Source organism: Podarcis erhardii (genome assembly GCF_964252035.2).
Source record: "Podarcis erhardii genome assembly, chromosome: 11".
Taxonomy (NCBI): Eukaryota; Metazoa; Chordata; class Lepidosauria; order Squamata; family Lacertidae; genus Podarcis; species Podarcis erhardii.
The window spans coordinates 14,590,499-14,852,721 of NC_138501.1; the positions used below are offsets into that span (position 1 = coordinate 14,590,499).

The following is a 262,223-nucleotide window of genomic DNA, read 5'->3' on the forward strand; positions in this document are numbered from 1 at the left end:
AGGGGGAACGTTGGAAGGACTTCCGCATTCCAGAGATTCCGGAGCAGCCTTTCCCGCCAGCAGAGCCGATGGAACTTGGAACAGCGCGCGCGCGCGCAGTTTCAAACACCAGTGAAGGGCGGAAGAAGGAGGGAAAGAGCGGCAAGAGATGCTATCTCTGCCAACAGCCAGGTCACTTTGCCAGAGTTTGTCCGCAAAGGAAGGAATGGCAAGGGATGGCGGGAACTGTTGGGGGGAAGGAGGAAGAAGAAATCACGGAGCCAGTAAAAGCCAACGCCTGGTTGCCAACATCAGGGCACCGCAGCCAGGCCAGAGAGTAATGAATGTGCCCACGCCGGAACCTCCAAGACCAGCGCTTGTGATAGAGGTGTTGCTGGAACTGGCAAACGGACACCCACTGAAGATAAAGGCGCTATTGGATTCAGGTAGCTCATGTAATTTCATGAGCAAAGAGTTTGCAGCTGCACACCAAATACAGACTATCCCATTGAGTAAGCCTTTGCAGGTTACCACGATTGATGGGAGGGAGCTGTTGGGAGGAGAAGTGAGCCAACAGACTGTACCAATGATAATGAGGGTGGCACGACATACCGAACTGATAGCGTTTAACGTAGCCACCTTGGGAGGAGCTCCTATTATCTTGGGTATGAGCTGGCTGGCGCTACACGATCCGCTAGTAGGCTGGCATCAGAGAGTGGTTTCCTTTGGATCAGCACATTGCCTAGAACACTGCAAGGAGGGAGAGGCTCAGGCAGACGCCAGGGGCACTCTAGCAGGGATGGAAGTGATGGACAAGGGGAGGGTGCCACCACAATACGCTGACTTGCTTGACGTATTCAGCGAAAAAGAAGCAGATAAACTGCCCCCGCACAGACCCTTTGATTGTCAAATTACCTTACTCCCAGGAGCACAATTGCCAGTGGGCAAGCTGTATGCAATGTCAGACAGTGAGATGCAGGAGTTAAGGGAGTTCATTGACAAGAATCTCAAGCGAGGTTTCATCAGAGAGTCACGAGCGGTGGGGGGCAGCCCAGTGTTCTTTGTGGACAAAAAAAACACGGGCAAGCCCAGGCTTGTATGTGATTTCAGGGCCCTAAATGCAGTGTCAGAACCAGTGACTTTCCCTATGCCCAGAATTGATGACATTCTAACACGGGTGAGAAAAGGGAAAATTTTTACCAAGCTGGACCTTAGGGGGGCATATAACTTGATACGTGTGAGAAAGGGGGATGAGTGGAAGACCACTATGTTCACCCCCTTGGGGGCCTTTGAGTACACCGTTATGCCTTTCGGATTACAAGCGGGCTCCGCCTGTTTTCAATCATTCATGAATCACGTCCTGGGGCCACTGCTCTACAAGAACTGCGTAGCGTTCTTAGATGACGTCCTGGTGTACTCAGACAATGAGGAGCAGCATGTGCGAGATGTAAGAGAGGTACTGAGCAAGCTGCGAGAAAACCGGCTGTGGGTGAAACTGGAGAAGTGTCAGTTTCATACCAAGGAGGTGGAATTCCTGGGGTACCGGTTGTCTGACAAGGGATTGGCCATGGATCCCAGCAAGGTTCAAGCGGTACTGGAATGGAAAACACCAAAGACCAAGAAGGACGTGCAAAGGTTCCTGGGCTTCGGAAACTTCTATAGGAAGTTCATCAAAAACTTTGCCCATTTAACAGCGCCCATCACGGATTGTCTTAGTAGCAAAAAGAAATTTGTTTGGACGGGAGAAGCGCAGCAAGCGTTCAAACGCTTAAAGCAGGCGTTTGCGTCGGAAGAGCAACTCTTGCACGTGGATCTACAACAACCAATGAGAGTGGAGACTGACGCGTCAGACCGAGCGGTGGGGGCCGTTCTTCTCCAGCCGGGAAAAGATACGTCTGAATGGAGACCGTGTGCATTCTTCTCGCGGAAGTTGAACAAATCAGAGAGGAACTACACAGTGTACGACCGAGAACTGCTCGCCATTCATGAAGCATTCCGGAAATGGCGGCACTTGCTGATTGGGGCGCAGCACAAGGTTCAAGTCCGAACTGACCACAAAAATCTGGAATACTGGAGAACAGCCCGAGTGCTGAACCAGAGACAAGTGAGATGGGCCCAGGAGTTCTCCAAATTCCACTTTGAGATTCGTTACGTGCCCGGCTCCGAGAACGTGAGGGTGGACGCTCTTTCCAGGAAACCTGAGTACTTAGAGGGGGAGGGAGCGCCTGAGGCAAGGCATGTAATCCCTGAAGACCGCTGGGTGTGTGGGGCGGCATTGGTGGGGCAGAGGGAACTGATAGAGGGTACGGAGAACGATGAATACGCCCAAGAGAAACTAAGAGAGCTCCGGAGGACAGAGGAGAACACAGGGGGGTTCGAAGAAAAGAACGGGGCGTTGTATTACAAAGGGGCACTGTACATACCCGACGGGGAACTGAGGGGCAGAGTACTCAAGCAGTTGCATGACAGCCCCACAGCGGGACATTTTGGACAGCACAAAACCATGTGGTTGGTTACCAGGGAGTTTTGGTGGCCCAAGGTGAGGGAGGACGTACGGGAATATGTCAGGGGTTGCGACAGGTGCCAGCGAGCGAAAGGAGAGAGGGTGGCGCCAGCGGGGCTATTACAACCCTTACCCACGCCCGAAAGGCCATGGGAGGCAGTATCCATAGATTTTATGACGGACCTGCCAAAATCCAAAGGCAAAACAGCGGTCATGGTGGTGGTAGATCAATTAACCAAGATGTGTCATTTTATAGCTTGTTCACATGCAGTCACAGCGGAGGAAACTGCCAAGTTGTTTGTAGAACATATTTTCAAGTTGCATGGCGCCCCCTTGAGGGTGGTCAGCGACAGAGGGAAACAATTTACTTCCAGGTTCTGGAGGAAACTTATGAGCTTACTGCACGTAGAACTCAATTTCTCAACTGCCCGGCACCCAGAAACCAATGGGCAAGCGGAAAGGGCAAATGGGGTTTTACAACAATACCTGAGGTGTTATGTAAAAGACAGAGAAAATGATTGGGTGGATAAGTTACCTCTAGCAGAATTTGCCTACAACAACGCGGAGAACGTGTCCACAGGGATGAGTCCCTTCCTGGCAAATTATGGGTGTCACCCCCGGGCATTCCCAGGAGAGGGAGGGGAGAGGTGGAGCGTGCCGGCGGCGGAATTTTTTTTTGAAGAGATGGAGGCGATCCACCGTCAGCTTCAACTTAACTTAGAGAAAGCCAAGGAAGAATATAAGAAGCAAGCAGACAGAAATAGGAGGGAAGGTGAAACTATAAGGGTGGGGGACCGGGTGTGGTTGTCCACCCAAGGGCTACCGTTCAAGGGCGGGAGTAAGAAATTGAGGCCCAAAAGATTGGGACCCTTTGAGGTCATGCAGCAGGTCAACCCAGTGGCATTCAAACTCAGGCTGCCCAGTCACATGAAATTACACCCAGTATTTCACAGGTCATTACTGTCGCCGTACCGAGAGGGACGCGAGTGGGGGGAGCGTGAGAGAGAGGCCACCCAAACGCCCGTGATAGAAGAGAGAGAGCGCGACATGAACGTGGCAGGAATCATTGATTCCAGGTGGAAGGGGAATCAGGTGGAATATCTGGTAGAATGGGAGGGGGAAGCAGAGTCGGAAAACACTTGGGTACCAGCAGAGGTAGTCAATGACGAGGTTTTAATAGAAACATTTCATCAGTGTTTCCCAAGAAAACCGCAACCCGTGGCTCGTTTTAGAAGGGAACACTTTGGGACCACCGATGAGGAAGGAGAGTTTGAAGGGTTCCCAGAGTCAGGGGTGGGTGAAGAAGCCGACTCCGACGAAGAAGAGGAAGACGGGGAGAGAGACGGTACGCCGTGGCTAGAAGTGTTAGAATCCTCGGACGACGAGGAGAGTTCCTTCAGGGGCTTTCCGCCCTCACCGCCAGTGGGAGAGGAGGCGGGAGGGGGTGAAGGGGGCCCTGGGGGGGAGGTGGATGTCAGGGAACTGCCATCGGAGAGACAGGTGGTGGACAGGCTCCAGGAGAATAGGAGAGAATCTGCAGCAGAAGAGGGAACCAGCAGGGGGAGTGCAGGAGTCACAGCGGAGAGGAGGCTCTGGGATGCTTCCAGTGAGAGTAGTGGAGAGGTAACGGGACCCCCGTTGGGAACGCCCACCCTTCGCCGGAAACTGTCACGCAGAGAGTCACGAAAGCGCATGTCTGTCAAAGAGCTTTTATGTTGGCGTAAATTCCGTAGACGCCCACTGTCAGATTCTACCAGCGACTGACGGAGTCATGCTTTGGGGGCTCCGTTAGTGCATCGGTTTGGATGACTAGCCAAACCCCAGAGGGATCAAGCTTTTACGCACAAGCAGCTCACTATCCCATCACAACTGATGATGGTCAATGTTTCAATGGGGGGCTTTTATCCATTTCCACAGTCACACAATCAATCAGTAGCTGAACTGGGTTCCACACAGTCACACACATACACACAAAAAGAGCCACAAAAGCAAAAACACAAAGTACCAGTAAATAGCAAAAACAGACAGACCTCAGTCTAACACTCAAAACTGAAGTGTGGCACTCAAATCAGAAGTTAAACACTCAAAATGGAGCATGTTCGGCTTATGAAAAATGTTCGTAAACCAGAACACTTACTTCCAGGTTTGCAGTGTTTGGGTTCTACGTTGTTTGAGTACCAAGGCATTTGAGAACCACGGTACCATTGCAATTCTACTGGTCTCTGTAGCTCAGTACGTGGTGAAGACAGGCCTCGTGTGAATCATTAAATCAGAGCTTTCCAAACTTTTGATGTTTCATTTCTTTCAAGATATACATCATTAAACTAACCCATTTCCAGTCCTGGGAGGAGCAAGTGAGCGTTTCCACGACACACCTTTACACTGCAAGTGTCGCAACACACAGTTTGGAAAGCTCTGCATTAAATGAAGTCTGGACTCAGCATCACAGGGGAGCAGCTGGTGACCTTCAAGAGAGACGAGGCAACGTGGGTGACCCCAGTCCCCTCACGCCAAGTTTTGAGTTAGCAGCAGAAGAAATCCTACTTACATTTTTAACATTATGAAGTTTCTCTGTAGAAAGGTAATTTAACACACACAACCAAAACCTATGTTTTCTACCTCCCTAAAACCCACATTGCTGTTGTTGTTGTTTAGTCGTGTCTGACTCTTCGTGACCCCATGGACCAGAGCACACCAAGCACTCCTGTCTTCCACTGCCTCCTACAGTTTGGTCAAACTCATGCTGGTAGCTTCGAGAACACTGTCCAACCATCTTGTCCTCTGTCGTCCCCTTCTCCTTGTGCCCTCAATCTTTCCCAACATCAGGGTCTTTTCCAGGGAGTCTTCTGTTCTCATGAGGTGGCCAAAGTATTGGCTTCAGGATCTGTCCTTCCAGTGAACCCTCAGGACTGATTTCCTTAAGAATGGATAGGTTTGATCTTCTTGCAGTCCATGGGACTCTCAAGAGTCTCCTCCAGACCATAATTCAAAAGCATAAATTCTTTGGCAATCAGCCTTCTTTATGGTCCAGCTCTCACTTCCATAAATCACTACTGGGAAAACCATAGCTTTAACTATACGGACCTTTGTTGGCAAGGTTATGTCTCTGCTTTTTAAGATGCTGTCTAGATTTGTCATTGCTTCCCTCCCAAGAAGCAGGTGTCTTTTAATTTTGTGACTGCTGTCACCATCTTCAGTGATCATGGAGCCCAAGAAAGTAAAATCTCTCACTGCCTCCATTTCTTCCCCTTCTATTTGCCAGGAGGTGATGGGACCAGAGGCCATGATCTTAGTTTTTTTGATGTTGAGCTTCAGACCAAACCTACAAAAGCTACTCCAACCCCTATCTCTAAATATCCGTCTAAAAATATACAAGGCTATGGGAAGCATTAAATAAAAAGATGAATGAAAATGTGTAAACATCAAAACAAAATATAAATCCTCTTCTCCTTTCTCACACACGCATGGACACACTCTCACACTGCTCCTACCACTCCTGACTCCTGGACTGGACACCTCTGCTTTGTGACCTTTAAGCCAGAATTGAAAAAGATGTCACAAAGGAGGGCAGGTCACTGTTACCTTCACAACCCACCTACCTGGGCACTGCTCTTTAGTCTTCAAAGTTCTTCAGAACTTTGAGGCACCTGATAGTCTGTCTGAAACATCTTGTTGAAACATCTCTGTGTCTTGCCAAATGCGAGTTGGTTCTTTTTATGATATTCAGAAGCAGTACAAACACAAGCAAGAGAGAAGATTAAAGATTATATTCCAAACAGCAAGCATTACATTACCAAGCAAGCACTTCGATCTGCCACTGGGAAACCCTCAAGAAGTGGCGAAGTGACCCACAGGTAGCCTCAGGTTGCGTTGCTAGATTTTTTTGTTTCACTTACTAGAACATGTCAACTGCATCTACCTTGTTGTGGGTGTCTGACTCCTATCAGCACTTATAGGCCCACCCAAAGCCTCCAGGAAAGGGCCTCATCCAGACATGCTGGTTCTGAAAGGCATCTGGGGTGACTGTAGCCTGTGCATTGCCAAACTGTGGCATGACCTTGGAGGGGTGGAAGCAGGAGGCCTCCCAAATCTGCTATGCATCTTGCTGTAATTACAGAAGCCTTTGGGCATGAAACTTACCATTCTAGAATGAAATCTGGCATGTAGTTATGGGATCTGGCTGGTTTTTATCCAAGTCTAGGGGGAAACCCACATGCACCAGTTTTACAAAAGTGGAACCAGTGGAGTTCTCCCATACCTAATTGGTATACATTATTCTACTTCTTCTTCTTTGGTGATTACTCATAGCCAAGTAATATTGTTTTCCATAAACACAGTTTTAACAGTGAGTCTGTAAGTGACTGTGGAGGCCACTTCTGGATCCTCATGTCCTTCCACAGTGGGGACATAGGTTTTTGGGCGGGACTTGATCCCAGTGAGGGTATGCCAAGCATGCCTTCCTCTTAGCATGTTTCTCCCTTTTGTCCTGAGTTTGAGCGTCTTCAAAGCCCATGATACCTTTGTTAAAGGCTGTTCTCCAATTGGAACGCTCGCAGGCCAGTGTTTCCCAGTTGACGGTGTTTATACTACATATTTTTAGATTTGCCTTGAGAGAGTCTTTGAACCTCTTTTGTTGACCACCAGCATTACGCTTTCCATTTTTAAGTTCGGAATAGAGTGGTTGCTTTGGAAGACGATCATCAGGCATCCGCACAACATGACCCGTCCAACGAAGTTGATTGTTGAAGAATCATCGCTTTGACATTGGTGATCTTTGCTTCTTCCAGTATACTGGCATTAATTCACCTATCTTCTCAAGTGATGTGTAAAAATTTTCGAGGACACTGTTGATGGGATCTTTTGAGGAGGTGGAGATGGCGTTTATAAGTGGTCCCATACTCTCCCATACCTAATTGGTATGCACTCTATTATATGCAAGCAGCTTAAGATTGCCACTTAGAAAGCCAACAGGCACGTCTACAGAGGAGGCAGCTGAAGATTACATTACTTTTCAATGCGCAGACTGCCAATTTCAAAATTGCACATTTCTCTGGAACTAAACTGGCACAAGAATTCTTTCTCAAGAGCCAATTGATCTGTAGTGCACCTTCTCATTGAAGGGCCAACATCTGCTTGCTCAACTCATTCAGAAATTATTGCTGGCTGCACAAGATGGTATCCAATGAGTGTTTGTCTGCTGAAGGAAAGCATCTTTCAGTGGAATGGGTTGGAAGGCAATTCTCAGTGATTCCTCCTTCCCCTAGAGCTTTCTGCTTCCTCTGAAAATCTGTCCCACAAGGTCCTCCATTCCTTCTGAGCAGATTTTGGGTCTTGCAGATTTTGGTCTTGCATCCTATTCACTGATGGGTGCCTTCCATCCATAGAAGAACCAATGAGATACCACCCATAATAAATGCAATGAAAAACTATTGTTTTAGAATACACCAACTCTACACTCTGACTGTAAATGTATTTTCTTCAGAGGCCATTCCAGTTACTTCAGTGCAGCCAAGTAAGTATGCATCCTTCGTTTTTAAATGCTTCTTATTTGACTTTTGCTGTCTTTGACAGTTTATTTTGCAGGAAATGGACATCACTGTTCCAAATTGCTCACCCTGGTTTGGAAAGTACAAGTATGACATTCCTGTCTTCCATTTGAATGGGCAATTTCTAATGAAACATTGTGTGGATACACAAAAACTGGAGTATCGGTCAGGGGCGCCGACTTATAAAAAATATTGGGGGGGCGGGGGGCCCATACCGACTTATAAAAAATATTTGGGGGGCCCAAGACCTCCAAACCGCTGCTGCTGGGGGAACGAAAGGGGCGAGCCCCGGGCTGCCCCGACCTTAAGTGAACCTGTGAGGGCCCGCCCTTTGCGGCAGCCGATTGGCTGCCGCCGTGGGCAGTGAATATTAATGAGCTAGGGGGAATCCCTGCTTCTCGCGGGGCTGACGCCAGCCCCGCGAGATTGTTGATGGGTCGAGAGCCCGCAACCCCACCCCCTCTCTAGATCGGGAGTGGCTTTGTTTTAACTCATTACTGAATGTATTTTAAAAGGTAACTATCGTCAAACAAGGAAAATAAAAAATACCAACATAATTTTGTGATTTTACAAAGCATAATATAACTAATAATTTTCTTAAATTATTGGGGGGGCAGAGCCCCCCCAAACTAATTTTCGAGGGGGCTCGGGCCCCCTCAGGCCCCATGGAGTCGGCGCCTATGGTATTGGTTGTTGAACCTAGAGCTGTGAGATGATGGCAGCGGGTGAAGAAAGGATTTGTAGTTCAGCTGTGGGCTGCAGAAGAATGCTTAGATCATTTTGTATCGTCTTCACAAATAAACTGCATGAATTTCTTGAAATTCAAATTTATATGTTTAACTTGGTTTTGCAACCTTGATAAAAAACCATGCAGAGCAATGCATACCTAGCTCTGTTCCCATTTCTGGCTTCCAAGCAACTTGACTTTTAGATAAAAAAGAATCTTGTCACCATCACGCTGGCCTCCATGTTGTTAAAATGCTGTTCCTTGCAAATGAATAAATGTCAGGGTGATGTCTGCATACGTCTGTGCTTGTAGGGATTTAACAATGCACTTCAACTTCTTTTGCTCAAAGTGGAAAGGAGAAAAGTCATATTTTAGATTAAATGTAACTTAGATGATGAAATACAGTTGCTTGGGACTCTAGAGTATCATTGCAGCTTTTCAGATACCTGACATGTGACACAGCACTAATATCTATGTAATCATTTATATTTATTGGGGAATCTTAAGCTCTTTGGAGTTCCTGCTAATACCATCTGCATCAGCTCATAAGTGTCTTTGTTGAAAGTCAATCAGCATAATGCGACTTGACCCTGAAATAAAATGGAACATACTGAATATGCTTCTCTATGCCACCTTTCTCTCCACGTTATCAAAAGCGATACAATTTTCCTCACAAGCCTGCTAGCAAAAGATCAGGGATGCTCACATTCTTCTTTTAATTGCTACTAAGGGCAGGATATACAGTATTCTAATGGTGCTGAAACATTGTTTTTGCTTAAGGGTCTTTGGGATTTATTGGATAGGAGAGCCATTTCAAACAACTGAAAAAGAGCTTGAGTTTCTGTTAAATGCGGTTGGCTAACCTGTGGCCCTCTAGATACTGCTGGACTACAAATCCCAACAGTTCCAGCCAAGAGATGATAGAACCATCGTCCAACAATATCTGAAGGTCCAAAGGTTATCCACCCCTGTTAAAGCTGGGGATCTGTAAATGTTACCGAGCTTGGAAATGAGTTCCATGGGCATGCATAGAACATGCCTCCCCAACTTGAACTACATCACCATTTATTAAATTTCTCCATCATAGCCTGACCATTGGCCGTGCTAGCAGAGTTTGATCAGTTGTGAACACATTGCCAGCTTAAAAAGTAGCTAACTTGTTTCTCCCTGTGGTGTTTCAAAGCACATTTGCACTTTGATAATGTGCAATTAGAAGTACCGTATTTTTTGCTCTATAAGACTCACTTTTTCCCTCCTAAAAAGTAAGGGGAAATGTGTGTGCGTCTTATGGAGCGAATGCAGGCTGCGCTGCTATCACAGAAGCCAGAACAGCGAGAGGGTTCGCTGCGCAGCAATCCCTCTTGCTGTTCTGGCTTCTGAGATTCAGAATATTTTTTTTTCTTGTTTTCCTCCTCCAAAAACTAGGTGCGTCTTCTGGTCTGGTGCATCTTATAGAGCAAAAAATATGGTATTTATAAATCGCCTGACTGCCCCAGGGATGCCAACTTGAATAAAATATTGTGGAGGGCCAGGTAAGCCCCACTGTGCATAATCAATCATAAGATGTGGCACACGCCATTTGTTACTTTTTTGAAATAATTTTCATTTGATTTTACATGTGTAGAGTTACAACAATACAAAGTGCATATCCATATTTAGAGATTTCTGCAAATCTCTAGAATTCCCACCATCCCCTCCATGGATGCTATTATAAACCTTTTCAACTACATGTTATTTCATCATCCAAATTTTATGTCTCTCCATTTTCTCCTTAATATCTTCCACATTACAAGTGTTATTGTAATCCTGCTAATGTTTTCATCTGCTTACAGTGGTCTCTCAAGTAAATTATATCCCCCCCCCCATTCTTTATTGAAGTTTTGGTCTTCTTGGTTCCTGAGCTTTCCGGTCAGTTTTGCCATTTTGACATAATCCAACAGCTCAGTTTGCCATTCTTATCTGGTGGGGACTGCTGTTGCATACATAAAAAAGTCTTTTCTGCTCTTTTGGGATCTCGGTACCTACAATTTCTAATAAAAAAGCTTCTGTGTTGTTGTTTTTAACAAAAGATATTTTAAACATTTTTTTCAATTCATTGTATGTCATTTCCCACAATGCTTTTGTTACCATACACATCCACCACATATGGTAGAAGGGTGGCACATACCATTTGAATGGCAACGGCCATCAACTTTGGGGTGCCCTGGCCCCCTCAAATATTTTAGGGGGGGATGAAGAGACCTTGGCCCCTAGGAGTTGGCTCCTATGGTCCGTCCACCCCAGTAGTCGCAGAGGGAGTGTGGATGCCTTCAAATGGCTTACATTTTGAAATCGGATCAAGGCTGGGTTTGGCGGGAAATGTATTAAAAAGCAAGAAAGTGTAGGATAGATGGGAATTGCGGCTAATGTGCACACACAGCTTCAAACCCACAGCGGTGTGTGAATGCAGATGAAAGTATGTACACGGCCTGAGTTTGCTATTAGTACAGTGGTACCTCAGGTTAAGTACTTAATTCGTTCCAGAGGTCCGTACTTAACCTGAAACTGTTCTTAACCTGAAGCACCACTTTAGCTAATGGGGCCTCCTGCTGCCACCGCGAGATTTCTGTTCTCATCCTGAAGCAAAGTTCTTAACCTGAAGCACTACTTCTGGGTTAGTGGAGTCTTTAACCTGAAGCGTATGTAACCTGAAGCGTATGTAACCTGAGGTACCACTGTATATGTGTTTTCGTCACATCTCAAAACCCCGTTTATCAAGGAACAAAGTAAAGCTAAGCTGCGCTCTTGCATATTGCTTTGAAAAAGAATACGTATTTATGGCGGAAGAAGCACACACCCAACTTCTTTGCTAACCTTGTTTCTACATAATTTCCCTTCTGCTGTAAGACTTTATTCTTAGTATGCTTATGCCTCATTAAATATCATTATAAGGAGCTACCATAAAGCAAGGCCCCTGCGTCAGCCCTGAGTGAAAGCCCCTGATGTGATTTGCTTTTACTCTCGTGGAGATGTAGACAGAATGAGTTGAGAGGTTATCACAATCAGAGTAAGTGCACTTACTTTGAATAAAGGATTGAGAGATTCTGTACACAGTGATATTCAAGCTGGGCTTCCCAGTCAACTCAATCTGATAGAAGGCTTTTTATAATCTCTCTTCTAAAGCAAACTGCTTGAAGGACACTGTTTTCCCAGCAAACTCAAGAGCATTTTAAAAAGGGATAATTATTCATTAATGCCGAAAATTAAATATTTCAGTTGTCAGTTTAGTTGTTAGCTTTCTGAATAGATCTTTGGTAAATGGAGATTAATATTCCCTTTATGTGCTTTCTCTGCCCCGCTCTTTAAATCCTTTCCTCCTCCCCCCCCCCCCGCTTCATCCCCACTCTTTGATGCTTCTGGTTGCTTTGATTACAATTTGTGTTCTTTTTGCTTCACACTTTGAACGACTAAAGCATATTGCTTTAAACAACGAGAGCTTATTACGGTTATGAACTCATTCATCTTCATAACTGGTCCAGGCTGTGAGTGAGATTTTTAATGCCCACCGTTCAAGCAGGGAAACGGAGGCTCCGGTCCAAAAACAATTGTGTGGAAAGTAAGTGGCTTTAAAGAGTTGAACTTTGGTGCTGTGGCCCTGATCCAGGCATTTATGCAGCAGCAGATTGTATGCAAACTATTCTTCTGGCATAGCAAACTAGGCGCTGGCAACTTTGACAAGCACTGATCCCACCCAAAAGTGGGAATTTTGGAGTGACTGGAACAAGCCTTCCCATGTCACCAGCATGTGATTGGAATTATCATCTGTCCATGGCAGTGGGGAGCGCACTTCTGAGTCCTGAGTATGGTTGGGTATTACCCAACTGAGCACCTTTACCCATGGGTCCCACTTGAGGGACATGGGTGGCGCCGTGGGTTAAACCACAGAGCCTATGACTTGCCGATCAGAAGGTCGGTGGTTTGAATCCCCATGACAGGGTGAGCTCCCGTTGCTTGGTCCCTGCTCCTGCCAACCTAGCAGTTCGAAAGCACGCTAGTGCAAGTAGATAAATAGGTAGCACTCCAGTGGGAAGGTAAACGGCGTTTCCGTGCGCTGCTCTGGTTCGCCAGAAGCGGCTTAGTCATGCTGGCCACATGACTCGGAAGCCGGCTCCCTCAGCCAGTAAAGCGAGATGAGTGCCGCAACCCCAGAGTCGGCCACGACTTGACCTAATGGTCAGGAGTCCCTTTAGCCTTTACCCATGGGACCCAATTGAGGAGGTGATCTACAGGTGCACAGATTACCATTCTTGGTGAGAAATGAATGTGTTGAGGCATCCCCTCTCTCTCTGGGAGAGTTCTGCTTCTGGTTGTGAGCTAAGGTACCTGTTTCATATCAGTCATGAGAGGATGAGCCACCGGTGGGGATAAAAAAGGGTTCTGTTAATCTTCAGGCCTATTTTTCTAGAAAAGGAGGTGCCAGAACTCACCACAAATACCTCCCCTTTTCTCTTATAATGGCAATGGTGCCCAGCTGAGAGGTGCCAAAACTGAGTTCCAGCTGAAAAAGCCCTGGTTATTTTAAACTCTACAACTACAAGACACCTACAAAGAAAGTGGTTTGCCCTATAGGAAAAGGTAAAGGACCCCTGGATGGTTAAATCCAACCAAAGGCGACTATGGGGTTCCAGTGCTCATCTTGCTTCAGGCCAAGGGAGCCGGCGTTTGTCCACAGACATCTGTCCGGGTCATGTGGCCAGCATGACTAAACTGCTTCTGGCGCAACGGGACACCATGACGGAAACCAGAGCACACGGGAACGCCATTTACCTTCCCGCCACGATGGTACCTATTTATCTACTCGCGCTGGTGTGCTTTCAAACTGCTAGGTTGGCAGGAGCTGGGAAAGAGCAACGGGAGCTCACCCCGCCATGAGGATTTGAACTGCCGACCTTCCAACTGGCAAGCCCAAGAGGCTCAGTGGTTTAGACCACAGCACCACCTGCTCCCACAGGAAGTAATATAATAATAATAATAATAATAATAATAATAATAATAATAATAATTTATTTATTTATACCCCACCCATCTGGCTGGGTTTCTCCAGCCACTCTGGGCGGCTTCCAACAAAGTATTAAAATACAGTGGTCTGTTAAACATTAAAAGCTTCCCTAAACAGGGCTGCCTTCAGATGTGTTCTAAAAGTCTGGTAGTTGTTCTTCTCTTTGACACCTGGTGGGATGCATCAGTAAAAGGTAAAGGTAAAGGGACCCCTGACCATTAGGTCCAGTCGTGACCGACTCTGGGGTTGCGGCGCTTATCTCGCTTTATTGCCTGAGGGAGCCGGCGTACAGCTTCTGGGTCATGTGGCCAGTATGACTAAACCGCTTCTGGCGAATCAGAGCAGCGCACGGAAACGCCGTTTACCTTCCTGCCGGAGTGGTACCTATTTATCTACTTGCACTTTGATGTGCTTTCAAACTGCTAGGTTGGCAGGAGATGCATCAGTAGTGCCAACCAAAGAAGAATGGATAAGTAAAGTGTTGGGACTCTGAGGAATCCGCAGAGCTACCAGCTAAAAAAAGAGAAATAAAAAAGGGGGGAGGAGAGAAAATAAAATAAGAGAAGAATCTAATGGTTAACGTTTTGTGGAAGAATGAAAAGCTTTCTCGGACTATTTGGAACCGCCGACCTTCCTATGGGCAAGCCCAAGAGGCTCAGTGGTTCAGACCGCAGCGCCACGCGGGGACGAAGGGGTTAATGGGCAGGTGTGCGGCGCCAGCTGCATCCGCATCTACCTGGAGCATCTTTCCGGCGCTCTTACCTGGACGCTTTTCCCGGTTCGATTCCCCTCTGTGGCCACTAGGGGTCCTCCCCGCCGCCCTTTGTCCTCCTTAAGCGCGGCTTCCTCCGCCCGGTTCCCTTTCCCAGGGCGAGGAAGGCAAAGAGGAGGCGGCTGTCAATCAGGAGAGCTGGCCCCTCCCCCCCGCCTGGGCTGCCTCTCTCTTTCCAGCGCAAGCAAATAGATCCATGAATTGCCGGCGCGGGGGGCGGACTCCGCTGTTCGCCTGCCCGTCCCCGGATCCCGCAAGGGCAGAGACGCGGCTGCCCGGCGCCTCCCGTGCCGGGGAAGCTGCGCCTTGAGAAGCGGGACCCCTCCGGAGAAGGAAAGAAAGAAAAAAGGGTGAGTGGATCTTTTTTTCTCTCTCTCTCTAGCCGGGCTGGACGCGGTGGGGACGTGGAGTCTTCCATCAGGTCCGCGCGTGGTTCCCTTCTTCCAGGCAAGAGCTTGCATAGGGACCCCCACCCCCAGTTTGCAAGGAAGGGCTGGGCTCTTCCCTATCCCCCACCCCCAACTTAGTTCATACCAGCCAGAGAGAGCAGTGGACGATGGTTTGAAGAAGAGGTTGGCACTGAGCAGCGAGTCTCCTTTTGCAAACCTAAAATACAGGAAGCTGGAGAATCGTAGAGTTGGAAGGGACCGCGAGGGTCATCCAGACTGACCCCCTGCAATGCAGGAATCTCAGCCAAAGCATCCATGACACATGGCCATCCGACCTCTGCTTAGAAACCTCCAAGGAAGGAGAGAATCTGTTTCACTGTTGAACAGCTCAGAAAGTTTTTCCTGATGTTTAGTCTTGTAACTTGAAGCCATTGGAGTCCCATCTTCCAGAGCAGGAGGAGGAAAAAAAGAAAGGCCCCCTGTTTCTCATATTTGTTACCTTTCCTCCCCCAGTATTTGCCCATCTCCTTGAGAAACTTCTGTTAAGGTAAGATCACAGAGTTGTTGCTCTGCTGAGAACGACGGACTTTTAAAAATAGGTCTTTAAAATTGGGGACAACGGCGTATGGGGAAAAAGTTGTCATCCTTTCTTGGCAGTAATTTTCTTAGCGGTATTTGGTTTCTGTTTCCACCACCCAAAGGGCAGAGTATGCGAGGGAAGCTTCCCTGATGGTGTTTCATACTGTAATGCAATAATTACCTTGTGTAAAGACAGAAAAAGCAATTAATGGAGCACACAGAAGGCTATGTGTAATACAGATCTGCAATACAGAGCCTATATTCCAAATAAACGTGCATGCAAGCCATCTCTAATGCAGGGTGCAGTTGCTGTACATGTCAGAATTGTGTGTATGTGTGTTTATTACAAATATAACACATGCCATGGTAACTATTTGGTTGTAAACACAAACTAACAAAAGCTGGCTGGCTTGGACTAAATTTCCACTTGGGCTATCTTTTCTTCCTGTCTCAGAATAGTGAGAGATGGGAATAGTTTTTCTTAGGGCAAACAAATACTCAGTAACCATCCTACCCTTAATTATTTTCCTCCTATATGCTGGATTTGACAACAGGGGGAAATTCCAGTCACCATCCATGATAGTTGCCCAATGCCTCTTTCTGTATCGCTTGTTTGCAGGCTGTGTTAAGAGATGCTAATTTCTTTGGAGACTGTATATGTAGTATTTTTTGTTTCCCTTCCTTTGTTTCGGCCAGATGAGGAGCTGCAATGTATGTGAGAGGATTGTAATTCCGAATGCCAAGTCTTGAACTTCCCCTGTGCGGTTGGGGGATGGAGGCAGACTGCCTAGCGATGTGTACTCTGTGTGTGACCTCCTCTGTGTGCGACTGCGTACAAGTCTGAGCCTGCCTGTGTCCGTGAACTTTACGAGCGCTCGGTTCCAAATCATTCAGTGCAGATTCCACACGGCTTGCTGGTTTACAGCCCACAGTCTGCCAGCCAGCCCATCTGTTAAAACACACTCCAGACAGAGCTCAAGAATCCAGGAAAGAGTCGCAAAAAGAACACTGCCTTTCCTGAATCTTAAAACACAGTATGAAATTAGGCATGTTGTTGAACTTGTGTGGAGCTTTGGAAATGGTGGTTTTGAGAACCTGAGCACAACTGAGTTAACATCCTGGCAAATCAAGGGTCTGGAGGGCTTTTGTTGTTGTTGTTTTTTGGTTCCTTGCCAAATTGTTTTTAATGATAGGCTTCTGTGAATGGTTGGTTTGTTTGGACTATTTTGAGGCTGAGAGGCAATGAAGAGTTATCTAATTAATGGAAAATCTTCACATCTTCGTCTGTGCCAAACCATAGCTGGTTAAGGAAATCTTGCATGCCGTTTTCCTTAACTGTTTGTCAATCCAAAGCTGTGCTGTGTCTGTAAGAGGAAAAACTATTGCATTTGGTGCTAAAAACACAGACATTCTGCTGACCCTGAGGTTTATTGAGAAGTAAGTCCAATAGATTTCGGTAGCACTTACCGTGAAGTAAATATGCTCACAATGGTAACCTGAGAGGAATAAATGCACAGTGATTAAAGTGAGTACTGTATTCCACCTCAGTAACCGAATGGTTTACAACAGGTTCTGTGGAAAACTCAGAATCCCTCTAGGCTGGCATGTTCTAGATTTTGTGTGTGTGTTTTGTGTTTGCACTAGCTGCGTGTTTTGTGTTTGCACTAGCTGCAAAGAGATAATCCTGTCTGTCTTCACTTACTGGAAGGAGCAGCTTTGTGTATAGGAAATATTTGTTTAAAAATATAATTCTATAGACAAGATATATATCTGTGCTGAACAGATATTGCACACACTTTGAAAGGTGGGGGAAGAGGATTAAGGCAAAGCACAAATATTGTTTTGTTTTTATTGTAAGAGAGATACCCAAATCTGTACTGGGAGAGGCTAGACTGATGTCCATATGTGGGTCAATAAACGCAGACTCAGTATCAGTAAGGTGGAGATTCTTTTGGTAGATGGCTACTCAGTCCAAGAATTGGGGAAATTTCCCTGATTCCAATTAACTCACAACTTTGTCATTTCTCCAAATTCCTTCAAATATGCTTCTATTACTTGCATATTTTCCACCCGATTTTCAATTATCAGCAAGGCGCCACCTGCAAATAAGCTCATTTTCTCTTTTCCTTTATTACCTTCCCCTTTTATATTTTCATTGTCTCTAATTACGTTGGCTAAAACTTCAATAAATAATACAAATAAAATTGGAGAAAGGGTGCCTTTTTGTCTTGTATCTCAGGTTTAGTGTTATTGGTTCCGTTATGCCATCTTTCACTATGGCACATGCCTTATTCCTTGGATATCATTGGCTTACAGGAATCAGGGAAACTTCCTGTTCTGGGTGGCATAGAACTCCCCACCCCCAGAGAACAGGTGCATAAGCTGTCACCTGAGCCCCAGGTAGCTTCAGCTGTGAGGACTGCCTATGTCCAGCTAGCTATGACCTTTGCTGTATCAGAGTAATCTGACTGCAGTGATTCATGTTGTAATAGATTCCTTGCAGGACTACAGCAATCCATGGGGCCACCTTGAAGACAGTCCAGAACCTGCCGCTGGTGAATAAGGCCACTACCAGGTTGCTGAAGAGCAGCGAGATGGGATCATGTGTTACTGATCCAGGCAGATGATTTGCGATTCCTTGCAAGAGGGGATGGTTCCCGCCTGCTTGAAGGAGGCAGTGATAAAACCACTCCTCAAGAAACATTCCCCAGTTTCTGATCTCCCCTTCTGGGACAAAGTTCTTGAGCAGGTGCTTGTGGACCAAATCCAGGCACTCTTGGAGGAAACTCATTTTCTACATCCATTTCAACTGGGGTTTAGGCCCAGTTTCAGCACAGAAACTGCTTTGATCACCGTGTCAAGAGAGAGGCAGAGGAAACGTGTCCCTGTTAATTCTCCTCAACTTCTCAGCGGTGTTCAATACCATGGTATCCTTCTGGAGCAGCTGTCCAAGTTATGGGTGGCATCGCTTTGCAGTGGTTCCGGTCCTACGTGAATGGAGGTTTCCGGGGGGCGATGCTTCAGCCTCATGGAGCCTTCAATGTGAGGTTCCTCAGGGTTCAATTTTATCCCCTATGCTGTTTAACATCTACATGAAACTGCAGAGTGGGGTTATCAGGAGGTTCAGAATACATTGTCAGCAATATGTTGATGGCACACAACTCTACTTCTCCTTTGCAACTGCAGGTGAGGCAGTGGAAGTGCTGGACCATTGTCTTGCCTCAGTAATGGACTGGATGATAGCCAATAAACAGAAGCTCAATCCAGATAAGATGGAGGCCCTGTTAGTTGGTGGTTCCTAGACCAGGTGGATGGGAGGTTGCCCGCTCTTGATGAGGTTACACTCCCTCTGAAGGAGCAGGTATGCAGCTTGGGGTAATTCTGGATCCTTTGCAGTCCCTTGAGGGTCAGGGGCACAGATGAGGAGAGGCTTGTAGCCCCCTGCTCCTGTCCAGCAGCCCATGGGACCACACCACAAAACAGGGCCTTCTTGGTGCCAGTATTTTGCTTGAGGAACTCTTTCCCTGTGGAGATTTTGTTGTATCTCATGTAATTGTCAGTTTAAAACATATTTGTTCAGGCCTTTGGTCTGCTATTTGAGTGGAGTTTAATAGTCCCACATCCTGTTGTCTGCTGCGTCGTATTGTTGATGTTGTTTTTAATTATTGTGTTATGCTGACCATGAGGACGGAATCCTTGTTGGCAATTTTTCAAAGAACTAAAGCCGATCTATATCTCACAGCATTGCTTGTTTTTCTGCTGAGCCCTAAATGCACATTAGTAGGTGCTGATTCGCACAGACAAATGTACAAAGAGCCATTATGGCAAATTATAATGAATCCAGAGAAATTGCTGGCAAGATCACCTGGCTGTTTTCACTGGAGAAACGGCAGTCGTTAGGTTCAGGAATACCTGACTTGGGCTCACATTTCTCTTCATTCATGGATGTTTGGTCCTTTGACAATTGTGAATTGCCAAGCACCTTGGCCTTGGCTTCCAACCAAGTTGGACCAAGGGTTCATCCAACCTCAAATCTGATTGCCAGAAGCTTTCTGCCAATAGTCTTTCCTGGTACAGCATTGACAGTGCACTGAGGGATGAATCTGAACATGTGAGATAAATTATTGGATTTGAGAATGAATGGTGAAATGTCTAATGTTGTCCCTGGTGATGGCACTTTGTACTAAGGAAGACCTTTCTATTACCTATGACAAAAAAGCGAAGTCTCTTGTCCTTGATCTTCATGTGGTTTTCCCAGAAGGGAGGAGTACCTCAGTATAGGACCAGGCATTTGGCTTCATCCATACTTCCCAGAGCAGTCTAGCTAAGAGAGCTGATGCTAGGAAGGACTGGAATCCATAAATTCAGGGCTTGTGTTCCACATCTGTCGCCTCTAAATTATACCCCAAATTCATCATCCACCATTAGCTCTTTTGGAGCCTTTAGCCTGCCTCATAAATGGCCTAGCCATGATTAGGCTAAATAACCAATGTGAGAGGGAGAAGGAACAGCAGACCCGAGACATTTTGCTACTTGAGCTAAAAGGCAATGTGGGAACCATCCTTCTGTACACAGAAGCAGACCAGACTGGAAGTTGCATCATGTTTCAACACTGATGACAGGGCAATGTTCTTTGCCACATTGTGGGCACAGGGCAGGTTGTCTGGTGTTTGTACACACACAGTTCTTGGTCACCCCTTCCCTTGTCTCCAGCATTTGCTGCCTGAGGCAGCTGCCTCACCCTGCCTTACGGTAGGGCCAGCGCTAAAACTATGTTCTGTGTGGATGAAGCTCACAGTTATTTCCGTACTATAGCTTTAAATCTGAGCTGCCTCCTTCACCCAGCTTTACTTCATTTCTCCTGGGTGTTTGAAGTCTTTATTATAATGACATGCGTTGAATGTCTTTGGAGAACTTCTGGTACAGTTTCCAGACCCTACAAGTGTTCCTGTTTTCCAGGGACCGTCCTGGTTTTACAGAAGCCGTCTAAGTTTCTGATTTGATTCCAAAATGTTCCGCTTTTCCTTAGGACATCCCTATTTCCATCAGAGAAATGTTGGTGGGTATGGTAGGATGTCCCTATTTTCATCGGAGAAATGTTAGAGGGTATGGAGTTATCTGATCCCCCAAGACATTTGAAGGCAGCCCTGTTTAGGGAAGTTTGTCAATGTTTAATTATGTTTTTATATATGTTGGAAGCCACCCAGAGTGGCTAGGGCAATCCAGTCAGATGGGCAGGGTATAAATCAGGGGTCAGCAACCTTTTTCAGCCATGGGCCAGTCCACCGTCCCTCAGACCATGTGGTGGGCCGGAGTATTTTTTGGGGGGAGGGGGGATGAACGAATTCCTATGCCCCACAAATAACCCAGAGATGCATTTTAAATAAAAGCACACATTCTGCTCATGTAAAAACATGCTGATTTCCGGATCGTCTGCGGGCCGGATTGAGAAGGCAATTGGGCCGCATCCAGCCCCTGGGCCTTAGGTTGCCTACCCCTGGTATAAATAGTAAAAATATTATTATGGAATAGGACGTCCCTATTTTCATCGGAGAAATGTTGGAGGGTATGAGTTTGTTGCCTTTATAATAAGCATATAGTTCAAAACACTTCATGGGTATATGGAAGTATCCTGCCTCTGGGGAACCCAGTCAGATGGGTGGGGTATAAATAATAATAATAATAATATTAATAATAATAATTAGTGATATTAAAGGAGATATAGCCACAATGACTAGTAGTCATTAATGGTCTTACCCGCCATGAATTTGCCTAATCCCCCTTTGAAGCTATCAATTTGGCAACCATCACTGCATCTTGCAGTATCAAATGCCATAGAATATCAAATGTCAAGTATCAAATGCTAGAATTGTGAGCGAGCAAGGAAAACATCTCTCTGTCCCCTTTCTCCACGCAGAGGACAATGATATTCTCTTCTAACATGTTTTGTCCCTGAATCAACTGCAAAGGCCCAGATGTTGCAATCTCCCCTCAGCCAGTCAGCATTTTCAGAGGCCATGACCCCAAGGTCTTGAACCCCGTCAGTCACTGAAGGTTCACCCCCTGTTAATGTATATGTGAATTTAGGAGTTTTTGCCCCAGCATGCATCACTTCGCGTTTGCTTACATTGAACTTTTAATATTTAATCCTTACAACCAGGGCACTTTTTCAGCTGGATCTCACCGGAACCCAGTTCTGGCAACTCTCAGGTGGGCGCCCTTGCCATTATAAGAGAACAAGGGAGTGGTTCATGGTGCGTTCTGGCACCTCTTTTTCTATAAAAAACAGCCCTGCTTACAACCACCCCTTAAGATAGATCCCTATTATATTTTCTGTACAGTGGTACCTCGGGTTAAGTACTTAATTCGTTCCGGAGGTTCATACTTAACCTGAAACTGTTCTTAACCTGAAGCACCACTTTAGCTAATGGGGCCTCCTGCTGCTGCAGCACCGCCGGAGCACAATTTCTGTTCTCATCCTGAAGCAAAGTTCTTAACCTGAAGCACTATTTCTGGGTTAGCGGAGTCTGTAACCTGAAGCGTATGTAACCTGAGGTACCACTGTATATGAGGAGGAAGGGCAGACAGAGAGACAGACAGAGAGGTTTACTCAAGGCCACCAAATTTTGACAGAGGCAAGACTAAAACTCATGGCTCCCTGCTTCCAAGCTCGGCTTCTCAGCCGTTATACTACAGTATCTGAAAGCAGCCCGAGTGAATTAGATTTGAGGGACACGTGTGCTGTTAGACCCCTGCGAGTGAGGAGAATTGGGTCTTTAAAATAGAACTCTGACTGCTTGCTAGTTCTTCATGGGTGCTCTGATGACAGCTGAGGCAGAAGCCATCAGCCTCATCTGTCATCCGACACAGAAATGATGAGCCTGTAATACTGACCTTGAATAATGTTATGCCGAGTGAAGCATGCACAAGAACGGGGACCGGACCGGACTCCCAATTAATTTAGCCCTGGAAGCTGCAGCTTTTCGGCAATGCTGAAATGAACGGGGTAACTTTCCTTATAAAATCTGAACCGTCTCATTGCTGTTCACCAACACATTCAAACTTGCACCTTGGCACCTGTCCTGAAATAATGGCAACTTCAGCATGAAACAGGGATGTGCAGGTCAATGTGCGAAAACAACGGCGCAACAAGCATTGCTCCTGTAGAAAAAAAGGCCTGAGTGTTTACACTGGGTTTGTGTGAATATCTGATCAGATCTGGAGATGAATTATTTGTTTAGGTATAACTTCAGTAGCCAAAATTCCATATGATCTAGGGTTGCCACATTTTGAAGAACAAGAAAAGGGACACATTTGCCTACTTGGGGCTGCCTTTGAAGGTACCTCAGAAACTACAACTAATCCAGAATGTGGCAGCTAGACTTGTGACTGGGAGTGGTCACTGAGACCCTATTACACCGGTCTTGAGAGACCTACATTGGCTCCCAGTACATTTCCAAGCACAATTCAGTGTGTTGGTGCTGACCTTTAAAGCCCTAAATGGCCTCAGCCCAGTATACCTGAAGGAGCGCCTCCACCCCCATCATTCTGCCTGGTCACTGAGGTCCAGCTCCAAGGGCCTTCTGGTGGTTCCCTCACTGCAAGAAGTGAGGTTACAGGGAACCAAGCAAAGCAGAGGGCCTTCTTAGTAGTGGCACCAGTCCTGTGGAATGCCCTCCCATCAGATGTCAAGGAAATAAACAACTATTTGACTTTTAGAAGACATTTGAAGGCAGCCCTGTTTAGGGAAGTTTTTAATGTTTGATATTTTATCGTATTTTTAATATTGTGTTGGGTGCCACCCAGAGTGGGTGGGGAAACCCAGTCAGATGGGTGGGATAATAATAATAATAATAATAATAATAATAATAATAATAATAATAATACTTTTAACTATGGATTGCTATGACGACTCTTGTATTACATACCCATGAAAAAGAGGATGTGTCCTGCAAAAAGAGGACATATGGCAACCTTAATATGATCATGCATGGAATTCAAACAATTTCCAATTCATTTTATGGCTCTGTTATTCTGTGACTATAACACCTTCACCTGCTCTAGTCAGGTTTGTTTACACTATAGAGACTGAGTTACACATGTTGAAAGCAAGAGGAAGCATCCCTAGATGATGATAAGCTCTATGTTGTCCTCTGTTGTGATAACATTACCCTGTATATATAGGTAAAAATGGGCAAACACACAGTGCTCTGATACACTCTTTTGTTGCCTTTATCAACAACTTCTTAGGAATCTTTCCAGTATAGACAAGAGGTTTGTTTTCAGGTTAGCTCTAAACCAACAGTTGAGCATCCTTGATGATACCTGCATATGGTCACTGATCAACAATGGAAATGGCAACACAAAATACCCATCACTATCATAATTGGCCCTTGATGAACAAGTGAATGCCTAAACTCCAAAATTCAGGTAGTTTGAGGGAGCTATGCGGGATCTTTTTAGCTAATTTCTTAATGTATGCCAGCTTCCCCCAATCTTCCGCCTTCCAGATGTTTCGAACCATTACTCAAATTGGCATAGCCATGTAGATTGGGGAAGGCTCATGTATACAAATTGTATATGGTGATGTCACCTTACCTTGATATGTAAAAACTATTAATATTTTAATATTAATTTGCAAGTGCCATGTTTGCTTTTAGCAAAGTAACAAATATTATGAGTTAATGGAAATCTGTTTGTGAACTTCTTGAGCAAAGCAAAATGGAAAGATTGCTCATTCTGAGTTCTGAATTGCTGTGTCTAAATTATTGAAGTGTATGTCTTTAAAAATATATATATTTGTAATTTTCATTTATATGCATTACGACAATTATTTAACCATAATTTTAACATTTTAAATTCCGAGTCCCTTCCCCCTCTTTCTGCTGTTCCTTACATTTATTTTTGTCCTTTCCCGCATACTCCAAATTGCCTTAACTTATTCTTTTAGTCATCTATTCTCATATATATCATATATATATTTAAAACAGCAGGTTTTTACGATAATCCTGCCAATGTCTTGATCTGTTTACAGTTTGTTTGTAAATACTTAATAAACCATTTCCATTCCTTTCTAAAAAGTTTGCTGCCTTGATTTCTTATTCTTCAGTAAGTTTCACCATTTCTGCATACTCCATTAGTATCTGTATCCATTTTTCTTTTGTCGGGAACCGCCAGAAGGCCCTCGGAGCTGGATCTCAGTGTCCAGGCTGAACGATGGGGGTGGAGACGCTCCTTCAGGTATACTGGGCCGAGGCCGTTTAGGGCTTTAAAAGTCAGCACCAACACTTTGAATTGTGCTTGGAAACGTACTGGGAGCCAATGTAGGTCTTTCAGGACCGGTGTTATATGGTCTTGGCAGGCGCTCCCAGTCACCTGTCTAGCTGCCACATTCTGGATTAGTTGTAGTTTCTGGGTCACCTTCAAAGGTAGCCCCACATAGAGTGCATTGCAGTAGTCCAGGCAGGAGGTAACCAGAGCATGCTCTATTGCCATACAGTGGTATCTCGGAAGACAAATGCCTCGAAAGACGAAAGACTCGCAAAACGAAAGAGTTTTTCGTTTTTTGAGTTGCTTCGCAAGACGGATTTCCCTATGGGCTTGCTTCGCAAGACGAAAACGTCTTGCAAGTTTGTTTCCTTTGTCTTGCAAGTTTGTTTCCTTTTTCTTAAAACCGTGCATTCAGTTCAAGGAGCAACTTATAGCACGCGGTGTGGTAGCCTTTTTTGAGGTTTTTGAAGACTTTGGTGATTTTTGAAGCTTTTCCAAAGTCCGTGCTTCGCAAGACGAAAAAAATCGCAAGATGAAAAAACTTGCGGAATGAATTAATTTCATCTTGCGAGGCACCACTGTATTGTCATTCCATAGGAATGGTGTGGGAATGTTCTGGGGTGCAGGAGAGGATATATTGACTAATTATATCCTTATCCAACTTGTGCTAACAAGTTCCCAAAATATCAGCAGAGTTTATAGACATTCCCCTTTAAGTTCGCAACGGTAACGCTTGCACAGGTTCGCTAGAACCTCTATAATAATTACTCTGGTAATTTCCCCTTTGTTCCCTCTTAAAATACAAGACACGACACAGTCTTTATAAAAGTATAAAAGAGTTTACTCACGTTCTGTTCACAATATGATCCCAGAAGGTAGGCAGGCTTAAAAAGGTTACATGCAGTTAGAATCTATCTTGTAGCAAGATAGTACTGTCCTCTCTTGGCTGGGAGCCAAGAGGGCATGTTGCTCCTTCAGAAGATGAAGATGGCAGAGAGGCAAGAGAGAGAGTGGCTAGAGGGAGAATGGCTGTCTGCCCTGTGCTTTTATCATTACCTGCACAGGTGAGGCCACACCCACCTCTGGTCACATGCGGAGGAAGTCCGTCCCCAGGAAGTTTACCTGCTTGCTGGACAGACATCCCTCCCCATGTTCTAACATGTACACTCTAGGAATGTTGTCATTGACTGCTCCTGTGTTTACATCCCACATACCCCTTCTCAGGCAATACAACATACACAAAACATAAACAACTTTATTCAACCACCCAGAGTCCCAGCTTGACACGTAGATTCTGGAAACTCTCTCTTGGTAGGGGTTTCGTCAGGATGTCAGCAGTCATCTCTTGGGTGCTGCAGTAGGATAGTTCCACAAGTCCATCCTGGATCATCTGGCGTATGTAGTGGTATTTAACCCCAATGTGTTTTGTTCTGGCCAGGAACTTCTCACTCTGCGTCAGCTTCAGGCAACTTTGATTGTCCTCTAGCAAGCTGACAGGCCCTTTTCTCACCAACCCAAAGTCCTTTATGAGTTGATCAAGCCAGGCGATCTCTCTGCAGGCTTCTGTTGCTGCAACGTATTCTGATTCTGTGGAAGATAATGCTACACAGCTCTGTTTATAACTGCCCCATGAAACAGGTCCATCACCAAACATGAAAACATGACCACTTGTTGATTTATAATCAGCATTATCCCCAGCCCAATCCGCATCAGTATACCCAACCAACTTAGGGTCTCTGACGGCTGGTAACCTTAATTTACAATTCATGGTACCCTTCAAATATCGCACCACCCTCTTTACACCTGCCCAATCATGCTCAGTGGGAGAATTCACTTTTCTGCTAAGAATCCCCACAGCATTAGCTAAGTCAGGTCTACATGTGGTAACTAAATACAAAAGTTTACCAATCGCCGACCTGTAGTCATTGTTGTCTGGCAACTGCTTCGAATCCTGCTGATTCTTCAGGAAGTCAGTAGCCATCGGTGTAGCAACTGGATGTGCGTCTTGCATCTGCATGTGCTCAATTAGCTCGTGGATCTTCTGTCTTTGGCTGAGAAGAAATGAGCCGTCCTCTTCTCTTTCCACCTGGATCCCGAGGTAGTACTGGACATCTCCTAGCTCCTTGACCTCCACCTCTTTGCTAAGGTGTTTTACTATCTGTGTATAGTCTTTCTCACTTGCTGTGGCAATAATCAGGTCATCAACAAAAGCTAAGATATATGAGAATTGTCCATTATTTGACTTACTGTACAAGCACTTATCAGCGTCACCTTGCTTGTACCCAAGTTGCATCAGCATTTTATGCAACTTCTGGTTCCAGGCTCTAGCAGCCTGTTTAAGTCCGTAAAGTCCTTTCTGGAGTTTGCACACTAAATGTGCCTCATGTGGTTTTACAAAACCTTTGGGCTGTTTCATATAAATTTCTTCAGAAATCTGCCCATGTAGAAAAGCGGTAGCAATGTCTATGTGTTTCACTCTCATTTTCTTGGAGGCTGCAATGCTCAGAAGCATTCTTACGCTGCTGTACCTCACGGTTGGTGCAAAAACTTCATCATAATCTTCACCAAAACGCTGTGAAAATCCCTGTGCTACAAGTCTAGCTTTGTAGCGCTGCACTTCTCCTTCTGACCCCTTCTTAACCTTGAAAACCCATTTACTGCCAATGGCCTTCTTACCGGGAGGCAGCTCAGTGAGTGTCCAGGTCTTGTTCTGATGCAGTGCATCCATCTCCTCCTGCGCGGCCTTCCTCCAGAGACTGGCTTCTACAGCTGGCATCTCCTGTATCTCTTCCCAAGTGGAAGGTTCCTGTGGAAACGCCGACCCTGCAAAGTAGGACAACCGTAATGGTGGGACACCTTTGTTGGTTCTGGACGAGCGTCTGACCTCTGGTTCTGGGACCGCATCAGCTTCCTCATCCTCCTCCAACGCAGGCATGTCCCCATCTGAGTCCTCATCTTCGTCTCTGGTGCCGCCAGGGTTCTGGTCCTCTGCGTCTTCTGGTGCGTCGCCTGTAGGGGGCGCTGTAACACTTGAAGGCAGATTATTACTTTGTGGGGTCTCAAAAGGGAAATATACAAATTCTTGAGTCCTTTCTGACTCATCTGAAGAATCCACAACAGTGTTCTTAGTGTCTACCTTTCCATATTCATCAACATAAACCGCATGGTATGCATTTGTCTTACCAGTTTGTAAGTCCATAATTCTATATCCTTTGCCTCCAGAGGCGTATCCCACCAGGATACCTGCTTTTGCCCTGGAGTCAAGCTTGTGTCTGTGTTCCTTGGGCACATGGAAGTAACACGGACTTCCAAACACACGTATGTGCGACAGATTGGGAGCTTTCCCATGCCAAAGTTCAAATGGTGTGCGCTCTGCACCTTTAGTTGGCAGTCTATTCTGCAAATAGACCGACGTGTACACTCCTTCGGCCCACAGCTTCTGTGGCAAACATGCATCCTTTAGCATGCACCTTGTCATGTCCATAATGGACCTAAACTTTCTCTCAGCTATGGCATTCTGCTGTGGTGTGTAAGGAATTGTGGTTACATGTGCAATTCCTTCCTTGGCCAGGAGAGCCTGCATTTCATTTGAGCAGTACTCACCTCCATTGTCGCTCATTAGCACAGCTGGAGCTCTTTGGAATTTATTCTTGACCATGGCAATGTATTCCTGGAGCTTGTCCACTGTCTCACTCTTCTCTTTGAGGAAATACACAACACAAAATCTTGAAAAGTCATCCAGAAATATTAAAATATATCTATTCTTTCCCAGTGAGGGAACATTCATGGGTCCACATATGTCAGTGTGCACTATGTCAAGCACTTTGTTGCTTCTTTGTTCTGCACAACGTGGAAATGAAGGTTTTACAGCTTTCTCAGTAATACAGCTTATGCACTTTGCTGGAGCTTTGTTGCTCTGCTTTACCTGCAAACCTCTTACAAGATCTCTTTTCTGTAGATCCAGAATGACGTTGGTGTCTCTATGTCCAAGCCTTCTGTGCCACAGGTCCAGATCTGCTTCATCCTTCTGGCTGGAATGTGCCACCTTTGCAGACTGATTCTCTGAAAAATCAAGCTCATATACACCATTGATTAGCTCTGCTTGAGCAAACACTTTGCCATTTCTAGTCACCTTGCATTCTCCATTTCCAAATGTGATCTGGAAACCTTTCTTGTCCAATGTGGACACGCTGATTAAATTGCAGCTCAGCTCTGGTACATACAAAACTCTAGAGATTGTGTTCTCAATGCATTCATTGTTTATATTGCATTTCAGACTCATGGAACCTGCACCTTTTGCTTTAACAATGTTCCCATCTGCAATTTCAATTTCAGATCCTTCTTCATCATTTATCTCATTAAAATAGTCCTTTTTATATGAAAAATGCGAACTGGCACCTGAATCTAAAATCCATTTATTACGTCTATTTTCACGATTCTGGACAGTTAAATTCCTTTCTTGCAGTAGCCATGTGCATTCACATTTCCCCTTCTTTTCTCCTTTTGGCTGAAAGGGGTGGGGTTTCTTGGCTTTAGGAGCCCTGCAATTCTTTGCAATGTGTCCTTCTTTGTTACAATTGAAACAAATCACTTTCTTAGGCATCTCTTTGGACTTTGTAAATTGCCTAGATGCATAACTACTGTCTTTGCTTCTAGCATTTCTCACTGGAGATTCAGCTCTATCTCTGCATTCTTCTTTTAAATAACCAATCAAGTCTTTAAAAGTCAGACCTTGTCTATGATCCATCAAACTTACAAATGCGCTAAAGCGTGGTCCAAGTGATGACAACAAAAATGCTATCTTTGTATCTTCATCAAAAGCTTTGGGAGTCAAATCAATTCTCTGAATAATCTCAGTGAACTTGTTGATGTGCTCTGTGAATTCCTCTTTTGAATTCATCCTCACTCTGGTTAATTTACACACCAAGTTTCTGAAGCAGTTTATGCTAGATTCTCCATACACGCGCTCAATATCTCTTAAGATTTGAGATGCATCATCTGTACTATTTATTAATGATAGCTGCTCATCACGAAGTCCACTCAAAATTATGTGTCTAGCTTCGCTGTTCATGCGTTTCCAAGCACTTATCTTGGCTAAAGCTTCCTCAGACGATCCCGTAGGTTGAGGGTTTAAAGCTTCCAAAATGTGCTTATAATCTAAACATGCTATCAAGCGCTGCTTCCAGTGCATGAAATTGTGTTCATTCAGCACAGGCATTCCTAGCTTTGCATCACTATCAAAAGCTGCTCTAGCCATCTTAAAATCCAAAAATTTGAAAATTCTTCAAAATTTCAAAATTTCTCAAAATTTTAAAATCAAAATCTCAAAAATCTCAAAATACAAAACAATTCTTCACTGCCTTGGGTCACTGTGAACTCTGAGGGAAGGGGGGGGGGTGCTTAATCCCCACTGCACAATGGAACAAAGGACCATGTGCTTACCAGGAAGTTAACTCAGAAAAATACTACTCAACTCAAAATCACAATCCAACGCAATCCTTCAAAAATACGCAGAAATATGCAATACTGGGCCCCATAACCCTTTGTGGGAATGTTCTGGGGTGCAGGAGAGGATATATTGACTAATTATATCCTTATCCAACTTGTGCTAACAAGTTCCCAAAATATCAGCAGAGTTTATAGACATTCCCCTTTAAGTTCGCAACGGTAACGCTTGCACAGGTTCGCTAGAACCTCTATAATAATTACTCTGGTAATTTCCCCTTTGTTCCCTCTTAAAATACAAGACACGACACAGTCTTTATAAAAGTATAAAAGAGTTTACTCACGTTCTGTTCACAATATGATCCCAGAAGGTAGGCAGGCTTAAAAAGGTTACATGCAGTTAGAATCTATCTTGTAGCAAGATAGTACTGTCCTCTCTTGGCTGGGAGCCAAGAGGGCATGTTGCTCCTTCAGAAGATGAAGATGGCAGAGAGGCAAGAGAGAGAGTGGCTAGAGGGAGAATGGCTGTCTGCCCTGTGCTTTTATCATTACCTGCACAGGTGAGGCCACACCCACCTCTGGTCACATGCGGAGGAAGTCCGTCCCCAGGAAGTTTACCTGCTTGCTGGACAGACATCCCTCCCCATGTTCTAACATGTACACTCTAGGAATGTTGTCATTGACTGCTCCTGTGTTTACATCCCACAAATGGGCCATAACTGAGTTTCATGCTGAGTTTTGTGAGTGTGTTGGAGAGTCTGAGGAGCCCCATGCATAGGCATCTACTCTGAGGGGCCCAGATCCCTTCAGGGGCCTCATAAAACATTTGAAACCCCCCCCCCCCAGTATTGAGAACAATTGGGGGGTAGAGGAGGTTGAGCGAGGAGCCGAGCTCCCAATGGCTTCTGTGGCTGGTGTCTCCTTCTCCACCTCCTCTTTGTCCTCTTGCCATGGAGGGGAAAGAGAGGGGGAAGCAGCCCAGGCCAGTGGCGGCGAAAGGAGCAGGAACAGATCTGCCAGCCATTGAAACTGGGCTGCCGCTGCATTCAGCAACACCATCTGGCTTCTCCTAGCATCCCTGTGTCACATAGACATCATGCCCATGTCATGTCCCCCCATCTTCTGCTCAAGTTGGTGCCTGTGACCCCACGTTACCTAAGAAGCCACTCCAAAATCATAAACGGCTCAGGACCGTAATACCTCAAGGACTGCCTCTTTCCATACAAACCTACCTGGACCCTGAGATCATCTTCTGAGGCCCTTCTTCATGTGCCTCCTCCTTGAGAGGTCCAGAGGGTGGCAACACAAGAAGGGGGCCTTCTCTGCAGTGGCTCCCCATCTGTGGAATGCTCTCCCCAGGAAAGTTAGCCTGGCGCCTTCATTATTCACCTTTAGGCGCCAGGCAAAAACGTTCTTTTTTAACCAGGCCTTTGGTTAATCTGGGACACGGGTGGCGCTGTGGGTTAAACCACAGAGCCCAGGACTTGCCGATCAGAAGGTCGGCTGTTCGAATCCCCACGACGGGGTGAGCTCCTGTTGCTTGGTCCCTGCTCCTGCCAACCTAGCAGTTCGAAAGCACATCAAAGTGCAAGTAGATAAATAGGTACTGCTCCGGCGAGAAGGTAAACGGCGTTTCCGTGCGCTGCTCTGGTTCGCCAGAAGCGGCTTAGTCATGCTGGCCACATGACCCAGAAGCTGTACGCCGGCTCCCTCAGCCAATAAAGCGAGATGAGCACCGCAACCCCAGAGTCGGCCACGACTGGACCTAATGGTCAGGGGTCCCTTTACCTTTACCTTGGTTGACCTGATCGACTTTCTATACCCTTTGAAAGTGCGGCTCTTTTTTGGGGGATGTTATTGGGTTATTGTTTTTATTTTGATTTTATATATTGTGATCTTTGTTGTGAACCACCCTGAGACCTCTGGCATAGGGCAGTATATAAATTCAATCAATCAATCAATATCAAAGGAGGTCTCCATCCATTGCAATGCTAGGTACAGTGGTACCTCGGGTTAAGTACTTAATTCGTTCTGGAGGTCCATTCTTAACCTGAAACTGTTCTTAACCTGAAGCACCACTTTAGCTAATGGGGCCTCCTGCTGCTGCCGCGCCGCTGCTGCATGATTTCTGTTCTTATCCTGAAGCAAAGTTCTTTACCTGAGGTACTATTTCTGGGTTAGCGGAGTCTGTAACCTGAAGCGTATGTAACCTGAAGTGTCTGTAACCCGAGGGACCACTGTACTGTATTTTAGAAATGTTTGAGAAGCACTTCTGTGTATATGTGGAAGCTGCATATGTCAAACCAAGTTTTTGGGTTCTCACCATGTGCTGTAAGTTTCATATTTGGCCGGAAAATAAATGGAATGAAATATTATTTGGTCACCCATGTAACTAGTAAAGCTCTGCCCAAAATATACTTGTTTCAGGATAGATTCCATATGACATCCTTCTTCTTGCTTGTTTAGCAATACTACAGTAACTACTGTCTTCTAGAAAGTCAACATTAATAGGCAGCATCCTGTTTATCGGAAGTAATATTCTTTTACTGGATCTGCCTTTTGACATTTATTAACAGTAAAACAGCTTGCACAAACAGCTTCCAAATAACTTCTGACAAATAAAAATGAAAATCCCAGATAAATAACACCAGACACCACAACTTGGACAGATAACTATTACGTTATATCCTCCATTGTTAGCTGTAGACCTAATTTGAGCCAAGGTTTGTGTGTTCAGACCCGGAAACCTCCCCCCCTAAATAAATGCACGCATGACTCAAATTTTTGGTTTGGTTTTTGGCAGAATTTAGGCCACAACTTTATTGATTACAGCAAGTGACTGGTTGCATAGGCTCTGGTTCGACTAGCTTCCTGCCATGCAGGTAGCACTGACCCAGGGTTCCAGCATAGGTCAGCCAAGGGTGAACACCTGGATAAGCAGAAAGCTGGGAACAGGCTATCTCCGCCACCCAAATGTCCCCGTGGACTCAGACACGGGCACAACCCCCTCTCAGGGGTTGACCAAACCATTGAGTCCCCGGATTCCTTTAACGAAATACGCTTCACATAGGGATGGCAAGAGCGTTCTCCCATCCCTATCACCTGAACCAGAGCCTATCTGCAACCTTGTGACGATTTGCTACGCAGCAGGCGAAACCCAAATGGCAACAGCCAATCAGCCAAGTGGGGAAAATTCCTGCCGTGCCCCTGTCCCAACGACAGACGACACACGACAGCATAGCAAGGTCAAGCGCAACAAACTCTAAAAGTAGGGAGAGGTGGGTGGGTGTTCCGAATGCACGCGCCGAAAGACAAAGCTCTGGGTCACGTACATGCGCATAAATAGGTCCTTTGAACCGTTTGGACTGCGTCCCATTGGCCAGATTGTACCCAGCTTCAAGGGACCTTCCAATTGGGTGTTGTGGTTGACCAGTTGTACCCACCGACAACACAGGGTGTTGGCTTGCCAGGTCTCAATGCAATACGTGCCCTCTTTAAGGGAGGACCCAATTTACTAGTAGAATAACAGTGTGCAACATTTATACAGTGCTCTCAGTGCCTTTCACATGCCATCTCTGCTTGCAGCAACCCTGTAAATCAATATTATTCCCCATATTGCAGATGGGAGGGCTGAGGCAGAAATGGCATCTCTAAGCCTAATAGTGAGTTCATGGCCGAGATAAAATTTTATTGAAGGACCTCCTGATTGGCAGTCCAATTTCTTGTCCACTCTGCTACACCATCTCTGGTTTTTAATACAAGGTGCAATCCTGGATCATGTGAAATCAGATGACTAGATATGAGCAGATAGAGTTGTTGACCTCGCTACTGAGTCACTCACATTCACGGCTCTTGTGATCTGGATCAAAAATAGATTCCATGCCAATGAATGTGGCTTCCCTTCAGGATAGTGCTAAGCAAGTGTCTGTAAAACTTTTTTAAAAAGAGTAAGCCAGTGGTCTGAGGAAATCATAAAGGTGAAGAGCAATCCTTCTGGTGAAAAGTCTACATCACAATGGAAGGGCAAAGAGTTCGGCACCTCCTGAGGGCTGAGAGGTGTTGAAGGTTCCATACCCTCCAACATTTCTCCAATGGAAATAGGGACATCCCATTCCATAATGATAATTTTACTATTTATACCCCACACATCTGACTGGGCTGCCCCAGCCACTCGGGGCGGCTTCCAACATATATACAGTGGTACCTCAGGTTAAGAACTTTTTTTAAAAAAAATAATTTTTATTAAGTTTTCCATTTTAACAATCCAATCAGATCACACTCAGGTTAAGAACTTAATTCATTCTGGAGGTCCGTTCTTAACCTGAAACTGTTCTTAACCTGAGGTACCACTTTAGCTAATGGGGCCTCCTGCTGCTGCTGCGCCGCTGCTGCGCGATTTCTGTTCTCATCCTGAAGCAAAGTTGTTAACGCAAGGTATTCTTTCTGGGTTAGCGGAGTCTGTAATGTGAAGCGTCTGTAATCTGAAGCGTCTGTAACCCGAGGTACCACTGTAAATACATAATAAAACATGAAAGATTAAAAAAAAAATCCCTTTACAGAATTTCCTTCAGGTGGCTCGGTTGTCTGATAACTCCATACCCTTCAACATTTCTCCAATAAAATAGGGATGTCCTAAAGAAAACCGGGACATTATTGGATGAAATCAGAAACCAGGACAGCTTCTCTAAATCAGGGACGTTGCTCTAAAATAGGGACACTTGGAGGGTCTGAGGTTCCTGTGCACACATTTAAATGAACATTAGTTACAGCTATTGCCATACTCTGGGAAATTAAAAAAATAACTTTGGAAAGTAAATGTCCCCTTTAAAAGGCAATTATATGCATCTTTGTCTTAAAATCATTGTTCCGCACCAAATATTCAGAGACACAATTTCATACAAATGTTGTCTCTACTGATCCTAGAAGTTTAAAAAAGAAAAGAAAAAACCCGACTAGTCTTACCTTGGAAGCACTGCACTTCAGAATTTTAAATAGAAACTATCGTAGGAGACCTTGAGCAGTAAACAAATCCTGTTTTTGCCTTGCAACTAGACATTCATCAGTCATAACCATGACATCTTCATCTTTTGGTCATGTGGGCCTTTTTCTGTTGTTTTCCTAAGAGGCCCACCCAATGGCACCCCTGAAAGATCATCACGATCAATGCGTCCTGCGAATATTGGGTTCTGTTTGTTTTATAATGAGATATGAAAGAGAAGCTGCCTCATTTCCCCTCTCCAGTTTGCCTACCAATAAAGCATTGCCATCAGTGAAATTTCATTTTTCATTGAAGTGTCAGAAAGCATTTAGGTCCTACTTCTGCAGGGAGCCTAATTTCCATAATGCTGTGCTACTGTTTCATTATTCCAATATTAGTTTGTTTGTGTGGTTCTGTTTTGTTATTTTAATTGTGATGTTTTTGTACCTTCTCGACCACCATTTGGCGAAGGGCGAAATAAATAAGAAATGGCAAACTTTAGACATGCTTTAGATTTTAGGCTTTTCTTGTGGCATTCCCTGACAGAAGTATGGTATGCACAAAATTATTTTGCTTCACTGTGGGGTATTTCTAGAATGTTGATGGAAATTGGAAATTCAGTGCAGAAGTTGGAATGTGATTTTTAATATTTTTTTTTACAAGGCAGCAAGCAAATGGCAAAGATCACTATTGTTATACAGGATTAGCAATCTGTTATATAAATGTCCTGCGGTAATCTTCACGAACAGCAGGGACCCAGGCTGAGTGAGCCTTAGCCGTTGCCTGTTACTTTACGATTACTTCCTTCCAATTTTTCAACCCAGAGTAAAGAAAGATTATGGAAGTAATAGTGCATAGTGAATCCAGTCTTGGGTGACAGTTCAGCAAAGGAAATGAAACCACAATAAAACAAAATTCAAATTCCGTAGGGGAGTTCCCATACGAGGCTTGGGGAAGCATATTGGCACATAAGTATGTCCTCATGTATTTTATTCACCTTATTTGGGTGTTCATTCATATGATTTTAAGAATCATGTAGAGGGGAGAAAGGGACCATGCTCACTGGCTCACCTGTTTGGGAAATCTGGACTGTGTTAGAATCACTTCTGCCATTGTAGAAGCGCTTTCTCTAGTAGCGTTTTCTCCCAATCCACCTCCATCATGACTACTGCCTGTTTGGTCACCCAGCTGTTTCTATAATCAAAACCCTAGAAATTAATAAATGGTAGGGTTTTGATTATTTGGGATGTGAAGGGAGAAATCAGAGATTTCCTGGGCTAAGCCTATGCAAAATGACCTGGCCAAGCAAGGGCCATTAAGAAACCATTGAGGGCTATTGGCAATGCAAGAGAACTGTCCTTCTCCCCTTGTACTGAAGTCTCAACAGAGACTGGGGTTTGAAAGGTTGCCAGGGCAACTGGGTGTGAGGTTTTAACAGGCTGTTCTGGGAGGAAGAAGCAGGAAGAGAAAAGACTGGGATTCATCTTGGGCAGGCTGGCTGAAGGCTGGCTTGGAGAGATGGCTTGGATACCATGGACTGCTGTGGAGGACAATGAAATGACCGTGCTGTAAGATCTGGACTCCCTCCATGCACACTGAAGGTGAAGAAACCATATTTCTTAAAACTATGACAGTCTCCACCGTGTCGCAGTTCTCCAAAGGACCACAGGCCCTAGGTGAGTGCCTGGAACCCTCTGAGATCTTGCTGCAGCTCAACAGACAGTTGGAGTGGAACCCAACTTTTCTAACGCAGCTGCCGACCACTGCATGTTTGGTCACCCAGATGTTTCTCCCTGTAATCCTGTAATCAAAAATAGAAAGAAGCGGTTGTCGTGCTTGTGTAGCTGGGCTTGGATTAATTCACATTTTGGTAACAAGGAATGCTATAACATCTCTTTTATGACAAATAACAACTTGACAATAACAATGTCCTCTACCAGGGCAAGCAGCCGGTGTCCCAGAGAGGCAAGAAACAAGCACACACCGTCCTTTCCCTAATTTTGTTGCCAGAAATGGATTGTGTTCTTGCTGAAAGGCAAAGCGGCCCTAGTGATATATTAATGATCTGTTACAAACGATGAGACCAACTAAATCCATACTTTAAAATTACAACAGAGCCAGAATAGTTGTTCAGTGATACATGTGCTCTATCCTAAACATTTGCTTGTTGGACAGCAATATCTTAAATCTGAACAAGGAAAATGAATAGGTAAACACTGGCAAATAATTAGACCTATAAACTGATCAACTTTGTTCTACTGTTAGAGAAACACATATACAATGGTACCTTGGTTCTCAAATGCCTTGGTTCCCAAATGCCAAAAACCCAGAAGTAAGTGTTCCGGTTTTTGAACGTTTTTTGGAAGCCAAAAGTCCAATGCGACTGTCAGTGCCTGCACCAGTCAGAAGCTGCACCTTGGTTTTCGAACATTTTGGAAATCAAACAGACTTGCAGAACAGATTAAGTTTGGTGCTTTTGTTTTGGCTATTTATTTTGCGTTTTTGTTTTTGAGGCTTTTTAAAAACAGCCACTAGCACAGGGGGCAGCAAACTTTTTTGGGAGGGGCCAGTTCACCGTCCCCCAGACCTAGTGGCGGCCCGGACTACTTGCGCAGGCGCGTGCACACTTGGTGCAGGGGGCTTCTCTTTCCCCCAGCCCCTCCCCTCCCCTCCCCCTGCCTACCTCCTCCACCACTCTGCCTGCGGTTGGGAGCTGGTGGCAGTGGCAACGCTGTTAGGATATAGTTCTATTCCACCTTAAAAGGAGCAGGCATGGCTGGTGTATCACATGCCTGTTTACTTCCAGCTCTCGCTGGGAACTTCCGTTTGTATATAGCTTTTGTATTGCTGCTGTTTTTGCTGGACATGGAGGCAAGCAGTCATGTTCTTCCTTTGTTCTGAACTACATTGAATAAAGCTGTAAATATGCTCTCTCTCTGTCTGCATCTTTCATTGTGGAGACTTACACACTGCTGAAAGGGCGTGCATGGGTCTTGGAACGTCTCTGAGGCTTGTGTTGCTAATTGACATGTGAAAAGGATCTAGGAGTCTTGGTTGACCACAAACTTGACATGAGCCAACAGTGTGACATGGCAGCTAAAAAAGCCAATGCAATTCTGGGCTGCATCAATAGGAGTATAGCATCTAGATCAAGGGAAGTAATAGTGCCACTGTATTCTGCTCTGGTCAGACCTCACCTGGAGTACTGTGTCCAGTTCTGGGTACCACAGTTCAAGAAGGACACTGACAAACTGGAACGTGTCCAGAGGAGGGCAACCAAAATGGTCAAAGGCCTGGAAACGATGCCTTATGAGGAACGGCTAAGGGAGCTGGGCATGTTTAGCCTGGAGAAGAGGAGGTTAAGAGGTGATATGATAGCCTTGCTCAAATATATAAAAGGATGTCACATAGAGGAGGGAGAAAGGTTGTTTTCTGCTGCTCCAGAGAAGCGGACACGGAGCAATGGTTCCAAACTACAAGAAAGAAGATTCCACCTAAACATTAGGAAGAACTTCCTGACAGTAAGAGCTGTTCAACAGTGGAATTTGTTGCCAAGGAGTGTGGTGGAGTCTCCTTCTTTGGAGGTCTTTAAGTAGAGGCTTGACAACCATATGTCAGGAGTGCTCTGATGGTGTTTCCTGCTTGGCAGGGGGTTGGACTCGATGGCCCTTGTGGTCTCTTCCAACTCTATGATTCTATGATTCTATGACTGATGCTGTTCCACGGGAGACCGGTGATCGTCCGGAGACAACTGGGGGCCTGCCTGATGCCTGCGTCAGGGTGGAGCCAGTGTGGTCAGGAGCCAGTGTGGTGTAGTGGTTAAGAGTGGTAGATTCGTAATCTGGGGAACCGGGTTCGCGTCTCCGCTCCTCCACATGTAGCTGCTGGGTGACCTTGGGCTAGTCACACTTCTCTGAAGTCTCTCAGCATCACTCACATCACACAGTGTTTGTTGTGGGGGAGGAAGGGAAAGGAGGTTGTTAGCCGCTTTGAGACTCTCTAGCGTAGTGATAAAGTGGGATATCAAATCCAAATTCTTCTTCTTCTCTTCTTCTGTCTCCCTGGACGTATCCCAACAAAAGTGCCTTTCCTTTTCGGGCCAGTTTTCCCGGACACCAGGCACCAAGCTCCAGCCCACAGTGCAGCCATGGGGAGAGGTGGGCGGTGAGGCTTCCTATCAGAGCCCAGCCCCCTTCCTCTGCAGGGCGGGGAGAAGCCAGGAAGGGGAAGGGAGGAGAAAAATTTGCAAAAAATGGCAATCGCGTCGCTCCAAGTGGCGATTGCAGAACCGTTTGCAGGCCAGATCCAGAGGGCAATTGGGCCGGATCCGGCCCACGGACCTTAGTTTGCCGACCCCTGCACTAGCACAACTGCTTTGTTTTCTGCTTCCGTAACAGCTAAGTTTGTGCGGAACTCAGTGGAAAGCAATCATGAGCTCTAAGCCTCTCTTGGCATTTCCCCAGGTACCGAACAGTTCACAGTAAATCAAGTTCATTGGGGGAGACCTTGTTTATTCAGAAGACTTTTGCAAATGTCTTGCAGCATTTGATACGTTCTCCCACGCTCAGGCGAGTTGAAAAACAAAGCCATTAGAACAGAAACTCGTGTGATTTCTTGGCAGCAGCTGACTGCTGTCAATATACACGGTATGCCATGACTTGCCGTATTAATAATACAAGGGGAGAAGGCAAGAAGAAGAAGAAAAATCTGATTGATTGATAAAATACCAGGTTCAATTGGCTTGTCTATTGAACAGGTCATGCATGTGTTTTCACTTCCTAACTTCTCCGGGTAGCAAAGCAGCATGAATTCATACAAAATGTATAGCATAAGTTTTTGCATATATATTTTTTTTTTTAAAAAAAAAAATTAGATTCTGGAATGGACACACATAGCTGGAATATTTCTCAAGTAATCTGAGCAATGCTCTTTGGGTAAAACCACAGCCGGGCATGTTCTGCTTCCTCTCTCTCTCTCTCTCTCTCCCCCCTTGTGCACACACTGTATTTTGAAAGCTCTTTTATGATGCACGAAAGCAGCTGTTTTGGAGCTGAAATGGCACCAGGCTTTTTAAAACGCCGTTTTAACTAGGTATGCTACAGACTACTTCCATCTGTGCTAGGCTATTTGGTGGAGCTGAGCCTTGGGAGTGATGGTGTCCGCCCACATTTTGCAATGCAGATAAACCTCAGTAGAAGATTTAGCTCTGCACCTGGCTGTAGTTTAAACAGGACTGCTTTCTTGCAAGCAACACAGCTGTGGTTGGTAGTGCCATTAAAAAGTAAGGTGTGTACTGGGATAGTAAAAAGCAAAATGTGTATTTTAGGAACATACCAGTTACCAGGGTCACATTCCTCATTACATTTTCTGGCGAGGCTTTAAGCATTGTTGTTGTTGTGTTTTTTTTTTTAAAAAACAAAACAAAAACAAAAATCCCAGTGATTTTGAAATGGAGAGGGTCTTCATTGGATTTTATGAGGAAAAGGTGAGAACAGATTAATAATAATAATTTATTATTTATACCCTGCCCGTCTGGCTGGGCTTCCCCAGCCACTCTGGGCAGCTTCCAACCAAATATTAAAATACATGAATACATCAAACATTAAAAGCTTCCCTGAACAGGGCTGCCTTCAGATGTCTTCTAAAAGTTTGGTAGTTGTTGTTCTCTTTGACATCTGGTGGGAGGGCGTTCCACAGGGCGGGTGCCACTACTGAGAAGGCCCTCTGCCTGGTTCCCTGTAACTTGGCTTCTCGCAGTGAGGGAACCGCCAGAAGGCCCTCGGAGCTGGACCTCAGTGTCTGGGTAGAACGACGGGGGTGGAGACGCTCCTTCAGGTATACTGTTTTTTGTTTTTTAAAAAATATATTTATTAAGGTTTTAGAAGAAAAAATGAATTAGATGTCAAATGAAAAAATTAAAAAAAGATACAAAAGTACAGAAATACAAGAAAAAAGTTACGAAACACAAAATAGAAAAAAGCAACCCCCCCCAAAAAAACAATTAAAAACAAATCCATCTTTTCATAGCTTATACTTCATTTACTTATTTCCCTGACCCCCTCTCACCTCCCTTTTCTGTATTCCAATTCACATATTTAGTTCAGCAAATCCTTTCCCTCTTTGTTTTAATAATCCAATGTCTTAACACATTGTAACTTTATATTTTCATCTGTTATCAAACTATTTTTGCAAATTCATTCTAACCTTGTTGCTAAAACCACTTCGTTTCAATCCAACATCATTTTAACTTTCATTAATTTTACAATATTTCTGCAAATAGTCTTTAAATTTCTTCCAGTCTTCTTCCACCGACTCTTCTCCCTGGTCTCAGATTCTGCCACTCATTTCCGCCAATTCCATGTAGTCTATTACTTTCATCTGCCATTCTTCCAGGGTCGGGCTCCTTCAGGTATACTGGACCGAGGTATATGGTAACATAATATTAAGACCAGTGTTCAAACGTAGCCAGGCGCATTTTGAACCCGACTATTGTCCACTTGCGATCAAGTGAAGAGGCCTGGGTGCCAGGATGGCACCTGACGTCTTCAACAGCGTTCGAAACTCCCATTGTTCTGGGCACCATTTTTGCGACAGGGGATTTCATTAACACGAGCAGTTTCTGAGCTCAGGGTGCAGTACTGTGCCTGAGATTTCAGATTAAAACTGCAGAGTGGAAGGAAAGGAGGAGCTTTTTCTGCCTCCCCACTTCCAGCCGCTCTCTGAAGACCGTAGAAGAGACCCTCTTAAGAATATTAAGGGGGTGACCCAAACTGTATAGAAATTTATTCATGTGTGCAGCTACAGCGACAAGAATGCTACTTGCCCAAAAATGGAAAGAAGAGGAAGTCCCAGTAAAGGAAGAATGGATACAAAAACTGATGGAATATGTGGAAAGGAGAAACATTACCTGAAAAATAGGAAATCAAGATACCAAACTTTTTATAAAAGAATGGAAATGGTTTACTGAATATTTACAAACAATCTGTAAACAGATAAGTACATTGGCAGGGTTATTGTAATAACCTCCAGTTTCATAAGAGTATGTATTTAGAGAAGATGATCAAATGAGCAAATTAAGTTAATTAGGATATGCAGAAGATATTAAAAATAAATTTAAGGAACCCCAGAAGTCAAGTTTTGAAATGTCAAAATAATTGTAAAATCAGTGAAATGTATAAACCTAGAAAGTATAAATAAAAATTGAAAGAAAGAAAGAAAGATAAGGCTATCGAGCCGTTTTGTCCCCAAATGACAACCAGACATTCTGTTTTGGCGACTGTAACCTTGGTTTCAGGAGCCATTTGGCACCTAGCTGATATATCTTGGGTTTCTAGCGCCGATTAAGCATCTTTGAAAAGGCAGTACAGTGGTACCTCGGGTTAAGTACTTAACTCATTCTGGAGGTCCGTTCTTACCCTGAAACTGTTCTTAACCTGAAGCACCACTTTAGCTAATGGGGCCTCCCACTGCCGCCGCACCGCCGGAGCATGATTTCTGTTCTCATCCTGAAGCAAAGTTCTTAACCTGAAGCACTATTTCTGGGTTAGCAGAGTCTGTAACCTGAAGCGTATGTAACCTGAAGCATATGTTGTAACCCGAGGTACCACTGTAGTAACTTGTGAGTTAGTGACTTTACTTTTCTGCGCATAGCTAAGAAGCATTGTTTTTTTCACCACGTCTTTCTGTTTCTTTGTTACATTTCAGGTTTTGCCGGTCTCCTTTGGTCCCAGCAAGCCAAGTTGGAGCGTTTCACCACCACCACCGTTAATCTAAAGCTCGCTGCCGAAATGACAACCGGCGTCAAAGGTATGGCCTCCGCCGCAAGTAACAGAAAGATGTTTTCTGATGCTCCAGTGAGAACGCTTGAGGGGAAGGGGGTTGTCTTTGTCCGTCCTTCTGTTGGTGCTTAGGTGAGGTGAGACGAGCCCCTTTGCCACTCGGATGACGCAGGTGGTAGCATGCTAGCCTATTCATCATTCCCTTTGCTGCAGGGACATGGAGTGATCAGGCTGAGAGCATGGGGAACTGTGACACAAGTGTGTTCAGCAGCCCCTTGTGCAGAGCATATGGATGTTCCGTTTGCATGCGTGTAGAACCCATCAAAATGAGGATTGTGCTCAGGCTTTCTACCGACTGTTCAGATGGCCAAAAAGAAGCCGCGGATGCCTCGCCATGCCAGTTTAGCTCAGCACGGGGACTGACCAAGCAGATGGCAGGGTCCACAGGCCGGATTTACGAGCCTGGTGGGCCGCATCCGCACCCCTGGTCATTGTTCTTTCCTTAATTCTTCAAGAGGTGGTTGTAATGCTCCTCCTGAAGAAACTTCTCTTGAACTTTCATTATTTCTCTGCCTATCATCTAGTAGCAAATCTCCTTTTGGGGGCAAGATTCTTGAGCAAGTGTACTGAAAAGCTTCAGGTGCAATACTGATTTTCTGGGCCCATTTCATTGTGGCTTCCAACCTGGTTATGGAATGGAAATCCCTTTGATTGTCCCCGATGACTGATCTATGCCAGATGTGTGATGGGGAGTGCATCCCTGATTATTCTACTGGATCTCTTGACTGAAAGTAAATTGGAAACACTGTTTCTCAGAAGATCTGTAAGTTGGTTCCAGAAGGTGATGTTGCCAGATTGGAATAGGGTATCATAGTACTTGTTTTATGGTATCTCAGTTCTGTCCTGCCCCCATGTTACTCTAAGCACAATTCAAAGTGTTGGTGCTGACCTTGAAAGCCCTAAACGGCCTTGGCCCAGTATACCTGAAGGAGCATCTCCATCTCCATCATTCAGCCCGGACACTGAGGTCCAGCGGTGAGGGCCTTCTGGCGGTTCCTCACTGTGAGAAGTGAGGTTACAGGGAGCCGAGGGCCTTCTGGTGATTCCCTCACTGCGAGAAGTGAGGTTACAGGGAACCAGGCAAAGGGCCTTCTAGGTAGTGGCACCCACCCTGTGGAACGCAGATGTCAAGGAAATAAACATCTATCTGACTTTTTGAAGATAGGCAGCCCTGTTTAGGGAAGTTTTTAACGTTGGATGTTTGATTGTGTTTTTAATATTCTGTTGGGAGCCACCCAGAGTGGCTGGGGAAACCCAGCCAGATGGGTGGGGTATAAATGTAATATTATTATTATTGTTGTTGTTGTTGTTGTTATATTGCATTATGGGAATGGTCATCTGAAGTTGGGTGCTATCAATATGTGGAAGACACCCAACTCTACTTTTTCGTTTCATTGGAACCTGGTGTAACTGCAAATAAATAACAGGTAGATGGAGTCAGTAATGGGCTGGATGTGGGTTAGTATACAGATTAATACAGACAAAACCGATCTGCTGTTGGTCATTCACTTGTCAGCTGAGGGAAAGGATATTCAACCTGTTCTGAATGGGATTGTGTTCCCTCCTAAGGATCAGGTCTGCAGCTTGGGTGTGATTTTAAATCCCTGATTGCTGATAAGTGCACAGGTGGCATTCATAGCTCATATTGCCTTTCATCGGTTCTGGCATGTACGCCAGCTGCACCACTCCTTGGAAAGATATACTCCGGTCACAGTTATTCCATCTCCAATGACATCCTATGGAATAGGGCATAAATTGGTTAGGGTTCACATGAATGTCCTCACTTCTTAATTCCAGCTTCCTACACATAAACTAAAATGCATCAGTCCTTTGAAATTTGCAATGTTCTGCGTTTTGCAATGTTGTTTGACCATCAAAATGGGACAAAAATGTATGTTTGGGGAAAGTGTGTACACAAATGTGTATATTAGTGAAAGCAATGTGTAGAAAATTAATTATATCACAGGGAAACGGCTTGCAAAAATGTGTATATCGGGCAACAATGTGTACAAAAATGTATGAATGAGGAGTAAGGTACACGAAAATGCTTATCAGGTTTTGGATAGATATTGCTATATAAAAATTGCAAATTGGTGCAGAAATGCGGTGAACTGGATATACGATTAGAGAAATGAGAAACCTGGATTGCTGGATTGTTCCATCCCTGTGCGTCACCCATGGAGCTGCTTTTAAAAAAGCTTTTTGCAACTATAGCTGGCACGTTTGGGCTGACCACTGCAAACGTTTTACACCAGTGCCTAAATGATCTCTGCTGTCTGCTGCTTTGCTGCTAAGTGGAATCCAAAGTGCTAGTCTTGCAATTCCCATCATCCCTGACCACTGGTCTTGCTAGCTAGGGATGATGGGAGTTGTAGTCCAAAAAATAGTTGGAGACCCAAGGTTGGGAAACACTGGTTTAGAGCTTTAAAGTCTATCTATAGGGACACGGGTGGTGCTGTGGTCTAAACCACAGAGCATAGGGCTTGCTGAATCAGAAGGTCGGCGGTTCAAATCACCGTCATGGGGTGAGCTCCCATTGCTTGGTCTCAGCTCCTGCCAACCTAGCAGTTCGAAAGCACGCCAAAAAGTGCAAGTAGATAAATAGGTACCGCTCCAGCGGGAAGGTAAACAGTGTTTCCATGCATTGCTCTGGTTTTGCCAGAAGCGACTTAGTCATGCTGACCACATGACCCGGAAAACCTGTCTGCAGACAAATGCCGGCTCCCTCGGCCAGTAAAGCAATATGAGTGCCACAACCCCAGAGTCGTTTGTGACTGGACTTAACAATCAGGGGTCCTTTACCTTTACCTTGAACCAGCCCATCAATTATAGTTTTTATCAGAAGCTCCTCTTAAGATTATTATAACAAACATTAGAGCAGGGGATATTTGTGCTATTAAATTTTATAAAATATTAAGGATTGGTTGTATTCAGTCTTTATTTAGAGCAGGCCCAATTAAAGCATGACTGGCCTCCTTATTTGGTCAAGCCCACATCCACTTGCCCTATATCAGGTGTGGGCTGGGTCTAGTAATGGCTAAGACAAAAAAAAGGGGTTTGCAGGCTGTTTGTGGTCCTTTTTAAGTTTTGAAGATTTGTAGTGCTTGAAGAGAGTGGTATAGTTAAGGAGGATTGGAAACCTTTTATAAAATACTTAAAAAGTGATCGTAAACATACTAAAACACAAGTAGGATTTGAATAACAAACAGCCATGAACTATGTCTTTTGTAATAATATGAAGACGATAGGGTGCAAAGTGTGTCATAATATGCAGCAATATTAGAAATTAAGGGGAAACCATGGAGGAGTGGAGTGGAAGTCAAATGTTAGTTGAAAATTATGGAGGAATTTAAAGATCTGTGTGTATTAAAGCTTGTAACCTTTTGAAAATTAGTATTCTCGGAAGCCCCAACGATCAGTTGATTGTCACGGCTTCAAAGCCCTGCACAGGGCTCTAATAATCAGGGTTGCAGGGGACCATGTGCAAAGTTTTGAACCTCTCAGGGGCAAAAATGGGTCACCTGACATCATCATGTCAGGTGATTGACAGGCAGGCAGCCCCACCCACCTGGCAGAGGTGGCCAGCAGTCCCCTGCTTTACAGTCTCATTAGTATATTTTAACATTTATATTAATACCAGAGATGTACATGGCATTTCACAGAGGATCGTAGGTGAAAAGAAGCTTACAATTTAAATGTTGACGAGAGAGAATGATGAGACCAAGGCAAGGGCAGCTAGGGAAGAATGCAAGCAATATTGGAAAGATGGAACACTCTTATTAAATGGTTCCCCTCGCACAAATATGTTTAGGATCACAGAGTGTGGCTTTGTATCATAACAGACAGAAGAATATAAAAGAACCACACAAAGAAGGCAATGATTTTCAGAACCAGTGGTGGGCAGATATAAAATAAAGATTTAGCGTTTCAGGTTTGAGGTTTTTAAAAGCTCTGACAATCCTATAGAGCCAAACAAGGAAATCACTCATATCAGACACGAGACAGGAAATGTCATGGTAAGCCGAACTGATGCATTTTCCACCAGCCTGACACTCCTCTTTGTACATTGTTGCCATCTGAAAGAGTTTCTGAACTATCTGAATTCATACCAGTCGGAGAGAAAGAGCGGGAACCCTCTTTCCCCCAATTCGGATAATGCCCTTTTTCATTCGGGAAAAGGTAACTGAAGTATTTGGGCTTGTCTGCTGCTGTGATCTTAGAACCATGCGAGACATCAATGTCTGTGCTGTAATAAAGAAGCAATTGCTGTGGTGTAGCAGGAATGTGAAATAAGCTTGTTGCCGGTGGGGGGGGGGGGGAGAGAAGGACTGAAAACACATGAGAGAGCAGCATTTCCTTCTGCAGAGGAAAATGAGAAGGACGCCAAAGACCTCGGTTTTAAAACCAGCTTCCATAAACATCAAGATTTAGAAGTTCACGTGGCCACCCGTTTGCTGTGATTTCTGCCATAGGAAGGGACTTCATCTGCTTCGCGATAATCCACAAGTTATTTTCTGAAAATTGCAAACCATCTTCTTTAACCACTTTGTTGTATATATTTATTTGCGAACTATGTACAGTGGTACCTAAGGCTACAGACGCTTCAGGTTACATACGCTTCAGGTTACAGACTCCGCTAACCCTGAAATAGTATCTCAGGTTAAGAACTTTGCTTCAGGATGAGAACAGAAATCGTGCAGCGGCGGCGCAGTGGCAGCAGCAGGAGGCCCCATTAGCTAAAGTGGTGCTTCAGGTTAAGAACAGTTTCAGGTTAAGAACGGACCTCCGGAACGAATTAAGTACTTAACCCGAGGTACCACTGTATTCCACTTTTCCAGTAAATTGTGCTCATATTAAAGCCCAGAGGCTGCCCTGTATACTTGAAGGAATGTCTCCACCCCCATCATTCAGCCCAGACACTGAGGTCCAGCTCCGAGGGCCTTCTGGCAGTTCCCTTCCTGCAATAAATGAAGTTACAGGAGACCAGACAGAGGGTCTTCTTGGTAGTGGCGCCTGCCCTGTGAAACACCCTCCCACCAGATGTCAAGGGGGAAAACAACTATCTGACTTTCAGAAGACACCTGAAGGCAGCCCTGTTTCGGAAAGTTTTTAATGTTTGCTCTTTTATCATGTCTTTAACATTCTGTTGGGAGCCACGCAGAGTGGCTGGGGCAACCCAGTCAGATGGGCGCCATATAAATAATAAAGTTATTATTATAATAAAATTATAATCCGTGGGTACCACTCCCCTCTCAATTTTTCTGGAATTAATAAAATTGTCAAAATTGTCATAGGGAATTTTTTTAAACCATGCTATTTTCATTAATTCAGTGTTAAGATACAGTTCCAAGTTTTTATTCTGGTACTGAACAGAGTATGCACATCTGTCCTAGGAATGTATTGTCATGAAAACTGTGCTGCTATTTCAGGCACAAAGGGCACGATAGATTTCCTTATTCATATGCCAGCTCTTTCCTATGTTGGTGCCATCTTGCACCATGGGCACCTATAGTGCGGGACACATCTGCTTTTATTTCCTTTTCAGCTCCTTTTAAGGGTATTTGATCTTCTGCGCTGGGTGTTATTAGATTGTGTATCTCCTAGGGCAGTCTTTCAAAGTTACACAGTAGATTGATGCTTTTCTCTCAGACAAATGGAACCATCATCTACCCACCCGCATCCAATCTCTCAATGAGTTGCCAAAAATCCATTCACATCTTCTAGTTTGTAAAAATTTGCAGTATACACGTACTGAGGTCTAGCTTTGTGTGAACCCCTTTTTGTTGGGATTTTATAGCACAGTAATAACCCACCAATAGCTGTTTTGGGGAAACCAAGTTTGGGCAAATTGGAAAGTGGCTCAACGCATATGCAAGACCAGCCCAACATAGGATATTCGGATATGAAAGAGAGAAAAAGAGGGAGAATAAAGGAGCTTTAAAATAATTTAGGAACATATGTGACCTGCTGGATTGGGCCAAAGTCCCGTCTAATCTAACATCCTCTTCTCACAATGGCAACCGACTGCAGACCCTCCAAGTGTCCCCGTTTTCCAGAGACAGACCCAGATGTAGAGAAACCATCCTGGTTTCTGATTTGATCCAGGAATGTCCCACTTTTCCTTAGGACATCCCTATTTTTATTGAGAAATGTTGGAAGATATGGAGTTATGCAACCCCTGAGCCAAGGAGATAAGCAACTATACACCCTTTAGAATAATTTTTTAAATGTTTATTTTTTAAATGTTTAAATGTTTAATAGGGAGGTTTTTAACATTTAATGTTTTATTATGTTTTTATATATGCTGCAAGCCACCCAGAATGTCTGGGGAAACCCAGTGAGATGGGAGGTGTATAAATAATAACATCATCATCATCATCATCATCATCATCATTATTATTATTATTATCCCTATTTTCATCAGATTCATGTTGGAGGGTACACAGCTGTGAATGAAAAGCCTGCCTGTAGATGGCACTTACCATGGATTGACTTTAGAAATATGTGCATCTGAAACTTACGGTAAATCTTCTATATCTTCACCTGAGGGGTTCCTTACAGCCCCATGATTCTTGATTGTGAAACAGAAGTTTGATCAGAAGAGGATATATGAAACCAGGAGGAGTGGTGGAGATTATCTTGATAGCTCTGGCAAGAGCAGTCAAATACCTTCTTTTGTTAAGGCGATTTTTCTCAATGGATGGTTTCTCCTTGAAAAAACAGAGTTATTTGGGAATCTAGGCTTATCCTCCCCTCCCAAGGTGCCTTGGCCGAGAGATAAAGAGGGCAACAGTCTAGCAGTCTTGTGTGAAAGGAACACAGAAGCCTGCCACTCTGTGAGAACCCAGTGTTGATGCCCTTTTGAAACCTTATGTGGGTAAGCAAAAGGTAAAGGACCCCTGGATGGTTAAGTCCAGTCAAAGGCGACTCTGGGGTTGTGGCGCTCATCTTGCTTTCAGGCCGAGGGAGCCGGTGATTGTCTACAGACAGTTTTCTGGGTCATGTGGCCAGCAGGACTAAACCACTTCTGGCACAACAGAACACCGTGACGGAAACCAGAGCACACGGAAACGCCGTTTACCTTCCTGCTGCAGTGGTACCTATTTATCTACTTGCACTGTTGTTCTTTCGAACTGTTAGGTTGGCAGGAGCTGGGACAGAGCAACGGGAGCTCACCCCGTAATGTGGATTTGAACCATCAACCTTGTGATCGACAAGCCCAAGAGGCTCAGTAGTTTAGACCACAGCTCCACCCGTGTCCCAAATAAACAAGCACACCATCACTGATCGGTCCACCCACCATTGTGAGGCTCAAAGCAATGAAGATGATGCCTCCCCAGCTGTTGCCATTGGCTGTGGGTTTCTTGTGATGTCACAAAAGCACTTGGCAAGTGAGTGGATATACAGGCAGGCCAAGGGGAAAGCCCTTTTCTATTTCCAGCAGGACACACCTGGCAATGGATGTGACATTCAGCACTGCCCAGGTTTCTTCCACTTGGAGGAGGCAAACTGGTAAATGGAAGGAGGCAATCTTCTGGCAGTGGGATGCTAGGGAGTGATAATAAGGCAAGTTTGCTTGCTTGAAGGCTGCTGGTATCTATGGTTAGAAGCTGGCAGACGTCTCATGATGGACCTAACAGTAGCTTCTGGCACAATGGGACACTGTGACGGAAACCGGAGCCCACGGAAACAGTTTCCCTTCCCGCTGCAGAGGTACCTATTTATCTACTTGCACTGGTGTTCTTTCGAACTGTTAGGTTGGCAGGAGCTGGGACAGAGCAACGGGAGCTCACCCCGTTGCGGGGATTCGAACCACCAACCTTCTGATCGACAAGCCCAAGAGGCTCAGTGGTTTAGACCACAGCGCCACCTGTGTCCATAATGTGGGAGCATAATCTGTTTGAGTGTTGATACTATGATTCCCCCCCCCCCTAATTTGTTTGGTCCGCTTTCATAAATAAAGCATTATCACAGAAACCCCATAGGTCTCCAGTAACTTTGTTCAAAGGAAGCAAACCCCGTGGCGTGAGGCGTACCCACTGAAATCTCTTGCCACTCAGAGACTGTGATGAATGCTATATCATCAGATATGTTTAGCTCGACTAAAAGATCATGCTGCTCTATGTGCTGTTTTGGTAAGAGTGGTTTTCACTGAGGAAAATTAAATATCAAGCCTTCATTCCCCCTGCACAAGGAAACTTAGTTGCAAATCAGCTATGCTTGATAAAAGACACAGTTTCTATTTAGGTCCTTGGCAATCTCAAATTCTTAAGATGCAGGCTACGCAAGGCCAACAAGATGAAATATCTAAGTTTATCTTTAGGCATAATGATAACATTGTAGTGCTTGCTTCTAAGAATGGGGGTGCCGAAAACACAGCTTAGCATTCATAAGGCACTTTCTCTGTGTTATAATCTTTACCCCCTCTCATCTTTGCAACAAAGCTGGGAGGTAAGCTTTAATATTGGAATTAATAATTATGATCGCCACCAAAAACTTACTAGAACGGCCGCTTCCATTCTGTGAGCTGTTGATTATAGAATAAATTTTTCCCCAGCATCACTTTTTAATAATAAATGAGTAATCTGATTTATTTATTTACTGGGTTTTTTTCTCCCTTGCCGCCACAAAGTTTTAAAATGCCATACAAATGCTTCCTATCAACAGCCTGTTAGGCCTTGGCTGGGCTAACTGTGCTGCATGAATCAGTCTTGATCAGAGCACATCATGGATCTTGCCTTTGGGCGCTTATTTTCATTTATTTTTAAAATAATGTCTATATACCAGGTTTATCTCCCAATGATCTCAAGGTGGTGTGCATGAGGTGGGTTAAGTGAGCTTCCTGGCGGAGTGGGGATTTGAACCCTACACTCCCGTGTCCTAGTCGAACCCTCTAACCATGGGTGGTGAAAGAACGCATACGCTTCCTTTCCCTCTGCCATACATTGGACTACTGCAATGTGCTGTTCTACGTGGAGCTACCTTTGAAGGTGACCTGGGAACTACAACTAATCCAGAATGCAGCAGCTAGACTGGAGACTGGGGGCGACTGCCGAGACCATATAACATTGGTCCTGAAAGACCTACACTGGCTCCCAGTATGTTTCCAAGCACAATTCAAAGTGTTGGTGCTGACATTTAAAGCCCTAAACCAGGCATAGGCAAACTTGGCCCTCCAGATGTTTTGGGACTACAATTCCCACCATCCCTAGCTAACAGGACCAGTGGTCAGGGACGATGGGAATTGTAGTCTCAAAACATCTGAAGGGCCAAGTTTGCCTGCGCCTGCCCTAAACAGCCTCAGCCCAGTGTACCTGAAGGAGCGCCTCCACCCCCATCGCTCAGCCCGGACACTGAGGTCCAGCTCCGAGGGCCTTTTGGTGGTTCCCCCAATGCAAGAAGTCAGGTTACAGAGAACCAGGCAGAGGGCCTTCTCGGTAGTGGCACCTGCCCTGTGGAATGCCCTTCCTTCAGATGTCAAGGAAATAAAAACTATCTGACTTTTAGAGAACATCTGAAGGCAGCCCTGTTTAGGGAAGTTTTTAATGTTTGATGTTTTATCATGTTTTTAATAATCTGTTGGGAGCCAGCAGGGTATAAATCATAAATTGTTGTTGTTCTTGTTGTTGTTCTTCATGTTATTGTTAAGAATGCTATACAGTCATACCTCGAGTTGAATGTGCTTTGGGTTGAGCGCATTCGAGTTGCTCTCTGCGGCAACCCGAAAATAACGGAGCATGTTACTTCCGGGTTTCGCCGCTCACGCATGCGCAGATGCTCAAAATGACGTCACACGCATGCGCGGAAGCGACAAAACGCGACACGCGCAGACGCGCCATTGCATTTTACGTTCCGTTCGGGATGCGAACAGGGCTCCAGAACGGATCCCGTTTGCATCCCAAGGTATATGCATTCCAACCTCTTGGGACTGTAATGCTCCCCCACATGTAACGGGCCCTGCAAAAGGCAAAGAGAAGTAGTGGTGGCTGAACTCTCATTTAGAGAAATTGTAATCTGCTGCTAATGATTGAGAAATTCCCAATTATGCAGTTGGTCAGAAACCCCGGGGTTTCTTGGAGAACAGTTTGAAAGCTGCTAATCAATCATGAAAATACGTACGGATGCCCCAAATCTCGTAGCTGAGATGCTTTTGTTCCCGGGCACTCCTGGAGGAGAGCATCTGCCTTCCGAGGACACTTCCCATGCTCTTGTTTGCGCACTGAACCAACAGCGTGGGAAGCTGCCATGTGGATGTGCCCTGAGATAACCATATGCCACAGAAAACTGCGCAGCACTTTGTTGCATAAACACTGGGTATTTATTGACGAGGCTTGAGTTGGCTTGGCAGCAACTGCAAACACCATCGTGCAAAATGACACCTGGGCTGTCAGGGTCCCTGTTCCCCATTGCTAAGGAGTACCATAATCTTAGAATTATTCATTTGGTTATTATTATTATATATTGTATTCTACCCACCTGACTGGTTTGCCCCAGCCATTCTGGGTGGCTTTCAACTACTGCTTTTTTCCTTTTTTTCCATTTATTGTTTTTAGCCGCTCTGAGCCCGGATTTGGCTGGGGAGGGCGGGATATAAATAAAATTCTATTATTATTTATTATTATTATTAGAAAAAAAGTGCTGGAACTCACCATGAAGTACAATAAAAGCCACACATTTTGACAACAACAAAAGAGGTGCCAGGATTTTGTACCTTGGGTACCCCCTGGAAAAAAACAACCACTGCTTCTAATGCATATAAAAAAATAAGAAAACATTTTGGAGGATTTCATTTGGGGAGAATAAATTTGTTTGGCAATCTTCTCCTTTTTGTGTGGGTAATAAACTGTGAACAGGAGGAATGAAAGACTCAGCTTTCTGTGACTTGCAAGTTTCTGCAGTAAGCTAAGAAGCAGGGAGGAACCCCAAGCCAGGTATCTGTATATCGATAAAAGCACACACCAAAATGGAAAAGGCCATTTGAAATGCTTGCAGAACACATTGCCATTCATCACGATAGAGTGGGCCCTCTCTTCCGTCTCTAATTCCGTGCTACTTTGAATCTTTGTTTTGGATGGTGATGGAAACCCTCCCCACATGCTAGATTAAGCACTTGGATCCGTGCCCGAAATGCCTGGGGTTATTTGGATGTGTCGATGGAAGCATGCAGCGATGATTGAATTTGAATCTGTTATGAGAGCGAGTATTCCTGCATTTGCCAAACAGCAGAAATAACCTAAGCTTATGAACATAGGGTACCCTACCCTGCACAGATGGCTGTGGAGCTGTTGCAGTTAAGAGGCTGTTACTAGGCTTCCTCCCCCCCCCCCCCCGCCCCCCACCTCCACCCTTAAGAGAGTTACATGCAATACATGCGTTGCCATCAAACCAGCTTCTGAATGCGTATTCTCTCTCTTTTCCTTTCAAAGACGTTTTTCGGGCATATTTTACCTGACATGAAGCTTACCAGGGCGAGGGACTTTTTTTTGAAGTCCATCATCTTACTCAAGGCCAAGGCAGATGACCTAGTATTCCCTCCCCCTCCCCCAATTCTTTTAAAGAAACGGTGGTGGGGTGAGTTCCTGCCGAAAGCAGCAGGGCATCACACATGTTTGGAAGAAGGATGCTACAGGAGGATTTTGAGCCCAGGAGCATCTTCCTTTTGCTTAAATGAGAAAGGAATAGATTGGTCTGCGGAGTGCTCTGCCCTTGAGGGTTTTGCTCCCTGCTGCCGCAAACAGAGGCATCACTCTTGTTGCCTTCTGTCTCGCTTCATTCTCTCTGGTGCCAGACAAGGGTTTGGAGGGTGGGGGGAAAGGAGTTGTAAGCACATTATGGGGCAGCGTGATTGGTCTCTTGGGAAGATGCCAGATTCTCTGCTCTCCAGCATCTTTTCCCCACCCCTAGTTCATGCAGAGAGCAGCACTGATGTATTTTTTAAAAAGAAATCTGGAGACGTCCCAGTGATTTGTCTCCAGCGATGAGGATAAAACTGAGTGACCGAGTAATAAAGCAGAGCCCACCTTTATGCTCACCTGGACTATGAGGTTGTTGCTTTTACTTGAAGCAAATAACCGAGACTGGAAATGCTGCTTTTCTGGGAGACCGACACTGGAGAATGACAATGTCTCCACACAGCACCGCTTTGGCAAGGTGAAGTAAGGATAGTGCAAATGTAGCCAAGAAGCTAAAATCATAAAGGTTAAAAAAAAAAGGTAAAGGACCCAGGATGGTTAAGTCCAGTCAAAGGAGACTATGGGGTTGCGGCACTCATCTCGCTTTCAGGCCAAGGGAGCCGGCGTTGGTCCACAGACAGCTTTTCGGGTCATGTGGCCACCATGACTAAACCGTTTCTGGCGCAACAGGACACTGTGACGAGTGCCAGAGTGCACAGAAATGCCATTTGCCTTCCTGCCACAGCAGTACCTATTTATCTACTTGCACTGGTGTGCTTTCGAACTGCTAAATCAAATATATGACTTGACACTCTTCTTTGGAAATTAAACCAATGTCCAGACTTAATATTCCAAAACTTTACTTGCAGAAACTTATAGATGAATTAGAGCATAATATTTACATGCTGGTCTAAACATGGGCTTTACAGTCTCTTCTTACTTCCAAACAACGGTATTTTCCTCTCTTTCCAGAGCTCAGCACTTTCAGCCTTCTGTATCTCAATTAGGCCATGCCTTGCAGCTCCTATGAGAGATTTCCACTTTTTCCTTCTCCTGCAGCTTTGCTCTCTCTCTTTCAAGCAGATAAGAAGCGCTGCAACACTCTACTCAACTTAGCAGTGTTCACAGTGGATTCTAAAACACAGTCACCTTGCATCACATAAAATCACTAGTTATCTTCTATGTGTCCAACGTTAGCCAATCACATGAGAACTACTAGAGTACTCTCTAGAATTCAGTTACCATACAGTCAAATTCAAACACATAGTAAAGCATGCAATCATTTACAATTTCAGTGAATTAAATTACTAACTTAACAGAGCTGGACATTGAAAATGTGGTGGTATGTATATCACCTTGGCTATTAACTCCTTTGATGGCAATCCACTTGAGGCCTTACAGCTGTCTAATTCATTCATTCATTCATTCATTCATTCATTATTGCATAAGTATCCAATTTTTCTTCATGCAACTCAAGGCAGCACATATGGTTCTCCTGCTCCCCATTTTATCCTCACAACATCCCTGTGAGGTAGGTTAGCCTGAGAGATAGTGACTGGCCCACAGTCACCCAGCGAGCCTCTTCACTGAGCGGGTATTTGAACCCTGGTTTCCCAAGTCCCTAGTCCAGAATTCTATCCACGACATCACACTGACACTCAAACCTTTACGATCCAACCAACTGTCACTCGGGCAGAAATTCTGCCTTAAGGAAAGACATCTGAATGTTCCACAGCAAATCTTTTATAAATAAACTACCATGCACTTCCTTCACCAGAAACTACCGTAATCCTCTGGCAACGTCCTTTAGCCTCAGTTTTCCTGCCTAGTAAAATGAGGACCATGACCACCATATTGGTCTGTTATGAGGATAAATTAGAACAGGGAAATGTGCTTCTCTGAGGTTTGGAGGAAAGCTGGGCTACAAAGACAGGCAAATTATTTGAAAACAGATAAGACAAAGCCGTTTGTTTACAGTGAGATAGTTCTAATGTTCTCCTTGAGAGATGTGCAACAGGATTGTGTTTAATCCATTTGGAAAGTGAACGAGAAATTACTGTTTTCAGAGTTGCAAATGACAGCAATACCTGCAGCAACTAATCCAGCTATGTCAAGATGATTACTTCATAATTACACCCCTTCCTTCACCACAGGCTTCTGCATCGGGAGAAATGTCTCTGTAACCAATTAGTTGTTTTGACCTTTCCTGGGTTCTTGCATTGTCCTCGGTCACAAAAATAGACAGCTGCCTTCAATGACTAGAGGCATGTATTGTTACAGGGGGGACGGGGACTCTGTGTCACAAGAGATGAGGGTGACAACATAGGAAAAAATGTTCAATCAATTTAACAGGCTCTGCTCCCTTAGGGAAGGCAAGCTGGAAATGTCTGTGTCGTTCACTCTGGGCCAGCGCGGCTGTGGGTAACCTCATACTTCGCGTCTGTCTACTAAGACATGGATCATGCACATGGGAACACTGAAGGCACATGAAGACATGTATTTCCCCCCAAACGTTGGTTGATGAGCCTTTTCTAGGTGCCATTTCTGGGTTGTTTTTATTATTATTTGTATTCAAAATTGGGGGCAGGGGTAGAATTCCTTTTAAAGTAAAGTGTTGTTGTTGTTTAGTCGTTTATTCGTGTCTGACTCTTCGTGACCCCATGGACCAGAGCACGCCAGACACTCCTGTCTTCCACTGCCTCCCGCAGTTTGGTCAAACTCATGCTGGTAGTTTGGAGAACACTGTCCAACCATCTCGTCCTCTGTCGTCCCCTTCTCCTTGTGCCCTTCATCTTTCCCAACATCAGGGTCTTTTCCAGGGAGTCTTCTCTTCTCATGAGGTGGCCAAAGTATTGGAGCCTCAGCTTCAGGATCTGTCCTTCCAGTGAGCACTCAGGGCTGATTTCCTTCAGAATGGATAGGTTTGATCTTCTTGCAGTCCATGGGACTCTCAAGAGTCTCCTCCAGCACCATAATTCAAAAGCATCAATTCTTCGGTGATCAGCCTTCTTTATGGTCCAGCTCTCACTTCCATACATCACTACTGGCAAAACTACATAGGTTTTACTATACGGACCTTTTTAAAGTAAAGTATGACACTCCAAGTGGGCCGCGGGTGGCGCTGTGGGTAAAACCTCAGCGCCTAGGGCTTGCCGATCAAAAGGTCGGCGGTTCGAATCCCCGCGGCAGGGTGTGCTCCCGCTGCTCGGTCCCAGCGCCTGCCAACCTAGCAGTTCGAAAGCACCCCCGGGTGCAAGTAGATAAATAGAGACCGCTTACTGGCAGGAAGGTAAACGGCGTTTCTGTGTGCTGCGCTGGCTCGCCAGATGTAGCTTGTCATGCTGGCCACGTGACCCGGAAGTGTCTGCGGACAGCGCTGGCCCCCGGCCTCTTAAGTGAGATGGGTGCACCAACCCCAGAGTCTGTCAAGACTGGCCCGTACGGGCAGGGGTACCTTTACCTTTACCTTTATGACACTCCAAATAACAACAACAACAACAACAACAACAACAATTCATTTATACCCTGCCCATCTGGCTGGGTTGCCCCAGTCACTCCGGGCAGCTCCCAACAGAATATTAAAAACGCGATAAAATACAAAACATTAAAAACTTCCCTAAACAGTAATAAAAATGCAATTAAAATCATGCAGCACCTACAGTATAGAATTGCAGTGTGTATTTTCCTTCTTCCATTAGTCACCATGTGTAAGACAGTGAGCTATGAATGCGGGTAGATTGTGGTGTTTTGTGTGTGTTCTTGTCAACCTGATTTGATTTAATATTGGTCATGATGAGAAATTCCTGAAGTAATGGAAGGTGTTGTTGTTGTTTTTTAAAAAACTTTTTATTGGGAAAGATAAAGCCTATTTACAGAGGCTTATGAGTAACCTATAAATCAAATATAAGTATTTTAAATATATGTATATACAGGCCCCATTCTAGGCAGCTTTGAAAATTAACTGCAAAATTTCCTTTCTTGTGTTTGTGTGTGACATGAAGAATAATTGCTTTAATTCTCCAAACTTGTAATCTATAAACACTGAGTTATGTTAACTGTCTGAGATGAGCCAGGTGGTGATGTGGAGCTTTAGGAAAAATAGTGTTGGCTCTGAAAATGTTGCAGTACATTGAAGCAGGCAGCATTGATTTCTGTCTCAAGTTCATTTCTAGCCAGAATGCTGGAGTCACTTGGCCAAACCTGCAAAATACTGTTGCTGTTTTTTCAGATAGAGATCTAATAAACAAATCCAACCTTTTATGCTTAATTAAATTTAAATGTTGTTTTTAAAAAAAAAAAAACACCTCACCAACCTCATTTTTTTACTTCTTTGTATCCAAATAAACCTTCCATCTGCCTGGTTTTATGTCCAGAATTGTTCATGGCAATCTATTTGTAACACCAGGAAGGTTCAATAGCAGGATCAGAACTGCTCACATTGACCAAAGAAGTGTAGATAACTATATGGTTTGAAATTGTGCCACAGAAGGCATCCTTAGTGCAGAATCTGGGAGCTATCATGCAAAAACTGAACACTCATTTTAAAACAATAGCTGTTATTGCCAAGAAAACCTCTAGATATGAACAGCTTGGTGCTTCTACCAGAGGCCTCAAGAGTGTTGTTGAGTATGAAACTCCTTTCTCCTGGCACAGATCCTACTTACCTGTTAACCCACAAAGGATCCTAAGTTATGCAATAAAAGGCCTAGCAGAAAATATGGACAACTGAACTTAATTTACTGACTCTTTTCATTCACTGCTGGACCCAATTTGAACCTGTGAATGCATCAACATGGTCCCTGGGTGTTCGCTCTTTCTCTCTGAGTGGAGATTTGCTCTCATTAGAAAGCTACTCTTCCGACAGGCAGAATGAGATTTATGGAAATGTTATACTTTTTATACAAATCAATATTATTCCTGTGCTGAGCCTTGGAGAGGTTAGATTCTGTAGCCATCACAGCTGTGAAATGCAGTGCTCATAAAGTCAGCAAGATGTGCAGGTTCATTAAATGAGTTGCTTGTATGTTTATGTTATCCAGATGGCCTCTAAGAAGAATGGCCACTTCACCCTTGTGCTCTTCTTATAATTCTGGAAGATGCCCAGGGGACACCTGGGGGAGGCGGTCAGGAAGAGACTTATGAGGGAAATGTCTCCCAAAAAGACAATTTTGGTTTATTTTTCAAAAAAATAAAAGCCCGCACATATTGCATCTGCTCTGTAATCATCCTGCCATTCTTTGGGGGCAGTGCCCCTTTTCTAGGGGTGCTGCCAGTTCCAAACATTCAGATTTCATGCAGCTTTTGTAACCTCTAAAGGGCTAGTTCCATAAATGTTCCCCTGGCGTCTGCTTCCCAAAGCCCAAAAGCTTCTGCCCAACTCAGGGAGGGAGGCATGATGCTCTGACAGGTCCAAAGTCCCTCCTGCCACCTTCCCGCAGCCTGCTTGGATTTGGGAAGGCGAAAGGGCGGCTCCAGAATCCTGTCAGAGGCTGGGAACCTCCTTCCCAAACCTGGGAAGTTTCTGCCCAGCTTAGGGAGGGAGGTGCGATGCTCACACACACAATGTCAGATGCGCAATGTCCCACATTGCCCTTGGAAGCTTGTATCTCTTCCCCTGCAAAACATTTCACCACACGCCACTGGCTACTGTTGACCTTACATTTTGTGGACCTTTCAGGTAGTAATGTTCTTTTTGGAAGCTGACTTCCTGGGCTGAAATGTACTTCCAGATATATGTGTTAAGATATCTTCTTTGGTGATCACTCGTAGCCGAGTAAGATTGTCTTCCATAAACACAGTTTTAAAAGTGAGTCCGTAAAGGACTGTGGAGGCCAATTCTGGACCCACATGTCCTTTCACATTGGGGACATCGGTTTCCGGGCGGGAGTTGATCATGGTGAGGGTTTGCCAAGTGTGCCTTCCTCTTAGCACGTTTCTCCCTTTCGTTTGAGCGTCTTCACAACCCATGACACCTTTGCTAAAGGTTGTTCTTCAGTTGGAGCGTAGTGTTTCCCAGTTATCAGTGTTTATACTACATTTTTTAAGATTTGCCTTGAGAGAATCTTTAAACCTTTTTTGTTGACCACAAACATTACGCTTTCCATTTTTAAATAGAGTACAGTGGTACCTCTGGATGTGAACGGGATCCATTCCGGAGCCCCATTCGCATCCTGAAGTGAATGTAAGACGCGACTGCTCGTCTGCGCATGCACGGGTTGCATTTTACTGCTTCCACACATGTGCGTGATGTCATTTTGAGCGTCTGTGCATGCACGAGCGGTGTGCTCCATTATTTCAGGGTCACCGCAGAGCGCAACCCGAAAATATTTAAGCTGAAGCGTATTCATCCCGAGGTATGACTGTAGTTGCTTTGGAAGGATGCGTGTGGTTCTGTGGTCTAAACCACAGAGCCTAGGGCTTGCCGATCAGAAGGTCGGCAGTTCAAATGCCCGTGACGAGGTGAGCTCCCGTTGCTTGGTCCCTGCTCCTGCCAACCTAGCAGTTCGAAAGCACATCAAAGTGCAAGTAGATAAATAGGTACCACTCCAGCAGGAAGGTAAATAGCGTTTCTATGCGCTGCTCTGGTTTGCCAGAAGTAGCTTCGTCATGCTGACCACATGACCTGGAAGCTGTCTGTGGACAAACGCCGGCTCCCTTGGCCAGTAAAGCGAGATGAGTGCCGCAACCCCAGAGTCGGCCACGACTGGACCTAATGGTCAGGGGTCCCTTTACCTTTACCTAGTTGCTTTGGAAGACGATAATCAGGCATCCGCACAACATGACCAGTCCAACAAAGTTGATGTTGAAGAATCATTGCTTCGACACTGGGGCTCTTTGCTTCTTCCAGTACACTGGCATTAGTTCGTCTGTCTTCCCAGGTGATATGTAAAGTATTTTAGAGACACCATTGATGGAATCTTTTGAGGAGTTGGAGATGGCGTTTATAAGTGCTCCATGTTTCACAAGCATACAGTAAGGTTGGTAGTGCCATAGCTTTGTAAACGAGCATTTTGGCTTCCCATTAAGATATAGGTATACAAACACACACCGTGTTTGTTTGGAGGGGAGTTATTCATCTCCATAAATTGTAATATGGAAGGGTTAGGTAATATGGAGGGCGCAGATACCTCATATCTCCATGTCCACTGCTCCATCTTCCATTTCCAAAGGGTGGAGACGATTGGTGCTGCTATGTGTGGGGGCATGGGGATTAGGGCTGGCATGCACAGCTCTGCACTTGTTAGATAAGTTTATTTTCTTGTGCATTTGGCTGAGCACTATTGTGCCGGATCTGAACTTCACAAAATACTGTGGAAAATCTAAAAAGGGGATAATAATGAAATGCCTTTGTCTCATCATAGCCATATGGTCCTTTGTCTTCAATTTATTGTAATCACTTATAAAGGTGGTTAATGCGGCACGCAGGAAACATTTTTAACTGAAACTGCTGTGCCTAGAAATCTGGGTGTTAAATGTTGGATTTTTTAAAATTTTGACCCTTGTAAAGTTTTCCTGAGAAAGGATGTGATGTTGACAATGCGCTTTATCAGCCTTTGCTATGGCAACTAATGGCCGTGATTTTCATTCCTACAAACAAGATAGGCTCTTCTCCTGGGCAGAGTATCTTCTAGAAAACAACGGTACTAGTAGTTCTATCAAACAATGTTAAGAACAATGTTAAACAACAATTGATGACCTCCTTCTACCGGTCCACAATAGAAAGTGTCCTCTCATATTGTATCACAGTGTGGTACGTTTGCTTGACTGCCATGGACAGAAAGTCTTTACAGAGGGTGGTGAACACAGCACATGATATCATGGACTGTTCCCTGAGCCTGCTAGATGACATTGCAAGGGATTGTTGGCTTAGGAGAGCGAGCAAAATTCTCAGGGATGATTCACACCCCAGCCAGCACCTCTTTAATCTTCTACCCTCGGACAGGAGATATAGAAGTATAATCAGTCGTACCAACAGGCTAAAGAACAGTTTCTATCCATGGGCCGTTAGGCTGCTGAACAGAAAATAATATAGTGCAACTGACTTTCGGGGTTGGTGTGATGTGCGACAAGCACACAGAATACAATGAGAATGAGTGTTTTTGGGGGGCAAGGAAGGCTCGGTTAATTTCATTGTACACAGGTTGTACGTTGACAATAAAGGTATTATTATTGTTGTTATTGTTATTGTTATTGTTATTTCCCTCTGCCACCTTCCACTTTTCTCTTTCCCAGTAGTCATTCTGCATTCTGTAGACCTCATTGGACTGTTTTCTGAGGGGGTTTATATATATTGTTACTGGAATTTATGGAACGGTGGGGGGGGTGTTGATCCTCCAGCTGATATCATACACCCCCCACAACTACCAAAATCAACACAATCACTCCTGCAGATGTCCCCACAAAACACTTCATCACACAGTCCGTCCCCCCATTCAAAGGGCCTCCGCTGGACATTATCAAATGTAACAGTTCACTGATAAATGTATGTATGTACTGGCTCATTGGGAAAGCTTTAGAAAGCCATATAAAATCGCTCCAGTATCGGAATTGCACCGTTCCAACTTTTTCTGTTCAGGGAAGGAATGGCTACCAAGAGAGAAGCCAGGCATGTGGGCAGCCATAATCCCTCACACCTGAGACCACATACTCAGCAACCTCTTGTCTGGATGAAAATCGCTGTCACCCTGGCCCCTGAGTGCTAGACAGGTAGCCATTCCAGAAACAGTGGTAAACCCAACCTCAGTTGATTAGGATCTTGGTCAAGACAAAGGGGTGTGATTAACTTGACTGGGAGAATAGGAAAATGTACATATGTACTCACCTTTTGTTTTACTTAATGGGTGTGAAGTGGAGGTCAAGGGAGGGATGGGAGCAAACCTAATACTCAGGTTTCTGCCAGGAGACCCTTCCCAGATTGTGACACAGCTGTGATGTATAAATGATGTATGTGTGATGCTTCACTAAGGGTGTTGTGGGTAAAAAGGGAAACTTATAAAAGTTGGAGCCATCCTTTGTTCTGGGCTTCTTCCTCCTTCTTCCATGTGGTGGGTGGAAGTCCTGTTGCTGCAGTCTTTGAATAAAGATCTGGCCTACAGGCTGCTGTTTCGCTCCTATATTCTTGGCTGGTGTCTTTGTTTGGCAATCCAAGTGAACCCAGGGATTTCATATAACACACACATACACACAAACACACACACTTTTAGGTTTGGAGTTTTTAAGAAAATATTTTTTTAACACTTGTATAAGCCTTTCTTTGTTTTTCGTTCTGTTTTTGCTTAGTTATTGTCGGGGAACTGCCATCAGAGCTGGAGGGAGAGAGCGGGCTCTGGAAGGGTTCCAGAGAGCGTCCCGGGATGGGAAGAGGCAGCCCATCTTCTGGGGAAGAGAATCAGCGTAGCACCAGTGGAGAAGGGGGGCAGATGGGGGAATCGGCGAGGCGGTCCCCTAACTCCTTGCCAGGGACCAGCGGGGATAGTAAGGGTCCTCCGCTGCCTACACCCTCCTTGCGCAGAAGGCTTCCGCGCAGGGAGAGTAGGAGGAGACTAGGCGTCAAAGAGTTTCTTTGCTGGAATAAGTTCAAGAAACGCCCACTGACAGATTCTGCCAGCGTCTGAGACAGCCACGGGTGAGTGGCTGTCCAGACAGAAAAGGTTCACTCAGGCAACCAAGCCAGGCGTTGCACCGGTTTATGCACGAGCAACCCCTAGAACCATTACAGTTATTTATTAATTTATTAAAATATTTATATACCACTGTACAGTGGTACCTCTGGTTATGAACGGGATCCGTTCTGGAGCCCCGTTCGCATCCTGAGGTGAACGTAACCCGCGTCTGAGCGGGTTGCAATTCGCCGTTTCCGCACATGCGTGTGACGTCATTTTGACCGCCTGCACATGCGTGAGTGGCGAAACCCAGAAGTAACACGTTCCATTACTTCCGGGTCACCGCAGAGCGCAGCCCGAAAATGCTCAACCTGAAGCATCACGAGGTATGACTGTATCTTAAGAAATATATCACAGTGGTTTGCAGCAATATCAAAACCAAAGTTCCCCTGAGTGTCTTCCTCTTCTTTCTCATTGACTCTGTTTCGACTCCAGTGAGGGGGTCTTTCCATTCGGAACTCCCCCCGAACTCAGTTCCGGCACCGCTCAGGTGGGTGCCATTGCCATTCCAAGACAACGTGAGGTGTTTATGGTGAGTTCCAGCACCTCTTTTTCTAGAAAAAATAACCACCTGAGTTTGCTGTTAGAAAGAGTGATCATGCGTGATATAGGGCACTATGATGTCACTTTGTGGAGATGCACAAGAAGTAAAAGAGAAGAAGAAGTTGGAAGCAGTGGCTCAAATTTTTGCATGTAGCAATGGATTGTGTTGCTTTCCCCATCTTTTATTGTGCCTAAAAATGATTTAAGCATGAAAACATGTTGCAACAATGTGAGCCATCTCAATTCTGCAGCACTTTGGCTCGGTCCTTAATCATAAGCAAACTTCCTGGAACGTTTAAGTTCTATATTTTCTTATTTTGCATGCTCTCTTTTTTTGACAGGCCATTTAGTTCATTTAGCTGCTCTGCTTCCTTACTGCTTTGTGCTGATTCAGTTGCCCAACTCATTTTGCATCATTTCTGCCTATCATAGTTGTGTTGATCAGTGCAGAAATAAAATGGCTCTGCATCCTAATAAGCGTGAACTCACAGGAACTACAGGCCTTGGAGCCATGCGAAGTCCTTTATCCATACCATAAGCTGCAATTTCCAAGTGACCCAGTATGTGTTTCCTGAGATGAAATTTGAGGCAATCTCATTTTAGGACCCAGCATTTCTTTAATGGAGCAAGCTGACAGAGGGCCTTCTCGGTAGTGGCACCCGCCCTGTGAAACGCCCTCCCATCAGATGTCAAGTAAATAAACAACTATCTGACTTTTAGAAGATACCTGAAGGCAGCCCTGTTTAGGGAAGTTTTTAAGGTTTGATCTTTTATCGTGTTTTTAATATTCTGTTGGGAGCTGCCCAGAGTGGCTGGGGAAACCCAGCCAGATGGGTGGGGTATAAATGTGTTAGAATTCCTGCTCCGTGATTGCAGTCATGGGATTTTTGTCTATCACATGACGGTGTATGTTTTGACTCCACAGAGTGGGAAGTGATGGAGACAGGATGTTTGTGTTACTGTGTTCCGTGAAGTGGGACTATTGTCCTTTGTTCTTCTTTCTCTTTGCTGTCTGATGCTAGAGAGAGAGGGAGCCATCTTGCAGTGCTCCGTGTGTGTTTATATGTAAATAAATTAGATTAGCCAAAATGCTGAGTTGCTGAGGTCTGTCACTCAAGCTGCGAAGACTCTGCGGATTCCTAAGTGTGCTGATGTCTGTTGGCATCGGTCGCTGTGATGTTCGGGCAGAAGAAAGCTTTTGAAGCTTGGAATGATCGACCAGGAGGGAGGGAGCATGCCAGTCGGACATGTGTCTCTGCCAGGGTCCTACTCGAGTGTAGGCTGAGCTCCTGACAAAATGATGGTGATGATGATGTCTGGTCCTCAGCCAGAAGCCCCATATGAATGCAGCAAAACTAAAAGAATGTTCAGTTCAAGTATTTGCAACAAATAGCACACCCTCCAACATTTCTCCGATGAAAACAGGGACGTCCAATTAACTAAGAATAAGAATTTTATTATTTATACCCATCTGGCTGGGTTGTCCCAGCCCAGGGGCACCGACTTATAAAAAATATTGGGGGGGTGGGGGCCCATACCGACTTATAAAAAATATTGGGGGGGGGGCCAAGACCTCCAAACCGCTGCTGCTGGGAGAACGAAAGGGGCGAGCCCCGGGCTGCCCCGACCTTAAGTGAACCTGTGAGGGCCCGCCCTTTGCGGCAGCCGATTGGCTGCCGCCGTGGGCGGTGAATATTAATGAGCTAGGGGGAATCCCCGCTTCTCGCGGGGCTGACGCCAGCCCCGCGAGATTGTTGATGGGTCGAGAGCCCGCCAGCCCCGCGAGATTGTTGATGGGTCGAGAGCCCGCAACCCCACCCCCTCTCTAGATCGGGAGTGGCTTTGTTTTAACTCATTACTGAATGTATTTTAAAAGGTAACTATCGTCAAACAAGGAAAATAAAAAATACCAACATAATTTTGTGATTTTACAAAGCATAATATAACTAATAATTTTCTTAAATTATTGGGGGGGCAGAGCCCCCCCAAACAAATTTTTGAGGGGGCTCGGGCCCCCTCAGGCCCCATGGAGTCGGCGCCTATGTCCCAGCCACTCTGGGCAGTTTCTAACACACATAAAAACATAATAAACCATTAAACATTCAAAAAAACACAACCCCTTTCCTATACAGGTCTGCCTTTAGATTTATTCTAAAGGTCGCAAAGTTACTTATCTCCTTGGCTCGGGGGTCACATAACTCCATACCCTCCAACATTTATCTGATGAAATTAGGGACGTCCTAAGGAAAAGCAGGACATTCTGGGATCAAATCAGAAACCAGGATGGCTTCTATAAATCCAGGAAAATGTTCTTGGAAAATAGGGACACTTGGAGGGTCTGCAACAGCACTTCAGGCAATCATAAAATGATTGTTGAGTCATACAAATTTGCTCACCATTCTTCTACCACAAACTATTTCGCACTTCTTTGAGCTTTAAGCCATCTGCCCACACCTGTAACTCCTGTAGCACCTGGCATGTGTAATAGCTGTAGCTGAACTTTTGTTTATAGCGGAGCAGAACTTGTGTGCCATCACAAAGCCTCACATACATCCGTTACCAAGAGTACAATAATACCCACAGCACCTAATTGGTGGGTGACTGGAGAGTGATGTCAGCAGGACCTGTTTTTTCCTTTTCTTGGAGGAGCTAATAAGAATAAAATATCATTGGAAATTAATAGGGCTAGTTTTCCAGTGGTGTAAAAGATCTGGTCTGCTATTAAGATTTTTACAGCTATGAGTAACTGTGGATGTAACTGCATTGTGCCCCTCTGAAGGCAGCCCTGTATCGGGAAATTTTAATTTTTTAATTTTTTTGTTAGAGCATTTATTAATTTTCCGTGTATCGGGAAATTTATAATGTCTGATATTTTACAATTTTTTTATATGCCCTGGAAGCCACTCAGAGTGTCTGGGGAAAACCAGCCAGATGAGTGGGGTATAAGTATTATTATTATTACAGTGGTGCCTCGCAAGATGAAAAGAATCCGTTCCGCGAGTCTCTTCGTCTTGCGGTTTTTTCGTCTTGCGAAGCAACCCTATTAGCGGCGCTTAGCGGCAAAGCGGCTATTAGCGGCTTAGCGGCTTAGAAAAAGGGGGGGTGAAAAAAATCGCAAGACTCGCAAGACTCGCAAGACGTTTTCGTCTTGCAAAGCAAGCCCATAGAGAAATTCGTCTTGCGAAGCGCCTTGAAAAACGGAAAACCCTTTTGTCTAGCGGGTTTTTCGTCTTGCGAGGCATTTGTCTTGCGGGGCACCACTGTATTATTATTATGCAGACATCTCCTGAGCAATATGCTTAAAACAATGAATATTCTTTAAGCTGCTCCTAGATTTTGTTCCCTACCTCCCAGTAGTTCAAGGGTCTCTTGTTACTGCCACAGATCTTCCTGGTTTTTGCAGCCCATTTTTGCATCAGTAGCCGTTCAGCAGTCATTAATCCACCATGAAAGGAAAATGGGACTTCCTAGGACTCCCCTTGGAAATGAAGTAGTGTCACACAAGGAGTCAGAAGAGCACCACTTCCAAATGCTGAACAGTTTTGAGTCGAAGCACCCAGTTTTCACAGCTGTACCAGTCTTTACTGTACTTATCAGATTTTTCTACTCAAGGGAAAACCTGTGTAATACTGCGTGACTCACAGGCAGTGTGGAAAAAGAGATTGGGACACATTCTGTTCCAGTGTTATGATGAGTTGATGTGCAGGTGAAATGAGTATTTGAGATGCTGCAAATGCAAAACGGCTGATGCTAGAAACACCCTCTGTTACAGTACTTCAAGGGGGGGCCACACCATTCCTATCCTGAATGCTGCAGTTTGGCCAGAACAATGTACCAAATAGTATGGGAAACAGCCCTGGACGGTTAAGTCCAGTCCCTGGGGTTGCGGCGCTCATCTCGCTTTCAGGCCGAGGGAGCCGGCGTTTGTCCACAGACAGCTTTCCGGGTCAGGTGGCCAGCATGTCTAAACCACTTCTGGAGCAACAGGACACCATGATGGAAACCAGAGCGCATAGAAACACTGTTTACCTTCCTGCCACAGTGGTACCTATTTATCTACTTCCTCTGGTGTGCTTTCGAACTGTTAGGTTGGCAGGAGCTAGGACAGAGCAACGGGAGCTCACCATGTCATGCGGATTTGAACCATCACCTTGTGATCGGCAAGCCCAAGAGGCTCAGTGATTTAGACCACAGCTCCACCCGTGTCCCAAATAAACAAACACACAATCACTGATAGGTCCACCTGCCATTGTGAGACTCAAAGCTATGAAGATGATGCCTCCCCAGCTGTTGCCATTGGCTGTGGGTTTCTTGTGATGTCACAAAAGCACTTGGCAACTGAGTGGATATAAAGTCAGGCCAAGAGAAAAGTCCTTTCTTTTATTTCCAAGAGGACACACCTGGCAATGGATGTGACATTCAGCACTGCCCAGGTTTCTTTCACTTGGAGGAGGCAAACTGGTGAATGGAAGGAGGCAGTCCTCTGGGAGTGGGATGCTAGGGAGCGATCATAAGGCAAGTTTGCTTGTTTGAAGGCTGCTGGTATCTGTGGTTAGAAGCTGGCGGACATCTCATGATGGACCTAAGAATAGCTTCTGGCACAATGGGACACCGTGACGGAAACCAGAGCCCATGGAAACTGTTTTCCTTCCTGCTGCAGAGGTAGCTATTTATCTACTTGCACTGGTGTGCTTTCGAATTGCTAGATTGGCAGAAGCTGGGACAGAGCAACGGGAGCTCACCCCGTCATGGGGATTCAAACCGCCAACCTTCTTATTGGCAAGCCCAAGAGGCTAAGTGGTTTAGACCACAGCACCACCCATTGCATTAATATATAAGGTATAGTACAGGTCAGGACCAGCTTACTTGAGGGACACCTTTATCCAGGGCTATTTTTCTAGAAAAGGGGGAGCTGGAGCTCACCATGAGCTCACCCTTGTTCTTTTAGAATGGCAACGGTGCCCACCTGAGAGGTGTCAGAACTGAGGTCCGCTAGGCTCCGTCTGGGGGGAAAAAAGTCCTGAATATGTTGACTATCTGCACTTTCCAGAAACTATTTAAGATATTTTTGTTCTGTCAGGTTTTCCCAGCTAGATAAACTGGTCTCTGCCACGAGTGTCTATTTTGTATGGTTTTTGTTTTGTTTTCAATGTATCTGCTTGCGTTTCCTTGTATGTTTTTAAATGTTTTAAATCTGTTTTGTGTTTTACATCACATTGAGGCAATTATACAGAAGATGATTAATAAATTAAATAATAATAATAATAATAATAATAATAATAATAATAATAATGAAGAATTTGGTCTATGATTATTAAAACATTAAAGTTTATAAATCTTCAGTATTATAGTATTCTTGAATGACTATTTTAATAATGTATGTAAGATATTATCTTGGTAATTTGCACAATGATCCTGCAAGATAAACCAGTAATAATATCCCTAAGGCAGATACTTTTGTAGAGGTCTGATTTCCCTTCCTGTTTATTTCTCATATTATTTTAGCATTGTCTGCATCACCCGGGCCTTCTGCATGATTAGTTTAAAAAACCAGTACAGCATTTTTCATTAGCGTGTTCAGGCCAGCATGCACCTGTAAAATCAACTCCATGCTCCATAAATTATACTAAATTACTATGGCTGTTGTGTCCCAATACATCATGCACCAAAAATTCTGACAATCCTTGCATTTCTATGTGATGCAGTAAATTATTAGATTTTTAATAGCCCAGCTTTTAAAGTTCTTCTTTGCTCTTGGCATGCAATAATTGAAGTGCTTGGAAAATCTCAATGCCAGACACAGCTTATCTTTTATTTTTACATGTAAGCCAATACCCACTACAGTCATAGAATAAAATCAATGTCCTCTTGTAGGTCATGAACTAGGTGCATAACAGGAAGCAGAGCATGGGCATAAATGCACCGTTTTCTCAACAGAGGGATGTAGAAAGTTGAGTCTTCCCAAGTGTCAATAGTGGAAGCTGTGCTTTTTAATCTGTTCATAAACAATCTAGACCAGGGTTTCCCAAACTTGGTTCTCCAGCTGGTTTTGGACTACAATTCCCATCATCCCTGACCACCGGTTCTGCTAGGTAGGGATGATGGGAGTTGTAGTCCAAAAACAGATGGAAACGTTTGGAAACTCTGATCTAGAGTTAAGTATAAGCATATCATCATATGTGGTCATAATTGTTCAGGATCAACAAAAAGGGATTGCAAACTGCTTCAAAAGGACCTGTTCAACCCGACAAAATGGGCCATAAAAAGGCAAACGCAATTCAACATAAACAAGCATAAAGTGAGGCATGCTGGTGGCCAAAAATCCTAATTTCACATGTACACTCATGGATTCTGAAGTGGCCTCGACTGACCAGGAGTGAGAGTGTGTACAGTTTAGTTCAGGTCACCTTACCTAATAAATGGTTATTGTAGAACTGGGAGAGGTTCAGAACAGGGGAAGCAAAGTGATCAAGGAGCTAGAGCAAATTCTGCAGGAAGGATGTATACAATGATGCCTGGCATGGGGAAAGCGGATAGAGGAAAGTTTCTCTGCCTGTTTCGCTACCCAAGAGCTCATGGGCATCCAGTGAAGCTACGTGTTGCAAGATTCAGGACAGGCATCGAAATATACCATACCCTCCAGCATTTCTCCAATGAAAACAGGGACATCCTATTCCATAATAATGATGATAATTTTATTATTTATAGTCCACCCATCTGACTGGGCTGCCCCAGATGCCTTGAAGGGCTCTGTGTGTGTGTGTATGTATGTGTGTACACACATACACATAATAAAACTATGCAGGGCTGCCTTCAGATTTCTTCTAAAGGTTGTCTTGGCTTGGGGGTTGCATAACTCCATACCCCCAACATTTCTCCTAAGAAAATAGGGATGTCCTAAGAAAAAGCAGGACATTCTGGGATCAAATCAGAAACTGGAACGGCTTCTGTAAATCCGGTACTGTCCCTGGAAAATGGAGACACTTGGAGAGTCTGATACAGTGGTACCTTGGTTTTTAAACGTAATCCGTTCTGGAAGACAGTTCAGGTTCTAAAATGTTCAAAAACCGAAAACTCAATAGCCAACAGCTACGCCTCCAGATCTTGCTGTTAGAATTCCTGCTCCATGATTGCAGTCATGGAATTGTTGTCTATCACATGACAGTATATGTTTTGACTCCACAGGGTGGGAAGTGACGGAGACAGGATGTTTGTGTTACTGTGTTCCGTGAAGTGGGACTATTGTCCTTTGTCCTTTTTCTCTTTGCTGTCTGATGCTAGAGAGAGAGGGAACCATGTTGCAGTGCTCCATGTGTGTTTATATGCACATAAAGTAGATTAGTCAAAATGCTGAGTTGCTGAGGTCTGTTACGCAAGCTCCAAAGACTCTGCAGATCCCTAAGTGTGCCAATGTCTGTTGGCATCGGTCGCTGTGGTGTTCAGGCTGAAGAAAGCAGTCGGGCATGTGTCTCTGCCAGGGACCTACTCAAGTGTAGGACGAGCTCCTGACACTTGCAGTCAGCTGAAGCCACGTGGCATGTTTGACTTCTGAGGCGTGTTCGAAAGCCGAAGCATTTACTTCTGGCTTTACGGCGTTCGGGAACTGAAATGTTCGTCAGTGGAGACATTCGAAAACCGAGGTACCACTGTATACTTCTTTAGACGCAGAACATATTTAAATCTGTGGAATTTGCTCTTGCAAAATACAGGGATGGTGACCAACGTGGTTGGGTTTAAAAAAGGGTTAGGGAAATCCATGGAGGATAAGGCTATCAGTGCCTGCTAGGCATGATGGCTATGCTTTTAGAGCTGGAAGCAGTATGCTTCTGGGTACCAGTAGCTGGAAAACACTGGAAGTGAGATTGCTCTTGTGCTCAGGTCCTGCTTATGGGTTTCCCATGGGCTTCTGGTTGGCCACTGTGGGGACAGGATGTTGGATTAGAAGGGCCACTGGGCTGATCCATCAGGTTCTTCTTATGTTTTTATATTCATAATAAATTAAAGAAGATGTCAGTTTCCATTTCCTAGTGCTGAAAGTATTGATCTGATGTGTGGAGATATTTCCTATTCTAATTAATTCAAGAGGGTTCTGAAAGCTTCTCTGTGTGAAAGAAACAAGCAGAAGGTTCGTGTTGTTTGGGTTATTGCTTCAGAGAAGCTGAGTACAGCTGGCTTAAACTGGCTCTGTTATCTCTTTCTGTCAAGATCATGCTGACTATAATAATAAGGCCAAAAGGAGCCTGGGTTTCACTTTCTATCGCTCTTTCCTTCTGGTGTGGTGTTCTGTGTATAGTATGTTTAGTGTTAAGGTTTTAGACTTATTATAAGTTATTTTAAGTTTAAGTTAAGTCTGCTGCAACTGGATTTCTTATGGACAGGGCCAATCTTGAATGTATGGGATTTGTGACCATTATGCTCATTTGCCTTCAGTAGCAGTAAAGCTCTGCTGGATGAAATATTAATTGCCTCTGGTCTATTTTTGGGGAATCCTGCAATGTGTTTAGGTTTTTACTCTGGTAACTATAGGTTGGAGTTCTGCTCTGGATCAATAAGAGTAGTATTTAATGACAGAAGAAGCCACTTATTACCCACTGGTTAAGTCTTAAAATATTTTAGAATCAATTAGTTCTAAAATATTTCAGCATTGTTACATCGTAAATATGCTACCACAAGAATGTGGAGTCCTGTGTCCTTAATGCCACAGAAACTGAGAGAGTTCTTCCAGTTTTAGTCATTGTAGTAGGGTATTTGGAATATTCCATTCCTAATTTGTCATGGGCTAATATGGGTTAGATCATAACAGCCACTTAGTTGTCTAGCTGGAAGAAAAGTGACTCCGTATTACTATAAATCTTTTTCTTTGTTGCTTGGGTGGTAGCTTTTTTTATTTTCCTGTCATTGAAGAAGGAAAGACAGAGGCGAGCAAATGGTTATCTGATCTATCTGCTACAAGTAGAGCCGCTGATATAGCAAACATCACTACAAGCACTTCAAAATAACGGTTAGCACTGCTCAGTCAAAAGCTGGATCCACCATGGGATATGACAGGTGACTGCTTCTTCATCTCCATCTTCTGCTTGTTGGCACCATTATAGAAAAAGAAAGAAATCCCATAAGAGTAGTCTGTGAATTAGAGCAGATCCGCACTTGTTTTCTCGCTGTCTTTTCCCCTACGTGCTGTTCAGATGATGTGACTAATATTACAAACATTGTGTTTTGTGTATGGCTACCCTTCTCAGCAACTGCCTTGCTACTGGAAAGTATTTTCATTCCGTCCCCCTTTTTCCTCTCTCTCGCTAGCGAAATTGATTGTAACGAAGGCTATTTGTTGATTTCCATCTGGTCAATTTTACCACGTCCACTGACCTTTTTCGGACCGTGGGAAGGCAATGCAATTAGGAATTATGAAAGGGAACAGGTCCCCCTCCTCTCTAGCCTTCGTTTGTTGATCTGCCTACTGATGCTGAATCGGCAACGATGACTGTAGAAATCACCTTTTTTGTTTTGTTCTGCCTATTAATCTGTATAATCATCTGTACAAGACAAAATACACTGTTTGTACACACAAAAGAAAAGAAATGGAAACCAAAGTTAAGGCAGCTGAGATAAATAATCTTAACTATCACAGAAGCATGCTGAGAAATTAACCTAAAAAACCTGGCAGGGCAGCATAAAAAAATTGCCAGGTGTTGTTTCACCTGTATTTTCAATCCCCCTCCCCACTGACTTCTTATTGTGAAAATATGTGGTGGCGACTTATATCAGACATTAAAAAGGATACAGTGGTACCTTTGTTTTTGAACATCTTGGAAGTCGAATGTTTTGGTTTTCGAACGCCGAAAACCCGGAAATAAATGCTTTGGTTTTCAAATGCTTTTCGGAAGTCGAACATTAAACACGGTTCCCGTATTGAGTTTTTTGCAAGTAAATGCTTCCGGAAGTAAATGCTTCAGTTTTCAAACATTTCAGAACACAAACAGTCCTCCGAAACAGATTACGTTCGAAAATAGTGGTACCACTGTAGCACAAAACAAACAGTTCAGTATAAAAAAAAAAGGTTTTAACCTTGATTAAAGTATTGTACACAGTATAAACCAGCATAAACTGATGTTGATACCATGGTGACAATTATGACAGCACCAAGAATTCTGAAAGAATTCTGAAATCTGGGTGACAAAACAAAGAAGCCACTCACCTAACTTCTGAAAAGCGGGAACCCGGATAAAGGTCTTAAAAAATTATATTAACTGTTGAGAAAGTACATATGAGAGAAGGCAGACCATTAAATGCAGTACCAAGCCCCTTGTGATAAGATTACACCTTCAAGATAACCATAATATGTGGCCTGGCTCTCAGCCAATGGTAGTGATATTTTTTATATCGGTATTCACATATTCACAATCAACTAATGAAATGGCCCTTTTGGCACATGGTGGGACATATATTAGGGATTTTTTTATAATAAAAAAAGAGTTTTGAATAAAGTTTGTCAATATGATAGTCACCGTCACTCGAAACCCTCCTGTTAAGGAAATTATATCTTACTGATATTTTAAAGTTACAGATAGGTAGCCGTGTTGGTCTGCCATGGTCAAAACAAAATAAAAAAATTCCTTCCAGTAGCACCTTAAAGACCAACTGAGTTAGTTCTAGGTATGAGCTTTCGTGTGCATGCACACTTCTTCAGATACACCTGAATCTGTATCTGAAGAAGTGTGCATGCACACGAAAGCTCATACCTAGAACTAACTCAGTTGGTCTTTAAGGTGCTACTGGAAGGAATTTTTTTATTTTGTTTTGATATTTTAAAGGTAAAGGTAAAGGGACCCCTGACCATTAGGTCCAGTTGTGACCTACTCTGGGGTTGCAGCGCTCATCTCGCTTTATTGGCCGAGGGAGCTGGCGTACAGCTTCCGGGTCATTTGACCAGCATGACTAAGCCGCTTCTGGCAAACCAAAGCAGCGCATGGAAATGCCGTTTACCTTCCCGCCAGAGCAGGGACCGAGCAACGGGAGCTCACCCCGTCGTGGGGATTCAAACCGCGACCTTCTGATCGGCCAGTCCTAAGCTCTGTGGTTTAACCCACAGCGCCACTCGCGCCCCTACTGATATTTTACCATACTGCAATAAAGCATTTTTTAAAACTGGGGGGGGGGGGGAGAGAGAAAAAAAAAATTGGAAGATTCTTCTCAGGTTTTATGAAAATCAGGACCAAGCCGAAATTGCCTTCCCAATGTCTTCCTGCCCCATTTGCAGGTGGTGACATGGGGAACATTTTGATGATTATGGGTGGGGGAATGAAACTGTTGCTTTCTGTTGCCGGCTGGCTGCTGCTATCTTTTCCCCAATATCCTCCATCACAGTGATATTATGTCACCACATAGCTGTGTTCTTTGGATTTTTGGGGGCGGTGGGAGGATGAGGAGTCAGCAGCTGTTGGAAGAATAGCAGTGGGATCTCGCTCTCACAAATTTTGTTCTTCTCCCTGAATTTTGCCAGGGGATTTTGAAACACTTTGGATTTCAGCTCCCCTTTTGTCCCCCGCCCCCTTGTCATAATTCAAGCTAAATTTGGACTCTGTAGCGTCTGAAGTCAGTTGAGGTTGATGTAAAAGGGTCATCGTGACAGTCTGAACTTCTGTTAACTGAGGTGATGCAAGACCTCTGTGACATAACATTTCTTTTCCTCCCTGAACTTAAAATCCAGTCATGCATTTGACTTTTACACCTGGAAAGTATACATATATGAGTAAATAAGTTACTCTTTTTGGTGTTCCTGTTTATTTTGAAGGAGGAGAGTTCAAAGAAGAGACCTTTGCAGAGATGGGCCCTCTTTTAGAGGGTGGGCAGTTCTGTATCTGGAGCATTCGAAACCAGTTTCATCCTAGCCATTTCAAAGATGGCGCCTGCTTAGATCATGGTGTTGGATTTGCAAGTCTTGAGCTTGAACAGGGGCAAAGCCAACAGTTATCCTTTAATTGTGGGCCTAGGCAAGTCATTTTTCTCTTTTACAACACAAATTTTAGAAATCACTGGATGAAGGAAATCTGATGACTTTGGGAAGCTTTGGATAAGCGCTTAAGGACTCCTTTTACCCAATTCCACCCTCCCCTCCCCCCACTTTGGGCTTAACAAATACTTTCCCTGGAACTGTTAGTGTTTGCAGAGCAAATATTTGGTCACCATGTGGCTTGAAGGAAACTAATTTGGTGCAAGGTCCGAGAGCGCTAAACTGTGCATTACATTAAGTTTGTGTGGTTTGTGGTAACAACTGATTGTTTGGGGTTCTTTTTAGAGGGGGCTGTCTAGACTGGTAGAGAAAAAGTTCAACTCTTTTGTTAGGGTCATAGAGCTCACTAACTCCCTTCTCCCCCCCCCCCCCAAGCTGCCATAGGCTCCAAATCTATGGGGCCCTGGTCTCTTCAAACCCCCCAGTAGAGTATTTAGGGGAGCTCCCAAAAAAACATTTCCTGCAAGTTAGTGCCTTCTTCCCTCCCTTGGGCAGACACCTCCCTGCCCCCCCCCCCAGCCACACACCACCATCTTTTCCCGACTTGCCTACCAACTTTTGGCACCATTTCCAAGCACATCTGAGCCGGGGCAACTGGAGAGGTCAGTAGGAGAGGTAGGTGGTGGGTGGGCATGGGGGCAAGCGGCAGGGTGTGGGAGGTGGGTGTGCAGGCAGAAATTTGTTGGCATGCGGGGGGGCAAGAGGCAAAAAAAAGGGGGGAAGGGGGAGGCTTGTGCCCGGTCGCAAGCAGGGTCAGAAGGTGTGCGCTGCAGAAGTGCGAGGAGGGGGGAGAAGTGTGGTGTGCCCCCCGCCATTCAGGGGTACCTTGGTTCTCAAACGTAACCCGTTCCAGAAGTTTGTACCAAAACCAAAGCGTTCCAAAACTGAGGCACGCTTTCCGATAGAAAGTAATGCAAAATGGATTAATCCCTTCCAGACTTTTGAAAACAACCCCTAAAACAGCAATTTAACATGAATTTTACTATCTAACAAGACCATTGATCCATAAAATGAAAGCAATCATCAATGTAAAGGTAAAGGCAAAGGGGCCCCTGACCATTAGGTCCAGTCGTGACCGACTCTGGGGTTGTGGCGCTCATCTCGCTTTATTGGCCGAGGGAGCCGGCATTTGTCTGCAGACAGCTTCCGGATCATGTGGCCAGCATGATTAAGCCACTTCTGGCGAACCAGAGCAGCGCACGGAAGCACCGTTTACCTTACCGCCAGAGCGGTACCTATTTATCTACTTATTTATCTACTTGCACTTTGACGTGCTTTCGAACCGCCACTAGGTTGGCACAAGCTGGGACTGAACAACGGGAGCTCACCCCGTCGCGGGGATTCAAACTGCCGACCTTCTGATCAGCAAGTCCTAGGCTCTGTGGTTTAACCCACAGCGCCCCCCGTGTCATCAATGTACTGTACTATAAATAAGACAGTATTGTAGATGATGAATTTATTTTATTTTATTTTTCCATACCTGCACTGATGATCGTCATTCTTTGGGTGGGGGGCTTTTATCCATTTCCACAGTTGCACAATCAATCAATCAATCAATCAATCAGTAGCTTAATGTCCATTTGACATCCAAAATGTTCTAAAATCAAGGCACAGCTTCTGATTGGTACAGGTGCCCCGGTAACTATAGCCAACAGCCGCATTGGACGTTTGGCTTCTGAAAAACGTTTACAAACCGGAACACTTACTTCCGGGTTCTGACGTTTGAGTACCAAGGCATTTGAGATCCAAGGTACCACTGTATTTTGTTCAAGTTGGCCCTAATGCAATCAGCTATTTGTCGCTGGAAGGAAGTTGCTTTTGGATCCAGTAAGGAAACTCTTACTTTCCCGCATTCTAAGAACGTTTCCTCTCCATGAATGGGCTTGGATTCCATTAAGAGACTCTGAAGGCTCCTACTGGCAGAATAGCGAGGCAATTTTTGCCAATTCTCCTTTCCTTCCATACTGCTCTGGCGGGTCTCTAGAGTAGTTTTTTGGAGAGTCGAGGGGGCTGTGAGGGCCTCCCCACTTCTGCCAGTGGGGACATTCTGTGAACAGGGTTCAGCTCCTAAGCAGTCTGGATCCAAGCCATTGTCTCTGCGGAGAACATGTCAAATAAAGCTATGATAATGCAATACAAGGAAAGGAATGGCCAATTATAGAAGAAGCTGTCAGTGCTGTCTGAGCTGTTCTGCAAGAGAAGCTACCCAATGCTACTGCAGTATATGAAAAGCTTAACCAGTCCTACTGAGGACCTTTGGAATTGCAGATGAGGATCCTGTACTGATGCCAATGATATTTTCAGGCCAGTTGTATCGCCTCCACCTTCACCCACTTATATTATCCTTTCTGGTTTCAGTTGCTTGATCAGTGCTACTGGCTTCATGACAAATGTTTTCACTCAAGCCAGAGACAAGAGGAATCTCTGCCAAGCCAAGGCTAATGCAGTGTTGGTTTATTCTGTTTTTACAATTTGCCGAGTTTATCTGGCAGTCATTTACTGACATTCAACACATCTGCTCTATCGCTTGATATGCATTTTAATATAAAATCAAGTGATAAACAAAGCTTAGGATCTTGGAGCGCCAAGTTCTCATTTTTTAAAAAGCCAGAATGTAGATCCAAACTTCATATGTGGAGTCCTGGCTTGTAGAATAAGGCTTAGTAAATTTCTTCACAGCTTTGCAGTACAGTCGTACCTCTGGTTACAAACTTAATTTGTTCTTGAGGTCCATTCTTAACCTGAAACCGTTCGTAACCACTTTAGATTATAGGGCCTCCCGCTCCCACCGCACAATTTCTGTTCTCATCCTGGGGCAAAGTTCTTAACCCGAGGTACTACTTCTGGGTTAGCGGAGTCTGTAACCTGAAGTCTTTGTAACTTGAGGTTTTTGTAACCCAAGGTACCACTGTACCTTGGATCCCAAATGCCTTGAGAGTCAAACGTTTTGGCTCCCCAACGCCGCAAACCTGTAAGTGAGTGTTCTGGTTTGCGAACGTTCTTTGGAACCCGAATGTCCAGCGCAGCTTCCGATTGGCTGCAGGAGCTTCCCTCAGCCAATCAGAAACCGTGCCTTGGTTTCTGAACATTGTGGAAGTCAAACGGACTTCCAGAACGGATTCTGTTCAACTTCCAAGGTACCACTGTAAATAGTTAAGAGATTCGCTGAATGGCAAGAAGTTGTAGTACATAATGATCAATATCCAATGTGGCACGTGAATGATTGTGCAGGGAAAATTCCTGCCACTTCCTCCCCAGTCGAGTCCCTGTTCGCCCTCTAAAGCCTCTCCTAAGGATCCAGGGAACCTCAGGTAAAGCCTGGAGAAGAGTGACTAGTGGGGTGCCACAGGGTTCTGTCTTGGGCCTGGTCTTATTCAACATCTTTATCAACGACTTGGATGATGGACTCAAGGGCATCCTGATCAAATTTGCAGATGACACCAAACTGGGAGGGGTAGCTAACACCCCAGAGGACAGGATCACACTTCAAAACAACCTTGACAGATTAGAGAACTGGGCCAAAGCAAACAAGATGAATTTTAACAGGGAGAAATGTAAAGTATTGGGCAAAAAAAATGAGAGGCACAAATACAAGATGGGTGACACCTGGCTTGAGAGCAGTACATGTGAAAAGGATCTAGGAGTCTTGGTTGACCACAAACTTGACATGAGCCAACAGTGTGATGCGGCAGCTAAAAAAGCCAATGCAATTCTGGGCTGCATCAATAGGAGTATAGCATCTAGATCAAGGGAAGTAATAGTGCCACTGTATTCTGCTCTGGTCAGACCTCACCTGGAGTACTGTGTCCAGTTCTGGGCACCACAGTTCAAGAAGGACACTGACAAACTGGAACGTGTCCAGAGGAGGGCAACCAAAATGGTCAAAGGCCTGGAAACGATGCCTTATGAGGAACGGCTAAGGGAGCTGGGCATGTTTAGCCTGGAGAAGAGGAGGTTAAGGGGTGATATGATAGCCATGTTCAAATATATAAAAGGATGTCACATAGAGAAGGGAGAAAGGTTGTTTTCTGCTGCTCCAGAGAAGCGGACACGGAGCAATGGTTCCAAACTACAAGAAAGAAGATTCCACCTAAACATTAGGAAGAACTTCCTGACAGTAAGAGCCGTTCGACAGTGGAATTTGCTGCCAAGGAGTGTGGTGGAGTCTCCTTCTTTGGAGGTCTTTAAGCAGAGGCTTGACAACCATATGTCAGGAGTGCTCTGATGGTGTTTCCTGCTTGGCAGGGGTTGGACTCGATGGCCCTTGTGGTCTCTTCCAACTCTATGATTCTATGATTCTATGAAAGTCATACCCTCTGACATTTTCCCCATGGAAATAGGGATGTCCTATTCCATCATCATAATGCCCAGCCCATCTGACTGGGCTGCCCCAGCCACGCTGGGCAACTTCCAACATATATAAAAACGTAATAAAACATTAAACCTGAAAGCACTTCCCTATACACAGCTGCCTTCACATGTCTTCTAAAGGTTATATAGTTATCTCCTTGGCTTCGGGGTTGCAGAACTCCATACCCTCCAACATTCCTCTGATGAAAATAGGGACGTCCTAAGGAAAACGGGGACATTCTGGGATCAAATCAGAAACCAGGATGGCTTCTGTAACTCCGGGACTTCTCCTAGAAAATAGAGACACTTGCAGAGGCTGGAAACCTGGGAGGGCTGCATTGAGAACAGGCCACTGGGTAAAATTGGGTGAGGGCAGCTTATGAGAAAGTGCTGAGAGCACATAGGCAGTAATCCTCAAGATGGCAGCAGTGCAGGGCATGTGAGAATGATGCAACATGAGCAAGGAGGTCATGGCAGGAAGTTAGCCAGCTGACGTAAGAAATGTACCCTATCCAGTTTTTACCATTCATCCAATGAACTACTCTATACTAATTTTTTTTATATAAAGTTGAATCATTGTAGCTATGGCATGATTATTCCAATTCCCAAGGTGGCTGATAACAATGAGTTAAACCCTGAATTGGGTCTGGAAATGAATGGGCAACCAAAACAGCAGTTTTAAAATGGGGGTTATTATCACAACCAGGAGGCATGTTCCATTTTTGTCCTCCCTATAGTTTTTTGGGTTGGTTTTTTTCGATTTATGCTCCTGAAAATACCACCCGGAGAGACTTGGAAGTCAATAGTCTTAAAATAGTATCCCAGCCTTCTCCAGCTTGGTGCTGGTCAGATGTTTGTCCCTCCCCATTGGTTGTGCTGGCTGAGGATAATGGGAATTATAGACCAACACACCTGGAGAGCACAAGGTTGGGGAAAAGTGTGATATGCGATTAAATGACTAAAACAGTTCTTCAAACTATCCTGTTGTTTTAAGGAAACGTCTATTGGGTATTCTGCATTGGCAGTAAGGAAATTAACCTTGCTTACCAGTAGTTTTTCCAGAACATGCTTTGGAAAAAGATTCCAGAACTAAAAGGGGAAGGAACTGAAATTAAAGAGATTTGTTTATGTAAAAAGTTATATAACCAAGAGTCAAAGCTGTAACTTTTTTTGTAATTTTTTTTGAAAAGTTTGCCTCCCTTTATTGAGCACTCATGTTCAAAAAACAAAGTCTATTTTTGGGCTTCAGCCTTGTATGCACTGAAGGTGACAGGACTTACTTCTGAGCAAATTTGTATGGGATGTCATGGCACATGTTCATTTTCTTTTGGCTCAAGTTGCTTCAGTATTTTTACAAAAAATACTCAGGCAAAGAAAAAAATGTGATCACACCTAAACTCATTATATGTTGTGGAAAAAACAACTTTGATGATTATCCAAGCAATTATTCTTGGATGTAATTAGCATTCAGGATCAGAACTGAAGACTGAACAGTCATTTTGCTTTAAGACACTAATGTGTTTGTTAATGGTTTCAAACGTTCTTTGTTTCACTGTTGAAATAATGAAGCTGCAGATGATTCTTTTGCTTCGCCATTCAAGATCCACCATTTAAAGTGTTCATAATCCTTAGAGTACCTTAAAAAAAACCCCACAGAACTGACATATTATGGGAGAATTCTTATGACCATGCCTTTACTTTCATTTCAAAGAACGTCTAATAAGAACTGCACCAGGTTAGCACAGGAGAATTTGCTAAAATTGATGAAGTTTGCTGGTGAATTTAGTTAGTATATTCAAAGATTAATTCTTGGCCCTCCATCACAATCTTCTTCTTTGGCGATCACTTGTAGCCAAATAAGATTGTCTTCCATGAACACGGTCCTAGCAGAGTGTCAAAAGATGACAGAATTATCGCAGAGGCATCAACACAGTTTCTGCTCTTTAAAAAATCAAAACAAATCTCTTGAGTTGTCCTGGGGTCAACAAATGCTGGCTGCTCTTCCTAGGTCACACATAACATTAAACCGTGGTTTTTTAAACTATGGCATCGTGCTAAATTGCTGGAAAAGGTTCACACATAACAATGGCTTGACAACAAACCACAGTCTGAAACCATGGTTTGCTGGTGCCTTATGTACCTAGGTTTGTTTTCAATACTGCTTTGCTGTCTCACCCTTCCTTAACCGTTCTTTGTTCTCTAGTAACATTTTCCAGTGGTTGCAAATAAGGATTCAGGTGTTGACAAGAAATCTCACCGTTTCTCAAAAGCTCCTGCAGAGATTTGTTGGGCTGAAGTGCAGACACAATGTGATTGCCTTTTGATAAAAACCCAGTATTTCTTCTAGTTGGGAATCTGTTGCACGCCGTAGAAAACTCTCTCTGGACCTTGAAGTTACTTAAGCTCCTACACTTTTGCCAGCGAATTCCCAGAATTAGAAGCCTAACCTTGCTCAGAACTGTGGCTGGAGATCCTTCTTGCCTAGTGAACACGTTCACCACGGCAATTACTCTATAGGAATTGAAGTTTAAAATAAATAAATACCATATTTTTTGCTCTATAAGACTCACTTTTTCCCTCCTAAAAAGTAAGGGGAAATGTGTGTGCGTCTTAAGGAGCGAATGCAGGCAGCGCAGCTATCCCAGAAGCCAGAACAGCAAGAGGGATTGCTGCTTTCACTGCGCAGCAATCCCTCTTGCTGTTCTGGCTACTGGGATTCAGAATTTTTTTTTTCTTGTTTTCCTCCTCCAAAAACTAGGTGCATCTTGTGGTCTGGTGCATCTTATAGAGCAAAAAATACGGTAGATCCTATGCTGACTCCAGGGGAAATCCCACCATCTTTTACTTTTATCCCAGTTTACAAGAATCCTTTCCAGAGCTGAGCAGAAAGAAAACAGTCATCTGAACGCTGCTAACCACTCAGAGCTTGGGGCTGCTTCTTTCAGCTGCTTCTGTCCATCTTCATCATGCTGTTTGGGATCATCTAGGTGGTGCAAATGTTGAATCAGCTGTTGCTGAAGCTACTGCTCTTTTGCAAACACGTGGCCGCCAGGGACTACAGGAAGCTGCGATTGTTCACTCAGGAAAGTGACACAAGTAAAGCAAGGATGTGATTGATGAATGTGGTTGGTTTTCTTGTGGTCTGCAGGATCAGAAAGACTGCTTTGACTCTTTCCGAAACGCAAGCTGAATGGACCACGAAACAAAGGGACTTGTGCCTTCTCAGCAGCATACAACACTTACTGGAATGCTAAGTCCTTTTGCGATGCTTTTAAGGACAAGCTCCTGCTCTTTTGCATATTGAAAGTCAATTCAGGTTAATTTGAGAATGGAGGTCTACAAAGGCAAGGAGCTTCATTATCACCATGACATTTCAGTAGCTTCTGGGGCAGTTGCAATGGATTAGGCAGAATACCAGCTCAGCAGAGATCCGTTCCGTGGCCCGAGTATACACTTCAGAGGATGGCATTTGGGTCACGCAGCTGCATGTACTTCATATAAGTCACTACCATATATGCTGGCTCAGCGGCTCAATTGCAAAAGCGGGGAGCTTAAAGGAAAGAGAGGAATGCCGGCAACCCATAAGCTAATTTTCGCAGCAATTTTGCTTGCTAATAAAATGTATGGAAAGATGTCTGCATGGTGATGAAAAGAAAACCCACGTGGAAAGTTGCACACTTTAGTTGATTAATGTCACCCACTAATCAATTGAAATTAAAATCTTGTTAAAATCTCCTCCTACTGCGGTTAATTGTTGGGGGCTGACAGTGCCAGCACAATACATTTTCCTACCTGAAGATTAGGCCAAATGATCCTCTCCTTCTGTTTTTGTTTTTTAAAAAATAAATGATGCAGGTTATGCATGAAAGAGCAAGCCTGAGGAGCTGAAAATTAAGTCCCAGATCTCTTTTAAGACCTACAGCCATATAGGCTATGCAAAATATCTTTTAAAAATACAAATAACACAATAGCTCATGTTGTTTGTATTATTGTTGCATACTCTCCAACATTTCTCCGATGAAAATAAGGACGTCCCATTCCATAATAATAATTTTACTGTCTATACCCCACACATCTTACTAGGTTGCCCCAGACACTTTGGGCAGCTTCCAGCATATATAAAAACACAATAAAACATTAAACATTTTTTAAAAAAAACAAAACACTTCTCTATACAGGATTGCCTTCGTATATAAATAAAATTAAAAAAAGAGCACCTTAGAGACCAACTAAGTTTGTTCTTGGTATGAGCTTTTGTGTGTGACAATTTGTTTATTTTATTTATATATTTCTACTACATCAGACCAACTCAGCTACCTAGCTGAACCTAAGATTGCCTTCAGATGGCTTGGAGGTTGGATAACTCCATACCCTCCAATATTTCACCAATGAAAATAGGGACAGCCTAAGGAAAAGTGAGGGACGTGGGTGGGGCTGTGGGTTAAACCACAGAGCCTAGGACTTGCCGATCAGAAGGTCGGCGGTTTGAATCCCCGTGACGGCGTAAGCTTCCGTTGCTTGGTCCCTGCTCCTGCCAACCTAGCAGTTCGAAAGCACATCAAAGTGCAAGTAGATAAATAGGTAGCACTCCAGCGGGAAGGTAAACGGCATTTCTGTGCTCTGCTCTGGTTCGCCACATGACCCGGAAGCTGTACGCCGGCTCCCTCAGCCAATAAAGCGAGATGAGCACCGCAACCCCAGTGTCAGCCACGACTGGACCTAATGGTCAGGGGTCCCTTTACCTTTTAAGGAAAAGTGGGACATTCCAGGATCAAATCAGAAACTGAGATGGCTTCTCTAAACCAGGGATGTCCCTGGAAAATAGGGACACTTGGAGGGTCTGTTGTTGTAATCTGAGCTTCTCTACTCAAAATTACACATTTCTTAAACTTCCCTTCCTTAGAGCAGACCAAGCTGACAAGGTGTCTTCCAGATTGCAGCTCCCATCCGCCCCAACCACCAGGATCAATAGTTAGAAATGATGAGTCTGTAGTCAACATCTGGAGAGCATCCTGTTAGCTCCGCCTACCCTGGTGGAAGTATTCTGAGTCTTGTTCCATGCATTCTTGTTTCCCACATAGTTCTTCCCTATGGCAGCTTTCTACATTTTTCACTATAGCTTTGAGCAGTGATGTTGGCGTTTAGGTGAAATAGGTGCCAGTGTATTCTTTAAACCTGAATTTCCCACAGTAGTGATGCATAGCTCTTTGACATGTTAATTTGCAGCTGCCTATTATGAATGTGGTTCTAATTCGGCCGTATGCTTTACATTTCAAAATTTGAAATATAGGCAAAGAATGGTCTTTTGCAAAAAGCAAGCAAACAAACAAACAAACTTTCAGTTAACGAAACAGACAAGCCTGTTTGTTTGCTTCCTTCCTGATCCTTAAAAGCACTTTCGTTGGTGTGTGTGTGTGATAATTGCATCTTAATTCAATAAAATAATCAATTTGTTGATTTTAAAATCAATACCGAAGAAGAGGTCTGTATACAATCCCTGCCCCCCTACACACACAGAAAGAGAGAGACACACACAGAGAGACAGACAGACAGACAGACACACACACACACACACACACACACACACACACACTATTTTGCATTATTTCTGTGTTGTCTTCTATGCTCTAGCTCAATGGCAAGCCAGGATTCATTCAACAGAACTACAGTCGTACCTTGAATCCCAGATGCCCTGGAACTCGGATGATTTGGCTCCCTAACGCCGCAAACCCAGAAGTAATTGTTCCAGTTTGTGAATGTTCTTTTGGAACCCGAATGTCTGATAGGGCTTCCGTGGCTTCTGATTGGCTGTAGGAGCTTCCTGCAGCCAATCAGAAGCCATGATTTGGTTTTCAGACGTTTTGTAAGTTCAATGGACTTCCGGAACGGATTCCATTTGACTTCCAAGGTACGACTGTACAAGCTTCTCCTGGATCTTGTGCTATATTTTAAACCTAGGCAAAGGTTTGGTAAAAGGTAATTATTCTGTATCCTGACCTTAGGGAAATTACTCAAATTCTAATTGGGTAATTGAATTATGTTTGCCTATGATTCTTCTTGATATGTTAAGCATTATATCATTGGCTGAAGCTTTCAGATACAGTTGCTAAATATCCACGGCATCCCCCATACTTAGGTTCCAGAATCGTGGAGATGATATAATCTCTTCTTGGTTCATTTACTCAGTCCAAATATGTCTAACTTTACTGTGAATGTTTTCCCAGTATAGAGAATGGCTGTAATTGGACGGTACAAGATTAATGTCTTTACATAGCAAATGATTTGCTTGACTTCTTAGGCTGAAGACAGATGGTAGTTGCTCCAGAGGGTAGAGGATAGCATTGAAAAGGAATAATCACTCCTAATGTCTACATGCCTCCTCCATTTGCCTCTGGTACAATCTGTTCTTCAGATTTTCACTTGGGACTCATCTATACAGCTGCAAATAAAAGGTTTTAAGCATGTTTTTAGTGCAATATACAATGTGACACTAGACGGCGGTGGTGAGCCTCATGGAAAATTCAATGTATTTTTTAAAAAGCTTTTAAAACAAAGCATTTTCAGAATGGTTTTTTATCTGTGTGTAGATTCCACCTTGGTTTTGAAAATCTGCGAAATGCATTTGACTAGAGAGCTGGTGAAATTTGTGTGTACGTTATGGGAGACAAAGTCTCTCTTGCTAATTGTTCAGTTCCCTTAAAATCCATTGTGATTCTTTAGTCTTTCAGGGCAAGTCTGAGCATGTTTACTTTGAAATACATACCTGTTAAGTTGTGGGTCGACATAGCAGACGACACAGCGATTTCTCCAAGTAGCTCTTTATTTCGTAAGCTGGAATAGAACTGACTGCAAACAGCTCAGCCGGCCTGCTTTTATAGGCAGCCGGCTGTCAACATTGTAACAACAACAGCCCAGAGTTCCCGCCTAAAATAACTGACGCGGACCTGAGGGAAAACTATCGACAGACCTGAGTGAAAACTATATACAGTATCCCCCTGCTGGCCCAGGGTGAAACTTCACTACATAACACCCCTCCCCACCGAGATAAGGCGTTAGTTACAATCGTAATGGTTTCCTTATATACAGCACTACGCGTAATGGTTCAATTAGGCACAAAAGCATATCGGTTACATTTCCCATACTTAGACCAACAGTGATACCTGTCCAACAACATAGTCCTTTAAATAAGTTGGGCGCTTGGGAACTCTGCCAGACCGCCGGGGACTGGTAGCCAAGTCCGGAGGGCCACACAGTTCTTGCTGAGGCTGTGGTGCGACCCTAGATGGCGTTGGAACCAACTCCCCTGGATCCGCTGCTGTGGGTGGAGCCTCCGCAAGTGGAGTGGTCTGAGTCTGTGGTAAGTCTGGCAGACCCTCTGAAGCGGCTTGGTTCGGCTCCACGCTGGCAGTTTGCGAGGGAGGTGTAGGTGGGGCCTCGCCATCTGTACGTGTCTCTTCTGGAGCCGCAAGCGCAGTTGGGGGCACCTCGGTAGTGTCCAAGTCCCCAACCCTGCGCCTAAGCTGGTCTATGTGCCGTCGCCACAAGCGTCCGTCTTCGAGTGCCACCTGGTACGAGCGAGGTCCAGTGACTCCCACTACTGTGGCTGGCACCCAAGGAATGTCCCCCACATAGTTCCGGGCAAAGACCTGGTTTCCTGGGACAAATGACCGTGGCGCGTTGGCACAGCCTGGTGGTTCAGCCACGGCAAAGTCCGGGTGTAGCCGGTCGAGCGGTGACCTGAGGCGGCGGCCCATAAGCAGTTCAGCAGGACTCCTCCCTGTGGCCGCATGAGGGGTGATGTGTTGCACGAACAAGTATTCGGCGACCCGCTCATGCCAGTCTCCCCGGTCCAGGCGCGCCAGTGCCTCTTTTGCTGAGCGCACCATTCTTTCCGCTTGCCCGTTGCTGGATGGATGAAAGGGTGCCGTTAGGGCATGGCGGATGCCCAGTCCCAAAAGATACCGCTCAAACGTGCCTGACGTGAACTGTGGTCCGTTGTCAGAGACAAGGACATCAGGACACCCATGCGTTGCAAACAGGCCTCTCAGCACCCGGATGACAGCTTCGGTAGTGGTGGAGGGCATCAGGGCGACCTCCAGCCATTTGGAATAGGCGTCCACCACTACCATAAAGGTCCGGCCGTGAAAGGGGCCAGCCAGATCAATGTGCACCCTCGACCAGGGTGTCTTTGGCGTCTCCCAGGTGTGTCCCTTAGCTGCCGGTGGTGCAGGCCTCGACTCTTGGCACGCTTGACAGGCGGACACCCAGGCAGTGATGGCATCGTCCATATTAGGCCACCAGACGTAACACCGAGCCAACGCCTTCATTTTGACAATTCCCGGGTGGCCAACGTGCAGAGCCTCCAGGACGCGCTGACGGAGTCCCTGGGGAATCACGACGCGGTCTCCCCACAGCAGACAGCCGCGATGAGCTGAGAGTTCATGTTGTCTGGTTGCGAAGGGCTGGAACTCCGATGCAAAAGGCCCTTGTGGCCACCCCCTCCACACCCAGTTGAGCACCCGGCTGATGGTGCAATCCTGGGCAGACGCGGAGGCCACAGTGGCAGCTGATACAGGCGCTGCCGGAAGATCCTCAATCAGAAGGAGCAATGAAGCTGGAGCCGGGTCTTCCACAAATGCTGGAAGAGGGCAACGGCTGAGGGCGTCGGCATGGCCCATCGATTTCCCCGGGCGATGGATGAGCCGGTAGTGGTAGGCAGCCAGGAAAACAGTCCATCGCAGCATGCGTGGCGAGAGGACTGGTGGAGTTGGACGATCACCGGCGAGGAGGCCCAGGAGTGGCTTGTGGTCAGTGATGAGGTCAAAAGTCCTGCCATAGAGGTATTCATGGAACCTCTTCACTCCAGCCACACGTGCCAATGCCTCCTTGTCGAGCTGGCTGTAATTCCGTTCCGTCAGAGATAGTGTCCTGGAAAAGTAGGCGAGTGGTGCTTCTCTTCCATCTGGAAAACGGTGACTAAGGACAGCACCGATGCCAAAAGGTGAGGCGTCGCAGGCAAGGACCAGCGGCCTGGATTCACTGTACTGTACCAGCACACTGTCTGATGAAAGGAGAGCCTTAACCGCGTTGAAGGCCGCCGTCTCCCGATGACCCCAGGCCCAAGGCGTCTTTGTACTAAGGAGTCGGTGAAGAGGCTCAGCCACTGTGGCTTTGTGGGGCAGGAACATGTTATAAAAGTTCAGCAGCCCCAGGAATGCCTGCAACTCCGTCTTGTTCCTTGGGGTGGGGGCCTGCTGGATAGCGCGGATCTTGGATGTGGTCGGGTGAAGGCCGGAGGCATCGATAAGATAGCCCAGGAACTCTACCTGTGGAACGGCGATCTGGCACTTCTCCCTCTTTACCTTGAGCCCGGCCTCTTGGAACCTGGTCAGCACGGCACGGAGGCGCTCGAACAGCTGCTGGTGTGAGTCTGCAGACACCAAGACGTCATCAAAATATGGTACCACGCCCGGAAGCCCTTGCAGGAGACGCTCCATAAGGCTTTGGAAAATGCCAGGAGCCACACTCACCCCGAACTGCAACCGGCGGCAACGGAATGCCCCCCGGTGGGTGACGATCGTCTGGGCTTCAGCAGTGGCATCATCGACTGGCAGTTGTTGATAGGCTTGGGCAAGGTCCAGCTTAGCGAAGACCTTACCCTCACCCAGGGAATGCAGCAGGTGTTGGACAACAGGAACCGGATAAGCGTGCTGCTGAAGTGCCTTGTTGATCGTGCACTTGTAGTCAGCGCAGATTCTCACCGACCCATCTGGCTTGACAGGCGTGACGATGGGGGTTTCCCACTTGGCGTGGTCAACCGGCTCCAAAACTCCTTGGGCGATCAGTTTGTCCAGTTGTTCGTCCACCTTAGCCTTGAGAGCAAAGGGAACCCGGCGTGGCTTTAGCTTGATGGGGGCGACTTGTGGATCAAGGCTAAAGGAGATGGGCGTACCTGTATATTGCCCCAAGGTGCCGTCAAAAACCTCGGCAAAGTCTTTGACCAGACCCTCAGTCTCTGCGTTAGAGATGCAGTTGATGCCGGTGACTTCCAGGCCGAGGGCATCAAACCAGTCTAGCCCTAGGAGGCTTGGCCGCTGACCTTCGACCACCACCAACCGGAGCAGGCCCGAAAAATCCTTGAAGGCAATCCGGAACCGGCCAACGCCTACCACGGGAATGTCGTTTCCCTGGTAGTCTCTCAGGTGTACGCGGTGAGAGTCGAGTTGCCTTTTGGACACTCTGGGTACCAGTCTTTTGATGGTGCTCCACGACACGATGGACAGGGCAGACCCGGTGTCGATCTCCATGTCACATGGAGCTCCTTCAATGAGCACCGTGACGTTCAGCTTGCGTCGCGTAGGCGAGTCGGTTTGGCCAATCGTGGTTCCAGACGGGCAGCGGCAGTTGGTGAGAGCGAAACAACTTTCCTTGGCAGACTGGAGTGAAGGCTTGGACTTGCGAGTCGATGAAGGGGGGGTGTCAGACGGAGCCGATCGGCAGACCTTAGCGATGTGGCCCCTTCTGGAACACTTCCTACAGATGGCGTCTCTGAATCGACACTTGGCACGGGAATGGTTGCCTCCGCAGCCGGCACATTCCGGTTGGCCCTTGGACTTCTGTTGGAACTTCCTGTGCTCCCGCTTTGTCTGGTGCACGTCATCGCCTTCACTGGAGGATGCCTCATCACTGCTGGCCTCTTCATGATGCACCGGAACTGGCTCCCTAGCAAGACACGGGCTGCTGCACTTGCGGATCTCCTGGGCGGAGCGTTCAGCAGCTTCTGAGGCCACAGCCTCCTCAATGGCTTCCTGCAGCGTGAGGTCTGGCTTGGCGAGGAGACGCCGTTGCAGATGGATGTCCCGGACCCCGCAGACGATTCGATCCATCAGGGCATCGTCTAAGTCTCGGAACTCACAGTGCATTGCAGCCTGTCGCAGGGCGGTGGTGTAGTTGTTGATTGACTCCCCCTCTGCCTGGTTCCGGTGGTAGAACGCATGGCGGGCAGCAATCTTGGACGGCTTTGGTGCGTAGTGGTTGCGGAGCTTCTCTTGGATCGTGTCCCATGGTGTTGCCTGGACTGCTTCGGGCGCAACCAATGCTCGGGCCGTCTCAAACACCTCAGGCCCACAGAGGCTGAGGAATAGGCCCCGCTTACGATCCTTTGATACTGCTGTCAGCTCGTTGGCTTGGAGGTAGCAGTCGAACCGAGCGAGGTAGGAATCCCATGATTCAGAGGCTGGCGCAAACGGCGGTAGAGGCACAAGTGAAGCCATGATTCCGATGCCGGCGTGAAGGGCGATGGATGGAACACAGTGCTCTAGCCAGAACAGTCAGCTCTGAATTGGTTCTGTCCAGTGATTTCGCTCAGTGATTTCGCTCTGTGATTCAGCTCAGTTCAGAGGCTGGCCGCATCTGGCTGTGCTCTGATGTCCATCCATCCCACCTTCGTCGCCAGGGTTAAGTTGTGGGTCGACATAGCAGACGACACAGCGATTTCTCCAAGTAGCTCTTTATTTCGTAAGCTGGAATAGAACTGACTGCAAACAGCTCAGCCGGCCTGCTTTTATAGGCAGCCGGCTGTCAACATTGTAACAACAACAGCCCAGAGTTCCCGCCTAAAATAACTGACGCGGACCTGAGGGAAAACTATCGACAGACCTGAGTGAAAACTATATACAGTATCCCCCTGCTGGCCCAGGGTGAAACTTCACTACATAACAATACCAATGTCTTCGTTGGTTATCATAGTCTGGAGGATGGCCTGACCAGCTGGAATCTTGACTAGGAGCATTCCTGTTAGAGGGTTAGGATACACTGCAACAATCTGTTGCAGACATCATGTGTCAAGTTCAAATCTCCCTAAAATGTCTTGCAAGCAACCTCTCATGCACCAGCTTGGTTTTGAAAGGAACTCTTCCAAAGAGTGCTTTTCTGATCTTCAGTTCTTGCGAAGCTTATCTCAGTTGTGGATAACACCGTTTAGAGAGAGAAAAAATCCCTGGACAAATACTTGAGATTAGTCACCTAAAATTAAACTTGGGCAAACAGAAGAGATTAGTCACCTAATATTAAACTTGGGCAAACGGAAGAAACAGTTGAGGTGATTAAGATGCAAAGGGGATACAAGGCTGTAGTCTGGAAATTGATGCTATGCCATTATTTTCTGTCCCACCTTGGAGATGTTACAGTCACTTTTTCTCCCACAGCTTTTGCATAGTTCCTGAGAGGTGAGAAGCTACTGCTGACTCAGGAGACGCGGGTGGCGCTGTGGTCTAAACCACTGAGCTTCTTGGACTTGCTGATCAGAAGGTTGGCAGTTCGAATCTCTGCGACAGGGTGAGCTCCCGTTGCTTGGTCCCAGCTCCTGCCAACCTAGCAGTTTGAAAGCATACCAGTGCAAGTAGATAAATTGGTACCACTGTGGTGGGAAGGTAAACGGCATTTCCGTGTGCCCTGGTTTCTGTCACAGTGTCTCGTTGCGCCAGAACCAGTTTAGTCATGCTGGCCACTTGACCTGAAAAGCTGTCTGCAGACAAACACTGGCTCCCTCAGCCTGACAACCGCAACCCCATAGTCACCTTTGACTGGACTTAACTATCCAGGGGTCCTTTACCTTTACCAAAATGCTTGAAAACCAAGGAGCAGCTTCTGATTGGCTGCAGGAAGGTCCTGCAGCCAATCGGAAGCTGCAGAACCCCGTCAGACGTTTGGGTTCCAAAGAACGTTTGCAAACCAGAACACTCACTTCTGGGTTTGCGCGTTCAGGTGCCAAAATGTTTGACTTGCAAGGTATTTGGGATCCAAGGTACTACTGTATATATTAAAAAAAATCTTAGACAATTAACTTAATGGTTTTTACGTGCTTCAAATATGAAGCACTCAAATATCTCCTGCATCTCAGCAGGCAAAAACTGATCCTATGCATGGTGTCTCAGAAGTAAGTCCCGCTGTGTGGCGCAGACCTTATCCCCAAACCTCCTCTAAATTAAGTCTTCTTAAATTACTGTATTCCTCCTAATTAATATTCTGCCTACATGACGATTGCCCCCAGCCAACTTCTCCTAATATATTATGCACTCAGATCCTGCCCTCTGCTCCCACCCTCATACGCCATAAGATTAAAACTTTCTATTTAGTTTGATTGTGCACTGACCACAGGATTGGGTTCAGATCTGTCTCTCATTTTAGGAAGCAGTCTGATCTATTCTGAGTCTTTTTCTGAACCATCCAATTATACTTTTATTTCTGGTCTGAAGCTGTTTAGCTGTTTATTATTATTTGCTTCTTTTTCTAGAAATGGATGACATTTGTAGGCATAGCAGCCGCCCCTCAGAGTGGATTAAGACTGCCAAATTACAAGCAAATCCATCCAGGGGGCTGGAGGGCTGGACATTTTGTTTCTTTGTAGAAAAAGGAATTGCCTCAAACTTGTTCGTTGGAGGGGAGAACCGGATGGAATTTGCAGCAAAGGCATCCCTGCCAAATTTCAGAAGAATGGCTGTGATCCTTTTGCTGCAAGAACAGGCTTTGCAGTTTGGGAGGTGTAAAAAAAAAAGGAATCGCTTAATCACCCATAGTGTTTTGTGGCTTGAAAACTGAAGACACACGAGAGGCGCTCCTGAATAACAAACGCGTCAAATTGCAGACAAACAGATCTAGGGGCTTTTGTGCTTCAAAGTTGATTGCAGGTAAGTAAAATGGATTCACTTTCCTCTGTGTGGTCTTCTTTCTACTTACTTATCCCTCCCCCAAACCATTGTGACTGCAGAGCTACAGTAAATCTTCCCTGCTGGTTAAAAGTGAGACATGTCGAGAGACGCTCCCTTTTCTGCACATTTCCTTTGTATATTGTAAACTTTACATTTAGAAAGCTCCACCCTTCCTCTACCCCAAACAGGTGTTTCCTGTATGCAGTGCTTTTTCTGGGGGTACGCATACCCCTAAACATTTTGTGAATCTTTGTACTTTGGTCCATTTACTGTATTTATTTCCCCCGATCTGAACTATAAAATGGTGATTTTCTTGAGTCAAAAGGAGAGTACCCCTAAACATTTTTTTTAAAGAATAAAAGCACTGTCCCTGTTATGTACTGAAGTTCTCACCCTGGGCCAGCAGGAGGATACTGTGGATAGTTCAGGTCCACATATGCAAATAAGGAATTGAAAGTGACGTTCAGTGATTGGATAGTTACAGAAAACTGTTACAGTTACGTTGTACTGGAGTTCTATATAAGCAGGCTGGCTGAACCCTTCAGTTCAGTTCTGTTCTGACCTGTGAATAAACAAGAGCTGTTTGGAGAATCGCTGTGTCGTCTGATATGTTCACCCACAACTTAACAGTCCCTACCTAGAGATGTTTGGGATTGAACCCGAGACCTCCTGCTGTGTTATCGATATGCGTTTTGTATTGTATTTAAAAGTGGGGTGGTTCTCGGATTTGATACGAGCGGGGGGGATCCAAAAAGGAAGTCAGTCCCCCTCCCTATTGTAAACCTTCCAAAACAAGGACTGGGAAACCAAGGTCCAAAAAGAATTGTATTGCTGATAAAAATTAAGAATTCCACGATGGGAAATTACAATAACTGTGCTGGAGGAAGAATTGAGGGAAAGGGAAAACGTAACCCCCCCCCCCGGGAACCGGGGTGATTGAGGAGAGAGCCTGGCGAAAAGCGAAGGAGACTTTGACAGCTGTCAAAGTAGCTGTCAAAGTCGGAAATTCAAAGAGGACTTTAATACGAGGACTTTGCTGGTTAAATTTTGTTATAATTTGTTACAACCCGTTAAAATTTGGATACAAAATGGCGAAAACATGGATAACAATCGGACTTTTGGACTAGAGAAAACAAAGTTACAATAATCCCCCTAGAGGAGCTTCGGGACATTACAAAGAAGGTCGTAAGTGGAAAAATACCATCGGAATTTTACAGGACTGGTTATCTTCTGGGAAAGCTGCAAAACGGAAACAATATTGTGTCTACAGGGTGTTCAGCTAAAGGAGACAATAGAATTTTCTATTGAAGAAAGGAAGGGACTGAACGCAAGTTTTTGTTCCTGAACAACAATAACCCCTGCAGACTTACTAAATTTCTGAACTAGAACGTTTTAGTAGCGGAACAAGAGGAAACTGGACTACAATTTGGAAAGAACAATAGGGGGAGCGTTATTATAGATTTGATGCTAAATGGTTTAAAAATAATTCTAAAAATAATTATAAAAAGAAAAAGCCAGCAAGGAGTTGGGGGGAAAATGTGATTTATGGACTTTAAAAATTCCAGGCAGACAACATGGATTGGTGGTCAGGGGGAAACTAAACCGGGGACGGGAAGGGGGGGGAGAAATAGAATCCAAAGGCTTGTCAACTATCTTCTGAAATGGGGTTTTTTTACTTACTACACTTTTTACTTCTTATTTTCTTATATTTCTATTGTGTGGGGTGTTTTTGATCATTAAAAAAAAAAGGGAAATTGCGGAATGGAAAGGGGGTGGGCCCTGGGGAAAGAACTTTTGTTTTGTTAGTAAGGGTATTGATGAGGATTGTACAAATTTAAATTTAAATTCGATTAATGGTTTAAACAAACTAAGTTTTAATTAGAATTGAGAGCTTGTGGAGCCAACAATATGATAGGGGAATATGGTAGGGGTGGGGGAAAAGGGAGTCCCGGAAAGTGGGTGTATGAAAATAAGGCTTTGAATGTATTTTAATCTTTTCTTTCTGTATTTCTGAAAATCTTAATAAATATTATTTAAAAAAAATAAAATAAAATAAAAGTGGGGTGGTTCTCTTAGAAATCAGGATAATCTGAAATGGAGATACGAATATAAACAGAGATGTTTCAACAAGAAGTATCAGGTGCCTCAACAGAGGTCCGTATAGTAAAAGCTATGGTTTTCCCAGTAGTGATATATAGAAGTGAAAGCTGGACCATAAAGAAGGCTGATCGCCGAAGAATTGATGCTTTTGAATTATGGTGCTGGAGGAGACTCTTGAGAGTCCCATGGACTGCAAGAAGATCAACCGTATCCATTCTTAAGGAAATCAGCCATGAGTGCTCACTGGAAGGACAGATCGTGAAGCTGAGACTCCAATACTTTGGCCACCTCACGAGAAGAGAAGACTCCCTGGAAAAGACCCTGATGTTGGGAAGGGGACGACAGAGGACGAGATGGTTGGACAGTGTTCTCGAAGCTACCAGCATGAGTTTGACCAAACTGCGGGAGGCAGTGGAAGACAGGAGTGCCTGGCATGCTCTGGTCCATGGGGTCACGAAGAGTCGGACAGGACTAAACGACTAAACAACAACAACAAATCAGGTGCCTCAAAGTTCTGAAGAACTTTGAAGACTGAGGAGCAGTGTCCAGGTAGGTGGGTTGTCAAGGTAACAGTGACCTGCCCTTCTTTGTGACATCTTTTTGAATTCTGGCTTAAAAGTCACAAACCAGATGTGTCCAGTCCGGGGGTCAGGAGGTAGAAAATATAGTTTCTTTATCTTTGGTGCCATTCCTCTAGTTACCCATATTTGGTCAATTCAAGTCCATGTCATCTTGGCTTCAGAAAAGAAGGTTCCCTCTCTTCCCAGAGGGTTCCTTGTTATCCAAATGTCCACCAAGTCCATATTGTCTGTCATCTCAAAAAAGGTTTTTTGTAGTCTACCATCTTTGGAGACTACCTGTCTTTGTGCCTTGTCCATATTTGTAGATACTGCTCCATTCATGTCCCCCATCAAAATCTAATTATAGTCTAAATGATCCAGTAAAGTCTCATGCAACTTCTTGAAGAATTCAGATTTCCCCTCATTCGGTGCATAAATTCCTACAATCAAAAATTTCTCTCCTTGAAATTGAATTTCAATTGCCAAATATCTTCCTTGCTCATCTTTGAAGATTAATTTCGGCAGAAATCTCTCCTTTGCATATATCACCACTCCTCTTTTTTTAACTTTGTCAGATGAAATAAACTCTTGTCCCAATCTCTTATTAATAAGTATTTTCCTATGTAGCCTCATTACATGTGTTTCTTGTAGACAAATCAAGTCCAATTGTTCCTTTTTTAATATATGAAAGACACTTTTTCTCTTCTGAGGGGAGTTAAGACCATTACAATTCCAACTTAGAAGTTGCAGAGCCTCGTCTCTCTTGAAGGTCACCAATTGCTCCCCTGTGATGCTGAGTCCAGACTTCATTTAAGGCAGAGCTTTCCAAACTGTGTGTTGCGACACCTGCAGTGTGTATAGGTGTGTCGTGCAAACGCTCGTTTGCTCCTCCCAGGACTGGAAATGGGTTGGTTCAACCTCCACTGTTTGGCGTTCTTCCTGTGTGTTTCTCCCGCTTCCAAATTGCAGCCCCAAGCTTCAGTTTTTCTGAGATTAACAGTACAGTGGTACCTCGGGTTACATACACTTCAGGTTACATACACTTCAGGTTACAGACTCCGCTAACCCAGAAATAGTGCTTCAGGTTAAGAACTTTGCTTCAGGATAAGCACAGAAATCATGCTCCAGCGGCGTGGTGGCTGCAGGAGGCCCCGTTAGCTAAAGTGGTGCTTCAGGTTAAGAACAGTTTCAGGTTAAGAATGGACCTCCGGAATGAATTAAGTACTTAACCCGAGGTACCACTGTATTTCAAAATCCACCCTATGCTCAGCTGGAAGGAATAAAGAGGTAGGCGCTTTATTTACACACACACACTCTTTGGGACCCGCCAACATGTGCCCAAAGGTCAGATGCTAATGCAGCGCCACTGGTTCCTTGTGATGCGTTTGCTAGTGTAATGCTCTCCCTTCCCTAACCCAGCTCTAAACGGTGGACATGACATATTCCTATGTTAGCAATAAAAAATATTTGGTTCTGCTGATCACACTGATGCTTAATCAATGTTTGGTAATAATGGATGGTGGGAGCTTTGTTGTGAAGGATGCATTAATTTTCCAGGCCTGCGATGATCTTTCTCCTTTTGCAGCATCCTTGCCAGTCATGCCATCAAGTAGCTCTCTTAATGGATGTTGCACATCTAACCCTTAACAGCTGGAAGAAAAATGGCTTTGTTAATGGGCAGCGCAAGACGGAGTTTTGCATTCAAAACAGAGCTGCAGAATTAAGTGGTGGAAGAGCATTGGCCCTTGTATAACACCAAGCCCATTGTCTGCAGTTGGGATTTTTAAGGCGGTTTGTTAATAGGGCAATAAAAACGTAGTAGTTAATAGCCAGGATTTTCATTTTTTCCTCATTACTGTTTGGATATTTCCCCTATGGGAGCACATGTTTAATGTTTAATAAAAGGAATTATGTTTGCAGTTAAACCAATATTCTTAGGGTGATTTTCAGCTAGGTTTTACTCGGACTGGACTTGTTGGAATGAATGGACCAAAGTTAAGTCATGTTCATTAATTCCAGTGGTTTACTCCAAGTAAAACATAGTTGAACGCCACCCTTAATGCTTTCACCGTCTGTTTATTCGTGTGCCACTTTCCCAGAAAATTGTTCTGTAAGTGATTTATGGCATATTATGTGGTTAGTAAGTAAAACAATGCAGAAAACGTATGAGAAATAATTAGAAATAATCATAATAGCACTGAGCATTTTTTTTTCAAAAAACAAACACCCAACCTCCACAACATCAGCTTTTACATAACGTCACCTTTTAGTTCAGTTACTGTATGTACATTTCTCCGATGAAAATAGGGACGTTCTATTCTACATCAGGAAACCTCTTCCGCATTTGATCTCACTGAATATATGTATATGTCATAGACACATATACATTAGTCACTGTGGGCCAATGGCAACCTCTCTGCTGAACCTACCTCACAGGATTATTGTAAAGAAAAACTGTGTGAGGGAAGGGATCGTGTGCAACATCTTCCACTGATAAATGGAGTGAAATATTTTAGTGATAAGCTGTCTTGTGTCCCTGTCAGAAAAAGGCAGGGTATCATCATCACCATCATAAGCAAGTGGATTGGTGACCTCTTCCTTCAAAATTATGGGAAGGGCTTCATATGACCACTTCACCATTTCCTTCATTTGGTGCAGGTATTTTATTTTCAGTATAAACTCCATTTTTGCACCTACGCACAAACCCCACTTTTAATTGTTCTCTGAGACATGGAGGGGAGGAAAAAGGAAAAGCGGGACATTCTGGGATCAAATCAGAAACCAGGATGGCTTCTGTAATTCCAGGATTGTCCCTGGAATATAGGAACACTTGGAGGGTATGGACCAGGCTGTCAAGAGAGCTGCGCCATGTGCCCTACACCTACGGGTCAAATGTCTTCTCTTGCCTCCAGCACATCTATTTCCCATAAGGTTTTACCAGAACGGAATTCAGCAGTGCTCCTGTTTGCCAGGTATCAGCAAAGATAAACTTGCAGATTACAAGGATACAGGAAATTGTCTTACGCTGAGCCAGACCATTGATCCATCTAAGTCGTCTTCTTCTTCTGTGATCACTCATAGCTGAGTAAGATTGTCTTCCTTGAACACGGTTTTATTTTTTTTAAAAAATAATATTTATTTCTTGAACACGGTTTTAAAAGTGAGTCTGTAAGTGACTGTGGAGGCCAATTCTGGATCCACACATCCTTCCACATTGGGGACATAGGTTTCTGGGTAGGAGCTGAACATAGTGAGGGTTTGCCAAACATGCCTTCCTCTTAGCACTTTTCTCCCTTTCATCCTAAGTTCGAGTGTCTTCAAAGCCCATGACACCTTTGGTAAAGTCTGCTCTCCAATTGGAGCGCTCGCAGGCCAGTGTTTCCCAGTTGTTGGTGTCTATCCTACATTTTTTAAGATTTACCTTGAGAGAGTCTTTGAACCTCTTTTGTTGACCACCAGCATTATGCTTTCCGTTTTTAAATTTGGAATAGAGTAGTTGTTTTGGAAGACGATAATCAGGCATTAGCACAACACGACCAGTCCAACGAAGTTGATGTTGAAAAATCATTGCTAGTGTCCATCTAAGTATTCCGCACACTTTCTTCCTAATAGACAAATAAAAGACAACATCAGACACTTTCTTCCTAATAGGCTTTCTTCCTAATAGACAAATAAAAGACAACATCAGACACACAATAGATATTATTGAATACCTAGAAGTTCATAATGAAATTCCTGCTGCCTTACTGTTCGTTGATGCCGAGAAGGCTTTCGACAATGTCTCTTGGGGTTTCCTAATAAAATGCTTGGAAAAAACAGGGATAGAGGGCACATTCCTAGAAGGAGTTAAAGCAATATATACACAACAAAGAGCTAGATTAATAATAAATAATAACCTGACAGAACAGTTTGAAATAACAAAAGGTACCCGACAGGGGTGCCCTCTATCACCACTGTTGTTTATTATGGTTTTAGAGACAATAACAAATAAGATAAGGAATACCCCAGAGATCCGTGGCATAAAAATTGGCGTGCAAGAATACAAATTGAAAACATATGCAGACGATCTCATGTTGTCATTGGAAGAACCAAAGGAGAGCATCGGTAAAGCTATAAAATTACTGGAAGAATTTGGAAAACTATCGGGATTTAAACTGAACAAGGAAAAAACAAAAATAATGACAAAAAATATGAAAGAAGACACCAAAAATGAGCTTGAGATACAAACTGGAATTAAAATAGTCAAAAAAGTTAAATACCTTGGAATTTGGATAACTATGAAAAATATAAATTTGATGGAAAACAATTATAAGAAAACATGGAAAGAAATAACGAAGGACTTAGATACATGGAACAGACTACATCTTTCGTGGATGGGCAGAATGGCGGCGATTAAAATGAGTTTACTACCTAAATTACTCTTCCTATTCCAGAACATTCCAATAATTAGGGGAATTGCAATATTTAAAGAATGGCACAGATTACTATCCAAATTTATTTGGCGGGGGAAAAGACCCAGAATTAAATTCAAATTGCTTACAGATCTAAGAGATAGGGGGGGGTTTGCGGTTCCAAATCTGAGGTTATATTATGAGGCCGCATGCCTTTGTTGGGTAAAAGATTGGATCGTTATCAAAAATAAAGAGTTGTTAGACCTAGAGGGGTTCAATTTAAGATTTGGATGGCATGCCTATTTATGGCGAGACAAGGGAAGGGTCCATAAAGGTTTTTCTAACCATATCTTCAGAGGGCCACTACTGGAAGTCTGGGAAAGGAATAAAAAATTGCTGGAGCAGAAAACACCCTGGTGGCTATCTCCAATTGATATTTTAACAATTAAAAAATCAAATCTTGAGGGAGAACGGTGGACATATGAGGACCTACTAACCAAAACAGAATCCGGGTGGAGGATTAGACCATATGAAGAAATAAAAAATAAGTTGACTGGTTGGATTCAATATCATCAAATAAATTCAATATGGACGGAAGACAAAAAGATTGGAATAAGTGAGAAAAAATCCAGATTCCAGATTGAAATAATAGAAAGTAAAACAAAATTACTATCAAAAATGTACAACCAGTTGCTTGAGTGGGACACCAAGGACGAGGAAGTAAAGGAGGTGATGGTGAAGTGGGCGGTAGATCTAGGGTATAACATAGAATTTGATAAATGGGAAGCTTTATGGCGCAAAGATATGAATTATTCAGCATGCACGACACTCAAAGAAAACATGTACAAGATGATGTACAGATGGTACATAACGCCGATAAAATTACATAAAATTTATAGAACAGGTGATAAATTGTGTTGGAAATGCAAGAACAAGGAGGGCGAATTCTTCCACATGTGGTGGACGTGCGAGATCCTCAAAAAATTTTGGGAATCTATTTATAATGAATTAAAAAAAATTCTCAAATATACGTTTGTCAAAAAGCCTGAAGCCTTCCTGCTGGGGATAATTGGCAAGGATATCAAAGAAGAAGATAGGACCTTTTTCCAATACGCAACAGCTGCCGCTAGAACCCTCATAGCACAGTGCTGGAAAACACCAAAAATCCCAACATTAAAGGAGTGGCAATTTAAATTATTGGATTATTTAGAACTGGCAAAATTGACACAAAAAATAAGAAATCAAAAACGTACAAAATTTAGTAATGAATGGGATAAATTTAGAACATATATGGAAATAGAGATAAGGGGTACATCAAAATGTTAATCAGAAATATATATGTATCAAAAAAAAAAAAAATCACAGTAGGCATGAAATAACGCTTACTACGTTACAAATGTCATTTTGGAATAGATACAGCAGATAGACAACTAAGATAACATTATCCGAAATCGAGATAAAGGGAAGTCGATCAATGTTGTTGTAAAATTAATGTTAAGTTGTGTTGTTTGGGTAGTATGTATTGTATGTCTTTTTTCTTTTTTATGTTTGTTTTATTTACTTTTGTCTTTTGTATGTTTGTGAAATATACCTATGCAAAACTTAATAAAAATTAAAAAAAAAAAAAAAAGTATTCCGCACACTGACCAGCAGTCCCTCTCCAGTGTTTCAAGCAGAAGATACCTGGAACTGAACCTGGGACTTTTTACATGCAAAGCTGATGTTCTAGGACCAACCCTGCCTGTCAACATTTGCCGTAAAGAAATGATTTGAAACCAGAATTATCCTTCTCAGAAATGTCAGCATGTCAAGGCAAGATTCAGGCACAGCTCAGCAGTAGCTCACAAGGTGCCAGCAAAGTCACTCTTTATTCAGAGAAACAAAACAGCACAGGCCTAAGGAGCACAGCCACTTTCTTTCTCCAGCTCGTCCCTTTGTCTTTTATGGGAATCCTGTGGTTGGAGTACCTTCACAGACATACTCTTGCTAGGGGGAAATTTTCCATGTGAGCAGATAAGTAACTGCATGAAATAGTGGGGTAATATAAGGGGTAATTGGACCCGTCTTTAAAAGACTCTGTTATGAGGCAAATGACTGCAATCGCCTGCCTCTAAATTCATTCCATTTGAAATGTCTTATGGGCAGTAAAAAAAATTACGAACACGGTGAGCTTTGGTACCCTATGAGCATTGAAACTGCAGAATGGAATGGAATGGAATGATAAGGCTCTGAAAATGCAGCTTAGGTTTTTCTGGAGAGTTTGGGATCCTTTTTTTTTTTCTTTTTCTTTTTTTTGAATGAAGAATATCAACTGACTAAAATAAGAATTTTAAGCACATGCATCCAAAATGTTAAGAACTGCTCCATCTCAGGTCAAGTTGTGAGAGCAAACGGCCTAGATTTTTCTACACAAGGTTGTAGGGTACTACATGAAGTCGCTTCTGGTTCATTTGAAGAAATAGGGAGAAAGCAAAACAGGGCACCATTTTCTTGCACAGTCTCTGTTGAAACAAAATAGAAGCTGGGTGAGCGGTGCTGGTTGTGCTTCTGGGGCAGTCTTCCTTTTCCTGAGAACCTCCAGATGGTTTCAGATATAACTCCCAGCAGCCAGAGGCAGCATGGTTGATGGGACCTGTAGTCCAAAACATTTGGAAGGCACCAAGCTTGAGAAAACTAGCCTAGAAAGAGAACTAGCCTTTGATGTCCTTAGAATTCCACCAATCTTTAGATTCTCAGTATGTGATTTAGGAGTAGCAATATTTTTCCAAATAACTTTTGTTTTCTCTCTTAATGTGTGGTGTGGTGTTTTTTTTGTAGCTGGAAATAGAAAATGGAAAGGTAATAATGCACTAGCTTGAAAGGAGCAGAATGTATTTCTGAAAGTGCTTTTATGAAAAGAAATTATACATACCGAGCGCTTTAGCCTAGAAATGGTGTGACAAGCTAGAGAGATAGCAAGCATTCAAGTGAATTGATCTGAAAAATCACCTACTATCCCAAATTATGCAACAAAGCAAAACTTCAGATGGGAAGGTTGAATAATACTTAGAACTCTTCGGTTTCTTATATTTCTGAAAGCCCTGGGAGATACCATATTTTTCGCTCTATAGGACGCACTGGACCATAGGACACACCTTGTTTTAGAGGGGGAGAACAAGAAAAAAAATTCTCCCCCTCTCTGCTCAATGCCCCTTCAGCAAAGCAGCAGGAGAAACGGAGCCCCTTCCATTTCTCCTCCTGCTTGGCAGAAGGGGCGCTGCGCAGCTTTCCCTCTCGGCTGAAGCCAGGAGAGTCTTGCTCTCCCGGCTTCAGTGAAAGGAACCCAAAGCCTCCAGAGTGTGGAGGGAGCGCTCCCTCTGCACTTCAGAGGCTTCGCGTTGCTATCACTGAAGCCAAGGAGCCTGCATTCACTCTATAGGACACACACACACATTTCCCCTTAATTTTTGGAGGGGAAAATGTGCATCCTATACAGCGAAAAATACGGTAGTTTAGGCTGGAAGAGAGGGTGGCAGACTCTCCAAGTGTCCCTATTTTCCAGGGACAGTCCCAGATTTACAGAAGCCATCCTGGTTTCTGATTTGATCCTGGAATGTCCTGCTTTTCCTTAGGACGTCTCTATTTTCATCAAAGAAACGTTGGAGGGTATGGGGTGAGTGTGGACCAAGATAGCTCAGTGAGCATTGTGGCTGAATGGGGATTTGAACCTGTGTCTTCACAGCCCTAATCCAACACTGTAACCCACTGTAGCCAACATGGTACTTTCCATATGTTGGTGAACTACAATTCCCATCATTCCTAGCCATTCCTGCCGAATACAACTTGCAGTTCAAGAACATATGGAAGGCATTATATTGACTACCCCTGCTCTAACCATTGCATTGCAGGGGGTTGGACTAGATGCCCCTTAGAGTCAGTTCCAGTTGTATGATTGTTTGAACACTGGCTCCACCCCCCCCCATATGATGATTTAGTAGCTTTCTTTGGGAATGGGGAAGCTGTTTGGAATCCTTCCTATGGAAACAGATGCCCAGGATTTTCTTCACAACATCACTTATAAAATGTAGCATTTTTATCAATACCACAACGGGCTAAACAATACTCCCAGTTGTCAAAGGTAATCTGGCACCTGATTATTGTCCCTTTTCTGATGTGTATACACCCCACACATTCCAGTGGGTGTATGTGTGTTGTACACATATACAGTGGTACCTCGGGTTAAGTACTTAATTCGTTCCGGACGTCCGTTCTTAACCTGAAACTGTTCCTAACCTGGAGCACCACTTTAGCTAATGGGGCCTCTTGCTGCCGCCGCACCGCCGGAGCATGATTTCTGTTCTCATCCTGAAGCAAAGTTCTTAACCTGAGGTCCTATTTCTGGGTTAGCGGAGTCTGTAACCTGAAGTGTATTACAACTGTAATCCCAAAAGCCACGAGGCCAGGACATCATACAGTGGTATCTCAGGTTACAAACACTTCGGGTTACAAACGCTTTGGGTTACAAACTCCGCTAACCCAGAAGTAGTACCTCGGGTTAAGAACTTTACCTCAGGATGAGAACAGAAATCGCACGCTGGCGGTGCAGCAACAGCAGGAGGCCCCATTAGAGAAAGCGCGCCTCTGGTTAAGAATGGTTTCAGGTTAAGAACGGATCTCCGGAAAGAATTAAGTTCGTAACCTGAGGTACCACTGTATATTCTTTGTAAATATTTTATTAGTTTAAAAAGGGCTGATGTGATATCTACTATAAACGCTCCGTTTCTCCATGTTTAATAGTGTTTCCCAACCTTGTGCCTTCAGCTGTTTTTGGACTACAATTCCCATCATCCCTTGCCACTGGTCTTGCTAGTCAGGGATGATGGGAGTTGTAGTTCAAAAACAGCTGGAGGCACAAGGTTGGGAAACACTGTATAGGTCATATTCACTTAAAACATTCAGCCCTGAGGCTAGCAGTTGTGCTCCTGGATTTCTAACATCATTCTTTGGCTTCTTTTCATCTTCTCTTTCCCACCCTCCCAATGCTTTCCTACCCCTCCAAAAAAAAAATCCCTTTTAAAACTTGAGTCTGGAAATGTGAAGAATGGGGGGATGAATGGGTTGAACTGTGAGGATGTATAGTCTAGGATCTAGAATGATCTTTGTTGTCATTCCTCAGTCCCAAGAATATAAGGCTGGGAGATAAACCATGATAAAACAGCAATATCACCAAGGAAATAGAACTGTCATGGCTCAGTGATACGTGCAGTGCTTTGCATGTGAAGGTGCTCCTAGGTCTAGTCTCTGGTATTTCCAGGTCTGGGCTGGGAGAGACCCCAACTCAGAGTCACCGAGCCACTGCCATTCAGTATGACAATACTTTTTGTTTCCTCCTTTAACTTTTGTGCATCGTTGGCTATCTCAGAAATACCAAACAATGTGCTGGAAGGGGAAAGACATTTCACTTACTTGGCTAGTTTGAGGAAGGAACTGGAAGTTCCCTTTTATTGTTTTTATAATATCAAACTACAGCTACAATTAAATGCCGACTTCCTGTGTGTTGGCTTTTGGGGGGGGGGTTGCATCTGTCTATGCTACAGCAGGTTGAAAGGAAAGATTTGAAAGGAATGAAGGTGTTATTTCCACATCAACCCGACCAAATTATTTGTAATATCTCTACCCCAAACCTTGCCTGTGTGGGAGAACAGAGCAAATAAGAGAAATGAGATCAGCTTTATTCTCATACTTAAAAAATAATAATCTGTTAATGTGTAATTTCCCACTTTTTCCAACTTGTGATCAAAGGCAACCTGCCAGCTAGGTAGGTGGGCTTATAAACGTCTGTTTTTTACGGCTTCCCTGGAACACAAAATGTTGAGGAAATGTCAAGCAACAGAGCATTGCCATCTTGGGTTTGTTGAGTTACAAGTTGTGCAGACTTGCTCGATCAGCATTGAACCATTACAATAATATGGAAGGGTTTGGCTGGAGCTGTTGGAAATTGTAGTCCAAAACACCTGGAGAGCACCAGATTGTTAAAGTCTTATACATATGAGGTTATATGAGGTTGAATCCTGACAAGACAGAAGTACTGTTTTGGGGGGGCAGTGGGCAGGTGGGTGTGGAGGACTCCCTGGTCCTGAATAGGGTAACTGTGCCCCTGAAGGACCAGGTGCGCAGCCTGGGAGTCATTTTGGACTCACAGCTGTCCATGGAGGCACAAGTCAATTCTGTGTCCAGGGCAGCTGTCTACCAGCTCCACCTTGTACGCAGGCTAAGACCCTACCTGCCACGGACTGTCTCATCAGAGTGGTGCATGCTCTAATTATCTCCCGCTTGGACCACTACAACGCACTCTACGTGGGGCTACCTTTGAAGGTGACCCAGAAAATGCAATTAATCCAGAATGCGGCAGCTAGACTGGTGACTGGGGGCGGCTGCCGGGACCACATAACACCGGTTCTGAGAGATCTGCATTGGCTTCCAGTACGTTTCCAAGCACGAATCAAAGTGTTGGTGCTGACCTTTAAAGCCCGAAACGGCCTCGGTCCTGTATACCCGAAGGAGCATCTCCACCCCCATCGTTCAGCCTGGACACTGAAATCCAGCACCGAGGGCCTTCTGGCGGTTCCCTCATTGCAAGAAGTGAGGTTACAGGGAACCAGACAGAGGGCCTTCTCGGTAGTGGCGCCTACCCTGTGGAACACCCTCCCTTCAGATGTGAAGGAAATAAGCAGCTATCCTATCTTTAAAAGACATCTGAAGGCAGCCCTGCTCAGGGAAGTTTTTAATATTTAGCAGCGTACTGTTTTTAACACTTGATTGGAAGCCGCCCAGAGTGGCTGGGGAAACTCAGCCAGATGGGCGGGGTATAAATAATAAATTATTATTCTTATATAGAATAACACAATATTCCTGTTTTGGATGGAAGCGTTTGGTTCAGCAATTGACGGATAATAAACAACCGACCAACAATAAATAGGTAATGTTACTGGAACATGAGTGCCTTTGCAACGCTTTATCACGAAGTAGTGTAATGTCAGAAGACAATCTAACAAACGTTTAGGAGGGGAAATAGAGGGGCACAGGAAATTGTCTTGGCCCGGATTCAATCATCTGGTCCATTTCAATGCGAGGACAAGAAGTCCGGTTATCTAATTGCATATCTGATGTTCTCATGACGATATCGCTCCTTACAAATAGCTCTCCTTACGTAAATAATTCATGGCAATGAACTTTGTGTTGCAGAGCAGTATGAAAGATTCTGAATGTTCAGACAGCAGGAGCTTGTGTGACTTGAACACCCACCCACAAAACCGCACACAATCTGCAAAAGATCAGGCTTCAAGAGAGAGACTGAGACACAGGTATATGCGGAATTGATTTTAGACAGCCAAGTAGTACGAAATTCCTATTGAAAAGTACCAGGTGGATGAAAAGAGTCTTGTGGCTTTTTGTGTAAGGATATCTCCTTTTCTTTTTATTTTGTTCCCAGTATTGCCCTGTATAAATTGTGTACCTTAAGTCCCTAACCAAGGATGTCTTCAGAGTTCATTGCGACTACGGCTGGGATTTGCTTGTTCATTGAAATATTTTGTGTGTCTATACAGGCAATACTTGCTTTATGTTCCAGACTCCTGTGCATGTTGGTGGAGTGTGCATAAGCCCGCCCTGCCCCTGCCCTTTGGGGGCCACTTCTGGCTTTGGTGCTGTGCACACATGCGCAATTATGCGTCATTCAGATGGGCCTAAATCAGTTGTTGCTTGTAGTTGCTTATGTGTTTCCTTTTTCTCTCTCAGCTGATTACACTGATTTCTAGGGCCTGGGATGCATATGGAATTGCTCCATGTTGACCCCTGCAGGGGACTTTGAATATTCCTGCTTTAACTGCTCCCCTTTCTAGCTCTTGTTTATAATGGGTATAAGGTAAAGGTAAAGGGACCCCTGACTGTTAGGTCCAGTTGTGGCCGACTCTGGGGTTGCGGCGCTCATCTCGCTTTATTGGCCAAGGAAGCCGGCGTACAGCTTCTGGGTCATGTGGCCAGCAGGACTAAGCCGCTTCTGGCGAACCAGAGCAGCGCACGGAAACACCATTTACCTTCCCACCGGAGCGGTACCTATTTATCTGCTTGCACTTTGATGTGCTTTTGAACAGATAGGTTGGCAGGAGCAGGGACCGAGAAACGGGAGCTTACCCCATCACAGAGATTCGAACCACCGACCTTCTTATCGGCAAGTCCTAGGCTCTGTGGTTTAACCCACAGCGCCACCCGCATCCCCTATAATGGGTATACGTTAAAGCCTTATGATGGAACAGCAAAAGCGATAAATGTCAGATAGCGGTGATGTTATGAGCTCACAAAACTCAGAATAAAAAGGCAGTTAACGTCAAGTTGCTAATTTGCATTAATGATGTGCTAGTGGGGCGTTCTGGTTTGATGATTGTGAAGATGGACTTCAATACATTTTAGTTGGACTTTATTTGCGTTTTGGGATGCCACCTTGGAATATTTTGATGAAGTGCAGTAAAGAAATCACAAAATCATAGAACTGTAGAAGGGGCCAAAAGGGTCATTAGTCCAACCCCTGCAATCCAGGAATCTTTTGCAGATCTTGAACCCACGACCCTGAGATTAAGAGACTTGGGCTTTACCAACTGAGTTATACCAGCTACAAATTTTTTAAATTAATACGAGTAAATTAAGGTCAAAGCTTAGTGGGAAATGATATATAATGAATTGAAAAGGATGTTTAAAATAACCTTTGTAAAGAAACCAGAAGCTTTTCTTTTGGGAATTATAGGGACAGAACTACCTAAATCGTATAGAAAATTATTTATGTATGCTACTACAGGAGCAAGAACATTACTCGCCCCAAAATGGAAAGAAGCAGAAGTCCTAGCAAAGGAAAAATGGATACAAAAATTATGGAATATGCAGAAATGGCAAAACTTACTGGAAGTATAAGAAATCAAAATAACAAACTTTTTATAAAAGAATGGAAATTGTTTATTTAATATTTACAGATAAATTTCAAACATATAAAAACATAAGCAGGATTATTGTAATAACCTGCAGTTTAACAAGAGTACATATTTAAAGTGGATAAACAAGTTGAGCAAATTAAATGAATTTGGATATGCAGAAGATATATATATATATATGGAACTGCAGAAAGAGGGGGAAGGAAGTCAAGTTTTGAAATGTTAAAATGATTGTAAAATTAAGGAAATGTATAAACCTGAAAAGTATAAATACAAATTAATAAAATAAAATAAAATAAAATAAAATAAAATAAAATAAAATAAAATAAAATAAAATAAAATGAATACACTTTGAATGAAAAACTGCAGTTGCCGAGGTTAACCAAGAAACACTAAAACACAAGCTAGCTTGGCATTTTGACTGAATTGGCACGGGATAAATACTGCTGTTTTGCAGCCATTCACTAATTCTATGGCCTGGCAGTTGGGTGGTTCCGCCATCATAGCCAGCAGAGGCGGCCACGGCAGTCCTTCACTCAGTCGAAACTTTACTGGCTCAGTAAGCAGCTTGGCAAATGAACTGAAAAGAAAGGCTGGGTTCCCACTTAGAAATATAACGAGGAGAGAGTAGGTCATCTCTTGCACCTGAAACATTAGAGATTTAGCAAGCTAACAGTCCAGCCGTCTAAGAATTTATAGTGCAGCTGCATAGATGTTTCTGCTAGATGACTGGCTTGAAGATTTCTGGCCCCTGGGGTCCTTTGCGCTTTGTAGTACTGTATTTTTTGCTCTATAAGACTCACTTTTTCCCTTCTAAAAAGTAAGGGGAAATGTGTGTGCGCCTTATGGAGCGAATGCAGGCTGCACAGCTATCCCAGTAACCAGAACAGCAAGAGGGATTGCTGCTTTCACTGCACAACGATCCCTCTTGCTGTTCTGGCTTCTGAGATTCAGAATATTTTTTTTTCTTGTTTTCCTCCTCCAAAAACTAGGTGCGTCTTGTGGTCTGGTGCGTCTTATAGAGCGAAAAATATGGTAATTGGTAGTTCATTAAAAGGACTGTTTGAGCACCAATGATGCTTCACTTTCCAGGGGGAAAGGGAAGTTGATAACGGTTCCCATTTAATTTCATATAATGCAGTTGCAGGCTTTATTAGCAGAGAGCGAGGAGTGAAAAGAAATGTGCTGTCTTGACCTCTTCTAACTTGTAACATACCGTTTTAACATTGTACCTGCTAAGGACAAAATAGTTGGATTTATTTTTTTTTAAGCAAGAAGAATTTGCTTTGAACTGAAAGCCTCCAGTCATGGTGTTTGCAGCTATTTCATAAAAGTTTCTGAGCAGAAGAGCATGTTAATGAAGTCCTGGCTCATTTGTTTTAAAAGAGAAAATGTAAGGAGAAAAAGGGACTTGAGATTAGCTCTGAATATGTGAGTGGTAACCTGGTTTTAATCACTGGATGGCTTGAATAGCAATAACTCATTGCTAACCTTTCCAAAGGCAAGGCAATGTTTTGCCTAATGTTTGCTGACATTCCCTCCAGGTTAGGATTAGGGCTGTTCCAGAAGTTGTGGGTTACCTGGTAGAGCAGGTAACCCACTGATTCTGCTTTGAGATATTGCTTCAGCATGCTCACCTGTTATGGAAGGACCTGCAGTTTTAAGTGGGGTTAAACCTCTAAGACAAGGTTCTAATCAGTTGTATTTCTTGTACCAGCAAGTTCAGCTGTTGCATCTTTTGCTAAGGTGTTGCTTTATTGATTGATGCTGGACTTGAGATAGCACATCATGTGTATGTGGATGAAACCCAGCTCTACCTCTCTTTTAAATCAGAACCAGTGAAGGCGGTAAAGGTCCTGTGTGAGTGTCTGGAGGCGGTTGGAGGATGGATGATGGCTAACAGATTTGGGTTGAATCTGGACTAAATACTGATTTGTGGGGGCAGGGGTGGGCAGGTGTGGAGGACTCCCTGGTCCTGAATGGGGTAACTGTGCCCCTGAAGGACCTGGGGTACAGCCTGGGAGTCATTTTGGACTCACAGCTGTCCATGGAGGTGCAGGTCAATTCTGTGTCCAGGGCAGCTGTCCATCAGCTCCATCTGGTACGCAGCCTGAGACCCTACCTGCCCACAGACTGTCTCGTCAGAGTGGCGCATGCTCTGGTTATCTCCCGCTTGGACTATTGCAATGCGCTGTACGTGGAGCTACCTTTGAAGGTGACCCGGAAACTACAACTAATCCAGAATGCGGCAGCTAGACTGGTGACTGGGAGTGGCCACCGAGACCATACAACATCAGTCCTGAAAGACCTACATTGGCTCCCAGTACATTTCTGAGCACCATTCAAAGTGTTGGCACTGACCTTTAAAGCCCTAAACGGCCTCAGCCCAATACACCTGAAGGAGCATCTCCACCCCCATCGTTCATCCAGGACACTGAGGTCCAGCTCCAAGAGCCTTCTAGTGCTTCCCTCACTGCAAGAAGTGAGGTTACAGGGAACCAGGCAGAGGGCCTTTTCAGTAGTGGCACCCGCCCTGTGGAACGTCCTTCCATCAGATGTCAAGGAAATAAACAACTGACTTTTAGAAGACATCTGAAGGTAGCCTTGTTGAGGGAAGTTTTTAATGTTTGATCGTGTTTTTAATGTTCTGTTGGGAGCTGCCCAGAGTGCCTTAAATAATAAATCATTATGATTATGATTATTACTGACCAGCCTCCTTACTATGGCAGCAAGTTCTTGCTGGGTGATAGTATGGTGTACAGGGAAATGAAATGTAAAAATCTTCTCAGAATATGATGGCTTATTCTTCGCCACATGCCAAAGAAACACTGGCCATGTCCCAAGTTTGACAAAACATAAGACCTAGTGGAGTAAAGTCTGTGGTTTGGTAAAGTCCCTTCCATTTTGAAACTTATTGGCAATCAAAAACTAATGAAAGAGTCACCATGCAGTTATTTCCCCCATTGGTCAAATTGTCTTCTGCTTTAGTCCTCATGTGACAAAACCCCAGTGATAGAAAACAAGCTTGTGACAACTCGTCCATCTCTAGAAACAGTTATCATTCAGCCAGCCAGCTGTGTCTGCCCACCTCAATGATTTCAGCCAATGTAGGGAGCGTGTCGTGTGAGAGTCAAGTGCCATGTCTTTTTCATCTAGCAGCTACCCAATATTGACGTGGATTCAGCAGCCGTGAGTAGACTTAACTGGGTCTTCCCTCTCCTTCCATAAGCTAACAGATCTCCTTTTCTCAACGATTAGTCTTCAGTTTGATGCCAACTAAACATCAAGTTGAATTGCTGTTGTGATGAGATGTCGCCGTGTACTTGCTGGGTGGCCTTAGGCTAGCTGCTAACTCCCCACCCCAGCAGAATTATGGAGATAATGTATATGAACTTCCTCAAACATTTGAAATGTGCTGCATAAATGCCAAGCGGCAGTAGAAGACGGTGCAAAACTGAGCCAAAGTTGTCATCTGGCATTTTATTTCCTGCTATAATTGTTTGCTTTTTCAAATTAATAACCTGCATTTAAGTTACCAAATACCAGTTCTGTCGTTTTCAGCTAAAATCCACAAGCCATTTACTTCAGCGCAGAGCTCTTTGTGTCTGCTGAAGAGCCCTTAAACGAACTGCTCTGGCTTTGCCGTCACCTCCTGTGCTACCGTTGAAGCAGTGATTGACAGAGGTTTTTATGAATGTATACTCTTTCTCTCCTGCCAGTGGTCTCTCACACACGCACAAATACAAATGCCGTCTGAATTTGTCACATTAAAATGTTGGAAGCAACGTTGTTTACTCATGCCAGATGCTTGGCAAATCTGAGCTAGCTGAGAGCTGGCAGAGCCTCGCTGTCATAAGTCCATTACAGGGCAGGCGTTTGCTTTTCGAAGGACTGAATAAAGGCATAGGAATGGCACAAGATCAGTCGTCCTTTTCTGCTTATCAACTCATGGTACATAAGAAAGATCCCAAGTCACTTGTTCAGTCTCCAGCAGGCATCCTCAGACACAGAACCCACTTTTATTTTTTTATTATTCAATTTTACACTATACATTTGAATTCAAACATTAATCATAATCATCAACATTTAAGATTCCCTGACTTCCCTCCACCCCTCCATGGTTTCCATTATCAAACTTGTTTTACTGCATCATATATTTTCTCCATTTTTACCTTAGTTTTTAATACAAGTGTTACTCAAATCCTGCCAAAGTTTTTAGTTGTTTACAGTATTCTCTGAAGTAAATGGTATTTTTTTCGCCATTCCTTATTAAAGTTTCTATCTTCCTGGTTTCTTATTTCCCTGACCAATTTCACCGTTTTGGCGTAGTCCATCATCTTCATCAACCATTTGTCTCTGATCTTGACTTTATCTTCTTTCCATCTCTGGGCCAGTAGTATCCGCGCTGCTATCATTCATGAATAATCGTTTCTGTTCCTTTGGTATCTCTGCATCTAAAATTCGGTTTTTCCCCACAAACGTTATTTTAAACATTTTTTTCAACTCATTATATATCATTTCCCAGAATGCTTTTGTCATCTTGCACGTCCACCACATATGATAGAACGCGCCTTCCTTCTCCTTATACTTCCAGCATACAGTTCTATACATTTTTGCTAATTTTGTGGGTGTTAAATACCAACGATACATCATTTTCATATAGTTCTCCTTCAACGCATAGCACGCTGTAAATTTTCAGTCCTCCCTCCATAACTTTTCCCAAGATGACACAGAACCCACTTTTAATCGAAACACTCTTTTGGATACCCAGTTCTTAACTTTTTACCATATATTTGCATAGCGGTTGCGCTCCTGTTGTGATCTATTGTGGATCTGGCCACAGCCCACTACTGGGCCCCAAACCACCAGTTGAAGACCAGTGGTCTAAAGCAGTGTTGGAGAACCTATGTGCCTCCAGATGGACTACATCTCCCATCATTCCTAACTATCTGCCAGGCTTATAGAGCTGTTGGGGGTTGGAGTCCACCCACATCTGGAAAGTCACAGGTTCCCAACCCCTGATCTAGGGAGCTTAAAGTAAATATGAAAAGAGCAAAGAAGAAGAAGAAGAAGAAGAAAGGTAAAAGTAAAAGATGCCTGGACGGTTAAGTCTAGTCAAAGGTGGCTATAGGGTTGTGGTGCTCATCTCGCTTTCAGGCCGAGGGAGCCGGCGTTTGTCCACAGACAGCTTTCCAGGTCATGTGGCCAGCAGGACTAAACAGCTTCTGGCGCAACAGGACACCATGATGGAAACCAAAGTGTACGGAAATGTCGTTTACCTTCCTGCCGCTGTGGTACCTATTTATCTATTTGCACTCGCATGCTTTCGAACTGCTAGGTTGGCAGGAGCTGGGACAGGAGCTGGGATTCAAACCGCCAACGTTCTGATTGGGAAGCCCAAGAGGCTCAGTGGTTTAGACCACAGCTCCACCCGTGTCCCAAATAAACAAGCACACAATCACTGATAGGTCCACCCGCCATTGTGAGGCTCAAAGCAATGAAGATGTGCCTCCCCAGCTGTTGCCATTGGCTGTGGGTTTCTTGTGATGTCACAAAAACACTTGGCAACTGAGTGGATATAAAGCCAGACCAAGGGGAAAGCCCTATTCTATTTCCAGCAGGACACACCTGGCCATGGATGTGACATTCAACACTGCCCAGGTTTCCTCCACTTGGAGGAGGCAAACTGGTGAATGGAAGGAGGCAATCCTCTGGCAGTGGGATGCTAGGGAGCGATAATAAGGCAAGTTTGCTTGCTTGAAGGCTGCTGGTATCTGTGGTTGGAAGCTGGCGGACGTCTCATGATGGACCTAACAGTAGCTTCTGACACAATGGGACACCGTGACAGAAGCCAGAGTGCACAGAAATGCTGTTTACCTTCCTGCCACAGCGGTACCTATTTATCTACTTGCACTGGCATGCTTTCGAACTCCTAGGTTGGCAGGAGCTGGGACAGAGCAACAGGAGCTCACTCTGTTGCAGGGATTCGAACCACCTACCTTCTGATCGGCAAGCCCAAGAGGCTCAGGGGTTTAGATCACAGCGCCATCCGCCTCCCTATGAAAAGAGTAAACATACAGGATATGCAACAAGCCCCCAATATTGCAATATTTATTTATTCTTTCTTTTGTAATTGATAAAATAATAGAAACTACTTAGCACTGTGCAGCTAAGCACCACAGACAGACCTTGGTCTCCTTAGAATAACCCTGTGAAATAGGTATACCTTCTTCCCGTATTTCTGATGTCGCAGAGGAGTGGTTTGAAACTGAACTTACATACCCTCCAACATTTCTCTGATGAAAATTAGGACGTTCTATTCCATTATTATTATTATTATTATTATTATTATTATTATTATTATTCCCCACCCATCTCACTGGACCCCAGCCACTCTGCTGCTTCCAACATATATTAAAACATTATACATTAAAAAATTTCCCTATATATGGCTGCCTTCAGATGTCTTCTGAAGGTTGTATAGTTACCTATCTCTTTGGCTCGGGGTTGCATAACTCCATTACCCCCTCACCCCAATATTTCTCTGGTGAAAATAAGGATGTCCTAAGGAAAAGCAGGACATGCCGGGATAAAATCAGAACCTAGGACGGCTTCTATAAATCTGAGGCTGTCGCTGGAAAACAGGGACACTTGGAGAGTCTGAACTTAAGTTCCTGATTTGTGGCCTAGGCTTCTAACCAGTGGACTGTACGTAGTAATGTTAGAGGCATATCAGTGAATATGCAACGCGATTGGAGTCCTCATTTCTCCAAAATGAAGCAGATAAGCATGTGTGCCCGCTTTTTATCTGAAGTCACCGATTCACAATGAAATGCATCGTATCAGCATGTAATCCTGTCAGCTGCATTTGGATTTAAAGGGGAAGGACATAAAATTAAACAGGGTCATAGTGCCTATGGGACGATGTCAGAGTATTTGGAAGATAGTAGCAATTTTTTAAAAAAATTAAAATTGTGGCAAAACCTCCCAATCTCTCTCTCCTCTACCTTCACACCAAACCTTCAGCAATTGGACTGTATGTAAAATTACTGAGGCCATTATTCTTTTATTTTAGCAATCTGTCCAAACTACTCTGCAAAACACCGCCAACTTCCTTTCTTCTTTGGGTCCATCATCTATCTGTGACGATAATAGGTTTCCGAGAATAGTGCATGCAAACATCAAAGTATTACAAAAGCAAAGTACAGTTTAAGCCAAAGGCAGTTGGAAAATGTGTTGCCTACCTGCTCAGGCACAAATCGTAATAGCGAGAATTGCCCCCTTTTCAGCTCTACGGAGCACAATGGCTGGTTAGTCCTGACTTGCCATAGGCTCTTTATTGCATAAACATTAGCGTGCTAATAGCCAGTGGTAGCTCATCAGAAATGACAGCCTTGCCTCTGGAGAAGAGAAGCAACAGAAACAAGCCTGAGGACCACTGCTGCTGTTAAGAGGTGCATCAAGGCGAACGCTCTTGCCGCATTTCATTCTTGTTATGTCACTCACTGCCCTGCCATGAATCTTTGCATGCTTTTTATCAGGCTATGTGTGGTCTTTTTAATGGTATCGGATCCCACAAACACACGTGTTAATCTTTTAAATGTGCAATAGCATCTGTGCATCCATATATACCCTAATAAATTTAATAGTGTCTCCAAAAGTTAGGGGTCCGGGCAAGATGAGCCAAACAAATGAAATTGCCAGGATCAGAAATCATGAATCAATTAAGTTTTAGCTTTGACGGAAAGAAATGATCAACGGGTCTCCAAATGCAAGTCTGGGGTAAAGGTGGGGGTCCTGGATTTGCAAAGGGTGAATAAAACTTATTTCGTTTATACGTTGCCCCTTTAAACTAAAACTAAGGCCTGCAATGAGCTTGAGATGAATGGTAAGCTTACATTTTATAGCTGACATTTCCATTGGCGTGTGTGAAACTTGTGGGATACAAAGCTGTCAGTCAAGTCCAACATTCCGAGAGGACCAACTGCCTCTATGTGGCAGGCAGTTTGGTCAGTTGGTCGGTTGGTTAGTTGCTGCTAGGAGTGTTAACTGGTAACTGCTCGGATGCAGTCTTCTCATGACTCACTACTATCTAGGATATAGTTTATCTGTTATGTAACCTAAGCCTGCCTTCAGAAACAACTCTGTAAACCTGATTGAATCTGATAGTAAAGTAAAAAGGTCACGGTACCCCCTGACCACTAGGTCCAGTCACGGACGACTTTGGGGTTGCTGCGCTCATCTCGCTTTATTGGCCGAGGGAGCCGGCGTACAGCTTCCAGGTCATGTGGCCAGCACGACTAAGCCGCTTCTGGCAAACCAGAGCAGCGCACGGAAACGATAGTAAAGTAGTTTATGTTAACATGATTCAGATTCATGTGTGTTTTCTTTAAGAGGGACAGAAAGGGATTATCAACCAGGAAGGTATAATTATTGATAGGACGAGTTAGCAACCCACTTGTCGCTGCATAAACTCAAACAGGGGATCGTTTAAACTGTGCTAAATTATATAAACGTTCCCACAGAACTTTCTATCAGGGTGGTATCCCCCTCCTCTCTAACAATGGGATTTAATCTGGGTTTATGGTTGTTGTTTGGCTGTTGTCCACTGCGGCCCCTCAATGCTTTCCTGCTAGAGTAGAGCTGGAAACTGAGTTTCTGTAGGCTTGTCACACTAGGAATCAGCTCCTCAGCCAGGCATGTGCAGAGTGGATGGGGGACAGTTGTATACACTTGCCCCAGGCCTTGGAGGGATAAATTGGTCAGGGGCCCCCACCAGGGACTGGCTGCTTTTTTGTTTGAGTTTATAGGTTAAAGGTAAAGGACCCCTGGACAGTTAGTCCAGTCAAAGGCGACTATGGGGTTGTGGCGCTCATCTCGCTTTCAGGCCGAGGGAGCCAGCGTTTGTCTGCAGACAGCTTTCTGAGTCATGTGGCCAGCATGACTAAACCACTTCTGGCAGAATGGAACACTGTGATGGAAACCAGAGCACACGGAAACATCATTTACCTTCCCACCACAGTGGTACCAATTTATCTACTGGTGATGGTATGATTGATTTGGGGTCTTTAGATTTCATGCTTATCCCAACCTGTTAGTTACAGCACAAATCTGACTAAGGTAAAGGTAACGGTACCCCCTGACCATTAGGTCCAGTCACGGACGACTCTGGGGTTGTGCACTCATCTCACTTTCAGGCCAAGACAGCTGGCGTTTGTCCGCAGACAGCTTTCCAGGTCATGTGGCCAGCATGACTAAACGGCTTCTGGCACAACGGGACACCATGATGGAAACCAGAGCGCACGGAAACACCGTTTACCTTCCCGCTGCAGCAGTACCTATTTATCTACTTGCACTACTGGTGTGCTTTCGAACTGCTAGGTTGGCAGGAACTGGGCCAGAGCTATGGGAGCTCATCCCGTCACGTGGATTCGAACCTCTGACCTTCTGATCGGCAAGCCCAAGAGGCCCAGTGGTTTAGGCCACAGCGCCACCCATGTCCCTTTTGAGTTTGAGTTTATAACCTTATTCTTACAATATTCCTCCCCTGAGCTTCAGACAAGCTCTGCACGGGCCAATCAGAAGCTGTACATTTTTACAAAAGTTAACCACCATGAATTTAGCTCCTGGCACACAGAGTCTCTGCAGTGCTCTTGCTACACTTTTAGCTGATACTTTAATAAATTAAATAACTAAATGGGTGGTACTTGTTTCTCCTCATACAGCTACCTCACTCGATGCTTCAGCAGGTCGAGGTGTTAGGGACTGTAGATTGTTTATGGGACGATGGTGGTATCAGCTCAACTTCTGGCATGTTTGGAGCAAGCAGTTTATCTGGACCAAATTCTAGGAAGCCTCAGGCCCTTGCCTTGAAATTACCTTGGTCATAAGGGAAGAAGCAGGGGTTGTTCAACCTTGTTGAGCAGCTTTTGATCTTGTTGACCACAGCAACCCCTTACAGCTTCTCCCTAGGGAATTGGAGGCACAGTGGTTCTCCTGAAAGGTAACTTTCAGAGGATAGTATTGAAATAAGACTGCTTGGCCCTATTGGAATTGGCCCAAGGTCTCATAGGACTAAGGGATGTGGGTGGCACTGTGGTCTAAACCACAGAGCCTAGGGCTTGCTGCCCCCCACCCCCCATTCCTACACCCCTGGTTCAAAGGCATTCGGCAGCCAAGGTACGACTGTATATTTAATGAAGATGAATAAATGAGTAAATTAAGTTAATTTGGATATGCAGAAGATATTAAAAACAAATTTAAGGAACTACAGAAAGTGGGGGAAGAATGTCAAGTTCTGAAATGTCAAAATGATTGTAAAATTAGTGAAATGTATAAAATTAGTGAAATGTATAAACTTGGAAAGTATGTATGTATATACAATACGTATGTATATAAATGAATGGATGAATGAACGAACTGCACGGGTTACCCATTTTTTTCTCAGTTCCAGGTGCTTATATCTAAATATAAAGTCCTGGACATCTTGGCAACCTCTTGGGAATATTTAAAATTATTCCTCCTCCAGTATTGGCCTGCCTATGTATGGGCTTAAGATCTACCAGGGAACCCTCATTGTGATTCCAACAGAGGATTGGTGGTGTGAGAACTTGCGGCACGACCTCCCTGCTGAAGCCTTGTTCTGACTTCGTGGCATTTTGTCAACAGGTGAAGACACACCTGTTTGCCCAGGCTTTGGGGACAGAGGGAGGTTTATTGTCAGTTCTGTTATCCTCGGTTATTGATTTGATTTGCCGGCTGCTTCTGTGGGACAGCAGCTTCTGACAGTTAAAGTATTGACTTAATTTTTTTGTGAGTATTGGATTTCAGATGAGTTATTTTATTGTTTTAATGTCATATATGAACTTATGTCCAGGGACCATGAACTGGCGGGTGGGTTTATAAAAGCTGTAACTAAAAAAAACAAAAAACCATCATTATTTATTATACTGCTTAATGCTGGAGTAGGCTGACAATTAAAAGTAGATTACATTACCCATCCATATGCATCTCTTCACTGCTGTGTCTGCAATTGTATACACATTTGCCTTGAAATTACTTCTGAGTAGACATTTATAGGAATACACTGTAATTCCCTGTTCTGTTTTTGCTTATAGTCTTCAGATGGGAGTTTTTTCACTAAATTTTCTTTTTAGGAAATAAGTTTCAATAGATGGTGTGGGAACACATGCTAAGCAGATATCCTTCTGGATCATTGTTTCCTTCTGGTTTGGGGAGTTTAAAAAGAAACAATGGACTTTTTTTAGGCACCAAAGCTACGCATCATGTTTATATTGCAGCCCGACTATTGTGTCTGAAATCCAACAGTTCCTCGCTTCTCTTTTCTCTGCCCCACCTCTCTTTCCCCAGCTGTGGATATAACGAACCTAGAAGGAGGAGATTACTGGAAAGTATAAACTCTAGAGGAAACAATCTGCTGTACCAGAGTTGCTTTTGACAGACCATTAAACAAATTGACATCACATATGAATAACCCAGAACAATGCCCAGATGGTGTGGGAACTGTAATTAACCAGGAGCAATTCAGCCATCTCAACTGTGTGAATAGAAAACTTGAAGAATTAAAAGTGCATGAGGAGTTGGGGGGGGGAGAGATCCTGATAATTGCACATAAGTGGGATTGCTGTCATGAAAAGAGGATCTTTCAGAGTTTCGAACGATGGCTGGGACTCCTCTCAATGTATTAATGGTCAGTTTTATAACCTTCAGTTCATGCCCCTGTGATCTCATTTAACCTAGACAGTTCTCACTGCTTTGACTTATTCGTACAGTACACCCATATCTCCTAATGCCATCCTTCTTAAAAGGTGGCAGGTTTTTATTTTTGAAGAAGTGCATGAGCAGACATACTGGCTTTAGTATTTTGCAACCTCACATGCCCCATTAAATGCTTCTTGAAATTTTGTCACCAATGTAATTCAAGTCTTTCTTTCCCCCCTTCCTCTCCACCCCACCCCCCAGTTTTTAAAGGATTGCTGGTATATTCTACAGTGGTACCTCGGGTTAAGAACTTAATTCATTCTTAAGGAGGTCCATTCTTAACCTGAAACTGTTCGTAACCTGAAGCACCACTTTAGCTAATGGGGCCTCCCGCTGCTGCTGCGCTGCCACTGCACAATTTCTGTTCTCATCCTGAAGCAAAGTTCTTAACCCGAGGTACTGTTTCTGGGTTAGCGGAGTCTGTAACCTGAAGCATCTGTAACCTGAGGTACACACACACGCACACAGACACACACATATATATATAACTATAATTTAAGAACCTTCGGAAGCAAGAGGCCTTCTGCTAGCCATTGGGTTAGAGCAGGGCTTCCCAAACTTGGGTCTCCAGCTGTTTTTTTGGACTACAACTCCCATCATCCCTAGCTAGCAGGAACTGTGGTTGGGAAACCCTGGGCTACACATTAGGGTCCAACATTCTTACTCCATTTCTCACTGTTTCCAAAGTGCTTCTAGCCCTAATCTTTAAGTGCTTTCGTTCCTTCGTTCCTCAGTTAAGCAGAATATAGCGTGAAAATGAATCATAATCTGCATGCACATTTCTTATTTAGCAGAGTTCAGTCCAAAAACCTGGGTCTTCTTGGCACAGGATTTGGAGTTTGTTACACGGTTGTGATTAAGCTGCCGTGACCTGCTTACCTATTCCACGGTGATCAGGAAATTCAATAATAGCTGTGTTAATTAAGCAAGAGACAACACTTGATGTGCCAGAGGTGTGCTTGGCATACAATGAAACTTTCAACCTGTGTTCACTTTGCCTAATTCTTAAGGCTAGAGCACGTGCTTTAGTGGAACCATGAAAAAGTTTTAAGAAGTATTAAGTTGCAATACAAAGCTGTAGTGAGCATAATCATTCCAGCCATATGTACACTGACATTCATAAACATTTTCCCCAGAATGGTTTGCAAAACAATTAAAAATCCAGAGCAGCAGCAATAAATATATATATGGTGAAATATTAATGACTAGTAAAACAATTTCGAAAATTTCTGAAATTGCCAGTGATTAAAATGCCTCCAGACACTCACACAGGACCTTCACCATCTTCACTGGATCTGCTTTAAAAGAGAGGTAGAGCTGGGTATCAGGCAGAAAAACTTCTGCTTCTACTAGCATTTGAGAAGACAGAATGTGGTCCCCTTATGGGCTATTCCAGTAGCCCAGAGCAGGGCCGGATTTAGGTTTGATAAGGCCCTAAGGTACTGAAGGTAATGGGTTAAGTACCTCGGGTTAAGTACTTAATTAGTTCCAGAAGTCCGTTCTTAACCTGAAACTGTTCTTAACCTGAAGCACCACTTTGGCTAATGGGGCCTCCTGCTGCCACTGCGCCACCGGAGCCCGATTTCTGTACTTATCCTGAAGCAAAGTTCTTAACCTGAAGCACTATTTCTGGGTTAGCGGAGTATGTAACCTGAAGCATATGTAACCCGAGGTACCACCGTATATGTCCAGCTGTCCTTTGTCAACAACAAATTGTCACTGTTTTTTGTGTGTTGAATATATGCTATATGGTAATTTATGGACCTAATAGGAATCTAAAGCCATTTGCACATAACGAAATATGCATTTTATCGAAGTGATTGTTGAACTGAAATACAATTAAGAAGAAGTATATTAGTAGTGAAATATAATTAAGAAGTATATTTATAGTGAAATAATCATTAAGCTCTAACTTAAAATGATTTTTTATTCATAACAGACTTAATAATGCAAATACATTGGCATTTGACAATAACAAAAGTTCCTTTAGAAACACAATTTACAAAGACTCATAATTTTTTTTGGGGGGGGGCCAAGAGAGTGGGGCCCTAAACTATAGCTTGTTTAGCTTATACATAAATCCGGCACTGGCCCAGAGATATGACTTCATGTGGCACTTCCAGTTTGTAGGAAACTAGTAAAACCAGCCAAATGCTAAGGTGTAAACCTAATCAATGTTTTAGTTCAACCCAGGGGTCTTTTTTCTGGAACCCAGGAGCTGCACAGAGCACACTCTGTCACCTTCTCATTTGGCTTTTGCAGCCATGCTAACGTGCAGTGGTCTAGTTTTTCACTTTAGCCAGTAAATGTGAAAGTCAAACTGAGGTCAGGCTTGGAAGAAAAGATGCGCTGTAGTAAATCAATGTGTCATAGGATCGAATTAAGCCTTCCCTATTTTTGAAAATACACTGCAAGGAAAGGATCTTTTTATCTGCGCGTAGATAGGAGGTCACCGTTTCTGCAGAGTACGGATTCTTGTGACTTTCTCCCTCGTTGCGAGAAATAAGGAAAGCCGCCTCCAATTCCTTTCCGAGCCACAGCCACCCAGCCATTATTTTGCTCTGTGGCTCCTCCAGCGATAAGAGAGATTTGCCAAGATTCATGATTCAATGAAGGCTGTTGCTGCTGAAGTTGCGAGATAGCGGTTCATTACAAGATGGAATTGACTTATCGCGAAATACAAAGGACCTAGAGCTGTTTATCCAAACATTACCAGTTCCCATTTTAATGGACAGCCAAGAATAAATAAATAAAAAGCAAACACAACATCCACAAAACAAGAAAGTTAACACATCGTCTACTGAGCAGGATGTTCGCAGTGCAACACATAGTAATATATCTATTCTTTTTTAAAAAAAGAAAATACAATGGCTTCAGTCCTAAAATAAGTTTACTTAAGGAACAAAAACATCCCTTGCCACTGGCACATCTGAATAACTTCTCTGGGAAATTGGGGGCTTTGGGGTGGTGTGAGGGGACTTTTGGGGGTGGGGAGTCACTCAAAATCAGATGGCACATCCAACCATAGACTTCCAAAATTCCCTGAGGCATTTTACTCATGCACGCAATGTGCGGTTTGCTTTTATGTTTAAACAAACTTTTAAAAATAATATATATATTTTTAAAACAGCCTGATATTGGAAGATTCCTAATCAGTGACATTTATTCCAAACACCGATTTCCATCATTGTATTTTACTTTTATCATCTTTTCCATTTTTTGCTACCCGTTTATTGCAGTGTATAATCTTCCATGAACTGTGCATGTAGTGAAATGGCGTTGCCAGTGAATGGATTTCATTATTCAGTTTTGCAAAGCAAAAAAAGAAGAAACCATTGGCAGCAAATGGCTTGAAAATGAAATTAAGGCATATTGAGAAGTATCGTGAGTCATGGTTGTGCACTGAAAGTTTTTCTTTTAAGTGTGCAATAAATTGAGGAGTAGTTACAATGGATTGCTTTAGCCCCTTTATCTAAAACTCATCATTAATTCTGGGAGAACAGCTCCTTGCTCCCCCAGTTGCACGGCGTAGGTAATTTATATAGATGTTCATAAAAGACCCTCGAAGCTCTGTGCAGTTACTTTCAGACCAACTCAGCTGAAAATTTCCTATACCCCAGAATCCAAAGCAAGGGTGATATGAGCCCAAAGAAAACCAGATAGATTTGCTTTTTCTGTATTGATTAAATCTGGCATGGCTATATGTTGTAAAAGATTACTGCAGAATCCAGTGGGTTGCATCCAGTTGTCTCCCTCCACTGATGGGAGGCTCTTTGAGCCGATGGCAAAAGCTTCCAAGAGCAGCAAGTGATTTTCGCTGATTCCCCGTTTGAGCTGGAAAATCAATGGTTTGCTTGTTGTGGACCGCGAGACTTTCAAATGACACTTTTTCGTCCCTGTCAAGAGGGCAGAATCAGATGACCACAGTTTAAAACTGTCCGTGTGGTGTCCGAAATCATGTTGTGAGATAGTGCCCTATATCCTCCAACCAGAATACCCACACGTAGGGGAGGGTGATGCAATGTAGAATCCTGGTTTTGCGAGCATCTGCATTATATAGGGAGCTCACACAAGTAGAAACAGCCCCTCACACTTTAGACCAGTGGTTCCCAACCTTTTTTTGGCCGTGCCCCACCTAAGCATCTCTAAAATCCTGATGCCCCACCCCCGTGACATGTTATGTTTTCCATTGATATATTATTTGACATCGAAGTAATTTTTTAGCTTATTATATATCAGTGGCAGTAGTGGTGCTCTCTAATGATTTGCAGAGTAGCATTTCTTCAGCAAAAATCGCCTTTATTAATACAGTGGTGCCCCGCAAGACGAACGCCTCACAAGATGGAAAACCTGCTAGACGAAAGGGTTTTCCGTTTTGGAGGCGCTTCGCAAAACGAATTTCCCTATGGGCTTGCTTCGCAAGATGAAAATGTCTTGCGAGTTCCTGCGGGGTTTTTCCCCTCCCCCCCCCCTTTTCCTAAGCCCTAAGCCGCTTATCCACTGATCTGCTGATAAGCCGCTTATCAGCTGATCCGCTAAAAGCCGCTAAACCGCTAATAGCGCTAATCCACTAAGCTGTCAATGGGCTTGCTTCGCAAGACGAAAAAACCGCTATATGAAGAGCCTCACGGAACGGATTAATTTCGTCTTGCGAGGCACCACTATATACAGTGGTACCTTGGTTCTCAAACTTAATCAGTTCCAAAACCAAAGCGTTCCAAAACCAAAGTGCACTTTCCCATAGAAAGTAATGCAAAGTGGATTAATCCGTTCCAGACTTTTAAAAACAACCCCTAAAACAGCAATTGAACATGAATTTTACTATCTAACAAGACCATTGATCCATAAAATGAAAGCAATAAGCAATGTACTGCAGTCATGCAATCAATCAATCAGTAGCTGAACTGGGTTCCACACAGTCACAAAAACAAAACAAAAAAGCTGCAAAACAAAAATGCAAAAATAGCCAACCTAGCAGTTTGAAAGCACACCAGTGCAAGTAGATAAATAGGTAATGCTGTGGCAGGAAGGTAAACAGCATTTCTGTGCATTCTGGCTACTGTTAGGTCCATCATGAGATGTCCGCCAGCTTCCAACCACAGATACCAGCAGCCTTCAAGCAAGCAAACTTGCCTTATTATTGCTCCCTAGCATCCCACTGCCAAAGGATTGCCTCCTTCCATTCACCAGTTTGCCTCCTCCAAGTGGAAGAAACCTGGGCAGTGCTGAATGTCACATCCATTGCCAGGTGTGTCCTGCTGGAAATAGAAAAGGGCTTTCCCTTTGGCCTGCCTTTATATCCACTCAGTTGCCTAGTGCTTTTGTGACATCACAAGAAACTCACAGCCAATGGCAACAGCTGGGGAGGCATCATCTTCATTGCTTTGAGCCTCACAATGGCGGGTGGACCTATCAGTGATTGTGTGCTTGTTTATTCGGGACACGGGTGGAGCTGTGGTCTAAACCACTGAGCCTCTTGGGCTTCCCAATCAAAACATTGGCGGTTCGAATCCCCGCGATGGGGTGAGCTCCTGTTGCTCTGTCCCAGCTCCTACCAGCCTAGCATTTAGAAAACACGTCAAAGTGCAAGTAGATAAATAGGTACCGCTACAACATGAAGGTAAACGGTGTTTCCATACGCTTTGGCTTCATCACAGTGTCCCATTTCACCAGAAGTGGTTTAGTCCTGCTGGCCACATGACCCAGAAAGCTGTCCACAATCAAACACCGGCCCTGAAGCAAGATGAGCACTGCACCCAATAGTCCCCTTTGACTGGATTTATAACCGTCCAGGGGTCCTTTACCTTTTTAGATGAGTCTTGTGGTCCCTTCCAACTCTAAAATTCTAAGATACTAATCCTTACTTTCTTTAATTTTTGTATAGCATGGTAAACTTTATTTAGGGGACTACTGCATACATCCCTATTGTTACATGTTGAAGTTCTCACCCTGGCCACCAGGGTTATTGTGTATATAGTTTTCACTCAGGTCCACGTCAGTTAATTTAGGCAGGAAACCCTGGGTTGTTGTTGTTACAATGTTGGCAGCCAGCTGCCTATAAAAGCAGGCCAGCTGAGCTATTTGCTGTTCAGTTCAGTTCCAGCTTACTTATAAAGAACTACTTGGAGAAATCTCTGTGTCGTCTGCTATGTCCACCCACTACTTAATACCTATCATGCGAAACTATCCATATTTAAACTCCCATAAGGTTAATTTCAAACTTAACCTGGCTCCCCTCTCTTCTGATTAATGACAGTGATAGTTTTGCCCTTGGTGTGCCTCCAGTCTACAAATTGAGATTTCAGTGTACCTTTGAAAATGATTCTGCCTACTGAGCATATTTGCTAGCAGATAGTGTTGGTGCTGCTGTGATGATGTTGCAACGCCAGCATGACATCATGTTTTGGGAAGTTTACGTTAAATATAGCTTAGCAGCCACCCGAACCCTTCCAACCCACCTTGATCACTGAGATCATGTGTTATGGCATTTTTGGTTGTCTCCCAGTTAACTAAATAAGAAATATTCTCTCCCACAACCTACCATTCCATGTACTGGGGCAACAGGTTCTAGGATGGGGTGGCGAACCTGTGCCCCCCACAAAAAATACAATATTTTTTCATGTCTGACTATGTTTGTCTAATCAGTTCTCATTCTACTTTACATTTCTCTTGCTTTCCTTTACATCAGAAGTTCTCAATGGACGTCAAAATATCCCCTTGTCTCTACATGCAGTGGGTGATTTGCAGAAACGTGAAATTATGCAAACTTGTATCTCAGTTTCAAAAGAGTCATAAATAGGCTGTAAGCCCTTAGCTTCATATTAAATTGGAAAATAATTAACCGTGGATAATGATTAACTTCCACAATCAATGGCATTTTAATAATTAAATATATTTGAACGTCAGCTAAAATACACATGGCATGTTTACCGCATGCCGGCAGAATTTATAGTTTCTCGCACAGAATATAAAAACCAAGGATGATTATTTGCTTTCCCAACACACGTATTTTTCATTTTCAGGGTGATTCTCCCCTAACTCCCTATTTTAAATAACTGGCTGCCAGGCTGTTAGGACAGCTTCCCTTGGTAACAAGCTAGTTGTATTTTTTCTTCCCTTGGTCTTAAAGTCTCAAAGCTGCAGGATACAAGTTTTTGAGTTGCATTTCTTGGAACTTAATAGGAGACTCCTGGGAATACTGTGAAATAGGAAGTTTAGTGTGGGTTTCTGAGTGCTTGAAAGCGTTTGAAGACTGCGGATGCATTCTGTGCTGTTTTTAATAAAGGTGCTGAAAAGGCACAAATGGGAAATTCACATAAGAGCTCTACTTCAATATTTGTATAACTTCTGCCTCCCACAGCTTACGGTATGAGAGCTTTTTTGTCTCATGTGAATCAAAAACCACTCAGGGTTTTCTGCAGCGGCTCTGAGGGGAATCTCTCCTTGTTGAAATGGGCGGGGGGGGGAGAGATCCACTTTGGTAATTGAATTCATCAACATGGTAGTTCTTGATGCAGTGGAGAAATGAGCTCAATTTATGCACGGTAGTCAAAAGTGCAATGAGGGCTCCAACTTGGCTTTCTGTTGTAAATGCAAATGAGCCCGTGTTGAAATTCATCTCCAGGCTGGCAAGGCTGCCGTTTGACATCTCCATATGTTTGACTATAACTTAATAAGAATCCCTGGGCCTCGCTCGCAGGCATTTGCAGAGTCCTGGCGTTTTTCTTGATTTCAGAGCCACGCATCTCCTGCTACACGGTACTTCCATGATGGAAAACGAACACTTCATTCATGGGACCATTTGCAGAATTTCTTGCAAATACGTTGACAATAATGTTGCCTTGTTGGCATTGTCTTGGCATGAGAACTTACACATTGGGTCCCTCACTGCCTTGGAATTTCTCAGCGAGTGATTGTGGTGATCACACAGGGTCCATGGACGTTTAACGGTCTATTGATCCCTGTGCCACCACAGGCTAAAACACTGAGTCCAGACAGTTCTTAAAATTGAACCAAATAAAAAAGGTTATTTTATAAGCATTAACAAGTTTATGGTTTCTCAGATATTATTCCTGTCAGTTTCTTAACTTTAGTTTCTTTACCGGCCTATACCTTCCTAATACCTCTGACTGATTATATCAACTGTTTGACTGACTCCTCTTAACAGATTCTCTCACTCTCTCACCACCAGATTCGCCCAACCCACAGACTTATCCTCTCTGTCTCTTCTCTAACTCCAGACTGACTTCTCAACCACCCTAACTCTAACTCTAACTGCTCCCCTTGGGTTCTCCTTTGGTTAGTCATTTTACAATTAGTTACCCCTTTCCTTATGAACCCAGTATGATGTCACACACCCAGGAGGGCAAACGCCACAGTGATCGGCAGTGACATTTTGAATTCTCGAACACGATACCAAAGAGATCAACCCCAGAGCTCCATAATGTATGCATTCATATTTTGAACACATACAGAGGGAGTGACAAGATAAAACTGCAGTGGTACGTCAGATTACAAACTTAATTCATTCCGGAGGTCCGTTCTTAACCCGAAACTGTTCTTAACCTGAGGTGCGCTTTTACTAATGGCGCACGGTTTCCATTCTTATCCTAGGCCAAAGTTCGCAACCAGAGGTAATTACTTCCAGGTTAGCAGAGTTTGTAACCCAAAGCATTTGTAACCCAAAGCATTTGCAACCCGAGGTACCACTGTATATGTAAAATAATATTGACCTGAAGTGGATTAATGGAACAGAATCATAGCTGTCAACATTTCCCTTTTTTTAAGGGAAATTCCCTTATTCCGAATAGGATTCCTCACAAGAAAAGGGAAAAGTTGACAGCTATGAACAGAATAAGGAAAGAAAAAATATTTTATTGAACTAATATTATTTAATTTAATGTATTATTTTGGGTGTCTGAACCTACAGGCTGAAAACGGATTACGGCGCTGGGAGAAAACTAGGCATGAACAAAAATACCCACACCTTAATATAAATTCACCAGTCCCATCAGATTTGAATCACAGCCTCTCTCTTTCTTTTTTTAGCTAATGGAAAGCTTTCAGTAAACGCTCAGCCTCGGACAAATTTCTAAGAGAAGTGAATCACACAACTTTAGGTCAGCCACAAATATCCTGTTTCTGATTCCCATTCTCCAGTGTGAATTGGAAGACTCTGTAGGTTGGTCTAATGGGTCATGTGGGGAAAAGGCAGTTTCTTTCAGTAGGAAACATTAAAGCCCACTAGAAGTGTGAAGGTCAAGCTATTACCTGCCTAGCCAACATGCTTGAAGTACTGGTGTAAGTACTCCAAACAAAGATTACCCCGTGTTGAGAATAAAGAAGTGATAGATACGGTTCTAGGAGAAACGTGACCTACCTGCGGGCTCCATCCTTGCCCTACTTGGTTGATAGCATGTAGCAAGAGGGGATTTGACAAACTGCATCGATGAGATGCTTAATGCCTCCTTGAAAACAGGAGGATTTTCCCAGCTCTAATTGTAGCCTTCCTGAAATGCAATCTTTGATCTTCCCAGCAAATTGTTAAAAGTACAGGTCTACACCTGGAGGATACGAGAACAGAAGACTATGTCTTAAGACTGTCCTAACTTGTTTGCATTCTGCCAAAATTGCTTCCCCAGTCTCTGCAACACTCTAGCTATACGTAGCTAGGAGGATACGAGAACGGAAGACTATGTCTTAAGACTGTCCTAACTTCTTTGCATTCTGCCAAAATTGCTTCCCCAGTCTCTGCAACACTCTAGCTATACGTAGCATTGCTTTTCTATATCCATGCCTCACAGGAGAGCCAATTCATTAGCTGCAAGATTTTTAGCGCTCCTTGGAGGGGCGGTTGTGTGTGTTGCAGTGCCATCACCATTCAGCATCCCCACACGAGGAGTCAGTCAGGAGCAGTCTGACTCCCTGCACTTTTCTCACCTGTCATTTAAATCAACAGCAGAGATGCAAAAGGGAAAAACTCGCCTGACTGCGTGACGCTCCCTTGAGGAACAAGCGGGTTGTAATGACAGTATTCTCTGCAGCAGCTAGCATGATTTCTTTCTCCTCCTTCTGCAAAAGAAAATTTTATGGGTTTTTAAAATATATATATATTAAAATTTTACAACAAGTTTTAGCATAATTCAAATTACATTTTACATTTTCTATTTACCCCCCCCCCCCCAGCTCTCCCAACTTCCGTTTCTGGTTTATAGCATACCGTATTTTTTGCTCTATGATGCACTTTTTCCCTCCTAAAAAGTAAGGGGAAATGTGTGTGCGTCTTATGGAGCGAATGTAGGCTGCGCAGCTATCCCAGAAGCCAGAACAGCAAGAGGGATAGCCTCTTGCTTTTCTGGCTTCAGGGATAGCCGCGCAAAGCCTCTTCAACAACATTTGATTCAGAATATTTTTTTTCTTGTTTTCCTCCTCTAAAAACTAGGTGCGTCTTATGGTCGGGTGCGTCTTATAGAGCGGGAAAAATGCTGCGTCTTATAGAGCGAAAAATACGGTACTTATTTCTTCTGCTTATAGTTTTATATGCCTTATGTACTAAAATTAAAATTGTACCTTGCCCACTGTTGTTAACATTTTAACCTCATATTTATATTTTCTGTTTACCATATTTTTCCTTCTATAACACGCAGATTTTTTCTCCTAAAAAGGAAGGGGAAATGTCTGTGCGTGTTATTGAGCGAATGTGTGGTCCCTGGAGCCAAATGGCGCGAGGGGAGGCAAAAAAAATCAGGCAAAAATCCAATCGCGCATCTTGGAGAAGGGAAACCTGAAAAGAGGAAGTGGCTGCTTTCCTGCATTCTGCCTCAGGGTCTTACTGCCCACCCACCTCTGTTTCCTTGCTGTGTTTGCTCAAACGGGACAAAAAGCAGGGAAAGCCCCTCCCCTCCAGGCAAGCAGAGGGGAAAGCAGAGTGTCGTCTCTGTGCTCCACGCTGCTGAAAACATGCAGAAGGGAGAGAGAGAGAGAGAGAGAGAGAGAGAGAGAGAGAGAGCGCTGGCTGGCTTGGGTGGGTAGGTGAGGGAAAACTTTTGCCTTCCTTTCCTCCCTCCCGTTATACCCCTCTCCTGCATTCTTAGCCAGCTGCTTCTCTGCACACCCCTCTCGTGCTCCTTGTCCATTCTGTGTTTTTCCTTCCCTCCCCACTTAAAATGTGGTTAAAAAGCATGGATCCACATGGATCCTCAGGATCTTTGCATTGGGTCACCCCAAATTCACCATCAGATCACATAGCATGTCCATGGCTACAGCCTGCCCCCCAAAAATCACGCACCCACTGTTGCCTGGGGCTGCAATGGTGCAAAAACGTGGTTACAAAGCATGGATCCACAGGGATTCTCAGGATTTTTGCATTGGGTCACCCCAAATTCACCATCAGATCACGTGTCTGTGGCCACAGCATGAAGCACAAAAATGATACATCCACTGTTTCATTCAGAATGTTTTTTCCCTTGTTTTCCTCCTCTAAAAACGATGTGCGTGTTATGGTCAGGTGCGTGTTATAGAGCGAAAAATACGGTATGTCTGTCCATTGTAAGTGTATTACTCGAATCCTGCAAGTGAGTTCATTTCAATGCATTGTTTCTGTATATACATCATAAAAGGTTCCCAATCTTTTTTGAAGTCACTGTTGTCCTTATCTTTGAGTCTCTCAGTTAGCTTCACCATTTCAGCGTATTCCATCAACTCTTCTTGCTGTTGTTCTTTCGTTGGTATTTCATCATTTTTCCATTAAAATTTTAATTTCCCTTTGCCTACTTTCCCCCCAGACCTCTGCCTTCTACATTGCAAGAAACAAAATGCAGTATGGCAAGCATTCGTTCTAAGATGCAGCAATGGTATGATGACATTTTGAACTTACCTGTCACCTGAACGGGGCGAATCAGATAAACGGAACATCTTCCATTTGGTGCCCTTTCCTCTGTTGGGCAAGGTGCAGAATCATGCTTATAACCCACAAGTTGCAGAGCTTATTGGAAAACACATCAAAAGTATTTGGTGAAGTTGGGTGAGCAACTTGTTCACAAGAAGACTGAAGGCTAGAAATGCAGCTCTGCATTTATGTGTTTAACCAGACTTACAGAAGGAAGAAATGGTTTTTAATAGCAAGGGGCCACTTTTTCTCATTTCAACCATCTTGTTTGTTAAGACTGGCTTGAAGATGACCTTTTTCAGAGGCTCCCCATTTTGGAGATTAGATGAGTGCCAACCCAACATTTTCAGTGGCAGCACCCCATCTTTGGAACATCTCCCCAAAACGTACTTTTAAGGACACCTCCATGATCGTTTTGGTTCAGTGTTGTATTTATTCAGTGCCAAAATTCCGCTTCTGTGGTCTAGCTCATAAGGTTACGAAGATAGCCTTGAAACTAGATGAGAAGTGTCAATGAGATCACAGGAGCCAACAAAGGAAGCTTAGCAGGATTTTTAGTGGGCAGAGAGCAATGTTTCACTGTCCTGCATTGCTCTCTGCTCCCTACCCCCCAAAAAACATGATTAGCAGAATCAGAATAAATTATGCAAGATAAGTAAATACATGTACATTTGCATGACTTAGGCAGGTTGCAGAATTGAGATTTCTTGGTGCAGAATTTAGATCATTCCATAAGCATATAAATCGGCAAAGGTCTTCTGCCTATATTCACCATCTCAGACCTATGTCTTAACAGCTCTTAACAGCTGTGCCAAACCGTGATGAAATGTGTGAATGACTAGAAAATCCCTGTGGTAGTCTTCTGGATTCTGACTTTTGTGATTTGGCAACCGTTTTCTGGTAGGTCCAGTACTCAGTCTCTTGGCTTCCCCTGGTTTTCTGGCTCCTTGCTATAATGATACAATATAGGCCTTGTCAGCGTCTCTGAATGAACCTTATGGCCCTGAAAATGAACAATATCTGCTCATGGTCAAAAGCTATTTCCATGTGTTTCATATGAAAGTGCATAAAAAGAATACAGCAGCATTTATTCAGCTGGGGTTTTCTTAGGTGGCAAGATTTATTTTTGCTTTTGTATGCACTGGCATTGCCTTAGTCAATAGGTACTTCTCAGAACAATCATTCTTGATATTTACCTCCAGAGTTCAATACGCGCTGCTTATTACTTATACCATTTTCAAAAGTGTATATCATGCTGCATTTTATGAGGGAGAATATTGAAAACAAACTCAACTGTTGGAATTGGATGAATTGCATTATAGGGCTTTTGCCGGGGTTGAATTATTATGATTTTTAATACATGTTCAAAAGGCTGGTATTTATTTTGTGTTGTCAGAGCTTTTGTAAAAATCAGAATTTTGGAAATCAGGGTGGCACCGGTAAAATGCTGGGATTAGACCTGTTTTCAAATGTTCCAGTTACAGATAGGTCGCCGTGTTGGTCTGCCATAGTCAAAACAAAATAAAAAAATTCCTTCCAGTAGCACCTTAAAGACCAACTAAGTTAGTTCTAGGTATGAGCTTTCGTGTGCATGCACACAGGTATCTGAAGAAGTGTGCATGCACACAAAAGCTCATACCTAGAACTAACTTAGTTGGTCTTTAAGGTGCTACTGGAAGGAATTTTTTTATTCTGTTTTCAAATGTCAACGTCGGCCATGAACGTCAGCTGCCTTGGCCAAGCTGCTCCTTCTCTTTCTGTTTTCCATATAACACAAATGATAGTGACCCACATCAGATTTCCAAGTGCCTTGAATAGCAGAAATCCCATATCCATTGAAATTAATAGTCAGATATTCCTATTTTAAAAATATGTTATCAAGCTGCTAAGAAGAAACATATTCTGCTGGGCTGCCCAAATAGCTCTCTCTCTTTTTTAAGTAGCCGCTAAAGCAAAGAGTTGTGCATATATTAATATTTTGCTCTTAATGGCATCATCTGGTGGTTAAGAAATACCCTTAAACTCCTCAACTGACTGACGGATGCCTTTGTCAAAGCATGGATGGTCACTTTATGCAGAATGATAATCTTCCTGCTGTACATAATGAGGTCAGCGAAGCAGTGAGCAAGGAAATGTATAATTCTGTAGCATGGGTCTATAAGCACAGCCCTGTCTAGGCTATTTAAGTTTAATGAGGCATCTACTGTGCTGCTGCATACTCTCGTTGAACAGTCTCAGCATGCATTTCAAAACTAAAATGTAGCTCATAATCCATGTCCCTAAGCACGCTCCTTTGAGAGTCTGTGGCTGCCGTTCTCATAAGGCTGCATTCTTTTGCATTTCTTTGTGTGCTAATGGTCTTGGAATTAGTCATTTGCTCCATTGTCATTGTATATGAGGATCACAACGCTATTCTTTTTCTTCATTGTTCTTTGAGCGTCAGAACTGCTACGAAGTAGCGCATAGGCAACATGCATGCTCCCTAGGGAATGTATTCTCTGCAAAAGTAGCTAAAGCCATCCCCGCAATGATAGGTGTATCGCCAAGCACTCGGCCCTGTTCGTAAATCTTCTTCTTCTTCTTCTTTGGCGATCACTTGTAGCCGAGTAAGATTGTCTTCCATAAACACGGTTTTAACAATGAGTCTGTAAGTGACTGTGGAGGCCAATTCTGGACCCACACGTCCTTCCACAGTGAGGACATTGGTTCCCGGTTGGGAGTTGATCACGGTGTGGATTTGCCAAGCGTGCCTTCCTCCTAGCACGTTTTTCCCTTGCGTCCTGAGTTTGAGTGTCTTCAAAGCCCATGAGACCTTTGGTCAAGGCTATTCTCCAACTGGAGCACTCGCAGGCCAGTGTTTCCCAATTGTTGGTGTTTATACTACATTTTTTTAGATTTGCCTTGAGACAGTTTTTAAACCTCTTTTGTTGACCACTGGCATTACGCTTTCCATTTTTAAGTTCGGAATAGAGAAGACGATCATCAGGCATCCTCACAACATGACCAGACCAATGAAGTTGATGTTGAAGAATCATTGCTTCAACGCTGGTGATCTATGGGAGTGGTATGGCATCCCTGATGTCTCTCTGCCTGGATCCAATTGCTTTCTTGCCTCAGCCAGCTGCTTGGCTAACTCTGGAAAGTGCCACAAAGTGCTTTGTGCCAGTTGATTATCAAACTACAAAACAAATGGCCAAGGTTTCGATTTTTAAATTATTTTGGTGTTAAGGCAAGGAAAACGTGTCCTCCCTAAAAGAGGGCACATGTTGTGGTGAGACCTGGAGACTGACCTCCTGGTTGTGGGTGGGTCTATTGGATAGCCACAACACCCGATTGGTAGGTCCCTCGTTGCCGGGTTTAATCTGGCCAATGGGGAGCTGTCTAAACGGATCGAGGGACCTATATATACCTTTGCACGTGTCCCAGAGCTTCCTCTTTTGACGTGTGCATTTGGAACACCCGCCCACCTCTCCCTATATTTAGGGCATTTCGCAATTGACCTTGCTATGCCGTCATGCGTCGTCTGTCGTTGGGACAGGGGCACGGCAGGAATTTCCTCCACTTGGCTGATTGACTGTTGCCATTTGGGTTTCACCTGCCGCGTAGCAATTCATCGCAACTTGTAAGGTTGCGACTAGGCTCTGGTTCAGGTAATAGGGATGGGAGAACGCTCTCACCATCCCTATGTGAAGGGTAGTCCGTTAAAGGAATCCAGGGACTCAACCTGGTTTGGTCAACCCCCGAGAGGGGGTTGTGCCCATGCCTGAGTCCAGGGGAGAATCTGGGGAGTGGACATAGTCCGTTCCCAGGCTTTTCACCTACCTTAGGTGTTCACCCTTGGCTGACCTATGCTGGTGCCTTGGGTCAGCGCTACCTGCAAGTGTGCAGGAAGCTAGTCGAACCAGAGCCTATGCAACCACTCACTTTCTGTAATCAATAAGGTTGTGGCCTAAATTCTGCCAAAAACCAAAACTAAAATTTGAGTCAAATATGTGTTTATTTAGGGGGGAGGTCTCTGGGTCTGAACACACAAATAAAAGAATGGTGTTCAGTACAGTATTTGGATTGTGTCTGCCATGCTCTATCATGCTTGTTTATATATATACAGTGTGTGTGTGTGTGTGTGTGTGTGGCCAGATTGGTGGTTCTGCCTGTGGTATCTCAGCCATTGGAGCAGGGCTGATAATGCAGAATCTTGGAATGTGACAAAATCATCATCTTAGTACTTGCTACAGGAGACTGAGAAAAGTGGGGTTCCAGAAGCTGCTGATTGCTGGAGCGACAGTGCATTTCCCATAATGCCTGGTTCTGCCCTTAGCATTGTGAAGACATTGGGGGGAGGGGAGTGAGGAAGAGCCCTAGGGAGTCAGAATTCCCCAAGTGTTCTCCTGCCCTTTTTGTGCTCCACAAAAAAAGTATAAAAATGATTTACAAGAAAGAGGGAATAAACCTATCCCCGAGGAATCACACAGTCACTCACTCTGCGGAGGATGGGAATGAAAGGATAGGGCTCAGAAATGGGAAGGGGGAGAGTATGAAAATGATTGCTGGTACACACACAAGCACTCATCTCGCTTTATTGGCCGAAGGAGCCGGCATACAGCTTCTGGGTCATGTGGCCAGCATGACTAAGCTGCTTCTGGCTGTTTACCTTCCCGCCGGAGCAGTACCTATATATCTACTTGCACTTTGACGTGCTTTCGAACTGCTAGGTTGGCAGGAGCAGGGAGCGAGCAATGGGAGCTCACCCCGTTGTGAGGATTCGAACCGCCGACCTTCTGATCGACAAGCCCTTGGCTATGTGGTTTAACCCACAGCGCCACCCACGTCCCTAACCTGAGGTACCACTGTATACCACTGTATAAAAATATGTATTGGAAGATATAGTTCCCCCTTACGCTGACCGAGTTGTAAGGTATGAGGAACATACTGGCATATGTGGTGTGGATGTCATTATGTACACAAGTTCTGGAAGCAGGTTACAGTTGAGATTGGCATTATTGCTGGCAAACAGGCCGCCTTGGACCCTAAGCTATGTCTCCTAGCCATTTGGGGTGGTTCTGACCTTACTTCTCAACAGGGAATTATATCCTTTGGTTGCTGCTCATCTAGTGATCTCTCAAGGATGGAAAGACACGTCTTGTTCTCCTGTGGCTCGATGGTTTAAAGAAGTCATGTTCATTGCCATTTCTGGAAAAATGACTCATAAAATACACGCTGCCAGGGGTGATGCAGACCCCTCCAACTTTGCTCCTACTTGGGGGCCATTTGTGACTTATATGACCAATCTTTCTCCTGGTTGGCTCAGTCCTTTCAAATATGAGTTTATTTGGCAACGCCCATGAATATTTGGTACGTTTGGTAGAAATATGAATCTTGCATTCCACTGCGGAATATATTTTATGCCACTCATTTTCTTTTAAGCTTTCTATGTTGTTGATGATGAAGAAGTTGATGATTATATTATCTTGTAATTTTATTCTTCCTGTTTTATTGGCTGTTTTTAAATCAGTAGAGTCAACCTACAGAATTAGCAGCTAGCCGCAGTCAGGCCTTTGAAATGTCCTTCTATATTAGGGCTGCTGACTTCTAAGGAAAGGGCTTGTTCTGTGATGTTCGTATTTGAACAATCTGTATGTGGTCTTTTATGTGTATAAACACACACACAAATACGTAGCAGAATAACCAACAATGCAATACACTCACATCCTCTATAAGGCCTGCAGGTGCTGTTATACTCTCACCCTGGTTGAGGAGAGCAGGGCATGGCACTTCCCAGTAAATTAACCCACATTTTCTAATGTCGCATATTTCTGTTGTTTGTGTTTCTGTGCAAAATTGGCCCCTAAATTGTGGGGGGGGGTGCCTACTCCTGCCTCTCACAAGTTCTGTTTTCCTGTACAATTTCTGTCCAGCAAAACATTTTAAATGTCATTTATTTGAAATGATTGGGAGAAAGGAGCGTGGCATATACAAGTATGATTTCTCTTTTTCGCCACCCCCCTCTAACCTTACCTTGCAGCCTGTATTATTACTGCATGCAGGTTATCATTAAGGGGCCAGAGTCGTGGGGCTGGGGAAAGAAAACCCCTCTGTCATTAAATACTGATTTGGGTGTTGTGCTCCCTATTTGATGGTGTAACACACTTCGTAATAACAGGTTATTTTCTCCGAGAGATTGCGAATTTATTTGGTACTTTTCTTGCGTTTATGGGGAAGAGGCTGACGTGGAGCTGAAGCAAGCCCAAGCTAGGTGTCCTTAGCACCTCACAACTGGGGGGGGGGGGTGGAAGGTGGCGGCAAGGGAGAGAGAGAGAGAGACAAAAGGTTTTCAGCCTTTCCATTTATCACCAAGGCATTAAAGTCTGTGGAGAAAAGTAAAGGGAGAAAAATTGCTTTTCAAGATAATACACACTTCATAGAGACGCAGTTTCTCAACTCCACGTAATTGTGAGGCTGCCCATCCCCTGCAAATAGCAGGAGCAATTTTAAAAAAGGAAAAAAAGAAATAGGAGGTGCAGGGGGGGCAGAGAAAGAAATATCTCATTTTCAAAGAGAATCAATAAGACAGAGTTGTACACGGAGGTGCTTGCTGCATTGTTATTAACAATTCCTGCCTTTCTATTCTCTCCCCCCCCCTCCACCTTTGTGTTAGAATATTTTCTAATGGGAAGCAATGCTCTTTGAGTCCTGCTGAATTTTAATGACGGAGACGTTGGTGGTTTGTTGCATGTGTGTCTTGCCCGGCGTCCGCTCTCAGCAGCCCCTGCCTTCGATAAATTGTTTTCTAATCTTTCTTTCCTAGATGGAAATCCTGTATGAATGTGGAAGCCATTAGCAGAGTAATTGCTGTCTGTTACCATGACAACCAGCCGCTGCAGTCACCTGCCCGAAGTCCTACCAGACTGCACCAGCTCGGCTGCTCCGGTGGTGGTGAAGACGGTGGAGGACTGTAGCAGCCTCGCGAATGGGCAACCACAGTATGTCATGCAAGTTTCGGCCAAGGACGGGCAGCTGCTGTCATCAGTAGTACGGACGCTTGCCACACAGAGGTACGGTCGTACCGAGCCAAGGAAACATCCGATTGCTTGTTAAGCGCGGGGAAGAAAGTGCCGGGCAGGGGAGGGATTTTGCGATTGCAAGACCCGAACCTCCCTAAGTGCACTCGGGGGGTCTTTCATCTCCGAAGTCACAGGTCTGTTTCAGGGTCAGGCAGATGGGAAGCTGCACGTTCAATTCTCCTGTATTGTTGTAGCCATGCTCTATGAATGATGTGCACGGCATTGCTCACTTTAAAGAGAGCAAAAGCTCGACTCCTCTTTGAGTTCGTAATGTGTTGCAACTTTGTCGCGATCCCCGGCGATTCAACTCGTTCCGCTTCGCGCAAGGAAGGGGGTGCGGGGACCGTTGGGGGAGGCAGGTGGCAAAGGGATGGAGAGGCCATTAATCCTCCTGAGGCGAAAGAGAAAAGTTCAGGAGTGACATTCTGCTGACTTGAGCATGGTGCTCGCAGCTTCCCAGTGAGGGCTGTCGTTTCACGTTTGCATGTGTGCGAGAGAGACTGGGAGGAAAACTCATATCTAGCCTATCGCGTTCTGTGTGGAGTATTGTGGACTTTCATCTTTTATACTTCTAGACTACGTTTTGTGTAGCTGGGCAGCTGGGCAAACTTGATATTCAACACGATGCCCACTGCCTAGGTACAGAATTTGCTGTTCTTTTTCATGTCCATGGATTGGAGTGGGTCTTGGGGGTGGTATTGTATGAGATTTTTTTCACTGCTGGCAGGCAGCAGTTTGATATGGTGTAAATAAGCAGTGGTCATGTTATATATTTTTTAAAGTCCATTCAGAATAATGTCTAATGGCTTGGTATGTCTATTGGTAGGCAATCGGCCAATGTGTGTAGAATATAGTATTTAGGAAAATCGTTATATTTTGTAAGGGGGGGGGACACATGTTGTTCAACCAGTGCTGATTTCAAAAATATCCCCTGTCATGCCCTTAACCATAGCTTCCTAGAGTGAGCTGATATCTTTCTAGAAAGTTTTGTGTATGAAGAGCTGTGCTTCAATTACATTTTTAAATTCATAGATTTGCCTTCCAATAACCCAGGCAGAGGGCCTTCTCGGTAGTGGCACCCACCCTGTAGAATGCCCTCCCACCAAGGAAATAAGCAACTATCTGACTTTTAAAAGATATCTGATGGCAACCCTGTTTAGGGAAGTTTTTAATGTTTGATGTCTTATCGTGTTTTTAATATTCTGTTGGGAGCCACCCAGAGTGGCTGGGAAAACCCAGCCAGATTGACAGGGTATAAGTAATAAATAATAATAATAATAATAATAATAATAATAATAATAATAATAATATACTTTTTTATAGCAGTGTAGACAAAGGATGTGGGTGGCACTGTGGGTTAAACCACAGAGCCTAGGACTTGCTGATCAGAAGGTCGGCGGTTCGAATCCCCGCGACGGGGTGAGCTCCCGTTGCTCGCTCCCTGCTCCTGCCAACCTAGCAGTTCGGAAGCACATCAAAGTGCAAGTAGAGAAATAGGAACCGCTCTGGCGGGAAGGTAAACGGCGTTTCCGTGTGCTGCTCTGATTCGCCAGAAGTGGCTTAGTCATGCTGGCCACATGACCCGGAAGCTGTACGCCGGCTCCCTCGGCCAATAAAGCGAGATGAGCGCCGCAACCCCAGAGTCGGCCACAACTGGACCTAATGGTCAGGGGTCCCTTTACCTTTATAGCAATGTAAGTGTGCTTTTTTTAAAAAAAATGCAATTAGTTAGTTAGTTAGTTAGTTAGTTAGTTATCCATCCATCCATCCATCCATCCTATTTGTATTCTATGCTTTTTTTCCAATGAGGTCAAAGCAGGATACATGAAATTTGTTTAATCCTTGCAATAACTTCCCTTCAGGGTTAGTGAGAGGTGATGCTGTGCACAAAGGCTACCCTGAAAGATGCATGACTGAGAGGGAATTTGAGCCTCCAAACCTACTACACCAGCCTTCCCTAACTTTGGTCCACCCAGCTGTTTTGCACTACAGTCACAATAATATCTGACCATTGGCCATGCTGGTTTGAGGCCGATGAGAATGGTGGTCTAAAATGCCACACTGTTAGGAGAAGCTACACTGCGGTATACTGTCTCGAAATGGAAATACTTAAAATAAGCAGAAGAGGATCATATTGCTAAGCTATTTTTAATTGATGTAAGTCTGAATTAGGAATAAGACAGCTGAGCAAATGGTAGTGTTTAAGAAAGAAAACAATGTATGAAAATATGCACAGGCACTCTCCTTTTCTTGGCTTGGCAAAAGTTGGATCAGGCCTTCCTTGGTTCTGATGGAGGAGTCTCCTTTCTTGTAACTGGAAGCCATGAGTTTGAGTTCTGCCTTCCGGAACAGGAGAAAACAAGCTTTCTCCCTCCTCCATGCGACAGCCCTTGAGATATTTGAAGATGGCTATCATATCTCCCCTCAGTCTCCTCTTCTCCAGGCTAAACATACCCAGCTCCTTCAGCCTTTCCCATTGCGTTAAGGAGACTGCTTCCTTGGTTCTGATGGAAAGGAGAGACAAAGTTGTGTGCCATCAGCATGGCTCCAAAACTCTGGTGAGCTCTCCCAGAGGTTTCATGTTTACGTATGTTAAATAGCATGGGACAAGATGGAGACCTGAGGGACCCCATATTTAAACCACCACAGGATTGAATGGGAGACACACTCTCCAGCACCACCTTCTGTGAGAGCAAGTGTGGTGTAGTGGTTAAGAGCGGTAGTCTCGTAATCTGGGGAACCAGGTTCGCGTCTCCACTCCTCCACATGCAGCTGCTGGGTGACCTTGGGCTAGTCACACTTCTTTGAAGTCTCATCCCCACTCACCTCACAGAGTGTTTGTTGTGGGGGAGGAAGGGAAAGGAGAATGTTAGCCGCTTTGAGACTCCTTAAAAGGGAGTGAAAGACGGGATATCAAATCCAAACTCCTCCTCTTCTTCTTCTTCTTCTTCTTCTTCTTCTTCTTCTTCTTCTGAACTTTCCCCTCTAAGAAGGACAATATCAACTGTAAAACAGTGCCCTCAAGTCCCACCCGAAACTGACAGTCCAAAAGGATGCCATGGTTGATGGTCTCCAAAGCCACTGAGAGGTCCAGTTCACAATGCAGATCACCTACCAAGGTAACCAAAGCAGTCTTCGTTTTACAACCAGGCCTAAATCCAGATTGAAATGGATCTAGGTAATCTGTTTCATCCAGGAACCCTGACGCTGAGATGCCACCACATGCTCTTAACACCTTGCTGAGGTAGGGAAGATTGGAGACTGGTCTAGAATCAACCACAGGCCTAACCAGTGTTATTTTTCTAGAAAAAGAGGTGTCAGAACTCACCGTGAAAACCTTCCTCATTCTCTTAGAAAAGCAATGGCGCTCACCTGAGAGGTGCTGGAGCTGAGTTCCTGTGAGTTCCCCCTAAAAGAAGCCCTGGGCCTAACTCAGTTTAAAGCTGCTTGATAGGCAGGGTTGGCCTGAGACGTTTTGCTGCCTGAGGCAAAAGACAATATGGTGCCCTTTCCGCATTGCGTGTACAAAAGCTGACAGGGCTAAATCTTCCTTCAGCATTGGCAAAGGTATGATGTCGTTCACAGGAGTTAAGTTTAGCAGGGCCAATATATACCTGTGTCCTTCAACAGAGGGGAACTGCTGGGGGGCGGAGCTCAGGCCAGGTGACTGCCCATCTGGGCAGCTCCCAACAGAAGAAGAAGAAGAAGAAGAAGAAGAAGAAGAAGAAGAAGAAGAAGAAGAAGAAAGCGATAGAACATTAAAAACTTCCCTAAACAGGGCTGCCTTCAGATGTCTTCTAAAAGTCAGATAGTTGGTTATTTCCTTGACATCTGAAGGGAAGGTGTTCCACAGGGCAGGCACCACTACTGAGAAGGCCCTCTGCCTGCTTCCCTGTAACCTCACTTCTTGCAGTGAGGGAACTGCCAGAAGGCCCTCGGAGCTGGACCTCAGTGTCCTGGCTGAACAATGGGGGTGGAGACGCTCCTTCAGGTATATAGGGCTACCTGAGGTTGATTCCTGCATTGCAGGGGGTTAAACTTGATGACCCTCGTGGTCCCTTCCAACTCTACATATGTTAGCCAGCAAAATTCTATCAGGAAATAGAATTGCTATCTCCACAGAAAGTAGACTTGCTAAAGACGACCAGAGAGCTAGTGTTTCCATCTAGATCTGATAGCTGCAGAGGCTGTATCTGGAGCATGCATCATAAAAACCTTGTACTTGACAAATGACACATAGGTAATGTCAGAGAGTATATGTTTAATCCTGTCTTTAAGGGGCACCAACTAAGGTTTCACTTGGAAGAGAAGATACAGTTTTGGTCATGTTTGGTGCAATTTTAAGTTTATCCTTCTTGAGCATACACCAAGTGCAATAACCAGAATGAATACAGGAATGGAGAACAGGTTGAAAACGTTTAGCCTGTTCAGCCTGGCCAAAAGGAGTTGTAGAGTGCATATAACTGCACACTATGAATACACTAGAGAGACTGAGAAAGACCATGGGTATAAAAACTAATGGCTATACATGGTCCATTAAAAATTTAAACTTGGGAGCAGAATATGGTTTCCAAGGCGAAAAATTCTTAAACAGACTGCAAAATAGTCATCTGAGCAAAGAACCTCGCTGATCTCAAAGAACATTAACAAAGGATTTTCTTTTTTAAAATATTCATGTTTTGTGTACAGTAATGGCTAGGAAGTATTCTCTTACCACCCAAGACTTTAGTATACCCTGCCATTTTTACAGCATGCAAAAGTTTGCGCAGGAATGCTCTGCTACTGCTATAGAGGGGAGAGCAGGCTGTGCTTATATTGTTCAGTCAGTGGGTGGTAGACACAAAGGTCCCGATGCCTTTAGTGCATTTATAGCCTAACTGTGCTGGTGAGAAAACAACCTAGGTCGCTGTGTCCCAATGAACATAATTTGGGAAAGTCACTGGCCTGGTTCAAATGTAACAGTATCCACAAACTCCCTTGTCTCTTAAGCATTAAAGCAGCACTTCAGGAGTGTGTTGAACTACAGCTGAAAGTCCAAAACAAAAGAAATTACAGCTTGAGCCCTGGCTAAAAACAAACCATCAAAAGGTAAAGGTAAAGGGACCCCTGACTGTTAAGTCCAGTCGCGGACAACTCTGGGGTTGCGGCGCTCATCTCGCTTTACTGGCCAAGGGAGCCAGTGTGCAGCTTCCGAGTCATGTGGCCAGCATGACTAAGCTGCTTCTGGTGAACCATAGCAGCGCAAAGAAACGCCGTTTACCTTCCTGCCAGAGTGGTACCTATTTATCTACTTGCACTTTGACGTGCTTTCGAAGTACTAGGTGGGCAGGAGCAGGGACCGAGCAATGGGAGCTCACCCCATCGTGAGGATTCAAACCGCCAACCTTCTGATAGGCAAGCCCTAGGCTCAGTTGTTTAGACCACAGCGCCACCCGCATCTCTTAAAAACAAACCATAGTCTTGTGGTTTGGTCAAAATAAAAAAAACTGTGGTTTTAACTAATGTGGTTTTGTATTAGAGTCATAGAATTGTAGAGTTGGAAGGGAGCCCAATGGTCATCTAAGCTACGGCAGGAATCTCCGCTAAAGCATCCATGACAGATGGCCATCAAACCTCTGCTTAAAAACCTCCAAGGAGGGAAAGTCCACAGCATCCCGAGGGAGACTGTTCCTCTGTCAAACCCCTCTTGCTGTCAGAAAGTTCTTCCTAATGTTTAGTCAGAATCTCCTTTCTTGCAACTAGAAGCCATGGGTTTGAGCTCTGCCTTCTGGAGCAGGAGAAAACAAGCTTGCTCCCTCCTCCATGTGACAGCCCTTGAGATATTTGAAGATGGCTATCATATCTCCTCTCAGTCTCCTCTTTTCCAGACTAAACATACCCAGCTCCTTCAACCTTTCCTGCTGCATTAAGGCACAAGAGAAAAGAAAAGGACGTAATACCAGTTGTGCCAGCAACTAGTGTAAATAGAGTTCTCTTCCTCAGCCTGGACACTGAGGTCCAGCTCTGGGGGCCTTCTGGCGGTTCCCTCACTGCGAGAAGTAAAGCTACAGGGAACCAGGCAGAGGGCCTTCTTGGTAGTGGCACCCACCCTGTGGAATGCCCTCCCATCGGATGTCAATGAGATAAAACAACTATCTGACTTTTAGAAGACACCTGAAGGCAACCCTGTTTAGGGAAGTTTTTAATGTTTGATGTTTTATCGTGTTTTTCATATTCTATTGGGAGCCGCTGGGGAGTAGCTGGGGAAACCCAGCCAGATGGGCGGGGTATAAATAATAAATTGTTGTTGTTGTTGTTGTTGTTACCCGGCTGAATTGCAGTGTACATTGCAGCACAGAAACAAAACACTGAGAGAAACTATACTATGGAACCAAAGATGTTACACCTCTCTAGATAGTTTGTGTCTCAGAATTTGCTCTGCAGTTGGTTGTTCTCCATATCTGTGGGTGAGAAAAAATGTCACCCCAGGTCAGGTTAGCTAGTAGAGATGGAGGAGATACTGTACTTTTCCATCAATTAGATACCCCCGTGTATAAGACCCCCCCCCCACTATTTGGGGGGACTCAATTTTAAGAAGATGAGGTGAGATGGCCCAGTGTTGTTGAGCCTCTCCCCCCCCCCCACGCAGCTGCGGGCAGGAAACACTCCCTAGATCATTTCCTGTGGGCAGGTATCGAGTGTTTCCCTCATGCAGCAGCATTGGGGGAAGCTGCGTGCCACTAGCCAACACCCCCAGATCCTCCCTGCATGCAGCAGCATCTTCCCTCCATGCCACTATCCGTGTATTGGACGACCCCCATTTTTTGACATGATTTTTGTGTCAAAAAACCTCATCCAATACACAGAAAAATAAGCTACACCTTCTTACGTGGGGTGGGATGTGACTGAGTCCTCTCAGTGAGCGAAGCTACCTTGTATACTATTGTATGGTGCGGTTACTGTGGAAAGGCTTGTTATCGTGTGGCGATGAGTTGGCGTGGCAATGCGGTTGGGCCAGATAATTATCCCATTTCCTCCCCTCTGTGACTCCAATACTAACCCACAACCCCTCTTCCTTGTCTTCCAGCCCTTTCAATGACCGACCAATGTGTAGGATTTGCCACGAAGGCAGCAGTCAAGAAGACTTGCTTTCTCCCTGTGAATGTACGGGAACCCTGGGGACTATACATCGCAGCTGCCTGGAGCACTGGCTGTCCTCTTCGAATACCACTTACTGTGAACTCTGCCACTTCAGGTTTGCAGTAGAGCGCAAACCAAGGCCGCTGGTCGAGGTCAGTAAACGGGGCATGTCCTCCAAAGCTTTGCTTTAATGATGTCTGTTTTTACACCAGGATCACAACAGATTTGCAGCTTCGATGAAGCAAAAGAAAAGCTATACATTTGGGGTGTTTTTAGAAGCGGGGGCGGGGGCGGGGAATGAAGGGCAACAAGAGGGCAACCGTAATTAAAACCTTCATTTTTCAGCAAAGAACATGGGTGAGAACAATAGGACAAATGGTTTGGCTCCTTTGTAGGACTCTGCATACTTTGGGGGAGAATATTTACAGCATGCATTTTGTTTTTTGCTTTAACGGAGACCTCTTGGGGGGAAACATAGATATACAGAACACTGTTTTTTAAAAAACACATTACTGCAGATTGTAAAATGTAGATCAAGGATTAATGTTTTTAAAAGTCACCCCCATGGACGGATTTTTTGTATTGCCACTTTATAGTTTTAACACTGGTTTGTTTATTGGCCAAACATTAGTCACATCAGCCAATTTTTCTTCTTCTGGTTACTTACAGTCTGAGACTTGCAGGTTGTGGATACAATTATTTTAAATAAATTGGACTGCACATAAAATTTCAATCTGCTCTCTGGGCTGCAGCCGCAGTCTCTTCCTTTCTTCTGAAATATGATATTATTACAGGTCACTTCTTTCCTTTAGGAATTTGAAAACGGAGCCATGATGATGAGAATTCAGAGTCAGCTATGCAATGAATTATAGAAAGTTGGTTGAGAAAATGACAACATAAAAATAACTTCTATCAATCACAGTGGGGGCAGCATAATTCTGATCATACAAAGTTGCCTGGGTGCTTGTCTACAACAGTGGAGCCTTGCTTCATAGGGAGCTGTTTGGCCCATCTAGCTCTGGCGGTTCCCTCACTTGCAAGAAGTAAGGTTACAGGGAACCAGGGCCTTCTCAGTAGTGGCGCCTGTCCTGGGGAATGCCCTCCCATCAGATGTCAAGGAAATAAACAACTATCTGACTTTTAGAAGACCTCTCAAGGCACCCTTGTTTAGGGAAGTTTTCAATGTTTGATTTTTTTATCGTGTTTTTAATATTCTGTTGGGAGCCGCCCAGAGTGGCTGGGGAAACCCAACCAGATGGGTGGGGTATTAACAATATCAACTATTATTATTATTATTATTATTATTATTATTATTATTATATTGTCTGCACTGATAGGCAGATGTCTTTCTCCGCCCATCCTGTGGATGACAGGGGTTTAAGCTGGGATCTTCTACGTGCAAAACTCTGCCACTAACCTACTACCATTTCCATTTGAAATGTAAATGCCGACCACAAAAAATTGGTAATACAACAAAAGAAGTCCCTACGCACGTGCAGCACAGGTTAGCAGCCCCTGACAGTCCAGAATGTGCTTCCCTTCGGATTTTGTAATGCAAGGGTAAATGGCAGTTGAAGGAGAGTATTCTTTCGGTCAGGGATCAGGAAATCAAGCTGCCTTCTTCTGTTCAGTCTCCAACTGATGGCTTGAGTCACGCTGTCATCTTTTTGTCCCGATATTCTTCCTGGCAAGGTGGTGGCCTAGTAATCCAGGAGCCCTTTAACCTCTTGCCAAAGGGTCCTTCCATCCAAGGACTGCAGTCTGAAGGTAACTGGCAATTTGATCCAAGTCTTCTTTCTGGCAGTTACGAGTTTCATGGTTAGTTTGATTTGACAAAGTCTTGTGGTACCCTGAAGTCATTGTGGCGGGAGCTTTAGATTTCAGTTATGCAGCTAAGTTTGGCTAACAAGACAGTGGCGTCTTGAACAGGTGTCTTATACAGCAGACGCCCCAAATCAACATTTTTGATTATCAGTAAATGCAACTTTTACGGGGGGGGGCAGGGGGGACTGTAAGTCTACTAAGATAAAGAACTGGTCACAAGATAGCATTGAGTAAATAAATAGATTTTAGGGCCCAATTTATTGCAATTTCACCTTTGGGATTGAAAATGTTCTTTGCACAAATGGAATGTGACATTTCTTGAAAATTAATAGTGACTGGGGAAGTTGAAATTGAGCGTTAACCCTTCCGGAGCTGGAGAAGCTTTGCTTTTTAACATCCTATGGAGAAATGAACATTCCCTCTAACCAAAGGAAAAAAGCAGACGAAATCAAGAAGCAACAAATACGTTTGTGTTCGTTTGCTCAATGGAGGGAAAAACAAAGGAACAGTAGTAACCAAATTCAGGAAAACAAAATTCACAATACTAGTAACTATTTTATGGTTGCGGAATTTTCAGTTATCCTTCCCAGTAAACATTTGACGGGTATTGCAAGGCTTGCAGTAACAAAGTTCTAATTCATGGGTAGGCAAACTAAGACCCGGGGGCCGGATCTGTCCCAATCACCTTCTAAATGCGGCCCGCATACAGTCTGGGAATCAGCATGTTTTTACATTAGTAGAATGTGTCCTTTTATTTAAAATGCATCTCTGGGTTATTTGTGGGACCTGTCTGGTGTTTATACATGCATAGAATGTTTGCTTTTATTTAAAATGCATCTCTGGGTTATTTGTGGGGCATAGGAATTTGTTCATTTTATTTTTTTCAAAATCTACTCCGGTCCTCCACAAGGTCTGAGCCCCCTGCTGTAAAAGTTTGCTGACCCCTGTTCTGATTTAAATAAAAAATATGTTCTAGATGTAAGAGATTGTTACTTTGTAGAAAGCCAGTGAACTAAGGCCTCATTAGAAACTGGAAGTCTATAAAATATCAAAGTACAGTTAACAGGAACATATGCAAACAGTAAAGCCACTGAACTGATATACAGTATGAGATTTCCTCCCCAAATGGGCATTTTTTCTATTATCCCCTGAAGAAGTTGGTAGAGCATGAGACTCTTAATCTCATGTTGGGCAAAATTTCCTGCATTGCCAGGCTTGCACTAGATGAGCCTCATAGTTCCGTCCAACTCTACAATCTATGATTTTACGACTTAAGAGCTGGCATATTGGTGGAATGGTTATATTTCTTGAAATACAACATAAGATCTGCAAATCAAGAGCCAATCCATAAGTGAGGGCAGGTGAGTTTTTTCATCATAAATATAAGGGAGCACCTTTCCTGCATCCTCTGGACATGTCAGCTGCTACATGCAGTGGCTTCCTAGCCACAGGCTGAGTGTACAGTCATACCTTGGTTGTTAAATGCCCCGACACTCGGACGTTTTGGCTCCTGAACAATTGAAACCCGGAAGTGACTGTTCTGGTTTGTGAATGTTCTTTTGGAAGCCGAATGTCTGACAGGGCTTCCGCAGCTTCTGATTGGCTGCAGGAGCTTCTTGCAGCCAATCTGAAGCCACAATTGGAAGTCAAACGCTTTGACAGTCGAACAGACTTCCGGAACAGATTCCATTTGACTTCTGAGGTACGACTGTCCTCCATTGCCTGTCAGGGACTAGATTGAGGAAGAATGGTGAAGACCGCCCCCCCTCCTCTTGGACCTTTCAGAGACCAGTACAGTGGTACCTCAGGTTAAGAACTTTGCTTCAGGATGAGAACAGAAATTGTGCGGCGGCAGCAGGAGGCCCCATTAGCTAAAGTGGTACCTCAGGTTAAGAACAGTTTCAGGTTAAGAACGGACCTCCGGAACGAAGTAAGTTGTTAACCAGAGGTACCACGGTATAGATTTAGAACAGTGGTTTGCAGAAGGACATAGTTCGGAGGCTGCAGAGGGAGAAGCTGGGAAATATTGGAAGAGGAACAGCAGGAAGAAGCACAGGGGAGAGACAGCTGACAGACTCAGTGTCCTTGGAAAGCATTCCTGACCCCCCTCTCCCAGGACCAGGAGTTCATTGAGAGTAGTAGAACGGAAAGCTCAAGAGCAGAAACCTCAGTTCAGCTGATGCAGGGAGGATGTAGAATAGGAGAGAGGGAGGAGGTGGGACCTTACTCAGAGCAACGCCATTATCTAGGGGAGACTGCATTCCTTCGTCTCTCTCTGTGAATAGTGAATAAATTACCGTATTTTTCGCTCTATAAGACACACCCGAACATAAAATGCACCTAGTTTTTAGAGGAGGAAACCAAGAAAAGCCAGCAAGAGCCGCAGACACGCTTGCTCAGCGCGGCTCTTTAAAGATAGAGTGGCTCTTGCTGGCTTTTCCGGGAGGTGGGAGAAGGAACTGACAGGCTGCCCTCCGTCCCTTCTCCCACCTCCCTGAAAAGCCAGAGCAAGCTGCACAGCTATCTCTGAAGCCAGCACAGCAAGAGGGAGAGCTGCGCAGCGCCTCTTGGTCTGCTGGCTTCCCAGCGAATCAGGATGAGGGACGGAAGGAGCTCCGTAAGGATGGGAATGCACAGCCTGCATTCGCTCCATAAGACGCACACACATTTCCCCATACTTTTTAGGAAGAAAAAAGTGCGTCTTATGGAGCGAAAAATACGGTACTTGGTAAGAACTGTTTTTTGGTTTATCTGCTTCTTGGCTGCCACCGTGAGAGGGATCAGATTCCCTGAAGGCTGACATTGCCCTACTAAATGACCATTGGTGGATGTGGGGGCTGAGCATGCACACTGCAACCTGGCAGCAAAGTGTTGATCCTAGCCCAGCCTATGGACACTCCAGACCAGAGGTCAGCAAAGTTTTTGTGGCTTGGGACGGTTCATGGTCCTGCAGACGCCGCGGTGGGCTGGAGTGTTTGTGCGCGCAAACGCTATTTCCGGTGCTCCTTCTGGCACGGAGCAGGTGTGCGCAGCTTCCCATTGACTGCAGCAGCTTCCTGCAGCCAATGGGAAGCCGGCCAGCGTTATGGAAGGCGGTCCCCGCTCTGCTCCACGCCGGTTTAGCACAGCGCACGGGAGCCGACCAAGCAGGCGGCAGGGGTCCATGGGCCAGTTAAACAACCCCCCATCGGCCTCTTGTGGTCCATGGGCCTTAGGTTGCCGACCCCCCCTCCAGACCCTCGCCCCAAGCCTGTAGCTTCACTGTTTCTACCAGTATTTCTTCCAAAGTAAACTCCCTCCCCTCACTAGTGTAAAAACTAAGGAGTCAGCATGGCTACCCAAAAGTATCCCGCCATCATTCTTCATGGATGGTAGCCCTGCACTGTTGAGTTCTATTATACTTTATACGACTGATGAAATTAGAGAGTAGACACGTTTCTGTTGGGTACAGCTTTCAATGAGCTGTTGGACAAGACGACTTCTGTGACATGCTTAATCCTCCAGTCTCTCGTAGCTTTTTTTGTTTTGCTTTGTGGAGAACATGGATTTGTGCCAGAATCAGCCTTGACATTAGCCTTATGCCTCATTCATTGCGCAAAGCAGGTGGGCTTGAAGGCTTCAGTTTACAGCAGGGGTCAGCAGGGGGAAGGTCCACTGTCCCTCAGACCTTGTGAGGGGCCGGACTATCTTTTTTTTGGGGGGATGAACAAATTCCTATGCCCCACAAATAACCCAGAGATGCATTTTAAATAAAAGGACACATTCTACTCATGTAAAAACACGCTGATTCCTGGACCGTCCGCGGGCCAGATTTAGAGGGTGATTGGGCCGGATCCGGCCCCTGGGCCTTAGTTTTCCTACTCCTAGTTTACAGCTTCCTTTCTATTTTTATCTTACCACAACGTACTTGTGCTACTTTTTTTCAGAGTAAACCTAGAGCATAGCTTTTTAAACATAGGCCAGTCATTATAGGTCCTCTCTTATTATTTCACAGTCTAGCCTAAGATCTTTTTCCGTGTGGAACAATAATCCTAGAGTGGAGTTTATGAGGTCAGCTGCATACTTTATAATTGTGAGGAAATGGAACCAGGAAAATGAAAATTCAGATGCCAGGCTTTGCGTGATGTTTTGATCTTGCTTTTGATAAGAGGCATCTTTTTCTTTTCTTTTTTGGCCCTAGTGGGAGAGATTAGATTTTTCTCATTTCTTTTTCCTGTTAAAAGACCACAGTGCTATAGATAAGAATTGTATGAGCAATATAAAAGAGGCTTGTTTCCTGCAGGCAGCAGAAGTTTTAACCAAATAGCAGAGATTCTGTTCTCACAAGATCAGGCATAAAAATGTAACAGACGTGATATAGTGCAGTGTTTCCCAACCTTGGGCCTCCAGCTGTTTTTGGACTACAATTCCCATCATCCCTTGCCACTGGTCTTGCTAGTCAGGGATGATGGGAGTTGTAGTTCAAAAACAGTTGGAGGCACAAGGTTGGGAAACACTGATATAGTGAATAGGCATTCTGAAGGCGGACCAGTTTATATTTTACTGCAACAACAAAAACAAACAAAAAAACCACATTTGCAATGTGCATCACTGACGGTGCATGCCTTATCTACTGCTATGGAATGCTGCAAAAACTCGGTCTTCCAAAGGAAGTTGCAGTTCACTAGCCAAATTATAGTGCAGCACTCCCCCACTTTTTAATATTTTTAATATTCTGATGTATCAGACTCGTGTAGAATTTTAACTCTTCTTTCCACCCAGCTGGACCCAAGAAAGCACTGATTTGCTTCTGAAGCAACCACTAAACTATGGTCTAGCATCATGTTCATGAGACTGGGATGGGCCTCAGATGCACACATTCTCTCTCCTTCTTGTTGGACTTTTATGCATGGCAATTGCCTGCTTCCATTCCTGGTCTGAGGCATATCATGGTTTGTCTTTCCTCCCAACCAGCGAAGTGTGGTTTGTGCTACTGTCAGGGACTGGATAGGAGGAGGAATGGTGCAGACTGCCTCTGCCTCCTTAACCTTCCAGAGAAGAGGAAGACAGTATAGATTTACAAGAGTGGTTTGCGGGAGGTCAATGCTCAGAGGTAGATGAGGGGCGAAGTTGGGAAATAATGGGAGAGGAGGAGGAGGCAGAGCCAGAGGGGCAGCTGGCTAACACGTTATTACTAGAAAGCATTCCAGATCCCTCTTCTCCCAGAACCTGGCAAGCATTGAAAGTAGGAGAGCAAACGGCCTTAAGTGGCCACTGTAAGGTGTGTGATGCTGTTGACCAGGCATAGGCAAACTCGGCCCTCCACATGTTTTGGGACTACAACTCCCATCATCCCTGACCACTGGCCCTGTTAGCTAGGGATGATGGGAGTTGTAGTCCCAAAACATCTGGAGGGCCGAGTTTGCCTATGCCTGCTGTTGGTGATTGAGGAGAAAAGGAGGGGGAGATTACTCGGAGAAATTACTCCAAGAGGCTGCATTTCTAAGCCTCTCTCTGTGAATATTGAATAAAAGACATTGGTAAGAGCCATTCTTGTCTATCTATTCCTGGCAGCCTACCATGGGAGGGGATAGGATTCCCTGACGCCTGACAGCTACCCTGCAAAACAGACTTTTAAAACAGGCTCAAACCTTCATTTGCTGTTACATTTGGCCGCACTAGTAATAAAATTGACTTCATGTCCTTCCTTGTGTGGAATTCCTGCACCTGGTCTCAATTTCCATTCCTGGCATCTCCAAGTAGAAAAGGCGTCCACCTAAAATTCTGCTGCCAGTCACCGTACTGAGCTGGATGAACCAATGCCAGCTTTTAAACTTTCAAACACACTAATAGATAAGAGTTGCCCTATATTTTCTGCACAAGAAGATCACAGTGTCATTAAGCTGATGATGTTAGTGCAGGGATGGGAACCTATAGTGGGACCTCTGGTATAGGGCAGTATATTAATATTATTATTAATAATAATAATAATAATGATAGTTGTCAGATTATGAGAGTTGAAGGTCCACAGGATCTCATCTCTGTTAGACCAAGGACAGATCTGTAAGTAAGTATGTTAGGTGGCAGTTCTTTCCGTGCCCAGAATTCCATATCAGACTTTGTATTTTTGTCTTTAATTCAAGCTGTTACATTTAGCTAAGTTTGCACATATGGAATGACTCCCGTATTTTCAAAAATATAACTGCAGATCCATTCATGAATGAAGGAGCGAATAGGTGTTGCAGGCAAATTTGCTTTGTCTTAATAAAATGTGGGGAAACTAGTGATTTTCCTGACTTGGAGGAGCTCCATCATGACAAAATTTGATCATTCATTGATCTGATAAATGCCATTTCTCCTTTTTCTCTTCTGTTATCTTAGAACTGCTTAAACATAATATGAAAGAGTAAAACACACTGCATGAAGACGTGACAAAAACGTGTGTTATCATAGAGTCCTATAGGAAATGGACAACCCATTTCTGCGCTGCTGCTTCTTGTGGAAAGCACAGTAGAACTTCTAGAAGATTAAATTCAGTGACATGGATCACAAGACTAGAAAAGGTTTATTTTTTAGTATATCCACAGACTTTAGTACATAATAAAGAGTGAATGGTTTCTGGATTATACTCTGGGTGTCAGTAATATAAGGAATTTGGGCATGAATTTCCAGGTCGATATTTTTATTTCCAGTGCTCAGGTGCACATAAATTTAAAAATAGAGTCATGGGTTACTTTATAAGTTACTACTGTGTTCTTGTAACAAAGAATCGTGTTATCTCTTACCAGATCATAAAGGACTATATACAGGCAGCCCCCCATTTATGTGAGGGCAGGGGTAACAACTTGTGCCCCCCCCCACATTGGAGGGGGAAGCATCGTGTGACGCACCATGTGATGTCATGTGACATGTCCCACCCAGTGGGACATGCCGCCGGGCATGCTCTGGGGGACAGTACACACAGAGAGCCAGTGTGGTGTAGTGGTTAAGAGCGGTAGATTCGTAATCTGGGGAACCGGGTTCGCGTCTCCGCTCCTCCACATGCAGCTGCTGGGTGACCTTGGGCCAGTCACACTTCTTTGAAGTGTCTCAGCCCCACTCACCTCACAGAGTGTTTGTTGTGGGGGAGGAAGGGAAAGGAGATTGTTAGCCGCTTTGAGACTCCTTCGGGTAGTGATAAAGCGGGATATCAAATCCAAACTCCTCCTCCTCTTCTTCTTCTTCTTCTTCCCCCTCACTTGTTCCCTCCCGGGTGGGGGGTGAGGCACCTGGAGAGTGGTGGCGGGGGATGTTGCCCCCCTAAATATTGGGGGGCTGGGCCCCCTGGTTCAAAATATTGAGGGGGTGGAGCCCTCAGCGCCCCCTATACCCGGCGTTAGTGTGCGATGGTTATGTTCTGAGGCACCGCACGCATCAGTAAAACCGCGTATAATGGAAACCCGTTGAAAAAGCCTGCGAACTCCCTGCCCCTGTTCTGCCCTTTTAGTGGCATTTCAGTGACATCTCTATGACATTTCTGGGTTGGCGTGTTACACGTCAACACAGTTGCGCACATATTGAACATGTACTTTAAAAGAAAATGCAGGGAATGCTATAATCTAGTAAAATAAAAGTTAACGTGCAATATAAAAATACATGCAAGCCATCCTTTGATGCTCCTACTGAACTTTGCGTCTTGAGCCCTGCAATAAATATCATTGATTAGGACTTGTTACTTTCTTCTCTCTCTCTTTTTAACCAGTCACTTGGCAGCTGGGAAGCTGTTGCTGGGGGATGGGCAGTCAGCTTCAAGCATGAAAGGATTAAGATGAGCTTGCTTGGTAATTGAAAGCTTTCTGAAGCCTTGTACTGAAATATGAAGCTCATCTGACTGTTTTTCCATGTAAAGCTTTGAACCGACTTCCGTTCCGTCCTCCCTTTTGTACACCCCAGCCCTCCGTTGTTCAGCGAAGCAGGAGTTTGGTATCCTGTTACCACAGCAGAAGGCCAGATGCTCTCCGACACAGTTCACAAAGAGATCACTGTCAAGGCTAGAAGGGAAAAGGGGTTTTCGGCATGTAATCAGCGAGACGAAATGGCCCATTGGCTTTAAGGGCTAACGGAGGCAAGAGCTGGCAATCCACTCTGCTGAAGCCAAACAGGGGACAACTTCATTACACTCTCCTGAGGTGGTTAAAGGCAGTGCTGAAAGATTTATCTTTTTCTTTTAAAAGCTCATTTCAAAGAGTAAGAAACGAGAGCAGTGAGAGACATTAGGACAGAATAAAAATGATGATGTCCAGCTAGAATAAACAGCTTGGAAATGCTGAAAGGGCTCCACTCTGTGTGTAAATAGTAAAGGTACCTCTGACTTGGGTTGCACGCTCATCTCGCTCTATAGGCCAAGGGAGCTGGTGTTTGTCCACAGACAGCTTCCGGGTCAGGTGCCCAGCATAACTAAACCACTTCTGGTGCACCAGAGCAGTGCACGGAAACACCATTTACCTTGCTATGTTTGGGGTCTGGTAATAATGATCCCATAGGTGGCGCTGTGGGTTAAACCACAGAGCCTAGGACTTGCCGATCAGAAGCTCGGCGGTTCGAATCCCCGTGACGGGGTGAGCTCCCGTTGCTCGGTCCCTGCTCCTGCCTACCTAGCAGTCCCTAACCCTAACCCTTATCAAGACAATGGGATTGGATCGAGACTAAACCAGGGTTAGAAATCAATGGTTCATTTTCAGTCCATTGATTTCAGGGTCTCCACTCTGAATATGAGTAATGTTGGATACCACGCAATGGGACTTACATTAGTGAGATTTCAAGGGGCCTACTCTCAATATGATTAAGGGCACAATCCTAACCATGTCTAGCCAGAAGCAAGTCCCATTGAGTTCAACCTGTATGGGGCAACTGCATAGTCCTGCATTGCGGGAATATGCAGTTGAATATGCAGTTGATGTCCTGCCAACCTAGCAGTTTGAAAGTACGTCAAAGTCCAAGTAGATAAATAGGTACCGCTCTGGCGGGAAGGTAAACAGCATTTCCATGCGCTGCTCTGGTTCGCCAGAGGCGGCTTAGTCCTGCTGGCCACATGACCCGTAAGCTGTACACCAGCTCCCTCGGCCAATAAAGCGAGATGAGCGCCGCAACCCCAGAGTCGGCCACGACTGGACCTAATGGTCAGGGGTCCCTTTACCTTTAATAATGATCGCAGTACCAACAGGAGATCTACATGAGCCTTGTAGCTATATCCTATATACCTCAGCTGAGTGGTAACTTAAAAATGGTTGCTAGCACCCCAAAAACATTTTTTGGTGCGATATACGTAGCTCAGGTGCCACTGTGGCATAAAAACTCCTAATCTGGCTACCTCCCATGCCATGTACTCCTGCACCAATCTTAGGTTTCCAGTTTGCTCACGCACACACTCTGTTATGTGTTCTCATTATGAACTTCCATTGAGCGTTGTTGCCACGTACTCTTTTAGAAAAAGCCCGACAGCTTTCAAAGTCCAGATTAAGAAGTGTATATTTATCCAATTACTGTAATTTGACATTTTTAAATCTCCCAAATCCTACTCTTTGTCTTGCATATTTCCTGGCAGCTGGTACAAAACAATGACTTTAGTGTCTTCTTGCCTGTGATGAAGTAAACCAATTTACGATAAAGCCTGCGTATTGATTCTAGGATGTGGATTTCTTTTAACATGAGCTGAAAACATGCTGTGACCTTTTAAAATGGCTTCTGTTGCCGATGGTGGTCATCCCATGTCCTTTATAACCTTCCCCCTTATATCTGATAGGCCGAAATATCTGATAGGCCGAACATTTGCTGTTGCAGCCTGCTGGAAAACTCTGTACTGGTCTTGTATCTTTACAGCTAAATCTATCCAGTTTGTAGCCTGAGCCTACTTTGTCCCTTAAACATTGCTGATTTTCACTGGTGAAGATTTAGATTTTGTATACGTTTCCTTGGAAATAAATTCCACTAAGTGCATGGAATCTGCTCCCCAAATTATTCTGCATAGGATTGACAGGCTATGCACACTTACTTTGGGAGTGCCTTTGATTGAACATGGTGGTTTAACGTCTCAGCATTTTAGCATCGAGGTGTGTACATCTGTAACCCTACGCAAATATAGCTAGGCCAAAGTCTTATTAAAGTCAGTGACACTTATTTCTGAATCAACATGGTTAGGGTAGGACTGATAAACCCAAATATTCAAGCTCTAGCTGCGGATCCATTCCTATTTAAATAGCTGATGAATTTAAAATTCCCCAAGGATTTAAATGACTGAGTGTTGGAAATTGCACTTAGATCTTCAGGCTAGCTAGAATATGTGCAGAGTCTTATGAGATGTGTTCACTATATGCTAATTGCTCATCCAGAGAAGGTCAAGAGTTCCCATTTAATCCACCTAAGGCAAATGATTGCTTGACATTTGCTTCTGTTCTGAAAAGTGCCTGTACAAAAATGGCACACTTTTCTTTAAGAAGTGCTCAGTGTTCATTCTCGTTAGCTGTGTAAAATTAAAACTCTTTAATCTTAGGGTTGGGGGTTTGTGCCCCACACTGGGCAAAAGATTCCTGCATTGCAGGAGCGTGGACTAGATCGGGGTTCCCCAACCTTGGGTCTCCAGCTGTTTTTGGACTACAACTCCCATCACCCCTAACTAGCAGGACCAGTGGTCAGGGATGATGGGAACTGTAGTCCAAAAACAGCTGGAGATCCAAGACTGGACTAGATGATCCTCATGATCCCTTCCAGCTTTACAAGTCTATGGTTCTATGAACTATTTATTTCTTTTGTACAAAACAAGAGAGGCTCAAGACTATATACTGATATATGTGAGTATAAATTAAGATCTGGTAGTATACAGTGAGGGGGGGAAAGTATTTGATCCCCTACTAAATTTGCCCGTTTGCCCTCTGACGAAGAAATGACCAGTCCATAATTTTAATGGTAGGTTTACTGTAGTTGTGAGAGACAGAATAACAACAGGAAAACCCCCCAGAAACCCAGAAGACAAAAGTCAGAGATTGTTGTGCATTATAATGAGTGAAATAAGTATTTGATCCCTTTGCAAAAGATGTCTTAGTACTTGGTGGCAAAAGCCTTGTTGGCAATTACAGAGGTCAGACATTTCTTGTAGGTGGCCACCAGGTTTGCACGCATCTCAGGAGGTATTTTGTCCCACTCCTCTTTGCAGATCCTCTCCAAGTCACTGCCATTTCAGAATCAGGATGATTAGAAAGATGTACGAAGCCATTTATATTTCCAATCCCGATGTTTTTGTCATTGTCATATGTCATGAAAACAGGTGACATCCCAGACAGTTGGATAGCTGGATTGATGGGTAAAGGTAAAAGATGAAGGACCCCTGGATGGTTAAGTCCAGTCAAAGGCCACTGTGGGGTTGCAGCGCTCATCTCGCTTTCAGGCCGAGGGAGCCGGCGTTTGTCCACAGGCAGCTTTCCGGGTCATGTGGCCTGCAGGATTAAGCCACTTCTGGTGTAACAGGACACCGTGATGGAAACCAGAATGCACGGAAATGCTGTTTACCTTCCCACCACAGCGGTACCCATTTATCTACTTGCACTGGTGTGTTTCAAACTGCTAGGTGGGCAGGAGCTGGGACAGAGCAACGGGAGCTCACCCCGTCGCGTAGATTCAAATGGCTGACCTTCCAATCGGCAAGCCCGAGAGGCTCAGTGGTTTAGACCACAGCGCCACCCATATCCCTAGGATTGACGAGTAAACATTACTGCCAATTTATTAAGGGGATGGGAGAATTATCCTAATCCTTGTCTACCTCAAGTGTTTCAGACTGTAGCAGGCTCGTGCAACTTTCAGATGAATCTTCCCATTTAAACTGCGTACTTACAGAAATGCATTTCTGCAGGGCTTTGTGGAGAAAGAAAAAAACAACCCCAGAGTATGTGATATTTTAGGGTCACTGGAGCATGGATAATAATTCTGCTGTTTGCCTCTGTTGTTAATAGCCATCCACTTAACAGATCTCTCCCCACTGGCATTTTCCATAGCTTTAATTTGTTTCTGTGCATGGTCACCTCCACATATGCACCAGTGGCATTCCGCCCCAGACAGGAGTCTTTCACAGCTTGCTAGCACCTACCATATGTCTGCATCAAAAAGCCCATTCAGCACTTTATCGAGATCATTGTGCAGCCTTTGCTTCCATGAATGGATCTGCTGGCTTGACTTTTTCCTCTGTAGAGTAGGTTGACGGTGCACTTTTCTGAAACACAGCCTGGAAACTGCATTTAGAACAGAAACATGTCTAGGAGAAATTAGTGCATGCTATATTAGGATGTATGCATATGCCATTTTCAGTAACTGCTGATGCTTAATATCATACATCTTAATTTATACCAGAGGGTAAAATAACATGTGATGTATTCAGTTGTGTTCTGTGTATAGTGAAGTTTCTCCAGTAATATATTTGCGTGGGGGTGGTGTGCTTCTATTTATTATTTATTTTATTATTTATTTTAATCATATCCAGTCTTGCAATACAGTGGTACCTCAGGTTAAGTACTTAATTCATTCCGGAGGTCCGTACTTAACCTGAAAGTGTTCTTAACCTGAAGCACCACTTTAGCTAATGGGGCCTCCTGCTGTTGCCACACCGCCGCATCACAATTTCTGTTCTCATCCTGAAGCAAAGTTCTTAACCTGAAGCACTATTTCTGGGTTAGTGGAGTCTGTAACCTGAAGTGTATGTAACCTGAAGCATATGTAACCTGAGGTACCACTGTATTGCTAGTCTTGGGCACCTGAACTTAGCCAGATGCCATTGTGACACTAATGTGAGGTCTAAATTTAGATGCTACCTTAATCCAACACTTTGGCTTCCTGTCTTATTTTCTTGTTTCAGAAAAAAAGAATTTGAAGGGCAGGGAATCCCATTTCGCCATCCCTGTGTTCATGTATACAGTGGTACCTTAGTTGTCAAACTTAATCCATTCCGAGAGTCCATTCAACTCCCGGAACCATTCATAAACCAAGCTGCAGCTTCCAATTGGCTGCAGGAGCTTCTGGCACTCAATCAGAAGCCATGGAAGCCGTGTCGGATGTTCGGCTTCCAAAAAAATGTTTGCAAACCGGAACACTTACTTCCGAGTTTGTGGTGTTCGGGAGCCAATTTGTTCGGGAGCCAAGCCGTTCAACAACCAAGGTGCCACTGCAGAAGGATGGATTGGCCAAATGCAGTTTAAAAGGTAAAGGGACCCCTGACCATTAGGTCCAGTCATGGCCAACTCTGGGGTTGCGGCACTCATCTCGCTTTATTGGCCGAGGGAGCCGGCGTACAGCTTCCGGGTCATGTGGCCAGCATAACTAAGCCGCTTCTGGAGAACCAGAGCAGCGCATGGAAACGCCGTTTACCTTCTCGTCGGAGCAGTACCTATTTATCTACTTGCACTTTGACATGCTTTCGAACTGCTAGGTAGGCAGGAGTAGGGACCGAGCAACGGGAGCTCACCCCGTCGCGGGGATTCGAACCGCCGACCTTCTGATTGGCAAGTCCTAGGCTCTATGGTTTAACCCACAGCGCCACCCGCGCCCCAAATGCAGTTTAAGGAATCTAATTTGAGCAAAGTAGAATTGGAAACAAGGGGTCAAAGAAAACAAACTCAGTTCAGTGGGGTTGTGCATAGAGAAGTTCCCAGTAGATTGAGCTCAGGTTATGCACCTGCAGTTCCCACCACAATCAATGAAAAGTCCAGGTGCTCATTCTCTAAAGCTGCAGGTCACCTTTTAAGCAAACAACTTTCCCTCCAACTCTTTGGCAGTCGGCTTTGAAAGAAGCACTTTCAAGTTCCTCTTGGTTGTCTTACAGTTTCTCATTACAAGGATTCATGGAAATTGAACAAGGTGTAGGTTGCAATCAATCATGTCTAGAAGCAGCCCAATTGTAATCGGGGTTTGCAACAGCACCTTCATCCAGCTGCTATCCTCAGCGGTATTTTCTAAGGAAATGAGATAAATCCTAACAACAGAACCCTTCAACCTTGCATAAAATGCCCGAGAACTGCGCAGGAGTTCTGTCTGAATGTAATTTAACACGCCGCTTTGTGTGTGTTTTTTTCTAAAATGTCATCTTCCCAACTGCCTTGCCAAAATGTTTGACTAACCTTGAGGTGACAGCAATAAGTGATATGCAAGGAAATTTGAACATTTAGTCCCCACGTTCAAGCAAAATTTGGCATTTGCAAAGACCTTCTATTCCTGAATTTTTTTAAAAAAAAATGCCATTGAATTAATCCTCCAAAAGTATACCCCATGATTAATACATGCTAATCATTCCTTCATAACTGCAACCTCTGGTGATAAACATGAAATGTCATACCTTGGTTCAAAAATTCCTTGTGACTTGAACGTTTTGGCTCCTGAACACCGCAAACCCAGAAGTAAGTGTTCCGGTTTGCGAACTTTTTTTGGAATCCGAATGTTCGACACTGCTTCCGTGGCTTCCGATTGTGTGCAGGAAGCTCCTGCAGCCAATTGGAAGCTGCGCTTTGGTTTTTGAACTTTTTCAGAAGTTGAACAGACTTCCAGAATGGATTCTGTTCGAGAACCAAGGTACGACTGTATGTGCAAATGAGCTGTTGCACATCTAGCAGCCCTGAGAGTATTCACACCTCCTGCTGTCCCTACAAAATACATTGTTTCAGTGCAGTCGTTGCACACATTCAGCTGTATGATCTGCAGAGCAGGAGTGGAGAACTTTTCAAGCCTGGTGGGACTGGTTTTTCTCTCACTCACCCTTCATGGGCTATGTTAGACAGGTGGGTGGACCTGTCCATCTCCTGATGTCACAGTGATGTCAGGAAGCCTTTTTTTGCCCACAGGGATCTTCAGAAGCTACTTTGAAGATCTGAAGTCCAGTTAGAAGCACTTTGAGAGGACCCTCTGAAGACGTGGTTGGATCACAAGAAGCCCACCCCATATCTTTGAAAGGGGCTTTCCTGGTGCAATCAATGTCATATATGATGTCAGGTGTTGAGCAGGTGGCTGTGACATGGACAAAATGGCCTCGTGGGTCAACTGAAGGTGCCTGACAAGCCTAGCTAGACCTGTGCGTTGGGGTTTCCCCATTCCTCCTGTACAGTAACACTCGATAGGCAAGCTGGTGTGAAGGCATCTTGAGATAGTTCCTCCCCTTTACAGGATCTGTCAGTGGGTCAAGAGTGGTAAAGAGCTGGAATGAGATCACAGAAGGGAATTTTGGATATCTGCCTGGCACTAATGGCGGAAGGCTAGATCTCCCTTTTGTCTTGGATGTGATGCACTGAGAATTGCCTTTCTGTGCAGAAAGCAAAAGTGGATGAGCGTCGATGAGAACTTTGGATTACAACAGGAAAATAAAGAAGGAGAAAATTAAAATATTTCGCACAGAACTACAAAGGCCTAACCCACTTGCTAAACGAATTCAGAGGCTGTTAAAAACAAATGAAGGATCAACACTGGAAATGTTTTATCGGGACTGTTTGGACTAATTAAGGAATGCAGTACAATACTGGATCATCACTCCCCGAACTTCAGAGCATGGGATGTCACCAAAAGATATATAATTTGGCATGAATATTTGGCTTTTTGATTGTATTATGATTTGGAATGTTTTGGTGTGGTTTTTACTGGATTGTTAAAATGGAAAAGTTAAAAAATATTATTTTTTTAAAAAAGAGAGGTAAAGAGCGAACACACCAGGTCCGAGAAAAACGTTTATGAGGAACCACACATGTGAAATGGATTTTATATTTATGAGAAGTAACAGAGGCACTGTATGTAAGGAGAGGATAATTGTCAGCTGTGATAATGGACTAACATCAAGTGAAGGATCAAGTGGATATTAAAGAAGAGATGAAGTGGAAGCAGGAAACCTGATTTTTTTAAAAAAAGAAATTGTATTAAAGTAATTTGGTCTGATCTGTAATAATTTGGAAAACCAGTAAAACATTATTATAAAAGAGAGAGGTAAAGAGCCTGCCTGAAAATGCAACGGGCCTAGTGGCGAATTCAGACTCAAGGAGTTGAGATCTCAAGATGTTGCCACCAGTGAGGCTTCCTGTGTCAGCATTTCCTTCTACTGGCCACCGGTGAATGTAAAAAACCTTTATTCCCAATCGCCTATATGCAGTATATCTTTGGCAATTGCATCCTATCTTGTAGTAAACGAATATATCCACACATAGCACACGGCAGGCACGAAAGAGATTCTGCTGTGTGTGAAAAATCATCTCTGTGGTTCTGAAGCATGGAGTCTGCATTCAGACCAGGAGAGCTTGGCAGATATTTGTGTCTCTTGCAGGGAATGTGGCTACTGGTTGACGGATTGAGCATTTCATGAAAGAGCTTCACTATTTATCTGGGCCAAAGTCTCACTTTGTTTCCACAATGGCAGTTGTTGTACCTCTCATCCTTCGTGAGTAGAGCCATTTTGTTTCCAGATTGTGTCCTGTCAGTTAACTTTTTGCCATTGCGTTCGGAAAGGTGCTGTGTCAATTTCTCCTGTGCTGCTGGTATTCTACTAATTCATTTTATGCTGATATTAAATCTAGGGAGTTCAAAGAGGTGCTGTGGTGGTTGTTCCAGAAATGCAAGCTTTTTAGCTTGCCAGATGGAACAATGCCCCCTCCCTCTGTTCACTGTTCGGGGGGGGGGTTCCTAGTTCCCCCCTAAAGTATGGTTACCAGATTTTTTTAAAATGAATCCAGGGACACTTTTTATTTTTATTTTGAAGTTGAGTAGTAACAGGGGGTCAGTAGTGGGGATGTTGAGGCAAAAGACCCTGGGCCCTAGCACACATGCACATTGTATAAAGCTGCAAAGTCCTTCGTATGCACCCTGTGAAACATAAATGTGCACAGTTTTTTAAAAACTGGGCAACAGCTCGCCGCCCGCAACTCCCGAGCCTCCCCCGATCAGTCAAAACAAAGGGGGAAGGGGGCAGCAGATCTGTACTGCTGGATGTCCCCGGTTCCCCTTCGGCAGTGGCGACAGCAACGGCAGTAAGCATCCCTGAGCCAGCCTGGTAGCACAGTTGGCTCTGGCTGGCTTCAGGAGCTGCTTGCTGCCGTGTTGCCCACCATTTTTCCTTGTCAGAAGTCCCCATATGCTGTGTTGCACACAAGACACATCATATGGGGACTTCCAGAGAGGGGAAATGGCGGGCCCAACAGCAGCGAGCAGCTCCTGAAGCCAGCCAGAGCCAACTGCACTACCAGGCTGACTCCGGGCTACTGAGGCTGTCGCTGCCATGTTTCCCGGGGACAGATTTGCAAATCCAGGGACTGTCCCCGGGAACCAGGGGTGTCTGGGAACCCTACCCTAAAGTCTATTTTCCATTGCTCTGTTGGAAGTTCTTGTGCAGGCTTCCAGTGATGGGATTAGTCAGTAGAATCCCACCTATACCTTCTTCAAAAATCTGCTTTAGGGTATTCTTCCATCTACTTCTCATCCCCTGCTTTTGGTAGATGCCATCCAACTTGTAGTGGGATAGATGCAATACACAGATGTAATAATTCAAATTCATAATGTATTAATAATAAAAATCCTGGAAAATTTAAGAAATAGATACAGGAGAAGTTAGAGGTACTGTTGCTTGATAGCAGAGGGCAAAGTGTATGATTGATTTGGGGTCTTTAGATTTCATGCTTATCCCAACCTGTTGGTTACAGCACAAATCTGACTAAGGTAAAGATGAAGGTACTGCTGACCATTAGGTCCAGTCGCGGACGACTCTGGGGTCGCACGCTCATCTCACTCTATAAGCCGAGGGAGCCGGCGTTTGTCCGCAGACAGCTTCCGGGTCATGTGGCCAGCATGACTAAGCCGCTTCTGAACCAGAGCAGCGCACGGAAACGGCGTTTACCTTCCCGCCAGAGTGGTATTTATTTATTTACTTGTACTTTCACATGCTTTCAAACTGCTAGGTGGGCAGAAGCAGGGACCGAATAAGAGGAGTTCACCCCGTCGCAGGGATTTGAACCGCCGACCTTCTGTTTGGCAAATCCTAGGCTCTGTGGTTTAGACCACAGCGCCACCCGCATCCCTACAAATCTGACTAGTTCAGTTTAAACTGCATTTAAGGGAGGGGGGCGTTTGACTTGTATGAGTTGCATTCCTTGTTCCCTGGTATGTTAAGTGTTATGCTGAGGCGGAAAGGCCAACTAGATGTTTAGCAAATGTAAGTGGAATTATAGGAATATGAAATTTCTTTATCTCTACCTGTTTTGTTAGAACTTCAGGATGGATGTGATGCCTAAAGGAAATGATTATCTATCCTAGATTGTGGAGAATTTTCTGTATGGATTTATATTTTATTTGTTTTATTTTGGAAAAGTTTTACATCATAGTCTTTGCTGGTGCCAGGAAAACAGAAAAACATCTCGCAATCTCAACCCCAAGAGACTTCCCTAAGAAATGTTCAGATTATTTTTTAAAGTGCTGCACCTTCCTAGCCTGAAACAGAAATATTGAAAAACAAAATAGAATGTTTGTGAAATGGCATTTCTAGCCTGCTGGAAGGGAATGGCTTTGTTAGCATCGCCAGAAATCACTGCTGCAATCTCTTATAGGATTAAAATAAGAAGACATGCAATTTAGACAGGTCGCAGAACCCATTATTCTCACAAAGGAAATACAACCTTGAGGAAAGACGTCTGAATTGTGTGTGTGTTAAATAGATTACCGACTCATGGGCCAATTGCAACAGGTTCAGAGGAAGGAAACAACGATTGCCAGCAGTGTGGAGAATAAGTCCTATGAGAAAAGATTGGAAGAACTGGGTATGTTTAGCCTAGAGAAGAGGAAACTGAGGTGGTGGTAGCAATGGGAAACATAAGGACAATTCCAAATAGCTGAATGCCACAAAAAGGGGAGGACAACTTGTTTACTGCTGCCCTAAAAGAGAGGGCAAGATGTTAAGGGTTTAAGTTACAGGATGGTAGAATCAGCTGAACATCAGGAGAAATTCCTCTTACAATTAAGAGCAATTCAACAGCCAATTTCTGGGAATGTTCTAGGTCGGCTTTCCTGCATCTACGCCTGGTTTCCTGGTTCTGTTATTACAGTTGTGCAGCTATCATGCTTTAAAACATTGACGCCAAAGAATCTAAGACTCATGGAATCTACATGTGCCACTACTTAATTTTTTCACTGAAGAATGTAGCAAATAAAGCCACAAATAAGTCTCACACACTTTCATTTTTCAGCTTGTATGAATGTTAGAATTCCTGCTCCATGATTGCAGTCATGGGATTGTTGTCTATCACATGACAGTATATGTTTTGACTCCACAGAGGGGGAAGTGACGGAAACAGGATGTTTGTGTTACTGTGTTCCGTGAAGTGGGACTATTGTCCTTTGTTCTTTCTCTCTTTGCTGTCTGATGCTAGAGAGAGAGGGAGCCATGTTGCAGTGCTCCGTGTGTTTTATATGTAAATAGATGCTCAGCCAAAATCTGAGTTGCTGAGGACTGTTAAGCATGATGCGCAAACTCTGTGGATCCCTAAGTGTGCCAGTGTCGGTTGGCATCGGTTGCTGTGATGTTCGGGCTGAAGAAAGCTTTTGAAGCTCCTGAACAATTGACTAGGAGGGAGAGAACATGCCAGTCGAGCATGTGTCCCTGCCAGAGTCCTACTCAAGTGTAGGCTCAACTCCTGACAGTCCACACTGAATATTTTACCATTTGAAGCCATTCACGTGCTCCCCTCATGTTTGGTCTGGAGGGTCCCCCAACTTTCTAGAATGGGTTTAGGGAGAGTTGCAGAGAGAATTGCCGTGAATCCCCCCCCTATTTCGCTGGTGGAACCTTACTTTCTCCTAAGTGACACCGTGGGCAACAGCCCAGTGATAAAAGGTACAAAGAAAAGGTTGCTTCCAGGTGACCTGTTGGTTGAGCATTCATAGAACCATAGAGCTGGAAGGGACCCCAAGGGTCATCTAGTCCAATCTCCTGCAATGCAGGAATCTCAACTAGATCATACAGGGCAGGTAAGGTAAAGGTAAAGGGACCCCTGACCATTAGGTCCAGTCGTGACTGACTCTGGGGTTGCGGCGCTCATCTCGCTTTATTGGCCGAGGGAGCCGGTGTGCAGCTTCCGGGTCATGTGGCCAGCATACTAAGCCGCTTCTGGCGAACCACAGCAGCACACGGAAACGCCGCTTACCTTCCCGCTGGAGCAGTACCTATTTATCTACTTGCACTGGCGTGCTTTCGAACTGCTAGGTTGGCAGGAGCAGGGACCGAGCAACGGGAGCTCACCCTGTCGCAGGGATTCGAACCGCCGAGCTTCTGATCGGCAAGTCCTAGGCTCTGTGGTTTAACCCACAGCACCACCCGCATCCCTACAGGGGAGGTAGCCACCCAAAAACCTCCAAGGAAGAAGAGCTCACCACTTTCCAAGGGAGTCTATCCCACCGTTGAGCTCTTACCATCAAAAAGTATTATTCTGTTTTTTTATGTGCTGGAAATCACCCAGAGGAGCTGCCAGATGGGTGAATAATAATAATAATAATAATAATAATAATAATAATAATAATAATAATAATAATATTTTTGTATCCCTCCCTCCCTGGCCGAGTCCGGGCTCAGAGCGGCTAACATCATAAAAACAACACAATAAGCATAAAAACAGATATCAATTAATTAAAATAGATCTTAAAATTAATTCAGACAAGTTAAAATCTGGGCAGGTGGCAATTATCAGGGTGGAATTGAGAGTGGTTAATAATTGCCAGGACCAACAGTTTCCACTGGTCATACAAGGACCTGTGAGCAGGTTGGGGGTCTCCTTCTGGCTTGTTTTATACAAAGGAAAGTGAGTCAAACTGCATCCTGCTCAAAGGCCTAGCGGAACAGCTCCATCTTGCAGGCCCTGCGGAAAGATGTCAAATCCCACAAGGCCCTGGTCTCTTGTGGGGGAGCGTTCCACCAGGCCGGGGCCATGGCCAAAAAGGCCCTGGCTCTGGTCGAGGCCAGTCTAATTTATAATAATAATAATAATAATAAAAGGTCTTCCTGATATTTAGTCAAAATCATTTTGTTAGTTTTGCCCCAGTTTTCATTCACCCTGATTTGTTTGCAGAAGGTGTGTTGGGAGGTTTGACACTGTTTACTGAGCATTGCTATTCCACACTTGTCTATTTCCCCAGAAGTTGTTCTTGTTGTTACGGAAGGGAGTTTATTGCACAAGGACATCAAATCGGCTTGAATTGCATGGGATGTGATTGAATCCCACCCACAAAATAACCACAGTCTGAAAATGACTTGAAATTGTCTTGGATCTACTAAAAGATGCATTTATCTGGATGGTTTTAATGAATATTTTTTACAGTTATTAACACTTGAGAATTTTGCATTCTTCTCATTTTTTTAACAGGAGTTAAATTTTGCTACGATCTTATAATTGAACTGTCAGATAAAAAACAATTAGAGCAAGTCAAAGGCTACAGATATGAGACCTGATATTTCTTTGCTACAGTTACCTTTCTGGTTTATTCCTCAGTTCATGATTCATAGCATACACTGTAACTTGGGGTGGTGGGGATATTATTAAGACTGCTTTAGAGGGGGAAATGTAGCCATTAGAGCTATGTTTTTGTATGCTTCTTGGTACAATTGTAGGAACTGAGAGATTTGTTTTTTCTGCTCTTGTTTTCCAAATCTTCCTTCCTATTTTGTGCCGACTTGGTGACATTTCGGCTCTTCCCATCTTCTTTTCCTCTGCCCTTTTCCCTCCTCTCAACGGTTGAGATTTATTACCGGCTTCATATTACTTTTAGTATCTCAGTAACACAGGAGAAGTTTCTTAGGTTAGAAAACTCAATTGCAGCCTTTACCCTCTCTTAGTTCATTGTGAAAAGTGCTTTGAGATACGGCGCTGCAAATTAGGACTTTGGAAAGGACAAGAGTCAACTTAGTCAAATCCTTTGCTCTAAGGCAGGAAGAGACCCCGGCCACAACTCCAAATATAAAACAGAGTGGTCACTTCGGAACATGATTTGTTACTAGAAAAATCTCTAGACTCAGCAGGAAAAAATACAAGTCATGAGCCATATAGATTTTAATTTTTTTTAAAAAAGATAAAGGGACCCCTGACCATTAGGTCCAGTTGTAGCCGACTCTGGGGTTGTGGCGCTCATCTCACTTTACTGGCCGAGGGAGCCGGCATACAGCTTCCGGGTCATGTGGCCAGCATGCCTAAGCCACTTCTGGCGAACCAGAGCAGCGCACGGAAATGCTGTTTACCTTCCCGCCAGAGCGGTACCTATTTATCTACTTGCACTTTGGTGTGCTTTCGAACTGCTAGGTTGGCAGGAGCAGGGACTGAGCAATGGGAGCTCACCCCGTCACGGGGATTCGAACCGCCGACCTTCTGATCGGCAAGATTTCAGTGTGGAATACTTTTGTACCTCTAGTATAATGATCAGTGAAAACCAGTGTGGTCAAAACTCTTCTCATAAGAAGTAGTACTAGCTCCACTGGGTGACCTTGAGCATGTCACTTTATCTCAGCCTAACCGCCCCCACAAGGTGGCTGCAATGATAAAATTGAAGGGAGGATATCTGTGTACGTTGCCTTGAAAGGCAAGATGCACGTATAATTAACTGAACAGCAACAATCGTGCGATCTATAAGCAGGAATAGTGATCTCTACAGTTATTTCTCTAGGGGCTGGGATCTAAGTGAATAAGGATACTATAGACCAGGGGTCTGCAACCCGCGGCTCCGGAGCCGCATGTGGCTCTTTTACACCTTTGCCGCGGCTCCGGGACGGATACTAGCGAGGGGAGGAGGCGCATTGTGCGCCCCGACACTCCCCTGTGGCGGGTGCTGTACTGGCTGTGACATTGCATGGGGGTGGTGCGTGCGTTAGTCATGCACCGTCCCGACGTCACCTTCCCGCCCGCTACATTGTAAGGGGCATGTACGCTGGTCACTGCATTGAAAGGGGGCATGTACGCTGGTCACTGTTTTGAAGGGGAGTGAAGAACACACACACACACACACACACAAAAAGGTAACTTGTTAATTTAACGTTTATTTCTATGAGGAGTAATTCTGAAGGGTCAAACAAAGAAATAATAAAAAAGTGACAAAAAAGTTATTTTGATAATGATGAGTTTTGCGGCTCCCAGTTTTTTGTTTTTTTTCGGAAACGGGTCCAAGTGGCTCTTTTTGTCTTAAAGGTTGCAGACCCCTGCTATAGACGTTTTAAGAGTTTAGAGTTTAGGATTTTAAGTGCATTGGCTCTGCTAGTTTGAGACACAGCAGTAATGCAGCACAACTTATTTATTCATTAGCTTTCTTGGCTAACCTTTACCATAACGTCCCAGGGTGGGGTACATATATTTTTTAATACGATTATAAAACAAACAAAACAGTTACAACCATAAAACAGGAAAAGTGCAAAAACTGTGTGTGTTTGTGTGTGTGTGTGTGTGTGTGTGTGTGTGTGTAAACAGTTAAAATACAGTGGTACCTCGGGTTACATACGCTTCAGGTTACAGACTCCGCTAACCCAGAAATAGTGCTTCAGGTTAAGAACTTTGCTTCAGGATGAGAACAGAAATCGTGCTCCGGCGGCAGCAGGAGGCCCCATTAGCTAAAGTGGTGCTTCAGGTTAAGAACGGACCTCTGGAACGAATTAAGTACTTAACCTGAGGTACCACTGTAGTTCCAATAGATGTGCAGGCTAGGATAAATACCTCCACCTAAAAGCCTTGTTGAAAGGTGAAGCTCCAAAAAGACAACATGGGTGGTACCTGTCTAATGTAACAGAAGGAAGTTCCAAAGAATAGGTCTCACCACACTGAAGGCCAGATTTCCACATTGCATACATCTCCTGGTTAAGATGTTATCCGCAGGAGGCAATTTTGATGGTTGGTTGGATATATAAGGGGGAAAACGATCTTTTAGGTTTCCTGGTCCCAAACTGTAATACATGCACTACTCTTGCATTGTAATCTGAAACTGTTTAGCATTGCATTTTAGCTATTCCCTCTTTAAAGAAATAAGTAAGTAACAGGTTTCATGGCACCTCTAACAGCAGTGGTTTTCTCTCTCCCAGACCCTGCCTAGAGGTTTGCCAAATTATTAAAAAGAGTGGTCTTTTCAGCCTGTTCCTATGCCCATGCCCATCTATTCACAAATATATAAATACAACACAAGGCTTATAGGCAGGTTATTGATGCTGTTTCAACAAGAGAGCCATTACTAGTCTTCATTAAATTAGTTTTACCTTCAGTTTCCAAAACACACCTGTAAAAGCCAGCATTCCCCGGCGAAGCTGTGAAATGTCCAGATTTGGGAAAGGGTGAGAATAAGTGCTTTTCTGTCCTATATACTTGGTCTGTATGGTTTTTTTTTCTAAGAGCCTTTTCAGCAGTTACCTAATATCTTTGAAACGCCCTCCCTCAAGAGGTTTGTTTGGCTCCCTCCCTATCTTCTTTTAGATAAGCATTAAATACTTTTTTCTCTCTTTGAGAGAAAGAGGGCGGGGCGGGTTTTAAACTGATACTGCTTTTAAAATGCTTTTAAATTACAGTACATTTGACTTAGTTTCCTGGTCTGAGTAATTTCGTGCTGCTGTTTTAACATTTTATATACTGGTTTTATATTTTCTACATTTTTCCATTTGATTGTAAGCCACCTTGGAGCAGGGTGTGTGGGGTGTGGACTTTGCTTTGCAACGTGACACAGAAATTCTTAAATAATTTTTACAGCATTGAATCAGCTATTTGCAAGTATTGCACCCCAGAAATGAAAAAAGTCAATGAAAATAGCAAATAAACCCAACTTGCCCTATTTCAGATGAAGCACCTTCACTTTACCTCTTTTTATAGTGGTTTTTAATAGCATTTTCTTTTTCCTTTTTGTTTGTTTGTTTGTTTGTTTGTTTTGACAAAGTAATAATCATAAATAAATAAGAATAAACATGTGCACCCCGCCACTGAAACTATTCCATTGAAACTATCCAACCTCCCAAAATTTCAACACCTCTTATGATGGCTTGACATCTTTCCGTTTTAACAGTACAAATTCTACAAACATCCTCCACATCTCCTCAAAATCATTTCTCCTGCATATTCCCCATCTTACCATAATGGCACATGTTAATTTTTTGTTAATAGCTATATCCCATACCTCTTTATACCATTCTTCCATTTTATAATCTGCTTGCCCCTTCCACTTCCCAGCTATAATAATTCATGCAGCTGTCAATAAATTTGTGGGCAAGTCCTCCATAGCCTGTGAACCTTACCCCTTCCTTCCTTCCTTCCTTCCTTCCTTCCTTCCTTCCTTCCTTCCTTTGCAATCTTCTGGCTTGTGTTTTGGGTTGTTTGAGCCATCCGTTTTACAAACTGAGCAGAGAACTAACTAAAAAGACAGTGGAATGTTGTGAGTTGTGTTAAGGGGAAGGGAGCCAAGTTATCCGGACGAAAGCATTGATTTTGCTGAGACTTATTCTGTGCTAATTCTTTCTACAGTGGCTAAGAAATCCCGGTCCCCAGCACGAGAAGCGAACTTTGTTTGGGGACATGGTGTGCTTCTTGTTTATTACTCCTTTGGCTACCATCTCTGGCTGGCTGTGTCTTCGGGGAGCAGTGGACCACCTGCACTTTAGTAGTAGGCTAGAAGCTGTTGGCCTCATTGCACTCACTGTCGCACTCTTCACAATTTACCTCTTTTGGACACTAGTAAGTACTCTTTTTTGTTGTTTTGTTGTTAAAGTTCATTTAGATTGGAGATCCATGGTTTTTTTCATGTCGCCATGTTGTAGCAGTGTTCGGATATCACCCCGCACAACTCTTGTCTTATCAATAGAGGATCCAGCTTCGTAACTTTGATTTTGACTGCAGAAATGTAAAGTTATTATAAATTTATTTATCTGATTTTTCAACTTAAAATTTACAGAAATATATCAAACATAAACCATAAAAACAAGATTCCAAGGAATATCCTGGACTGCCATTCTCCCCAATGTGGGTCCTATTATTAATCAGTTCCTCCCACATATTTTATGATAATCAAACCTTTTACTTCTTCCATTATGTCCAAAATCAACCTCAAACTATGAGTGCTATTCCAATCCTACTAACAATTTTAACTGTTTAGAGTGGTCTTTAAGATAAGTTATAAATTTCCCCCGTTCCTTGTTAAAATTTTGGTCTTCTTGATTTCTGACTCTTCTGGTCATTTTAGCCATTTCAGCGTAGTCCATTAACTTCATCCGTCATTCTTCTCTGGTAGGGACTTTATCTTCTTTCCATCTCTGGGCCAGTAACATCCGTGCAGCCGTGGTCACATACATAAATAGTCTTTTCTGCTCCTTTGGGATTTTGGCACCTGAGAGATGCAAAGTTAGCCTCTAAACATAGGAACCTTGGACAGACTCTAATTAGAGAACGGAGAAGTTGAATGGACTTGGAAAAATAGGCTAAAGAGGCAGGGCACTTCAGTTTCTGATGTGTATACGCAAAGGAGAGGTGGATGCTTCCCTCCTACAAAACAATACCTTTTCATATCAGCTAAATGCAAAATAAAATCTGGAGAATAGGGATCCCACCCAGCATACATTCCTTTCCTCAGTTAGTGAGTGTTGGAAGAAAAACGCTTGAGACAAGTGTGCTTTCTTATTCTAATGCAAATTCTGCAAGACAGCTGAACTTGCCTCAGGACAAGAAGCTCACAAGACCTTTCTCAGTCTCCCTAAATAGGTCTTCTGTTGACACTGGGCAAGAGCAACCTGGAATGCACTGAACGAACTACAGTGGGAAAGAACTGAACCGTTCTTATTCCTTTGATATGGAGTGCTGAAAAGTCAACCTTTTCCAAGGCTGAGTGATGTTCAGAAATAACAAGTCTGCTTAACACTGTAGGTTAGACAATGATAATGTTGTTACAGTGTTGAAAGGGTGGTTTTGGGGGGGGTTACTGCACTAATTTGAGTTCTAGCACTTTTAAAAATACAATCTGGTTTCCTCGTCTAGACATCTGTGACTTGGTGTCACTGACTGAACTTGCTCCTCTAATCTGTGGGAAAGGTTGGCAGCTCGATCACAAGTTCGTTGGAGACAGAATACATGAATACGTCAAGTTGGCCTTATCTGTTTCCAGGGGACTTCAAGTCTGATGCACAGGCATGGAGAAATTGCACTGAATTCTCTTGCCTGGAGGATGTCTTATTGTGGTGCATGGATTTGGGGAAAGGAGCAGCTTGTAAAGCAGGGATGGGGATGGAGAAACCTCTGGTCCTCCGGGTGTTAAGAAGAAGAAGAAGAGGAGGAGATTGGATTTGATACCCCGCTTTATCACTACCTGAAGGAGTCTCAAAGTGGCTAACATTCTCCTTTCCCTTCCTCCCCCAAAACAAACACTCTGTGAGGTGAGTGGGGCTGAGAGACTTCAAAGAAGTGTGACTAGCCCAAGGTCACCCAGCAGCTGCATGTGGAGGAGCAGAGACATGAACCCGGTTCACCAGATTACGAGTCTACCGCTCTCAACCACTACACCACACTGGCTCTCTGAACTCCAGCTCCCCCTCATCCCTAACCATTAGGCATGTTGGTTGCAGCAGATGAGAGTCTGAGTTCAGCACCCCACAGGCATTTTCACATGGAAGTAGAAGTGCTTTTGAAGTTGCACTTGCAATACTTGCACTTTTTTGTGTGTGTTACTATGAGATAGCAAGTTTAAACTGTGTGTACATCACATCTGAAATACCCTGATGTGAAAGGCAAAAACTGACATCCCTGAAATTGCTTCTCCTTACCTGAAATTTTGCAGTACCTGATCTGCTCCTCCATGCACCCTCCCCTCCTGCTTGTTGTAATAACCAAAGTTGTAGTGATGGAAACAAGTGAGTTCCATCTATGTTCAGGTTTTCAGCAATGTGCTATAACTAACCTGTTGACACACTAAATCAAGGGTGGGATGCTTTTTGGGTGCATTCCATCATGCGGGGACTGGATCTCTTTGGTGGGCAGAGTGAGAGGCAGGTGGACCAACAGTCGTGACTCTTACCTGTACACAAAAGCCTACATTACGAGCCACGCAAATGTCAGAAGTTTCTGTACAGACACATATCTCCCCAGCCTCTATTCAGGGAAGCAAGTGGGCCTCATCATAGTTCAAAGACACATTCCAGCCAGGCAGAAGCTCTCAAGGAGGCTGTGGCGTGAAGAGTCCCAAAGAATGAACAGAGAGCCCCATTTGGGCCCTAGGCCCGAGATTTTCCATTCCTGCATTAAATAGATATTTTGAGTTTTGTGAACAAAAAATATTGTGGCATCTTAAAGTTCGGAATTCCATACAGTAAGAGTGGGTTAGTGGACGGAGACACAGATATCTCCAAAACCAAAGTGCTTCGCCAACAAGTACAAAATAACCCCTCTGCAGCGCCACAAATCCAACTCAATGGTGTAACATTGGAAAATGTCAATCACTTCTCCTACCTGGGCAGTTATCTTTCCACAAGGGCTGACATTGATGCTGAAAATCCAGCATCGCCTGAGCTCTGCGAGTGGGGCTTTCTCCCAATTGAAGTGCAGAGTGTTTGAGGACCGGGACATTCGCAGGGAAACCAAAATGCTTGCTTACAAAGCTATTGTACTACCAACCTTACTTTATGCTTGTGAAACATGGACCACTTATAAACGCCATCTCCAACTCCTCGAAAGATTCCATCAATGGTGTCTCTGAAAAATTTTACACATCACTTGGGAAGACAGGCAAACTAATGCCATGGTACTGGAAGAAGCAAAGATCACCAGTGTCGAAGCAATGATTCTTCAACATCAACTTCGTTGGACTGGTCATGTTGTGCGGATGCCTGATTATCGTCTTCCAAAGCAACTACTCTATTCCAAATTTAAAAATGGAAAGCGTAATGCTGGTGGTCAACAAAAGAGGTTTAAAGACTGTCTCAAGGCAAATCTTTAAAAAATGTAGTATAAACACCAACAACTGGGAAACACTTGCTTGCAAGCGCTTCAGTTGGAGAACAGCCTTTACTAAAGGTGTCATGGGCTTTGAAGACACTTGAACTCAGGATGCAAGGGAGAAACGTGCTAAGAGGAAGGCATGCTTGGCAAATCCACACCGTGATCAACACTGTGGAAGGACGTGTGGTTGCAGCATTGGCCTCTACAGTCACTTACAGACTCATTGTAAAAACCGTGTTTATGGAAGACAATCTTACTCGGCTACGAGTGATCGCCAAAGAAGAAGAAGAATCTCCATACCTCCTCCAGAAGCCTACCTGGTTTCTGTGCTAGCCATCAAGGGAGTAAAGTTCTTCCATGACCAGCATGGAAATGGCAAACAGGATGTAGAGTGATGTGTCCCTCATCTGTCATCCTACTCAGTGGAAGCTGAGTAGTCAGTATTTTTACACTGGCTGTGAAGGAGGAGAGACAAGTCTTTTAGTTGGCTAGTATTTTGGGGCGATAGGCTAGTGATTTGCATATCTACGAGTCTAGCAGATTTAGTGTGCCATAAGCTTTCAAAGATGCATGGAGTGTTATCCTCAGTTGTCAGAGAGAGAGAAATTACAGAAAGAGAGAGAGACCTACAAAGAAAATTGTAAGCAGCAGGACCAAAAGGTCATGCAGTGAGAGATACAGTCTGACATTCTGTGACTGTGCCTCTTGCATTTCATGATCTTTTGGACCCCCCGTTCACATTCCCCCCCCCCGCCAAATGAGAATGACACTTCATATATCTGCTTAAGTGAGCTTTAGTCTACAAAAGCTTATGTGACAATAAATCTGTGACAATAAATCTGTTTTGCCTTTAAGGTGCCAGAAGACTTTGGCAGCTTTTACATTGGGCTCTTACTGGAGAATAGCCACAGTGAGTTCCACTCACCTTTTACAGAGCATCCGTTCAATGTCATTAACACAACACCACTTCTTGTCTCTACTTTCCCCCACATATCTCAGAAAATCCAACTTTTAAAACTTATCACTATTGTTGCTTCTTTGAGTGCTGCCTTTCCATAGTAAACCATCTTCAAGGTGGCTCCTGGCATCAAAACAAGTTGTGTAATTCACTAACAGAAGATGTAACAAATGTAGTCATATAAACAATAAACTAATGAAAGTATCTCGCATTGAAAAATTAGACAATCAGCTGATAGAGGTGAGGTTACAGGGAATCAGGCAGAGGGCCTTCTTGGTAGTGGCACCCACCCATCAGAGGTCAAGGAGATAAGTAACTAGACAACCTGAAGGCAGCCCTGTATAGGGAAGTTTTAAAATATTTAATGTTTTATTAGGTTTTTGTATATGTTGGAAGCTGCACATAGTGGCTGGAGCAGCCCAGTCAGATGAGGAGGGATTTACTATTATTATTATGAATGCAGGTGGCACTGTGGTCTAAACCACTGAGCCTCTTGGGCTTGCCAATTGTAAGGTCGGCGGTTTGAATTCCTGCGATGGGCTGAGCTCCCGTCACTCTGTCCCAGCTCCTGCCAACCTAGCAGTTCCAAAGCACGCCAGTGCAAGTAGATAAATAGGTACCACTGTGGTGGGAAGGTAAACAATATTTCCATACGCTCTGGTTTCTGTCCCGTGGTGCCAAAAGCAGTTTGATCATTCTGGTCACATTACCCGGAAAGCTGTCTGTAGACAAACGCCGGCTCACTTGGCCTGAAAGCGAGATGAGCACCAAAACCCCATAGTCACTTTTGACTGGACTTAACCATCCAGGGGTCCTTTACCTTTACCTTACATCACCATTATTATTATTATTATTATTATTATTATTATTATTATTATTATTATTGGAGGGTTGTGCTGTAAGACTCTTATCAGGTATAATTCTGACCGTATTTTCTTTTGCCTCCATCTGCCTCCCCAATTTCATAATCTGTAATTTCACACTAACATTTTTCTATTTCCGCCACCCCACTGGTTGTTATCTGTTCCAGGCTTTGAAAGTCACCGGCTTTCTGATTACAGTGCAAGCAGTCTCCTCCAGTCAGTAAACCAAATGATTTGAAACCTGATTTGCTTCGGTCTCCTCCAAATTTTATATATATATATATATCTGCTTTTCAAGTCCTTTCCTGTCTGATTTTCAAAAACTGCATGTTTGGCATTTACCTTAAGACCAAGTAAATGAAATAAATGTTCCAAAGTAGCCAAAAGAAATTGGTGCCTGTCAGCTGCGCAACCTCTGCATAAGTTAAACCATTTAATTTTAGACGGGCTGCTATTTCTTTGTGTTGTCTAGCGTTCATAATACTCGACATAAATCAGTGGGTGGCTGGTGCCCTGTTCCCTGTTTCCTCTACCAGTTTGTGACGCTGCAGAAATCTTTATAGCCTTCAGTTTGACCTGGTCCACCCTCCCTTAAGGAAATCTCCACACCTAAACACAACAGCAGCTTGCGACACAACAGCCTTATCTCTGCAACCAGCAAAGGTTTTCAGGGAAGGAAGCTGTGGTATTAGTTATTGTCACTCCAGTACCCATATAGCTGTGAGACAATGGCAGCTTTCCTGGAAACAACTATTTTCACTTTCTGCCAAGCTGAGGGAGGAATAGGACCTCTAAATACAAAGGGAATGGGTTATAAATGAAATATTATGCAGCTAAATTGGCACCATCTGCACACAAGCAGGTGGTATTTTCTGGCTTGGAGGAATCCTAAAGTTTGCAGAAATTAACCTCTCCTTTAAAAGGGGGGTGATCATTCTGCGTGCGGAAAACAGCTCATTGAGAACTGAATGTGCTCAGTAACCATGGAGTGGTTTTATTTTTAAGGGGGGGCACATAGAAAATGGAGGGAGAAGTAGAATGGATTGTCCTGGAGGAGGGTGTGGTCTGACTGCCTGGAACAATGAACAAGAACACTCTTCGCTGCAACATTTTAATGCAGATCGTACTTGCGATGCCCTAAAATAGCAGGCTCTTAAGAGGGATGGAAAATCCTGCAATCACCATTTCTGTAATTGCTTTATATCAAGTGGTGCTAAGAGCTGCCGTTCACCTCGGGGACTCTGAATGGGGTGGATTAAGGATCCCAGACAAAATATGAAAGGTTTTTGTGGAGACACAGAATCTCTTAAAATAAAACAGTGCCGTCTGCCAGGGCTGGCCTGCCTGAGATGATGGGCGTGATGGTACCACTTCTCTCACCATTTCCATGTACAGAGGCTGGCAACTGAATCTTGCTTCATCATGGCTGCTGTGACAGCACCCCACAACCTCCTTGCTTGAGGGCAGTAGGCTAGCTTAGAGGGCCTAGGATGAGCCCCATGGCATAGAAGGCTCTGTCCCCCAATATCTGCACCTGCATCACTTTGCCTCATACCCACAGGGGATGGTTTCCGCCCAACTTTGGGGGGGCCCAGTGCACATAATTGACATCATGTGGCAGGAGGAGGTCTGACAGGGCCGGCCACTGGTGGGGCCCGGTGGGGCCTGTCATAGCTGGAGGGGGGCGCCGCAGCCTGTTGTAAGCCAAGGAATATTGAGGGGGCCCATCTCTCTGCTTATAATTTGGAGGGTCCTCAGGAAGAAAAAGTTCCCACCAGAGAGGGATGGCAGACCAAACTGATGGACTACGCAGAGATGGCGGAAATGACTGGGAAAATCAGAAACCAGGAAGAACAGAATTTCAATAAAGAATGGGGGGAATTTATAACTTACCTTGGAGACCACCGTACACAGCTGAGCTCTTTAGCAGGATTTGAATAACACTTGTAATGTAACAAGAACTAGGGACATATGGGATATTTAAAAACTGGATGGAGTGACTTAAAATATGCAGCGGAAAAGGACTGGCGACGGAACCCATGGAGGGGTGGGCGGGAAATCCAGGGATTTGGTTGAATCGTTGTTTATTTTTTCATAATTCATGATTTTGAATGTAAATTTTAATTTGTAAAACTAAATTATATGCACACACACACACACAGTGGTACCTCGGGTTACATACGCTTCAGGTTACATACGCTTCAGGCTACAGACTCCACTAACCCAGAAATAGTGCTTCAGGTTAAGAACTTTGCTTCAGGATGAGAACAGAAATCGTGCTCTGGTGGCGCAGCAGCAGCAGGAGGCCCCATTAGCTAAAGTGGTGCTTCAGGTTAAGAACAGTTTCAGGTTAAGTACGGACCTTCGGAACGAATTAAGTATTTAACCCGAGGTACCATTCTACACACACACACACAAACAAACAAACAAACAATTGGGGGATCCTCGGCCCTCTGGACCCCATAGATGGCGCCCCCGCTAATAGCAGAGCCAACCCTACAGCCAAGCTCCTGCAGCCAATCGGAAGCCACAGAAGCCCTGTCAGACGTTCAGGTTCCAAAAATAGTTCACAAACCGGAGCACTCACTTCCTCGTTTTTGATGTTCAGGAGCCAAAATGGTTGGGAACTAAGCTGTTCAACTTCCAAGGTACGACTACACACACACAACACAACACAACACAACACAACACAACACAACACAACACAACACAACACAACACATATAGACACTGAAAAAACAGGCAAGTAACAAAGGAGGGAAAGTAATACCTCTTTTTAATACAGATCTTTTTCATATTTCTCTAATATATTATATTTCTTTAATAAGCATTTACATGGTGGTCAGCCTTTCATAACGGATTCTCTTCTCTCCAGAAAATAGCTGTTTAAAGAAAAGGGCTGTGAAACTATTACTCTGTGCACATTAAGAGCATACAGAGCATATTAACACTTTTATCACTGATGGTTTCTATTTTCCAGTAATGTTCCTCTGCTTCTTTGCTGCACTCCATGGACTGTAAATGTCATCTTAAGTTGACATTTTAACTATAGGGTGCAGGCCGCTCTTTCTCTGGGCCCTGAAAGCTTCCTATTTTTTATTATGTCTCCCAAATTGCTGCTAGTGACTTGGAGTGATGTAGGAGGAGTTCTTTCCTGAAACACAGTATTTAACTTGCACCCTGAATATGCTTAATAGCTGCTCAGGTGAATATGCATTTTAACTGCGAATGCTAACAACGATTTATCAGTGCAACTCCTCAGAATAATTTGCATCTTAAAATAACTCATGAGATTATTATTTTTTAAGTATTTTTCAGCCAGGAACAAAATATCTGTAAGCTGCACATATTTTTTGCATTGTTTCACATTTTTATATATCGTGGTCATAAGCCTGATACGAATACTAGATAGATCAGTGTACTTCTAATAAATTATCAGTTGCATGGTAACCTATAGCTTGTCTTTGCAGCCAAGTGGGAGATCTGATTCCATTCCTATTCTATTAAGTCCAACAGGAGGGGGCTTTATTAATGAGGCAATGTGCTCTCCAGCTCAGGCGAGGAAGAGATTTCAAATTTTCGTTGTGTATCAGCAGGGGATCAATTTAATAGGGAACATACATAACTGTTGGAACACAAAGCTGGCAATATAATAAGAGGACGCAGTGTGTATACAGAGGACTTGTACACTGTAGTGCTAAACATATATAATGGGAACAAGTTCCATAGGAAACTATGCGACATGTGGCCCGAGCATGTGGCCTATGCGCTGGAGAAAGCTGCAAACTCACACACTTCCCCCACTGAATGGCTGCATAGCTCAGTAGTAGAGCATCTTCCTTGCATGCAGAAAAGGCCCAGATTCAATGCCTAACATTTCCTGGTAGGGCTGGGCAGTGGCGTAGCATGGATTACCAGTGCCCGGGGCTGCACAGAAGCAGAGTGGGAAGGAAATGGATTGAGTACACATGCACACGCAACTGCCTAAGGTGTCCACATCACCCAGGAGATCACAGGTGCGGGGTTAAGAAAAGAAGAGTTGTGTTGTCTGGAGAGGTCATTCCTGGTTCTCATTGAGAAGTTGTTTTCGGTGGAGCCCAGAGACGGAAGCATGTAGCTGTATTGAGGCGGCGCCAGGTATTGAAATTTTGTGCCCGGGGCAACCACCCCTGTGGCTCCCTTCCCCACGCCACACCACTGGGGCTGGGACTTTCCTTTGGCTGAAATCCTGGAGAACCATTACTAGTGTGCAGACCATTATGAGCTAGATGGACCCGACTCCATGTATGACAACTTCCTGCGTTCCACTGCACATGGAAGTTTTAGTGCATAGAGGGGCAGCTGGCATGATTCATCCATGAAAAGTGGGGCACAGATGTTGTTAGGCCCAAGCGTAAAGGCTGTGGTTCACATTAAGGTTCTGTACATAATGGAAGATGGTACAAGCCTGAGCCTTACTCTCGCCTAACTCTCTGTCCAGTCTAGAGGCCACCCTACAGGCAAACCAGCCCTCGCATTCAAGTACAGTCATACCTTGGTTGCCAAATGGAATCCGTTCCGGGAGTTGGTTCAACTTCCGAGAACATTTGACAAACAAGGCACGGCTTCTGATTGGCTGCAGGAGCTTCCTGCACTCAATCAGAAGCCGCATTGGACGTTCGGCTTCCAAAGAACGTTCCCAAACCGGAACACTCACTTCCGGGTTTATGGCGTTCGGGAGCCAAAACATTCAAGTCACAAGGCGTTCAAGATCCAAAGTACAACTGTATATGTCTTTAGGTGTTCTGTAAGGCACTGTTGAGCAGAGTATAGAATGACTTGCCTTGATCTATTATAGGGGTCTTCACTATTGAGATGGGAGGCAATTCTGATCTGCTTGCCAGCTGAACCCCTAATGGGTCAACATAGTTGCCCCAAAGTCATAGAATCATAGTTGAAAGGCATCCCATGGATCCTCTAGTCCATGGGTAGGCAAACTAAGGCCCGGAGGCCGGATCCGGCCCAATCGCCTTCTAAATCCAGCCCACGGACGGTCCGGGAATCAGCGTGTTTTTTACATGAGTAGAATGTGTACTTTTATTTAAAATGCATCTCTGGGTTATTTGTGGGGCCTGCCTGGTGTTTTTACATGAGTAGAATGTGTGCTTTTATTTAAAATGCATCTCAGGGTTATTTGTGGGGCATAGGAATTCGTTCATTTACCCCCCAAAAAATATAGTCTGGCCCGCCACAAGGTCTGAGGGACTGTGTACCGGCCCCCTGCTGAAAAAGTTTGCTGACCCCTGATATTTTAGTCCAGCCCCCTGCAATGCAGGAATATATGCCCATACAGGGCTCAAACCTATGACTTTGACGTTATCAGACCACGATCTCACCGACTGATCTCACCGGCAAGGCTCGGTACAACTAACCTCCTGGGATGCTATATAGATGTTTTCAAGCCCTATCTCAATTTCTGTCCGGCTGCATGCCAAGTTTTGATATTTCAGTGTGCTTCATTAGGTCCTGTTGCTTAAAAGTATTGACACTAGATCATTGTTCTTAGATTCACTCACAATGGCCCAGCAGGTGACCCCAAACTACACAGTGATCATTATAGGCGAATCTAATTGTTCCTTTGCTCGGACAAACACTCATAACATTCGACTGTAATATTCCCTGAGCACTTTGGTTTCAAATGTTGTATGGTGCTTATTTTTAGCCCATTAAAAACTCTTCAGCAGGAAATACATGAGTGCAGCTCCGATAATTCACGCTGCCTAATCGCACACACAGCCAAAAATCACAGAAAGTAGCTAGCCAAACTTTAAGTTTGGTAGTGACCTCAGGCTGCTAGCTTCCAAAATGTGCTGGCTTTTCTGTTTCTAATAGTTGCAGTCCATTTGCTGCCTTGCAGTGCTTTTGGCTGCCACAACTGAATACTGGCCAAAGAGAAGCATTCCGTGTGCCAGTTGGATCACAAGAGGATAGCTGAATCCATGGGTGCTTGATTAAACTTTGCCGCCCAGTGGCACCCATTTAATTTTGGCTTTGAGATACCCACAGATAGGTTGAGGCCAAATGACTTGCTCAGGACAGTTCTGAGTTTTGTAATGGCAATGCCTAGAGGAATGGCTACCATAGCAGACCCTCCAAGTGTCCCTATTTTCCAGGGACGTCCCTAATTTAGAGAAGCCATCACGGTTTCCAGTTTGATCCTGGAATGTCCTGCTTTTTCTTAGGACGTCCCTATTTTCATCGGAGAAATGTTGGAGGTTATGGTAGAGAAAACAAATAGTTGTTAATAGCTATACTACAGGTGTGGTTATTTATGGTATTTGGGTACCGTGCCATTAAAATGTCTTTTTTTAAGTTACATTGTCCCTAACACAGACCTTCCAAGGGTCCCTTTTATCCAGGGGTAGACCCAGATTTTTAGAAGCCACCCTGGTTTCTGATTTGATCCCGGAATGTCCCACTTTTTCATCGGAGAAATGTTGGAGGGTGTAGAGTCATGCGACCCCCGAGCCTAGGAGATAAGTAACTAGACAACCAGTAGTAGTAGTAGTAGTAGTAATAGTAGTGATTTTTTATTTATACCCTGCCCATCTGGCTGGGTTTCCCCAGCCACCCTGGGCAGCTCCCCACAGAATATTAAAAATACGATAAAACATCAAACATTAAAAACTTCCCTAAACAGGGTTGCCTGTTGGAAGCCACCCAGAGTGGCTGGGGCAACCCAATCAGATGGGCAGGGTTTAAATAATAAAATTATCACCATCACCATCATTGTTATGGAACAGGTTGTCCCTACAGTGGTACCTCTGGATACGAACCACCCCCTTTGTGAATTCTTCAGGCTATGCATGCGGCAAACCCGGAAATAAAGGAAAGGTTTCCACAGGCAGCTCCTGCACAGAACAGTGCGCCTCTGGATGTGAATGTTTTGGGGTAAGAATGGACACCCGGAACAAATTAAGTTCGTATCCAGAGGTACCACTGTATTTTCATCGGATAAATGTTGGAGGGTATGATGAAGGGTATGCATATATCAAAAGCTGCCCTCTGGGTGATCAATGCACTACTGCAGCCCATTGAACTTCAGAGTTTAGTGGAAGTAACTATTTTGAGAACAGAGACCCATACATTTGCAGAGAAGCTCTTTTCCGTCATCCTTAAATAAGATCCTGTCTCCCACAGAGACTGCTGTTTATCCATTTGAATGAATCTCATCATTGTTTCCATGATCAACACACAAACCTCGTCTCTGTTCTGCACAGGAAAGCTTTTGAATCCAAGATTCTGGGGTGGGTGTGTTTTTTAAGCATTGAAGGGGCAAATCCTTCCTTGGCTCATTGAGCCTCGCCTCAGCAAGATTGCACAGAATTACATCTCCCTAGAATGGCTGATAGTTCACCAAAGATACTGCACAGTGTTTCAGTAAACTCAAAGGGGAATTTAGAAATGGTTAGGCTTCACGTTTTGGGTTTGTGAACTATTTCTCTAACACTTGAGCAAGTTGCAGCTGCTGCCCAGAGAGCTTGCTGGCGAAACGCGAGGCTGAGCTGTCCTGGCCGCTGCTGAAATTTCAGTAGCTGACATCACTTGGAGATTGCCTGAAGGCAAGAACCCGTTGTAAACAAGCTGTCAGGCTTAACTAGGATATCCTGTGAAAATGTCTTAAACAAACGAGCAGCCACTTGGAGCCTGGCTCAACAAAGCAGCTATTCCTGGAGAAGCCTTGCTTGAGCTTGCATGGTGATCTTAAGAGAAAAACCTGCTTTTTCAAGAGGCGCCACCCTACAAAAGGATATCAGTATGATGGTGAACACGGAAGCCAAATGGCCACTGTGAAGTAGGCAGCTGCAAGCACTGAAAATTTTTTTTAACCCAACCCTAATCACTTTAGTTTTTATTTTTATTTTGTGGCTTAAAATGGGGAATCATTTTCAACCGAGTGCTGCATTGCCTATTGGCGCACCACCTGGGGGTTTCATGACAGTGGTGACCAATGACAGTTGTGACCACTGACCACTGGCAGCAGTGGGCACAAGTGACACCACTTAGCCATATTCAAGCATTCATTTCTCTTAGATTCCTTCCCCACACATCTGGCAAAATCTCCCCACTCTAGCCTGTCAGTCTCCATTTTAACAGTTGACCATCATTCTTACAAAGTGGAAAGTTTTCTACTTCTGGAGGTTCCCCTGTTACTTAGAAGCCTTCCATCATATCAAGGGATATAGCTCTTCCCCCCCCCCCCCCGGCATCTAATAATCAGCAATTTTGATGCTGCTAGCAAATTAAAATTTGTTTCTCATCAGAGGGGATTTTTTTTTCTAGTGGCAATCCACAATATGGATTGAATGTACTTCCGTTTCTTAATACGCATTTATTGGTTGTGTTAGGTGGAACTGGGAGTAGAAAGCTAATATACTAAGTCCTACTGCAATGTGCTCTACATGGAGCTACCTTTGAAGTTGACCCAGAAACAACCATTAATCCAGAATATGGCAGCTAGACTGGTGACTGGGAGTGGCCACTGAGACCATATTAGACCAGTCCTGAAAGACCTACATTGGCTCCCAGTACATTTCCAAGCACAATTCAAAGTGTTGGTGCTGACATTTAAAGCCCTAAATGGCCCCGGCTCAGTATACCTGAAGGAGCGTCTCCACTCCCATCATTCTGCCTGGACGCTGAGGTCCAGCTCCGAGGGCCTTCTGGCGGTTCCCTCACTGCAAGAAGTGAGGTTACAAGGAACCAGGCAGAGGGCCTTCTCAATAGTGGCACCCACCCTGTGGAACACCCTCCCATCAGATGTCAAAGAAATAAACAACTGACTTTCAGAAGACATCTGAAGGCAGCCCTGTTTAGGGAAGTTTTTAATGTTTGATGTTTTATCTCTTTATTATTATTAATAATAATAATATTCTGTTTTGAGCTGCTCAGAGTGGCTGGGGTATAAATTTGTTTTTGTTGTTGTTGTTAAATTAAATAATTTAAAATACATGGACATGGAACAAGAACAAGTTGGGCTAACTTGGGCTATACATCCTGCCAGAATTTTGGCTGACCTGGGATTGGAACAGACTTAGAGCAGGGGTGGGGAATATTGTAGGACTGCAATTCTGACCATCCCTGACTATTGGCCATGCTGGTTGCAGCTGATGAGAGCTAGAGCCCAGTATCACCTGGAGAACCAAATCTCCCATCCCTCACATAGAGCATAGAACCAAGCTTTGATTGGTGGTGCCATCATTGGGAGCTGCCCAATAGGCATTAACCCATGGCAGAGCCTATTGGGTGGTTGGTTCCCATTTGTGGAGGCCCACCTTAGTGAAGTGCATCTGTCTCCCTTACTGACATCCAGGCATTTGATGGCTGAAAGGTACTGGGTGAAATTCAGTGTCACTCTGAGACAATCATCCCATCAGTGCAAGCATTTTAGCTTGCCAGATGCAAAAAACTCCTCTCTCTTCCCCCAACACCCCCAAGGCATTTGGAGGGGGGGATACAGGGAGGGAAGCCCTGTTGTGCAAGCAGAAGTCTTTGCTCAGGGCTTCAACTCACGGGACTTGCTGAGTGAATCTCGCCCATCGTTCCTGGCACCACTGAAGTCACTGGTTGAGAAAATGTATTTACCGTATTTTTCGCTCTATAAGACGCACCAGACCACAAGACGCACCTAGTTTTTGGAGGAGGAAAACAAGAAAAAAAAATATTCTGAATCTCAGAAGCCAGAACAGCAAGAGGGATTGCTGCGTAGTGAAAGCAGCAATCCCTCTTGCTGTTCTGGCTTCTGTGATAGCTGCGCAGCCTGCATTCGCTCCATAAGACGCACACACATTTTCCCTTACTTTTTAGAAGGGAAAAGGTGAGTCTTATAGAGCAAAAAATACGGTAACTGTTTTTTAGAATGCTATTAACAGTGTTTTCAGTATTGATGTGTTTGTGGCCCTGGGCTCCTTTGGGAAGAGGAGGGGCAGAAAATAAGTTAATGAAATAATCATACCTCCCTACTGTGAGCTTATACATTGCACAGCTGGGTGGCTCTTTATAATCTTGCAAGAGCCTCAGAACTGCTTCTCGATGGCTGGACCACAACCTTATTCTGTAACATTTAATAGGTCTGGTCCTGTTATGAGTGTGCACCTGGACTCATATGTATGTTCATATACACAACTGCTGAGAGGTTTGGGATCTTTAACTAGAGTTATGGCATACGCTTGTTATGGATGTGTGTTAACGTTATGCCCACAGGATGCTCTCATAAAGAAATAAAGAACATTTGGTTTATTAGATGAAATGGAAGTGACGGAATCTATAAAGATGCTGCTTTAGACAGCAAACTTACATTCTAAGCAGGTAGCAAATTATGATACATACACACCTTGATTAAAGAGTAGAAGATTCCCTAACTGTTCTGAAAGGCTTACAAAAACGTGGGCATAAACTTGAAGTGAAAAGAAGGGGGGGGGAAGGAAAGTATACCTACCCTTTAAGTGAAGCAGAAATATGCTGAGTCCTGGGGAGCACTTGGGTAAGTGCTGTCCTGTTGCAGCTACCCAACTAACCTTGTGGTGCTGTGGTCTAAACCACTGAGCCTCTTGGGCTTGTTAATCAGAAGGTTGGCGGTTCAAATCCCTGCAATGGAGTGAGCTCCCATTGCTCTGTCCCAGCTCCTGCCAACCTAGCTGTTCGAAAGCACGCCAGTGCAAGTAAATAAATAGGTACTGCTGTGGTGGGAAGGTAAACAGTGTTTCCGTGTGCTCTGGTTTCTGTCACAGTGTTCTGTTGCACCAGAAGCAGTTTGGTCATGCTGGCCACATGACCTGGAAAGCTGTCTGTGGACAAATGTCGGCTCCTTCAGCCTGAAAGTGAGATGGGCACCGCAACCCCATAGTTGCCTTTGAGTGGACTTAACCATCCAGGGGTCCTTTACCTTTTCACCTTTACCTGTATATAATGTTTTTTTGTATACCTTTTTGCCACGGTATGCCAGTGGAGAGGGGAGAGGCTGTAGAATGTGTCCGACAATTTGCCCAATCCCTTCCAGACTTTCCTGCCTAGTTCTCACCTTGCCCATCTTTGGCCATCCTGTTCCTGATTGCTTAACAAAATATCAAAAGACTTTGATGGTATCTGCACCTGCCCATCTCTTGTCAGTGCTCTGCCTTTACATCACCTTACCATTGTAGGGATAGATCTCACTGAGGAGTTGAGTATCATGTACAGTCGTACCTTGGTTTTCGAACAGCTCAGTTCTCTAATGTTTTGGCTCCCGAACGCCGCAAACCCGGAAGTGAGTGTTCCGGTTTGTGAACTATTTTTGGAAGCTGAACTCCCAAGGGGCTTCTGATTGGCTCCAGGAGCTTCCTGCAGCCAATCAGAAGCCACCCTTTGGTTTCTGAGCGTTTTGGAAGTCAAACAGATTTCCGGAATGGATTCTGTTCAACTTCCAAAGTATGACTGTACTTGAAAACTAAATTTGCACGTCTTTGTCTTCTGGTCATTTATGGGTCAACTCAGGATATGCCCAAATGCCTTTCAGAAGGGGGTTAGAATCTGGCTTATTCCAGGATCACCAAAGCTCATCATGGAGGGTCTGTCATATTAGAGTTGATCTTATACTTATGCTTATACTTATGATAAACCGTATCATAAATTCAGATTAATGCTGGACCTTGAAATGCTATAGCTGAGTGAAGATGCACTATATGAAATGCACTTCTTCTTTTTTTGCTCTCCGTGTTTCGCTCTTCTCATCTCAAATATGCCCTTTCCCCTTGTTCTTCCTGCAGGTATCCTTTAGGTACCACTGTAGATTATATAATGAATGGCGTCGGACCAATCAAAGAGTTATCCTCCTCATCCCAAAGTCTGTCAGCATCCCTTCAAACCAGCAGTCATTGCTGGGCCTGCATTCAGTCAAAAGGAACTCAAAAGAGACAATCGTTTAATTGTGATAATCATGAGCTGGGGCCATGAACTACATGCGGGGGTCTAATTCCATCCAAATCTGATAGTGGTTATTATGAAAAGACAAGACTCTTTACGCCGAAGAGAGGACACGACTGTTGGAATTGAAATCATGGATGCTGCAATCATATGATATTTGCTGAGCTGCCAAACCTGCTTAAACTTTAGCAGATACTGTATGAAATTCCTCAATCCCATGTTGATAGCTGCATCGCTAGGGATGCAACCCTTTTTTATTGTTGTTTAAAGATTATTAAACTATGATGGCAAACAATGCAAAACACGTCTGTGGCGGTATTTCTTTAAGTGGTTTGACAGGTTTCCTGCCGCATTCCTCCTCTCCCACCCACATTAAACGAGAAGAATAGGAGGATGTTGTGCTGCAATTGAACTTTAATAAGTGAAATGCCATTTGAAAAGAGAGAGAAGTATTGGTTTGACACACACAGCACATTGATTTCATAAGAGACTTAAGATATTCCGCTCAAGCCTCACAAAGACTTGCCAAATGTGCAAAAGAAAGTCTATTTACTGATCACCCTTTATTTGGTTAACATACATACATGCACATCATGGGAACAAGAGCTTCCCAAATTCTGCTCCTGCGTGCCTTTCGCCCACTAATGGGGAAGAAGGTAGCCACTGCTCAGGTATGGGGCTATAACTCCCACCATCTCTGACCATTGACCATATTAGCTGCAGCTGATGAAAGCTGGGAGTCCAGCATCTGCCCTCCCCTGCTTTAAAATGCTTAAAACCTGCAAATTAGGTAGCAATTAGCATAATCTGCCAAATGTTGGGTCGTCTGCTCCATTCATGTGCCTCATGCAAGGTTAAAATATTTTGATTAGTTTCTTTAAAATTATCATCTTAAGAGCAGAGAAAAACAAGGAAGAAAACTTATTTTGGCCATGCTAAGGATAATGGACAGGACACGGGTGGCGCTGTGGTCTAAACCACTGAGCCTCTCAGGCTTGCCAATCAGGTCGGCGGTTCAAATTCCCACGATGGGGTGAGCTCCTGTTGCTCAGTCCCAGGTTCTGCCAACCTAGCAGTTCAAAAGCATGCCAGTGCAAGTAGATAAATAGGTACCGCTCCGGCGGGAAGGTAAACAGCATTTCTGTGCGCTGCTTTGGTTTCGGTGTTCTGTTGTGCCAGAAGCGGCTTAGTCATGCTGGCCACATAACCCGGAAAAACTGTCTGCAGAGCAGACAAAACGCCAACTCCCTCGGCCTGTAAAGCAAGATGAGCACCGCAACCTCAGAGTCGTTCGCAACTGGACTTAACTGTCAGGGGTCCTTTACCTTTACCTTTAAAGATAATGGACTGGTTGCTAACAGCAGTCTTGTACACATTTAGTCAGAAATAAGTCCTGTTGAGTTCAGAGACTTCTTTCCAGGAAAGTAGGAATAGGATTATAGCTAACCATTAATGCCAAGTTTGCAGAGAATAGGCAATGTATAGTACAGGCTTTGCTAGCCTCACGCCCTGCAGAAGCTTGAGCTACAGTTCCCACACCACCCAGCAATGTTAGCTGGGGCTGACAGTTGTACAGTGGTACCTCGGGTTAAGAACTTAATTCGTTCTGGAGGTCCGTTCTTAAGCTGAAACTGTTCTTTACCTGAGGCTAATGGGGCCTCCCGCTGCCGCTGGGCGATTTCTGTTCTCATCCTGAAGCAAAGTTCTTAACTTGAGGTACTATTTCTGGGTTAGCGGAGTCTGTAACCTGAAGCGTCTGTAACTCGAGGTACCACTGTAGTCTAAAACATCCGATATTGTATCTGACCAGATGAAATTTCCTTGAGGGATATACAGGAGATTCTGCATGTTTTCCTATTGATCCCCTCCTTCTGGGATTCATAGCAGAACATTCTGCGGCATTACTCTTGAAGGCCAGAGTAATGTTGTAGCTTCATACCTCACGTATCAAACATATCAGTGCCGTAAATACTGGTGTAAATCTTGAATGAGCCACGTTGCATCAGAACAGAGTTTTGCCCTAGTTCTCCAGATTTATTTTGTAAGAGGAGCTTCTGCATACATAAAGGACTGCTTCATTAGACATGTTCTAGGAAGCCTGGGCCTGAGTTGCATAACAATCAAGTAAAGCTACAATTCTCTGCTGGATTTTCCGCTTGACAGGTAAATTTAGATGAGAGTATATAAGACTGTACTACTTTGTACCAGTGAGACTTCAGGTCTATTTGTGAACAAATGTTTACAGCAAGCTTTGTAATTGTGGCCAATTCCAATTTGGAATTCTTTTTTTAAATTCCTGGGTGGTGGTACGCCTTGCTTACGACTGCCCCTTCCTAAAGAGAAAAAAAGAATTGTTTTATTCATCCCCTTACCCATTTTAGAGTTAAGCTATCAAATGGACTTGCTTGTACCAACAATTACCACTGGCAAGGCGGTGACATGTAGCTTATGTGCAATTTATTATCTTTTTCAAAGTCATGGCAAATATATAGGGGGCAAGCCCTGCATTTGGCTTGAATTTCCTGTGCAGTTGTGGGGGGTCAAATGGGAGGGGATATGTAAAAAATATGGCTTATATTTCAGATGGAATAAGCAACTGTTATTTGGCAAAACAAAACAAAACCCACGTAATTAAACTAAGAAGTTTGACCACCTGACTTTTTGAACAGATGAATGTATCCTTATATAATTTTGAATACATTCAAAACAAGAGCATAGGTGCCCTTTAGATACTGCAGAATTCTTCGAAATGAGAATCCAGTAAAAGCTACGATATTAGGACAACTTCAGTATTTCATTTATTTCAGCAGTGCACCAGAGCCTGAGGTCCTTCACTCAAAACCCTAATTAAAATGGCCCCCCACTGCCCAATCTATACCTGCTTGGTATGTGAGCAACGAGTGCCAAAGCTCCCGAGGCTTATTCAAAGGATTAGCTCTGCAGCTTCATCATAGCACCTATGTGACTTAAGACTCCAGAGCCAAGGATTTATGCCTGCTCAGGCTTTTGGCACTGGAAGGCCTACTTACGCCTTATGCAGGGGTTTCTTACCCCTTCCTAGAACACTGGTATAAGGTGCCTAAGGGGAGCTTTCATGACGAAGAAACAGATTGGCTCGCTGATTAGATTGTATACCTGAAGGAGCATCTGCACCTCATTGTTCAGCCTGGACAAGTGAAGTTACAGGGAACCAGGCATAGGGCCTTCTCAGTAGTGGCACCCGCCCTGTGGAACACCCTGCCATCAGATGTCAAGGTGTAACTATACAACCTTTAGAAGACATCTGAAGGCAGCCCTGTATTATTAATAATAATAAATTTTATTTATATCCCGCCCTCCCCAGCCGAAGCCGGGCTCAGGGCGGCTAACAACACTAAAACAGTACAACAATAATGTGTATTGGGAAGTTTTTAATCTTTGAAAATCGCCCAGACTACTACTAATAACAATAAATAATGTGCAGCAACAAACCTAAGTTCATTAAGCCCTGGTAGGCTCTCATATTCAGAGGATGAGTTGTGCTCAGAATCACCATGTATCCTAGTCTTCAAAGGACAGTCTTTATTTTGAAAGGTCCAAGTGTTGCTGAGGAACTATAAGGGAGAAGAGAACTGAAGATGCCCATGAAACATGTGCAACAGACTGAGCAGGGACAGAAGCCACATGGTGCCAGTCTTCTCAACTATGGCAAAATGTAGTGTATTTCTACTTAGAGTGGACTGGCACCTATGAATTAGCATGCAAAAATTTTATGCAATGCTGTATCTTTTATCATCTCCTTTGAGAATGTGTGAAGTGGTCCTCTGGGTGTGTTTGGCCTAGTGAACCATAAATAGTGCAATGAACAAACTAGAAAGGGGTAAAATGCCTCGTTCCAGACTCAAAAAGCCTGTCCATTTTCTTAGGACAGGAACATAAACTTCAAATGCGAGTGTTGACCTGTCCATCAACTTGTACCTGGGTAGAGAAGGCTCTCAGGGTTCTACAATTTGAGAAACAACTTTCTATTGTTTAGTTAACACAACTGAGAATCATGCAATTAAATACTTTAATGGGGGGGGGATCATTTGCAAGGCATTTTTCAGGTTTTGCTGTTTCCTCATCTACCCAACTCAGGTGCAAAAATACAAGATGGGGCAGCAAAGAGAAGCATAAAGAAAGGATTTCCATCACTCCTTAGCAGCTGCCTGCGGCTCCCTAGGGACAGCAGCCTTGCAATGTGAGAATTCTGATATCAGCATTTTAGACATGTGATAAATCCATTTTTAACTTTCAGAATCCAAAAGGCTGATCTTAGTAGATACCAAAATCTTCACACTTTACAGTTTAATTGCAAGAGTACATTCAATAGGGAAAGCAAAGAGAAATATTTCTGTGTGGTTTTTATCCTAGAATAAAGCTGATCTAAGAAGTAGGTTTTACATTATTGCTTAGCTCAGCAGAAGGCAGAAAGAAGTGCTTCCCAAGCAGCAACTGTGTCACCAAGTGACAAAAAAAAAGTTATTCTAGGGTACCTTGCCATCTAACCAAGAGAAAATATTTAGCATTGGTAGCAAAGTTCTGATGCAAAATTGGATGAGGGAGTTTGTGATACTGTTGTGGCATTTTGATCAATGTGCAATCAGAAATTTAGTTTAATGGAAGTTCTAATACATACATTTGACGAGCAAGAGATTGAGACTTATTTCAAAGTATAGCTGCATTTGACTGTACCCTGAGTGCTTTCACTGAGAACACAGAGGTTCAATAAGAAAGCTTTTTCACTACTCCAGTCTGGTAAATAACGTTTTATGGTCCAGGAAAGCTAAGGGGATGACCAATATTAAGAGATGAACCCAGGGAGAAAGCAGAACGAAGCTCTCAATTTGAGATATTGGTTTATGCATGAAGTTGCATTCTGTGAAGGATCATTACCCAAGATGTAACAAACAGTAATCCAGTAACAGGTAGGTTACTCTATGTGTTGGTCTGCCGTAGTCGGAACAAAATAAAAAAATTCCTTCCAGTAGCACCTTAGATACCAACTAAGTTTGTTATTGGTATGAGCTTTGATGTGCATGCACACTTCTTCAGATACACTGAAACAGAAGTCACGAGACCCTTATATATAGTAAGAGGGTGGGGAGGGGTATTACTCAGAAGGGTGGTGGGAATGGGTGATTGGCTGATAGGTGTGGTAAACCTGTTACAACTGCAATTGGACTTGCAGGAAAAAAGCAAGGGGTGAGATGGCTAAAAACAGCTTTATCATGTATAACGAGATAAGAATCCAATGTCTCTATTAGGACCAGGTCTCTCCATGGTTTTAAGTTTGGTAGTAAGTTGCAATTCAGCAACTTCTCTTTCCAGTCTATTTCTTAAATTCTTCTGTAATATGACAGCTACTTTGAGATTTGTATAGAAACGTCCTGGGAGATTGAAGTGTTCTCCTACTGGTTTCTCTGTCTTGTGGTTCCTGGTGTCAGATTTATCCTTTGGCATAGGGTTTGGCCTGTTTGTCCAATATAAATTTAGGGGAGGTGTGGCAATTATAGGGGAGATTATAAGTGATTAACTTCATTACAAAATGAACAAAAACAAGTCTAGAAACCTTGTAGCTTAAAAAAACACAAAATAGCAAGGTGACCAAAGAATGAAATGGTTGGGGAGCACATAAGTGTGTAATATAGTCATAACAGGGTCAATTTATGTTTTTGGGGTGCAAAGCAGGCAGAACAGCGTCTCAGCTAAGAAAACTTACCAGTAGAGCTATCTATGAAGGGTGTCTGCATCATGGCTTCCTTATTGGGAGATGTTTTGTAGCTCCCACCTCTCTATCATCTGACTACCGCCTATGCCGGGCTGTAACCTTGTACAAAAAGCAGACAGATACAGATCTTGCCATTGTGATGCATTCAGACAGTAAAATAAACTGGGAACGGGAATGTTATAAAATGCAGGCATTATTGTAAAATCTTAGCAGATACCACAATGCAGCGAACCTGCTGAGATACGAAGACTACACCTTATGTTGCAATGACAAGTCTAATTAACAATTTAGCATGGAAAAAATGGGGTTATGTTTAAGGACTTGCCAAATCCAAAGAAACTCGGAGTGTTGTTAAGACAGCCCTGATATTTAATTGAGAGGGAAAGAGAGAATGCAAAACAACAACTACCTCTAGTACCTCATTAGAAAGAAAACAATTGTTTTGGGTCTATAGTCCAGGCAAATCTTAACTACTCCGAGTAAAAAAAGCAGAGAAAGATATAATTTTAAAAGCAATAAGGCTTCCCATGAAGAACCAATTCTCTGTGCAAACAGCCTCCAGAGCAAAAGCCATGAAGCTAGATATTGTAAATATATCACAACGAGCCATTACTAGGCTTGGGCAAAACATTTGCTACAATTCACAATTATACAGGGAAAGATTTGGAGCCTTCCCTAAATATTAGCCGCCACCAAGTATCTGAAATTACTACTAAAACAAAAATGAAACTTCAATTTCAATAAATGTTTGTAAACCAGGAGGGTGGTGGTTGCAAACAGCTTTTCACAGTAGCAGATTCATTAATTTCCAACAGAAAGTTATATAATATAGAGGCATTTCAAAGAAGAGGATGAGCGGTATTTAATACAGGTAAATAGTTTGTGCCATCTGATAGATTCTCAGTAGAAAGCTATGCTTTTAAAAAGTTCATTTTCTATCCTGTAGTTTTTGTTACCATGTTAAATTCCAAAGCAACTTTGTGCCAGTTTTTGAAAGGCTTGCCTTTATACAAACTTGAGATTAAAAATTATACAGGTTATGATAAATTTATTCCTTGCAGCTGTAAAGGGAAATTTGTCCAGAACAAATGGAATTAAAAAGACAATGAAGAAGTTTGTTGCCTGTTTCTTCCCATGCTTCTTCTCCCAGTTACTGAACAAGATGCCAAGATTTGTCTTTTTTTTTAAAAAACAACAACAACAACTAGATAGAATTCAAACTATCATACGAAAAGCAAAAACATCTTTTTTTTACAGCTAACAGGAACCAGCAGCCATCAACCTAATGAACACTTCCTAGTACTGGATACTATTTCAACACAAGCTTGGATTTGGCATGAAAATGCCTTTCCACTAAACCCCCTTCCCCATCCCACGTCATGCAGGGAGGTTCACCGATTGTCTCAAGATGCTTTGCCAAAGCAGTAAGATCTGTACACCTTGACACTTAGCAAAAGTGCAAATCCTACTTCAGCTTTTGGTATAGAAGTTATTGACAAGCAGGGCTTCGGATTTCTCCCAAGAAAATGCCTTGACCAGAACTAAGCAAATTAGAACAGCTGAAGTTCACTTTTCTGGCTTGTCACCCAACAGGAAATTTCAAAAATAAGATGAGGCAGAGCTTGCTGACAACAGAATATGTAACACTTTCTCCTCCAAAGGAAGAACATGTCTCATCACTGCATCTTTAGCTGACATTCAAATACCATCGTACATTTAATTATTTCCTAACTGCACATCAAAGACACTCACCAGGACAGCTGATAAGAGGGTCAGTAGAACCGGAGACTCTTAAATCTGAGGGTCATGGGTTTGAGTCCCACGCTGAGCGAAGAATTCCTGCATCGCTGGGGACAAGAGGATTCCCTTCCAACTCCCTGATTCTATGAGTCCATGTTAGCTTCCCCAGCCTAGTACCCTCCAGAAGTTTTGGATTCAAACTCCCATCATCCCATCAGCATGGATATGCTGGCTGGCTGGAGCTGCAAGCTCAAAGCTTATGGAGAAAATAAAGCTGGGGAAAGTTGATCTAGATTGATCTATGTATTTTTGGTAGATCTATGTATTTTTTCCCCAACTACATGTTCAACTCATCCAGTATCCTTAGTTATAACAGGAGGGGGACTGCCTGCATGTATTAGATAAACTTGTACATAAATATGGGTGGAAAGACAAAATATGGCCTAGCGACTGCCTCTCTCTTTTAATCCTATTAATGTGCATACTGTCAAGTGACCTCTTGGCTTATCGTGCTCTTTCTTATACCATGGAAAAAGAAGGTATACTACTTTTGCCAAGATTCTCTCACAAACACAAGACACAGAATTAGGCAATTCAGTAGTGCCCCGCAAGACGAATGCCTCGCAAGACAAAAAACTCGCTAGACGAAAGGTTTTTTCGCCCGCGATTTGCCTCGCAAGACGAATTCCCCTATGGGCTTGCTTCGCAAAACGAAAACGTCTCGCGACTTTGTTTCCTTTGTGTAAAAACCGTTAAAACCAAGGGTGCTTAGCTTGAGCAGCTGCAGTTGCGACTTGACTTCGAGGAGCAACTGTTAGCACGTGGTTTGGTAGCCTTTTCTCAGACTTTGCTCACTTTTGAAGATTTTCCAAAACTTTTCCAGAACTTTTCCAGAACTTCTCTTTCATCCATTTGGTAAGTTAAACTTTTAAAACTTTTTTGGGGGGTTTTGGATTTTGGGTTGGGGTGTTTGGGATTCAAGGACTTGGTGTTGGGAAGGGGTTTGCGATAATCTGGGGGCTTGTGGGCCTTTTTTGGGAATTTTTATGATTTTCTGTGACCACTGGGCCAGGTTGATTTTTTTTGAAAATTTTTCTGAGTTTGAATTTCTGAGTGCTGGCTGGGTAGGGGAACAGTTGGGGAGGTTTCTGCAGAAATCTGGGACCATGTGGGGTTTTTTGGGGAATTTTTATGATTTTCTGTGACCACTGGGCCAGGTTGTTTTTTTTTGAAAAATTTTCTGAGTTTGAATTTCTGAGTGCTGGCCATGTTGTTATTTTTTAAAAATTTTTTTTGTCTGGGTGGGGAAGCAGTTGGGGAGGGGTTTGCAGCAGTTCGGGAGGGGCTGGGGGAGCAGTTGGGGAGGGGTTTGCAATTTCTGTGTTGTGGGTGGGTTGGTGCGTGTCTGTGGGAGCAGTTGAGGTTTTTGAAGACATTGGTGATTTTTGAAGCTTTTCCTAAACTTATTTTGCAGCCATTTGAGGTTTCTGAGGACTTCGGTGGTTGATTGTTGAAGCTTTTCCAGAACTTCTCTTTCATCCATTTGGTAAGCTAAACTTTTAAAACTTTTTTGGGGGTTTTTGGATTTTGGATTTGGGGTTGGGGTGCTTGGGATTCAAGGCCTTGGTTCTGGGTTTTAATTTCTGTGTGGTGGGTGGCTGGCTGCTTTTGTATTTTTTGGGTTTGAAGCACATCACTGATTTTTTTTTCTGTTTCTGAGTTTACGAAGGTAGGAGCTGTGCTGCCATGGGACCCAAGAAGACTGCTGCTGCGGTGGCCGGCGAGAGGAAGAAGGAGAAGGTGACGCTGGAAATGAAGGAGATCATCTGGAAGCACGACGGCGGAATGCGTGTGACGGACATCGCCAGGGAGTACGGCAGGAACCCATCGACCATCGGGACCATCCTGAAGATGAGGGAGAAGATCCTGGCGACTGATGCAGCCAAGGGAGTCACCAGGATCGTGAAGAACCACCCAGCTGTCCTGGAGGAGGTCGAGAAGTTGCTGCTCATCTGGATAGAAGAGAAGCAGCGTGCAGGGGACACAGTGTCTGAGGCCGTCATTTGTGAGAAGGCCAAGGCCTTGCACGCTGACCTCATCCGGGAACAGCCAGGAACCTCAGCCGAGCCAGAAGTCTTCAAGGCTAGCAGAGGTTGGTTTGACCGGTTCAAGACAAGATCTGGCATCCACAGCGTGGTCAGGCATGGAGAGGCTGCCAGTTCTGATGTTCCTGCGGCTGAAGACTTTGCAGCGGAGTTCCTGGAGGTTGTGACGACGGAGGGCTACGTTCCGCAGCAGGTCTTCAACTGCGACGAGACCGGGCTGTTTTGGAAGAGGATGCCCAAAAGGACTTTCATCACTCAGGAGGAGTCCAGGCTGCCTGGCCACAAGCCCATGAAGGACCGCCTGACCCTGGTGGAGGGGCACGACGACGAGCTGACCACCGTGGAGCTGGTCGAACTGCAGGCAGAGGCTGCGCAGGAGCAGGCCTCACTGGAAGAGGAGGAAGGAACTGAGGAACGGCTGTCCTCCGAAAGACTGAGGGACATTTGCCAGAAGTGGAAGGAGGTGCAGACTTTTGCAGATCTACACCACCATGAGAAGCACGTGGCACATGACGCTGGGAACTTTTATGATACGAGGGTCATGTCGTCTTTCAGGGAGCTGCTGAAAAGGCGGATAAAGCAGCAGACTATGGACAGGTTCTTGACCAAGAAGCAAAGAGTGGAAGAGGAGCCTTCTTCGAGTGGTCCCCCAGAGTCTTAGAAAATGTACTGTACACTTTGTTGATTTTTAAATGTTTTTCTGTCATGTTTATAAAGTTAATTTATTTTCCCTTCAATTTTTGAACTGCTCTTTACAGTATGTGTGACTTTAAAGAGCAGTTAATAAACTGTTGTTGTACCAAATTTGGCTTTGTTTGGACTTTTTTTGACCATAGGAACGCATTAATTGATTTTCAATGCATTCCTATGGGATTTCGTGCTTCGCAAGACGAAAAATTCGCTAGACGACAAAAATTGCGGAACGAATTAATTTCGTCTTGCGGGGCACCACTGTTTATCCTATAAAGATCCTTTACATAACATTACACCATCTGACGATATTTTATGACACTGCAAAAAATGATAATTATCAAATTAGATGCTAATCAGTAAGTAGCTGTCCCTTTCCTGGTGTCTTAACAGTACTGAAGAGAGCAAAAGATCTAACATGTAAGCAACTCTGCTTCAGCTCCTCAGCACACAAAGTCTATCATTTAGAATGATTTTCAAAGTATCTTTAAGCAAATCCCATTTTATTTTAATTTCCCATGACTCCATTACACTATTTTGATAAACAAGAACAAATGTCTACAAACCTGAATTTCATGGCTTCTTCTCAGAGCTATTTAGCTAGAGCACTATTTCTGTTACAAGACTAAAATTTAAATGGGCATTAATTTTGGTTAACATTTACCAACTTTCTTACACACTTCCCTGCCAAACAACATTACTCATACAGAATTAAAGGGTGCAGGAGGATGGTCACTTTTAGGTCCTGTCATCAACATTATTTTTTTTATTTCACACACCCTATGAGACACTTGTAGCCTATTTCAAACACATTATCAACACGAAAGCTCATACCTAGAACTAACTTAGTTGGTCTTTAAGGTGCTACTGGAAGGAATTTTTTGTTTTGACTATGGCAGACCAACACGGCTACCTATCTGTAACTGAAATTATCAACCTGAGTTCAACACAGACTACTTTCCTCCATCCTCAGCTTGAACCAAGCACCACCCAGTTTATCCTCTTTGGGGGGATAAGCAGTCCAAATCTTCACTTCACATATTAAAAGGTATTGTGGGGAAGGATAACAGAAGTGAAAGGGAAGTGTTCTGGGGTGTCGTTTCCTTTCAACGACAATCGTATCCTTAGGTAACAACTGTTGTATGATAGCTAATAATGCATACAAATGTAGCATCCTTCTTGGACATTAAGCAGGTATTAGACAATTTTAATTTCCAGCACTTCAGCACAGCTCAAATGTTTACTTCTTGGGTTTGATACGGTGCTGTAATGAACCTGGCCAAAGTGGAAGTCAATTTTATCAGTGAATTGCCCTTTTCCTATCTTCAATGAACACTGCAATAGCAAGACTCCCATCTTGTGGCGGAATGGATCGTTGTAGAACATGAATCACCAAAGAAAGCTTTTGGCTTGCATGGCATTTAGAATAGGTCATGTCTATTTCTGATTTCCGTATCCTTTCTCAAAATATGTATTGTTGAACATTCCTCTTCATGGCTGGAAGCCAATTTAGCTCGATTTTATGATCCTGGCAAAGGAACATTTCTGCTTGCAAAACATTTAAAACAATGCACCTACAAGCCATAATATTTGTTTTTTTCCACTTTCATTAACTGAGAACACTAACAAAAAAAGGCACATTCCACTTTCCCAATTATAACCAACTATATCAAGGCTTCTCTGTAGCCAACCTATGGAGCTCTAATCAATCCAACTAATAACAGAGGGTTAACACCCACTCAATAAGGAAAAGGCAATCTGTAATAAGACCAATGAACAAAGGGAAAGCATCTATGAACAATAGAGATGGTTCTGAGATGCTTGCTGACCCAGCTGTAAGCACGGAATCTCTAGTTTGGTTGAGACATGGTAGATGCAGACAATGTAAGGTTGCCTAAAGGACTAGAACTCCTCCTTTACCTACTTCATATATCAAACTTCTATTAGTGTTTTATTAGCATGAAAAAATAATTTCTTCTAAATATCACCCTTCACAGGGGTGAGGAATCCCTGGTCTACAGGTCAATTCTTGCTTCCCTTCAGAAAACAGCCTAAGGGGAGAAAGACATTGAGGTTCCCGTGTCTTGGAAGAGCAAGGGATCTCTCGGACCTTGAATTAAATTGGACCATTTGCAAAGCAGAGGGATGGCCTCCCAAATATGCTCCAGGCGGGGTGCAAGGCACCTCCTTGCCTTGGAGAAAAGTGTGGGGAAATGCACCTCAGAAGCAAGATGCTTGACAAAAGCAGGAAGACTGCTCCGCATCTTGATAACCTGTTCTAGGCTGGGTATAAGATCAGGTGCTGAAACTCCAAACACACAAACACCCCAAGAAAAATCTAAGCAGTATTTTGTTGTGGTTACTGAAAGCTGGTTGATGTTTTAAAGGTGTAAGTGACAAGCATATTGTAAGATGTTGAAGGCAAGTACAATTGGGATTGAGGACAGGAGTGATCATTCTGTGATATTATGGCAGTGGACAAAGCTGTATTGTAACTTTTGAATGAATGTTTAATAAAAATAAAGACAAGTACATAGCTAAAAAGAATTGGTCTAAGCACAAAAGGTACACCAGTCATTAAAGACAGTTTCTTTCACCAACAAATCTGATGGTTCAACATTTCATTTCTAAAGGAAAAGAGTATTTCCCCCCCCCCGGCCAAAAAAAATACAAGTCCCTTCTTAAGGTAACTTTTATTTGTTAATTTGACATGAAAAGGTATGCAGGTTACACTAGAATTTAAAAAACACACCTAACACATTATCATAAGCCTGATTTGTGGTAAAGTTTCTAAGTGAAGCAAAACTAGCAAACAAATTTTATTGAATCCTTCATCCTTCTATTTATGATGCAATTGTTGGATAATGTTCTTTACAAATGTTCCAAGTAAAACTTGTATAACCTGATAGCTAAAATACAAAAGTTCTCAGTACAAAAGGTTTTGTTGAGTGCCCCTTTACTTCCCCTTCAAAAAAAAAAAAATCTAATAATGTAAAAGGACAAAGAGTAGATGGCTAATCTAACTAACAAACCCCCCACACAGTAGTTTATTATTCTTAAATGAAGATATTAGAAAAGGACCAGCATAAAAATGAGGGCTGTTTTTGAAAAACAGTACATTATTCAGTGTCAATATTTCACATTTCAAAAAGCTATATATATGGGTTTCACTTACAAAAAGCTCCATCTCTGTGACAAATGAAATTAAGGCCAGACACAGCTTTAAAATTCACAAAAGGAAATACAAAAATATTGTGCTTCCAAGCAGGTTCTCCTCTGCAGGAAGGGATTAACATAACTGAGGATAAACAGATGACGAGTTTACATGATTGCACAGCTTTTGTTGGCTGTTCGTGGGTCTCCCTGTTTTAAAGAGAGGAAAGACAGCTTTAATTAAGGTTAAAGTAGGGACATTTTAAGTATTTCAATAATTGTAGTTTGATGAACTGTTTTTAACAGTCTGCCTTCTTCACTGAGCTTTTGGTCATGGGAACTGTTTGTGGACAAATTCATGGGCACATGTTTTATCAAGCAGGAAACACTTTGAGCCAGGGGTGGAGAACATGTACTTTCTTCAGATATTGTTCACTCCCATCAGTCCCTGCCAGCATGAGCAATGTTCAGGGATGGAAACCTTTGAAGGGCTTGAGCAGGAGTTCATGTGAAAAGGATAACTACCAGTACATTCTAAATTCATGGCTGATGAGCAAGGAGATCTTGCTGAGAGAGGAACCAAAACCACTGCTTTCCACAATATTGGAAAGTCAAGTTTCAAAATGTATTGCTTGGTATAAAAGTGTAGGCTGCACAATGAGTTAAACAGAATATTGCCTGCCACAGCTCTAGGCCATGATTTTGATGTAGTGCAATACAAGCCATGCATGTTTAAAGCTGTGATGAGCAATACAATTTAGTTTCAGCCCTTTTAGCCAGCGTTGGCCCACATGTTCTCTAGCACATCAGTGTCTCTGCAGCCATTAAATTCTCAAATTACCAATGAGAGCCTTTGTTAGGGATGGGGAACCCATGGTCCTCCTGTTTGGACTACAACTCCCATCATCCCTGACCATTAAGTCATCCCGGCTGGGGCTGATGAAACTTAGCCCAATAACATCTGGAGGGCTAGGTTCCCCACCTTTGGGCTCTGCTTGGGACTCACATAATGCTTACTTCATAGTAGCCACTAAAATTGCTACATCTTAAGACCTTTAGATACACAGAAGGTTACTATGGACATAACTTTACTTCACTGTGGCAATATGAAAGAGTTGCAGAATTCTTCCAAATACCGATATTTTGATTTTTAAAAAAACAATTACCTGGATTGTTCTACTGTCAAGGTCACTACAGAAATAGGTTTATTTTCCATATCACTATTTAAGTTGCAGGGAGCGGTTGGCGCTGTGGTCTAAACCACTGAGCCTCTTGAGATTGCCAATCAGAAGGTTGGCGGTTCAAATCCACATGACAGCGGTGAGTTCCTGTTGCTCTGTCCTAGCTCCTGCCAACCTAGCAGTTCGAAAGCATACCAGTGCGAGTAAGTTATAAGATACCTGCTGGTGGAATAGATCCTCTTCTTCTACAGCTTCAGCTGGTTCTTCATCTACTTCCTCGACTTCTTCAACTTCAAGTAAAGTTGTCTTGAAGACGGTGCTTCTCTGAGCAACTTCCTGTAACAGATGCAGCTGTTCAGTTATTCAATGCTTGCAACATTAAGGTAATGTTAAGTTATCTTGCATTTTTAGTGACCATTTGCTGGATGTTACTATGACTGTTGTGAATCTAGAATCTGACACAGACTGTACTAGTGGCATGTACCAGTACACCATATATCCAAGCAAAAAGTACAGTTCTGTTCAACTTTGGGGGCTATTCTCATTATACAAATTAGTTTGTGATGAGCAGAGGTTAGCCAGGTTTCCAACATTACCTCTCCCTGAGAGTTTTTCAGCACAACTTTCACATCTTTGCCAGTGCCCCAAGAGTTTTGGTTCTTCCAGATGAGGTCAGAAGGAGGACTGGCTGTTACTCCGGCATTAGCAGCCCATATCTGGGAAAGGGAAAGATACGTCAATCAGGATTAAAATACGTCTTCCAAAAAAGAATTGTGCAAGCTCTATCTATAGCAATAGTTCTGGAAGCAAATAAATGGCGGAAGACCTAGAAAAAAACATTCAGCATAAAGGGATTGATCCATAATAACTGCATTTGTAATGAGTTAAATTTTCTTAACTGAACTTTATAAAAAGTGATTTATAGAGCACCATACAAGTTGCACCCTATTTTCAATATCTGTAGATAATGTAGATATCTGCAGGGTGGAGTCATGCCCTTCCAAAACAGACCCAGGACCCACAGCTTTCTGGAGAGTTCTGTAATTGTCATGGATGCAGGTTAGATGGCTCACACCAGAGCCTTCCAAACTTTTCCAGTTAGAGGTGCCTAAGTGCAAAGTAGCATCACTTGCTAAGCAGGAGTTACTGTTTCCCTCAAAATACTGACAAAGGAAAACTAGTGTTGGGGAGGAGTGACAAACCCACCCATCTCCACCTTTTACATTTTGCTTCTAACCAGGCTCAGCACCAGAAAGCCTGGCAGTAGAAGAAACAGCCCAAGTCTGAGAGAAAAATACCGAGACTGGCACAGGGAAAAGGTTAAAAGCTCATTCTGTTCCAACCATATAAATATTCCACCACCATTTTCCTATTATTCCACCAAAGGGTTTTCAAGAGATGAATTTACTAGGATCACTGTGTGTAAACAATGTTTGCAACTCTTTAGGAAGCCACTGAGAGTCCTTAATAGAAAATGAAATACATATACCTAGATTGGAGCAGTAGCAGCAATTACCAAAGAACCCACGTTAGACCCCAAGCACATTTCCAACAGGCTAATCCCAAGTTACATTTTGATATCTCAAAAAGTAGGCTTCACTTACTGTAACAGTCTGGCCTGCCTTCAGGACATATCTTGAGGTATATTTGTAAGTGACAGAAGAGTCTCCTATTTTCCTTATCATCTCCCAACCTCCCATTGGTTGGTCCTAAAGAAAAGCAGGTGTTTTTATGTCAAGCAATTATGTACTTATTTCTGAACATTAAGACTGCAGTCTTATAAACCAGGTTGTTTTTATCCCCACCTGACCCCTTATGAGCAAAGTTTGACACAGACAGGCTGCCCACCTGTCAATCACCTGACATCACCTTTTTTGCCTGCAGGGGTCTTCAGAAATCCATTTGTGATCTTGCACAGCACATTGAAAAGGGCTTTGCCAACTGCTAGTGCCTGGAGGCATCCCTTTCAGTTAGTAAGGTTTTTACCTGCCCGCCCCCCCCCCCCGATACAGTGGTGCCCCGCAAGACAAATGCCTCGCAAGACGGAAAATTCGCTAGATGAAAGAGTTTTCCGTTTTGGAGGCGCTTCGCAAAACGAATTTCCTATGGGCTTGCTTCACAAGACGAAAATGTATTGCGAGTTCCTGCGGGGTTTTTTTCCTTTTCCCCCTCTTTTTCTAAGCCGCTAAGCCGCTTATCCGATAAGCCGCTAAAAGCTGCTAAAAGCCGCTAAGCCGCTAATAGCGCTAATCCGCTAAGCCGTCAATGGGCTTGCTTCGCAAGACGAAAAAACCGCTAGACGAAGAGACTTGCAGAACGGATTCTTTTAGTCTTGCGAGGCACCACTGTACCGGTATGTCAAATGTAGGACAAGTGCACATGGCTTGGGACAAAATGCTCTGGTAGGCATAATTAAGACTGCAGGCCAGAGGTACCCCACTTTGACTATACCTGGGAGGAAGTCCTGCTTAATTCAATGGGGCGTACTTCTGAATATCAATGTATAGGATGTCACTACAGTGCACTTGCAAGTTATATGCATTTAACATGTGCGCATTCAGCTTAATGTGCTTGGCAAAAATATTAATTAAAAATGGGGCGGAAAGAGGGGGGCATCTGGAGGGGGGAGGGCTTTGGCAATCGCACCTGCCATGCCACCCAGTTTGTTTTAGCTAGATATGATTTTGGCTTTAGGCACTATCCCTGGAACGTCCAAGTAGCTGGCTTACCATGTAAGTCATTATATACACTTGAACGTTAAGCCATTCAAAACACAGGGAGGATGGTGAAATAGATATGCCCTCTAACCCTTTCTATCAACTCTATCACTATGCAACCCTTATTGTGTCACCTGGGGCACATCTTGTAAGACCATTTAAGAGTTTTACACTCTTGAACCACTCTCAAGACTTGCAGGACAACTTATCAGTCACAGGAGAACCTTTGTTTGTTGTTGCTGCTTCTTTCTCCGGTCATCCAGGGAAATGTCATCTACATTTTAACCACCTCATCTGATTATTCAGGTTTCCATACCTGCTCAGAAGTGTTTTTCAAGCGGATAAACTTCCCGTCTACATCTATTTCCTCAATGCAGATATTTCCAGTAGCAGAAGCTGAATGAGAGATGCTAACGCTACTACTGGCCTCAGATTCCTCAACATCAACCCTCTTCCTCTTTCCCCTGGTTGTGCGCACACTGCGGCTGGATGATGCCCGAGAGACTGTCACACGAGAAGATGGGCTGGGAGTAAGTTTCAATCTGTGGAAGAAGAGAAAAAAGGAAACCCATCAACATACACTTTTCAAGTGTGCTTTCATCTCTCTCCTCCTCAGGCAGCATGGATTAGTAACATGTTTTGTGAACTCTGATAATTACTTTGAGTATATTAATTACCTGCAAGGTTGGGGTTCAAGCGAGTATGTGCATTTTGGATTATTTCCCCACCATTTAGAGTGGGTAGGAAGAACCAGGGCTGGGGCTAAGGGTTTTCAAGAATAGGGTTGGCCTGGGAATGAGGGATTACGTTTTCTTTAAAAAAATATTATTATACTATTTCAGTTGGGAGTGCCCAGGGTGAAGAGCAACATTTAAATCAACCATTAAAACTTCAAGAGAAAATATTTACCTTGCAAAACACCAAGCATAAGAGGAATAGTTTGGCTGGATATACCTATAAACCCTAGTTTAATTGCCTTCTATTTCATAAGACATTATATACCTGGAGAGATATTAGTGTTCACATTCAGCGACTGGAAAAAAGTTTTACACTTGACTGAGAAGGTCTTTCCATCATTCATCTCTGATTGTCAAAACATTTTGCTCTTCACATGTAGCCAATATCCCTCCCCCTTCTTAGACGTGGACAGTGTGTGACTGGAGTAATTGGGCAGGTAGTTGGAGTACATAATCTTTAGGATAACTTCCAGTCTCCTGTAAATGACAACTATTTCTTACCTTTCTTCTTCACCTTCCAAGAGCTTTCTGTATGCACTGATCTCCATGTCAAGTGCCAATTTTACATCAAGGAGTTGTTCATAATCACTCAACTGCTGTTGCATTTGGTCTCTTATCTCTGCCATCTCTCTCTCTTTATCAGACAGTGCCCTGCGAAAGTTATCTCTTTCTTTAGCCAGGATATCCTCCAGTTCTTGCATCCTTTCTAGCCATTCTCTAGACTAAAAAATAAAATAAAAAATGCACAGACACCAACTTCAGGAATTTTAATTTCTAAAAGCCAATATTCAAAGATGTAGAATGAATATGAAGAGCTACACAAGTGTTACATTCCTGTTTTTAATACAAATTGCCTGTTGTGCAAGGTATTGTGTCTATTGCTTCATATTTTAAAGTGACAAAGCTGATGTCTATGGTTGTGAATCTGTTTTGAACAAAAGCACAAAAAGAACACACACATGTACAGACACTTCCTATGTTGGGCAAGAATAAATCTGGCAAGTCACTGAACAATTGCAGAACTGGCTCATTACTGGAACACAGACAAGCTGCAGCACTTCTTATATTTTCTCATTTGCTAGCATATTACGCAAAGGGCAAGGGCATGGTTTAAGAAAGGGAATGGCATTAAGATGTAACTGATCATACTCAGTGATGTTGTGCACACTGAACAGAAAATGGAAAGTGAACCAAAATAATCTCAATTTTGCAACCCATATAGCAAGCTTGCATAAATATCTGGGTTTTACTAGTTATAAGAGGGGGCTATGAAGGACCATTTTTATTTTACTAGTTATAAGAAGGGGCTATGGAGGAGCCTGAAGCCCTACCCCAGACACTGCAAATCATGTTTGGACCCCTCTAATCTTCTGAGGTATCACTACATATCACTACTGTTTATCAATTTCACTCTCCTATCCTGACATGGTGACAAAAGTCAACCAGGCTCTGCTGACTAAGATTGACTTTTGGGGCTGCAGCACCAACTGACAGGCAAAAACAAACAAATCCACCCCTCCCCAGTGCCAAGTTGGAGAGGAACAATAGAGGAGTTTCTGTTTGTTTCTGAAGTGCTATGTTTCAAAGATAGAGCATAAGGTCAGGGAGAAGACCCCACTCATTTGGGCATGCCCTAGTGACAAGTTTTTGGTTGGCCAACAAAGTCACCCAAAATTTGGGTATTCCCTACAAACGTTCCAGCATATCTTCATAAACATAAGGGCCAAAAACACTGTTTATTATTTAAAAATTAGAAATGAAAGTTGAGAATCTTAGGAAACTGAATTCTATGCTCTAGCAGAATTATAGCACAAACACACAATGAATTCCTCTTGTCCAAAAAGAAGCACTTGTTCATTTTTGGAAATCAATACAATGGAGTCAGACTTAACGATAGTAAAAGTTTCATAAATCAAGAGAACAAAAGGTGGAATTGACCCAAAAATGAACAAATTGGCCCAGTCTATTTCAAACGCCGGATTTTTTTAAAAAAAGAATAAAAAGATTAAAGTACAACACACACAACAGTAGCCTGGAAAACCACTGAACTACTTGTAATGTAATGTATAAAATATCTGAGAAGTACTTACCTGCTACTAAGGTGATAAAGATAGGATTGTGGAATCCCTTACCTCTTTCTGCAAATTAGCCAGTTGGGAAGAGAGGCTGTCAATGCGCATGCGACTTTCCATGAGTTCTTCTCTGACAGTGTTGGCTGCAGAGCTAGACATTTCAGAAGAGAGTCTGGCGTTCTCAAGCTGCAGGAAAACAAGCAGAACACACTCCACATTTGGTCTGCCAACAAATAGAGAAGCAAGTGCTTGTACTTTAAAATATCTGCAACAACATTAAGTAAGGCGCACATTGCGTGTAATACAGGAAACCTGTCATGCAGGCTTTCCTGAAAATCTGACAGCTAAGAACATATGTAGTATTTCTCCAGGACAACCCCTCCAACCACAAAAAAAAAATTCAGATTCTTTTATCCTTATTTTCCCCTTAGGCCACGTGCCATTTTCTCAACTCTTTTATCAACTAAATATGGAAGCATTTAATAAGCAAAGGAACTAAGATAGCAAATAATGTTCAAAGGAATGCAAGGATTTAATAGAAAAACCACCAAAGTGACCTTCTGAACTTATAGAATGGCTCCTCAATAACTTTCAACAGTGATCCAAAACTGTTCAGAGTCATATAGCTACAAGTGAACTCAATTTAGTTGAAGGTAATGGTGTTGTTGCTTAATGCTTTTAAAAGAAAACAATCGACATCAGCTGTACTACAGCTGCAAGTTTTCCAATGCAATGAAGTACAGCTTCACAAGACAGCACAAAGATTAACAGAGAGTATCTTAAGAATGCCTTCTGGGGCTAGCTAAGTTTTAAGGCTACATATAAAGGAAAGAAACACAGTAAACAGGAAATTCATTTGACTGCTGAATGACTCCATCTTGGAAAAGTAACTACAGTCATACCTCATGTTACGTTTGCTTCAGGTTGAGCATTTTCAGGTTGCATCCCGCGGCGACCCGGAAGTACCAGAAAGGAATACTTCCGGGTTTCGTCGCTCGTGCATGCGCAGACGCTCAAAATGACGTCACGTGCATTCGCAGAAGCAGCGAATCGTGACCCACACAGACGCAGGTTGCGTTCTGCTTATGTTGCGAATGGGCCTCCGGAACGGATCCCATTCGCAACCAGAGGTACCACTGTATTCACCATGTTAAGAACTTCAGGATCCCCATAGAAGTAAATCTACAAATGCGAGCAGGAGTCTCTAGGGGCGTAGCCATGGCCCTTTCAGCTCAACTGCAACTAAGTAGGATGCACAAGACAAGGAAATGGGATAGCCTGGAATGTTGGCCAGATATGGACGACTAGCAGTAACACTGGCTGCACTGATTAAATGTTCTGGGCCCGCACTACCTTTTCTTAAGCAAGTGGTTTCCGAACAGCTCATTCTGTACTAGATCAGTGAAGTACGACACAGGGAAGCCTGCAGCCCCAGGTTGACTATAAGAAAACACCCTGCTCTTCAAACATTCCAATTGTCTACAGCAGTAACTCATCTTTAACATTAGCAAAGCTTTTCTGAAATGTCAACATGCACCCTTCTTGACTTGAATATATATTCCACTTTGCTTCTTTGCCCAGATTAAAAAAAAATCTGTTGATTTATTCGCTACAGCTACACTAGTTCAAAATAAGTTTTGTTTTTAAAAGGAGCATTCATGTTAAAGGAAATTTCTATTTTGAATGTTGGTCTTTAACCCATTACTACCTATCAATCTCTAGAAGAAATGAAATTTAAGCTGACATCCAGAAACAGTTTCTATTTCAATTACTCAGACAAAGTTTCTGTAACACATCAGGATTTTATTATATGCAAGAGTAAATATTAATACTTTGGCATGGTATGTCTCTTCAAGCTCATCCTTATACATTTTCACTTGCACATCATGCTGCTCTCTCATTTCTTGAAGCGCCTGAGCAAGTTTGTGCTCATAATCTATCCGACGCCCGGAGTCCACCTCAACAAGACGGGTCTCATGCTTTCTTCTTGTCTCATTGATTTCCTAAGGAGGAATAACATTACTTTTCAATAACACAATTTCACTAAGCAAAGAAAAGCAAGGATGGCATATTAAATAAAGTATGACCCCATTGGCTTTCCAGCTATATTGCAATTGCTTTGTGTACTGATAAGAAGGAAAGTCTCGCTTAAATAGGTTTCTTGGGGCTCAGCTTTTAAGATAAATACTCCAAATATATATTTTTGGATATGCCACTTTTACGAGGATGCCCCCCCCCCAATCTTCTTAGTAAATGTGCTCCAATATATTACTGTTATGAGATTGGGGATTAGAATGGGTATCCTCTTGGGATAGCTTCCAGTCTTAGGGTTCTTTATTTGTAAGACTGGATCTGATAATATTGCTAAAAAGGTCAAACCAGTTCTTCTGTTAAGTAAACAGTCCTGGCCATGTCTCTTAAGTACCCCCTTTTGCCATGTAAGCTAGGGCAATGGGCTGGCACAGGAAATAGCTGGAGATGCTTCAGGTATAGAAAAAGGAGGGCAGATCTCCTCCTTCACTGATTGGAAGCAATGCTGAGAAACCCACAGTCTTGGAGAGTCTGAAGTAAAGATGGAGAAATGTATTTGGTTTGCTTTTATAAGCAACTGACCTTATACTCACTTCCCATACCAATACATGGATCAAAACACAATAATCCTTCGGACAGCATGCTTTCCCAAATGTTACGATAGTTCTCCACTCAAAACTTTTACCAAAATACATAAAACATGTATTTTAGGATAAATCACCTTTAGAAATACATACATTGAGACACAGCACACATCCATATTTAAGTTGTGTTTTTTAAGTGTTTTTAAGTGTCCAGGACATGGCCATATTTAAGTGTTTTTGAACACCAATTTGTGTTGTGGTTTTTAAAATCGAAGTTTAGTGCTGTAACAGGACAGACTTTGGAAGACACACATGTGCAAAATTGACACAGATCAGAAATAGACTGATCCATCTATCACTACTTGGAGGCAGACACAGAGACCTGATTTGAAGCCAGGGTGCACACTAGCTTGTCACTGCATAACATTACCTTAGAACCTGAACTATATTACCTCTTCATAAATATTTTTTCGGAACTCCAGGTCTTCAATCAAACTTTGACAGCGATTTTCAAGATCCACTTTCAGTAAAGTTTCATCCACCAGCTGCTTCTTAGCAGCAGCTAAAGCGGCTTCAAGCTTAAAAGAAATAATTACAAATTAGCAAAAACACAATTCCAGCATAAAATAATTATCACAAGTAAAAATTAAGTGCCATCTGGCAAAGTTTTCATAAAGCTGGCCAATTATAGAATAAAGCACATTTGATGCACTGAAGTTAAGTTCACTCTTCATTAAGTACTGCTCATTTACTGATCCACAATGTCTCACATACTGTTGTTTGGTTTATCATCATGGGAACAAGCAACAGCAAGTCTTGGGGCTTACACACTGCACCCCTTTGCACCTGGCATAAAGAGCTGGGAGGTTTTTGCTTCAGTTCCAAACTAACATTAGATAAGTATTATATGTGAACCCAGACAAGCCACAGTTACGTCTTAGCCAGTGTGAAAAATGCATATATAAACTAGGCACCAAATAGCTCCCCTTAAATCAAGGTTACACTCACCAAAATGGAATGTCTAGTTGCCATTTTGGGGCAAGACAGTTCTATAGCCTTATTGTTCAAATGGAGTGACTGTGATTATCAGTTAAACATATGGCTAGTTCAGATGACGAATCTGGGCTAGATCAAGAGCATTGAGAACTTAAAGAAGACTGTTGATTCAGCAACAGTCCACATATATACTGGCCTATTCCAACCTCTTTTTCTTAATGGTGATTGTTCCTGCTCAGGGTGCACAGAAAAAGTAATTTGGTTCCAGAAATTCATTCTGATTGTGCAGATAACATATAACTAATAGAATTCTACAAGATGGGGTCTTAGTGTGTGAAAACAGTCCATTCAATGATCCCCAGATGGTGGATATGCCAGGTGCCATCCTGGCGCCCAGGAATCTTCACGTGGTCGCAAGTGGTCAAAAGCCAGCTGCAAAATGCGCCTGGCACCTGGCTAATGTCAAATACTGGTCTTAGCAATGATTGACCAAAACAAGTAAATTTCAACCCATAGTTTAGGAAAAGGGATCTGCTTCAAATAACAATAGTTAGGATTAACTAATTTACAGTCTGACCACAATGCTAAACTGTAGTTGATTTAAATCAAAAGTTAAAGGTTTTGATTGCCTCCTGGCTGCACCAAAACAGCTGAGGTGCGAGTGCATGAGATCTAGGCTACTGTACATTACAGTAACCATTATCATTACATCCAATTATGAGAAACTAAGTTGCTTCCTATGGTGTCACAGTGCACAAATGCAATAGACTTCAAGTTGCACAACAGACTTCACCTTCCTTTCCCATCCCCCATTGTAGCCTCCTGTTCGCACCAAAATCTGCTCTGGTGTGCAGATCCCACCCTGTAATTTCTCAACACACTCACCAGTTTTGTTTTAATTAAAATAGTGAGCATTATTAACTACTCAACGAGCTGTAGCCACATTTGTAAGATGCTGTTGCTACTTATTCCAAGCTGGCCTGAAGCACACTGTGTAGTAACTTATATATTTACCTGAGCAATCTGATCTTTTAAATCTTCAAGGTCCACCTCCAGGCTTTTCTTATCACCAAGTGCTGTGGCAAGTGCAGCTTCTTTAGCATTCAGAGCCGCTTCAAACTCTCGAAGCTTAAGCATTGCTCCATTTAGATCAGATTCTTTTTTTGCATAGCTAAAAATAAAAAAAAAACAGAAAAAAGAAGTTCAATATTTTCTTCAATGCAAGATGGAACTCAACAAGAGCTGTATGGCTCTAGTTGGATTCCACAGGTTTGTGGGGAATGGGAAATCTGCTAAAAGACTGAAACTCTAGTGAGATGTAATTTACTGCATCCTTACAGTTCTTAATATATAAGCCATGTGAAGAGAAAAACCTTATTCTGTGTAATCATTTCTAGTGAAGAAATAGTAACACTAAACTATTTCATCATAGTACATAGCTAGATTTTCATAAGCGATTAAGATTTTGCTGGCTGTATATAAACCAATCAACAACACTTAGCTATTTTTGCAACGCAAGCACTTTATGCCAAAACAGTGAAGAATAAGATTGCAGAGATGCTAAGATTAAGTATAGCCTCTATTTTATAGAGAAAAACCAAAGTGCAATATTAACTTGCTGAATGACTGTAGAACCTGAAGTTCAAGTTATTCAGCACACTCAACTGCTTTTAGCACCATCATAAAATTGTTATTGTGCAGCTGGGATACTAGCACTGTAAAAAGTAAAAGCCCAAAGCATATCTACAAAAAACTTTGAATTTGGTACAATCCAAATTATGTACCAAGGAAAACAGTTCTGTGACCTGAATAAAATACATAAGCAGAACAAATGTGTACAATCTACTCTGCTTTTCCTAGTCATGGGGAAAAGGCAAGCAGCTACTCAAGTTACTAAAATTCCACTCACAGCCACTGGAATAAATTTAATGGGTCTACGCTGAGTAAAACCTGGTTGGATATGACCTATAATTTTCTCTCTCCTTGCTGCACATTCTTTGGTCCTACACAATCACAACATCTATAGAGCTCTTAGGTAGAAAACTTAGATGAAGAGTGATTTGATTTGAGGTCCTTCAGGCCCCAGAATGGAAGCTACCCCAACAGTACTTAAGTTGGTGGGCAAGCCTGCAGCAGAGACCAAAAAAACCACAATTCTTCCCAATTGAAACACTGAGGTGGGCCTTCATAAATTTCATAGGAAGCCAGCTTATGAAATCCTCATCTTAATGAGAACATACTAGAGTTTCTATATGTAACAAGTACTTTTCCAAACATTTGCTTATTTGCTTAAGTGTTGTACAACTGTGGCTTTTATGTATTTGTTTATTTATAAACTACTTCACAGCTAAAGCTATCAAAGCTGTGTGATGTTATAATGCAGTTCCTTATTGTGGAGTGCCATACCCCATAACTGGAATATCCATTATTCTCAATACTGTCACCAAGATGAGTCCGGGCTACAGAGAAGAAACAGAAATTCCATTTTCAGCAAGGAAGGCGGTTTGATTAGTCTGACCCGGAAGAGATAACAAGAGGTGGAAAATACTAAGAACGCACACATTTATTCATTTTTTACCAGGAGCCTGGTTTACCTCTTGGGCAAAACTGAGTTTCTTTTCTTTTACTTACTATTACCCTTCTGGGTTTCCAGAATACTGAGCAAGATGGTCTGGCTTAGTAAAGGGCAGTTTCTGAGTCTCCTAGGTAAAAATGCAAGTAGTCTCAAACCCTTTACCACAACACTATTCGCAAAACATGAGTTTCAGGGCCACTACAATTTCACCACAGCTAGGGCTTGCAATTCAATGGGCTAGACTGAATGTAAAGGAAGCAGGCAGCTGCTGGCCAAACAAACCAGTAGGGGTGCTAGGTTCACACATGCCACTGAGCCACTGTTCAGTACTAGGAAACCTCCAGTCTGGAGCCTAATTAGGGTTAGGTCTGCCAGGCCTCCCCATTGGGCCCATGACATGATTTGGCTTGAACTATGCCCATCTGTTATCACCTGGCATCAGGCACAGCACAGGTAATCCTGTAGGGCAAATTAATCACCAAGCATCAGGAGTGCATTCAAAGGGCACTCTTGAGTCCTCCTTTGCTGCTGGTGGTATACTTCACTGCTTTTTAAATTTGGCACCCAATTCAAAAAAAACAGTAAATTACTGTAATGTAGGGGACACGGGTGGCGCTGTGGATAAAACCTCAGCGCCTAGGGCTTGCCGATCGCATGGTCGGCAGTTCGAATCCCCGCAGCGGGGTGCGCTCCTGTTGTTCGGTCCCCAGCGCCTGCCAACCTAGCAGTTCAAAAGCACCCCTAAGTGCAGGTAGATAAATAGGTACCGCTTTATAGCGGGAAGGTAAACGGCGTTTCTGTGTGCTGCGCTGGTGCCGGCTCGCCAGAGCAGCTTTGTCACGCTGGCCACGTGACCCGGAAGTGTCTCCGGACAGCGCTGGCCCCCGGCCTCTTAAGTGAGATGGGCGCACAACCCTAGAGTCGGACACGACTGGCCCGTACAGGCAGGGGTACCTTTACCTTTACCTTACTGTAATGTAGATGGTGATTTGTTCTCTCTTTCCTGGGAACCTAAGTTTGTTCCCCGCCCCTACCCCATATATGCTTTTAAAAAGTGAAAAGGCAATAAAAAAACCAGTGAAAAGTATCTTAGTTTTAGGATTTCAAGCACTGCCTTTAAAAACGTATAGTGCCTAATTATTACACGCTGTAATATTCAGCACCAATGACCTTAAAAGAATAATATTGACTAGCTTTTTCTCTCTGCATTATTATTGTCCTTAGTTATCAATGGCTTTTTACACCATCAGCTCAAGATGATGTAAAAACAAGCAAAAACACAGTTAAACACACAAAAACAGCAGATGTATTTAAATCAAAACAATACAAAATAGACACTCATGGCAGAGACCCAGTCACCCAGCTGGTAAATTCTCTGTTTCTAGAAAGCTCAGATAGTGTATACCTATCTTATCTTGAAAAGAATGCCACTCTACATGCATGCCCTATTTGGGGGTGGGGGTGGGGGTGAGGTATGCCAAGGAGTATCTGAGACATATTAAATTCATGAAAGTTGAAAAACTCTTGATTTAAGAGTACTGTGTTACACCAAACACGTGGGGTCAGCACATGACAAATTGGAAAGTTTTCAGTAAATACTTGAAGTGACCCAGCTGCCTTACTTTGCCGTAACCATATGGCACATTTGGCAAATCACTGAAAAGCTTACAATTATAGTAGTTGTATGCTGAATCAGAGTAAATGACAGACAAGAGCTTCATCTACCTATAGTCTGATTTCACAAGCACAAGGATTCAAACACTGAAAATAATCATTGTGCCAACAGTACAACGGCCATGTGCAAAAGGGATGATTTGGATAATAGTCTGAATTGCAACTGAGGGAGAAACATTCATTTAAATCAGATTATACTAACTCTCCTATTGAGGTCCATACTTTAACACAGCAATATGGACTTGGGACAGCTGTTTCAACTATGTTTACCCTCTGAACAGTTGCCCTGTGCACCAGCTGAACTATACTTAACACTTGCTGAATCAATCAAGTCATTGTCTTAATAACAGGCCCATAGGAACGTAGATTTTCAATGCAATTTCATAAATATGCCTTTTTTAAAAATGGAAGCAGGAAAGTAAGAATGAAAAAAACGTTATTTCCTTAAAAGAAATCTTCTGTTCCTGGAACTGGATGATAGTAACAGGGGGGAAAAATTGTACAAGATTCTGTTCCTCTTAGCTGCTGGCAATCTTACTATGTAAGCTACCAAATAAAAAAATTTCTTCCAGTAGCACCTTAAAGACCAACTAAGTTAGTTCTTGGTATGAGCTTTCGTGTGCATGCACACGAAAGCTCATACCAAGAACTAACTTAGTTGGTCTTTAAGGTGCTACTGGAAGGAATTTTTTTATTTTGTTTCGACTATGGCAGACCAACACGGCTACCTATCTGTATATGTAAGCTACCGTATTTTTCGCCCTATAGGACGCACCGGCCCATAGGACGCACCTAGTTTTTTTTGGGGGGGGGAATCAAGGGGGGGGGAATTTATTTCTCCCCCAGGTTTGCGCAGCCATCCCCAAGCTCCGTCTCCCTCTTCTGCCTTCAGGGACAGCCTCTCTAGCCTCCGTGGGGCAGCGACTTGCCCCGCTGTCCCCCGAGTTTGTGGGGCTGGCGGGGGGGGGGGAGGAGCAAGCTTGCTTCTCCCCCCCCCCCCCGCCAGCCTCCAGATCAGGTCAGGGAATAGCGGGGTGGCGGCGCTGCGATATTAATAATGTGTCACTTATGTGAATTGCATATTAGTTCATGCTTATCAAAATAATAAATAGAAAGTGTGGCCAACCCCCCTCCCCCAAAATGGCCCATAGACATTCTGTTTTGGCATCCACAATCCAGGTGCCAGGAACCATTTGGCTCTTAGCTTTTCTATCCCAGTTTCTAACACTGTGTGCTGGGTAGCGCAGCAGCAGTCGCATCCCAGTGCATCAGCTGAGCAAGCCCTGCTGCCCCTCCAGCTCACGCTGAGATCTTCTTTGGGTTCTGGGGACACGTCTGATGCTAGGAAGTGAGGCTGAGCAGCTCAATAAAGCCCCACTGCCCCTCCAGCTTGCGAGGAGATCCTTCCCAGAGCCCGAAGAGGTCCTCTTTGGGATCTCAGGTGGGTTTTCTCACGAGCCACTATGGTTCTCCAGGGTGCTCACCTGTATACAGTAATATCTCTTACAAGGGTCTTTCTCACTGGGTTGTTACTCATTTTAACAGCAGAAGTTAAGTAGTTCACCCAGAAATGAGTGCTTATACAAGATTGTTCTTAACATTAATGGAGAAAGCAGCTCTCTATAATATTGGTTTTTCCCTTCTTAGCTTCCAGAAAGCCAACCTTAAGAGATGTGTCAAAACACACCACCCACAATTAGGAATCACAGATTTCTGCATTTTATCTGGCTATTAATATAAGCTAATATAAGAAGTAACAAAGGAACCAGTGATTATATTAAACTTAAGTATTATACTTACATGTAAGTGCACATTTCACAGCTCAAACAGGAGTTACCACATATGTACTTTAATCCAAGCCCTACTTCTAAATCACATAAAATTTGCTTCTAACGCAAAACCTTTGCAAAAAAATAAAGTTTCAACTCGTTTTTGAGGTAGGTATACAATAACTCAACCACCATCTGATTAATTAGAACATGACATCTAAATACCCCACATGGGCTTGGAACTAGATAAACTGCTTTGCTTTTGCCAATCATGTGCAAATCAGGCCTTAAGATGAGAAGCAGGGCCTGAGGATTTAAAACAAATAGATGAGAATCAAATTACTGGCACTTTAAGATATCCCTTCCACCCCTGGTTTCCAACCTTGTTTTCATTAATATGGAAAAGCCTGTTTATTAAAGGTTTAAGGGGGTAGTCTGCACAGAAATTCCTGTCCCTTCAAAAGATGTACATTTACTTTGATCTCAAAGTATCCCATTCACCATAATTACTCTAGCAATTTGCAAATCCAGCTTTTCAGTGGTAAGCTGGAGTTCCCAGAGAAATAGAATCCATATCAAGAGTTACACTATTCAGTCACTAGGCAGAAAACCACATCATATTTCTACTATAAGATGCTTCAGAGCTAATTATGGCAAGCGAACACATGCACAGCACTAGTTTATTTTCCCGGTTTTTAAAAAAAGAACAAAAGCAACAAGAAAAGGGGCAACAGTTAAGCACAATATTTCTCAACTTCATTCTGCTACAGATTTAACAAAGCTACTCTTTTTGGAATTGACTGACAAATGATGAAGTGCCTGGAGACACAGTCAGGTCATGTATCCACAGCACTGACCAGAGGAGAAATGGCTGCTGGAGGAGCACAGACAGAAGAGATGTCATGACGCATCTGTAGCAGTGAAACCAGATGCCTTCATCTGCCCCAGCTGCAATAAAACATGTCTCTCCTGTATTGATCTCTATAGCCATAGCAGACGCTGTAACTCTCCAATGGTTTGACTATACCCCCAAAGGGGCACTCTTCCACTGTATCTAAAGACAGAAGGAATGAACGAGTTCATCCTCCTGCAATCATTTCTGGACCCATGCACTGCTTTTTCAAGTAATGATTTTTACGGCAAAATCCAGCAGAGGCATCTGCTAACTTAAGAAAAGAGGCATTTTTGCTGATTCCCTCTTCATCCCTCCTCTACATGCCACTTACCACAGGAGGGTCCCCCAAAACCATCTAGAACATTATTGGAGAGAATGCAGTGGACTGAGAATAAAAAATCTCTTTAATTAGCAGACACTTCTGCTGGATTAAAAGCCATTTCACATGCATAATTCCCACACTTAATTTCACCCTTACAATTTAGCCCAGCTATACAAAACCCTAGAAGTTACTGCTACATAGAAACCTAATTATAAAAAGAGCAAGGCAACAGAAACTCAGTAAAGATGGCCTCAAGAGTTAAGAACCACCACCAAGCCACAAGCAATGGTCTTCACAAAAGCAGAACACCGTAACTCCAACCTAATATTGTGGATTCTCCTATTCTACTGCCAACATATTAAAACATAATTTTATCTCAACCACTCTAGTCAATTTGAAAGTGCCCAGCAAAAAATTAACGAGTGTGTGTACAGATAGATGGTTCTACAAATTTATCCTTCATGACTCCATTACCACCACATATGGATTGATGGATGTGCAACGTATCTCCTAACACAAAAAGATACATACCTGGCTCTACAGGAATGATAGCACCACCTTCTTTTCCTCACTGCAAGACAAAGTCCCTAAGCTGCAGCAGCTAGACACATTATTCTTCTTCTCAAATATTTATATATACTAATGCACCTCACAAAACCAGAAGGCTGTTATCCAAGACTATTACTAATGTTTAGAAGTAGCTTTTCCCAAGCTTTAAAACTTGCCCACCACAAATTATACCACAGCAAATGTTGGTGAGAAGGCACAATTAGTAAAACAGAGCTTTGAATATGGTGACAACAAAGCTTTGAACTCTAATTTATAGCATTAAAAAACCAGTTAGCAGTTCAAACGTGCAAGTTGAATCAAGAAAAGCATGCAAGCAGACGCAAAGAAGGACGCCATAAGCATAACAGCAAAATGAACATAACTTTCTTCTTGAAGAAGCTTTTAGATCATGGATCAAAGGCAGTCAGCAGGTAAGATGCAACCACTGCAGCAATTTTATCCAATTTAAATATGTGGACAGGGATGATCCAATAGACATTGCATACATGGTACTTTCAAAAAGCTTTTACTATCGGGTCCCTTACCAAAGTGATCTTAACACATGGGATAAGAGGACAGACCCTCTTATGGATCAGTAACTGGTTAAAGAACAAGAAGCAGAGTGTAGGCTTAAATGGACAGGATGTAAGAAGTGGGTCCCTCAAGGATCTGTATTGGAACCAGTACAGTCATACCTCGGGTTACAGCCCCTTCAGGTTGCGTTTTTTTGGGTTATGGACCGCTGAAACCCGGAAGTACCAGAACGCGTTACTTCCGGGTTTCAGCGGTTGCGCATGCGCAGAAGCGCTGAATCGCATCCCACATGTGCGCAGACACGGGTTGCGAATGTGCATCCCGCACGGATCACGTTTGCAACCCGACTCCACAGGGAGGCTCCCCTGGCACCAGAGTTTGAAATTAGAAGGGTGTCAGGAGCATTTTGCACCTAAAGATTCTCCATTTGCGAGCACCTCAAAAGGTCTGGATGCCATTCCCCCCCCCCCCCCCGGCTGTCACTCAAGGATTACTGAAATGTATGGAGCCTTGAAGTGTACGTTAAGGATAGACAATATGTTAAGGAGTTTCACAATAAAGAGTAGTGTGTTTTGAAAACTGAAGCATGGTACCAATTTTTTTATTGTAAACACCAAATTAAACCTGTATTAACAATTTCTGCTAAGAATGTGGTATTAACAATGTGTCACTTCTGTGAATTGCATATTAGTTCATGCTTATCAAAATAATAAATAAAAATTGTTGCGACCCCCCCCCCCCGACATTCTGTTTTGGTGCCCACAAGCCAGATCCCAGAAGCCATTTGGCTCCTAGCTTTTCTATCCCAGTTTCTAACATTGCCTGGTGCCTTCATTACATATCATTAGGCACCAGGCAAAAACATTCTACTTCTCCTAGGCCACTGGAGAGGCATATTTGCAGCACATTCTTTTCCTCAAAGAATTCTGGAACTGTAGTTTACTGCCCCCTCAGAGTTGTAATTCCAGGAGTACTGCCATAAGAATACAGAAGTTGGCCAACTTTGATGATGAAGTGAGCAAAAGATGATTACTTTGCATAGTTTTTCACTGTGAAATATACTACAAAAATTGCAACACCTGATCCATTTTTTCAAGGTATCCAAAATTGTCCTAAATACAAAATTGTCCTAAATGAATTTTAAAAAGCTTTTAGAACATATAATTAAATACATCTTACCCAATTTCACTTACACGATTGCAGCTGTACACTGCCAACAAACAAACAAACAAACAAACAAACAAACAAACGCAGAGCTGGGGAGGGGGATCAGAGAAGAGAACAGGAAAAATGGCAGGCAACAAGACTTCTAGTGCCTTTCTGCTACCCCTCCACTATGCCCATTCTGTTTCAGAATAAGACTGGGGGACAGAGGTCTACAGGGAGAAAAGTCTTCTCACCCCAATTGTATGGCCACACACCAGATTTGAAAATGGTTAAAAAAAAACAAGAAATAGCACAAGTGAATGCTTCCTAAGAAACCAATTTTGAATGCCATTAACAAAAAATAAAAAGGCAAAGCAACAGCAAACTGACAGCACACAACTGTTAAAGGAAAGCTTTGATGGCACCCCTGAAAGCATTCCTCTGCAGAGCTCTGGAGGTGTATGAATCAAGCTTATCAGTGCAAGCAAGCATCTGCTCATTCCAAAGAAGTGAAGCCAGCCAGCAAAAGGAACAAACCCAATACCAGAAAGAATATAAATGAAAAGGTTCCATGGAGTTATGAACCAAATTATTCACTGAGCACTGGAGAAAAGGAGCAATCTGCCTTCTTCCAAAGTTACACACATTTCTTTAGGCAGGCAGCTCTGCAAAGCTCAAAAACGTAACATGAACATAAATAGGAGTGATTTCAATTCTCACATGCATTGTTAATGCTTGAACAGGAATGCTCTTAGCAAAATAGGGAAAAATTCGTATTAAACGCTTCTCTTTCAAGAACTGCATTTAAAGTAAGTACCTATGTTGTTGCAATATATCTTGTGGGTTTTTTTTTTTCTAAAAACAACAAAAGCAAACACAGAAAAACTTCCCCTTCTATTTTAGCTCTAAAGGGGACTACCACTTTAGATAAGCTATTTAAAAAGTTAGCCAAATTGTGTAAGTTGACAACTTTGTAGATAAGTATCACATGTTAATAACCCATGTATTTAGATCAAATCTGAACATATGAAATGATGATGAAAACATGGCCCACCCCAGTGTCATACACCTCATACTGTCAGTTAGGCCGGAAACTGCTCTTAAGAAGAAACCTTCCAGCCCTCTTTTTCATTCATTCAAATATTACCACACTAGCTATAGCACATGGCAGCAGCTAGAGGAGTCAGACTAATATGCTCACTACTCGAGAAATGAATGGGAGGAAAGGGGAGGAGACAATAACACGCTCTCAAACCATGCCCGATTCTCATCTCTCAATGGAGTAAAATGTGGATTTTGAATCTGTTGTTAGCTCAAGTTCTGCCTTGTTTTAAAGTGAAGATTACAAACATGCTCTTACTTTACTGCTCACCTTTACAAATAGAGCATAGAGACCATGCATGGACAGAAATACAAATAAATTAACAGAAGGGACCAGAAAGGAGGAACCGAACATCATGCGCACCTCTATAAAACAGGATGAAAAGCGTTGCCGAGGGGGAAACATGAATAAAGAGTTCTCTCACACCAAAATCTCTACGTAGATAGCATGATTCTAACTTCTGACATGGTATCTCCCCAAACATGAAAGTGAGGGGAAGTTATCAAACCCTCTTATGAAACGAGCTTCGTGGAGGAGTTCCACGCTGACCTATATTAATTGCTTTGGGGGCTCGCAAATCTACGGTGGCCACCCCAAGCAGGAGTAGAGAAGGCAAGAGGAAGTATGGTGTGGAGATTCCAAGGGACAGGGTGGGGTTGGAGGCAGGAAATGGAAGAGGGTCTATGACGTCAACATGCAAGCAGCGGAGTAAGACCCAGACCCTGGTCTCCCCAGCAGGCAGTCCGCTTCAGTCATGTGGTGCAATGTGAGAAGGGAGCCTCTTGGGGACCAAGAGAGGCCACATGCTCCTGGCCTGATGACTCCATCAAGGGTGCCAGCCAGTGTTAGAAAGTGGGATATGAAAACTAGGACCTTAACGGCACCTTAAAACGAGGTTACAGGCGCAACAACGGAATGTCTGGGCACTTGCTTTCTATAACAGGAATACAGTGCTGAAAATGAATGAACGGCAGCTAAAATATTATGTTCATTTTTCACCTGGTTTAGCCCACCCCCCCTAATATCCTTAAGAGGGTCTCTTCTCCGGTCTTGGGAAGTGGGGAGGCAGGAAAAGCTCCTCTTTTCCTTCCACTCTGCAGTTTTAATCGGAAATCTAAGGCGCAGTGCTGTGCCCAGAGCTCAGAAACAGCACGCATAACGCGCCCAGAACAATGGGAGTTTGAAACACCGAGTGCCAAATGGAGTGAAATATGGGGGGGGGGGAGCCCCGCCTCACACAATCACATGGTGTTGTGCACGCGCAACATTTGAATGCCCATCAGCTTTGGGCGGGGGGGGGGAAACCCTCTCACATATTTTATTGGGGGGGGGGCTAGCCCTAGGAATTGGCTTCTATTAACTCTTATTGAAGCCAAGATAGGACGAGAGATCGAGGGGGTCTCCGTCTCCTCCTCGGCCACTTACTTGCCCAGGAGCTGGTCGTGCTCGTTGCGGATCTTGCCCAGCTCGATCTGCAGCTTGGCCCTTTCCCGGGCCGTGTCGTCCAAGGCTCTCCGGGCATCGGCGAGCTCGGCTTCGTAGAGGGACTTGAGGCCGGTGAGCTCCCGGCCGCGCACCTCCTCTCGCTCGGTGACCTGGAGGTGGAGCGCGCTGTTCTCGATCTCCAGGCTGCGCACCTTGTCGATGTAGACGGCCAGGCGGTCGTTGAGCTCCCGCAGCTCTTCCTTCTCTTGCAGGCGGCTGATGCGCGTGGGGCTCAGAGGGGTGCTCGCCGCGCTGCCCCGCGAGCGCTGCCCCGACGGCGTCGAGGCCATGGCCGCCACCGCCGCCGCCATGGCGCGCAAGAAACGCGCGGGGAAAGGGGGGGGGGAGGGAGGAAGGAAAAAAGAGCCCGAAAGGGGTTCAAAAGCGGAGAACTTGGCAGTGCAAAGGTTAAAAAAAAAAGCACCACAGGAATCCCAAAAGCAAATTGCCAAACGAGCAGCGAGGCAGCGAGAGGGAAAAGTGAGGCGCGAAAGGAAACGAACCGAGGATGCAAATGAATGAACAACAAATAATAATAACCCGCGAGGGTGAGGAAGCGAGCGAGCGGGAAAAAAGGGAGAAAGAGGAGGAGCGAAAAGAAACGAAGGCGGCTCTGCAGGTGCTTCGCTGAGGCGAAATGGATGGTCCAAGCAAATGAAGAAAGGGAGCGAGGAGAAGCGGCTCCTGCTCAGATGGGACCCGGCGCTGCTGCAAGGAGCGGAGCCGCCCGCCCGCCTCGCGTATCCCGCCTCCGGCCGCTCCTCCCCGGGCAGAACACACAAAACAGGCGGGCTCTGCTCCGAACCAATATGGCCGTCGCGCGCTCGAGCGCCGGCCCTCCCTCTCTTCCCTCCCTCCTCCTCCGCTCGCCTATGCCCCCACCGCACGTGACCCGCGCTCAACCAATAGGGCGCCGAGCGGGGCTCTCCGCCGAGGTCTAGACGCTAAATTCAAAACCCTCAACTGCCGGCGAGGCAGCGGCGCGCGCGCGCAATCTCTCTCTCTCTCTCTCACACACACACACACACACAAACACGCCCACCCACGGCTGAAACCCCCAAGTGCGCGTGCGCGGTTAGGCCGCCGACGTTCCTTTCTTCTCTCCCTCGCTCTCCGCCATCTCTTGTGGAGGAGGAGGAGGAGGAGGAAAGGAGCGGGCGGGCGGGCGGGCTGCTTGTTTATCGGGCCCTGGAGCGCTTGGAAGAAGCCGCGGTGCTGTTTTTCTTTCCCCTCGCACACGCACTTGTCCTTCCCGGCTATATGTGAGGGCTGGCGGCGTGAAACTCCCCCTGGCCGCTGTTAAGCATCCTCTTCCGTTCGGTCTGTTTGAACGCGCGGACCGTTGGCTTTCGGCGGGAAAACCCTGAGGGGAACCGAAGGGGCTGCGGTGGCCGCCTCAGGGTGGCGTCCAAGATGCGGGGATGGGAAGGCCAAGGTTGTGAGACAGGTGAGCGCTTCAGGCGCCCCGTCGAAAGGGTCTCGTCCCGTTTTGATGGATACAATAATGGAATACTGAATGGTTTCGTTTTTGTAAAATATGCTGGGATTTATGATATGCAAAATGAATTATGGAAAGAGAAGAAGGGAAGTCAATGATTTTAAGGATGCTTAAATGAGTATTTTAAATTGCAAAACTGGAAATTTGTGTTTGTGTGTATGTACGTGTGTGTATACACACACACATTTTATATATATATATATATATACACACACACACACACACACACAAAAGGTCTTGTCCTTTTCTGCCAGGGATGTTCTTCCGCAGGCACCCGAGAAGTGGAATGAAGAAATATTCCCGGCAACAAGGGCATTGGCAAGATTATTGTAATAACCAGCAATTTCATAAGAGTAAATAGTTAAAGTCAATGAATAAAAGAAGTTAATTTAGAATAGGCGGGAAATGATAAAATAAATTAAGGAACGGCACAAAGAGGAGGAAGGAAGTCAGGTTTCGAAATGTTAAAATGACAGTAAAACTATTGAAATAACTGAAAATCATAAATATAAAAAATAATGATAAAGTAACTTGGCCGCACACCTCTCCATTGACAGGGATGGCTTTTGCTGCTCTCTGTCTTGTTAGTTCTTACATTTGTACACTTCCCTTCAGCTGAACCTCACAGGGCAGTTCACAGCATAAAGAAAATGAAAACCTATTTGACTGTCGCAGTGCTAACTGGCCTTTAAATCTGCGCTCCAAGGTTTGAGGAGGAAAAGGGGAGTCTTCTTAAAAAAAGCCTGCCTTTTCTCCGCAAATAAATTCAGATTACATGTATTCAGATTTAGGAAATTATGTGAAGGGAGTGCCTCCCCGCCTGTCCTACCTTGCCAGGAAAGTGGGAGCAAGTGGCCATTTCGTTACAGCCTGCCAGGTCCTCTACCCCCCGTAAATATGTACTCCATTTCTGCAAAGCTACAGCTTTTCCCTTGCCTCAACGAAGAGAGACCTCCTTTCTGCAACGGGTGGAGGTTTCTTGGCATTTCGCTTGAAGGCAATGGACACAAGACAAACTAAGATTTATAAGACAATACTGAGCAGACCTAAACATATCCCCTGTAAGGAAAACAAAAACTCATCAGCAGGTTCTCTTCCAATAAGCCACTGCTAACATTATTTGTCAACAGCTGTCCTGTACACCTGACATACTGTGGACGCTCGCGTTGCGAACGTGATCCATGTGGGATGCACGTTCGCAACCCGCAGCGGCACATTGCGCACATGCAGGTTGCGATTCAGCACTTTTGCACATGCACGAAGCGCGATTTAGCACTTCTGCGCATGCTCAACCGCCAAAACCCAGAAGTAACCTGTTCCGGTACTTCTGGGTTTCAGCAGGTCCGTAACCCGAAAAAATACAACCTGAAGCGTCTGTAACCCATGGTATGACTGTATAGGAAAGCTGGACTCTGATCTCTTGTGCACCTTTCCTTGGAGACTAAAAACCAAGAGAGAGAGAAATGTTTTATCGTGCGATAATATGTGTGGCAGCCTCTGAACATGGATGGGAAGCTTCAGCACATGCAGAATTCAGAGGCCAAGTTGCTCACTGGGGGAAGACAGTTTAAGTAATCCTAGTCGGACTGCACTGGCAGCCAATTAGTTTCCAGGTCCAATTCAAAGTGCTGGCTTTTACCTATAAAGCCTTAAATGGCTCAGGACCGCAATACCTCAAGGATCGCCTCTCTGCATGTGAACCAACCTGGACTCCGCAATCGCCATCTGAGGCCCTTTTTTGTCTGCTCACTCCAGAGGGTTGCAACATGAGAACAGGCCTTTTCTGCAATAGCTCCATTTGTGGTATGCTCTCTCCATGGTGGCTCGTCTGCTGCCTTCATTATCTTTAGCTGCCAGGCAAAAACATTCCCCATCTCCCGGGCCTTTGACTAATTACCATACTTACTTGAATCTAATGCACACCTTTTTTTGCCAAATCGGATTGCAAAAATTTAAGTTGTGCATTAGATTCGATGGCACATTTACATTCGCCAGCAAATACTTTTTTGTCAATGGTCAAGGGTGATTGGGAGCTGCAGTCTTAATTACCGGTACATCTCTGGAGAGCCGGAGAGTCCCATCCCCTGGGGTAGCGTAAAGCATAAGCCCAGTACTGTATGTATAAAAGACTACATACACGAAAAGGTAACTGAAACAAATCACTTGTTTTATTGATGCATAATGCATCATTCAGAAACTAATGTTACAAATTCAGTGAACTTTGAAGGGAAATGTAGCAACATAGAGGAAATGGCAGGCAGCTTATTTAGAAAATGATATGGATTAAGAATTACATAATTGCACTTCCAAAGTAATGCAGGATAAACTGAATAGGCATATAAGGCCATGTCTATATTATGGTCTTAAAATACAGCCAAGTTCTTTTTTCAATTCATACTGAAACTAGTTTGGGTTAAAATTAATCAAAACAATATTTCATGAGACAGGAGATATATGGCTAATATTCTATGTACTATGCTTTTCCTTATCATAACTGAAAATTTTGAAGCTCTTTTGAAGTTCCTATTTTAGCATACAGAGTTTTCCAAAAGTATTTCTAAGTTTCCTGGCATTTTGAAATGAAGTACTTCTAAAAGTCAGATTGTTGTTTATTTCCTTGACATCTGATGGGAGGGCGTTCCACGGGGCAGACGCCTCCCCCGAGCAGGCCCTCTGCTTGGTTACCTGTAACCTCACTTCCCGCAGTGAGAGAACTACCAGAAGGCCCTTGGAGCTGGACTTCAGTGTCCGGGCTGAACGATGGGGGTGGAGATGCTCCTTCAGGTATACTGGACCGAGGCCATTTAGGGTTTTAAAGTTCAGCACCAACACTTTGAATGGTGCTCGGAAACGTACTGGGAGCCAATGTACGTAAGTCTCCCTACATTGGAAGAGGTGGTAATCCTTTGTTCCTTATTCACACTGCTCACAATATATCTAGCTTTCCATTTTTGACTCACCACACACTGATTTGGTAGACTTCCTCTTTCATCTGTTAGTCATCAGTGCAAACCAGCTTCCTCTCACAAGCACTAATCCTGATCTCAAACTATCTAAATCTCAGCATTAGAATCTCAGGAGACCTGTGGCAACCCACATTCTGCACCTAGGAATGTTTACTTGGAAGAAGTCCCACTGAGTTCAAGAGAGTGCTTTTTCAAGGAAACACGGACAGAAATATATAGTCTTTAACATTTGCTAGAAATCTAAAGTACATGTGGAGTGGTGAAATCTGCAGATAAAATGAAGTCAGGAAGCATTGGTTATAGAGAAAAATCAGGAAATTATACGAGATTAACTATCATCTCATGTTCTGGAGTAATAGAAATGGAATGTAATTCATAAGTAAATGCCTCTGGAGGCAAATGACTGTACAACTAGGCATTGTGAGTGCAGGAGCAAAGGACAGTAATTCAGCAAGGCCAAAGCACCACAGGTCCAAAAGCAAGAGTCATAGTCCATTAAAGAGAGAGAATATACAAGTGTTTATATGCTAATGCTAGAAGCCTCTGAGCCAAGATGGGTGAAACAGAGTGCTTATTCTTAGAGGACTGCATTGATATAATAGGAATAATGCAAAACTGGAGGAATAGAGAAACCAGTGGGACATTGTTATATCTGGATACAATGCTTTAGGAAGGTCAGAGAAGAATGTACTGGAGCTGGTATCATTCTGTATATTAAAGAGGTCATTGACCGAGCCCAACATGCTAGAAATCCCAAAAGGGACAGACTGCTCCACCGAAACATTGTGGGTGGTGAACCTGGCCCTAAGAATAACATAGTACAGGGGGTGTGCTATCGTCCCACTGATGAAAATGCTCAAGGAAATCTTAAGAAGAATGAAATCAAGGAAGCATCCAGAAGAAGAAATGTTGATTATTTTAGTAATGGGCTACTAGAAATAGTCTCACATAGACTGGCTACATATGTGTTCCAGTCACAACGAAAAGGAAAAATTTCTAGATACCCTAATATGACTCTGCCCTAGAACAGTTGCTCATGGAACTGATCAGAGGAGTGGTGACCCTAGAACCTGACACGAGGTATAAGAAGTGCTGTTAAGCCAGTTGGAAGCAGTAGCCATAGTGCTATTAAATGAAATATACAAGTACATGGCCAATTGCCAAGAAAAGCCAACATGGTCAAATCTGAATCAAAAGAGGAAACTAACCCCCCCTCAAGCAGATGAATGTTAAAAAAGAATTTGAAAGACAAAGGCTTTTAACAGTGAGTCCATAAGTGGCTGTGGAGGCCAATTCTGGAAACACACAGTGGGGCATAGGTTTCCGGGCGGGAGTTGATCATGGTGTGGGTTTACCAAGCGTGCCTTCCTCTTGGCTCGTTTCTCCCTTTCGTCCTGAGTTTGAGCGTCTTCAAAGTCCAACTGGAGCGCTCGCAGGCCAGTGTTTCCCAGTTGTCAGTGTCCATACTACATTTTTAAAGATTTGCCTTGAGAGAGTCTTTAGACCTCTTTTGTTGCCCACCAGCATTACACTTTTCCATTTTTAAGTTCGGAATTTGCAAATTTACATTGGAACAACTCTGAAAGCATACTCACCATGCTCGGGTCAGCTGTCAGTGTCGCTTTCCAGAGCTGAGCTTCAGGAAACTAATTCTACTCATTGTCAGCAGAAGCTGGCCACCGGTGTGCATGATGCTGATTGGTTGGTTCTGTGATGTCACAATAGGACATCCCTTTCTCCCTCATCCTTCAATCCAGGAGAGGTTTGAGAAAACTAAAAATGCACTGTGCTTTTTTAAAGAAAAGAAAAGAAAAGAAAGAAAGAAAGAAAGAAAGAAAGAAAGAAAGAAAGAAAGACGGAAGGAAGGAAGGCACCAATGGATGCTAAATTGAATAAAGGAGCATGCCCTTTGAAAAGGTAAAGAAATAAAGTCTACCTGAACTATGTCTGAACATTGGAGTTTCTGGAAAAATATGCAGGAGGAATCCAGGTGCACCTCAGGGGAGACTAAAACTGTAGCAACTGCTGCTATGTATACATTCATACCACATCCTATTAGTCCGTTATAAAAACATTAAAGAGCAGTGTCCTCTTTTTTTTTTTTTACACAGTTCAGGCCTTTAATGATATATGGAACATGCATAGGTTTTTCCTCTCCGCTTTCCCCAGTCTGTTGTAACCAGAAGGGATGCCTTAAGAACGAGCTACAGAACAAGCTGCCTTGCCGCACCTGCCACAATATAAAGTTGCCATAGAGTTAGGATTACAGCATTAAATAGCTCTGTGTAGCAACTGGCGCTGAAGTGAAAGAGTCTGTGTGCACACATAACCTCAGAGCCAAAATAATAAAATTGTGTGCAGTGCTGAGGAAGTTGAGGTCCCCTCCAGATGCTGGCTTCAATTCCCTTTCTTAGGCTGCCGCCTGGGCTCAAAGTGGCTTACTTCTGGGTACATACATATAAAAGGTTTCACAGCTTAACAAATATTTATTTCCTGTAAAAAGAAACACTGCATTTTTTCCTTGAGTAGAATATAAAGGGATATCCAAAAAACATGCCATTAAGCCATCTTACAAGGCAAAAGGCCCAAGGTAACCAAGGTAGGGTTGCCATATTTCAGAAAGTAAAATTCCTGACACCCGCAAAGTTACTGGGCTTTTTAAAAAGAGAACCACCAAAATTGTAATTTTAAGCTGCTTTTTCTATACACCCGAGTTTTTCCGGACATTTTGTAGATCTTCCCCCGACACCATTTTTACACCCAAAAACCAGGACATGTCAGGAATTTTCTTCATGTATGGCAAGCCTAGAAGAAGGAAGAGGTTCCCAGGGCAACTGGGTTGTGATGTCATAAAAGTCCTTTTACACTGAGTTTGTTTTTTGCAAGGTTTTCTGGGAGCAAGGAGGAGGAAGCAAGGAGAACACCGATGAAAAATGTGATAAAGAAATATGAAATATGGGTGGTTCTGTGGCTATCTCAGAGCACTGGGCGTGCTTATCTGTGATGTGGATGCCCCATGTTTGCACATGTGATGTGAGCACACCCTGTGGCGTGTGCGCACAGTCACTGCAGAACTTGGGGGGCCTGTCCCCACTCCCCCACCCCCCTTGGCGCACCTGCTGATTATCATCAGGCCATGGCAAAACTGGCTGGATTCAATTAGCTGACTGCAATGCCTCTATTGGGAAATGGGGTGAAATCAATCATTGGGTTTGTTTCCATAGATGAGTGTCAGGTATCATGGAGGTACAGCTTCAGTTTGGCCCTTTCAGTGGACTCAGCTAAAGTTAAAGGACCCCTGACAGTTAAGTCCAGTCACAAACGACTCTGGAGTTGCGGAGCTCATCTCACTTTACTGGCCGAGGAAGCTGACGTTTGTCCACAGGCAGTTTTTCCAGGTCATGTGGCCAGCATGACTAAACCACTTCTGGTGCAATGGGACACTGTGACAGAAACCAGAGCGCACAGAAACGCCGTTTACCTTCCTGCTGCAGCGGTACCTATTTATCTACTTGCACTGGCATGCTTTCAAACTGCTATGTTGGCAGAAGCTGGGACAGAGCAACGGGAGCTCACTCCGTCACAGGGATTCAAACCGCCAACATTCTGATTAGGAAGCCCAAGAGGCTCAGTGGTTTAGACCACAGTTCCACCCGTGTCCCGAATAAACAAGCACACAATCACTGATAGGTCCACCCGCCATTGTGAGGCTCAAAGCAATAAGATGATGCCTCCCCAGCTGTTGCCATTGGCTGTGGGTTTCTTGTGATGTCACAAAAGCACTTGGCAACTGAGTGGATATAAAGACCCTAGGCTCATTAGTTTAGAGCACAGCATCACCCGCGTCCCAGGACTCAGCTACACAGCTGCAAATAAAACATTTTAAGTGTATTGTAAAGGGCATTACACAAATGAGACACTTTACGGCGATGGTGAGCTATAGCAAATTCAATATATTTTTTCAAAACTTTTTTTTAAAGAAACATTTTCACAACGTTTTTAATACGCGTCTAGATTCCACCCCAGTCTCTTTTGCTGTCTTGCCTACTGCACATATGAACAATTGCAGACACAAATAGGCGTAGGAGGTGTTATAAGAATTTTAAGATCATATATATATTAAAAATGTTCATAACTGTATAAATAAACCACATGTCTGAAACCCCATAGAAAAGGTCCTGAACAAATTGATCTCAAATATTTCTCTGCAAGGACAAAGTGGGAAACCTCCCCGTTGTCTCTTTCCTCAAAAATCCTGTCCTCACAAATCCTGTCTTAAGGGCACATTCAAGATATGATCAGGGTGTGAGCCTGTGACCTAGAGTCAGGAATTAGTTATCATAACAAAAGAGTGGCCAGTATGCCATTTAATCCGATCAGCTAACCTGCCAGAGAGGAAGAAACAACACACCCAGATTTCTACTCCTTTTCTGACTTGTTAAGGGAGTGGTCTGGGCTACACCCCTTCTTTTGGAGGTGGTCTTGTTCTCCAGGGCAGGCAATTTCAAATGTCTATATAAGGGCTTATGCGCCTGTGCTCGAGGTCTCTCCCCCCTCCCCCCCCATATGGGGGGAGCACCCTGTTGCAACAGCTTTAGGAAAAATCAGGCTTACTAGCTGCCTTGCTTCTCAATATTCTCTGGTTGGCCTCTGTTATTTTCTCCTATAGACAGAGAACCTAAAAAGAGGACTCTATATAGGCTCTTGGGTACCCCATAAGGGGAAAAGAGCAGGTTTTTTTCTTGGTAAGGAAGAAAAAGTTTAAGAACTTTTAAAGTCATGTAAACAATACTTCCAAGCTTTAGCAAGTGGAATGACCAGTTCTCCATCTTTATTGTATAACCAGTTTTCAGCCAGAATGAGGAAAATAAAGCAATAGCCAAAATTATATCTTGTTCATTTTGAACACGATCACTTTACATAACTTTTGATTTCTGCAGTGTATGCATTTTATTCTTTATGCATATGCTGCTCTTTTAACCTTTCCTATGACACGGGTGGCGCTGTAGGTTAAACCACAGAGCCTAGGACTTGCTGATCAGAAGGTCAGCGGTTCGAATCCCCGCGACGGGGTGAGCTCCCATTGCTCGGTCCCTGCTCCTGCCAACCTAGCAGTTCGAAAGCACATCAAAGTGCAAGTAGATAAATAGGTACCGCTCTGGTGGGAAGGTAAACAGCGTTTCCGTGCGCTGCTCTGGTTCACCAGAAGCGGCTTAGTCATGCTGGCCACATGACCTGGAAGCTGTACGCCGGCTTCCTTGGCCAATAAAGCGAGATGATCGCTGCAACCCCAAAGTCGGCCATGACTGGACCAAATGGTCAAGGGTCCCTTTACCTTTACCTATGCATACAGTGAAACCTTGACTTATGTACGGCTCTACTTACGTACGATTCCAGTTACAACCTTCAGTAGGTGCTTCGGCTTATGAACTTTCCTCTAGATACAAACAGAGGCCTTGCCAGCAGCCCGGAGCTCACCTGGTCGGCTGCAGAGCTGCGCTGAGGCCTCTGCTGCCAGGGAGAGGGCCCCAAAGCTGTGGAAGAGGTTCCGCCTGCAAGAGGCACAGAGGGCACACTGCAGCCCCAAACCCCACCGAGAAACTAACCTGAGGAATTCCAAAGAAGAACCTGGTTTGGCAAGAAAAAAAAGTGACCCTGGCCGTAGTGAATCAGCACTTTACTGCCCCACCCACAGCTTGTAGTCAGTGCACGTAATGAAAATAAAATGTTAATTTTTTCATCTACAATACTGTCTTATTTATTTTATAGTACATTGATTATTGCCTTCATTTTATGGATCTATAGACTCGTTAGACAGTAAAATCCGTGTTAAATTGCTGTTTTAGGGGGTGTTTTTCATCATCTAGAACAGATTGATTCACTTTTCCATTACTTTCTATGGAAAAGTGTGCCTCTACTTATGTATGTTTCTAGTTATGACCGGACTTCTGGAAGGGATTATGGTTGTAAGCAGAGGTTCCACTGGTAGAACCTCTACTTATGACTGCCTCTACTTGGGCCCGATCCAAGTTGCGACTGCGGCAACCTCAGAAGAAAATACTGGGTTTACCGCGATTCAGACGGACGGACCTCCGGAACTGATTACATCCGTAAGTAGAGGTTCCACTGTAATAGGCCAGAAGGAGCCTGGGTTTTGCTTTCTCTTTCTATCTCTTGTCCTTCTGGTGCGGTGTTCTGTACATAGTATGCTTAGTGTTATGTACTGAAGTTCTCACCCTGGGCCAGCAGGGGGATACTGTAGATAGTTTTCACTCAGGTCCACATATGTAAATAAGGGATTGAAAGTGATGTTCAGTGATTGGATAGTTACAGAAAGTTGTTACAGTTGCGTTGTAGTGGAGCTGTATATAAGCGGGCTGGCTGAACCCTTCAGTTCAGTTCTGTTCTGGCCTGTGAATAAACAAGAGCTGTTTGAAGAATTGCTGTGTCGTCTGATATGTTCACCCACAACTTAACACTTAGCGTTAAGGTTTAGACTTATTATAAGTTATTGTAAGTTTAAGTTAAGTCTGCTGCAAGTGGATTTCTTATGGACGGTGCCAATCCTGAATGTATTGGATTTGTGACCATTATGTCCATTTGCCTTCAGCAGCAGTAAAGCTCTGCTGGATGAAATATTAATTGCCTCTGGTCTGTTTTGGGGGGAATCCTGCAATGTGTTTAAGTTGGTACTCTGCTAACTACACATTGGAATCTGCTCTGGATCAATATTGAGTAGAATTCCATGACGGGCCTGGCACAGAAGCCCTTCACATCCCCAGAGGGAGAAATGACTTTGCCACAGCCAGGAATGCCTCCCAGCCAGCCGGCATCGCAAGGTTCGAATTTGCCCTGTCAGATGCGACACTGCTGAAGTGTCAGCCCTCCATACGGAGGCTGAAAATGAATATACATCCAGTGCCTGATCAAAAGCTTACCTCCATCTGTAATCAATAAAAGTTGTGGCCAATTTAAAATCCCATAATGCTGTCCTATTCGGTTTGAATCCCCGCGATGGGGTGAGCTCCCGTTGCTCAGTCCCAGCTCCTGCCAACCTAGCAGTTCGAAAGCACAAAGTGCAAGTAGATAAATAGGTACTACTCCGGCGGAAAGGTAAACGGTGTTTCCATGTGCTGCTCTGGTTTTGGTGTTCCGTTGCGCCAGAAGCGGCTTAGTCATGCTGGCCACATGACCCAGAAAAACTGTCTGCGGACAAACGCTGGCTCCTTCGGCCAGTAAAGCGAGATGAGTGCTACAAACCCAGAGCCGTCCGCCACTGGACTAAACTGTCAGGGGTCCTTTTACTTTTACTTTTTCTTTTTCAACTCTAAATATGCCCCTAGACATATAAATTAATATACGCAAATCCATATCCTCTTCTGTCCCTCCTTTCAGAGATGTGTTTTCTTCCTTTTCTGGCAATACAGAACCTCGAGTTACATATGCTTCAGGTTACATGCACTTCAGGTTACACACTCCACTAAGCCAGAAATAGTACCTCGGGTTAAGAACTTTGCTTCAGGATAAGAACAGAAATTGTGCTCTGGCTGCGCGGCGGCAGTGAGAGGCCCCATTAGCTAAAGTGGTGCTTCAGGTTAAGAACAGTTTCAGGTTAAGTACGGACCTCCGGAACAAATTAAGTACTTAACCCGAGGTACCACTGTATGTAAGCGGCTGCTCTACCTGCTTAGCTTCAGCAAGGTGGTATCCTCATATGTTTTCAGACTCTACCCTGACAACCATAAATCCGCCACCTAAACATGTTTCAGAATATCAATTATATTTAAGTGCTGAGTTCCGCACCCCATCGGTGCTGGAGGCACAGTTGCGGAAACTTACATTATGATTTCACCTCTTAAATGTCCCTGTTGTGCTGTAGAATCAAGATCAGCAGAAGTAGCAATCATGGTGATGTGCGAATCAGGCATATATTTAAAATTAATTCCACTTGAAACGGACACTGTAACAAACACTCCAAACCCTGCTCTCCCTCAAAATATGTTCTTGTCTGCCATGAACCTTTCTTCCACCCACCAAGGAAAGGAAGATCAGGGATGACTATTATCAGACAGAAAGAGGCAAACACCTGAGACAGCAGATACAGGGGAGTCAGCCCTGAGGGAGGCTCTTTTTACTCGTAAGGTCCAAGCAAGCATCTTCATTCGTGTGTGTGTTTGTGTGTGTTTCAACTGCAAACTCATAAATAATATGATGGAGCCTGCACAATAAAATCATTAAAACAGCATCAAATCATAAAACCCTTAAAACACAATAAATAGGGATTGTAGGACAAGATGTGCGAAGAAAAGTAAAAAACTTATTTATGTATGCCACAACAGTAGCAAGAGTCTTGTTGACAAAAGGATGGAAGAATGAGGAAATCCCAACGAAAGAACTGTGACAAGAAAAATTGATGAGCTATGTGGAATTTGGCCAAATTGACATATAAACTATGTGAAAAGGACAACTTCAAGGAAGAATGGGAGCTTTTTACAAGCTATCTAAAAAGACAACAAAATGAACTGGACATTCACAAATTTATTAGCTGAACATATGATAGACAAAGTAAGGATATGTACAATTTTATAACATGCAGAAATCAATATATGTAAAGAAATCAGGGAGGGGAACTGAGGGAAGTCCGTGGTGGGGGGAGAGGGAGGGTTGAGGGGGGGAAGGGGGGAAATGATGTAACTGGTTAAGAGGATTGATAAATTGTTATGTGGAAATTGGTTAATAAAAATATTTTTTTAAAAAACAATAATATAACAAAATCGAAAGCAACGATTTAGTTTGTGTAGAAAGAAGCTAAACAAATGTAATCAATGTTGGGTAATCAGGATGACTCCTCCAGATAAACACAGTGATCTGCCTAAGGGACAAGGTAATCCAGGTCATTTAGGATTTTATACGCTTGAACTTTGCTCAGGAATGTACCAGCAGCTGGTGCATTCTGCACTAGCTACAATTTCTCAATGAAAGACAAGCGCAGTGTAGAGCACATTGCCAGCAGTTCAGACTGCAGGTTAGCAACCTGCTGCCTCACTGCCTCTGTCCGGGAACAGCTGTAGCAGATGAAGCTGCAAGGACTCTTCAGGACACCTGTGTCTCCGTTGACAGTGACGGATCTAAGAGATTTCCCAAGCTACATGCCTGCTCCTTCACAAGACAGTGCAACCCTGCCAAGAACAGGCAACCAACAGGGAACGACTCACTCACACAGGGCTTACATCATACCAGAATACAGCCTCAGTTTATTGACTCAGGGACGTCTTAAGCATATCTGGTGCTGTGGTGCAAAGATCCCTCCGGCGCCCCGCCCCACCCCCCATTTCCCAGAGTTGCCGATCTTTTCCCAAGCCTCTGCAGAGATCGCTCTCCTCCTGTGGAGGCTTGGGAAGAAGCTGCACGCCTGCTAGCCATATGATTGAAGGGGCGCAGCTTCCATCCTAAGCCTCTGCAGGGATCACTCTTCTCCCGTGGAGGCTTGGGGGACAAGCTGCACACCCGCCAGCCATATGGTTGAAGGGGCGCAGCTGGCAGGCATGCAGGAGGGAAAGGGGAGGCCACCGGCAAAGCCGCACAGCTCCCCTAATCACTGGGGCGCCCCTGAGAGGCCGGCACCCTGGTGCAACACACCAGTAAGCCCAATAGGAAAGACGGCTCTGTATTAACTGTCATGTAGCCCGTCACAGGGACATGGGTGGCGCTGTGGGTTAAACCACAGAGCCTAGGACTTGCTGATCAGAAGGCTGGTGGTTCGAATCCCCGCGACGGGGTGAGCTCCCGTTGCTTGGTCCCTGCTCCTGCCAACCTAGCATTTTGAAAGCACGTAGTGCAAAGTACAAGTAGATAAATAGGTACTGCTCCAGTGGGAAGGTAAACGGCCGAAGGTCACATCCATTGCCAGGTGTGTCCTGCTGGAAACAGAAAAGGGCTTTCCCCTTGGCCTGCCTTTATATCCACTCAGTTGCCAAGTGCTTTTGTGACATCACAAGAAACTCACAGCCAATGGCAACAGCTGCTGAGGCATCATCTTCATTGCTTTGAGCCTCACAATGGCGGGTGGACCTATCAGTGATTGTGTGCTTGTTTATTCAGGACACGGGTGGAGCTGTGGTCTAAACCACTGAGTCTCTTGGGCTTGCTGATCGGAAGGTCGGCGGTTCGAATCCGTGCGACGGGGTGAGCTCCCGTTGCTCAATCCCTGCTCCTGCCCTACCTAGCAGTTCAAAAGCACGTCAAAATGCAAGTAGATAAATAGGTACTGCTCTGGCAGGAAGGTAAACAGCATTTCTGTGCGCTGCTGTGGTTCGCCAGAAGCAGCTTAGTCATGCTGGCCACATGACCTGGAAGCTGTACGCCTATAGAGTGAGATGAGCACCGCAACCCCAGAGTTGGCCACAACTGGACCTAATGGTCAGGGGTCCTTTACCTTTACCTTTTAGCCCATCACTAACACCAGACATTGGTCCAGGACTTGCCTCACTTCATTTGTAGTCTATCAACATCTAAATGGCCGCAGGTTAATAAGCCACCCCTGAGTCTAGACCTACATGCACGACCTGGAATGAACCCATGGAAAGCTCTGGGGTCACACAATGCGCTGTCCTCTTCCAGGAGGACTTTGTCCGAGTTAGTTTCCTTTTCGCCATTTCTTGCGAACCGGGGAGATTGGTTGATCACAAACTCCAGTTAGTAAAACGAGCCAGATTGAAATAAAGTTGGCTCGATCAGAGTAGGATTTGCAGTGAACCAAGATATCTGGTTCTACATTTCAAAGGATGTGGGTTTCCCCACTGTGATTTTCATATTATGATTGCTCTTGTGGTTAAACTGTTTCAAGACCTACTTTTTGCTAGAAAATGTTTAGACAGCAACTGTTTAACTGCTGCTTTTCAAGACCTTTGATAAAAATTAAATTTGTTGTAGTTTCACCTTGGCTTAATGACTCTGTTTTCATTTCCGTACTCACCTCTTTATCTAGCTTAGTGAACTGGCTCAGTCCATAAGGAAGTTGATAGGAAATGACAAAGTTACATAGGGTTAAGGGCTGTTTTAGTGGAGGCAACCAGGGAAAACACAGTTAACTGGTTTTCTCCCTCCTTCTCGTGGTGCAGGCTGCACCCCAAGCTGTGACAATGGCTTACGTTGTTTTTTGTCCTATACTTCTCTCTCCTCTATGATGCATGCATCTCAAAACAAGCCGAGGAAATGTTTTCATACTTGTTCTCTTTGCATGCATATTGATACACTGCCAGTTCAAATAAGCGCAGGGAGTGCAAATCATTAATCCATCGCTGTTTGAAAGGTTACGATCTCTTCTTCTAGTGTGCCAACATCATGTGTTTGGCTGACTCTAATGCATACATAGCCCATAATTCATGGTCCGGTGCTAAATTTCAAATAGCAGGAATGTAATTAATTAAAGGATGCATATCACTGTGGTATAGTAAGACTTCCAAGATTAAATTAATAACTAAACTCAGTGGGACTTACTTATGAGTAAAATGCAAATAACTTTGCTGAAAAGCTGTGATCGTCTGCAAATTATCTGGGGAGTACAGTGGTACCTCGGGTTAAGAACTTAATTCATTCTGGAAGTCCGTTCTTAACCTGAAACAGTTCTTAACCTGAAGTACCGCTTTAGCTAATGGGGCTTCCCGCTGACGCCACACCGCCAGAGCACAATTTCTGTTCTCATCCTAAAGCAAAGTTCTTAAACCGAGGTACTATTTCTGGGTTAGCGGAGTCTGTAACCTGAAGTGTCTGTAACCCAAGGTACCAGTGTAATTCCTTGGTCCGCAATCCTACACACTTAACTAAAGAGTGTGTCTGAATGCAGTGAGAGTTCACATCCAGTGCTGGATTTACATATAAGCTAAACAAGCTCTAGCTTAGGACCCCACTCTCTTGGGTGCCCCCCCAAAAATTAAAGGAAAAAAACCTGGATGTACATTTCCAAAATATAAGATAAAAAACAAATAAAATAAAACCTACATACAGCAACAGTGTTTTGTGTTGTGTAGGCTCCTATGATGTAAGTAATGGGCCCCGCCTTCTCCCTAAAATATCCCTGGTTTGCTCATTTCTATATATAGGGTGCCTACATTCTGCATGGGACGCGGGTGGCGCTGTAGGTTAAACCACAGAACCTAGGACTTGCCAATCAGAAGGTCGGCGGTTCGAATCCCCGCAACGGGGTGAGCTCCCGTTGCTCGGTCCCTGCTCCTGCCAACCTAGCAGTTCGAAAGCACCTCAATGTGCAAGTAGATAAATAGGTACCACTTCAGCGGGAAGGTAAATGGCGTTTCCGTGCGCTGCTCTGGTTCGCCAGAAGTGGCTTAGTCATGCTGGCCACAAGACCCGGAAGCTGTACGCCGGCTCCCTCGTCCAATAAAGCGAGATGAGCGCCGCAATCCCAGAGTTGGTCACGATTGGACCTAATGGTCAGGCTTTACATTCTGCATGGACTGGTTGCATCGCAACATGCAGCATGCAGCTGCAGACTGCAGTGCAGCACAGTTGAACATATAAAGGGCCCCATTACCTTCAGTATCTTAGGGCCACATCAAACCTAAATCTGGCTCTGTTCACATCTTATGCTATGTACCCACCATACATAGATTCTGTAGGAGGAAATAATGTATACAGTCTCATGCTTTTGAATTATGGTGCTGGAGGAGACTCTTGAGAGTCCCATGGACTGCAAGAAGATCAAACCTCTCCATTCTGAAGGAAATCAGCCCTGAGTGCTCACTGGAAGGACAGATCCTGAAGCTGAGGCTCCAATACTTTGGCCACCTCATGAGAAGAGAAGACTCCCTGGAAAAGACCCTGATGTTGGGAAAGATGGAGGGCACAAGGAGAAGGGGACGGCAGAGGACGAGATGGTTGGACGGTGTTCTCGAAGCTACCAGCATGAGTTTAACCAAACTGCGGGAGGCAGTGGAAGACAGAAGTGCCTGGCGTGCTCTGGTCCATGGGGTCACGAAGAGTCGGACACGACTAAATGACTAAATGACTAAACAACAACAACAACATGTATGCAGTCTCAGCAAATATGATTAGGATTGCATTGCACATCCCATTTACATCCAAGTGAAGGCTAATAGAATTGACCTGAGATACGCAGAGATACCATTGACCCTCCGCTGGGGAGGCTTGCTAACCTTTCGGATAAGTCTAAACTCAGTTTTCTCCTCTTAGACCAAGACCACAAGAGGACCTGGAAGGTCGCCAGATTCTGCACACAGATTTGCAGGCACAGACCACCCCCTGAAGCAAATTAGTTCACTAGGAAAACAGTCGAAGTCAGTCTCAATGGTGGCAGGGCCAATTTGTATGGTAGCCCAAATTTTAGGTCTTTATGTGTATACGCGTTTATCTCAGATGTTAATCTTTAAACTGATGTTGTACAATGTTTTAAATGTATATTTTATTCTTGTGAAAGCTGTCCCAGTTGTGCTTTTCGAGCTGGTCTTTGACCGTAATAAAATTATGAAAATGAAATAATAGAATTGACCTGTGAGACAATATTGTGACATAAAGTTCTGCAGATTAAAACCGACTTTGTCCAACAGATTAAGTAATCTAGAAAGTTGATGGGTGAGATTTAAGAAGATCGTTAAGATGAACAAATATTTTATGCCGTGTGACTTAAAAGGCGAAGAAATAACAAAAGGTGCATTAATGTTTGCTGTTGTTGTTGCAATGCACAAATAAATTCAAAATCCAATCGTATGCATTGCGGAATTCTGTACTGTGGATAAAATATTCAGTAATGCTAATTGGTATAGGTTTAGAATCATGGGTTGCAACAGTACATTTAGAATTTGATTGATAAATGAGGCTGATCATGGCGTTTCTGCTGATGCTATTTACCATATCTATGGAATGCTAAACACTTTTTTTAATAGTATAGTTGCAGATGGCGGTTTTTCTTCTGCTGCATTTTTGGCCGTGTGTTGGAGTCTCACAAGACTATAATCTTTTAATTAAAAATGGATATGTTAATCCCTAGTATATTCTTAATTTAATATTATAGGCCATTCCTTCCAGGCTTCACATTAGTGCTACGTTTCAGCATCCAGTGAAACAGTTTTTCTAAAACCTATTTGCTTTTTAATTAAGAAGTACATAAAGTTAATGCAGCCATTTAATAGCTAGTGCAGAAGCAATCAGCCACTTCTAACAAAGCAAATGCACCTGCTATTAATAACCTTCTGCATGTTTGGTTCCACTGCAGCTGGTAATATTCATTTAAAAAGTTAAGGGCACTTTCTGGTTGGGTAGCTTCCTGGAGCAGAAATTCAGTAAGGGGTTGTTTTTCCTTCTTTTGTGATACTAAAAAATATCAGCAAACAGCCCGATATGAATGTTAGTCTCAGCTACTTTTAATTCTTTGCTGAAACCATCAATGGTTCATCCCTGTTTTTCAGACTTTCAGAGAATGATTAATTGTTGTTGTTTTTAACTCGGCTTCATTGTTGACAATAGGCAATGGAAACGGTTGTGTTTTCTGGCCTTTTATAGGAATATATCATTGCCCGTTACAGCAACATTTTTGCAAATGAAGAAAGGCTTTGGGCACTTTGAAAAAAATGACTTTTTTGAGGGGAAGCACATCACTTTATACAGTGGTACCTCGGGTACTTAATTCATTCCGGAGGTCCGTACTTAACCTGAAACTGTTCTTAACCTGAAGCACCACTTTAGCTAATGGGGTCTCCTGCTGCTGCTGCGCCGCCGGAGCACAATTTCTGTTCTCATCCTGAAGCAAAGTTCTTAACCTGAAGCACTATTTCTGGGTTAGCGGAGTCTGTAACCTGAAGCGTATGTAACCCGAGGTACCACTGTATAGCATAGTGCATGCTAACTTTTAGGGATGCGGGTGGCGCTGTGGTCTAAACCACTGAGCCTCTTGGGCTTGCCGATCAGAAGGTCAGTGACTCGAATCCCCACGATGGGGGTGAGCTCCTGTTGCTCTGTCCCAGCTCCTGCCAACCTAGCAGTTCAAAAGCACACCAGTGCAAGTAGATAAATAGGTACTGCTGTGGCAGGAAGCTAAACAGCATTTCTGTGCATTCTGGCTTCTGTCACGGTGTTCCCTTGCACCAGAAGTGGTTTAGTCATGCTGGCCACAAGACCCGGAAAGCTGTCTGCGGACAAACGCCAGCTCCCTCGGCCTGAAAGCGAGATGAGTGCTGCAACCCCGTAGTCGCCTTTGACTGGACTTAAACGTCCAGGGGTCCTTTCCCTTTTTCAATCTCTCACTGCTAGTGGTAACATATTGAATGCTGGCGCAATTCTGGCTCAAGTTAAATCTGAGAATAACCAACATTTCTGGAGGATCCCTGTGCTGTTCTGAGCAATGTCGCTGATTCCTGACAGAGCAGAACTGAATTTCTTAATAACCAATCGTGAAAAATGCTCTTGGCAATCTAGATACAGGTGATTCAAAGTAAGGAGCCAGAACTAAGAGCTTTGAGAAAGCAGTATAAGGCTCTCGCTTGCCTCTGTGGTGGTTGCGTCAAGGTTACTGCAGGCGTGCTCTGCACTGCAAGGCCTCCACACAGGCTGAAGTTCCTTTGGCCCTGGACTGCTACACCTGATGGTGGCTGCCTGCTTCATGCAGAATAAAAAACATAATTGTTCAGTTGTGGGTGAACATATCAGACGACACAGCGATTCTTCAAACAGCTCTTGTTTATTCACAGACCAGGACAGAACTGAACCGAAGGCTTCAGCCAGCCTGCTTATATAGAGCTCCACTAGGACGCAACAGTAACCATTTTCTAAAACTATCCAATCACTGAACATCACTTTTGATCCCTTATTTGCATAACTATCTACAGTATCCCCCTGCTGGCCCAGGGTGAGAACTTCATTACATAACAATAATAAAACAAAATAAGGTATTTGACTCATTGTGTGGGGAAGCAAAACCGATACTGTGGTACCTCGGGTTACAGATGCTTCAGGTTATAGACGTTTCAGGTTACAGACTCCGCTAACCCAGAAATAGTACCTCAGGTTAAAAACTTTGCTTCAAGATAAGAACAGAATACACGGCGTGACGGCAGCGGGAGGCCCCATGAGCTAAAGTGGTACCTCAGGTTAAGAACAGTTTCAGGTTAAGAATGGACCTCCAGAATGAATTAAGTTCTTAACCCAAGGTACCACTGTATCAAGAATGGCCCCAATCCAAAGTGTTTGGAGAACCTTTTCTATGGTCACAGGTGTTTGGAGGGAACACACAATAAAATAAATTTACTTATTGAAAGAGACATGTCTGGAGAGGCTTGCCTAAACATTTTTTTTAAGAGGGTGCTGTAAACAGTACTTAGAAAGCACCTGCCTGATATCAGTGGACAGGAATTCCACCGTGTACGGTCTGCCGGTGGAAGGATCAATTTCTTGCAAGTGCAGAACAAGCATTATGTGGCACTTGTAAAAGTGCCCGTGTCGCAGATTGAAGCAGCTGACTAGGCATATATAAGGTAAGGGGATCCTTAACTTAACTTACCATAAGATCTAGGTCATTGTTATTATTTAACTAACAAAATATCACACTGAACTAAATAATGCAACCTCATTCCGTACCAATAAAGATGATCGATTCAAGGTAAATTCAGCAGAAGGACTGCAGCTCAGGTGTAGACAGTGACACCTTCAGAAAGTTTTCTGTTTCCTAAGTTCTCTACTAATAATGAATGGATACCAGTTACACATACAATATCAAACCTGACAACATTTCTCCAATGAAAATAGGAATGGCCTATTCCAATAATAATAATAATAATAATAATAATAATAATAATAATAATAATGCTGCACCACCCATCTGACTAGGTTGCCCCAGCCACTCTAGGAGGTTTCCAACATATATGAAAACATAATAAAACATTTAAAAACTTCCCTAAAGATTGTCTAGTTACTTATCTCCTTGGCTCCTTGGTCACATAACTCCGTAACCTTCAACATTTCTTCAATGAAAATAAGGACATCCTACGGAAAAGCGGGACATTCCAGGATCAAATCAGAAACCAGGACGGCTTCTGTAACTCAAGGACTGTCGCTGGAAAATAGGGACACTTGGAGGGTCTGCAATATTAGACAAATTGGCAGATTCAAGGATCTTCACTTTCAGTGTTTTTTGATCAGCCAGCAAGGTCAGGGGATTATGGGAGTTGTAGTCCACCAATATCAGGAGGGCAGCATGTTGTCTACACTTTCTCTAGGAGGGCATCCAAATATTTTCCAGCACAAACTGTCAATCTCCCTATGCAAATTACCGAAATTTGCATGGTAAACTTTCTCAGATTTTTCCACTTAACATCTGGGATTTGGGTTTAATTGTACATTTTCTGTTACAATCATTTAACTTGTGCCATGTACAGCTCTGGGATAGACAACAGAAATGTCAGTACAGAAGTGCCTTAAATAGGCAAATAAATGATTGGACGACCCATGTAAGAAGCGATTCCGCCGTTATCAGGTGTAAAAATTAATATATGTAATGCTTTGATGAAGAGAACAAATGGTGAATGTAATGTATTTCCAGTCTTAAAAGGAATAGAGTTTATTGCATGTCCCAAATGCTGATGTTCCAAACTTTCCTTTTTTGACACTCTGAATTTTCATTTTTAGTTCTTGCTTCATAAAAGATTGACAGTTAAGAATTTCAATTTTTTTGAGGCGTATGTCTAATGAAGCAATTTGAAACTGCTTAGTTATGCTTTTAGAGTCATATTTGAAAGATTAACTCCTCGCATTTGATTAGATGGCCGTTGAGAATTAACTTAAAAAATGCAAAATAGCATCCCTCCTTCCATTGCTCTTGTAAATAAGTCAAACCATTTAAAACAAAATGGAAATTGTCTCTCTCCGATCCTGCAGCAAGGAGGAAATTTGTACTAATTGTTAAGTCGTGGGTGAACATATCAGACGACACAGCGATTCTTCCAAAGCAGCTCTTTATTTGTAAGCTGGAACAGAACTGAGCTGAAGGGCTCAGTCAGCCTGCTTATATAGAGCTCCAGTACCTCGTTACTGTAACAACTGTCTAAAACTATCCAATCACTGAACGTCACTTTCGATCCTTCATTTGCATAACTATCTACAGTATCCCCCTGCTGGCCCAGGGTGAGAACTTCAGTACATAACACTTATCTTTTGCACTATTAAGCTGCGGTATTATATATTTTTTTAAAATGATATTTATTGAAGTTTCCATTAAAACACAAAAATACACAAACATACACGAACAAAATACAGGTATAATTTCGATCCTTTTTTCTCTTAAACCTTATTTCCTCGACCTCCTCACACCTCCCCCTTCTGTATTATAATTTCATTACTCTCCGCTCAACAAGTTCTTATCTTATTTCTCACCCTTAATTTAATAATTTTGTTAAGTCATGGTATTATTTTCCTTTTCTTCTTTCCTTCATTCCTCAATTTATTTTTAAGACCTTATATCTATTTAATTTTTTTAAAAAAACCAATTTTAATTTAATCTTAAACCTTTTTCCTAAAGTCGGCCCAAATTTCCCTTCCACGATTTTTCCACATTCCATAAAAGTTACAAAAAAGAAATAAACACATAAACAAGATCTAAGCAGATTGTATCACCCTTTGGATTCCCAAATCCCACCCTCCCTTTCCCGGTTTTGATCCCCAGACCAGTGTCCATAAATGCGTCCATTTCTCAGCCTGGATCCCAAACACCTGAGGCTTTTAAACCTCTCTCAGTTTCTCTCTGCCGGTCTTTTTGACAGTCCTTTGTTTTCAACACCAACTCTCGAAGAAGCTCTGTCCCAATAATGTCCATTTTTCTTCCAAGCAGGCCTCTGTATTTAAGATTGGAGCTCAAATTTTGTTTCTTAAATCTTTTAAATCTATATGCCCCAAAAGCTCCAATTTCCATCTCAATCAAGTTTATGCTACCAGGCCTCTGGTCCAAAAGCTGCGGTATTATACACACTTACTTGGGAACGAAATTCACAAGTGGGATCTGTAGCAAAATGTGAACCAGGAAGTGACTATCCAGACAAATAGATTGTTTTTCTAGATTTATATAAAAATAATCTGTCTTCTTCTCTTTTCCCGGTCATTCCATTTCCTTCTGCCTCCCATCCATTAGCCAGTTTTGCCCCTTCCAGATCATATTCACACAGCACTATGGTATTCTTTTAAACAATCGTGGCTTCCCCCGAAGAATTTGGGGAGCTGAAGTTTGTTAAGAAAACTGACAATTATTTAAAATAAATTTGATTTGATTTTCCAAAATATAAACATACAACAAAAACAATTCCCAGTCTAATTATCGAGATTACTCTGAATCTCCTGAATTCCCCCATCCCTTCCATGGACCCTACTGAGTCTATTTTCAACTGCATATCAATACTTCACCAATATTTCATCTTCCTAGGTTATCGAAATTAAAAGACGCCTGCTTCTTGGGAGAAAAGCAATGACAAACCTAGACACAATCTTAAAAAGTAGAGACATCACCTTGCCAACAAAGGTCCATATAGTAAAAGCTATGGTTTTCCAGTAGTGATGTATGGAAGTGAGAGCTGGACCATAAAGAAGGCTGATCGCCGAAGAATTGATGCTTTTGAATTATGGTGCTGGAGAAGACTCTTGAGAGTCCCACGGACTGCAAGAAGATCAAACCTATCCATTCTGAAGGAAATCAGCCCTGAGTGCTCACTGGAAGGACAGATCCTGAAGCTGAGGCTCCAGTATTTTGGCCGCCTCATGAGAAGAGAAGACTCCCTGGAAAAGACTCTGATGTTGGGAAAGATGGAGGGCACAAGGAGAAGGGGACGACAGAGGACGAGATGGTTGGATGGTGTTATCGAAGCTACCAGCATGAGTTTGACCAAACTGCGGGAGGCAGTGGAAGACAGAAGTGCCTGGCGTGCTCTGGTCCATGGGGTCACGAAGAGTCGGACACGACTAAACGACTAAACAATGAAAAGGTTATCTATACGTTCTGTTATATTACAAGTGTGTTTAAAATCCTGCCAATGTTTTGACCTGTTTACAATGATTTTGTATATACATTATAAACATTTCCCATTTTTAAAAAAATTTCTTGTCTTCTTGATTCCTGAGCTTCCCAGTTAGTTTTGCCATTTCGGCATAGTCCATCAACTTGATTTGCCATAGGAAGCTGACAATTGATGGGAGACCCCCTATTCGCTTTGCAGAGCTACAATTCTCGGTGTGTTTAATGACAAATCCTTCGCAGTGAACTCTGGAAAATGTAAGGGGCTAGGGACCCCCTAACAGCTCTCAGCACCCTTAGCAAACATTGACTCCCAGAATTCTTTGGGGAAAACCATGACGGTTTAAAACTGGTGTTTTAAATGTATAGTGTCATCGTGACTTCAGTCTCCAACATCGCATGCTAGTTGAGCTCTTATGGGGTTGATTTGATCCCCCTACCTCATGCCAAGTGGGGTGGCATCTACAAGCCTCAGGGTTATCTCAGGTTTGCTGATACCTCTCTCATGTGCATGAATGATGCATTTTTGGCTATGAGCACAGGTGAATTTGAATTGGCATTAGAAGAAAACAAAATAATGATGGTTGAACTCAGTGGAGCTTATTAGTAAGAACACATACATAGGCTTGCACTATCATCAGGTGTTATGTACTGAGCTTGGATCCTAGAACAATAGGCAGGTAGGATCCTAGAAGGCAGCAACCTGATTGGTCTGCAGGCGCCACCCAATCTGGCTCCAGGAGGAAGTGAATCAGCAACCTGATTGGCCTGCAAAAGCAGCCCAATCAGGCTCCAGGAGCGGAGTTGAATCAGCCAATTACGCGGGATCCATTGTGTAAATAATGTATATATAGCCAGAGGTTTTTTGGGGAAACTCACTCACTGTTTACCATGAGCTGAAATAAAGAGCATGAAATCAACACTCAACTTTGAGTACATTTCATCAGTAGTAATAGACCCTCTCTCTACCTTTTGCCTTTTCTAAAGTGACAAGAATGGGGGAATGTGCACAATGAAGTTATTCGGTGCCATGTTATTTGCACTAGCACATATTCAGGGCTGGTTGTGAGCTAGTACAATAACCTGGATTGTTGTTAGAAATCTCTTCAAACCCTTTTGACACCTGTGATTGTAGGCCTATAATATTGTTGAATTTTGCATGCAAGACCCTTCTAACCCCTGGATCCAAAAAGTTGTTCAAATGTAAGCCAGGCTAGCTTCCTGTGTTGAGGAGATCGCCTGGGTGATAGGCGAACAAAGGAATGGGGGTTCTGTGTGTGTTGGCAAATGGGTGGGGCCAACGTTGCAGCTATGGGAAAAATAAGACCCTCTTGGGGTGTTAATGCTGTGAACCCCTTCCTCAAAGGCTCAGGTTGTATATATGTGTAAATAAACCATATATCGTAAAGATACTTTCGTCTGTGCTGTGCCTCATCCCCAATAGGAAACATGAATCCTGGGTACCCCTGGAATCTCACACCACTGAGAGATTGGAGTGGTGTGCAACAATATGGCTTCCAGTCTCTTTCTGAGTGCAATCCAAATTGTTGGTGCTGAGCTTTAAAGCTTTAAACAGCCTTGGCCCAGTATACCAAAGGAGCGTCTCCATCCCCATCATTCAGCCTGGACACTGATGTCCAGCTCTGAGGGCCTTCTGGCAGTTCCCTCCCTGCGAGAAGTGAAGTTATAGGGAACCAGGCAGAGGGCCTACTTGGTTTATCATGCCAACCCTGTGGAACGCCCTCCCACCAGATGTCAAAGAGCTAAAGAACGACACAACTTTTAGAAGACGTCTGAAGGCAGCCCTATATTAAAGGTAAAGGGACCCCTGACCATTAGGTCCAGTCGTGACTGACTCTGGGGTTGCGCGCTTATCTAGCTCTATAGGCCGAGGGAGCCGGCGTTTGTCCGCAGACAGCTTCCAGGTCATATGGCCAGCATGACTAAGCCACTTCTGGCGAACCAGAGCAGCACACGGAAATGCCGTTTACCTTCCCACTGGAGTGGTACCTATTTATCTACTTGCACTTTGACGTGCTTTCGAACTGCTAGGTTGGCAGGAGCAGGGACCGAGCAACGGGAGCTCACCCGATTCGAACCGCTGACCTTCTGATCGGCAAGGCTGTGGTTTAACCCACATCGCCACCCGCGTCCCAGCCCTATATTAGGAAGTTTTTAATGTTTGATATTATATTATGTTTTTATATATGTTGGAAGCTGCCCAGAGTGGCTGGGCCAACCCAGCCAGATGGGCGGGATATAAATAATAAAATAATACTATCATTGTTGACTAGGAAATCCCTATTTTCTTCTAAGAAATGTTGGAGGGTATGATATTATTATGTGTGTTCCAAGTTCTATTTTCCATTGCACAAATTTTCTGAAAGCAAAGGCGTACTTTGCCACAGCCTAAAGGAACCACTAAAACCCATATCAATATGGGACAATCTCCCCCCGCCTCTCTGTATGCCCCTCCAAAATTTGCTTCAACTGTCTACTTACAGAGCTTTGATCTTGCTTGTATGCAGAGCAATTCTGCAGATGTTTCTGCTAGGTTTTCCTGACACTAGGTCAGCTAATGAAATACAGCTTTAATATTTCTGCTTCCTCCCCTGCCAGAGTTATATTTCTATTTTCATTGAATTATTAAAGGATTACACTCAGGCTTTGCTGGTTCCAAAAGAATGCTTGGAATCCTAAAAATTAGCTTTTTGTGGCTAAGCAGATAAGAATATAATTTAATGTGGCATCTCATGAAGGGTTAGATTCCATCGTGGAATGTTTGGCAGCTGTATTTTCGGAGAAATTGATCTGCCTGCAACTGATGAAAGACTTTGGTCTTTGTAATGTTTATTAACACAAAGATATTTGCTGTGTTGGAGTACATACTGGGAGTATTATGCATGTCTTGAACAAGTTAATACAAGTCTTCACAACTACCTTGATGTTGAATTGATTCTCTGTTGAGTTTGCTTTGCAAGGATGTCATTTGCTTAGATATGGAATGACAGCTTCATTGTGTTCTTGTATTCCTGTGCCAAAAGAAGAGATTTATGAGCTTGCATAAGATAAGAGAATGCCTTGCTAAGTAGGGTTTTATTCCTCAACAAATGCAGTTAATAGAATGTTTGTTGGGGTTTTCCAGTGTTTGTGGTACACCATTCAATAAAAGCTGAGCAATGAAGAGTCTAGACACACCTCTGCGGGGAAGACGTTCCTCAGTTTATCACTTTGTTACACCCACTGTTGGAGTATGAAAATGATGGCTGCCAAAATTCAAATTGGCTGCGATGCTATAAAAAACATTCAAACTATTCCTGGCGCAGGCCACAATATGTAGTTGTAGGAAGAACTCAAGCACAGTGGATAAGGACAGTGGGCGTAAAAGATCGCAGGTTCACTCTCTAGCCCTCTAGGTATGGTTGTCTAAAACTCTGCGCAACCAGGGATGGAGAACCTATGGCCCTTGCTGGTCCCTTAACGCCCATCAGCCTCAGCCAGCATAGCCAGGGATTGTGGGAGTTGCAGACTGAAGGGCCTCAGCTGTTCCCTACCTCGGCATAGATAATACTGAGCTAATAATAATAATAATAATAATAATAATAATAATAATAATAATATTTCATTTATATCCCACCCTCCCCAGCCGAAGCCAGGCTCAGAGTGGCTAATAACAGTAAAATAATACAGCATTATAAAATCAATTCATTATAAAATCAGTTCAAATCAAATTGATGGCAACCATTGGGCTAGAGTTCTATGAGGATTACCAAAGGAGGGGGTCAGACTGTGCCCTGACCAAAGGCCTGGCGGAATAGCTCTGTCTAGCAGGCTCTGTGGAAATATATTAAGTCCCGCAGCGCCCTAGTCTCATGTGACAGAGTGTTCCACCAGATTGGAGCCACAACCGAAAAAGCCCTGGCTCTGGTTGAGGCCAGTCTAACCTCTCTGTGGCCTGGGACTTCCAAGATGTTTTTGTTTGAAGACCGTAAGGTCCTCCGTGGGACATACCAGGAGAGGCTAGAGATAGATGGGAAAATGTTCTGACTTTGTGGAGGCAGCCCCCACAACACCGGGAGATCATTGGCGAAGGAAAAACAAGGATGATTGAGGGTAATTATCCTTGCAAATTCTCCCCAGGGACAGGGGGAATGGGCTTCACTCACAGTTCATCTCAAGAACCTGACTCTTGCTCCAGCACGGAATGTGGAAGGCAGGGAGGCGCTGGGTGCAAAAACACTTCGCCTTGCGAAAACCCTCCAACAGCGCCATTAAGAAGCAGAGGTTCTCCTCTTAATGCTGCTCACCCTCCCCGTCTAACAGCTGGCATGTGGGGTAGCACAGCAGCAGCACCTGCTTTCCCACGTGTCCTCCAGCCTCCTGCCAGCCCCAGAGCTTCAATTCTGGTTGTGGATATTTTTTGATACAGTGTTTTTGGTATGGGTTGAGGAGAGATCAGCAGAGAGGGCATTGAAAGGGTATTTAGAATGTGCTCCTCACTTTACGCAATTTCACTTACGGTGGCCCAGAACGTGACCCCTGCGTATGGGGGGAGTCGCCTGTACAGTGGTACCTCGGGTTACAGATGCTTCAGGTTACAGACTCCGCTAACCCAGAAATAGTACCTCGGGTTAAGAACTTTGCTTCAGGATGAGAACAGAAATCGTGCTCTGGCGTCGCGGCAGCAGCAGGAGGCCCCATTAGCTAAAGTGGTGCTTCAGGTTAAGAACAGTTTCAGGTTAAGAACAGACCTCCAGAACGAATTAAGTTCTTAACCTGAGGTACCACTGTACTCTTCATGTAGTCTCAGATGCCATGGGCCTGTAACCCCAAAGCTACACGCCAGCATAATTAAGATGGCTTGCTAGTTCTCTGGACTCTGGAATCAACAGACTGTCTATAGCAGGATGAATCCACCCATTTCTAGGAAGTGTGAGCAAGCTGTGCTTCCTGTGGTTGTGCATCTGGCCTAGTGAATGAGGGGACAACTCATTTACTTCATCAGGAGGAGCTTCATGAGCTGTTCCTGCATTGGGAGCCCACACATGTCCCCACAGTGAAGAAGTGAATGCTCATACTTCCTACATTACCCAATAATTGCAAAGAGAAACACAGTTCCTCTTTGGGCGTTTTATTTGATCATTCTTCCTTGGAGAACATATGCTCCTATTTCCTTTATAAGTGCATTTTTCTTTCTTCCCGAGTGAAACTGGCACAGTTAACTGCGCAAATGTTCTCTGCATGGAAAGAAATAAAGAGATTTCACAAAACATGAGAACAATAGGGACGCATATCTGGAAATGTGCTATTCATATGAAGCACTTTGTTTTGATGTTTTTGCTTATTATAAATGCATTTCTCAATAAAAATTTAAATGTCTGTCTAGGAGAGACGTGAAAGGAAGATGGTCAGCATGCTGTGCTGTGTCCACAATGCACACTGAATGTGTTTCTAATAGGTAAGCAATGAAAATAAGAGAAAATCTCAAAAGAAAGAAGGCATCGTATTACATTCCACCCTATATTTCTTCCATGCTGTGCTCTTTCCTGTTCTGCTGTAGTTCATCTTCTGCCCAAAACTGCATTATTAGTCTTGCTATTTGTTGTGGTGAAATTATATAATTTACGGGGGGAGCAGGTGGCGCTGTGGTCTAAAGAACTGAGCCTCTTGGGCTTGCCCATCAGAAGGTCAGCGGTTCAAATCCCCACGACAGGGTGAGCTCCCATCGTTCTATCCCAGCTCCTGCCAAGCTAGCAGTTCGAAAGCATCCCAGTGCAAGTAGATAAACAGGTACTGCTCCAGTGCGAATGTAAACGGTGTTTCCGTCCACTCTGGTTTCCGTCACAGTGTTCCATTGCGCCAGAAGCGGTTTAGTCATGCTGGCCACATGTCCTGGAAAGCTGGCTGTGGACAAATGCTGGCTCCCTCGACCTGAAACAGAGATGAGTGCCACAATCCCATAGTTGCCTTTGACTGGACTTAACCACCCAGGGGTCCTTTACCTTTACCTTTACCTTTACCTTTACCTTTTTATGACTTACATAATTAATTATTTGAATTATGCTGTCATTCTTTTATTCCACCCCTGGCCTGGGTTCTCCTTTAGCTGTCATGGAGTGGGTGGTCTGAAGAAGAATGAGAGGAGCTCAGAAAGCTGAGCAACCCTTTGGAGCGTTCTGTGGGTTGGAGAAAGTGTTGGTTGGATGCATGAAACTCTCCAAGCCTAGGGACATGTCTGATAGCCTGGGGGATGATGAGCCAGGGAGGCACCAAATGGGCTAGCAGAAACATGCTCTGCTCTGGTGACACCAGACACCCCTTGTCAGATTTGTCCTATTTGACCTGAAGGAGCGTCTGCTCATCGTTCTGCCCGGATGCTGAGGTCCAGCGCTGAGGGCCTTCTGGCGGTTCCCTCATTGCGAGAAGCAAAGCTACAGGGAACCAGGCAGAGGGCTTTCTCAGTGGTGGCACCCACCCTGTGGAACGCCCTCCCATCAGATGTCAAAGCGATAAACAACTACCTGACATTCAGAAGACATCTTAAGGCAGCCCTGTTCAGGGAAGTTTTTAATGTGTGACATCTTAGTGTATTTTTGGTCTTTGTTGGAAGCCGCCCAGAGTGGCTGGGGAAGCCCAGCCAGATGGGCGGAGTACAAATAATACCGTATTTTTCGCCCTATAGGACGCACTTTTTCCCCTCCAAAAATGAAGGGGAAATGTGTGTGCGTCCTATGGGGCAAATGCAGGCTTCGCGGACCTCTCCGCAAGCAGCGGGAGCGCTCCCGCTGCTTGCGGAGAGTTGCCTGCGTGCTGAAGCCTGCGCGCGCTGAGCTCAGCACGTCCAGGCTTCGCGGACCTCTCAGCAAGCAGCGGGAGCCAGCGCTGGGCTCCCGCAGCTTGCAGAGAGCTGCCTGTTTGGGGGCTGGGGTCGGGGGAAGCTCGGGCGGACCTCCCCTGCCCCAGCCCCACGCCTGGGGGGGAAATAATTTTTTTCCCTTTATTTCCCCCCCCAAAAAACTAGGGGACGGTGCGTCCTATAGGGCGAAAAATACGGTATATTATGATGATGATGATGATGATGATGATGATGATGATGATGGAACCAGTGCTTCTGCCTGTCAGTGATGAGCCTTCTTCAAAGAACGGGACTGCTGAGACTCAGTCAAATACTGAACCAGCATAGACATCATCTCCATCTCCTCGGACATGGAGACACCAATGCTGGTGCAAACAGGCCTCACAAGCTCAGCCAACCCAGAGAAGCGCCAGTTTGCTTGCAAATCGCACTACGGCTATTTCCCGTGCTAAGTGCTGTGCCCAACCCATCCTTCCAAAGGAAAGTGTGGCAGGTGTGAGTCACTTGTTGGATCAGTGCATTCGCTTGCACTTGGCCTTGTATCTAATCCTCTTGCATACCTGTTGAACCATGTCAATGTCCCTTGTTTATGTACCTCTCTAGTTTCTGGCAGAAGCCCAGCTGGGGGTTCATGTTCTTCATCAGCGGCGAGGCTTCATCGCCAGCTCCATTCATTTCAATGCAAAAGAAACTCAGTGGAAGCGCAGGAAGGGGGTGTCATCAATGAAAGCAGAACAGAGCAGAATGTGGATGGAGCAAAATGGAAGAGGGGGCATCACATTTTGGCCTCGCACAGGATGATGCAGAAATTTGAAAGACCAAAGTTCATCCTTGATTAAAGCAACAACAACAACAGGGTTGATTTTCATCCTGGGCATGGGCAAATAAGCGAACATGGGCAATTTCCATTTCCATTTTTGTCGGAATTCTCCAACAGCCTTATGTATAAAGGTAAAGGTAAAGGGACCCCTGACCACTAGGTCCAGTCGTGACCAACTCTCGCTTTATTGGCCGAGGGAGCCGGCGTACAGCTTCCAGGTCATGTGGCCAGCATGACTAAGCCGCTTCTGGCAAACCAGAGCAGCACACGGAAATGCCGTTTACCTTCCCACCGGAGCGGTACCTACGGTATTTATCTACTTGCATTTTGACGTGCTTTCGAACTGCTAGGTTGGCAGGAGCAGGGACCAAGCAGTGGGAGCTCACCCCGTCGCGGGGATTCAAACCGCCAACCTTCTGATCAGCAAGTCCTAGGCTCTGTGGTTTAACCCACAGCGCCACCCACGTCCCATAGGGTTGCCATATTTCAAGAGGCGGATGTGAGGGCGATCTGGCTGCGACATCTGTCACCCCAATGATTGCCAGGGTTGATTCGGCTGATCTGGCTGGCTAGGCGGTTGTCCCCTTCCTCCCTCACCGCTCCATGTGCCTGCCTCCCAAAGCTGCGCACTCGGTGGAAGAGGATGACCATCCCAGAGAGAAGGAGTGTACAGTGGACGCTCTGGTTGTAAACGTGATCTGTGTGGGATGCACGTTCACAACCCGCAGTGTTTGCAACCTGCGTCTGCGCACACGCGGGTTGCGATTTAGCGCTTCTGCGCATGTGCGACCGCCGAAACCCGGAAGTAACCCGGAAGTTTTTAGTATTTGGGTGCTCTCCAGGTAGTACCCAGTATTTATCGCCTTCCGCAT

At 44.0% G+C, this 262,223-nt stretch overlaps 2 protein-coding genes and 1 long non-coding RNA gene across 5 annotated transcripts; 1 reads left to right on the forward strand and 2 right to left on the reverse strand.

Annotated features, from left to right (window-relative positions):
- Positions 1–42,930: 42,930 nt before the first annotated feature.
- MARCHF3 (membrane associated ring-CH-type finger 3) lies at positions 42,931–193,687 on the forward strand. 2 transcript variants are annotated; one of them, XM_081880578.1, is made up of 5 exons: positions 42,931–43,032; positions 141,495–141,741; positions 148,817–149,021; positions 176,169–176,378; positions 193,229–193,687. In XM_081880578.1, exons 2-5 carry the CDS (start codon positions 141,551–141,553, stop codon positions 193,385–193,387), a joined length of 765 nt encoding a protein of 254 aa, XP_081736704.1. In that variant the 5' UTR covers positions 42,931–43,032; positions 141,495–141,550; the 3' UTR covers positions 193,388–193,687. The 2 variants fall into 2 exon arrangements, with proteins under 2 accessions (XP_081736704.1, XP_081736705.1); XM_081880579.1 differs by lacking the exon at positions 42,931–43,032 and adding an exon at positions 105,685–105,713.
- A 1,708-nt stretch (positions 193,688–195,395) lies between these two features.
- On the reverse strand, positions 195,396–196,936 carry LOC309352275. Its single transcript, XR_014161223.1, has 2 exons — positions 196,857–196,936; positions 195,396–195,718 (listed from the first exon to the last, which is right to left on the reverse strand). It is a non-coding gene; the product is annotated as an uncharacterized lncRNA (long non-coding RNA).
- Positions 196,937–206,347: 9,411 nt separating this feature from the next.
- On the reverse strand, positions 206,348–231,726 carry LMNB1 (lamin B1). 2 transcript variants are annotated; one of them, XM_081880487.1, is made up of 11 exons: positions 231,519–231,726; positions 218,155–218,311; positions 216,597–216,722; positions 215,362–215,532; positions 213,590–213,715; positions 211,959–212,179; positions 211,037–211,262; positions 209,608–209,712; positions 208,600–208,719; positions 208,223–208,339; positions 206,348–207,032 (listed from the first exon to the last, which is right to left on the reverse strand). In XM_081880487.1, exons 2-11 carry the CDS (start codon positions 218,275–218,277, stop codon positions 206,991–206,993), a joined length of 1,377 nt encoding a protein of 458 aa, XP_081736613.1. In that variant the 5' UTR covers positions 218,278–218,311; positions 231,519–231,726; the 3' UTR covers positions 206,348–206,990. The 2 variants fall into 2 exon arrangements, with proteins under 2 accessions (XP_081736613.1, XP_081736612.1); XM_081880486.1 differs by lacking the exon at positions 231,519–231,726 and adding an exon at positions 229,132–230,046.
- Positions 231,727–262,223: the final 30,497 nt, after the last annotated feature.

Excerpts from the sequence above, each read along its gene's own strand:
- MARCHF3 (XM_081880578.1), top strand. The coding sequence starts at position 141,551 with ATGACAACCAGCCGCTGCAGTCACCTGCCCGAAGTCCTACCAGACTGC. Across the intron at positions 141,742-148,816 it reads CGGACGCTTGCCACACAGAG|CCCTTTCAATGACCGACCAA; the intron begins GTACGGTCGTAC and ends CTTGTCTTCCAG. Across the intron at positions 176,379-193,228 it reads TTTACCTCTTTTGGACACTA|GTATCCTTTAGGTACCACTG; the intron begins GTAAGTACTCTT and ends TTCTTCCTGCAG.
- LMNB1 (XM_081880486.1), bottom strand. The coding sequence starts at position 229,502 with ATGGCGGCGGCGGTGGCGGCCATGGCCTCGACGCCGTCGGGGCAGCGC. Across the intron at positions 216,723-218,154 it reads TAAAAGATCAGATTGCTCAG|CTTGAAGCCGCTTTAGCTGC; the intron begins GTAAATATATAA and ends ATTTCTTTTAAG. Across the intron at positions 209,713-211,036 it reads TGAAAAACACTTCTGAGCAG|GACCAACCAATGGGAGGTTG; the intron begins GTATGGAAACCT and ends GCTTTTCTTTAG.